At 35.0% G+C, this 288,358-nt stretch overlaps 1 protein-coding gene across 2 annotated transcripts; it reads left to right on the top strand.

Moving 5' to 3' along the window:
* Positions 1 to 74,689: 74,689 nt before the first annotated feature.
* Positions 74,690 to 278,410, top strand: LOC149799877 (uncharacterized). 2 transcript variants are annotated; one of them, XM_089959316.1, is made up of 61 exons: positions 74,690 to 74,910; positions 116,485 to 116,545; positions 118,915 to 118,935; positions 119,400 to 119,429; positions 131,412 to 131,432; positions 136,040 to 136,060; positions 137,160 to 137,180; positions 138,050 to 138,070; positions 139,696 to 139,716; positions 142,689 to 142,709; positions 146,780 to 146,800; positions 148,246 to 148,266; positions 154,220 to 154,240; positions 155,858 to 155,878; positions 166,741 to 166,761; positions 168,873 to 168,893; positions 170,873 to 170,893; positions 172,197 to 172,217; positions 174,802 to 174,822; positions 180,058 to 180,078; positions 183,545 to 183,565; positions 184,733 to 184,753; positions 185,441 to 185,461; positions 188,439 to 188,459; positions 191,301 to 191,321; positions 192,259 to 192,279; positions 194,729 to 194,749; positions 196,747 to 196,767; positions 198,257 to 198,277; positions 200,440 to 200,460; positions 201,927 to 201,947; positions 204,154 to 204,174; positions 207,899 to 207,919; positions 209,295 to 209,315; positions 210,796 to 210,816; positions 212,843 to 212,863; positions 214,478 to 214,498; positions 216,137 to 216,160; positions 217,821 to 217,841; positions 219,357 to 219,377; positions 220,139 to 220,159; positions 222,643 to 222,660; positions 225,226 to 225,246; positions 226,766 to 226,786; positions 228,734 to 228,754; positions 229,462 to 229,482; positions 229,896 to 229,916; positions 230,876 to 230,896; positions 235,567 to 235,581; positions 251,067 to 251,087; positions 251,294 to 251,314; positions 251,870 to 251,899; positions 253,200 to 253,220; positions 254,423 to 254,443; positions 254,807 to 254,833; positions 263,673 to 263,696; positions 264,331 to 264,664; positions 265,419 to 265,601; positions 272,175 to 272,455; positions 273,518 to 274,056; positions 274,685 to 278,410. In XM_089959316.1, the coding sequence occupies exons 2-61, from the start codon at positions 116,529 to 116,531 to the stop codon at positions 274,996 to 274,998; spliced, it is 2,823 nt and encodes a 940-aa protein (XP_089815442.1). In that variant the 5' UTR covers positions 74,690 to 74,910; positions 116,485 to 116,528; the 3' UTR covers positions 274,999 to 278,410. The 2 variants fall into 2 exon arrangements, with proteins under 2 accessions (XP_089815442.1, XP_089815443.1); XM_089959317.1 differs by lacking the exon at positions 222,643 to 222,660.
* Positions 278,411 to 288,358: the final 9,948 nt, after the last annotated feature.

Raw genomic sequence — 288,358 nt, 5'->3', positions numbered from 1 at the left:
ATGCATCACATGTTATGAAATTCAACAATTGTACAAAATTAATTCTTGGAAGTTATTGATATGCATCTATTATATTTATTATATGAAAGCGTTATTGCCTGATAATAATTCAGCACAACACATAGAAAGTAATACTACCAAAAATAGCAAAATGCATATGAATGACATCAATAATATAAACCCACATATCTCAAAAGCCTTGTCACTGAATTCAAGTACAAAACCAGACTGATTATGTTACTGACAACGTTTAACAAAATGTTACGTTTTAACAGGTATAATAAAAGTTAATATCTAGTAGCTATATTAAGAATTAGCAACTACTAGAATCCAATTGATTCACCTCTTCATGACCTTGGAATATTTAAATTCCAAAGATCATTGTACATATTTGTCATAGAAAACATCGCTATTTCGCAGACTGCTGTATCTCACATGCGATGTATGTGTGTAAATAAAGGCCTTGTATATCACCTTCAGCTAGTTGAGATAGGCAGAACATGAACTCGTCGCATATCAGGGTATATACAAACACATAAATAATTAAAAAAAAGGGTCATTTGAATGCACCAAGTCATGTTAGAAATATATGACCTTCAAACAAGGTAACTCCAAGATATAATGTTGTGTACAACTATGAAAAAAGCGCTGTGCTATGCAGTCGATAGGACAAGACAGGTAGTCCTGGCATAACAGAGAATACAAGACTGATATATGATAATATTCTATCAGATGTGTAATTAATATAGAAAATATGTGACTTTCAATAACGTTTTAAAATAACTTTAGCAATGCTCCAAATGAAGAACCAATCTTTATGCTTAATCAGGCGGGACGGCGAATACGGTGTACTCATAGCACATTGGTATAATTAGTATCCTTGTATGTAAGCTTTAACAAATCACCCTCACATAATCACCAGTCTTAAGCAGGTGGAACAAACAAGACGGAATATGCTAGATAACACAGCATACAGTACGCCTACACTGATTATAAAAGAGTTTCCGCTGAATGCAGCAATTACTATGGCTTTCAAATGTTTAATGCATATCATTAAAACTGGTGTCAATGTTTAAGTTCATGGAAAACAACAACCATATATCACCATGCTTCCATAAGGAGTGCCAAAATAGTATATCAATCATTCTTTACTCCGACCTAGTCCTGCTGTTTGTAGATTTGATTCCTTTGATAACGTCAGACATATGACAGAATACCTGGAAAAATTATATAGGTTGCATATGGGATACGTAATTCATTGTTGACTATATAAATGTATACTTCACAATCAATCAAACTAAAGACAGCACAATGCCTTCGGGGATTATGTGGAATAGAGTAAATAACGCATTTAATAGAAATGTTCTCTGCTAAATTATTCCACGGTTAATTTTGATACAAACATATCAAAACAATGAGATTAAAAGATTTGCAAAATATATTAGATCGGATATTGCTTATGTGAAGGGCATCCAAAAAAGCGCTATGATGTTAAAGATAGCCCCATACCCCACCCCTCTCTGAAACCTCCCACAAAACAAACAAAACAAAACAGCCACAAACATGAATAACAAACAGAAGATATTTACATATATTGTAAGATACGCTGTACTGGATAGATACCATACCGAATGTGCTGCTTTACTTAAACGGTGTGAAAAGTGTTTGTTTTGGCGAAATGTGTTGTATTCTTTAGTAGCTTGTTTAGTTTTTCGACCTTCCTAAAGTATTTTCCATACCCATAATACATTGTATACATCCATCTGATGCATTGCTGTGACCTACTTGGGTCTTGTGTTCATTTTATTATTTCAGCTGTTGTCTTAAAAATTGTCCTAATCCAGAGTCTTGGATAAGATAAAACATTGTTATATTCTCTTTTCTAATTCGCATTCCTTTATTTCAGGGGTTCTTCTGATGTTATCAGGTGAGGGATGAAAAAAGAAGCGACACAAGATACCATATATAATGAATACTCTAGTAAAACACAATGTTCTTATTTTATCCTAAATCCTAATTAAAGTTCCAAGTAATCTACACAAGGAACGAGGGTTAAATTATTTTAAAACGAAACGGAAACAAAACGAAAGGGCTCTCTTATCCTGAAATAATGCTATATTAGCATAAATATGTTAGTGCTGTTAAAATTGTTTATAAAAATGGAGTATATTTGTGTGTAACGGTTGATGATACTTAGACATGTTTCATAATTATGGCTCTAAAAGCAGTTAACAAGTAACTATGAGGAATATATATGATGCTCAGGATTAATATAATGAAGAACAGATTATATATTCAATTTATCTCCAGTGGATAAAGAAGCTGCTTATAGTTTAATTGTTTGTAATCATAAGTCACTTTCAACAGAAGTGATAAGTAAATCTTCTTTTTTTGAATGTGTTACTCTTAAAGTGGCAGTCCATTTGTTTAATTTGTATGTACACCGTGATTGTTGAAATTTGGTTTTCAAATGATATCAAAGTAAACGCAGTTAATAAAACTTCTTCACCATTCTTTCAGCGATACTTTGGATGATATAAGGTGAGGACTGAAGAACATATTGTACATATCATTAATTATAATGAAGTGAAAATCGTAAAATAATCACCAAATGTTAGGGAGATTTCGTTTAAAGACAATCTAACAGGATCATTCCAAATAAAATTAGCCAGGAAATGAACATTTAAGTCGATGTAAATTGGCACAAAAGCTCAATGGTTGATGTCTCCTTAATCAGTTTCATAATTACATGAAGATAAAGGTGACAATTAAAATCTTCGTTGACCACAGTTTGAACCAATATATATCTTTTCAAAAAGATATACAGAGATCTTTTTCTATTTATATATTCAAATTTACTGATCTTGGTGAAATGTAATCGCTCAAATAAGTGTATTTTCGATTCATTTCAGATTGTTAGTGCTGGATGAAAAAGGAAGGTAAAAAAAATAAATCCGCTATGTAGCAATGTTGCACATAATAGATGATGAAGATGAATGAAACGTAGATAGATGTGGGCATAATTAATTTTAATTTAGCGTTATAGGAATTGTTGTCCATTCGACCCATTTACGAATATCACTTTTATTGAGCAAAGTCAAAACATAAATATACTTTTGCCGTGCTTCCTAAAATCATATGTCTCATTCTCTCTCTCCCGCCGTGTGTATGTTTACCTCTACCTCATTGTCCCGCTCAGTCTCTGTCTGTCTATATATATATATATATATATATATATATATATATATATATATATATATATATATATATATATATATATATATATATATATATACATATATATATATATGCTACACACACATGCATATATATATATATATATGCATGTGTGTGTGTGTAAATATATAATACTAAGTATACCTGACGTTTGGATGATTCTGCAAAGGTTCTGAGGAATTCTCTCCTGAAAAGAACTTTGAAAGCAAATTTTATTTGATTTTCATATAAACACTGTTTAGACTGAGCTGAAGAACACTAATGTGAGTTTATTGTTTCGGAGAGCATGGAATAAAATAACAATCAAACAAGGTTTTAAACAAAAGCATTTGGTGATTTGCAGTGTTGCTCAGTTCACAAATCTAGAGTATATTCAAATACCAATCATGTTTTCTACCGTGTAATTCAACTACACACTTTCTCATCGATAGTTATCGAAATATTTATTCAGATCGAAACGTTAAAAAAGTATATGGATAGTCTTTGGAAATAGTCACACGGCTTTCGGCTTGGTTTTATTTCATGTCATTCAATTTAGTAGGAATCCTTTCCGGAATTATTTTACAGCTAAATGTTTATGGAAAGCCAGTGTGTGAATCGGACTGTAAGCCAGTTCACGCAAGTATTCCAAGAACTAAATTACTGGTGACTTGGGTTTTGTAGCAAGATAATGTATTCGGCATGATGTTTAGTCTTCGTCACAAATGTTAATAAAGTTGGTTATGTTTTCAATAATGATTTGAAACTACGTAGATATGGTCTAGTAAATCTTAACCAAACCAAATCGATGTGATATGCTTTATTACTAGATCATGTGTTGTCTTACAAAATCCAGTATTTCACGAAAAACATTATCCTTGCAAGATGTCATACATACATGGAGCAGCTAATTTAAACAATGTCAAATTGTCATTACATATGCAATTCAATATTCAAAATCAAATGAATATCACGCTATTAAATAAAACAAATTACATTGACGATAAATATTTTAGACGAAATTATAAGTGCCATGTATACAATCATACATAGCGGAAGCTTGTGTTGTCTGGAACATTTGCTCCTAAGAAGACCCCATACAAATTACGAACACTTGAATTCTAAACAAAAGCAATTGTTAATAGGTTTACAAGTGCCATTATTTAAATTTTATACCCGGAAACAGATTGATCAATATTATGCGAGAGGCAATACTTTCATACATCATGTACCTTGTAAAACATTATGGCAAGTCTGTAACTTGTGTTTATTTATTGCCACATCTTACAGCCAATCAAGCAAATTATAATTTGAGTAGAATAATTAATTTCAAATGTCCAATTGTTATATTAGAACTGTCAAAGCATTAATTTGCATTCAACAACTATCTTGAACACGCATGACGTGCTCAAGCGATTCCTGAATATAACCTGCGAACTTACAGGTATTAAATAAATAAAAATGAAAACATTTATTTCCCAAAAAATAAATTTGAAGGATTTAACAATAACTTACATTGGTAAATGAATTTCTTAACTCCTAAGCCATTATATTATTTCGAAGCCATCCGGATATGTTCAATGGTATTCCGACTGATATAGTCAGTATATTGCTTATGTACCAAGACAACAACAATAATCACTATCTTGTTTTAATTCAAATATGCGCTTGAATAAATGTTTCTCACTTGATCAATTAGAATATAAAAGTTTCACATTAAATCCCTTGGAGGTATAAATCGATTCAACTATTAATTTCACAGACTTTAAATATTTATTTTCAGCAAAGCTATTCCAAAGTATGATACTAATTTCAATAGATGATTCAAACTACTCAGAGAAACTTTTCCAAGTCAGATGTTATGTTAAAGAATGATAAAGGCTGCATAAAAATATCTTAATATAATTATTGAATACGCAGCAGAAAACGAATATTGAAATTTCTAAAATTAAGCATTATCTTATTTCATAATTGTCAAAACATCGGCTTAAGTCAGCACTGTGATATTTTCAGAAATAATCGACCTCCATTCATGTCACTTGAATCATTATTAGACCATGAAAGTTTTCTGCATTACACCTTGGAACTTTGTAAACGAAATTTTGCTATGCATTATACACATGCCTTTTGACATATTTCGATGTTAGAATATCGAAAAGAAACTAAATGTCATTACCTAAATGACGCTTACAAAGAAATTTATCTTGCAAATTAATATGCATTGTGCAGATGTACAGAGTGAGAGTGGGAGAATAAAATCTTGAATCCATAAAGATCTACATCATCAATATTAATAAAAATGTTTCCTCCTATAACTTTGTTGCAGAAGAGGATGCAATGAAATGCTGAGGTATATATTCCAATTTTGATCGTAATTATGATAATTTAATCCTTCTATTGTGTACGTGTCTTATTTACATTTAATCATTGTGACCAAACAAACTATTCCAAGGATAGCTATGTTCTGTCACATGAAAGGTTCACAAAAACACATCATGATGTCATCATATAATTAATATCCTAAATGTATGGGTATCATTTCTTCGAGATTGAATGATTCCCTTTTTTCATAATGTTTCTTGTACATTGAATAAAAGAAATAAACACCATTCCACTCAATTGAAATCTTCTAACTATTGTATTTTTTGCATTAAATAACATTTGAGGTAGTTAAAAAGAAATATTTATATCGCAATATTGTAAAAACGTTACTAAGCCTGGTAACGTAATACAAAGCCTACCTCGTATAAAAAAACAGTATATATATATATATATATATATATATATATATATATATATATATATATATATATATATATATATATATATATATATTGGGTTTTCCATTATACTCAAATACTTTTACCAACCTTTTGGAATGCATGCCATGAAATAAGACTTTTGGATAGTACATGTGACCTAATTTTTTCTTAATTGATACTCTGCTTGTCATGTGCTGAAGGGTATAAATTCTTCATAAATGTAACATAACTTACATGTAGAGACTGATATTTATCGTAATTAATATAAAGGTTTCTATGGCTACCTTGAATTCAGAAACAGTGTCAAAATGATTTTTTTCAGAAGTTTTGTTCTGATTACAGTGTTCATACACTATGCAGTGATCCAATTGTGAAGCTCATATCCGCAAAGAAGGTCATTCAGACAGCTTTTATTGATGGAGCTAGAGTGTTAAACCTTAACATGCTTGATAAAGATAAGAGCGATACGATTTGGGATAACTCAGATGTGTCTAAATTACGTGGAGTATGTCTTGAGTCTGCTGTTATGGAGGTTTTGAACTTCCCAGTCAGTTGTCCTGACCTTGCAACAATATATGTCAAGATAACTGGCGATGCTGAAAATTCACCCGCAGCTGAATACGAGGTTGTTCTGAAGTTAGATGAGAAATGGGAAAGGATCCCTGCAGAATTACAGGTAAACATTGCATGTTTCTTTGAAATAACCAAACATATGGTCATTTACTTATAATATGAATAAATCATTTTCCCTGAAGGGATTCGGTAGTTGATAAATGGTAATTTCTAAATCCACATATGTTGTACTAACACTTTAAGCAATGAAAAGGTTGAAAAAGAAATAAACGAAGAAACGTACCATGAACAAGTCGGAACAAGTGCACAAAAGTATTATAGTTATAATGTTTTTTTCCCTACTTGTTTTCTTGAAATCAACAAGTCATCATTCTAAAATAATCCATAACGTCTAATTAAATTCTCCGTACTTTGAAAAGTTGATTAACATACCTGTTGATACTTTAGTTAAGTGGTATGGTAAAGATTTGTATTGTGTGCGATGGGGTAGTGTAATATCCAGCGCTTTCCATGTAACCAGTGGAATGAGGCAGGGGGTACTCTGTCCCCTTTGGTATTCTATATATATATATATATATATATATATATATATATATATATATATATATATATATATATATATATATATATATATATATATATTAAGTTGTACGTGGGGTTACGTCTGCCACCAAATGTGTTGTTTCTTAACAATTTTAGGTTTGCTGATATGTCATTGATAAGTCCTTCTATACCAGGATTAAGGATATGTGAGCAATATTCATTTGAGAATGATTTAATCTATAATACAAAACATCCAGTATGTATGGTCTTTCAGCCAACATCTTTCAAATTATCATCTCCTCCCCCTGTACATATTAACGTAAATGCTCATACCATTGTCAACCGTTATACCTATTTGGGTCATATTTTGAAATCCAATCGGTCGGATAATAAAGATATGATGAGATATTACTGAGTTGTGTGTACTCGAACATGCCTCTACGTAAATCCAAGAATTGTTCATTAATATTAAAATTAGATTATTCAAATAGTATTGCAGCACAGTGTATTGTACTGCTCTGTGGACAAACTTTTGTGAATGTTTGAGAAGAAAACTAGTTATTGGTTATAATAATAGTCTTCGTTTTCTATTAAGTCTTCCTAGGTGGAACAGTGCCTCCATCATGTTTGCAAATTGTATTCAGTTTTGATGAAATAATGAGAAAGTATCTATTCACAATGATGACAAGAATATATAATAGTAAGAACTGTATATTTAAATATCTTTGTAACTATAACATTCATTTAAATTATCATACTATTAGCAGATGTAACAAATTACTATTTAATTGTGTCATTTACTTTCATTATTAACAATGCATGGCGCAGTTAATAGTTGTAGATGTATATGTATACCAGTAGGTATGATAGATGTGTTCTTTTATGTTTACAATGTTTTAATTTATATCTATATTTTATTTTAGAGGTATGGACTTTGTTGTCTGAAAAAAGAAGTCTTATCTTATCTCATCCATGAACATTTTATGCATTTTACGGATTGATTCATGCCAGCATTGCTAATTGACTATCGACAAAACATGATTTTGCATTATATTACTTTTTCAGGATGGATACATAGAATTTCCACTTCCTCCTCGCTTGAAATATCTTTTTATTATTTCAAGAGGGAAATGGAAACAAGATACATTGACTCCAGAGGGGCTCAACCTAAAATGTGACGGTGAAGAAAATATCACGATTAGCTGTCCACCTGGGTCTGTTAAAACGACATGTATCATTCGGACTCAGGTACTAAACTTTACTCATCACGTAGTATCCGTTATATTTTCATTGTATTCCGACGATACGTTCTTATACTGAACCGTTCGGTAATGAAAATTAATGGAGAGAATGCGATGTGACAATATAAGCAAAATGCATTCGTTACTTGCTTATGTTTTACAGTACATACTCCTAATAACTTTCTTACATATTTATAAAATGTAAATGTTAGCATTAATCGCTGCTTTCTTGTTTATTTAGTTTTGAACGGATACAATAATGTTCATGAATATGAAGGAAGCCACCGAAAGCAAAGCGTATAATATGTATCTAAACCAAACCCACATTTAATTAGTTTATAAATGAAAGTCAAATTTGAGCATGAAATGAAATTTGGTACCCTGCAATATCCATTCCTTTGTCCAGAATTTAATCAAACACAAATGACTGATAATCATACTATATTCTTTGGGTAGTTTGATTTAGGATAGCATTTCTGACCTGCAAAATACGAACATAAACATTTAATTAAATTAGTAATAATAATATTCAAATGGAGAACATTAGATGAGAAATAGGTCTGATTATGTTATTGTATAAAAAATACGTAAAAGGGATAGATTAGATGCATTTCTCCGACATGCGATTAAAATAATAAAAAGAAAAATAGAGAAAGTTTACAGAAAATGTATTATGCGACATATTCAGCCAGACCAGACTAAGTGTTACTATTTTATGAAAACACAATGTTCGACCTCAATGTCAGCATTCCAACTATAACAAAAATCATGCAGTGTAGGTATTATTTTTACACAATATTAATCTAATTCTTAAAATTCGGCAATTCTAGAATAATGTTTAGGACTGTTATTGAAAGTTGATATTATTTGATTACAGTCTGAGAAATAACCATTAACGCCACCCTGTTCAAGACTAGTGAGTGTGACACAGAGAATACTGCTTTTAAGGATCTAACATGAATTGCTTTTACTTATAAAGGATCATGGAAATACGTACTTAGGGGCAAGGAAAATACGTTGTTCTCGTGCTTTTTACTCGGTGTTGAAATATAATAGAACTAATTTAACTAGTCAGATGTCCAGTGAAAATGCAGAAATATAACTAATAAAACAAGAAAACAGATGTAAAAACAACATAAGAAAACTATGGTATGAATTACTTTTGAAAGAATCAAACAACAAAAGGAACAATATAAAGGAAACAATAAGTTTGATGTAACCACATGAAATACCCATTTTTTTTATTTATAGTCAACAACGAATGGTAGACCTGCAGAGATTAAAACTAGCGTAGGACTTAAATCACCGTGTTAAGCTTTGAAATATACATGAAACGTTAACGTTGTCATCGTTTATATCTAACTCTTGCGAATCATGTAAATGGGCACTGTGATATAAATCCATAAAACTACCTATTCAGTTTTTCTGATTAGACGATTGGTACACATTTCTTTAGGTGATGCATCCTAATCCAGTGGAAGAGACAAACTGCGAAGATCCACATCATGATACAAGTATTATCGATTACGTGTCGCCAAGCATTTCGATAAAGCTTGATGGCACAAAAATGTTTCAAAAGCCTGTAACCGTAACCTTTCCCGGTCCTTCAACGCCTTCAAACATGAATAACACGAAGCTTGTCGAACTTAAAGACAACGATGAGATGCACATATCCGAAGGAATCCGCAGTGTGACTCCAGAATGTTGTGAATTCGTGGTCAAATATCCAACTAGGTATTGCATTTATCTCCTTCAATCATTTGCTCAACATATTTTAATTTTGATACGGTTTGGGTGTATCTTATAGGTATTACAATTGTATGAATATTGCAGCAGATACATTACCAACATTAGGACTGAATATCCAACTCAGACACGTACAATTTGATAATAATTTCTGACAGGTACTACGATACAACATTCCTTAAAATCTTTAAGCACAGCTTCTGTTCCTGTTCCAAGACTGTTTACTGAAAGAAGAGGAGATACTACTTTTAATGAAAGGAAAACAAATCACTACTAAAATGGATAGCAATGTTCACTCTAATTTGCCTTCAATATCTATAAAATGATATAAAAATGGAAACATAATATGAAAAATTTGTGATAGACGGATCGATTCTTATAGTGAACGAAAGGGTATAATCAATTCATCCGGCAGGTTAGAGGTCTTAAGATTTATCACCTTCGGAGACTCAAACTCATGTGTGTAGTCACGAAATCCATCACCTTGTCTGCCTGCATCAATCTCCATGCTATCACGACTAAGCAGACATAAATAAAAACTGATTAGCCTTCGTTCTGTATGATATAGTGAAAGCGTTTTCCATTCTGTCTGGTATGTATGTAACTTTCTATGATATTTTGCATGTGCATTTATTATGCTGAAGATTTCCTGAACGACTGTTCATTAAGATGAGTGTTAATGCTTAGGTTGACTTGCGAATGTATCTGTTACGCAATAATACAGTTATCCACGACCAGATTCCATTCATTTCGGGAATGTACAATTTTTCAAGACTGTTTTCCATGCAAGCGAGATGATGGTTGCTGTAACCCGTAGACCCGGGATTGATCCTCTGAAGGGAATTAGGGGCCCCGAGTGGCCGAGTGGTCTAAAGCGCTCTCCGTTACGGATCATTGCCATCTCACCTCTGTCTGCGTGGCTTCGAGTCTTGGATTCAGCCAATGTAGGTATGTGAGAAAGCTTGCCAGTAGCTTCTCGTGGGTCGGTGGTTTTTTATGGGGTTTTCCCGGGTTCTTCCTCCACCATTAATACTGGCCGCCATGTATAGCCTATCGTGTGCTGAAAAATGGCGTTAAACCCTACAACAACAACAATAACAACAACAACTGAAGGGAATTATTTAAACAATTCCAAACCTTTATGATAAAACGCTCCCTCCCACTATCTCGGAGCTGTAGAATCGAAAGTACAAACAAAACTAACACTGAAAAATTATTTCATAGCTATGTATCAATGCCTCTTTTATCACCAGTAAATATTTCAAAATATCCCATTGAATCGCCAGCACGACCATATTCTTTATAAAAATGAGATTTTATGTTTCACGTTAATATTTTGATTTCCAGTTACTGTGTTTGGATCTACGCGTAATGCTAAATATAAGTGTGAACTGAATATTTATTTATGAAACAGCTTCAAGGATTAGTAATATAAAACAAATAACAAGAACGTCTAGACACAGATGAAGGAAGATTTCAATTTACGTAAAGTAGACAAAATCAATTTACTGGAAGCTTTCTTAAGGCATATTAATTTGTCTTTCTTGATATAGAATAAGACATGATGTATTCAACTGAATTGCTCACGTTTATAAATCCTCGCTTTATTACAGAATCGTTATTGTAAGATTTAAAGACCCAGTACAAAGTAGCAACAATCGATGGCGGAAGGACTTGAAAAGCCGCTTCCCTTCTTTACCTAGGAAGTGTAAAATCGTGGTATTTTCTGCTCAGTATGTTGAGAATACTATTTGGGTTGAGGTTGTACAGTCTGGACGTGTGGAACCTGTGAAAAAGTTGAGATCTGAACAGTCATTAGCACAAATAAAGAACGCTGAGTCTAAACCCATCTCAGTTCGTTATGGAGAAGTAATCACCGTCCATGCTCAAAAGGGAATAACGATTGCCAAATGCTACACGAGTGACTATATGCAAATCAAGTTCACAACAAATGAAGACGACAATAACCTTACTTTTGGATTTGAAATTATGGATAAAGCCTCATCTGCCGAGCTGGCATTTCGAATGAAACGGACACAAGTACATGTTTGTCGCTTCAACACAAAAGAATTCTTAAGAGAGCGAACTGTGACATCAAACTCGAAACTCACGTATGGACCTCAAGACCTGGCTATCTTTATGAAGTGTGAGTATAGTTCACATCCGAGTTTATAGGGCCCAAACAATATATTGGTCTCTTTGGAGGGGATTAATACCAGTAACGTTTGGATATTTTTGTCTTTACTTAATTACTCACATTTATAAAAAAAATATAATATTATATATATATATATATATATATATATATATATATATATATATATATATATATATATATATATATATATATATATATATATATATCAGAATGATATTCCACGTAATTGTCGGCACAATGCCAACATTTTCATAAAATGCTTTGCATCTGTTAAAACCATACAATCTTGAAACAACTCATATCAAATGCTATATGAGTATGATAGCTTTCCTTATTTTAAAAAAGTATGTCTTGTCTACTCTGGCACATATTTCGTCACTAATCCAACTGTATCGTTTATCGATTATTATAGCAGCCAGGTAACTTACCAATTTAAGTGCTACGTAGATAGAGAAACCTGATGAATTAAAAACAGTAAGCAATAATTGCATACATATTTATATATCTCCCGATCCCTATGTATAAATGTCGTCCATAAAGTAGACCCATGTTAAAATTCCTTTTGTATTTGTGAAACGTTTATACCAGCCAAATGTATCATAATTAAAATAACGACAGGTTCGTCCATGTGCTATGCTGCTCATGCACAAAATTGCGATCATTAATAACACTGGTCAACAGTGAAATCATTACTGACTTGAAAAGGCCCTAATCTGTAGTATTTTGGTGTGCCGAACACGAATATAACCGTGAAAAATTTGTATTGGCTCTCGTTTTGAAGATATTCATATACCTCATTTTCTATGTTTCACTGTGTAAATTTCTCCAGTAGGACTGCAGCAACATCCGGAATAATGATGTAACATTGCATAATACCATCATGCTCACATCATCCACAGTTGATTGCATCATTTTCTGATGCAATGCAATACTAATGCCATGCGGCTGCTGAAGTAAGTTGACGTCAGCAGTGTACTATACATGTGTAGGCCTATTATACTAATGCCAGGCGGCTGCTGAAGCTGACGTAAGCAGTGTACTATATAAAGCCCAATCAGATAGGTTCAGCATTTAAAATATTTTAGACGTTGTGCGAGACAGTTCAAGCTACTGTTACATAAAACTTATTATTTTATCCATTTACATACAATAAAGAACAGTAATGCCTCGAAAGTGTGTTAATACCGCGGACAATTTTTGCTATATTTGTGGGGAAGTGACATTTGCCAACCAGAAGAAAAGTATCAATTCTCAAGTGAAGAAGGCATATCATCTTTACTTCGGATGCAAGGTTGGTGACCAAGACAAGCCTTGGGCTCCGCATATATGCTGTGCTACATGTACAACACAGCTTTCACAGTGGTTGAATTGCAAAAGGTCATCAATGCCGTTTGCAGTCCCAATGGTGTGGAGAGAGCCAAGCAACCACCTAAATGACTGTTACTTCTGCTTGGTTCCTCCTCTTTCCGGCGGAATAACGAAGCGAAAGAAGTCGAGAATAGTCTACCCAAACATTCCGTCTGCATTGAGACCAGTTCCACATGGTGAGGGACTTCCTATTCCAGAACCTCCAGCAGAATATTCTCTTGATTCATCTGACGAAGACAAAGGTGAGTCGACCTGTTCTTCTCCTGGTCCATCAGCATGCAGTGATCCAGATTTTCACTGTGGTGCATCATCAACCCCACACAGAATAACACAGGAAGAACTAAATGACCTGATTCGTGATTTGGACTTATCAAAGAACAAGGCAGAATTGCTAGGATCAAGACTCCAACAATGGAATCTTCTAGAAGAAGATGTCACAATTACTGCATATCGAAAGCGCCACCAGCAATTGGAGCCTTTCTTCAGAAAGGAAAGTAATCTGATATTCTGTTCCGATATTGAGGGCCTCATGAATGCTTTAAAAATCACTCATGACCCACAAGAATGGAGACTATTTGTGGACTCTTCGAAACTGAGTCTCAAGGCTGTGCTTTTGCACAATGGAAACATTCTTCCATCTACTCCAGTAGCGTATGCTGTCCACATGAAAGAGACATACGATAACTTAAGGCAGCTACTGAATTCCATTGAGTATAACAAGTACAGCTGGCACCTCTGTGGTGATTTGAAGGTAGTTGCCCTTTTAATGGGACTGCAGCAAGGATATACAAAATACATGTGTTTCTTATGCGAGTGGGATAGCCGAGCAAGGGAAATGCACTACATGAGGAAGGAATTGACTCACAGGCAGAATGTAGCCATTGGAGAGAAGAATATCCAACACCCAGCTCTGGTTGAGGCTCAGAAAATCTTGCTACCACCCCTTCGCATCAAACTAGGTTTGATGAAGAACTTCGTGAAAGCCATTGACCGGACTTTGCCAGCATTCCGATACCTGCATGAAAAATTCCCTCGACTCAGCGAAGCAAAGATTAAAGAGGGAGTTTTTGTGGGTCCTCAGATTCGAGAGCTTTTCAAAGATGACCGGTTCAACAACTTGCTGGAAGGTGACGCGAAACAAGCATGGAATGCTTTTCGCCTAGTTTCTACAAACTTCCTCGGAAATGTTAGGGCAGAAAACTATAAGGAACTAGTAGAAGACATGTTGATGAAGTATAAGAAACTTGGCTGCAATATGTCTCTAAAGATTCACTTCCTTCATTCCCATTTGGATTTCTTTCCTAGCAACTGTGGTATTGTTAGTGATGAACACGGCGAACGTTTTCATCAAGATATCGCAACAATGGAACAAAGATACCAAGGAAAATGGTCCACTACAATGCTGGCTGACTACTGCTGGACACTCCTCAGAGATGCTCCCGAACAGCTGTACAAGAGACAGGCGAAGAAATCTAAGATGTCGTCAATGACTTGATTTTTTATAGGTAGGCTATTACAGTTGACCTTTTACTATTGGAATGCATTTCGTTATGTAAACATTAATTTCTTGCAGATTACAAAAAAACTAGAGCCAATTTTGCAATTTGACTGTCATATTCGTGTTCAGCACATAAAAATTGATAAGAATTGACTAATTTTATTTCAGTAACATGACTTTTGTAAAAATTTGTTGTCCAGTGTAATATTTGTATTCTTAGTTCGAATTGTTGCTATTGTATTAGCAAGCCATGTTGCATCAGTAACCGATAATGGATGTGTTTGATCCAGTGTAAATATTGTTCTCAATAGTTCAAGTACAGCAGCTTTAAGGATCTCGCTTGGTATTTGCATTCCATACTGACGTGCATATCCTTTGCCAGGTGTATTGTTTAAAAAGGAACCTCACTCAATTTTCGACTTAAGAAGCATGCAATGTATGGTTTTATTTGTAATATTGCTTCATTGCAGCAAAGATTAATTTTTAGATTGACGTACACACAGATTGGCAAAAAGCAGATATACGCTATATCTCTTACAAATTAATTAAAGAGAAAAGAGCAGACCCCCAAACATAATAATAACACTATGCTTGTGTCATCCAATACTATAGTAGTTCATATACATTTATTTAATCATTCAGTTAAATATATTAGAAACAATATGGGGATCTGTACATTTTAGTTATATGTACGTTGCAGCCTCTATCCACATGATTTTTGCCCATTTTAGAAAGCAAGTCACCACCTAGTTGCAACCCGTGTTCTGTTATCATTAATAAACCAAGAATCTGAAGTACCCCAAGCAAGTAGCGAGATACATGCAGTGACACAAAGCAGTGAATGATATTATCCCTCAAGATTACAACCCAAATCCACTTCCCATCTCTCGATATGCACAACATGAATCTGATAACCGTTGTTCAGCGGCTTCATTAATGATTTTACTAACCGTGGCTGGCTTTGTTGCTGTCAATGATATTGTAATTGGATTGAGTGTCTAGTTCTTGTAGTCGATCTTGAAACTTTAGAATAGCTATTCAATGACATCACCGGCTAACATTTGATATTATAGTTATAATTGTTAAATTCTCCTGTGAGACGCGTTTATGTGAGACACGTTTCTGTCAAACCAAGATGATATTTAGGCACGAGTGCGTATCATTCAGTGAAATAAATCGCATCGATGTGTGTATGCCGACCTCTTGAAAACCTTTGCGCTGGATTTGTTTGTGTTCAAGCTTCACATCGTCGTATACTTTAAGAATGTTTACGTTTGCATCCAAAGCATTCAATGTAGGTGCTTCATCGATGTCTTCAAAATACATATACGGTGGTGGTAGTGGTGTTGCCAATGACCGCTTGTTACAAATCTCTTAAAACACCAGGACACGGTCGCTCATCAGCATACGGCACAAATACGCACAACTGATCCATATATGGCCATCTTAAAGTCATATTCAACATCAATTGAGATTTAATTGATCCAGCAGGACCAATGAAGAGCGCTTGAACTGAGTATTGAAATATATCACCGTGCTTTCATGATGTCTGTGTTGCATGCATGGAAAAGTCAGGAACAGAGAAAAGCGGGTTTTATAACTCTTTGGTTGTCTTTAAAGAACCTGTGACTTACGTGTTTGTAATGACATTGAATAATACAATTTGTTTTGTAATAAAATAATGCATTCATATTGTTTCCAATACCGCAAGAAAACTCTTAATGAAATCCTACTCGAGTTAAACACTTAATGTAGACCCGTAATCAAGGAAACGTGCGTTCGATTTGGAGCAAACAAGTTTACGTTTATTACAATGTCAGTCATGATATCACGACCGAACACACAAGGCTACCGAGCAAACTATCCTGCAAATATCCAGGTAAAAAGTATATTCCTGAATAGAATATAAGTCTGGCCAATGGCTTAATATACGACTTGTATAACTGAATGTCAGAATTACGAATTTACTCAAATACATCAGTGAGTAAGAAAATATCAGTGACCATATAGATCGTGATCGTCGCCCGTGTGTGCAATCTAATGCTAACCAAACTTTGTTTGCATGCTAGCAGTTGCTTGCGCGAACACCTTCACGAAAGAAAAAATGAATGAAGCGCTTCAATCAGAGGCAACTGAGTTTCAGAAAACTTTCTCAGTCAGTCATGTACATGTATGGATACACACCTTTCCTCGTTAACAGACCAGTATTGTGGGGACAATAACGCCGAGTGATCGCGAAGTTTAGCGCCGCTACATTACTTACTATCTCATCCAATAATGGATTCAGAAACTGTAATGAATCTATAAATTGTAGTTGACCTATACTAAAAAGTCGTGTATCTTTCCATGTTGATTGGAATAGCACTTATTGGTAAGTTTCCGGCCGTGGCCACTTCTTTGATAAACAAATGACAATCACACCCACGCAAGCTATGAAGCACCACATCATTTTCTTTTATTTATTGGAGTAAATAGGTGATTGTTGATTACACGAGTTGTATGCGGGTCTTCTCTATGCTCCAGTAATGTGACGGTGATAACGTATTTTGGCAACTGTCCCAAAGGGACCATGACCGATCTAGCAATGAGTGTCTGAGGAAAATTCGCGAATTTCGTTATCATTTGTAACAATGAAATTAGTTATATTGAGCTGTTGTTCAATCCATTTCGTTGTAACATCTATAAATTTAAAAAACAGCTCAACCGATTACTTACTACGACACAATACTGGTGGTTCAGTTCGTATGTCACATGTAACTATTGTGTAATGGAATTTGCAGGTGACATGTTCAGCGACTTCTGTTGTATTTGTTGTATTTGTCCTTTACTGGTCATCTATTGAGTCATTGACATGTTTTAAGTATGATACACGCACCTTTCATCTTCTTTGTAGTGCAGTAAATTTATCAATGTCTCGAGGATCCCAACACAGCAAAGGACATGGTCAGTATGCAGTTGTTAAGTGTTCAATACATACATACAACGTCCGCATGGAAACTTTTATCCTTTCCAATGTTGTCTCGATTATCCAACCGGGCTAGATTCTTTATTCATACGCAATACAACTTTGAACATATGATATCAGTCAGCAATACCAAATCAATCTGGCAAAGACAATGATAGCTGATTTAAATGTTTCACATCTGGTCAATGTCGCCTTGGTAACCTGCAAGGGAATTTGTGCATTACTACAAATTGAGTTAATGCAGGTAGGGCCGGTATTTTTGGGGCTGGTCTTGATTATCACTAGCCGAAAGTAACATGAACAAAGTCACCAATCAAAGCAACGATGGTCAGAATGCTTTATATTTATATTGACATTGGCGAAGCATACTTTGCTGATCGAATTTAGCTGGATCTACGATACGGTTGATATGGGGAGATATGTATCTCGAGAAGTGGACATCTGTCAAGAGTTCAATCTGAGACTGCATTGGTGTATTTTTCGGATGTCTTGAGAATCATTTAAGTGACTTTTCAATTTCATCATTGATAGCTGTGGTGTCTTTCGGACTCAGGGTTGTTCAGGTACCTATGTGAATCTACTGTGTAATAATGTTTAATTCATCCTTATCGCCATGAATTTGTATGACCAAATGCGCATAAAGGACAATATTTGTTGTACTCCCTTAGGTATCAGATAGTTACATCACCGATGTCATTCCAGGGATCATATATGTTGACCGTTGTGGAGAGTTTTTCCCTGGTTTGTATGTGTGGGTAATGGCCACGTGCTTTTCTTATTCACCACTACTAATATATGAAGTTTTTAATTCAGCTACTTGTGATTGTGGGGCATAGTAGTTTCACTTGCAACATCAGACTTATTACGACGGCGTTGATTGTATTCACCCGCAAACGCAACTAATATCGCAAGAATATCAAATTGTTTGTGCTTGATATTCGAATAGTGCGCTCATGAGCATCTGTTTTCATTTGTATTGTTGCTGTTGCATTGGCAAGCGATGTTGCATCAGTAACCGATAATGAATGAGTTTGGTCCAGTGTAAATATTAATAATGTTCTCAATAGTTCAAGTACAGCAGCTTTACGGATCTCGCTTGGTATTCGCATTTCATACTGACGTGCAGTTTGCCTTTAATAAAGGAAGGAGTTATCTCAGTGAGAGGTCCATTACTAACTTGCTTTAACTGTTGTACACTACCAGTATCATAAACTGGAATCGGTTCAGTCCTAGCTATTTTATATTTTCTTTCTGCACCTGTTTTGTTTATTTCTATATCTTTTGTATTTATTTCTGTATCTGGTTAGAGTGGTTTTGCAACCATGGATGTTTGTGGAATCATGTCTGTGAAATTCTCTGTTTACACACCCGAAGATATGTACGAACAGATCCACATGCTGGCAAAATATATTACGCGATTTGATTCCGTTGCCTCATTTAAGAGAGGGTCTGCACCAGCACATAACACCTTTAGATATGACTGACATTATTCATAGTGACTAGGTCTACCACAGATTTCACAGTTTCCAAGACATATACTTTTGCATTGATTATATCCCAATGCCATTGAATGTTTTATGCAAAAGAGTGTAAGCACTACTAACGTTTATTAGATTATTCTGTATATAATTGAGCAGGGATTCAGTTGAGTAGGGATACTCGTCGTCGCCTTATATATCCTTCTTTGTATCAAGATGTACATTGTTATTAAGGTTAGGCGGATAGCTAATTTGATCAGATACATTACATGATTTTATGGTAATTAGAAACGTTAAAGCTGGAATTAACAAATAATAGGTTATTTGAATCAACATAAAATGTTTCTAATTCATCTGCAAACATGACTATGATAACTTCCAAATTACTATCGGCCTATGGTATATCAAATGACCCATCAAAACAGAGCATCAGACCAGGTAAAATGCGACTAGAATTGGTGGATCGTATCCGATAATTTCAACTGCTTTAGGGGATTTATATATTTCTTCATTTCGTATTGCTTCATTGTCTCTATTAATAGTTTCAACAATTAATCATCGTGTTTTTGTAGCTCCTCTTCTGTGTTGCTGTACCATATCTCATACAAAATTGAAGATTGGTAAGATCGGATGACATTCTTATATTATATCAAAAATCATTTGTTTAACTGATTTGCTCTATGAAGGTGTTCATCATAACAGCTTGAGTATTTATTTAGATCATCAGAAGATGCGTTTGTACTTCAGTGACTGCTCTTTTCATGTACGAAATTACGTACATTTTGGTAATTATTCTGCTCAATAGCTTGACCAAGTTTACACCATACATGTATAAACTTATCTCTAAGTTAATCAATGTACTGATATCTCTGAGAACGAATATCACATCTTTTGAGCTTCTTTGATAAGAATGTATGAACATTCAAACGAAACAACGATTTAGCTATTTCTGATACGTGCTTACATTCCAGTAATTTGATATATTAATCCAAGTTGCAGAGATGATAATACATTTAAGCAAATTATTTTGAGTGTCGGTATGTGAAGTAGTATATACCGTGATAAATAAATACCACTGCAAGTCTTCATTATCAAATCTGTATTTCTGCGACGAAGTAGTTGTTTCAGATAACAAATGTAATTTACTATTGTGGAACATTGTATCCCTTACTATATGCGTTACTATATATGCAGAATAAAGATGCAATAACGGAAATTTCAGTATTTTGATGTATTAGAGTCGCAAAGTGTTTTATCAGATTGATAATATATAAACAAAGACTAATTTCAGTGATATATCTAGTATACTATATGAGCAACCCTGTGATGGAGGAGAGATTTTCAGTATTGTTCATACCTGACCAGAGAATAAAATCAATTCAAAATGGAAGTGCAAGTGCCGGACAGGTGTTGGATATTCATTTAACTTGAGGGCGTTTGGAAAATTGAAGGAAAACTGATACCGACCGACGACAGCACACAGTCACAGATTTGAGTTTTGTAGATATTTTCGCAAGGTTATGTTTAGAGCAACACATATAGTCACCTTTTTCCTAAGAGTAACTCCAACAATGCAGTATAACATACTTGAGTTCCTACTGGTAAAATTGATTTGTCAGCAATGACTTTGTGGATATCTGTGCTAATCCATTTTTTACTAAATAATTATGTTTATTTTAGTTTATGCAGTCGGGAACCACGTCATCCCCGTCATTTCTCGAACATACAGCAGAAGAAGAAAAAAGAACACCAAATTGTAGCATAGGACAATTTTGATGGCAAATAATTACCCAGCATGGTCTTATCGTACCATAACATGTGTTCTTGGTGTTTGAAAATGTAAAATTATAGCTAAGATCTTAGTAATAAATTATTTTACAATCTAGGAGTGACGGAAGTTTCTTTGCGATTATACCGTCATCATGAATCGTCTGAAGAAATTCAGCTTGCTTATACAGAAGACTATCCTCATTTTGCATGTGTATATAACCAGTTGTGGCCGTACATCGAGCGTCATCAAAACTTTGAGACTGGTATACAAATGTCCCGATTTATTACTTTTATTACAACATGTGTAGAATTAGTTCTTCAGACAATCCGAAGTCGCCATGTATTTTCATGCACGTGGCGGTAGCCATAGTGGTGTTAATACAAATGTTATGCTCTAATACCTTTTGACAATGCCAAGTTTTTGCATCGTCCTAGTGGTTGAATGAAGGTCTTTGATGACCCTGTGGAACAGCTATAACCAAAACTGTTATTAAAATAATAATGTTCGATCAGATAGTGACGATCAGCCCTAGTGAAACTCGGCTGCGAGAAATACAAAGCGCAATTAAAACATGCGTGTGAGCACATTGAATCTCTCTCCATCAAACATAAAAGAACATGTCAGTGTGTGATTGACCCAAAACATATCTCACTGAGCTTAATGCGGCCAAAACTAATAATGCGCTGGTGACATTAAAATTATCAAAGTCAGAGATTGCACAAATGCAAGAGACCGGTGTAAACGTCCCATCTCCTGTGGTGTTTCAAGCATTATTAGCAGCAGAGGCTCCAACGGTTACAAAATTAGCGCTGTTGGAGTTGCGAAAAATCGCTTGGCAGTCGCATACTAATAAAAAAGAAAAGGTCTCTTAATTGCAAGGAAAGAGCCATCGAATACCCTCAGGCGGATATCTTCGACCACCCGGTGCAGCACTCAAAATGGCCACGCGTCTATTGACTAGTCTTGATTCGATGGCAAAAGCACATTTCCTTGGTGTTTTTATGAGAGATGAACATGTATCGATGGTGCCATGCACACGATACAATTGGATTTGGCAACATGATCTGGTATTCACTGGGTTGCATACGTGGTGACACCTCAACTTTAATGGACATAACTCATCACGACGACACGATGCCAATATGGTTCTGAGCAGGTTTGCCACCAAAGAGATTTTACCCGTGTTTTCAACGAGTATTGTTGTTAGTGTCGACCCAGACGAGCTTGCGATTTTTCATGTTCAAGCTGGTAAACTACAAACTTCTGACGTGAACATTCAAGATATTATTTTAAATTGAAATGTACTGTTTCTATAAAACCTTGCTGAAATCACTGAAAAGTGTGAAATTAGAGAGCTCAGTGGAGTTTCGGTTGTTAAGTCAAAGAATATTTTGATGATATAAATATTATATAAAAACAATACTTGGATGAAAAGTCGCAAAGGCGCCACCACCATCACGTGGAGTAGGTTCATTTACTGTACACCCATTTAGTTCATTTACAGTATACCCAAAGGGTTCATTTGTCAGTTTACCTATATATATGGTACCCTTGAAAGAAAGATATTAACTGAAGGCAATAAAATCACAGGTGGAAATGACTTTGGTAATATAAATGGCTTTGATAAAGATCGACCTAACATTCTAACCGTGCGCAAGTCTGGCTTGTATTGATTTATTACATCCGGTTACTATAGTACGTTTCTTGTAAGTACTTAGTATGGCCCATGAATAGTAATACCTAACAAAACTGACAGAGGTCATACAAATTCTTTCATATATACAACATCAACAACATTGACAGCCAAAGATGAAATTCAGTTCGATGCATTTCACATCTACCAAGACGGGTCCTGAACTGTCCTTGCTGCGTTTGTTTGAGGTTATATTTATTATATTAGCAATGGATTCTGACCGTGATGATAAGGTTGCGGAATGTACTGATGGGGTTCTAAAGCAATTGATCTGCTAAAACTGATGAAACATTTATCCCACTTATAGACGTATATATGCATCAAAGTCGCGTTAACAGACCATATTATTGACTGGAATATAATGAAGTTAAGTGCCTAATAGAAACTTATAGTTAGCACCACCCTTATGTACCACAAACAACTCGAAGTCAGCTTGAAGTAATGACATTCGCGCATGAAAAGGCTCAATCGTTGACTTCAGCACCAGAGAAAAACACTGAGGGGCTGTTTCGAGTTAGGATAGGATCTCACAGTCGTTCAGTTGTACTACGCGGTTGTATTATTCATAAAAGAACTACGATGAACCCTCAATCTTGAAACTTGGAAAAATATTGTCAAGCTGAGCAACAGCTGCTAGATGAGATCACCAAGAAAACCACGCTGATTGTGAAATACAAAAGAGCATATTTGGATGTAGCTGATATTTGTCTCCTCGATGCAGCAACAACTGCTGCTCTTATTGTGACAGGATTCACATGAGCAAAAGCCATCGTAGGTTCACCGATCTGAATTACTGTTGAGACTATATGGACAGTAATCGGTGTATCTGATGGTGCTAGAAAATTAAGATCGATTCGATTACATTTAAAAATAATTGTCTTTTCAGAGCTGATTGCATCTGCACAAAGCGGTCAACACAATCAGTAAATTGTATTCCTTGGCAATCTAAGATAAAATGCCTTTCGCTGCCGAATTCGAGAAAGTGTTGGCGGAAATTCGAGATCAAATAAGAAACCGTGCGGATATACATAAAATAAAGTCAAGTAACTATAATAATTCATCCCAAGACGTCACTGCTCTGCGTTGCTGCATGACTCTGGCTACATACTTGGGTCACACCAATTTAATGGAGTATTTATGTTAATATTCCACGGGTTGCACATAGTGTATGTCCACAAATTGCACATAGTGCATGGCTTTCTAAAGGTCAAACGTCCTGGGAAAAGAGGTAGTGTCTTCAATATAACTAAAAATGTGAGGGACCTAAGTTCATATTTCTCAAATTAAAAGTTTGAAATCACAGATAACGAAAAGCAAAAACAATTTGTAATTGTAAATGTTCGCCTTATTTTAATCGGGTAAGAGAAAACGTAACCGTACGGAAATACACGATTTAATGTAATTAATGTAAAAATAGGACTCGTATTAGTCAATGAATATGTCCTTCATGATGAGAAAACATTCTTTTTCAGCCAAGACCCTGTCCTCAAAAAGTCTTAGTGTTCTCGCCTACCATATTCCCGTTGATCAGGTGCTGTTCCTCGCATTAGCTCTTGGTTTGTCGGAAAACGATGTGGACCATCTTAAAGCTGCCGGGAATAAAGGCAGGGAACTAACTCTGAAAGTTTTGATTGCATGGCGAGCGAACCATATTAAAGATGATTTTGATGAAATGATCGGTGAACTTGCGGAGGCATTAGAGGGGAATCTCTTGAAAAATTTAGCGTCGGTACTTAAGGAAGCGGCAAAAATGAAAAGGTGTTTGAATCAAAAGGACTTTGAATAGGAAACGTTTTGTCAGAGCTAAAGACGCCGCCTTATAACTCTTCGAGACATCCTTGAAAAATATATTGTATCCATTTTCAGAGCCGAGAGTGGTAGCTAAAGTTATGACATGCGTGGTTTTAAATATATGTACAGCTGAAACAACTGGACTGCAGTCAACTGAAAATATTGGACAGCAGCCTAGTGTCTCTTTTTTAAGGGCTCAAACATACAGTGTCTTAAATCGTTAGAGATGGAATTTAAGCACAAACTAAAGTGGTTTGAAACCATGTAAAATAGGTTTTGTGTATTTTCGCACATGTCTTATTATAATTCTATAAATGAGCGACAGGTTTAATTTATATTGAAGGAAATAAGAAAGCTTTATGTAACAAACGAATGGCATTATATATATTGTATTTAGGGGAAATACACGTGGCTGAAAAATAGTAGCGTCACTGCTTGTCAGGACTTTGTTTTAGAAGATCCAGTTTCGTATGGCAAAATATGTAGTGGTACGTTATCTTTCGCATTTAGCGTTAAGTGTAGGATGCAATATTGACATGAGGAGAAGTTAATATTAATGTATTTACATAACAATACTAATGTCATGTCAGTAGAGACTCAGCACACTGGTGCAAAGTGGGTGCAACCTAATATTGTTTTACCAGACCTTTCTGTTCATACCAAATTATATAAGTGTTCCAACTGACAATACATAATATTTATTTCTACTGTAGCGTTAGTCTGTCTCTAATTTTACTTGCTTGGTTGTTTTTCCCGGACACAGAAATGAAAGTGTGTCTAATTGAGCTTCAATGGCTGACAAGTTTAATGTTGGCCTTAAGTTTGATATGGCTCTTATTGTTCGCTCTATCTAACGCTAGCTTTTTCGCCAACATATTGTATGCTGCACATCTTTCACGTCAGGATATATGGAACGTCTTGGATTAATATTTCCTGACCCTTTGGTTGATATTATAAGTAAGTCTTATTCATGCACTCTTGGCAGTAGTAGCCTCGAGCAAACGCTAATTGATCCGACATAGTGTGCCTTTTGCATCCGAGTGTCCCAGCTTCAGTACTATGTTTGAAGTTAAACTGTGAACGTATAAGACTGTCTCTTAAGACTTCGTCGTCAGTATGCAAACATAGGTTATTTCTTCCAGACCTCCTTTGAGGTATATTGGGGTCAACAATTTACTGTGTTCCAATAAATGTGATATGCCCTATCAAATAATGATTAATCCTGCATAATCTGTAGAATTTCAATTACGAGAATGTGTGCCGTATGATCCCCAACTGTCAATAGCAGAAGATAAACTCGCGAAGCTCACTTCTATGTCAATTTCCATTGTTGTATCTACATAGTACGAGATTATCCTAGTTAATAACGCCAATACATAACAAGTAGATCAGCTGAATGAAGATGTTTCAACAGGAAAGCAAAATTACTCCATTTCATATCAAAGGCAAAAGTATTTCTATGGAACAGATATTCAAAATAAGGCACTTAATTTCAGTTTTAAGGAGACCAATTATAATTTATTATTATTATTATTATTATTAATATTATTATTATAAATGTTCACTTTATTTTATTTATGAAGACAACTAAACCAATTAAGTTTGAAAAAAGAACATAGCAAAGTATCAAAAGTCATAACAAAGGAAGAAAATATTATATGAATCTAGCATCTCAATTCAAGTCAATTGCCATCTTTGGTTCTGGCAATCTTTTTCAAATACACTTTAGAATTATTACAAAATCTATATCGATATATGTGGATCAGATAAAGAATATAATCTATATACAAGTGCCGAATATTTCACTTGACTACAGGAGCCAATGAGAATAGAAAGCAATAATTGGATATGACTGTGATGTATTAAATACATGCATATTGATCAAAGAAGTAGGGGTATCATTTATTTAAAAGATCAAAATCTATTATCACCAAATGTGGATGGTTTTAAAATACGTTTACTATAACAAACATAATTAATGCTTTGAAGCAAATAACTTTATGTATTATGATGCAGCATACTTAACGAAACCAGCCAACAGAAAGCAAAACCTAACTGTGACATATCAGAAGAAGTTCCTAACGGTCAGCTATGGTTCGACAGAGATTACATAGCCACAAAATGTAAAGCCAACATAATAGACTGTTTAATATATAAGGCATCACAATAATCACTCAAATATTAAATATTCGATATAGGTATGTATACATCTCTGACAAAAAAGCGAGTAAATGCAAAATTAATTAACTCACCCCCTCCAAAAACAAAAAACAATAAAGAAAACAATCTAAACAAGTTATGTGCCAGTCCAAAATAATTGAATCTTCCAAATCAATTGCAGATTCTGGAACGTTCTGGTCTACCAACAGTCACCATGTTTACGTTGTCGTTGTCCAGTTGTCCAGAACTCCTTGCACTAAATTTGCAATAATACCAGAAACGTTTTAGTCTGATGAGCACTTTGCAATTCCAACCAATAATTCTAACAAATTCCTACTCTCAAATTATATCTAAATAAAAAATTAAACACATCTGCGGACTGATATTAATAGCAACGTAAGAGAATAGAATGCATGATATGAATGGATTCATTGCTCAGTTATACCGTTATACACATGCATACGGAACCGCTCCGGTAGCCCAGTGGTTAGAACGTCCGCCCCGGATGCGGAAGGTCGTGGGTTCGAACCCCGGCCGAGTCATACCAAAGACGTACAAAAATGGTACTACCAGCTCCCTCGTTTGGCACTCAGGATTAAGTGGTTAGTGTTAGGACCGGTCGGCCTGGATTCAGATAATGTGACTGGGTCTGCAGCATGATGCCCCTATACATCGCTATAAACTGCCACACTGCAGACATCGTAGCGATATGACTGAAACGTGTTAAAGCGACGTTACAAATCCAAGTCACATACACATACGGGCCTAAAACGCAATTTTCTCGTACTCATTACTCGACATTTTACAATACCCGACGTCGTAGAAGAACCCACTTGACTCACCCATCCAATGGGAAATAGATTAATTCTTATATGTACCACATAGTCGACGTATCCAATCGGAAATAACCCCAAACTAGTAACAGATTTATTATAAAGATTATTATTAAGCGTTAGAAACACCTATTTATAGATCACATGTAAGTTACGTGCAGAAAGAGAAAAGATACAATAATGTACTAAGCTGTACAGAAAATATAGATAAACGAAAAGAGTAGTTTTCAAAAATATTTAATTTCTCCGGTCCAGTTGAAATAAAACTTAATATATTGAAATATTTCACTTTATTTTTCACAGACTAATTACTGAAGAGACGGTCCACCCAGAAATGGGTAAACTAAAACATTACACATATTCGAGCGTAGCTAGTTTGTGCAGAGATTCCTTGAATTTTACGGACAGCAAATATGTTATGTAATTAACTTATTGGATAGAATACAGATTCACTCAGAAAAAGGTGATTTAAATGAACCGTCAAGTACAGTGGCTTTAGTTCACTAAACATATTAAGCAAATGTTTTACACAGATCTTAAATAATATGATAAATGACTGAGTGGGCAAAACTGAATTTGTGTGGGTCGTTCTTCAGTACAAAATATATTTACATGATATTCATTAATCTGTAAATATTTTAAACAATAATATGTTGGTAGATTTATATACGTTATTTATAGACTATGAAAAGCCTTCAATAAAGTAGAGAGGAATGTACTGTAGCATAATCTAACTAGTGAAATCATCCGTGCATTATTAATGATGCTGAAACATTTATTAAGTTCAATAAATGTATTTTGATGTGTTTGACTGCTCTGTGGGCGTACGCTAATTTTGTAGTTTATCGCCTGTACCATTTTTTTTTTCTTCTGAAGTATAAGGAATCCTTCTTAGCTGAAGAAAACAGAGATTAGTCGCTAGCAACCAGTGTATGCAAACGATGTAATTGTATTTTCGGAAACTGCCAACCTGTTACAAAATTTGCTAAATATTTTTTGAGGTAACTTTGACGTGACAATAAATTTAAAACAAGACTGGTTCCGTTTAGCAGAGATGACTATCTCATAAGTTCTGAAAAGTGCTATTACAGCCCTACATAATAAAAGGCGGAACCAATATTTATTGCTAGTATCTAGGATAAATATTGTATTCAAAGAACTTCAGACATATGTGCCAGCATTATCTTGCATACATCGAAGATTATGCATATTATGAAATCTTTTATATTACATTTGGCAAATTACCTGTAATTAGATTCCTTCGTCTGTTCGTGGTTTTTGGAGTTATTTGATGCCTCTAATAGTAAAAATGTTCATCGGTAATTTAGTTAATATATTCTTGGTATATATAGAACTACTTCAAAAGCATTTATATATAATGAACTAGGAATAATTGTCATGCGTAGTATTAATACAAACGCGATTTTTAAATGTTGGCTTATAATTATAAAGATGCCTGAAGACAGATATCTCAGAGAATACTTTAATTTACAATGAAGTTGGAGAATATTGTGACAGCTCGGCTAACAAATTTAAATATTTTTTAATAATGGATGGATTTAGTGGTATGTACTGGAGTCAGGGGTTGAATGATGAACATTCGTTTCTTAGAATATTTTGTGACAGATGTGCAGATATATTTTAGGCAAAATCGTCACAATGAAATTAAATAAATGAGATGAGAGTTCACTTTTCAAAGATATCTAGAATTATTTAGAGAAAGGGAAATGAAATTATTTCTATTACTGCTTCTGTATTATATGCAGAATTATGACGTAGATAAGTATGTACCTTTGTATCTTAAAATCGAAATTTAGGAAACATTAAGAATTTTATGCAACATGATTTTTGAAAAATTATGATGACTACGTTAGCAATGTTTACTATAAAAACTTTAAGATTAGAGAACCAATTTATCATAAGCTACTACGACATACATTCTAGGCCAATATCACAAAGCTTCTGTTTGCTCCTTGAAGGCTTTATGGTTCTCTTTAATGTATATTATGTGAGTAATTTGTATTATTATATGCTCATTGTTTTCTCTATTAACTTTACATTGTCAAAATCGTTCAGTATTTTACGATATTGCACTCGCGTGCAACTTCATATTGAACTCATGTTTACCCAATAGTGCATTAGAAATTACTTTTTAAACAAATCATGTACACTGTCGTAGCAGACGCTTTACGCTTTGATTCATTAAATTTGTTTCTGAATTAACTAAACGAAGTGTTTCATGGACTGCCACATACCAGCTGCTTTGCTTTTATGTTTCGGATTTATGCTAACTATAGACGCCTGAAAGGGTCCTTGCAAATACCATGCAAGTGACCATCCATAAACTGTCTTTTATTAGCTGGGAATAAGAATGGCAAAAAATATAATTACAGCTTTATGTACTGAATTTCCTCAAAATGTACTTTCTTACTTCTGCAGATCCGAATTACAAGTCGTAGGTTCTCAAGCTTGATTACACTTTTTGAAATTGAACTGTAATTTCGACTGTATTCCAAGGGCAATTACATCCTCCTTACTACACTCAAAATGAAATAAACATTAAATTCCGAGCGTCTCTTTGATAATTTCAATTGAAACACTTCATATTTTCGCACATTATGATTTAAAACATTCAATGACAGAAAAGAAACACACTTGAAAATGACAACACGCTTCTCTATCGCTGCTTCAAACCGATGTATTTCATGTAGAATTGGCACAGATAAATCCAGTCCATAATCACGAAATTTTGTAGAATCGTCAAACATACCAAAATCTGTTCATTCCAGTTCAAATGGAAAGGTTTTTGCAAAGAACATTCATTCACAATATGACTCCAAAATTTAAATCTTAAGTAGACAAAATGCCATTTTCTTTCAAACGTTATGTCGAGCGCGCGACTAAGTTCAAAGTTATCTGGGCAGAGTTATGTGCGCATTAATAATGTTATTAATGTGTAATGATGAATCTGCGGTTGTATATGTGCTTTGGAATATGGCACATATTCAGTTAAATTGTATCTTGCAGTGCATTTTTGTTTATATAATGAACCCTTAGGTACAATAAGAAAATGAGCATATAATAAAAAGGTTACTGCATTTGTATGGGAAAATATGAACACGTTTTGACGTATAGAAATACTTCACTCCCAAGTTCCTGCAGTATTTCCATCCAAAACACTAGTTCATATTTTCCCATACAAATGCAGTAATCTATAAACAAATATATCTGCATTTCACTCAGTTAATACAATAATTATTAATTGCTTATACAAAGATTCCAATCAATATGATATTCCTCTGTTACGCATATTCGGTTTATATATAATATAGCTTTTAGAGATCATTTCTTAGCTATTTAGAATATGTATCGTAAAGATGTGCATGAAACCGAGTATATACCCAATTAGTGGGTACAATACTTGCTTTCAGTTTGTTCATAAGGTAACCCCTGCTCTTATTTGTATTATTCCTCTACTTATTATTATTGCTTGTATTATTATTATTGCTTGTATTATTATTAGTATTAGTAATATTATTACTATTATTATTACTATTATTATTATTGTAGTTATTGTTATTATTATTTTATTAAGAGCATTGTTTGTAGTTGTAGTAGCATTATTATTAGTAGTAGTAGTAATAGTATTATTAATAGTATTAGTATTATTATTACTATTATTAGTATTATTATAAAAAGCATTGTTTGTAATAGTATTAGCATTAAAGTTATTATTATTATTTTTATTTTTACTATTATTTCTATTATTAGTATTATTATTAGCATAAGCATTGTTTGTAGTAATATCATTATAATACTTATTATTATTATTATTATTATTATTATTATTATTATTATTATTATTATTATTATTATTAAAAGCATAGTTTGTAGTAGTATTAGCATTAAAGTTATTATTATTATTTTTATTTTTACTATTATTTCTATCATTAGTATTATTATTAGTATGAGCATTGTTTGTAGTAGTATCATTATAATTATTATTATTATTATTATTAATATTATTATTATTATTATTACTATTATTATTAATATTATTATTATTGTTATTATTAAAAGCATTGTTTGTAGTAGTATTAGCATTAACGTTATTATTATTAATTTTAGTAGTAGTAATAGTAGTATTAAGAGTATTGTTTGTAGCAATAGTTGCATTAGAAATATTTGTATTATACATCTAAAATTGACAAGAGAGAGAGATAGAGAGAGAGAGAGAGGAAGAGAGACACTATCAAACTTTGGAAGCATAATTACAATTTTAGTTATTTAATTACGTCCTGTTCAACACTTCTAGTTCGATTGGCATCGTTACTGGATTTAAATCTTATAGTAATTATGATTAAAATATCCAAGTTCATTATGCCTATAAATTTAAACGAATTAGCTGCATGCAATCACGCATAAAATGGAGCAAACTGGTACTTTATATTCAAAGTGTTAGCTGTCAATGCAATCCTTTCAACAGTTCTTCTCCAAAAGGCACACGTGTCAAATATCTGTAATATAGAGAAAAGGGTTTAGATTGTGCATATCAGTTAGGATTAAATAATAGGTTATGAACGTTAGGACTAACAAGGTCATTAGTAGCCACCCTGGCACTTGTTAATCGTTGTTAGTTTTTGTAACTGCTAGACTGACCCGTAATGACTGCCAGTGTGATAACATCACAAGCCACATGGGGATGGGTTAAACGGTCTAATTTGATATCTTTGTACGTGATTTACCTGCATGTAAGGGACGTTGATAGATCCAATTGGACCGTTTGTTATTTTCATTGATAGAAGGTTTTCATGTTTTATTTTTCTGTACAATAATTTGTTTTCTTGTTTGTAGTGTGGGGAAAGGCGGGTATTCTTTTGACAATTCTGTTTTGCTGAAAATGAAAGATTATTTGAAGTAAATAAAGCCATTATATACGAATACCATCGAGTCTTTTATGTATGTATGTATGTATGTATGTATGTATGTATGTATGTATGTATCTATGTATGCATGCATGCATGCATGCATATATGTATGTATGTACGTACGTACGTACGTACGAATGTAAGTATGTATGTATGAATGTATGTATTTATGCATGTATGTATACATGATAAAGTTAAGGCAAACATATGGGCATGCTCATACTTTGACTTTTCTTTCCTCATGAGTACCTCGCAGGATGCGGGTTTCAAATTTCAGTTGGATACGCACAGTACTGGTCCTGAACGTAGCATTGTTCCAACTATTAGGAACGTCCAACTCACAATAAGACAGTGATTTCATGCTTGGAGCAGGTTCACCAATGCCCTATGAGAAAAATATCCCCTGGTTAGTACCTCTCTTCCCCACCACATAGAAACTGTCCTTAAACTTGAGGACAGACACGCCGATTGAAGGTACTATAATGAAAACGTTAGACAATTGGTTACAAAGGGGGTAGATAAATGGGGTACCACGCATTTAGAACTCTGCAAGAAGGCTGTGCGAGAGTCGGTTCATGACAACTGCGCATAAAACAATCCCTCCCAAATTACAAACACAAAGTATCCGAAGGGAGTTTGTTTTAGTAACCATAAAAGCGGTCACTGTCCATCGAGATTTTCATGCAATTTCAGCGCAAGTGCTTCAGTTATTTAGGGGGACACTCATTCATTCGCTGTTCCAAACAATGTATCAACCTTTTAAGGTACATCCACAATACATCCAGCAACAGCAGCGACCTAACAACCAGCTTTTTCGTTTGCTACGATACGAACAACCTCGAACCACTAACCCGAACAACAAGAAACCTGTCGGCAACCAGTGCTGATCCTTTGCCTACTCCGGTCAGAACGCTCTGAAAATCCTAATCACCTTTAGTATTATGATCGGACCACACATGCACATCACCTAACAGACGCCGCACATTGTTTCAGCCCTGCACTTATCCTCATTGTTTGTTTCATTTCTTTGCTTTCCATTCTTTGATGTTGTTTTAGTTGCTTTCGTAAAGTATCTTTCACCCGCAGCTGTTAAACACATACTACATTAACACAATTCGTTTGGTAGGTAGAGATTTAACGTATGGTACAATACACGCAGATAACTTTCATAGATGCCATTAAAAAGTGTGACAGCGACATTTAAGCTGAAAATTGGTTTTACGTGAGTGTAAGGCACGTATATAAATAAATATACTTTCATATTCAAATACTGAAGAACTGATCTAGTGAACAACAATCAGGACTAATTACATGTTACATTATGCTCATTTAAGTACGGAGAATTGCTCACAGGCCATCCGACATTGTGCCATGTATAACTTTAGATGACTTATGATCTTCATCTTCATCTTCATCTTCATCATATCTACTAATTTTACTTACACTCATCTTGTTTATTTGTTCAAACATTTTCTCAGTGAAGAGTTTGTTACAGGATGAAGACAGTCTCGATGAAATAACAATATTAACGTTTCAACTGGAATCATGATGATTTGGCTTGACGTTTCGGTTGTCTGTGTTCATATGTGAGTATGTGTTTGTTTCCTGTAACGATTGGATAGAACCAAAACTGAAACATGTTGCAGTTTCAACAACTCTTTTGACTTAAAAGCATTAACCATAGAGAGTAAAAAAGAAGAAAAAAATTAAAGTTCAACATATAATATATTTCTCTTGAAAACAAGTAAACATGTGAATAAAACTTACACTATTGTGAATTAAATCCAAAAAAGTCATTCAAGTTTATCACAAGTCCAAATGTATATGTTCCAGCTGAATGTCGTTGTATTCTAAATAAGTTCCAATACTGAACGTGTTTTGATGTGCCTGTAGTCACGAATATACTATTGTGCCAGTAGCCTGGATTGTGGTAATGACCTACGAATCATTTAATATATTACAATAATAAAATTCAAAAATGCTCTTCTCTGATTTCAGTAATATTCCAAATTAATGTTTCAGTCCAATGCTTGTATTAATGAACATTTTGTATTTCCAGTGAATAATAATTTGAATCAATAATTCCACTGAAGTGAAATACTAAACACAACAAATAACATTGATTTTGCTAAAGTTAATAATACAGAAGTTAGTCATTTCTAAAGTAAACAACATTATACAAAAAGCTGAGATACAAATAGAGGAACATGATGAGGATGTTCGAAGTTGTCAAAAAGGCATGGTCTCTTACTAAAATTATAATAAAGAACATGGGAAACATCAGGTAGAAAATGTAATTGCAATGTGAATAACAATGTTCAAGATTCAGAGTAAGACGAACGTGTTTACATTCAAATATAATCAACTGAATATTTAACCCACACTGTTAGAAATATATCAGCTATGTAATACTTTGTTTATGTTGTTAACAAATTAATGCCCCTGGTCAGGTACACAATGAACATAAATTTGGACAAGTTCAAGTGCAAAATACAAATATATGTACTTTTTAAACAACAGAATCATTAAAAACTAAAAGAATTAATACGCTTTAAATATACATGACACTATGTCCATGCAAAATTAAATGTATGATGTTTCACATACACATTTTTATATATCTTGAAATGATTTTCAGCAGTGTCGTTTCATGCTGTGTTACAAATATACATTGTACACCCTTCAGAACATGTATGGTTCCCGATTAGTGTACAATGCTACTGAAATAACTCAGATTCAGGTAGTTTTTTCATTATTTCTGCAATAATTATCTTGCCTATGATTTTGTCCCATACACAAAAGAAACCTGATTATTTAAATGAACTTTTCACATAATATTTCACTCCCTCATATTGGTATATTAATTTTTTTTAAATCCAAAAGCCTCTCATCGTACACTTTAATGGACGATTTTTGCAGTCTTCCCATCAATGGCAATACCAAAAGGAATTTGTTCCGTCATGCTGACAAAGAATACGATACATATTTATACATATACACTGTTGCTCCCCAGATATTTTAGCTCAAATTAGCGTGAACAAAAATATGTTATCCTTTATTACTCCTGTTACCATTTTCGTTACACGAACAAATACTCAAGTCTTTTAAGACGGAAATTGATCAATTTAATGTAAATATGCACCATCTTTTGATCTTATGTTTTGTTTTTTAATTTACCTGCCAAGGCTTGAAGTAATGTGATAAATGAGATCAAGGATGATATTTACATCAAGTCTGTAAGAAATAAATATTGTTAGTATAGACATGTAGGTGCCACACAGCGAAAGTGTTTCGGCTGTAATTGCAATTTTTTATCTCTTTAGATTGGCCATTTTCTTTGTATAATTGAAACACTAATGTTTATGATGCCTTATATGTAGCTTTGGCATCTCTACTCAGATGTTCTTCAGACTCTAGTAAGCCATAAAAGTATTAACTTGCAAAAGTCAGCTCCCTATACGCTGACCGAAGGAGCTTTTTGACCAGCTCTCCCTCCCCTCCTTATGCTCCCTCCAACCCCTGGTCGCCTCTAACCACATGGTTTAGTTTAAATATGTCACATAAAGACTATAAAACATGAGAATGGTGTCTCTTGCTTGGCAAAAACATGCAATTTTTCCTTAACCTTGGAGTAAACACGTAAGTGCGAAATATTGTTCTGGCCCTGGTTATGGCATAAACATGGCACACTTCAGATGTTCGCTTCCTGTCCTGGTTACAAGATGCAAAGACTGGCAGCCAGAAAAATAGTATGCAGCTTGCGCAGAGAGTAGTATCCAAACAATCTGGCTAACAGCATTGAGTCTACCGTTCCAATCCAACAGACCGTTCCAGATCCTATGCGCAGTACTAAGCAGCCGTGTCAGAAAAGTGTAGGATAGAAGGGAACGTTATTGATTGCTTAATGCGATGCCGCATATTGCACGGGACGTCATCAATGGGTAGTACATGGAACATATCTGAACTTTACCCTCCAGTGGACGGCATATCTTAAGAAAGCTAGCAGAACGTCGTCAATGAAGAATCTTAGGTCGAAAGAACCATTCAAGTGTCTGCCTATTTCCGAACAATCGCAAAAGCAGCAATTCGATTTAAGCAGTTAGTCGTCCAAACGAATTCCACAATCTATCTGCTCAATAGTTCATGCACGATGGAAACGGGTGGTATTTATGACGAGCGAGCTATTCAATATACATGTGTCTGAGTATCGAGTGTTTCGAGTGAGCTATTCTCTCAATTTTATATTCAGCAGAACAAAAAGTCACGTTATCCGACAAGGCACGTATAATCAGAACCTGGGAAAGCTACATTTTGCCAGCACTGGCTTTGCGGTGAACCCCAGCAACTCAGTCAAGTTGTATTACCGCAACCTGGAAATTCCAGTTTGCGTCGTGGCTTGGAAAAGAGCAAGAACCTTTACATATCAGCAAAAGTGAAGTGTCATACTCGGTCCACCGTTTTCTGTCTGATGACGGTAGAAACAACCCGCTGCCTTTGAATAAATTACCTAAACCGTTTTGATTTTTAATCACAGCAGAAATAATTATGGTAATCAGGTCTACTGACCATGCATCCTCGCCTTCAGTGGCGTTGACCAATTGGAATCTTTAATTAACAACTGACGCAGCAGTGTGTCACCTTGCCGGATTCAGGCAGGAACATTTCATCCTTTCAGTACCACCATCAACAGATGCCAATTTACTATATAATTTATGCGAACTATATAGCAATGAACGTATCAGTGAAAGATCCTAATGTCAATTTGGATAAAGGCAGCATGCAAAATATTAATAAATAGGTCCTACTACTTCATATTCGTCTTCTTCCACGGATTATAAAAGGAACCGAGCCGGTGTTATAAAGGTGACTTCTCACCTTCATCCAGAGATTTGAACACAAGAGGGGGAGATATGGTAGATACTTCTTAGTCCAGCTGCAATCTCCACTGACGGAGAACTAAGGAAGGTCTTATAGTAAGCAAAATACTGCCAAATTTGCGCTCTGAGGCTGGGAGGTTAGCGGGTGAGGAGCCACTATCACATTACATGTAAGTATAATGGAGTATCCCATAAAATATGGAACTTCAAACTTCGCATATACCCAGAAAAAATGAAGCTACAATCTGTACTGTATAACGTTTTCGGCTACGACGGGCATCTTCTCATTGACATTGGAACGGCTTCAAACAAAACGGTAATAACCGTACCAATAACATCGAAAAAGTCATAGCACTATATCTGGGGCGACTATAACGTATTGACAGTTACCAGTTGATGAGGAGTAGCCGCTATAATCTTGCCATTAACATGCGTCAGTAGACATTTTCAAACGCGAGCCGGTTCATAGAGCACAATATTGACCTTCTTACTACAAAAGCAGATGGAAACGGTGTGACGAGACCTATCTAACGCATCTAACGCCTGTGGAGACCTTCTGTAGCGAACTCACCAGAGAAGGACTCAAAGAGAAAGACTGTAAGCCCTTGAAGATGTTTGGAGGGTGTTAAAATGCCACACAAGGTGATACACTTTCGGGGTTCTCCGCCAGAGATACAAAATGCTTCATGTATCGCTGACCTCGCAATCGCAGCAAGACTGGCATGAATATAATTTTGTATATGTGTGTTATGTTACTTTTCATCCTTTCTCGGTGTGTCCTTGTGGAAATCGCAAGTAACTGCATTCTGCACCTGTACCCCAAGCTGATGCAGGCATGGCGGCTGACAGAGACAAGATTAGGTTGTAAGCTGCATTCATTACGCCACACGTCTGGAAAGATAGTATAATCGTCGAGCCCGACCTATTTATCCATCACAGAAAGCCGGGCATCCATATTATGGCCTTAAGAGTAGATCGAAAATACTTCAAATATTTTCCTGCCTCTGCCAGCATTTTACGATCTATGATTGGAAATTTATAATTCCTGAACATGTATAGATAACGGCATGATAAACAGTTCTGATGGAAAGCAATTATTTCTCATACTTTTTATTTATTCGAAATGTTTTTCTTTTACTGAAACGTACTGTGGACAATATCCGACCAAATGATCTATGATTTCCTCTTCTCACATTTATCTCTCATTGAGTATTTTTTTTTTTGTTGTTGTCGTAAATCTAGTTTTCAACAATTTTCATTCGTTTAGTTTTCTTGGATTCTCGTCCTTCTTTCTATTTTGGTGGCTATTAGTATAGTTAGACGACACAAATAGAGAAGAGAAATTTCAAAATGTAGAAACCATAGTTTTAACATTTAGTTCTTCAGTGATTTAGTTATACCGAACACACAGTATACGTCGTTAACATGTCTTCATATCTAATCGATTCACTCGATAACTTCGTCTCTTCTCAGCCAATTGATTCTACGTCACTTTGTCAACCTGTTATCAAATTCAGAGAATTAAAGTCTAAATTAATTATTCAAGCAGCCAATACATGTCTACCTCCCCCCCCAAAAAAAGAATATGCGAAGCAAATAAATCAATATAATAACTTTATTGACACGGAAAAGGAAACGCTTATCTTCATGATTGTGTAGGGCACATACATATAGTTGTGTTTAGGAATGTGAAATAAAATTTGTTGAAACCTTTCATGGATACAATATTATAATTGTCCTTTACCTTTCTCACTAAACATCTTCAGCTCATTCGTTCAGACCAGAGTATGTAACTTGTCCACGTCATCGCAAAGTACCATAGATTCAGCTTATATCGGATAGAACAAATAGTCTTTTTTGGGGGTCGTTATGACATGGGATTTGACTGGTTTTAGCTTCAGATCCAGAACCACGTTCGTCTTTTTTTCAATATTAGGGGCTCAGTCCAACCGTAAAGGCAATTCTTTGGAGGTAGGTTAGGTTGCTTGTAGTATATAGGTGGTAGTCTACACGTTCCGACAGTCAGACTAATTGGACATTCTGTCCGAAAAGGAGTTGTATTTGGCATGGGAAAATCGATATATGGCGTGGATTATGGGTTCTTGTTTGGGGGGGGGGGGATTTCTTTTGCTCTTTTGCTTCCTACATGCTAAAAGCCTGACATTTTTTCGGCAAGAAAATGGACGTCAGACGTGAACAAGATGAGACAAAATGAATAGTATCTAAAACCTCAATTAAGCGAAACTTCACCTATTCACCAAATTATCGGCCACTCCACCTCCACAAAGCCCTGTCTCATCGAAACTTGATTGGAAAAAATTATCGATCACATCTCGCATAACCTATTTTGATTTTGTTAAACACTAATACCCTACCCACAATAAAGGTCGTTCCTTTTGCGGTCAAATTCTTAATGAAAGGACTAGCTCATACACCGATACATATCTATAAATCAAATTTTTCATTTACAAAACGTCTTTAGGATTTTGATTACTTTTGTAAATATAGATGCATTAAAATCCTTACTAAACACAACATGAATTTTTCTTTAACTGGATTGATCGTATAAAGAAAATAATAAATAGAAAGTAAATTATGTGCTGGATATTTTGTTTTAAATAATGCACGATATGCGGGACCTCTGCATTGCCCAATTAGGTAACAATAATTAATTACGAAGATGCCATCGATTTGTAGGTGACTGTCATTTTGTCAAGCATATACGATGTATATCCGAGTGATTAACCCGAATAATTCGATTCTCCGGGAACATATCACCAGAGAATTAGAGCCACTGACTTTCAAAATGTGCGTTATATCGTTTAGGCAAAGCATGTATTCTAGCAAAGTTATAACCAAAACCTGCTTCGAATCGGTCGAATTTGTATACTGTCATTTTCGGCATTTTTTCAAATAAAATGAAATCAGCCCATTGACCCTTCAATGTATTTAACTAATCACCTGCCAATACACTAGTCCATACATGAATCCATCAGTTATTCAGTTCCTAACCAAGGCCGTCGCTTACTCTGTGCGGTCTTCCTGATACGAAATTTGGCAGCCTAAAAATTTTTTTTTAGATCGAACTGAAAAACCTCTAGCATACCTCCCGCTGAGCACAGAACCATAATGCATTTATAATTGATAATAATGCAGTTTTCAAGGCAATAGAAAAAAAAACTAAATGAGAATATAAATAACACACACTTTGACATTTTGTAAATTAAAAAAATTAAACCTAAATTAAAGACTCTCGGCATTGAAAGCACGAGACGATAACAATTCCTAATCTAGCCACTCAACCCATTAAATGGGAACAAAGGATAAAGGTATTATCGATGTGTTTTACGGACAATGTTTGACCTCTTTTATACCAGTGATATATAGTATAGAATTCGAATGTTTTACAATTCTACCTACATTAGAAAGGAAGATAGTTTAATCATATTACAAACATAAATCTGTTTAGGGAACACGGTTGCCCCTCTACATTGACTGGGATGGCCCAAACACATAACCTAATGTGGGTTTGACAAACGAACAGATGGACAAGGTATACACGTACCACTCTCGGGATGTTTATCAGGTAGAGGCATAAACAGATTAAACGAAATAAATGGATGTATCAAATCCAATAGCCAGGTAAACTCTCTCTCTCTCTCTCTCTCTCTCTCTCTCTCTCAAACACAACACACACACACACACTCTCCATTTTACGATAAGATTCAGTTGCTCGATAGTTGAATGATTTAAAGAGACAACAAGAACACAGAAGAAAAATCTTCGAGAAATTAACAAGACAAGAAAACATACACGCAACATGAAAGAAGTGTATATATGCGGAATAGGTCGGAAAAAAACATGTTACGCACAAAGGACACCTCTTAATCAAATATATTAAGTTTACTTCTACAAAAAAAAACATGACAGCCCAGTGCTACTACATATACTTCAACCTTTTGTCTTGGTCAGTAGGTGAGATCGGCCGAAAAAGACTCATCACTTATCGGATTCATGAAGACTTAAATAAGACTTAAATAAGTAACACCGATGATCGGACGAGTAAGAAACCAACTTTTCAAACCCGGTGGTGTAACTGATTTTCCAAATTTACCAAACCCCACATTAGAAACTGGTAATAACAGAGTGAGAAACAAAAGCGTAAAATGTTGAAGAAAACATAATATTAATGATTCCAAATTCTAATTACGGAACTTGCCTAACTCGTATTTCAAGGACCAATTAAAGCATGACGAGAAAGATATGCTTTTTGTGAAACATCAATGATTGAGCAAGCTACATTAATTGAAAAGTATTGAGATAGATAATATAACAAATATGACACACAAGCAGCAATCGCTAATCAAGGTATAAATTGTGATCCAAAACAAAATTCAAGAGAATGCAAATATTTGACTTGTTCATCTCAAACATTAAGAAGATATTCTGCAAAATGCAAGGATGCAGAACGAATGACTTAAATTATCATAGTATGGAGATAAATTATGATGGTTTCAGAAGGTGCAGCATGTTGAAGGAATAAATTACATATTTAATGTTGATAAATATATAGGTCCGTATTCGTGTCAATTGAAGATCGCATATGGATTACGCGACTTATCTACACATTAAATAGATAACTCATCCCTTCATCCTACTACACTGACTAGGTCAGTTTGCTATCAGAGCCGATGCTGCTGCTGGTTAACTATGTTATGATAATGAATGCCGTCTGCTACTATCTCAACAAACAAGAACAAATCCCTTTGAATATTCTCTTTTATATTTTTGTTCGCGGCTATGATTCATCTTTCTCCTGTTACTGTTTTTGGTTTCATTCCAACCCTCTGTAGCTCATGCTGCCTTACACAGTGCATTATTTCTGCACTAAGAACGATCATATCTCTGTTTCATGAGAGTCGAATGTATTTGACATATGAAATAGGTTCAATGATAACGGTTGTGATACTTTTCATATTGTCAAATCTGATGGAAAAATTTTGCTAGATACGCGAAGAATATATTAGCAAAAACGAAAACCAGTCAATTGCTGTATTGGATAATTAACCTCGAAAACGTTATTTATGTTGTTAAATTTAACATTATCAGTTTAGTGTGACATTTATAATGGAATTGTGAAGTGATGAAAAAGACAATAACATGGCGATTATTTACACGAGAGGTCTTCCTCTAGCTTATTGTGGAATGGAAGGGTAGTGAAATTAAGACTTCAAGTACTTCTGCATTTATGTGAATTAGAAATACGCGGTCCGACTTTGACGGAATTGTGCTACGTTCGACTTCAGCTACACATCTATATGAAACTTTTTGCTGCTTCTCTATTAATGCCTCTCGTGAGACAAAATTACGCTGACCCCCCCCCCCCACCACCACCACCACCACTCGCCATCTCCCCCCGTGTTTGTCCGCCTGGGTCCACTGTTTTTTGTTTTTAAAAAAGCAGTCCTGCAGTTTACCTTATAATGTAGAACTTCTGGTCAATGAATGGACAAATCTGAGTGGGGGACATGCCTCGGCACTCTTTTGATACACTAACAATATAAAGGAGGTGGAAATACTGAATAGCATTATCAACAGACGCAGAAAGTTCAAATCTCCTTTTTTGGATCAGTCGGATGTTTACTTACCTCCTCTTGGAAAGGACTTTTACGAACATTGGTTCCAGCTGAAAAGGTACTAGTAAAGCCAAATTATTTCCGAGCCCCCTCTTGCCCAGTGCAGACTATGGAGACGTTACATACGAGAGCGGGTCGTTGCATTTCTGTGCATGAAGGTGCTTGACAATCCTTTTATATTCATTTGAAGAACATGCTAATTTTCTTCCAGAGATGGTACTACTAAGTAATGATTGTTAAAGTTGTTGTTGTTGTTGTTGTTGTTGTAGGGGTTTAACGCCATTTTTCAGCACAAGATAGGCCATACATCTCGGCCAGTATAATTGTTCGAGGAAGAACCCTGGAAAACCCCGAGACAAACCACCCACCCACGAGAAGCTACTGGCAGGCTTTCTCACGTACCAACGTTAGCCGAGGCTGAGACACGAACACACGCAGACAGAGGTGAGATGACAGTGATCCGTAACAGTGAGCGCTTTAGACCACTCGGCCACTCGTGGACCCGTGATTGTTAAAGAGTAACAAGGCTCTGAATATTTTAGCTCTCTATTACGTGCTGTGTTTCTTTGATTACACGCATATAATATCATTTTTATAAACTAATAGCTCTTTGGTTCTACTTATTTCAGCTCTAAACCCGTGCTTAATCATTTATGCTTATTGAATTTTATTAGCTCTACCATCGCCAGTCATCGCTCGAAGTCTTTAACCGTTGTAAACTATAAGCTCTACTGATCGATGCTTGACATACTTGCCTCTGTTATAGATGTTACCGCGGCAACATCCTTTAAGATAACTTTACGCTTGATAATTTGTTTCCAGATCAGTCACGTCGCCTGTCTCATGGACTCATATGTCCAATTCCGTAAGCTTTTGACAGCAGCTTTCCGTGAGGCTTTAGCCTGAGTTTTAAAAGTGTTCTGCCGCACGTTGCGCAAAATATTTTATATCGCTGTCCCTACAAGGGGCCCATTTGTGTGGGGTCGGACGCCCCAGTGGGGTAGAAGTAGTACGCTACCTCAGCTACTTAATCGCATATTAACTTTGTTAATACCAGCGAGATGTCCAAGTTTCGTATCACAAGAAATTTTAATCAGAAATGTGCCATTGCGCCCTTCTGTCTTCAATGGGTCAGTCTTGTCTACTATCGTCCACTCCCGCTTCCATCCTCCGTAAAGCTTTAGACTCTGAACACGTTTCAAACGTGTCCTGCTGCAGGTTACGCAATAAATTTGGATCGCTGTCCCTACAAGAGGCCCATTTTTGGGGGTCGGACTCCGCAGTGGGGTAGAAGCAGTACGCTACTGCAGCCACTTAATCTCATAGTAAGCTTTGTTAATACCATCGAGATGTCTAGGCTTCATATCACGCGTGTCAGTCTTGTCTACTACCGTCCACTCCGGCTTTCATCCACCGTATCCCATTCATCCACTCCATCACTCGTGAATGATAAATTTGATGCCAAAGAGAAACGTATTGCCTGCCAAAACATCGCAGGAATAATGACATCGCATCCTTCGGTCATTTAGCAATGTAAGATCAGACTATGGCCTCGTACTCGGTATCCTATCATATTTTCATAATCCCCACGTCAAGACGGGTATTTATCTACAACGAGAAACGTGCAAAATATAGCCACATGTCCGTCGGGTTCAAATTGTTTCTTGATATCACAAACAAAATGTTACAAATCAAGGTCTGAATGTAGGAACAGGGTGCGTTGCTAGCTCTTCAACATAAAAGGGGATTTCTTCAGCGATTCTAATATGGTTAAGGCGTCCCAATGCATATCTTACGGTTCTCTCTACCTGTTCTGATGTGTAAAGGAGAGGACATTCTACAGTGATTGTGTGTTTGGGATTGAATTTCTTCTGAAGTTGCTGCAGTGCTGTACAACTTCTGCGATCAACGCTTCATATTCGCCACGCAGTACAAGTTTTTACAGTGTATGCACCAGTAAGAATGGGTATACCTTAGTTAATAAACGTTTTAAAATAAAAATGATTAAATGGCGAAATTAGATAGCCACATAAATTTGTTTTCTTTCCATAAGGCAAAGTGCGTAGCGTACCTTAAAACCAATGCTGCTCGCCCTGCAAGACTTTTCATCATCTCTATATGCTTGTGTTAACTAAATATGAAAATGAAATATTTAGGAAGTATAAAAACATTCTTTAAAAGTGTCTCTGTTTGTGTGGTGGGTGATATTGGGTGAGCGTTCCATTCATTACGTTTTTAGAGAGGCTACACAAAATATATGCATACTCTTTCACCATAAGTACTTTTCGTGTTGATGATGCAGGCAAAAATCTGAGACTTTTGAAGAATGAAAAAAAAAACATAATTGCGAAAACTGTGGAGATCTGAATGAATGGTGAATGGCGAGGTGACTGTGGTTGGGGCTTCGCTTATCTGTATTCAGATCACCTCCCTGATCTTAATGAATAAATTAATCTAGCTTGGCACACCGATTGACCGAACTGCTGCAACAATATTTGAAACATCCAACTAACTGGATTCCCATTTTCCTAAAAAAGATAAAATTGCAGGATGGGTATGAAATGAGAGAGAGAGAGAGAGAGAGAGAGAGAGAGATTTTGGTAGTTATGACTGAATAAATTACCATAGTTTAGCCACGCTTGATGATAGTGAAATCCCTATCATAGGACCAAGTATCAAAAGAGCGGGCGTGCGCTCAAGGAATTTATGAGATCGGGATGCGGTCGCTTTATGTTCAACGGACTTGCACAAATTATTAGCCATTTCAAAACAAGCATCACCAATATAAAAAACGTTAGTAATTTATTTTTATTGTATCTAATTTTGGAAGGCAAAAGACGTATATTTATATGGAATTATTTATTTTTTATTCTGCGTCAATGCGATTAAAGGCTGTATTTATGTATCAATGAAAGGGAGTTCAGAAAATATGCAATCATATTAGGATAGTGACATTTTCCAATTAAACTTCTATATAATGCGATATATTTAATATAAATGTATATTTTGTAATATTCTGAAGTATTCGCATTATTGCAAGAGTTATGAGACTTCGTGTATTAGTGAACCTGATAAGAACCATTTCATTAATTATCTCTCCTCGAGGAGGATTGTTACTGCAGTTCATATCGTTTGACCCTAATTGACTGATGGACAGCATGACCAGTACTGCTAAGGTTGGATGTTAACGTCTTAGAATTCATCTTTGCTTTGTTTTCCACTTCTCAATGTCGACACTTTATGCTTCCCCGTCTCAAAATTATGTTACAATCATTTATGTTCAGAGATATGATGTTACATTTTAAATTTAAGCGGCTGGGCGTTCTTTTGTATAAATAAGGCCGGGTTAAGACTGGGGAGGAGGGCGGGGCACTTACGATGTTGAGGTAGAGTAATGGATTATGAAACACTCTCTGAAAGCAGTCAATAAACTGACCTTATAGTTGTATATATATATATATTAGACGGTTTAGACCTATACATGATTTATTTAAACACGAGTACTTGTATCCAAAGCATTTTGTGTGAGTGTGGTGGTAGTGGTGGGGCATAATTAAAGGTCCCAGTGCACGTGTGAATCCTAGTTTGAACTGCGGGTAGAGGAAGATAATTCCAACGGATATTAATATTTCTCAGCACGTCATTTTAAAATGTGTGTGTGTGTGTGTGTGTGAGAGAGAGAGAGAGATTTGGTTGTTTAACGTAGTTTTAGCACTTTTTCATTCATAGCGCTACGATCTCTGCAGTTTATGGCGATGTCTAGCACTGGGACATCATGCCGCATGCATGTAGCATGATGTACCACCCAGTCATATTAACCCGACACCAGGCCGACCATTCTTAAGAATAACCTCTTAATGCTGAGCGCTTTGCGAGGCATCTGTAAATACCATTGTTATCTTTGGTAAGATTCAGCCGTGGTTCGAACCCGTACTTCCCGTATCCGAGGCGGACGCTCTAACTACTAGGCCACCGGAGTGGTCCAATTTAGAATGTAAATGTAATCCTAACTAACCATTATGAAATGTCATTTCAAAGAAAAGCTGGGTAAATAAAATCCATGTATGAAACAATAGTCTTGCAAATCTGAACCGATTTTGTTTTAAATTTCCTATAAATTATGATGGTTCAAGTAAAGTATGGTTACATAGCCTTTGTTTTTAATAGTGTCATTTGACTTGGCGAAAAGAAACACAAGGTTCGCTTGCCTGGCATAGTTACATCAGTTGTATGGACGAGAAAAATGTTATGTATATGTTTTTAATTATTTGTTAGGTAGTTATTTAATAATGTTTCTTATTGCATTATATGATATTGTAATGTAACACTGTATGCTGGACTTAACTTTGTCCAAAACTGAGTTAATTTCTGCTTGACTTTATTGACCTTTTTAATTTCATCTTCTGTAAACAACTAATACATAGATACATTATTATCTCTGTATATGTGATTAATATTAGGATCATTATTAATATTAGGATCATTATTAATAGAAGAAGTAAATAAGATTTTTGGGTCTAAGTTTTGGAATTTCTTGAGTGTAATCCAGGTCATGGTTTTGATTTTGTAAGCATCATGATCATTCTAGAAGGTTATTTTCCATTAGGTAATTTTTTTTTAGAAAATGCTAATTGTGACCTGAGGTCGAGTAGAGAACCATATAACCTTGTAAGTGTGAGGACATGGTAATTCGTGCTTTAACATCTAGCACTTTCAAGCTGTATTATGTTGTAAACAGTTCGAGCAGCATGGCGAGTGAACGGACCATTTTTGCGAGTGACTATTTGCGAACATTAAACTTCATACGAAAAAACTGAAAAATGCAAAGTGAATAACGACAAACCGAAGCATTTAACCTTCCAAGATTTTCTCTAATTGGGTTAGGTCATTTTGTTACTTTATCTTTGTCTCTCGTGTTTTCAAATTGTATGCGTGTTTGTTTACCCACCCGGACACTCACTGTTGGGCGTAACCCTCCATGCTGTTGTTTCTTATACAAACATTGTATCAAGACTTACACCATATCGCGACCGCGGATCATGAAAATTTATCGTAATAAGTCCATGTACGATAGCTTGCGCACGTAAAAAAAGTTTTTGAACTTAATCATATCCATATCCCCTGAACACTAAGTCTGATGATTATTTCGCAGATTATGTGTATCAACTATATTTAACACAACTAAAATATTGCAGTTATCTCTGATCAATTTAGATATTTGTTTATATCGCTGAGTACCACATATAACATCGGAGTTTTTGTGTCTGCCTCGAAAAAGTATCCTAGCTAGATTTGATTGTTTGCCCAGCATCACATCATCGTATACTACGGGATTATTAATAAATCCATCAAGTTCATCAACAGTTGAGGCTTCATCGGTGATAAAATCAATAATATCATTGCCATCCTCGTCAAACAATTTTGCTTTTTCATTAAAATATTTAAGCACATCGTAGCATCTCTCATCATCTACGCATGATGCCGCTACATATAACTTATCCCATTTGAGCCATCTCATTATCAGATTAAGCAATAATTGCGCCTTACTATACCCAGATGAACCTATGATAATTGGTCTGATAGCATTTGGTAGCGCTAGATGATGTTTGATTGGCTCTTGATTTCGTGTTGCTGAGAAAAATAATGACATCAATGTTGTAGAAATATCATAAATAATATTGATTTATATTGAATTCGATGCAGAGCACCCACCCACCCGCAAGTGGATTAACAGCGATAATAACAAAAAATAAATTGCGTGCACTTATAGGCAAGTGTGTGAAATGTGGTACAAAAAATAAAAAATAATCTCTCTTGACAAGTCAAAGAAAACAGTTGGTGATATCGCTGCTTCTTTAGGAAGATTACCAGGAGCTCCATGAGCTAAATACACAGGAGAAAAAAGATCTAACTGGATATAATTATTGTGGTCCTGGAACCCGATTTGATATCCGACTTGACCAGCGAGATCAACCAAGACTGCGATTGATCAAGCATGTCACGTTTATGATGTAGCGTTTAAAAATAAGGATTTACAACAAGCGCATATTGCAGATGTGAAGTTGATTCACTCGTTAAATTCCATAAAAAATAAATCTCTCTCTATTTGGGGAGTAGAGTAGCGATTAGTAAACTTGTTGATGCAGCAAATGTCACACGTTATTTTGCTGCAAATTAGCCAGCACAACATGCAATATCGCAAATTTAACTACCACCACCTAAACAAATTCAGAACGCACATTTTGATGTCAGTACTCCCAGTGAAGTTTATCAAGCAGATATTTTGTTTTTACCACATGATACTATTAAAATCGGTAGACGTCAATGACGCACATACAAATACGCGTTGACATTCGTTGACGTTGCAAGCAGATATCAAGAAGCAGAACCAAAATCAACTAAAACAGCAACTGTAGTTGCATCTGCGTTTTAACGAATTTATCAATGTGGCTGCGACGGTCACAGTTGCTAGAGGTTGATCGTGGCAATGAATTTCTTGGTGCAGTATCATCTCTGATCTAAAAACATAACGTAAAAAATCAGACGAGGACATAACGCAATTCATCGTGATCAGGCATGTATTGAACGATATAATCCAACACTTGCTGAGAGGTTATTTGGATATAGGTATGCACATGAAATATCCCTGAACAAAGTTTAAAAAAAAAACATGAGATGTTGTGAATGGTTTGCAAGACAACGAAGTGTAATAGCTGCGGTAAATAAAGAAATTACTCGTGCAATTTCTATGAAACTCATTAACGCGATCACAAAAACATATACCAATACAACATGACTCCCTCTCAAAACAAATAGTACAGCAAAGCAGCTGATCCTATTTGAAGTGTGACGACACATACTATTTCCAGCGTGGTAAGATCCACGGGTAGACATGCAATATACAGACTAGATTCAACTGCTCCTCGACGTGGATTTGAACGTGAACAATTGCAAGTAATTCATGTGGACATACAATTACCACCGAGTTCACGTTTGTGAGCTAGCGCCTCGACGTCGATTGCATTCAAGACAGGTCGGCATCAAATTTTCGTGTGTGTGACCAAGAATATGGCAAAGTCTACCTACGGCATACTGTCTTGGATTATTATTTGAATATTGCCACAACATTACTGTGTTACAGCTCGCACAGTGATCATACTAATCACTGGTTTAATGTCATGACAAAATTCAGCGTCGATATAAAAGTCGCGCTTATTTTCTTTCTTTTTCTTACTATATCATCGTTAATTTCCTGAGTTCGATTATTATTTTCTGTGACGTATACGACAACCCTCCGCAGCTGAGATATTCTTCTGACTCGAAACAACTCTGACATGAACTAAAACAATATTATTTAACACAAGAATTTGTTTACAACCGCAGCCTGAAATTTCAACGGAGATATTTTGCCGTCTAGTATCTACCGGGCGATAGATTTGAAAACTTTACTTTATGTAACAGAAATAATTGTTGTTGAAGTTTATCACGAACTATCTTTCTACTTGCAACTATCAAATCATCTGGTCTCTATAAATTTCTAAAAAATTTTCAAAGGAGTTTCTGAAATTATCTCACGCATTATTTCACACTGAACTATATTCGGTTGTAGTCTGATTACTTTCTTAAGCTCTCTTAATTCTGGATCAAGCGCTCTATGATCATCAGTTATTTCTTCATAATAATCTACGAACATTTGTAGCATTCATGCTGAGACAATCCAACAAATGGTTGACCATGATCACCACACATTATAACAGCAGTATGTTTTGTCTGTGTGGCTGGGTTAATACAATTAGGTCAAGTCCACGAACTAATTCGATCACACGTGTTGTTTTACCAGAACTACCTGCTGCGTTAGATAAACAGTCTTATGTCTGGTCGCAGGATCATATACCGATTGTGCACATGACAATTTTAATATTTGATTATTTTTGTAATATTTTTAATTTCAAGGTCGGCAGATTCATAATAACTCGGTATCTTTTTATTGTTTTATTTCCCATTCGCCCCATGATGCATCAGCGCCTATATCTAGTTGTTCTAGCAATCCTGTATTATTTATTGATATAAAAAGAATCTGTGACGACTCTAACAGCAGCATCAAGAAATATATTTATCATCTTTAATAAATTTATCAAAGCATCGAAGATCTTAAAAGAGTTAACAGCGGTGACACACCCTCAGTGAAACTCACAACTGTACCTATTTTAGTTCTGTTCGATAAGTGAACATTATTACTTCGACTTATAAATCTGTTTCTCTCCGTTGTATCAGTAAATATAAAATCAAGTTCGGTATCGTATATAATTAATCTTGTACAACGTCGTTTATGATCATATGATCCTCATTGGGTAATTTTGCCAATTATTTTTGGCAAGATCTGTTGCGATTTTATTCCCAAAATCAGTTATATCAGCATTTTTGTCATCAAAATATTTATTTTCTTGTGGTGATCAAACTTGTTTCAGCGGACTATATGATATAATTGCCTCACTTGTAATCAACGATATTAATACTTTTACATCAAGCGTATATCGTAATAAAACTATTGGAGCCCAACCGAGTTCGCTAAAATGTTTTCCTAACCGAACAGCGACAATCGGATGAAGGTTTTTCGGTGCAAATTTGAATGACTCGATACAAGCGAATTCAGTCAGGTCATAATCTGGTAAGGATCCGTTTAACTCAAATCTGGTCATCTAGTTGGATGTCCAAATATCTTAAAATATTCAGAACACTCTCCCATTCCAAGAAAACTTCCGGGATAACATGCAACCATATCAACCGAGATAACATCCTTATAATCTTTTTTACTATTCCACAATCCGCCGTGTCCGTATTCCACACAACTGCGTTGTATTTCTTCAAGACGTTCTAACCGTGTTGGTTTCCATGAATTTTCCTTCTGAGCAAAATGAGCAGCAACTGACGGAACGGTAAAACCGTTATTCAGTAATTGTTCAGCATGGGTATATTTCAACTCGAGATTTTTCATTCTTCGTGGACAGATTATGTACGATAAATATTTCCATTAGATCGTAAAGTTGATCATAGTCTTCATCATCGGAACTTTGAAACAGCCACACGGATAAAGAATCGCTATTACTAATATTTCTGATAAAATAAAGCATGTTACCGTTATAGAACTTAACAGTTCGATTTCGTGGAAATATTGTTATAGCCGAAGTCCACGCATACGCATTATAATCAATATTATTTATCGGAGCTCCTTTCGATTTATATTTCGATTCGTACAAAATCTCTTCGGTTCTTGTTTTTATCATTATTGAAAATTTTAGTTTCTTTCCCAGTTCAGCAACATCTTTGATAGACGCTCTGGTATCTTTAACTGTTTCTGCCTATTCATGTATATTTTACGTCCTAGATCTGTTAAACCGTTTCCATGTATCGCGTTTGTGAAATGTTCTGTAATTAGCTCGGCTGCACAATTCTGTAAAAACAAATACAGAGAGCTAAAACGATATTATGTTTTTTTTTTAATAAAGCCGACAAAGACTTAATTAGGAAAAAATGGCTGAAGACCATCTCGCCAGATTTTCAAAATAATTACTTAAACAAATAATATTATTATATAAATTAAATAAACGGTTCAAAATGAGTTTGTAGAAAATCGCATCATCAAAAATTGTGCAACATCTCGAGATGGTATGATCAGGAATTTTCGACTAAAAAAAACAGTCGTTTCTATTAATAATGCTGGTTATCTCAAATTTACTATTGGGCAAGAAACATTTTTACATTCATCAATTTGTCTATCAATCTTTTCATGGACTAATCGAAACCGTTTTGTGATCGATCATATTAATTCAGATCCGAAAGATGATTCCTTGGGTAATTTACGAGCTGCCACACAGAATCAAAATCGCAAATTTGAAATACTGGCTGTAATGATAAGACCAGTGGAGCAGTTGTATATACAAATGTAGAGACAGGCGATGAAATAATAATTCCATTGACATATAAAGATTGTAAATGTTTTGATATTTGCACGTGTTCAATGCAATTTGTCGCAGATGATATATCCCAATCATCATTTTCAAGGAAACACAAACAAAAAAATGACATTTCAGTATTATAAACAGAAAGAATTATGAAGGGAGATAACTCAGTCAAGCAAAGATTCTCTCCGGTAGGGTTATTTAGTACTTATCCCGCTTGTTAATGCGTAATCATCTCAGAGATTATTTGTTTTGTCTCATCATTCAATACTTGAACTGTTTGCAAGGGAAGTAATTGTCCGTGGAGTAACGTAATTTTGTAATAGTTCAAATTAGTAAAAGGATATTTTCACCTTTTAACTTCATCCGTGATGAATTCAGAACAACAGTTAAGTCACGCCTGCTTATGCAACACAATTAAGTATTTTTAGATCGCTAAGTATGATAGCTTTATACAGACCTAATGTATTTTATTTCGGCAGAAATATATGTGCGATTATTTTATATGGCGTGTTTGAAAATGAAAATAAATCCAAGCTGCAGTTTACAACAATTACGATTTACTCAATATAATCATCATTTGTAGGAATCTAACATAGGTAATTTCATAATAATTTCTGAAATATATATCAGCAAGGATGGTCTGTGGTGCAGTGCTAGCGTGTTGGTCTCTCATATTCGAGGTCTGGCGTTCTAATCCCATGACTGATAAATTTTTCGATGATGGGTGATAATCGTAATTTTTCAGTAATAGATGGGGTCTCCGCCTCATGCTCGAACTTCAACAAATAAGTACACCTTCCCACTATGTCCCCACGTGGGGGGTGATCTTTTGCACTCTCCCGGGGTTGGTTATGGGGAGGGTTTGCAGAAATATGTTTAACGTAGAGAAAGCCCCCGTATAAGTACTGTGCCGACCTTAGAGCGAAGATTTTGTATAATACTGTAAATAGCTTGATTAATGTAATATGCCGTCTTTAGAGCTAATATTTTACATACAGTAAATATTTCGTATCGCCCTCTGGACTTGCTAGAATGTAGTTTGGCAATCTAGGTGTGCACATGGAGTTAAGTTGTGTAAATATTTTTTTATTTTAAACAGGTATTTATTATATAATGAATTTCGAATATATTAACTATATTATTCATAAATTTAAAAACTGCATAATAATGGTATACAAATTTCTGATCCTGACAAAATTATTTGTGATTTTGAATCATTACAACAACGAAAATTTGAAGGTAGATATACATTAACAGCAGAATACCAATTCATTAAGGTGATTCAATAATCTATGTTACAATCAAAGATACAGAAGTTGAAAACGACAAGTACACGACTGCGATATGTTTTACTTTTTCTGTATAATCGTCAACGATATTTCTCAGTTTGTTTGCCACTAACATGCTTCATTTTATCTGTAATGTTGAATGTTGATTGGGGATCTCATTATATTTTAGGTAGGTGGTAGTTTAGCGGCAAATTAAAGACATCAATAGTACAACAAACCTAATATTTTTATTTGGCTTCCACAACAAATTTTATCTCGTCCTTTTGCTACAACGTCACTAAATTAGATCCAGAGGATCCAGTTAGTGGATAACGCTGTGAAATTGTGGTAGATATCGTAAATATCTTAGTACCGAGTACTGAGAACCTGTTTATTCCGGTAACCTAAGAGCGATGTTTGATGGATTTATTAAATGGTGTCCATAATACTCATCCAGACGCTGCTGTATATACTACACTGTCGGTGATCTTTTTAATGTCAGAGAGATTAATACCAACAACTGTTGACTTTCCAATTAAATCATCAACAATTCCGTTTATTTTCTGGCGAAAAATTATAAACGATTGTACATCATTAGAGTATTCAGATCATAATGTGGTCATTCCATCAATGATTGTCATTAACGAGTTCATCATCGGAATGTTGCTATTATCGACGTATTTCTTCGTTGCAGCATCATCGCTTGATTCTGGTTCTCTAAGACCACTAATTTTATTATTAGCTATACTGAGAGAACCAGTAATTGTATTATTTGCGATTAGTAAGCGATCATTGATCTCAGTTCCGATCATCTTGTTATTACTGTCTTCGTATCTTTTTGTTGCCACATCATCGTCTGATTTTGGTTCTCTTACATTAATAATTATAATTTTACTCATATTGTGATAGCCATACATAATATCTCAAATTCTTCTGATACGTCCAGTAATCTCTACCATGAGTGTTAAAATGGATTCCTCGAGTTTTTAATTTTACCATTTTTAGCAAACACCACTAAGTTATCTTCGATCGCATCTGGAACCCGCCGAATAATATCTGTCAACGGGTTATTGCTCGTCTATAATCGTCCTTGTTTTTCCTTAAAAAGAACTGCTTCATTTTCATTAACATTTGCGAGACTCAATAGCTCAGTGAGTTCATCTTTGACCTCGTCGAGGGTCGCATATTTAGATAAGTCGCCTTGGGGTTCGCCCTGATTCTTACTTCCGTAAATATCTACCATTATACTGTAAGATCGATTTTATTACTAATCGATTGCGATCCAATTACATCTTTTCCACTGGGGCATCATTAACTCTCATTAATCCACCAACACATTCAAGTAGCATTCTTTTGTCTGAGAGTATAATAGCGAGTGCGCTTTACCCACCTGGAATAACAAGCGATTGCCTGAATAAATCTAAATGTTCCAACGAAAAGTAATAGATTGGATACAGCGTTGTAAAATCACGCTGAGATATCTGCAAACCAGAATCAACATTTTCATCACGCTCCATAAATGTCGTCAAGCACGTGCCACAGGATTGCGATCAAAACTCAGTAATACTTCTTCGGATAGTTCCGGATGCTCGTTTATTTTTAAAAAACTTCACTAACTCCAAGCGCCCTATGCCATTGAATTTCGTGTTTGTGTGTTTTCGTGTGAATTTTCCTGACATGCTATGAATATATTCGTGGTGCAGAAACACCCTGCTGTGATGCCATATGCCATGTAAATAAACCAGCAACTTTATTTGAAATACTGTCTGTTGTCATTGTCAACCAACAAAGAGAGTAACCGTTGTTCTTCGTCGATCGATGGAGTCATTGCTGACATCCACAAGAAAAGTTTTATTTGTCTTACTATACATTCATCAACAGCGCCTAGTAGCCAGAATGCATTAATGTCGTTGTCTTTTCTAACAAGTACAATTGTATGCTTGGCTTCGAAAATAACCTTACTGACACGTCTACAAAGTCCAAATATATCTGATAGTGGAATCACACATGCAAGTTCTTCTTCATCATTTAACATTAATGTACGTGCGGAAAATCCTAAATTGAATTCTAGATTAGTATCATGAACCACCATTGACACATCTGCGTTAGCTTCTTCGGCGGCGTTTCTCGGTCGTCTTATATTATGCTGTCTGCTTTCTGGATGATCAGTTGTATCCTTTGCAAGCATCATTGACTTACCAGAAGATCTCGAGTAATCATAGCTGTATCTTGAAAGGCCAAGTAGCATGGTGGCAATATCGACTTTTTCCAAGCATTATTCAATAGCTGTTCCGTCATTCATGTATATGTCACTTTTAAATAACGCCATAATATCATTGTTAGCAAAATCAGGTCGATCACGAATTTCGATTCCGTACCATCTGCTTGTAGAAGTCTACCTTCTACTTCCATAAATGCTCCAGCGGGTAAGCAATATCTGCTAGTATCCTGAACTTGAAGCTCGATTCCTATAAGCTGATTTGGCTCTCGTGCGTCATAAGAATAATATTGATAATCGCGCACAGATTCATCTTTGAGAACTGGCGCATCCATGTAAAATGCTGGATCAGATAATCGTTTAAACTTTTATTATAAGTCTTATAGTCTAACACGAAGACTACTTTCTACTATAAGACTAGCAGTTATATTTTTTCTTTTTCAGGCAGGGGTAATCGAGCCAACTCTGTTAGTTTTTGATTTGCCGATTGATTGATTATTTTATCAAATTTTGCATACGTAATTTCAGCGCTGAGCAATTTTACTGGCTGAGGTTTTCGTCGTATTAATCGTGTTAGTCTATCACTGATTGCTGAGAATACTTTACTAGCAAAATCATCAACAGTACCAATACCTTTATCACGAATAACGTTGATAGATTTCATTCCCAGTTGCTTTGCAATCGGTATTGCTTTTGCAGATTTCCTTCTAAATAGACCATGAACAACATCACCGAGTCCATCACCGTAGATCGCTTTATAGGTTCGTAATTGTGAATGTATCACTCTAACCATTACAGGTCCACGTTGAGCATTATTTATAATCATCTATCCTTATTATCACTAATCTACTTTCATATCATCAATCACTGTGGTAATCATTAACGATTTCATCGATGAGAGACCGATAAACATTAATGTCCATGATAATAAACATCAATGTCCATGATACTGCCTGTAAATAATAGGTGACAAAAAAACAGCTGCTTCATTAATGTTTTCTGGGGAAGTATTGCCGGTTCGTCTTCCACCAATGAGGATTTCTAGTCTTTCAACATCTACAAGGGCGTTACTAGGACAAAGTCTATCGGCTAACGGAAAGGTTTTGTTTCTTGTTGTTACACTGCCAGTGGCAAGACCTTTTCCGGATTGTTTGCATGCTTGTTCTAATACTGGCTGTGGTTGATGTAGCCGTTTAAGATAGTTATCTACTCCATGGATAAAATCATTATATTTTGCATCACTATTTCGTGCATGATCAACGTCGTAGTGTAAGCGAAATATCCATTATCACGACTTACAGTATCATTAACGTACTCGGGTTTCAAAACTCTTTCTCTTTGATCAAAACTGCGCACGGCAAACGAAGATAATTCTTCCACGCTGTTAATTTATTTTATGAAGGCAATACTACTGTTTTCGGTAAATTTATCATTCACTTCAGTTCTATAGCTTGCCTGTTCTTGTTCTGTTTCTGATTCTCGTATAAGACCCTTTATATCAACTACTTCAGAACGAAGCTGGGCAATAGTATCAAGAATTTCTTATGTTTGTGTTTTGTAGATGAGCTGCGTCTATTTCACCTGGAAGTTCTCTTAGAATCTTTTGTTTGTTTTTATTCTTTCTGCTTTTGTTCTAGTTGCTTTAGCGGTTTGCTCTAACGTGGGTAGAAGACCTTTGGTAGCCTTTATATCTCTTTCTGTAGCCTTCGTAACCGGTTTAAATAATTGTTCTACACCTTCTGCAAGTTTCATCTGAGACTCCTGAAACGCTTGTAGTTGTTGCTTGACAGGATCACGAACAGGAAGATATTTTTAATTGATTCTAGTCGATGTTGACCTAGCTTAGCTGTGAGAGATTCCAATATTGATATAATAATGATTTAATTATACCACACTGGAGGAGAAGGGATGGTGATTACCAACAATGAGTGTCCAGGTGGGTAAACAAAAACCCATACCAAATTGAAAACACGAGTGATAAAAGATTAAGTAACAAAACGACCTACCCAAACTCTGTCGGTTAGAAACTTGGTTTGAAGTTATTGACCTTGTATTTATCATATTATTCGTATGAAGTTTTATTTTAGCAAATGGACACTCCTAAAAATGGTCTGTTCGCCCTCCCTGGTGATGTTCGGTTGAATTTTATTTCTTCCAATTATTGAATTCAAAAGAATTTTTTCTCTGGAAATGCAAAAGTGCTTTGAAAAAATTATTGGATATAGACTGGAATTTATTCTGAATTCAAACCTGGAATTATGTTACTGTGATTCAACAAAAGACTGGTGACGCATGAACACTCTATAAGCTATAACAGACACGTCATCGCTTACAGTTTAGGGATTTTTTTGTGACTTGTACTGAGTTTTATTCAGGACCTTAAATTATTTGAACTTGTGTCTGATCTAATTCTTGGATTATTTGGGGATTTAATTCGCAATACCGAAAGTTCTTTTTCCTCATTTTTACTTTGTATTCTAAAAAAATAAATTACTTGTTTAATTTTACAAAGCTTGTTGTAATTCACTCTTTTCTGTGACTCATTTCAAGAGCATAGACTCGTAACAAATATTGTATTCGGAGCTTACTGTGTTTTTTACATTTAAAGAACGGATATAAGACAATAATATAGTTTATGTTTCTACTAGTACATATACTATTATCTACGCAGGTGATTATCCTCTTAATGCAAAGACTTAAAGATATAAATAGAAGGAAAAAAAACTCCTTCATATTAACATAATTAAATTTTGTGACAGAATAATTGCGACACGTAGTTGCATATTGAAGACTGTGTTAACGATATGGTCGAATTTCGATTCTCTTTCATACGTTCTTAAGAATAATTACCAGATATACCAAAATAAGACCGCCTTGTTTTAAGTAAATATTTCTGTGGTACAATCAGCAGGATATGCTCACATATTACACGAAAAATACAAAGACGCACACACAGAGGGCTCTGTCTTATATATGTAGATAGGTCTCATTTCACTCACATGATAGCATTATAATCTAAATATTATTTTTAAACGAATCATTTTCAAACGCGAATGGGTATGATCAGCACCTTCAAGAATATTGGTACATCAGCACATTAAAGTCTACTGAAAGTCATTCGGAACATACTATACTTTCACCTATATGATAGGACAAATAGGGATTTTAGGGATTTAATTCACAATTGGTTGCATTTACTGGCGTCACGACTGTGTACTAAAAATACCCATAATGCAACACGCGCGCATCTTGCGTCGCCATTTTGAGTCCCCAACAAACTTTTGTCAACATTAGTCATCACGTAAATTAAAGATAAAAATCTGATTTAATTGTCGATAGAGATATTTACTTCATCGAAATAATACATAGATTATACTTGAAATTAAGTTCTCGTATTGCACAAAAGTAAAAATAAAGCTTGAAGTTCCCTGGCTTATATCAAAAGAGAGAATAGTGATGTTGAACAGTAATCACGTATACTACTGTCAAATAAAAATGCAGTTATTTCTGACAAACAGACAATATTGAAATTTTATAACAGTATTTCCTATGATGTCCCTAAGATTGTCTTCTTGAAAGAGTATTTTCGGATAAAGATCTTTTGGATTCAATATCAGTTACGGAATTTAAATTTCATACAATGTGTATTATGCCAGAACGTTTACGTAAAGATACTTTTCGCGAAAACAAGTGCTTGTGCAACACACATCAGACAATCCAATGTTAATTATTGCGATCAAATATTGCATGTGTAGTGGATATGTTGGACGTAGGATGATATTGAATAACAGCGATAACCGTTCAAAGAAGTTTCATCTTCAGTGAATTAAACTCAACTATGTGCCAAAAGGAACATGACTTTGTGTCGAAAATCAAAACCGAGTATTTTCTAAATGTTCTTAACAATAGGCTTTATAACTTGACTGATAACCCAATGATATCAGCCTATGAAAATTGAACTAGTTATCGCATGCTTCTATTTGTTTGTGAATTCATTTGTTTATGCATCTGTTTATTAATGGATCTATTTGTGTATCAAAGAATAATAAAGATGGTTGAAATTTCAATGTTTTATTTGAAGAAAAAAGAGGAAAAGTCACGCATTTGGGCTCATGAGGTTGACATGCACAAAAGAATATAATGTATTTATGATATCCTTACTTACAAAATGAGACGTGCCGTCATAAGTACAAGGGATGAACAATGTTATTGGACGCGGCTATGGAATCAAAATGGCGGATGTAGAAGTACACACGTTCTGTGACATCATGTAAAAACATCGGATACAGTACGTTTGTCTGCGATTTTTACTTTGTATTCATGGGCAAGAAAATAACTGTTGATTGTACTAAAATTGCTGCTTTTGACTCCTTCCTTTACGTAGATTAAGATAATATAATCGTAATAATAAATGAATAAATAAATTATAAAATAAATCACCAAGCTATTCAATTTAATACTTTATCGAAACAATTTAGCTATCCAAGGTTTGTAACCAGTATCTGTCCCTCTTCTCTCGCCGTATATTCATAGTGCAAATTTGACACATAATTAAGTCGTGTGAACAAATTTGGATCCGCATCCCTGTCTATGCACAGGAATACAACATATACCACCGACTGAGTAGCATCATTTGTTGCTGATGTGTGCTTCTTCGTGAGGAATATGAGCTCCTGTGTGCAGGCAAGGCGATGGGTGCCGTTTACCCGCGGACCTGAGTTCGAATCTCCGCAGAGTTCGAATTAAAAATTCTCTAACCTGTATTATAATGTTATTTGTATTATACTGGTTATTCGGCATCTTCAATAAGTGCTTGATTATGTTGATACCTGATGAAACGGGCCGTTAAGTGTGTAAAGTGGACATGAACATGAACTGCGATCTGTAAAAAATATAACTTGTGTGCGAAAATAAATCTTACGGTCGCTAAAAATCATTTACATTGATCCCATTATTAATTGACTATTAATTACAAACAATCGGACAAACGTATTTGTGCAGTGGATTTGTATGAAAAATAACTCCCTTTAGTTCCTTGAATAGGGAATCTGTATAGAAACGACCTTATAGTGTATTGTCCTGTGCAAATGGATTTCCCAGGTCTATTTGCTTTACATAAAGGATTAATGAAACATGATATTTCACTTGATATAAAGGCTTATTATTGCGTTGAAAACAACCATAAGGTTAGCATGGGCTCCCATCTCCACCCTCCACTCCCGCGTGTCTCTCTCTCTCTCTCTCTCTCTCTGTCTCTCTCGTATATTTAAGTATTGTTTAACGATGTCTTGGACTGTTACTTTTGTATATTGACATCTCGTAAGCAAGATCTTCATTTATCTGCGTAGGATGTTTTACTGCAAACAAAATACATGAATAATACATTACTGCATGATTCAGTGTGCTTGCTCTGATATTAGAACCGCGTCGCTACATAATTTTTGTGCGGATGCTGTACAATTATAACGAACGCTCATAATGATTAAGTGCTGTTTTGCTTATTTAGATTTTATATTACTCTTTCTTCAGAATGAAATGAATCTTTAGGGTTTTTTGGGAGGGGGTGTTGTTGTGGGTTTTTAAAAAGAAAAAATTAAGCTTACATAAAACCAACAAAGGCACAGGTAGATGATTGTTTGAAATATAAGTTAAACTAAAAATAAACCCATTTTTCTTTTATTGGTGTAGGGTGGAGGGGTGGTGGGTGAAGAATGTCTTTCTACGCCGTGTTTGGTTTGTTATTTCATAGCCAAACTCACCTGCCACCTCCTAGCCATTGAGTTCCTTACGGTAGAGTTTTCTAATTGCGCAATGTCATTCAGATCTGAAAGCTATTTCAGAGTAAACTCGAACTCAGCAATATAATACACTTAATGTATAGACATTCCAAAGATAAATCGAGCCATTCATTGTGAAATGTATTCAGTACAAGACAGGGTGCACATTTGACAAATTGGTACCCTTATCACTTGCTCATAACCTTATACTGAAAGTCTGTGATAAAGGAGTTCAAAGTTCTGAATAATAGGTGTTATCTGGATTATTGAATCGTGCTGGACAGCTTACATAGCCCCGCTCATTTGGTGTGCTTGATTTTGGTATGTAAACATTTTCTCTTCCATTTTACCTGAACACGTATATGTCGCAATTTAAGGAGATCGAATAGAGAGAAAGAGAGAGACAGACAGACAGACAGAGAGATAGATTTGCTGTAAGTGACAATATACCGTCTCTCGCTATAGATCTTCATTAGTTTAATACTGAGAGCAGAGAATAATTGTTTTGTAATGTACATGAGCTATTGGATAATTTTTTAAATTTAATGCTCTTAAAAAGACATATTTTGACAGCTGTATACCAGCCAGCTGCTTAAAAAAAAAAGAAAGAAAAGAATTACTTTCGACATTGTTGCATTTATAAGGATGAACGCATGATGGGTAGGTTAGGGCACTAGTTCATGCGAGTTAAGACATAGCACCTGTCCGATACTTGCAAACATCGGGTCACATAATCATATATTTTGACATGTCACTTGCGACCCAGGAATAATGGTTTTGGCCCCTTGGTTGATGTATAGATTTCTTAGTTGTTTTTTGTAACAGCACACTTAACACTTGTTTAGACAATATATCGCTTTGGAAACAGGACTTAAACGCTGATCTCACGTCGCATTGAGACTACTAATCTGGTCTGGTTGCAAATCCGCGATAATAAAATGACGTGACTGATGCTCCAAAACCTGATCTACGCGGCGCCCTGGCATATTCATGTTCAGACACACACACACACACACAGACACATGAGCGCGAGTTCCACTTCTTAGGTTTTCCATAATAGTTGTAAAGAAGAAGGAAAAAATATATTTTATTTTGCCAGATTCTTGGTAAAATATTATTTATTGTTAATGCGCTAAAAGGAGGCGTAATTGATTAATAGTTTGTATCAGCCATTTTAAGTATTTATAACAAACCTGTAGGTAGAGGAGTTTGAAGACGTGTTTCAAATGAATCATGACATTAATTATCAGCGATATCATCGTGGACTGTGTCCGTAACTTGGTTATCATGATAGAGCATGCACCACTAATTCAATTTCCATAGACCCTAACGTTGACATTTGCTCCAACTGCTATACTTGTCTAGTAAGATGATCAAATCACGGTTATATCATATGAATAATCAATTCAAGATGGAAATGTTATAACTTTTAAAATGGTATGCAATTTCACCTCGTTTTTGACAAAAGTTCACTTATTGGAGTCAACTGTGAAAGTCTATCCGGGTGAGATCTCTCCGTTTATAGGCAATAGTACATGTGCGGCCAGAGCGATAAAAACCAAAATGGTGTTAGGTTGAACCTACAAATTAGTACGCATGCACTTTTTGAAAAAGTATATTAATTATTTATTTTTAGCTAATCAGCGACAATCATTCTTTTAAACATAAAACATGCGCAATACACCCTACCACGTGTAGTAATATGTGAAAATGGTAATAGCATCTGCGCTGGCTTGGTGGTTGGTATATTGGGCTCCTAACCGAAAGGGTGCTGGGTTGAATCCTACCATTTGATTAGCCATGGTCAGCTACCGTGGTGTTTCTTTGCGCAGGACACTTGACTCCGATTAACTCGGTACTAAATAACGAAATTTACTTTAGCTTACATTAAAAGACTAAACGCATACAAAACAAACGAAATTTATTTCAGGTAAGACATAGATTAATGGATGAATGAACTACCGAATATGTAGTGAGTGGGTAGATAGATGTATACGTTGTACTGGTAGATCATATTTCAAGGTATATTATGACAGAAAGACCGTAGAAAAATAGTATGCCTACCAAAACGTACGTGAATGTATCTCACCATATCGATTTGGAAACTGAGACTTTTATGATGTTTCTCATAGTTTCCTCGGTGAATTTGAAAACTTGAAGGTCAACGTAATCAAATAATGTGTACAAGGAACACGTATATCTTTCATAAATATAAGAACAAAGCAATTTATTTCAGGTAAGACATAGATTAATGGATGAATGAACTACCGTATATGTGAGTGAGTGGGTAGATAGGTGGATAGGTTGTATTGGTAGTTCATATTTCAAGGTATAATAATGTTGTTGTTGTAGGGTTTAACGCCATTTTTCAGCACAAGATAGGCTATACATGGCGGCCAGTATAATTGGTGGAGGAAGAACCCTGGAAAACCCCGGGAAGAACCATCGACCCACGAAAAGCTACTGGCAAGCTTTCTCACGTACCCACGTTAGCCGAGCCTGAGACTCGAACTCACGCAGACAGAGGTGAGATGGCAGTGATCAGTAACGGTCAGAGCTTTAGAGCACTCGGCCACTTGGGGCCTGTCAAGGTAGAGTATGACACAAAGACCGTGGAAAAATAGTATGCCTACCAAAACGTACGTGAATGTATCTCACCATATCGATTTGGAAACTGAGACTTTTAAAATGTTTCTCATAGTTTTCTCTGTGAATTTGAAAATTTGAAGATCAGTGTAATCAAATAATGTATACAAGGAACACGTATATCTTTGATAATATAAGAAAAAAGCAAACACAAAACAAACATGGTCTAAAATACGAACACACGTTTAATCGAATAGGGTCACATTCTTAATAGGACATGTCAAAATTATGCAATGTTTGCATTCATATTAAGCCCTATACGATTGTATTTTCAATCCATGCTTTACTACAGAAAACGCGGAGTCAAAACTGTTCCGTACAAGCATACAGCTTAAAGGGGGCATACACTCTTAATCACCTTGATTTGAATAAATGAAAACTCAAACTTGAGCAATACTAAGCGTCTGCTCGCAATATTATCATCCTACATAGCCATGGTCTGCCCAGACTGTATCCATATAGTTATCTTAAATATCTAACCGGCGAAATATGGCAGAAAATAAGGCCACTTGCTTTTTGTGCCCAATAACCGTATTTTTTTATATTCATCTATTTAGAAAATATCAACATCTTCTAGATTATAATGCCATAATTAACGTAACGTCCAAAATGACGACAGGCTAATATACAGCTAAATTTATTGCACATCATTATTAATTCCTAATTCGAATGATATTACATACCCGTTTCATCTTACACGATTCATCTGTTGTTTGTTATGACTGTTCAATTTTTATTTCTCGGATAGGTATTTGAAACAACTATATGAATAATACAGTTTAGGCAGACCATGGCTATGTAGGACGATAGTATTGGGAACAGAGGCGCATCCCACCATCAAGCGCCCAAAAGATGGTGCTTCTCGGTTTCTTTTCACTTTGTGACTCAGGCCCTGGTTTCGCTCTCCACGAGCCTTAGCCTCAGTACAAAGACAGGTAATGAACCTTTCCTGAAACAATATGACTGATTCACGATTCTAAAAGTGAACCACTGTTGAGGGATATAAAATAAAGCAATATCTTAAAACATCGTACATTTGATCTTCAGTATCATACAAACACGTTTATCATCTCACTGATGGAGAGGATCAATGAGAAGATTTGATATAGTCTCGCGGGGTTTAATGTCAGGTTTTAGCACGTGCCAAGCTTGTTATTGGTAGCCTGTATACTTGGTGGAAGAAAAATGAGAAGACACCTTGAAGGAGCACCGAACCACAAAAAGATATTAGCAAGCATTCTCACACGCCCACTTTGGTCCAGACTCGAAGTCTAGCTGACAGAAGTGACGCATGTGAGTGATCTGCTAAAGTGAACGCATTTAACCACTAAGTCACGTGGGGCCCTAAACTAGTTAAAGAAATCCAGAACATGCTAAAGCGGCAGGCGAGACTTGGAACGTGTGCGTGTCATCTTGCCATAATGACGATGAACGTTTTGTTACTTTACGAAGACGTAGTCAATTTGTAGGTGACTGCCATTTTTTCAAGCATATCTCATTTATATCCGAGTGAGTAAACCGAATCATTTGATTCTCCTGGATCATACCGCCTGAGGAATAGAGCCACTGACTGTCAAAATGTACGCTATGTCGTTTAGGCAAAACATTTCTTTTAGCAAACTTATGATCAAAACTTCCTTCGAATTGGGCGAATTTGTATGCTGTGTTATTTTCGGCCTTTTTTGTTCCAAATAAAATGTAACCGACCCTTGACCATTCAATTCATTTAGCAATCACCCGCCAATACATTAGTTCATACATGAATCCATCAGTTATTCGATTCCTCGCCAAGGCCTTCTTTTACCCTGTGAGGTCTTCCTGATAAGAAATTTGGCAGCCTAAAAACGTTTTTAGATAGAAAAAATAATTATCTGGCACACATCCCGCTAAGCTGAATGCATTAAGCACATTAGAACGATATTTGAGACCAAGGCAAATCCTCTCCAAGCATTTATAATGGCTTACATTAAAGTTTTCAAGGCAATAGAGAAATAAAAATAAACTGAATGCGAATATAAAAAAAACACACTGACATTTTGTAAATTAAACAAATTAAACCTAAATTAGAGACTCTCAGCATTGAAAGCATGGGACGATAACAACTCCTAATCTAGCCACTCAACCTATTAAATGGGAACAAAGGATAAGGATATTATCGGTGTGTTTTACGGACAATGTTTGACCTCTTTTTTACCAATGATATATAGTATATAATTCGAATGTTCTAAAATTATAGTTACATTACAAAGGAGGATAGATTAAACATATTATAAACATAGATGTGTTTATGGAACACGGACGCCCCTCTACAGTGACTTAGATTGTCCAAACATATAACCTAATGATGGTGTGACACCCTCGGGATGATGATGAGGTATAGGCATAAACAGGTTAAACGAAAGAGACCGACGTATCAAATCCAATAGCCAGGTATATTCTCTCTCTCTCTCTCTCTCTCTCTCTCTCTCTCACACACACACACACACACACACACACATCTGTCAATTTTAAGACCAAATTCAGTTCCTCGATAGATGAATAAATAAAAGAGACAACAACAACACAGAAGAAAAATCTTTGTGGAAATAACAAGAAACGAAGACATACCCTCAATATGAAAGAAGTGTATATATTTGGAATAGGGTCAAATGAAATACTGTTTCGCACAAGGGTCACCTCTTAATCAATTACGTCATAAGTTTACTTTTGAAAGAAACATGTACTTGATATCCCGGTGCTAATATATATATATACTTCAAACCTTAGCCGTGGTCAGTAGATGAGATCGGCCGAAAAAGACTCGGTGGTCTAACTGGTCTAACTGATTTTCCAAATTTACCAAAACCAAAGCTAGAAACCGGTAATGACAGAGTGAAAATTTTTGTTGTTGTAGGGTTTAACGCCATTTTTCAGCACAAGATAGGCTATACATGGCGGTCAGTATAAATGGTGGAGGAAGAACCCGGGAAACTCCCAGAAAGAACCCCCAACCCACGAGAAGTTACTGGCAAGCTTTCTCACATAAGGACATTAGCCGAATCCGAGACTCGAACTCACGCAGACAGAGGTGAGATGGCAGTGATCCGTAACGGTGAGCGCTTTAGACCACTCGGCCACTCGGGGCCCCCGACAGAGTGAAAAAGATCGTAAAATGTTGAAGAATATATAATATTAATGATTCCAAATTCTAATGACGAACCTTGCCTAACTCGTATTTCAAGGACCAATTAAAGCATGACGAGAAAGCTATGCTTTTTGTGAAATATCAATAACTAAGCAAGCTACATTAATTGAAAAATATTGAGATAGATAATACAACAAATGTGACATACAAGCAGCAATCGCTAATCAAGGGATAAATTGTGATCCAAAACAAAATTCAAGAGAATGCAGATATTTGACTTGTTCATCTCAAACATGAACAAGATATTTTGCAATATGCAAGGATGCCAAATTTTTTTAAAATAAATTATTATAGTATGGAGATAAATTCTGATAGTTAAATGATTCAGACGGTGCAGCATGGGAAAGGAATATATTACATATTTAATTTTGATAAATATATTGATCTGTATTCGTGTCAATTGAAGATCTCATATGCATTACGCGACTTATCTAAATATTAAATAGGTAACTCATCCCTTCATCCTACTACACTGAATAGTTAAGTTAGCTACCAGACTCATCCTTCATCCTACTACACTGATTAGGTCAGTTTGTTACCAGACTCATCCTTCATTCTACTACACTGAATAGGTCAGTTTGCTATCAGACTCATCACTTCATTCTGCTTCACTGAATAGTTTAGTTTGCTACCAGACTCATCCTTCATCCTACTACACTGATTAGGTCAGTTTGCTATTAGACTCATCCCTTCATTCTACTACACTGAATACGTCAGTTTGCTGTCAGACTCATCCCTTCATCCTACTACACTGAATAGTTTAGTTTGCTACCAGACTCATCCCTTCAATCTGCTACACTCATTAGGTCAGTTTGCTATCAGACTCATCACTTCATCATACTACACTGAATAGGTCAGTTTGCTATCAGACTCATCACTTCATCCTACTACACTGATTAGGTCAGTTTGCTATTAGACTCATCCCTTCATTCTACTACACTGAATACGTCAGTTTGCTGTCAGACTCATCCCTTCATCCTACTACACTGAATAGTTTAGTTTGCTACCAGACTCATCCCTTCAATCTGCTACACTCATTAGGTCAGTTTGCTATCAGACTCATCACTTCATCATACTACACTGAATAGGTCAGTTTGCTATCAGAGCCGATGCTGCTGGTCACTGTGTTGTAATAATGGATGCCGTCTGCTATTATCTCTCTCACTCCATATATATATATATATATATATATATATATATATATATATATATATATATATATATACCTACATGTGGTTTCAGACCCTCTGTAACTCGTGCTGCTTACAAAGTGCATTATTTCGGCACTAAGAAGGAACATGTCTCTGTTTCATGATTCATGAAAGCCGAATATATTTGACTTATGACTTATAAAATAGGTTCAAGGGTAATGGCAGTGATACTTTTCATAACATCAAATCTGATGGGAAAAATATTGCTAGATTTGCGAAGAATATATTAGCAAAAACGAAAACCAGTCATTCAAAAGAGCGATCGACAACGTTGCTACCATTATTGACTGCAGCCCTGCACTTTCAATATTTAACGTTGCCAATGTATGCATTTTTTATAAGGGGATCGTTCAATTGGATAATTAGCAACGAAAACGTTATTTATGTTGTTAAATTTAACATTATCAGCTCAGTGTGTCATTTACAACGTTGTTGTGAAGGGATGAAAAAGGCAATAATATGGCTACTATTTGTATCAGAGGTCTACCCCTATCTTATTGTGAAATGTAAGGTGGTCGTGAAATTAAGATATCAAGTACATGTGCATTTATGTGAATTAGAAGTACCTGGTCCGAATTTGAGGAGGTTGTGCTACTTTCGACTTCAGCTACACATCTATATGAAACTATTTACTGCTTATCTATTTGATGCCTTTCGTGAGACAAAATGTACTCCGACTCCCCCGCCACTTGTCCCTGCCCCTCCCATGTTTGTCCGCCTGGGTCCACAGTTCTTTTTTTTTCCAAAAATGCAGTTCTGCAACTCGCCTTATAATTGAATGAACTTGAAGAACGACTCTACTTAAATAGACCATCTGGGCGCAAAAAAGTGGCACTTCTGGTCAATGAATGGACAGATCTGTGTGGGGAATATTCCTCTTTTCATACACTAACAATACCAAGGACATGAATTTATTGCATAGTATTATCAACAGACGCAGAAAGTTCTAATCTCCTTTTGGATCAGTCGGATGTTTACTATCCTCCTCTTTGAAAGGACGTTTAGTATATTGTTTCGAGCTGAAAAAGTCTAGTAAAGTCAAATTTTATCCGAGCCCCCCTCCTAGCCCAGTGCAGGCTTTTGGAGACGTTAGATGATTAGTTTGCTTGCTGGGAGAGCGGTTCGTTGCGTTTTTGTGTATGAAAGTGCTTGACAATCCTTTGATTTTCATTTGAAGAACATGCTAATTTTCCTTCACAGATGGTACTTCCAAATAATGATTATTAAAGAGTAACAAAGCTCTGAACATAATGGTCATCAGGATCATTGTTTTTGAAAGAACATGTCAGTTTCTGTCCGAAATCTGTATGCAAATCTAAACGTACGTTTTAGCCCTGTATTTCGTGCTGTGTTGCTTCGATTACACGCATATTCATTTTGCATAAACTAATAGCTCTTTGGCTCTCCTTAGTTCAACTGTAAACCCTTGCTTATCATTTATGCCTATAGTATGTTATTAGCTCTACCGTCGCCAGTCATCGTTCGAAGTTTTTAACCGTTGTCAACTAAAAGCTCTATTGATCGATGCTCGACATTCTTTCCGCTGTTATAGAATTTACTATGGCAACATCGTTTAAGATTACTTTACGCATGAGAATTTGTTTCCAGATCAGTCACGTCTCCTGTCTCATATGTCCAATCCAGTAAGCTTTTGACAGCAGCTTTCCATAAGGCTTCAGCCTCTGAGCCCGTTTCAAAAGTGTTCTGCCGCACGTTATGCATTTAATCTTAGATCGCTGTCCCTACAAGGGGCCCATTTTTGTGGGGTCAGACTCCCCAGTGGGTTAGAAACAGTACGCTACTGCAGCTACTTTATCTCATAGTAAGCCTTGTTAATACCATCGATATGTGCAAGCTTCGTATCACGAGTAATTTTAACCACAAATTTGCCATTGCGCCCATTTGTCTTCAATGGGTCAGTATTGTCTACTATTGTCCACTCCCACTTCCATCCTCGGTCAGGCTTCAGCCTCTGAGCCCATTTAAAAGGGATCTGCCGCACGTATTGCAATGAATTTAAGATCGCTGTCCCTACACGGGTCCCATTTTGGGGGGTCGGACTCCCCAGTGGGGTAGAAGCAGTACGCTACTGAAGCCACTTACTCTCATAGTAAGCCTTGTTAATACCAGCAATATGTCCCGGTTTCATATCACGAGTAATTTTAACCATAAATCTGCCATTGTGCTCATCTGTCTTCAATGGGTCATTCTTGTCTACTATCGTCCACTTCCGCTTCCATTCTCCTAATCCCCATCATCCACTCCATCACCCCTGAACGATAAATGTGATTCAGATGAGAAACGTATTGCCTGCCTCAACATCCGCAGGAAGAGTGACCTCACATGCTTCTGTCATTTAGCTATGTAAGATTACACTATCGCCTCGTACTCGGTATCCATCATATTTTCATAGTCTCCACGTCAGAATGGGTTCTTATCTACGATGAGAAATGTGCAAAATAAATGTGCATGTCCGTCGGGTTCATATTGTTCCTTGATAGCACAAACAAAACGTTACAAATCAAGGTCTGGAAGTAGGAACAGGGTGCGTCGCAGGCTCTTCAAAATGAAAGGGGATTTCTCCAGCGCTTCAAATATAGCCAAAGCGTCCCAACGCCTATCTTACGGTCCCCGCTACCTGTTCTGATGATTAAAGAAAAGGAAATTCTACACCGACAGTCTGTTTGAGATTGAATTTCTTCCGAAGTTGCTGCTGTACGACGTCTGTGATCAACGCATCCTATTGGCCGCGCAGTACACGTTGTTACTGGGTATGTACCATTATGAATTAGCGTACCCTAGCGAATAAACGCTTTAAAATAAAATTTTATAGAATGTGTATTATGTCAGACCTTTTACGTACACATACTTTTCGCGAAAACAAGTGCTTGTGCAAAACACATCTGACAAACCAATGTTAATTATTGCGATCAAATATTGCATGTGTAGTGGATATGTTGGACGTAGGATGATATTGAATAACAGCGATAACCGTTCAAAGAAGTTTCATCTTCAGTGAATTAAAATCAAATATGTGCCTATAGGAACATGACTTTGTGTTGAATATCAAAACCGAGTATTCTTGAAATGTTCTTAACAATGGGCTTTATAACTTGAATGATAACCAAATGATATCAACCCATGAAAATTGAACACATTATCGTATGTTTCTATTTGTTTTGTGCATTCATTTGTTTATGCGTCTGTTTATTGAAGGATCTATTTGTTTATGAAAGAATAATGAAGATGGTTGAAATCTCAATGTTTTACTTGAAAAAAAATGGGGAAAAGGCATGCATTTCGTCTCGTGCGGGTGACATACACAAAATAATATGATGTATTAGGATATCCTTACGCACAAAATGAGATGTGCCCTCATAAGTATGTGGGATGAACAATGTTGTTAAACGCGGCTAGGGAATCGAAATGGCGGATGTAGAAAAGTGCACACGTTTTGTGACATCACGTTAAAACAACGGATGCAGTTAGTGTGTCTTCGATTTTCACTTTGTATTCTAGAGAAAGTAAATAACTGTTGATTGTCATAAACTTGTTGTTTTTGATTCGTTTCGCTACATAGCTTAAGATTATAAAGTCGGAACAATAAATAAATAAATAAGTTATTCAATTCACTTATTTATCGAAAAAAATAGTTATAAAAGGTTTGTACCCATTATCTGTCCCTCTGCTCTCGCCGTAAATTCTTAGTGCAAACTTGACACATAATTAAGTCGTGTGAACAAATTTGTCTCCGCAGCACTGTCTATATACACAAGTACATATAACACCAGTTGAGTAGCATCATTTTATGGTGAGGTGTGCTTTGTCGTGAGGGAATATGGGCACGTGTGTGCAGGCAAGGCGATGGGTGTCGTTTACCCGCGGACCTTAGTTCGAATCTCCGTAGAGTACGAATTAAGAATTCTATAACCTGTATGACATTGTTAATTGCATTAATTCTGCCTACTATTTAGCATTATTCTAAAGAATCCAGGGAAAGCACTTTCCGTTCTGTCTGGAATATGTTTATAATTCTCTATAATTAATTCAATATATCTTGATTTCTTTAATAGGAATCCGGAATGACTGTGTAGATAGTTGAGAATTAATTACTTGGTCGACATGCGATTGTGTCTGCTACACATGAGTGCATATAACACCGATTTAGTTGGATCAGTTATATTATAACTTGTGTGCGAAAAAATCTTACGGTGGCTCAAAAACAGGAGAATTTACATTGCTTTCATTATTAATTGACTATTAATTACGAACAGTCGGACAAACGTCTTTGTGCAGTGGGTTTGTATGAAAAATAACTCCCTTTATTTCCATGAATAGGGATCCTGTATAGAATAGCCCTTTGAGTGAAATCCTGAAAATGGATTCCCCAGGTCTATTTGCGAAATACTACCTAAAGGATTAATGAAAGACGATATTTCACTTGACTTAAAGGCTTATTATTGCGTTTCATACAACCATAAAATAAACATGCGCTCTCTTCTTCACCAGCCACTCCCTCCTCTCTCTCTCTCTCTCTCTCTCTCGTATATTTAAGTATAGTTTAAAGATGAATTGGACTGTTACTTTTGAATATTGACATCTCTTAAGCCAGATCTTTATTTATTTGCACAGGATGTTTACTGCAAACAAAATACATGACTAATACATTACTGCATGATTCAATGTGCTTGTTCTGATTTTAGAACCGCGCGGCTACGTTAATGTTGTGCGGAAAATGTAAAGTTCTGCCGAACGCTCATAATGGTTAATTGCTGTCTTGCTGATTTAGAGGTTATATGACACTTTCTTCAAAATTAAATGAATCTTTAGTTTTGGGGGTGTCTTTTTTAATTTTAGATCACAGAAGACCAACAAAGACACAGGTGGAAAATATAAATTAAACAAAAAACATAAACCCATTTTTTCTTTTCTTGGTGAAGGGGTGGATGTGTGAAGAATGTCTTTCTACGCCACTATTATGTTTGTTATTTCATGACCAAACTCACCTGCCACCTCCTAGCCATTGATTTCCTTACGGTAGAGTTTTATAATTGTGCAATGTCATTCAGATATGAAAGCTATTTCAAAGCAAACTCTAACTCGGCAATCTAGGACACTTAAGGTATGGATATTTCAAACATAAATCGAGCCATTCATTGTGCAATGTATTCAGTACAAGAAAGGGTCAGGATTTGATAAATTGGTACCCTGATCAAGGCAGATCAAGCCAGAAAAGTACTTTATTATCTTTCAGTCTAAGACGTGCTCATAACCTTATACTGAAAGTCAGTTTCTGTGATAAAGGTGTTCAGACAAAGTTCTGAATGATATGTGTTATCTAGGGCTGGATTATTCAACCGTGCTAAACAGCTTTCAGAGCCCTGCTCATTTGGTGTGCTTCATTTAGGTAAGTAAACATTTTCTTTTTCTTTTTAATTGGAAAGGCATATGTCTCATTTTAAGGAGATCGAAGAGAGACAGACAGACAGTGTGTGTGTGTGATTTAGATTTTTAACATAGCTTTAACCATTTTTCAGTCATATCGCTACGATGTCTGCAGTGTGACAGTTTATGGTGATGTCTAGCACTGGGGCATTATGTCGCAGACATATAGCATGATGTCCCACCCAGTCACATTATCCTGACACCAGGCCGACTAGTCCTAACACAAACCTCTTAATGCTGAGCGCCTAGCAAGGCAGCTGTTAGTACAGTCGAACCCACTTATCTCGACCTCGGTTAACTCGCCAACCCTATTAAGTCGACGTTTTTGAAGTGGAACCGCCAAATTCTCTCTTTGTCTTAGCATTTTCTCATCGGTTATGTCGATTCTTTTATGTCGCCGAACCCTAATATCTCGAGCACAAAAGAAGGCCAAATTTGCCACTTAACGTCGGTTATCTCGATTCCCATGACCAATAGCTTTGTTTGTATCGACAACCCCATCTTAGCAGTGCATTGTTACATCATAATCTGCTTATGCTGACATCTGGGCCGAGTACTGTATGCTGTGACAGTCAATCATGCTACCGTACTATACCTACAACTGGCCGACTTCTGAAGACGCGAATAGAACAGATAAAAGTTACGGTTACAGAGACTTAAACTCCGCAAGAAGAAATAGCATACAACAAATAAACAAGTTTTGCATAATTAAAAATAATTATTTATTTCTCAAAATACAGGAGTGAAAGAATCCCTATATTGGGTGTTAACTTATGCTACAGTAATATATACGGTCCAATATTGCCAGGTGTTGACTCGTGTAAGTTTCTTTCGTGGGAATGGAGATCCTATTTTGCAAGAACACGGTCTTTTGATAGTAACCGCGTGTACGATACTTTTCAGAGCTGTGTCAGAGTGAAATGACTCGCGAATTTAATTTTGACACTGGTTAGTTTTTTGTAAAAACGAACTACACCCCGCACGTTTTTTGTGATTTTGTGAGCGATCTTTGTGTTTGCAATGTTGGAGAATATAATAAAGGTTTGTATCGAGAATCGACGGTGGTTTGTATTGTATACTGGTAAATCTCTGCTGTTAGTTGGCGCACATATGCCTTTTGTTGTTAGCAAACATGTATGTACATTTTTATAGCATGCCGATCGCTTCATCAAACAAATCGCGGCAACGCTGTTGTGTAAAAAACCTCCAAAAACACGTGCATGTACATTCTCATTTATTAACGCACATCATGTACATAAAGAAATTTCAAGCACATGTTAATATATTGCCGCCATATTAGTTTTCGTTTATCTCGACGCTTTTTGGCAAACCCCTAGGCCGGCGACATAACCGGGTTCAACTGTAACTATTTTGTCAGTCTTTGGTATGATTTGGTCGGGGTTCGAAGCCGCGACCTCCCGCATATGAGGCGGACCCTCTAACCACTAGGCCACCGGAGCGGTGTTGAGAGAGAGAGAGAGAGAGAGAGAGATTGGCTCTAAGTGACAATATATCGTCTCTTGCTACAGATCTTCATTAGTTTCATATTGAGAGCTGAGAAGACTTGTTTTATAATGCACATGAGTTATTGTATAATTTTCTTTATTTATTGCTATTAAAAATACATATTAATTTGAAGTACTTTGACAGCTGAATGCCAGAATGCTGCTCTTTTTTGAAAACGAAAAGAAGAAGAAAAATTACGGTCTCTTAAGACCTTTTATTTAGCAGGAATGAAAGATGATATCGACGATGATCGTGACGATTTTATTATTAATATCATCACTATTGTGTTTATTATATTCCTTAAATGTAAAAAATGAAAAACACTGTTCATCTTTGGTCTGTTTTAAATCGTGAAAATATTAAGATATTGCAATTATGAAAAGTACGTACCTAAAATCGATTGTGATTACAAGGGGAGAAATAAAATTAGGATAAACATCTTGTACCTCACGAAAATTCATATTTTGGTTTGGTTGAAAACCTTGTATTCCTTTTTTATTTGAGTTTCATCGTACGATACAATTCTTTACATAATTGTTTTCAATAGATGCACATTTCGAAATGACCAGTGCAGCTCAAACACAGGATAATAAGACGAAGCACCTACGTCAGCTAAGAAACACTGCTCATGCACTCTGTAGTTATACATGAACATACACTACTCATGCACTATCTAATTTTACATTAACATACACTGCTGATGCACTAATTGTACATTAACATACACTACTCATGCACTATCTAATTATACATTAACATACACTGCTGATGCACTATCGAATTGTACATCAACATACTTTGATGATACACTAATAGTGCATCATCATACACTGCTCATACACTATCTAATTGTACACCAACACACACTGATCGTGCACTATTTAACTGCACATCAACATACACGTTTCATGCACTATCTAATTGTTCATCAACTAATAAACTCTGTTCATGCACTGATTGAATATCAACATACACTCCTTACGCATTATATAGTTGTACGTAACTAAACATATACAGTTCTTGCACTATTTACCTGTACATCAACTAACTGTTCGGGCACTATCTGCTGTACAATGAACATGAAAATAACAGACCCTTCTCATGCTCTAGTATGGTTGTTGGACTAGATAAACTAAACGTTGTTACATTCATATCACATTGTTACAATCATGCACTAATCTTTACAATTATTCTTTTATTTTCCTTCCATTTTCGAAGTTGTTTTTGTAGCATATATTTTAACCTACTAACGAGACAATTGACAGATGAAAGTACACAAATCTGAATACGGATAAAACATATAAATTGAACTATGCTGGTATTCACTGTAACAGCGGTACCTATGGATTACATGCTACAGTAAGATACAAGCTTTGAAGATTTCACCATTTCAACTACTAACGAAAACAGTGCCTTCTTCGCTTCCTGTCCTCTGCTTATATGGACCCTCAACGTTTTCCCCTTTAAGGAACGTACGATATACCTCACTATACCATTAAAATACATCACTGAATTTGTGTTCTTTTCTTCTGTGTTATTATTTTGTTTGTTTGTTGTTTATAAGAATTTATATTTTATACCATTTTCGGTTTTGTTTGTTTATTAAATGATTCATTTCATATACCAATGTGTTTTTGGGTCATATTGTATTTATGAGATATGTCACTTTGAAGTTAATCACACTCAATCATTTCTTTGGTTCAAAATAAATGATTTGTCTTGCAAAAGGAGGCTCTGTGATAACAACATATTGTTACAGATCCCTATTTATCAACACCACCCCACACCTACCCCCGTGTAAGAAACACCTAGCTGTGCCACCGAATTATAGAGATCTAGAGATAAGAAATCTCCTCTCTGTTCGGTACTTAGGTGTCACTTTATAATTATACTTTCATGCATGTACGGTATATTTCTACACAAATAATGTATATATATATATATATATATATATATATATATATATATATATATATATATATATATATATATATATATATATATATATATATATATATAAGTTTCGAGAGTGTCTGCACGTTCTAGTGCCGTATATGAACGGCTACCAAAACATAATTGGTGATGTGGCGGTGGCCGTGGTAGTATGGGCACTGGAACGTGAAGGCAAGCGATAGTTGTCTTATCTCGCATAAAGAGGTCCTAGGTTCGATACCAAGCAGAAACCCAGTATCGAGCGAATTATTGAAATTGCTTGTTTAGCGCTAGGGCGTCAATATTTGTAGTAATCAAGGTATCTAAATTCGTCAACGAATATATAAGTATCAGAGGCTGCGTTAGGAGTACGCGACGCGGGGCCTAGTGCCCACCATGACCGCGCGGGGCCAGAATATCGGTATCTCGATTGGTATGCTACTGCAAACACTGATTATGTATAGACTAGATCAACTTTCGCGATTTACTTGCATCACGTGCGGCCTGTATAAGCGTTTCCAATTTACCGGAGAATATAGCTTACCAAATAATACCACATACTTTACGGGCTATTTTATTTGTGTTGGAGTTATGTCAATGTGTATCGGGTTCGAACTTGACAATATTAAAATGCAAAACTTTAAGAAATTCAACATACAATACAAAAACTGAACTGAGACAATACTACAAAATGAATGTTTACTGGACGCCTTATGGCCTCTGTATTTATTTGTTATGCTATGACACTTGTAATAATTTGTATTATTACTGAATCTTCTATATGCCTCGTAATAATATTATCAGAGTTCGTTTTTTATTTATTTTTTCTTCAAGGCTACGACAAATGTTAACCCTGTTAGTTTAAGGGGCATAAAATGGCGCAATACAGCCTACCACGTGTAGTAATAGGAGAAAATGGTGACAGCAGCTGCCGTGGCTTGGTGGTTGGTATGTTGGGCTCCTAACTGAAATGATGCGGGGTTGAATCTTCCCATTTGATCAGCCATGGTCAGCTACCGTGGGGTGTCCTTGCGTAGGACACTTGACTCCGATTACCTCGGTACTAAATAACCTACTTTCCACTGGTGTACAATAAAAGACTAAACGCATACAAAACAAACGAAATTTATTTCAGGTAAGACATAGATTAATGGATGGATGAACTACCGTATATGTGAGTGAGTGGGCAGATAGGTGGATAGGTTGTACTGGTAGTTCATATTTCAAGGTATATTATGACAGAAAGACCGTAGAAAAATAGTATGCCTACCAAAACGTACGTGAATGTATCTCACCATATCGATTTGGAAACTGAGACTTTTATGATGTTTCTCATAGTTTCCTCGGTGAATTTGAAAACTTGAAGGTCAACGTAATCAAATAATGTGTACAAGGAACACGTATATCTTTCATAAATATAAGAACAAAGCAAACACGAAACAAACATGGTCTAAGAAACGAACAAACGTCTAAATCGAATAGGGTCACATAATAATACCTATACGATTGTATTTTCAATCCATGCTTCGCTACAGAAACTGTGGAGAGTTAACACTGTTCCGTACAACCATACAGCTTAAAGAGGGCATACACTCTTAATCACTTTGATTTTTGTGCCCAATAACCGTATTTTTTATATTCATATATTTAGAAAATATAACCATCCTCTACATTATAATGCCATAACTAACGTGACGTCCAAAATGACGACAGGCTAATATACAACTAAATTTATTGCACATCATTATTCATTCCTAATTCCAGTGATATTACAAACCCGTTTAATCTTACACGACTCTGTTGTTTGTAATGAGTGTTCAATTTTTATTTCTCGGATAGGTGTTTAAAACAACTATATGCAAATACAGTCTGGACAGACCATGGCTATGTAGGACGATAGTATTGGGGACAGACGCTTATCCCACCATCAAGCGCCCAAAAGATGATGCTTCTTGGTTTCTTCTCACTGTGGCTCAGGCCCTGGTTTGGCACTCCCAGAGCCTCAGTCTCAATACAAACAATGACAGGTAATTAACCTTTCCTGAAACAATATGACTGATTCACGATTCTGAAAGTAAACCACTGTTGAGGGATATAAAATAAAGCAATATCTTAAACAGCGTACATTTGATACTCAATATCATGCAAACACGACTATCATCTCACTGATGGAGAGGATCAATGAGAAGATTTGATATAGTCTCGTGGGGTTTAATGTCAGGTTTTTAGCACGTGCCAAGCTTGTTAATGGTAGCCTGTATACTTGGTGGAAGAAAAAATGAGATGACACCGGGAAGGAGCACCGAACCACAAACAGATATTAGCAAGCATTCTCACACGCCCTTTTTGGTCCAGACTCGAAGTCTAGCTGACAGAAGTGACACGTGTGAGTGATCTGCTAAAGTGAACGCATTTAACCACTAAGTCACGTGGGGCCCTAAACTAGTTAAAGAAATCCAGAACATGCTAAAGCGGCAGGCGAGACTTGGAACGTGCGCGTGTCATCTTGCCATAATGACGATGAGCGTTTTGTTACTTTATCAATTTGTAGGTGAGTGCCGTTTTGTCAAGCATATTCTATTTATATCCGAGTGAGTAAACCCAATAATTCGATTCTCCTGGATCATACCGCCTGTGGATTAGGGCCACTGACGGTCAAAATGTGCGCTATGTCGATTAGGCAAAGGATGTCTTCTAGCAAACTTTTGATTAAAACTTGTTTCGAATCGGTCGAATTTGTATACTGTCTTATTTTCGACCTTTTTTTTTTCCAAATAGATAAATAAGCGACCCATTGTACTAGCCCCTCTTAAGACTATCAAGTCTAAGGGAGGGATTCCTTTCCTTTTTGTTCCTTGTAGTTAGTTTTATTATAGTGACTCTGCGAGACTCATTTGACCTTGTGTTGTGTATCGATGAGTGTTGTGTTGTATTTGCGACTACATAGATGTAAGGACAGCTCTTTCTAGATCAAATTAATTGAAGTCATTTATTCTTATCTAAGCTTGGTGTGATAATGCAATTTTAAAAAGATATTTCAAGCTAAATATAAAATATTTAGTATTAAAAATAATAAGGTGACTAAGTAATTTTGTTTTTGTTTAGTGCTTGCATGTGTTGCGTATTGTGTTATAGGTATTTCTTTAAGCCGTAGCATATTTTGGTCTGATTGTGTCTAGCTTTCTTGTTGCACCTTGGTGCAGAAAGAGGATTGAAATCTTCCATTACTCGGAAGTGATGGAAAACACTGTCATTAATTGGCTTTTGTATTGCAATTAGTTTTTTGATTTTTTTGCATCTTGGTGCAAAAGTCGAATAAAAAATCTCTATCACACTGACTCAAAAGGTTTAGTGTATAAAACAAAATTTAAGTTGTCAATAGCAATGCTCTCCCGTATAGCTTCTCTTTGGAGTGCACATCCTTAGATGGCTTAGCTATCAAGAGAACCCTGATTCTTTTCTGTTATATAGTAGGTATTTACAAATTGCCTCAGTTAGATAGTTTCAAAATTTGGAGTACCTTTGCAGTTCCGGAGGGATTGAAATTTTCTCTCACGCGGACATGATGGAAAACATGCATCAGTCAAAAGCGCGCCAAATTATAGTATTGTATACCTGTTGAGATCCAGTGTCTTAAATTAAAAAATCATCATTTAGCAATCTTGATTAGTAAGTCAGTAATCATTATCGAACTAGCATAAATTTTCCTTGGTTAATTTAGTTGTCGATCCATTTGTAATTTGGTTCCATATTGAAAAAGTTTCCTGTTGAGATCCAGTGTCTTAAATAAAATAAATTCAACATTTGGCAATCTTGATTAGTAAATCAGTAATCATTATCCAGCTGAAATCGTTTTTCCTTGGTTAATTTTATTGTTTGTCAGTTGTAACATATTGAATAAGTTTCCGTGTCTTGTATAAGATTTTGGCAAGTTTGGTTAGTAAATTTAGTAATCATTGTCCAACAGGTATCGTTTTTCTTAGGTTGATTTTGTTATCTATCCGTTTGTAATGCAGTTCAGAGTTCTTTTTCATTTCATCTGTAGTAAATATGGGTTAAAACTTTTAAATTTCCATATGAATCATCCTAAATTCTAATTTAAAGTCTATTTTTGTGTCTATGTTCATTCCATTACCAAGAAATTTTCCTGGATTAGAATATTCCATATCACAGTCCTTGTGATTTTGTGGTTTCAAGGGTTATACATTGTTAAAGGCACTGTGAACTTGTTATTTAAAAATTCATTATGAATCATCCGAAATTACAAATCAAAGTCCATTTTCGTTTCTATGTTCATTCCATCACCAAGAAGTTTTCTTTCCTAGTTAAGAAAAATCCATGTCATAGTTCTTGTGGTTTCGTGGTTTTATGGTTTATACCTGATTAAAGGTACTGGAAATCTGTTAGGCTATAGATTCCACCCAGCTGACCTTCCTGTCGGAAATGTCTTCTGTGGTAGATCCTAATCCCATGGTGATTCTACCCACACCGGGATTGGCGGGAAAATGAGAGAAGGAACAGCGAAAGTCAAACGGTAACGGTACTCTTAGACATTTTAACAGAGTTAAGGAGTCTAAAACAAATGCATCAGACTTCTTTATTACGAACCAAGAGAAAAAGACCTTCTTTCCGAGCCAAACAACACAGCCATGTTACTACGCCTGCTACCTCTAGTGATTTCTACCAAATCATCATTGACACGAGCCAGTCCAGATGTAGGCCTTAGCCGTGACAAAGGTTTAAGGTAGTTAAAGCAGATTATGTCCCGTTCCTGAGTTTGTCTTATAAACAAACAAATACCTAACGGTTTTGTTCAGGGTCACTCACTTCTCTCGAAAAGAGATAGTATTTCAATTGCCAAAATCAAAATCCCTATTTTACCCCAAAATGTACGTGTGCGAGTGAGTGAGTGCGTGAGTGTAGGTCCCTATAATTATAAAAATTAAAACCAACAGACACTTACGTTTTCTGTCTCGTCTATACTGGTACAAATTTTACAATCCAATTCACAATAGTACACAACACTTTAAAAAGTTCATAGACTTTTTCTGTGTTTTTGTTCACTCTCTCTTTTTTTTTAATTTCTTCACTTTCACATAGCTTTCCTCTTCTTCTTCCTCACTTTCTCCTCGTCTTCGTTTCTTCTGATTTTTCTTTTTCTGCACATGTCTTTTTGCACGTGTCTGGGTTCTTCCTTTGGGGAGGGTACCTCTTCTTCTTCCTGTTCGGCACCACCCTCTTCCTCTTGCTCCTGTTGTTTCTTAGGGCATTCTGAAAACCAATGTCCTTTTTATCGACAATGATAACAGGTATCTTGACTTTTGTCTCTTCTGAGATCTGTCTTGCTTTTTGACGGTCTGGACACTCTGATGACCAATGTCCTTTCTTCGTACAGATATGGCAAGTATCTTGACTTTTATCTCGAAAAGGGAAAGTAGTCCGTCGGCTTTTCTGAAGAAAATTTTCTTATAACACCTCGCAAAGCTCTGATCAGAAGTTCGATCTGTGTGGGCTCTTCCATCGTTCTGCTCAGTTTGAAAGTGAAATGAATATTGGAAGGGAAGAACCCTTTATATATACTCTGGTTTGACATGGATATAAAGTGACCCATGGCGTTTAAAATGTAGTCATTTGACTTTTCACAATCAAGATGAAACGATCACATCATTTTGTGAAGAAAGGAGAAGAAAGTAAGAGGTAGAAATGTGATTTATCGCCTCGCACAGCAGCTGAAGTCTTGACTCATGCCAGTGATTTTGAAGATGACATAAGTGAGCCCGAATCCAGACACAGAGAGTCTGCACCCAACCAAAGTTCACCACTATTAACTTCTCAAAAAGAATACCACATTCGAGAGACTGAAAAGCGCTCCTCTAGAAAATTTAGAACGACGGCTTACACGTACACGGTGAAGTTTAAAGATTTCAAGTCCGACGTACCGTTGGAGAAAGCAGAAGGATTCCTCACGGAAGTGTGGAATTCTTTGTTAACCACACTGAAACGGCAATGTCAAGCCAAAGAAGACTATCGCTTGAGACTTTCCATTCATCACGATAGTCTGAAGTCCCCCGTTTGAGTCGGGTAACAGCCAAACAGAACTGACACCTTCCAAAGTCATCGACAAGATTCATCACGTGCAACAATCCAACAAGTTTCACATCACCGATGGATAAGCCACGCTGTTCAAGACCCACGTGTCTCTTCCCCAAGGGACAGAACGCAAAAAGGTGTTTATGGTGGACAAACTTCACAGCACCAAAAAAAAAACAACCAGCAAGACCAGATGTGTTTAGCCCATGCCATCGTGCTGGGACGAACGTATGGTGACAAGAACGACACGGCAGAATGGAAAAGAGCTTAGCAAACAATTTCAAAATCGAACCGAGCCAAACAAAGAAGTGAAGCAGAGTTCCTGTTACAGCAAACGGGGCTATCCAAAGACACACCCTGTGGCATTCCTGAAATGCAAAAATTGCAAAACGTCTTGGCACCACGCTACACCTTGAAAGTGCATCCTCAAGAAGTGCGCGGAGCTCTGTTGTTTTGAGGCAAAGATTTCAAAGACGGAAAATATATTCACGTTTATTCACGATGAACATTTCGATACCATCACCATTATCGCTCCATTGGTGGGATACATTTATTATTGCGAGAAATGTGACTATGGCTATAACAATCGTGAGCAACACAAGCATCAAGTGCAAAGTCTTGCCTCCCACGGACTTGTACCATCTTGTGTTACCTCACCATTGCTAATGATGACGTTTCCCTTGTGCCCTACGTGTGCCGAAACCTGCAATCAAGACCAATCTTGTCAACACACCCTGGAAAAACGTGCCTTGGCGGGAACATGGGTCAGCGTAGAATTGTTCAAAGCTCTGGACCTGGGATACCAGCTGTTAGAAGTGTACGAAATATACCCTTTTCCCAAGAGAGAACAGTACCACAAGGGAGGCGAGACTCATAAAGGCATTTCCGCAGACTACGTGGATGCCTTTTTGAAACTGAAACAAGAAGCCAATGGCTATCATTCCTGGTGCCACATTCCTGAAGACCGAAAGAAATTCAAAGATAAATACTGGGAGCAAGAAGGCATCACTTTAGACCACATCGAGAAAAACGAAGGCTGGCGATCGTTTGCCAAAGTGATGTTAAATTGTTTGTGGGGAAAAATGGCACAACGACCGTGTTTCTCCAAGACAGAGTATTTGACAGAACTTTCCCGGTACTTCCAGATGATTGATGACAAAAGCAAATACATGAAACATGCGGGCGTCGTTCGTGAGGATTTGATCCTGGTCAATTACGAAGAAGAATTGGACTTTGTACAAGCGGAAGAATTTGGAAATATCATAATTGCAGCCTACTTGACAGCTCATGCGCGTACGAAGCTTTAGAACTTATAGGTGATCGTGTGCTGTACTTTGACACGGACAGTTGCTTCTACGTCGATCGCCCGAGTCAACGTCACCCTGACATCGAAGAAGAACGTTTAGGAGCCTGGACAGACGAACACCTCGACGACAAGATTTTAAGTTTCGCTAGTGGCGGTCCTAAAAATTACGACTACGAATACCGGGACCCACAAGGAGTAGTGCACACGGAGTGTAAACTGAAAGGATTGACTCTCAAATATCGCACCAGTCAAGTGTTGGCTATTGAAAGAAGCTTAGGAGTCTGGACAGGATGGAAACTTTAGAGTGACCACCGAAGAACCGCATAAGATTGTACATTTACCCACTCACCAAATCATCAGTCGGCTTCTGGAAAAGTGTATCAAATTGTGTACCAGAAGCGACTTCCCAACCACTTCACTTTACCGTACGGACATGTCGGTATAAAAAAGAAATGGTTCCAAGAGGATAGCCACCAACAAGAAGGATGACTTCGCTACAGCAAGATTCGAGTAAGAGACCTAATAAGAACTCCAAATTCAAGTCATAACAGTTTCCTGTCTTCTTGCCAGACTATTGTGATTGTGCCCGTCAATTGGAAACGTTTCAAAAATAACCTACGGATAGGGACAGAATACCTACTTTGAATGTTTTAGCTAGAACAGAATTTGTCTGTGTGGGACATGAGACTAGATTGGGTTTCGAAGTACAGTGTTTCAATTTTGGTCTGAAGTTGCGAATGGATCAATGTATCTATAAAGATTCAGCTATTCGGGAACATACTCGATGGTCTCCGCACTGTACTAACCTTTATATGGCCTTTCCACCTATCACACTGCGTTACCATAGAGAAGGACGTACTGTTGTCCAGGAAGAAACAAAGAAGACTTCCAAAACTAGAGCTAAAAAAGGAACGATGCACAGGCTCGAGACTTCGTTACGGGTAGTATAAAAAGTGACAACGTCCAAGATATATAGTTCATTGTAACTACCAAGTCCAAGTGAGAAAGATGAATTCTTTTAAACATACATCATTCAAGTTTGGGGATTCTGAAGAGGAGCGCGATGATGTGCCTTGCGATGAGAGCGATGCCGTACACTGTGACCTCACCGATGTAGTAAAGCATCATGGGAACTTTGTTATCACTACTACTACTACCACTACACCTACCATGGAAAGTGATGATGTACGTGTCAATCCTGACGGATACGAAATCGATGCCACTCGTGTCGTGGACTCTTTTCTGGTCTGCATTGTCAATGTCAATCTTCACGCGAGACCATGAGTCTATCACCTTACGGATGTCATCCAAAACTGAGCAAACTCCCATCGACTTCACCCTGCCCTCATCAAAACGAACCTGTGCATACCTGGAACATGCTCGATGGTCCCCGAATTGCCACTACCTACCTTTAGTGGGACGATATCAGTAATCCCTGAATAGATGCTTTACTAGAGAACATTCGTGGTTTACCTCTGGAGTTGAGAGAACGCATTTACCGAGAGTTGGTCAAAATACAAGTGAAATGCAAGCTCAAAATCATTTCTAGATTTTTAAATTATGCTATTTTCTAAAGTAAACAAAGACTGATTATGGGAGGACACTACTTCAATCACACATATAAACGAGGCTATCGGCCACGACCCAGTGATTCCTAATTCTTAGAGGACATGATCATGGATACTTTACAAGAGAACATTCGTGGTATGCCTGTGGAGTTGAGAGAACGCATTTACCGAGAGCTGGTCAAAATACAAGTGGAACGCAAAGAACAATTGCATCCGTTACGTCACCGGTGTTTAAACCACTGGTACCTGAATGCTATAAGAGGACTGATTTAGATGAAAGTGTTTCAATGGTCAGACATTGTTAAACTGGACTTGGGCGATAAGGATTTGATTTCTTTTCACTACAAGGTAGACATACTGCAACGAATTCCAGAAGATGAGTTAGAGGATTACCAGAATATTTTACACAACGTAAACTTAGTTCAAGAGGAAACTTCTGAACGGAGTGTGATGGGTAAGTTAGTGACGAAACCATTTAGATTCGCCTCTGGAGTATAATCTTCTCTGTGCAGATAGTACACTTATTGCCTCCGAATAAAGAGGTATACACACGGGTTACATTGCCACAATCGTTATCCCTCGTGATTCAAACATTTCCGTGGAAGAAAATCAATGACACTATTCAGAGAGTGGAAGATTACCTACACTTATTACGAGAACTGTGTCCATTGAATTGGGGTCGACGTGTTGTGTGTGTCTTAGTGAATTGTTTTCTGGGATTTCGTCTACTAGCCGATTCCTTGTGGACTCTTTACGAACATTACTTGTCACTAAATAAAACATGAAAGTGGCTTCTTTAAATGAGCACGAGAGAGTCATTTTGTTCAAAGCCTTGCGTTTTCATCTGGATACTTCTCGACCTCTACGGGAAAAACATATTCGTCAACTTTTCGTACCGAAGATGTGTTAGAAGATGTGTGTGTAGCTTGTGACTTACACTCTCATTGGGCAGATGTACGTGACTGGAAAAATTGGGTTTTGAGGCTTGGACAAAAAAGGTGGCCCATTATGCTCAAGATTTGTGATCCTCCATTCAAACGTCCAAGGAAAAAGTCGCTTATAAACCTGTGTTAGTGGCAGTGCTAGAAAAACCTGTTACCGACGACAACCACTCCCTTCAGGACAGGACTGTCATGGAAATTCCCAAACGACTATTCCGGGAGGACACCTGTGTGACACTACCCCTTGTAGAGGCTGTAAGAACATTACACACTGTCCATAGGACATCTTGGTTACCAAAAACATGTTGTACAGAGACTTGTTTATATTCCACTTTGATCGTTTTAAAGTGTATTTTATTGTTGTACTTAACCATTTGGCTTTTATGTATTTTTATCTTTCGTATTGTTCCATTTTAACTTGCAATAAACGTGTCCTAAAAAAAAGTATAACTATGGCTACCTCTGCTGTCTCCGCTCGCTCTTCCTCCACTTTCAAAGTCATCGACGAGCATGTAAATCGTGCCAGTTGGGAGGCCTTGTATCTTCGCCATCCCTTTAACATGTCAATTGCCGGACCGAGCGGTTCAGACAAAACCGAATTTCTCAAATGTTTGATCGAACATAAACATCATCTGATCGATCTTTCATCTCAACGAATCGTGTGGTGTTACAAAGAGTGGCAATCGGCGCACAACCTCTTGCGAGAAAGTTAAGGTGATTCCATCGTGTTTGTGGAAAGCATTCCTAGCGAAGACGACCGAATCGTGTCTAACCCCAGTCAAACCCATCTGGTCATTTTCGACTACATGTTAGGAAAAGACGAAGAAGAAATTAAATTGTGGTTTACGCACAAAGGACGCTATTGTAATGCCAGTGTCATTTACATTACTAAAAATTTGTTTCAACAAAGTAAAGCCCATCGCACCATCAGTCTGAATGAAAATTACTTGGTCTTGTTTAAAAGGCCTAGAAATAAGTCGCAAGTGCAAGTCTTAGCCAAACAGTTTGGAACGCTTTGGCTAACTCATGTGTACGACGATGACACTCCAACCACACACGCCTATCTACTCGTCGATTTGAAACCCACCACCCTCAATTATTTGCTATTTCGTACCCATTTGTTTTACCACTGGTGCCAAAGACGGATGGACTGTCCTGTACACGTCCTCGTCGTCGATTTATCCAAAAAATCTGTCAACATGACGTCCCTTCAGTATCATCTTCCTGTCAAATTGAATCGTGCCTTGTACGGCATCAGTCGCGACAAAATCCACAAATACGTTCTCGCGTCTTAGAAGCCAGTCTCAAAGAAGTGTTCCGATGGCTTACGATGACAGCACGTCAATTACTGCAAGGCATCATTCACATTCCTCATCAAACCAAAGGCTTTTTGACAAAAACAAAGTAGCCTTGAAACAAATGGCAGATCCCCGCATCGACACTCAAACCAAAAAGGAAATATTTTGAAACTTGGAGGGAGCGGTTCTCTAGGAGGTGTCATCATTCTTTCCCTCTTAAAATTGGATCCTAATGCCCCCAAAGTGCTCCCCAAGAAAATAGTCACTCCCAAAAAGGCCAATCGAAGCCCAAAGAAGAAACAGAGCAACGGTATCATGAATAGGCCATAGCCCCAGAAGAAAACCAATAGAAAGAGAACAAGAATATTCCTCAGAAAAAGAAAAGCCCTCAGAAAACAGGTTCTACCCGCAAGAGAGGTACTTTGACTAGGACGCAACTTTACATTCGGAAACCACGACCTGCAGCGACGGTGACTGCGTCTCCAGCAGCTTCAGGTTCGTCCGCTTCTCCGTTGCTGGTGATGCCAGCCCAACCCAATTTGAAACCCGTTCTTCGTCAGGTGATGAAACAATGTAAACCCACGTCTCCAACAACTTCTCCTCCAGCGTCGACACCCTTCTTCTCTTTAGCTGCAGTGGCAGCTGCTCACAAAGTACCTGCTCCCAAAATCAAAGTCCAAGAGAGATCGGGCATGTTACAGAGTGTACTGGATTTGTCCAAGGAAGAACTGTCCCATTTAGTCCTTTGCGAACCCTTCCACGTCGAATGATGCCTGTCATCAAGTTGATACGACGTAAAGACAATCAGTGGCGACGCGTTTCAGTATAAAAAAAGACCTGAGATAAAGCGTGGGCATCAGTGTTTTTGTGCTCCTGAACACCAAAAATTGTCATCACCCAGAAACCATTCCTCTTCTAAACGCAAAGGAAAGATAAGGAAAGGACTGCCTCCTCGTTTAGTCAAATATGGGGGACATGTTGTCAGTCATGTCCAAAGCTTTTCCACCCATTGCACAAAAAACTCATTAAAACCGCCTCCAGAGATGTCATCGATACCGTGTGCGAATGTTGTTTGAACGTCTTGAAAGGTACGATACCTTTGTCTAAACACCAGAAACAATGCTTTGCCAAACATCGTCACGTTCTTCGCCAAATGGTTCAAAACAAAATACCCATTCGTCAAAAGAAGATGTACGCACAACGCGGAGGAACTTTGCCTCTGTTGTTTAGACCCTTGCTGAAAGAGGCATTGGGAACCATGCTGGGAGGACTCGTGGGAGCACGATGAAAGGGACCTCTGAAGTCCAAACATCTCAGACGTGACCCTTGAAATCTGACGGAAGGACGAATACTAGCTTTAGTGCCTTACAAACGATGGATTGAATACCATCGTTGGCAAGAACAACGGACCCCGCATTTGCCTCCCTTTCCGAATTTGACCGAAATGTCCCAGTTACAACACGAATTGCAGTCGCTGATGGATCGCCACGATTTGTCCGAAACAGAAAAATCGCAAAAGCACGGTCAACTCTTGTAACGACAATAACTCTTTCGCCAGTAAGCTTTAGACGAAACAGCTCTGCCCACATTCAAAAACCTGATGAAAATTCCATCACTCACACCACCACCACCACCTCTACCCCCAGTGGTCAAGACAGGCACAACCCCACGAAAGTCTGAGGAAGAAGAGGTACGAGAAGTCTTTCAAACACCGTTAGCATATTCCATTCCTAGTAAGATTGCAGCATCCTTGTTGACCCCTTCCCCAACACCCCAACGGGAAGAGCTGAAAGATTGGGTTAAAAAGATGATGTCTACTCCTTCTTCGACAGCAGTGAGAAAGAAAGAAGGGAAACCAGAAGTGAAAAAAGAAAAGAAGACCAAAGCCATTCCATTACCACCACCACCTCCACCACTACCTTCGACTTCTACTCCCGTGGCACATCTGACACGTAAAGCCGTTTCCAAAACACCCTTTCGCTCCATCCAAAGTAGCATCAGCGAAGAGAGGGTGATATATTAAAAATTAGAGAAGGTGTTAGCCAGCATTTACAACGATCCATCCCATCCTGCAAGTTACGGAGTAGTTCAGAAATGCTATCTTGCTTCCAAAACTTGACTGAAAAGTCTCTTATTTACCTCAAGTGCAACGATGGTTACAAGAACAAGCCACATACACTTTACACAAACCCATTCGACGAAAATAATCCAAAGGTCGCACTCGAGTGGAGGGAATCTACCATCAACGACAAACCCACTTAGCCGATGTCTCTCATTTAGCCACCTACAGTCGTGGCTACAAATATTTGTTTTATGTCATCGACGTCTTTTCAAAATTGCATGGGTCGTGCCATTGACTTCCAAATCGAGCAGTGAGTTTTATGCGAGCCCTCCAACTGGTCTTGAAACAAAGCAGTCGTCACCCTCTTTGATGGCAAACCGACTAAGGCACCGAATGTCTGACCCAAGCTTTCCAAAAAGAATAAAAATACGTGACATTCATTTTGTCACCACTGAGAACCCCGTTACCCAAGCAAGCACTGTGGAACGTTTTCAACGCACCGTGAAAGAACGCATGTTGAAATATTTTACACATCACCAGACTCAAGTTCATCGACATCTTACCACACCTGGTTCAAGCGTACAACCAATCTTACCATCGAAGCACTAGACGTGGCCCACCCCAAGATGTGTCTTAAGACAACAAAGTGGCCGTTTCTGAACGCCTGTTTGGTACGTCCCCGACGGTGGCTGTCCGCAAGAAGAGTGGAGTGTTGGCAGTAGGAGATTAGGTGCGCATTGGCAAAACCAAACGAACTTTCGACAGAGGTTACTTACCCAACTGGACTACGGAATTGTTTCGTGTCACTGTACGAGTGCATGGTCGTCATCCTGCCGTCTATAAATTGGAAGACATGAACGGGGAAGTGTTAAAAGGAACGTTTAACTTGCCCGAGCTACAACGTGTCACCAAAACAGAAGACGACATGTACGACATCAAAAGCATTCTCGAACGCAGAACCCGTAAAGTGTCAAAACGACGTGTCAAAGAAGTCATTGACTATAAAAAGAAGTGACCATCATGTTTTTCCACACAGGCTCAGCTACCTCTACCACTGCAGTGACCACTCATTCACCCAGTTCTTCTCTGCAATGTTTACAAAAATAGCCCTTGTGGGTGTGGTGTGGAAAACGTGTGCCTAAAACGCAAGTCGTCGTTTTCTGCCAAATCTTTGTGGTATATTGTGTCATCGGTGCGGCCATTGCCAATCTGAGCTGAGTGCAACAAGGAGACAAACATTTGTGAACTATTGTATTGAGCATTTGCATCGGTTACCTTCTTCCCAATCCTTCCCTGAAATACTCGTCGAACTAGAACAACGGGAATCTTACGTTCAGCGTCAGTCACCACTCCAACAACAACAACATTTTGAGCGGAGATACTCCTCTAACATCGAGTGACCCCTCGGACAGCAGAATTCTGAAATTATGAACCACAATAACCAAGTTTACTTGACGCTACCCAGTGACAGTTCCATTGATGAGTTTCCCCGCAATACTTTATGCTGTTACACGGCCAAATTACCTCAAGCGATCCAATTAGATCACGAAGCCCATTGGGAAGTGGCTTTGATGGAAATGATTCATCCGATACAAATCCAAAACATCAATAAAAAGCAAAATACTTTTCGTGTGGAAATCCTGAAGGAACAATTGCAACAAGAGTTGATTGCCGAAGATAATTTATTTTACAAAAACCATCCCTATCCAAAGCTACCTTAAGCAACTATAAAATGGAAATTTCAGCAGGCTATTATTTTAGTGGTCGACATCAGGTGGACACGATTGTCAGTATTTTCAATGTTCATTTTGGCAACGAGTTGGACAAAGATTATTTTAAAAAAGTGTTACCATTGAGTACCATAAAGTAGCTCGTCGCCTGCTGATGAATTTCAGGAAGCCAAAACGTTGCCCATTACATTTTGTCCTGAATTGTTTGACATTTTTGGAGGAGACATTATATATTCTTCCAATTCCACAGACATTAACAACAACAATCGATTTTATAAGCATTTTAAATCTCATGTAGAACTAAACCGAGGACAGAATTTGATCCTAGTGTATTCCGACGTGGTGGAGTACAACGTGGTGGGACACACATCCGTACCGTTACTGCGTGTCATTCCTTTCAAAGTGCATTCTGTCACGACCAATGACCAGGAAGGTGGAAACACCTATCACGTTCACAGCGAATTTGTACATCCTCATTGTTTGCCTATCCGCATATCGTATTTAGACACTGTCAACATTGCTATAAATGGAGATCTGGGACAAATATTCCATTCTGCAAAGGGAAAGTCACGGTGAAATTCCATTTTCGAGAAACGATTCTCTAACGACTTTTAAGTCATGTATCCTGTGTACCATGGCGTCGCTCGACAGCGAGGACATGGTTTAGGAGATATGTTGAAATCGGCCTTTCGTTCGGTGGCTCTAGTGTTGAAAGCGACGGTGACATAAGGATTGCATGCCTTAAAAGATGCTGAATTGACGCAATTCAAAGAATTTCTCCAAAGTGTCATCATCGACAAACACAACCCCAAAGAAGCTTTCATGAGAGTAGAAACAATGTCTTGCTGAGAACGAGCAAAGAAATTTTGGACCGACGAGAAACGCCTATAAATGCCCTGAACGTTGCCGAGTCAGGCATTTATACTTCCCTAGTGCCATAGAACCCCAAAGAAGCTTTCATGAGGGCAGGCAAAAATGTCTTGCTTCAAACTGGCGAAGAAACGCCTATAAATGCCCAGGACACTACCGAAACAGCATTCATGCTCCCCTGACACCACAGCAAGGACAAGTTAAAAAGAGACGAAGAAACAAACACCCCTTCAGAGGCCTTCATACCCATAAAGCTAGAAAGAGTAAGAAAAGAAGAACCGTTCAAGACTTAGACGTTTTTGATTATTAATACCTAGAGACAAAACAATGATGCACCGAGAGTCTTGTGCCTGTTCCAAGCCGGAACTGGATTTGTTTACCATGCCACCCACTATGATGACGATGCAAGAATTCCAATGGGTCGAATTTCACCTTGTCTCCTCTTTGACGGATTCAGCTCCCATCAAGTTTTAAATCAAAGGAAAACCCGAAGATTACGTTGATCTGAACAGCAGTTACTTGTCCCTGAAAGTCAAAGTTCTATATATGGAGGTGATATAGACGGCGATGATAAAGTTCCTCCCGTCAACAATTTCATGCATTCCTTGTTCATTGGAGTGGAAATGTACTTGAATCACAAACTAATCAGCAGCAGCATGGATACTTACCCTTGCAGTGTCTACCTGGTAAATATCTTGACGTACGGAATAGACGCCAAGAACACGGATTTGAATGACTGCGTTCTATGGTAACCTGACTATGCAAACGAGTTTGACAAATTAGCGAAAGAGAATGATGGATTTGAAGAACGACGAAACAAAATCAAGGCGGGGAAGAGTTTTGAACTTATGGATCATTTGCATTTGGACATGCGGTTGCAAGGGAAGTATTTGCTGAACGGCATGGATGTCCGCCTGAGACTGAATCGTAGAAGTGTCACTTTCCATTTGATGGCTGATACTGCTGTCAATCCCAAAACCATCATCCAAGAAGCCAGACTCTACGTGCTCTACGTGGAAGTGTTACCTAAAGTAGGAAACGACATCAGTCACACTTTGAGCAGAACAACCACCAAGTATCCGATTCGACCCGTGGAAGTGAAAACGTTCACCATTTCCAAGGGCCAGCGATCCATGATCGAAGATCATCTGTTCTACGGACAGTTACCCAAATGTATAATCCTTGGAATCGTCGACAGTTTAGCTTTCAATGGAGCCTTCAATAAAAAATCCTTTCAACTTCAACACTTTGGTGTTTCCAAAAGCGAAGTCAGTCGCGATGGCAAAACCTTTTGTACAAGGCCCTTTGAACCTGACTTTAAAGAGAAGAATCGCTTGAGAGCGTACTTGTCCCAGTACCAAGCCACTGGACAGTTAGGAACCAACACCAGTCACGGCATTATGTACGATGATTATGCAGAAGGCTATGCTTTGTGGGCTTTTGATTTAACACCAGGTCAGGGCAACGACGAGGGACATTTCCACTGTATAACATCCGACCAGATTCGTGTGGAAATTCAGTTTAAAAACCGAGACCCTGGTAAAACGGTGAACGGCATATTGTATGTCGAATTCAACAATACCATATAAATAAACAGCTTGAGAGAAGTCATTATAGACTGTTAGAAGCTATGGAAGACTGTAATCCCTCTTTGAATAGTGGAGACTCTATGGAAATGGTATGGAAGGATACCGTGGAAGTAGAACCTCAAGACAAAGACGAGAAGGACATAGTGATGAAGTCCAGATGGCCAGAACAAGTACAACATTTAGTCTTCTGTTTTGCCAAATACCTGGCAGAACAAATTACGGAATTGATCATGCAAAATTGCTGTGGATGTCAAAACGATCATCCCAGGCAAATTTTACACGATAAATGTCTGATGCTGAGTCAAGAAGAAAAATTGGACAAGTATCTAGACGAAGCTTGGAGTCTCATGTCGGAAGAAGCCGTGTTGCATCAGTGGTATAAAGACTTGCGTGAACATTCCTTTCCGCCATTGATGACTTTGGAGATCCATCGCATCGAAGCTCTCTTAGCTCAGAGTGCAGAGTACATATTACATTGTGTGTGGACAATATTGTGTGTATTTTCTTCATTAGCGCAGTCTTGGATATTCTTTAGAACATTAATGACTTATTTTGATCGTTACTCATCAAGAAACGATGAGAAAGCAGATCGATGGTTTAGTGACCATTATGGTTATCTTTTGCCTTTCGCTAGGAAACATAGCGTACATCAATGGCCCAATGACTTCCAACAGTGGAAGTCTATCTTCAGTTCACAACGTTGTCAGCCATGTCCAAAATAGATTGTTATTTGTTAAAATAATTGTTAGCTTTTTGAATTGTTAAGTCAAACATTTGTTAATTGTTAAATGTTGGTTGTTAGGTTTTTGAATAAATATGTTGTGTTTTGAAGAATAAGATGCGTCTGTCATTTGTTTGCCATTTCTTTGATGAACTACGCTCCTTGACTTCTCTCTATCCCTCTAATCAAACTATCCTAGCGTTTCAACTCTAAACATGTAGGGATTTTTCGATCGCGTCCGCGCTTGATCATTATAAAGCGGGATAATCTCGAGTCTGACCATCCGTTGTTGACTCATCCTCATATGAAGATGTGCTCAAGACTAGCCAAGTTGAACGAAGCTTACATGAATTTATATCGTGTCAGGAAAAGACTGATACCGAACCCTGCAGAGATAGAGAATGTCAGAATGTTGAAAGTGACTGAAGCCCTGATAGAAGAGCTCTTCAGAGAGGAAATCACGAAGGAGAAAGAAGAATGGACAGATAAGTACACACTTCAGAAACAACAGATGGTTCAAAAAGGGTAGCAGCAACAACAGCAGCAGCAGCAGCAGGAACCAGACAGAGATTTTGTCGACTATCGTGTAGACACCAAATAGTTCTCCTTCTCTTTCCTGTGGGAAGCCTGCCACTAGACGGCGACGCAATCTAAGACAATAAAAGATTGCCATAGCTCAACGTCCACAAAAACGGACCTTTTCAGGACTACCCAATACTCTAGAAAAGAGATACAACTTCAATTGCCAATGGTATGTTAGTAAGTTAGAAAGATAGAAGTGTGTCTATAAACACGTCATTTCTTTATCTGTGTTAGGAGTGTCTATATAAACATTTCGTTTCCGTAGCTTGTCAGATTTTTAATTAATGTTTGCCAGTAAAAAAGCGAGTAAGTGTTTATTTTGAGTCCGCGCGATCCATGTTTATATGGACTATATAAGTTTTGGCGACATGGGATGTTTTCCTTTACGACTGTGTTTGAAACATAAAAAGCGAACGCTCGTCATTCTAGTTACCCTTGTTGATTAGTCAGCTACGAAGAATGAGCAACAGACTAACGAAATTAGTTGAGCTTCAATGGCATCTTGAGATTGCCAGGCGTCTCCTAGAGGACATAACTACGGAGGAGAATGAAGAAATGAAGTTTGAAGAGGAAAAATAGAAGAAAGAATGGAAGGAGAAGGATACAGATATAATCCTCCTGATGATACCAATTTGTCATGTCAGACCAATATCGAGAAAGAAACCACCGCCAATTGTCACGGTGCCTCGTACAGAGGACTGGGATTCGAAGTTGCAGCTCCAAGCACGCTGGTCTAAACATCCCCAAGTGCAACGTATGAGATGAACTAGGAAACAGTAGCTTTGAGAAAGAAGAAAAAACCTTTTCAAGACCAACCAAATCTCTAGAAAAGAGAATATTCAAGTTGCCATTTTAAAAATGTGGAGTAGTGTGATTATAAACACTCACTCCTTCACTGCTGTGATTATGTGAGTGTGTATGTGTGTGTTTGTGTTGGTATAAGCTCGCGTTCGTTTGTGTGAATAGTAGAAAATGGATTTATTTTGGTTTGTTTGCTCCTTCCCGTGTGTGAATAGTAATTTGTGGTTAGTTATTTCTTTTTCGCGTGTGTGGATAGCAAATGTGTGGTTAGTTTTTCTTCTTCGTTTGTGTGGATAGTATATTTGTGGTTCGTTTTTCTTCTTCGCGTGTACGGATAGTATATCCGTGTTTGGTTTTTGCTCCTTCCCGTGTGCGGATAGTATATTTGTGGTTAATTTTTCTTCTTTGCGTGCTTGTGACTGTATGTTGTATGTTGTATGTGTTATATAAATGTAAGTCCCACTCTTTATTCCCGATTGAGGTTAGCCCGGGGCACACCTTCACACACGCACTTTGCTGACCTCACATAGTTACCAATATTCAGTACTGTGACGTCACCTTACCTGTTCCTACATTATTGCAACATTGTTATCAATCTCCCGTATCGTGATGGCAGACGCCATATAGACCCAACTTTCCCTTGTCCACAAAAAGGCCCAACATACCTAATATATAGATTCCATGTTAAATTCCCACTGTCCGTAATAGTGCCCTGTTTGATTTTTAAATCATTGTCCGTAATCGTGCCGGGGTTGGGGCCTTAATGTATTTCCCATACTCCGTATAAATCTTGTCCGTAAACAGCCCCTCGACCTTTTTGCTGGATCTCCCATTGTCCGTAAACAGCCCCCCTTAACTATTGCATACATCCCGCTGAGCTGAATGAATTAAACACATTACAATGATATGTGAGACCAAGGCAAATCCTCTCCATGCATTTATAATTGATAATAATGAATTTTTCAAGGTAATAGAAAATTAAAATTAAACTGAATGAGAATATTAATAACACACATTTTGACATTTTGTAAATTAAAAAAATTTAAACCTCAATTAGAGACTCTCGGCATTGAAAGCACGAGACGAAAACAACCCATAATCTACCGCCTCAAATCTATTTAATGGGAACAAAGGATAAGGATATTATCGGTGTGTTTTACGGACAATATTTGACCTCTTTTATACCAATGATATATAGTATAGAATTCGACTATTCTAAAATTCTAGCTATATTAGAAAGAAAGATAGTTTAATCATATTAGAAACATAAATGTGTTTATGGAACACGGATGCCCCCCCCCCCTCCAGTGACTGGAATGGCCCAAACACATAACCTAATGAGGATCTGACGAACGAAAAAATGGATAAGGTATCACTATACTCCCTTACAACTCCCGGGATGATAATCAGGTAGAAGCATAGACAGATTAAACGAAAGGCACGGATGTATCATATCCAATAGCCAGGTAAACTTTCTCTCTCTCTCTCTCTCACACACACACACACACACACACACACTCTCTATTTTACGACAACGTTCAGTTGCTCGATAGATGAAGGAATAAAAGAGACAACAACAACACAGAAGAAACATCTTCGAGGAAATAACAAGACAAACAGCATACGCGCAACATCAAAGAAGTGTATACATTTGTAATAGGGTCGGAAAACATACTGTTTCGTACAAGGGACACCTCTTAAGCAAATATATCATATGTTTACTTTTGAAGAACAAATAATGGCCTTGACAGCCCAGTGCTACTACATATACTTCAACCTTTTGTCTTGGTCAGTAGGTGAGATCGGCCGAAAAAGACTCATCGCTTATTTGATTCGTCAAGACTTAAATAAGTAACACCGATGATCGGACTTGTAAGAAACCAACTTTTCAAACTCGGTGGTCTAACTGATTTTCCAACTTTACCAAATCCAAAATTAGAAACTGGTAATGACAGAATAAACAAAATTCCTAAAATGTTGAAGAACATATTATTAACAAAATTCGTAAAATGTTGAAGAAAATATTATTAATGATTCCAAATTTAATGACGGACCTTGCCTAACTCTTATTTCAAGGACCAATTAAAGCATGACGAGAAAGCTATGCTGATACATTAATTCAAAAATATTGAGATAGATAATATAACAAATGTGGCATACAAGCAGCAATCGCTAATCAAGGGATCGACTGTGATCCAAAACAAAATTCAAGAGAATGTAAATATTTGACTTGTTCATCTCAAACATTAACAAGATATTCTATAATGTGCAAGGATGCAGAAAGGATGAATTCAATTATCATTGTATGAAGATAAATTCTGATGGTTAAATGATTCAGACGGTGCAGCATATTGATGGAATAAATTACATATTTAATGTTCATAATATATAGATCTATATTCGTGTCGATTGAAGATCTCATATGCATTACGCGATTTATCTACACATTAAATAGGTAACTCGTCCCTTCATTTTCCTACACTTAATAGGTCAGTTTGCTATCAGACTCTTCCTTCATCCTAATACACTGAATATACAGTTTGCTATCAGACTCATCCCTTCATCCTACTACACAGATTATTTGCTATCAGAGCAGATGTTGCTGGTCACTATGCTATAATAATGAATGCTGTCTACTATTATCCCTCTCACTCCGTGTATATATATATATATATATATATATATATATATATATATATATATATGGCAGGTGTAACTCATCCCTTCATCCTACTACACTGAATAGGTCAGTTTGCTATCAGACTCATCCATTCATCCTACTACACTGAATAGGTCAGTTTGCTATCAGACTCATCACTTCATCCTACTACACTGAATAGGTCAGTTTGCTATCAGACTCATCACTTCATCATACTAAACTGAATAGGTCAGTTTGCTATCAGACTCATCCATTCATCCTACTACACTGAATAGGTCAGTTTGCTATCAGACTCATCACTTCATCCTACTACACTGAATAGGTCAGTTTGCTATCAGACTCATCACTTCATCCTACTACACTGAATAGGTCAGTTTGCTATCAGACTCATCCATTCATCCTACTACACTGAATAGGTCAGTTTGCTATCAGACTCATCACTTCATCCTACTACACTGAATAGGTCAGTTTGCTATCAGACTCATCACTTCATCATACTAAACTGAATAGGTCAGTTTGCTATCAGACTCATCCATTCATCCTACTACACTGAATAGGTCAGTTTGCTATCAGACTCATCACTTCATCCTACTACACTGAATAGGTCAGTTTGCTATCAGACTCATCACTTCATCCTACTACACTGAATAGGTCAGTTTGCTATCAGACTCATCACTTCATCCTACTACACTGAATAGGTCAGTTTGCTATCAGACTCATCACTTCATCATACTGCACTGAATAGGTCAGTTTGCTATTAGACTCATCCCTTCATCCTACTACACTGAATAGTTTAGTTTGCTATCAGACTCATCCCTTCATTTTGCTACACTTAATAGGTCAGTTTGCTATCAGACTCTTCCTTCATCCTAATACACGGAATATACAGTTTGCTATCAGACTCATCCCTTCATCCTACTACACAGATTATTTGCTATCAGAGCAGATATTGCTGGTCACTATGCTATAATAATGAATGCTGTCTACTATGATCCCTCTCACTCCGTATATATATATATATATATATATATATATATATATATATATATATATATATATGGGAGGTGTAACTCATCCCTTCATCCTACTACACTGAATAGGTCAGTTTGCTATCAGACTCATCCATTCATCCTACTACACTGAATAGGTTAGTTTGCTATCAGACTCATCACTTCATCCTACTACACTGAATAGGTCAGTTTGCTATCAGACTCATCCATTCATCCTACTTCACTGAATAGGTCATTTTGCTATCAGACTCATCCATTCATCATACTACACTGAATAGGTCAGTTTGCTATCAGACTCATCCATTCATCATACTAAACTGAATAGGTCAGTTTGCTGTCAGACTCATCCATTCATCCTACTGCACTGAATAGGTCAGTTTGCTATCAGACTCATCCATTCATCATACTACACTGAATAGGTCAGTTTGCTATCAGACTCATCACTTCATCATACTACACTGAATAGGTCAGTTTGTTATCAGACTCATCCATTCATCCTACTACACTTAATATATATATGCAAGAACAAATCCACATGAATATTTTATTTTTATTTTTTCTTAGCGCCTATGATTAATCTTTCTCCTGTTACTGCTTTTGGTTTCATTCAGACCCTCTCACTCGCGCTGCCTTACAAAATGCATTATTTCGGCACACAGAACAATCATGTCTCTATTTCATGAAAGTCGAATGTATTTGACTTATGAAATAGGTTCAAGGGTAAAGGCAGTGATACTTTTCATAACATCAAATCTGATGGAAACAATATTGCTAGATGTGCGAAGAATATATTAGCAAAAAAAGAAAACCAGTAATTGAAAAGGGCGTTCTACAACGTTGCAACCATCATTGAATGCAGCCCTGCACTTTCAATATTTAATATTACCAATGTATGCATTTTTCAAACGGGGATCGCTCTATTGGATAATTGACCTCAAAAACGTTACCTATGTTGTAAAATTCAACATTATCAGTTCAGTGTGTCACTTATAACGTTGTTGTGATGCAAAAGGCGATAACATGGTTACTATTTGCATGAGAAGTCTACCCCTAGCTTATTGAGGAATGGGAGCGTCGTGAAGTTTTAAGACTTAAGTACTTTTCTGCATTTAAGTGAATTAGAAATACGTGGTCCGAGTTTGACGGAGGTTGTGTTTTTTTTTTACTTCAGCTACACATATGAAACCTTTTGCCAATTATCTATTTGATGACTCTAGTGAGACAAAATGGACGCTGCCTCCACCCGCCACTCGCCTCCGCCCACCCTCACCCCATGTTTGTAAGCCTGGGCCCACTGTTCTTTGTTATCCTGCAACTCACCTTATAATGGAATAAAACTGAAGAACGACTGTACTTAAATAGGTCGTTTTGTCGCATGAAAGCGGAAATCTGGTCAATGAATGGACAGATCTGAGTGGGGGACATGCCTCGGCACTCTTTTCATACACTAACAATACCAAGGATGTGGAAATACTGTATAGTATTATCAACAGAAGCAGAAAATTATTACCTTCTTATTGGATCAGTCCAAGGACGTTAACGTATGTTGGCCCGAGATGAAAAAGTGCTAGTACAGTAAAATTTTATCCTAGCCCCCCTCTAGCGAAGTACAGACTATGGAGACCTTAGATAATTAGTTTGCTTGCTGGGAGAGTGGTTCGCTGCATTTCTGTATATGAAGGTGCTTGACAATCCTTTGATATTCATTTGAAGAACATGCTAAGTTTTTTCCAGAGATGGTACTTCTAAATAATGATTGTTATAGAGTAACAAGGCTCTGAACATAATGGTCATCAGTATTATTGTTTTTGAAAGAACATAAAAGTTTCAATCCGAAATCTGTATGCAAATCTAAAAGTACGTTTTAGCCCTGTATTTCGTGCTCTGTTGCTTTGATTATACGGATATTCATTTTTATAAACTAATAGCTCTTTGGTAGCCCTTAGTTCAACTGTAAACCGGTGCTTAATCAGTAATGCTTATAGTTTGCATTTTATTAGCTCTACCGTCGCCAGACATCGTTCGAAGTCTTTAACCGTTGTAAACCATAAGCTCTATTGATCGATTCTCGACATTCTTTCCGCTGTTATAGATATTACTGCGGAAACATCCTTTAAGATAACTTTACGTTTGAGAATTTGTTTCCAGATCAGTCACGTCGCCTGTCTCATGGACTCATATGTCCAATTCCGTAAACTTTTGACAGCAGCTTTTCGTAAGGCTTTTGAGCTCGTTTTAAAAGTGTTCTGCCGCACGTTACACAATGAATTTCAGATCGCTGCCACTGCAAGGGGCCCAGTTTTTGAGGTCGGACTCTCCAGTTGGGTAGAAGCAGTACGCTACTGCAGCAACTTAATCTCATAGTAAGCCTTATTATTATCAGCAATATGTCCAGGTTTCGTATAACGAGTTCTTTTAACCACAAATTTGCCATTGCGCTCTTCTGTCATTCTTGTCTACTATCTTCCACTCCCGCTTCCAGCCTCCTTATATCCATCATCCACCCCATCACCCCTGAACGATAAATGTGACGCAAAAGAGAAACGCATTGCCTGCCGGAACATCTACATGGAGAGTGACTTCGCTTGCTTCGGTCATTTAACCATGTAAGATTAGAATGTCGTCTCCTACTCGGTATCATACCATATGTTCATAGTCCCCACGTCAAAACGGGTTTTTGTCTACGACGAGAACAGTGCAAAATACAGACGCATGTCCGTCGGGTTCAAAATTGTTCCTTGATTTCGCAAATAAAACGATACAAATCAAGGTCTGGAAGAAGGGACAGGGTGCGTCGCTTGCTCTTCGAAATGAAAGGGGATTTCATCGGCGATTCTAATATGACCAAGGCGTCCTAATGCATATCTTACGGTTCCCGCTACCTATTACGATGTCTAAAAGAGAGGGAATTCTACACCAATCGTCTGTTTGGGATTGAATTTATTCCGATGTTGCTGCAGTGCTTTACGAGTTCTGTGATCAACGCTTCGTATTCACAACGCAGTACACTTTATTACTGTGTATGCACCATTATGAATGGAAATACCTTAGCGGATATACGCTTTTAAAAAATAATACTGATTAAATACCATTAGGAGCTAGCCGTAGAAGTTGATGTTCTTTTTCTTAATACATAAGGCGCTCTGGTTAAGTGCACTGTGCCACTAGCCCTGAAAATTGCGTGGCGTACCTTAAAGCCAATGCTGCTCGCCCTGAAAGACGTTTTACAATCTCTGCGAGGTCTATATGCTCGTGTTAACAAAATATAAAAATGCAAAATTTAACAAGTATAATAATATTCTTTAAAACAAGCGCTCTTGTAATTTAGAGCTAAGAAACGGACCGGTAAAGTGTCTCTCTTTGTGTGGTGGGGGATACTGGGTGGGCGCGCCATCCATAACGTCTTTAGGGAGGCTACACAAAATATGCGCATGCTCTTTCAATATCACTAGTTTTGTGACATTTCAAAAGCAAAAAGCATAGTTGCGTAAGATGTGGAAATCTGAATGTATGGTGAATGGCGATATGGCCGTGGTTGGGGCATCGCCTACATGTTGTAAAATCACCTCTCTTCTGTAACGAATAAATGAATCAAGCTCGGCACATCGATTGACCTAACTGCTGAAAGATATCTAAAACGTCCCACTAACTGGATTCTCATTTTCCTAAATATTACACACTTTCATAATGGGTAACGAATGAGAGAGAGAGAAAGAGAGACAGACAGACAGACAGAGACAGAGATTTTGGTAGTTATGACTGAACACATTAACAAAGTTTAAGCGTGCTTGAAGATTGTGAAAACCCTCTGATAGGACCAAGTATCACAAGAGTAGCCGTGGGCTCAAGAAATTTCTGAGATTGGAATGCGGTTGCTTTATGTTTAACAGACTTGCACAAATTATTAGCCATCAAAAACAAGAATCACCAATATAAAAAACGTAAATAATTAATTGTTTTCATATCTATTTTAGGAAGGCAAGAGACGTATATTTATATGGAATTATTTATTTTTATTCTTTTACCATGCGATTAATGACTGTATTTTTGCATCAATAAAAGGGCGTTTGGAAAACGTACAATCATTCTAGGATAGAGACGTTATCCCATTCAACATCTATATAATGCGATATATTTAATATAAATGTGTACTTTGTAATATTCTGAAATATTCGCATTATTGCATGGGTTATGAGGCTTCGTGTATTAGTGAACCTGATAAGACCCATTTCATTAATTATCTCTCCTCGAGGGGGATCGTTACGGCAGTTCATATCGCTTGACCCTAATTGACTGATGCACAGCATGAGCAATTCTGCTAAGGTTGGATATTAACGTCTTAGGATTCATCTTTGTTTTGTTTTCCACATCTTTGCTCATCTTAAAATTATGTTACAATCATTTATGTTCAGAAATATGATGTTACATTTAAAATTTAAGCGGCAAGGCGGTATTTGGTATAAAGAGGGCCTGGTTAAGGCTGGGGAGAGGGGCGGGGCACATTTTCAGATAGCCTTATGGATCAAAAAACCTTTCTCTAAAAGCGGTCTATAAACTGACCTTATAGTTGTTTAATTATTATATCTATATTAGACGATTTAGATCATGACAACAATGATTTACCACCTTGGTCCATAAAAGAAATTAATTTTTGTTCTTCAGCAAGCGATGGAGTCATTACTGGCATCCATAATGAAAGTTTTGTTAATCTTACCATATAACTGTGAGCAGCAGCAGGACGCCAGATTGCATCATTGTCATTGGCTTTTCCTACAAGCACAACTGTATGTTTAGCTCCTAAATCCAAAGATTTAACATTTATCGACGTGTAGCAAAGCCTAAGTTGAAATTTTCGTTCTTCGATGCAGCTTCAGTTCCAGCTGCATTCATTGTTACGTTTGCATGTTCAGATTGATTAGATGTATCTTTAGCAAACATCATTGATGGGCCAGCTGATCTTGCATAATCATCTGAATATCTTGCTAAACCTATTATCGTTGTAGCAACGTCGACGTCCTTCTGAATTGATTCAATATTTCTTCCATCACTAATAGATGTGGCATTGTCAAACAACGCCATAATACCATTGTTAACAAAACCAGGAAAATCACCGATTGCAACTGCAACTGCTGTACCATTTTCTTGCAAAATTCTACCATCTACTTCAATAAATGTTTCGGCGGGTAAGAAATATCTACTTGTATCTTGAACTTGTAATTCGATTCTTCCACGCTGATTTGGTTGTCTTGCGTCTTAAGAATAAAATTGATAATCACGTATACATTCATCCTTGAGAACTGGTGCGTCTATATCGAACGCTGGATCGGATACATTAAATATTGTATTATCTTTATCATCGTCTAAAACGAAGACCACTTCCTGCTATTAAACTTGGAGTTATATTTCGTTCTGCTTCACCAGCCAACTCTGATAGGTTTTGATTTGCAACTTGATTTAACATTTTACTGACATTTACAGGCATAACTTCAGTGCTACGTAATTTTACTGGTTCTGGTTTTCTGCTTACTGTGTGTGTGTGTGTGTGTGTGTGTGTGTGATTTGGATTTTTAACGTAGCTCTAACAATTTTTCAGTCATATCGCTACGATGTCTGCAGTGTGGCAGTTTTTAGTGATGTCTAGCACTGGGGCATCATGCCGCAGACATGTGGCATGATGTCCCACCCAGTCACATTATCCTGACACCGGGCCGACCAGTCCTAACACTAACCTCTTAATACTGAGCGCCAAGCGAGGCAGCTGTTAGTACCATTTTTGTAAGTCTTTGGTATGACTCGGCCAGGGATCGAACCCACGACCTCCCGCATCCGAGGCGGACGCTCTAACCACTAGGCCACCGGAGCGGTCTTTCTGTGTACTAATCGCGCTAATCTATCCTTGACTGTCGAGAACGCTTTACTGGCAAAATTATCAATAGCATTAATACCTTTATCACTAAGAGCCTCAATAGCCTTCATTCCTAGTTATTTTGCAATCATTATTGCTTTTGGGGCTATCCTTCTAAATAGATCTTGAACAACATCACCAAGTCCATCTCCGTAAATCGCATTGTAAATTGGTAATCGTGCGTTCAATACCCTGACCATTACAGGTCAACGTTGTGTACTGTGTATAATCATTTTCTGAATTACATGTTGATTGATTAGTTGTTTGTTTTAGTCACTGTGATAATCATCAGAAATTTCATCGATGAGAGAACGATACATGTTGCGATCCATAATACCGCCAATAAATAATCTTCGACAAATATCAGATATTTCATTAATAATTTCCGGTGAATTATTTCCTGCGCGTTTTCCTCCAATCAGAACTTCTAATCTATCTACATTGGTAAGACCACTTCCTACTGGCGTAGTTGAGTAAAAACCACTTCCTATATGACCATCATCATCATCATCCTTTGTTTGTGGAAAAGGTTTATATTTTTAGTCGAAATATAAAATCTCACTTGTTCTGCTGAATTTTAGTCTCTTTCTGTATCTCACTCCCACTTTTCCTGTAGTTTTCTTTTATTAACTTCTACATCACGCTTAAAATCAATAAAACTCTGACTATACTCATTTGGAATGTTGTTACAATATACGGAATGTTGTTACAATATACGGAATATAAATCTTTAATACAATCTCGTTTTCTTTTATTATATATACTCTTTAGAAAATTTAAAAAGGCGTATGAATTATTTTGAATCTGCAGGACCTGATTTTGTATTCAGTAATTGTTGCCGATTTAAATCAATGATTTTTTTAAATACCTACAGTAGTAAATCTATCTTTAATGATAGTTAGTTCTGGATCTTCTTCTTCTTGCTGGGAAGATTGTGGTTTTTGTTGTGACCGAGTAATTCGTGACCCGGGAGGTTGTAGTACTTTTTGTTCTCGCTCTGTTTGTTGCTGTGGTGGAGGTAGTTCATATGTAGGTTCTTGCTTGGGAGGCTGTGGATCTGATTGTCTTGGTAGCCTTGGTAGTTTTTGTTTCTCATCTTCTAACTGATGTGGAAAATTATTTATTCCCCTAGCATAATTAATGTAGTTTATATCGTTAATATCAATCTGATAAAGTCCTTGATGTACACAATACACCCAATTATACATGTGTTACGACTAACACTTTTAACATGTTTAGGCATTTAAAAATATTCTTCTTCAAGCATAACCTAACACAGCAAACGTAGATAATTTAACTATATATTTATGACTTTTATTTCATTAACCCCTTTATCAGTAAATTTTACTATAAATTGAACACCTTTTCTTCCCTTTGGTTTTTCCTTTCTTGGTTTTTCTATAGATTATTTTATATCTGCTAGTTCATCAAGTATTTCTTCACCTAAATCAGCAGGAGGAGGCTGAGCAGCAACTATTGCGGGTGGAAATTTTTGTAAAAGTCTTTTTGCTCCCTTAGTATATTTAGCAGTCTGTTCTAACATTGGACGAAGACTTTCAGTAACTGCTGCAGCTTTCTCAGTAACCTTTGTCATGGGTTTAAATAACTTTTCTGTACCTTCTGAAAATTCAACGTTTGCTTCTTGACGTTCTTGAAGTTTTTGTCTAAGAGAATCACGAACAGGCAAAAACCTTTTGATTGCTTCCAATCTTTATCTAGCTAATCTAACTGTATAAGAGTCCATACCTGGTGTCATTATTGATATTATAATGTTCTAATTATAGCAGCAGAGGGGGCGCGACCTCTGAAACGTCCGGTGGGTTAACAGAAAAACACAAATTTCGACAAAAACACTAAAGACAAAAATAAAGTAACAAAACAAATTAACCCCAAGAGAGACTCTTGGAGAGAGACTCTGAAAAAAAAACTCTCGCTAAAGTTGGAGGCTTTGGTTTAGCGTCAGTGACCTTATTTGTTTCATTTTTTTCGTCTCAGGTTTTAGTTATAAAATTAGGTTTCAGCAAAAGGTCTGTTCGCCTCCTCTGCTGCTGCACGAACTGTAAACCAGCATACATTGCTTCAGCAATATTTAATATTGTACATCAACATACACCGCTTATGCGCTATCAAATTGTACATCAATACACACTTATGTACAAATTATAAACCAATATAAACTGATCATGCGCTATCTAGTTGTACATCAACTAATAAACACTGCTCAAATGTACATTGTACATCAATATATACTACTTACGCACTATCTAGTTGTACATCAACCAACATATATTGCTCATGTACTACATAACTGTCAAATAAACATCGTATAACAGAGACTGCTCATGCTCTATTATGGTTGCTGGGCAAGTCAAACTAAACGTTGTTACATGCATATTACATTATTATAATCTTGTACTAATCTGTATTATTCTTCTTTCATTTTCTGTCCACTGTTAGAAGTTGTTTTTGTGCCATATGTTTTACCCTACTAACCAGACATTTCAAAGGCGAAAGTACAAAATATCTGAATAAGGATAACAAATATAAACTTAACCATCTGGTTAATCATATGTATTACATGCCACAGTAAGATACAAGCTATGGAGCTTTCATCACCTCTACTACTAATGCACACAATGCCCTCCTCAAGTCCTTTCCTCTTGTCTGTATGGACCCCACCCCACCCCCACCCCTTCCCAATTAAGAAACGTACTTTGTGCCTCACTATACCACCGAAATACCTCATAAAACATGTGCTCTTTTCAACTGTGGTGATATTTTCTTTGTTTGCTGTTTCTATGTTTTTATCTGTTACATGTTTCGGTTTTGTTTATTTGTTGAATGATTAATTCCAATATCAATGTGTTTTTGTATGATTAGGCATTTTAGAGAGATGTCACTCCGAAATTAATCACACGCAATCAGTTCTTTGGTTGCAAAATAAATATGTTAAATACGTTGTGTTGGAAAAGTGGTTCTGTGCTAACAACGTGCACCTATTGTTACATGTCCTTATTTATCATTCTCCTTAAGAAATACCTAGCTGTGTCACCAGATTATATGGATCGAAGGATAAGCGATACCTCTGATTCGTACTTGTGCGTCACTTTATAGTTATACTTTTCATGCATGTACAGTTTATTTATCAACCAAAATCCAGTAGGTTGGTACCTATATCTGAGTGATAGATGCCACTTTTCTGAAGAGTGAGTTCTTGCACACGACGAATCTTTACTTTCGACACGGTTTCATTTATAGCGATGAGCGCATGATTGCATGGTTTAGGACGGATGAGCATGTGAGTTAGGAAACGGTACTTGTGTGATACATGCTTTCGTTATGGCAATGGTTCGATTTCTATTTGGAACGACTTATACCTCCTTGTCAATATTTCATTAGTTGGGTGTCATTCTAGATAAATATTTATCACAGAATGGTTTATCCCGACATACAACTTGCGATCCAAGAATAATCGTTTAGCCCCTTGGTTGTTGTATGGGTTTATAATTTTCTTTTTCTTTTTCTTAACGGCACATCTAGTGTTTAGGCAATATCTTGCTGTAGAAATATTATATAATAACTGAGCCGGTGACGCATAGTGTCTACTAACCTGGTATATAAGCGAATCCGCAACAATAAGATGACGGGTCTAACGCTCCAAAACCGGATATACGACGCTGCCTGGCATATACGTGTTCTGTCTCTCTCTCTCTCTCTCTCTCTCTCTCATACACACACACACACACACACACACCTACATACAAAGAAACACACATACAAACAAACACACACGCGACTTCTAAGTTTTTCCAGAATACTTGTAAAGCAACAAGCATTTGTGTTTTGCCAGATTCGTGGTAAAACAACATTAATTCTTAATGTTAAAAGGAGGCCTAATTGATTAATAGTGCGTGTCAACCATTACAATTTTTGTATAACAAATTGTTTGTATGCATCTACTAAAGCTGCTGGTACAGGAATTTGAAGATGAGTTTTAAGCAAATCATGACATCAATCATCAGCGATATCAAAGTGAGTTATATCAATCTGTATCTTGTTTATCATAATAGAGTATAAACCACAAATTCAATTTCCATAGACTTTACCGTTGATTTTTGGTCAAAATGCTATACTTTTCTAGTCAGATAGTCAAATCACTCTTACATCTTATGAAGACCCCATTGAAGAGTGCATGCATGCATTCATTAATCAATTCCTTACTTTAGAGTTTTATCCCTTTCCGGTTCATTCTACAAAATCTTCCCTCCCCGCCCCCCCCCCCCCCTTCCCCCCGTCTCAGCATTGTAGCTGACCCCTATGCCATCTCTGGAAGGTTTGTTCGTAATACTTTTCGCATTGGGAAAAATCTTCAACAATAAAGAAATACAAAACCATCAGAGCGTTCCCAGGCCACCCCGATGAACAGAACAACTTTAAGTTATTATAATGTTATTCAACATCAAGACCAGCTTTATAGCAGCTGCGATTACTTATAATGAATTTTTAAGGCATTTGACAATAAGGAATACATTAAACCTCGATGAAAAGAACCCAAGAAACTCCTTTTTTTGTAAATAACGCTGTTTTTTAGATTAAACAGAACGTGAAGTGCCACCATGGCTGAGCTTTGATAATAGACAAGAGAACAAGGCAAGTCTTCTCCTAGCAAATGTAATTACTCATAATGAAATATTTAAGGCTCTTGCAAATAAGTAATATATTGAATCACGATGACAACAATTCAACGAACATCGTTTTATAAATATTATATGCTTTGGCATGTTTAAATTAAATAAAGCTTGAACTCACACTATGGCAGGAGATTGATAGTAGACCATATCTTGAAACACCCGATATTGAAAGAACGGGAGTAATACAACCCGTTAATTCATTGCTCAACTTATTGAAAGGGACAAAATGGAAACGATATTATCAACGCGTTTTATGGATAATATTTGACCTTTCACATATAAATGATATGTAGTATTGAATTATATGGTTAGCTTAAGTACGATATCTTGGCTAAAAGAGAATGAAACTCGAAAGAAGTCCATGGAACACGGCTGACACGCCACTGTACATAAAATGGTTCAAATATAAAAAGTAACCTTGAATCATGGTATGAGGAGCAGACGTACGGGCCCATGGATATTGTGTCACAATAGACCCCGACCTCTGCAGGACTGTTGTGCGACATAAAAGAACAAAAAAAATGATCTTGATTTGGACAATCCGATATCGAGTCGATATTACCCTGTCCCTCTTATATATATATATATATATATATATATATATATATATATATATATATATATATATATATATATATATATATATATATATATATCCCTCTGTGTCTCTGTCTCTGTCTCTCTCTCTCTCTCTCTCTCTATATATATATATATATATACACACACACACACACACACAGAGAGAGAGAGAAATTAAATTAAGAAATATTTTATAGATATCTAACAAAAAACTATATGCTGGAGATATTGTCGATTGAAGAATCAGTAAATGAAACACAGCAGTGAAATAAAAGATATGCATACAATCGGGACTATTAGGAAGCAGGACTGGCTTTAAAATGCTACCTGGTAGTCAAGCAGAAAAAGATCATTTTAAAACAAAGATGTCGTAGATCATTACAAAGAAATTTGCCTTAAAACTCTCCGTCCTAGGAATCTTCGCTGTCTTTGACGCGTGCGACTTTAAAGTATTTGGTAGTCTTATATTGGCCGCAATAGTCCCACCGCTTTTTAGATTTATCAACACTTAAATGAGCAACACCGAGTTTAAGATGATTAAGAAAGTACTTCAAAATAATATGAACAAATTGACTTCCAAAATATACTAAGTTATAAATGATAAACTGATAATGGCAAGGTAAACAAAATATGAAAACTATTTTATGAAAAACTATATATATTAAAAGGGAGATAACTCAAAGAAACGTATCTGACAGCCAGCTATTCAAAGTGTTTGTCGAAATGATCTTAGTACACATGCATCCTATGTTTCACAAATATCCCTCAAACGATTCAGCAGTTACAAATAGCACACATAATTGTCATAGTTAGCGCATTTATCTCTTGAAATAAACTGCGCTATACCACTGTCAGGTTGTTATCGTGGAAAACATTTTATTTTAAATATACCGATTACTCTCTTGTCATAATCATCAACTTAACAACCCTCATTAAAATACTGTTATTATAGTTTTAGCACACCCTCCCTTTAGTTTGTACTCCCTATCTATTTAAAAAATGAATAGAATAAAGTGGATATATAACGTTAAGTACCCGTTTGGAAATAAGTTGATCAATTGGAACTAAATTTCATTTCCGTTAACTAATGATATCGCAACTGCACGTGAATGATCCTTTAACACCGCCAGAGCTAGCTATATCAAAATGACGGTCATCATTTACAAATAGTGTTATTACATTTCACTTGACTATATATCAACATAAGAGAACATAAGCAGTCATATTTCTCCTCTCGTTTGCCCATTGATCATCTGTTTTCCCCATTTAGTTACTATTCGTATTGGAGAGAGTAACTTACGTCCACTTATTGTTTCTTTCACACCTTGGAAAATCAATATATCGTTTGATGGAAGTCACTAAACAGCCAGAGTCGCATATCTCCCTCTCGTTCTCAGCTAGTAAAGCCAGACTTCTTGCCGTTACAAAATAATATCGTTGATATTCACGTTGAACGTCTTATGTCTTCCTGGTTTACTTTGAATTATAACAAACCCGCATGTATCTCAGCCAGCAAAAGGCCAAGTTAGCTAACTCACTGAGATCAGCTTTGACTACAAACATGGTTAAGTCCTCGACGCCATGTCTGGTGACTGCGCAATTTCGTTCGAAAATGTCAAGAGGAATTTTGTTTATGATTTTGTTGTAGCTTCTAATTGACATGATCGCGGATTTGGGCTGCTTCCTGCGAGTGCATACTTACTGCTAAGATTCATGTCGCGCTTCGCGCGATTCCGCACGTGTAAATGTTGACCCCATTGGAAAAAATATATCGCTTGATAGACATTGGGGACACATTTACCTTGTTACGAAGGTAAAGGCCTTTACAGAAGCTGTTTTATCTACCTTGAGAGGGAAGCTCTTCAGATCAGTCAAAAACTTCCAAGGACTATGTAATCAACAATGGCGTTCGTGGAATACGGAATCTTTGAAATTGATAAAGGCAGTTCTTCAAAATATAGGATTATATTATTTAAGGTTAAATAATGTAAATGATACAAATTAGTACCATAATGAGGTATATTAAAAGCGATTGGAATTGAAAGAATATTGAAACATTTCCCGAATAAAGTGTGCTTTGTCTTGCTGTTTAGGATGTCAAACAATATATTATCTGCTGTAATGGGTCAACTGAATAAAATTATATATTAATAAAGAAAATGTTTCAAATTTTAAATTAATGTTTTGAAAGACGATTTATATTACTTCTTTGAGGGTGAATTCTTTACGGAGGCTAGGCTGAGTTTGGTTAAGAAATAGTATTAAAACGATCGAATATTCTGAAACATCGACATTCAATAAAATTAAGAACAAAATACAAATGAAATGGAAACATACTAGTTTTACGTATTAGGTGAAACATATGGAAAACATTTCATTTAAATCATTGTTCACTTTCCTTGAGATACTTATTGACTTGTAATAGCGATTAACTCTTTCAGTGTCTGTCTCTTACAGTTTTTCACTTCTTCCTCTTGTTTACACTGCACCATGATGGCCTTGTATATAATAGGAATTAGCTCGTACTTCACTCATATACAATTAATGTATAGCCTGATTGCTATTTTTTCACTAACTTTTATTCTGTTCAGTTTGGTAGTTCTATATTTAAACAAATTATTTAATCTGATTAATGCTGACAAGTGAACAGGAAAATATGACATGCATCTGCAAAATCGACAAAAATCCTATCTAATTTGAAGTGCTTTCTATGTTTGCGTTCATTTCGGCAACTTATGAGTATGCGCAGCTAAGTGTCAGAATATCTGAGCCTGGTATGCATGTTTTTGCCAATATAATAACTTCTTGATGTGCATCGCTTTGATCTTTGCGAGAAAACACATTTTCATAACATTAAAAGGGTCTACATTTCAAAGGAAAATTTCAGATGGATATGATGTTTTTACATTATTCAATAAATCATTTGTAAATATATGAAAATAAATCTATAAACAGAAATACCTATTCATTTCCTACGGAGAAATAGTATCCATGGATATACGGAAATAAATAGGAAATTCTGAGCTTGTCTAATGTGCGTATTTCTTGTTTTACAACTGTTTAAATTAACTATGTGACAGATTATGGGTATCAACAGTGTTATGGTACCAAGGTGAGCATGAGTACCTGAAGAATATTTTAATAGAACGTATGGACATTCAGTGTCCATACTGACATATGTGTGATTGTCATTATTGTTCTGCTATAGGATTTGAAATTTGTCATCGTTTTTCGCATAGTATGCACAATAGTATAAGATTGTTTTTTTCACACGGTGATAAATATATATTGTATAAGGTCTAATTTTGAGTAGCATTGAACAGTTTCATACCTAGAAAACACCTTATTTTAAAGGTCAAGGTCTTACATAAATGTTTATTTGGGCAAATTATATTGTTGAGGAAGACATTTGATCATTCAGCAAGTGTAGTCATCCATATTTACAGGGATTTAAGGAAGCCAGGATGTAATCTTTATCAAATACTACCTCAACCTATACAGAAGAAAATTGTAACTCTTTATTCGTTTTGAATACCTGTAAGGACGTTCATACTTCTAACCGGTACAAGTGACATTTATGTAATCTAGTCACTACTATGTATCTTTACTCTTGTTAAAATATTTCTAAATAACACGTGCCACTCGTGCGATTTATAAATTTTAGTGTGGTCGCTACATTTTCATAAATCTTTTCAGATGTTAACGAGACCGAGAGAGAATCCATATCAACTGTACTAAGCATGGATACCGAAATGGAGTAAGTACCGTTAGTTTTTGTTGTTGCTAAATATACCTGCTTTTGAACCGGTGTGTGCATTTTTCACTACTGAATGTACTTTACGAAGGCTCCAGTGAAATAAACATAACCCCGTTGGTATTTAAAGCTATTACAGACATATTTCTCCAAACTGGTAAGAAGAATCAATCGTACTGATAACTTAAGCAATACATATACTATATACATATGACGGAAACACTTTTGAACAGTGCAAACGAACCCAAGCGCTTTCGAAATCTGCAGATTCCTCTTCTAGGGCACTAAGCCACAAAAGATAATTATACAGAAAACATCGTCATAAAAAACAAAAACGCGGGCAACATACAAAGTCTACATTTTGTCTGCTGTGGATAAAAAACAATCAAATAATAAACAAATTAATATACGTGAAAAAAATCAGCTATAGTTGTCAGTAGGGAAAATATATGCAGCGAATTAGTTATGCATTGAGATAAACCTAGACCATTTAAATTATTTTGAGAGCTAAACTGGACACATACAATATTTAAAACAAGTCAGCGTAGGTTATTTTGTCATGCTGGATAACATCTGTATTTGTGTAAAATGAATTCGCTTTATATCGCATGTGACATAGTCTGAACAAACCGAATCGTTCCTGCTCGCTGTTTAATCCCTCGCAAAGCCAAAAATATTTTGTTTTCGCTTTTTAGGCGTTTATATTTCTTGCCGTTAAGTATTTCAAGATTAGTCACTGGTCAGCAAATGTGCAGATAAAGAATATGACAAACTTTACTTCGATATATATATATATATATATATATATATATATATATATATATATATATATATATATATATATATATATATATATATATATATATATATATATATATATACACCAGACAGAACGGAAAGTGCTATCCCTGGATTCCCGTTACGAGCTGAAATAAACCTAGACTACTTTAATTCTTTTGAGACCTAAACTGGACATATATATTATTATATATATATATATATATATATATATATATATATATATATATATATATATATATATATATATTATGGTTGGGAAATGGGAGCTAAGTTTCCTTCCAAATAATATCAAAGCAGCAGACACGGGCTTGCCTGGTTTTTAGAGTGTAGAATAATCCTACCTTAGGACTGATCGGACTGAGGATGCAATCAATATATCGTTGGACACATTAATGTGTTATGAAGTAGTTTTATCTCGCGACTACAAACATGTACTTAAAGTTCCTCTTCCCTTTCTATACTGAAAAGGAAGAATTTTTCCCGCTGTTACATAAGTCGAGCAAGTACGTTTACCATGTTTTAACTATCGGTGAATAATCAGGTGAATCAACATTACTATTGGCCCATTTATTCATACCTTGATATATATCTTTGTAGACATAATGTAATTTGAAGAATTATATTTTGTCCAAATCTGCAACAGTACAGATAGAACAGCTCACTTCGTGACGTATAAAATCATCTGGTAATTGCCAAAATCATACCATTATTCCTAAGAATACATAAAGCGGCTTATGAGATATATACTGCAAAACGTTGATTAAAAGAGCAAAATATCAGCAAAGTGTACATTTTCGACATGGCTTACAAAAACTGGTCATAATACCTGAATAAACACTTCCTTTATACGGGATATTGTTGATTCAGAAGTTGCATGACAACATTTTAACAGCTTCATTACCCTATGATCCAGATACAAAAGTGTGACCAATGGATTGAAGGATATGGTCACTACATTGTATTGGCACAAACAAGCAGGAAATGTTATAACATTCATAGTAATATCAACCTAAAGTCAGGCAGATGGATATATATTGTTATGTACTTTAAAACTGCACTCTTATTTCCATGATGATATGGTATTTATATTTGTAATTTGTGCTTGTCATAATTAAAAAAATCAAGTTCATGCTGTATCTGATTAGTGACATTTATTTTGTAAGCAACATCATACATATATATTTCTATATAGATTGTGGATTACATATTCAAATCATTAGCGCTTAATTTGGAAATTCGTAAATATGTTGACGACTATCAATTTTTTGGCAGTAAGTTGACCTATATCATGGCTCTAATATTGTCCTATCTTTTTAGACTAATGTTATTTACTTGAAAAAAGTACTAACTCTTCCCTTAATATCCGAAACAGAATCAGTCTTATTGTTGCATTTAGTTTTTAATTTGGATTTATTTATTTAATCAAATGGTTATTCACTGGTACAACACTATTCTAATTTGGATGTATTGTGCGTATCGTATTATACAAAACATAACTTATTTTGCATATTGTATTATGTTTAGAATGAGTAGTATGACTTTCTGTTTATTATTTAAATTTCCATTTTCAGGGATGCACTGAGTAAATTGATGTAAGTATTACACTTAAAATCGAAATCGAAATTATCAGCATTTTACATAATTCGGCTGGTTTAAACTTGTTCGATGCTTATTTTGTCTCAGTCATACCAAATCTTGAAACTGTATTTAATGCTTTACCTATAGCAGTTAAATATATCATTTTTGGGCTTATACATATAAATGGTTGTTTTATCTAAATCAAAGGAACGAAAGCTTGTGTGGTTTGTAATGTAGATACTATTTTTATGTTTTAATATATTAGCATCTATAGTAAATATAGTTTACTCATCTATTTAAGTCTCAGAATGTATTATATTGATCATAAGACTATATATGTGTATATATATATATATATATATATATATATATATATATATATATATATATATATATATATATATATGCTATTCAGAGTCCTCACTGTTATGTATCGTTAGAATATTGTTCTAAAAGATTGTTACATTTCCTCTCGCAGAGATTCCATTCAAGATCAAGGACAGATAAGGTAACTGTGTTAAATGTATATATTAGAGTAAGGGCTTATTCCTTCATGTGAAACATTTTTCACCTGAAAGGTATGAGGTACTTTACTATACATTCTACGTTATCATCATATATTTGTGAAACCGCTCAAGATCCAAAACGATTAATTCACACAGAAATATAACCCTCGACACGAAAACATTGCAGGAATGAGATATTTTTAAATCTTTACTATGAGACCACTACAGGTATGAATCATACTCCATAAGATTTATTTGCTCCTCCGGTGACATAAGTGGTTAGAGCGTCCGCCTCGGATGCGGGAGATTGTGGGTTCCCGGCCAAATCATACCAAAGAATCATAATAATGATACGAGCAGCTACATTGCTTGGCGCTCAGCATTAAAAGGCTAGTCTTAGGATTGGTTGGCCTGGTGTCAGGATAATGTGACTGGGTGGGATATGATGCTACATGTCTGCGACATGATGCCATAGTGCTAGGCATCACTATAAACTGGTACACTGCAGACATAGTAACAAATTGTTAAAACATTTTAAATTATAAATCACACAGGCATCATATTTTTAAAATGATTTGTTTAAAAATACATAATCATCACAGTTCAAGAGCCAGTTAAGTGAATATGACCTTTATAATTCTGATTTGTCTGTCTCCATCGGAAAAGTACCAAAAGCGATGTCACGTGGCTATTAAACAAAACTCTGATATTTCAATTTAAAAACGTCGATCATGCATACAAATGAGTATGATCACTAGCAATGGAATAATATGATGATAAACGCAGTCTTTGTTAATTAGATTGCCTATCTACAAATAATGAGCCTTTAAAAACGCACCTTAAAATTGGGCTCTTTTTATAGCTCAAAGACTTCAGATTATCTTAATTCTCAGGATTAGTCGGTGTCGATGCGCATCATAAGTAGTGTTTAATCTGCACGTTCCTTTTCCCAGTTAGCTGTATGTTTGTCTCACTGATACGTCTAATCCAGTCCTTAATAACTGTGAATAATTTAGCATGCTGCGGACATTTAGCAGTTACAAACATTTCCAAATTTTAACTGATTCAGGTTTTATGAGTTTCTTAAGCTTAATAATACGCTTGGATAAGGTTCATGCAACAACCATCTATTCTTAATTGAACTGTTTCGCCTAAAGATTCATTTTCTTTTCATAGATTCTATCTTTGGAAGCTGTAGCCCTCATTATATTCGTTTCTTATCGTAGTTGTTTTTGTATTAGTAAGTAAATATGTTTTCATCTTTTCACTTCTGTGTTAGATATCACTGGACAACAAATTTTTACAAAAGTCATGTTACTGAAATAAAATTAGTCAATTCTTATCAATTTTTATGTGCTGAACACGAATATGACAGTCAAATTGCAAAATTGGCTCTAGTTTTTTTGTAATCTGCAAGAAATTAATGTTTACATAACGAAATGCATTCCAATAGTAAAAGGTCAACTGTAATAGCCTACCTATAAAAAATCAAGTCATTGACTACATCTTAGATTTCTTCGCCTGTCTCTTGTACAGCTGTTCGGGAGCATCTCTGAGGAGTGTCCAGCAGTAGTCAGCCAGCATTGTAGTGGACCATTTTCCCTGGTATCTTTGTTCCATTGTTGCGATATCTTGATGAAAACGTTCGCCGTGTTCATCACTAACAATACCACAGTTGCTAGGAAAGAAATCCAAATGGGAATGAAGGAAGTGAATCTTTAGAGACATATTGCAGCCAAGTTTCTTATACTTCATCAACATGTCTTCTACTAGTTCCTTATAGTTTTCTGCCCTAACATTTCCGAGGAAGTTTGTAGAAACTAGGCGAAAAGCATTCCATGCTTGTTTCGCGTCACCTTCCAGCAAGTTGTTGAACCGGTCATCTTTGAAAAGCTCTCGAATCTGAGGACCCACAAAAACTCCCTCTTTAATCTTTGCTTCGCTGAGTCGAGGGAATTTTTCATGCAGGTATCGGAATGCTGGCAAAGTCCGGTCAATGGCTTTCACGAAGTTCTTCATCAAACCTAGTTTGATGTGAAGGGGTGGTAGCAAGATTTTCTGAGCCTCAACCAGAGCTGGGTGTTGGATATTCTTCTCTCCAATGGCTACATTCTGCCTGTGAGTCCATTCCTTCCTCATGTAGTGCATTTCCCTTGCTCGGCTATCCCACTTGCATAAGAAACACATGTATTTTGTATATCCTTGCTGCAGTCCCATTAAAAGGGCAACTACCTTCAAATCACCACAGAGGTGCCAGCTGTACTTGTTATACTCAATGGAATTCAGTAGCTGCCTTAAGTTATCGTATGTCTCTTTCATGTGGACAGCATACGCTACTGGAATAGATGGAAGAATGTTTCCATTGTGCAAAAGCACAGCCTTGAGACTCAGTTTCGAAGAGTCCACAAATAGTCTCCATTCTTGTGGGTCATGAGTGATTTTTAAAGCATTCATGAGGCCCTCAATATCGGAACAGAATATCAGATTACTTTCCTTTCTGAAGAAAGGCTCCAATTGCTGGTGGCGCTTTCGATATGCAGTAATTGTGACATCTTCTTCTAGAAGATTCCATTGTTGGAGTCTTGATCCTAGCAATTCTGCCTTGTTCTTTGATAAGTCCAAATCACGAATCAGGTCATTTAGTTCTTCCTGTGTTATTCTGTGTGGGGTTGATGATGCACCACAGTGAAAATCTGGATCACTGCATGCTGATGGACCAGGAGAAGAACAGGTCGACTCACCTTTGTCTTCGTCAGATGAATCAAGAGAATATTCTGCTGGAGGTTCTGGAATAGGAAGTCCCTCACCATGTGGAACTGGTCTCAATGCAGACGGAATGTTTGGGTAGACTATTCTCGACTTCTTTCGCTTCGTTATTCCGCCGGAAAGAGGAGGAACCAAGCAGAAGTAACAGTCATTTAGGTGGTTGCTTGGCTCTCTCCACACCATTGGGACTGCAAACGGCATTGATGACCTTTTGCAATTCAACCACTGTGAAAGCTGTGTTGTACATGTAGCACAGCATATATGCGGAGCCCAAGGCTTGTCTTGGTCACCAACCTTGCATCCGAAGTAAAGATGATATGCCTTCTTCACTTGAGAATTGATACTTTTCTTCTGGTTGGCAAATGTCACTTCCCCACAAATATAGCAAAAATTGTCCGCGGTATTAACACACTTTCGAGGCATTACTGTTCTTTATTGTACGTAAATGGATAAAATAATAAGTTTTATGTAACAGTAGCTTGAACTGTCTCGCACAACGTCTAAAATATTTTAAATGCTGAACCTATCTGATTGGGCTTTATATAGTACACTGCTTACGTCAGCTTCAGCAGCCGCCTGGCATTAGTATAATAGGCCTACACATGTCTAGTACACTGCTGACGTCAACTTACTTCAGCAGCCGCATGGCATTAGTATTGCATTGCATCAGAAAATGATGCAATCAACTGTGGATGATGTGAGCATGATGGTATTATGCAATGTTACATCATTATTCCGGATGTTGCTGCAGTCCTACTGGAGAAATTTACACAGTGAAACATAGAAAATGAGGTATATGAATATCTTCAAAACGAGAGCCAACACAAATTTTTCACGGTTATATTCGTGTTCGGCACACCAAAATACTACAGATTAGGGCCTTTTCAAGTCAGTAATGATTTCACTGTTGACCAGTGTATTTGTTTGTTGGTTGTATTAGTCCTAATCATTTTGACATTGAGCATGCTTGAAGCCTTAGGCAACTGTCAGTATCTACGGTAATACCATACAATATACATCTAATTAACTGTCTTAATTAAAGCCACTATTGTTATTAGTTTGAAATATTTACCGAACTGTCTTATGCAATTATAGCCATTTTTACTCTCATTTTAATAATGAAATTGTTGACACAAATCGAAAACAAAATTACTACATCATGAAGCCATATATAACAATCGTGTCAACAGAAAATAAGCTGGCCATGTTGTCACATATTCCTCAATTAGAGAACTAGATTGCTGCCTCATACTAGAAATACTTTCGTCAGATGGCTTATATTTGCTAACTTGCTACAAAATAGCTATATGATGCAAGACAACAGCCTTATAATAATGTAATGCTACATTACCATCTCGTTTAGTTGAGTATGTGAGTGTATTTATTATAAGTTATAAACGTTCGAGTTTTGACGGTGTACTCCTGTCAGAGATTTCTGTCAATACGTGGCCAAGTTATGTATGGAATATTTCACAAGCACAATCCAAATATATATATTCTCCTCATCGTCAAGAACAATTGCCATATTATGCTTTCTGATTCTACTGTATAAATCTGCGAATGAAATTGATAACACTGGTCAACAGTGAAATCATTACTGACTTGAAAAGGCCCTAATCTGTAGTATTTTGGTGTGCCGAACACGAATATAACCGTGAAAAATTTGTATTGGCTCTCGTTTTGAAGATATTCATATACCTCATTTTCTATGTTTCACTGTGTAAATTTCTCCAGTAGGACTGCAGCAACATCCGGAATAATGATGTAACATTGCATAATACCATCATGCTCACATCATCCACAGTTGATTGCATCATTTTCTGATGCAATGCAATACTAATGCCATGCGGCTGCTGAAGTAAGTTGACGTCAGCAGTGTACTAGACATGTGTAGGCCTATTATACTAATGCCAGGCGGCTGCTGAAGCTGACGTAAGCAGTGTACTATATAAAGCCCAATCAGATAGGTTCAGCATTTAAAATATTTTAGACGTTGTGCGAGACAGTTCAAGCTACTGTTACATAAAACTTATTATTTTATCCATTTACGTACAATAAAGAACAGTAATGCCTCGAAAGTGTGTTAATACCGCGGACAATTTTTGCTATATTTGTGGGGAAGTGACATTTGCCAACCAGAAGAAAAGTATCAATTCTCAAGTGAAGAAGGCATATCATCTTTACTTCGGATGCAAGGTTGGTGACCAAGACAAGCCTTGGGCTCCGCATATATGCTGTGCTACATGTACAACACAGCTTTCACAGTGGTTGAATTGCAAAAGGTCATCAATGCCGTTTGCAGTCCCAATGGTGTGGAGAGAGCCAAGCAACCACCTAAATGACTGTTACTTCTGCTTGGTTCCTCCTCTTTCCAGCGGAATAACGAAGCGAAAGAAGTCGAGAATAGTCTACCCAAACATTCCGTCTGCATTGAGACCAGTTCCACATGGTGAGGGACTTCCTATTCCAGAACCTCCAGCAGAATATTCTCTTGATTCATCTGACGAAGACAAAGGTGAGTCGACCTGTTCTTCTCCTGGTCCATCAGCATGCAGTGATCCAGATTTTCACTGTGGTGCATCATCAACCCCACACAGAATAACACAGGAAGAACTAAATGACCTGATTCGTGATTTGGACTTATCAAAGAACAAGGCAGAATTGCTAGGATCAAGACTCCAACAATGGAATCTTCTAGAAGAAGATGTCACAATTACTGCATATCGAAAGCGCCACCAGCAATTGGAGCCTTTCTTCAGAAAGGAAAGTAATCTGATATTCTGTTCCGATATTGAGGGCCTCATGAATGCTTTAAAAATCACTCATGACCCACAAGAATGGAGACTATTTGTGGACTCTTCGAAACTGAGTCTCAAGGCTGTGCTTTTGCACAATGGAAACATTCTTCCATCTATTCCAGTAGCGTATGCTGTCCACATGAAAGAGACATACGATAACTTAAGGCAGCTACTGAATTCCATTGAGTATAACAAGTACAGCTGGCACCTCTGTGGTGATTTGAAGGTAGTTGCCCTTTTAATGGGACTGCAGCAAGGATATACAAAATACATGTGTTTCTTATGCAAGTGGGATAGCCGAGCAAGGGAAATGCACTACATGAGGAAGGAATGGACTCACAGGCAGAATGTAGCCATTGGAGAGAAGAATATCCAACACCCAGCTCTGGTTGAGGCTCAGAAAATCTTGCTACCACCCCTTCACATCAAACTAGGTTTGATGAAGAACTTCGTGAAAGCCATTGACCGGACTTTGCCAGCATTCCGATACCTGCATGAAAAATTCCCTCGACTCAGCGAAGCAAAGATTAAAGAGGGAGTTTTTGTGGGTCCTCAGATTCGAGAGCTTTTCAAAGATGACCGGTTCAACAACTTGCTGGAAGGTGACGCGAAACAAGCATGGAATGCTTTTCGCCTAGTTTCTACAAACCTCCTCGGAAATGTTAGGGCAGAAAACTATAAGGAACTAGTAGAAGACATGTTGATGAAGTATAAGAAACTTGGCTGCAATATGTCTCTAAAGATTCACTTCCTTCATTCCCATTTGGATTTCTTTCCTAGCAACTGTGGTATTGTTAGTGATGAACACGGCGAACGTTTTCATCAAGATGTCGCAACAATGGAACAAAGATACCAGGGAAAATGGTCCACTACAATGCTGGCTGACTACTGCTGGACACTCCTCAGAGATGCTCCCGAACAGCTGTACAAGAGACAGGCGAAGAAATCTAAGATGTAGTCAATGACTTGATTTTTTATAGGTAGGCTATTACAGTTGACCTTTTACTATTGGAATGCATTTCGTTATGTAAACATTAATTTCTTGCAGATTACAAAAAACTAGAGCCAATTTTGCAATTTGACTGTCATATTCGTGTTCAGCACATAAAAATTGATAAGAATTGACTAATTTTATTTCAGTAACATGACTTTTGTAAAAATTTGTTGTCCAGTGTAATGTACCTGCATATAAAGGCAGAGCTATACCAGTGTTTGTAAAAACTATAAAATTAAAAATTGAATTTCGCTTTATTTATTTGTTCAAAATAAGGTCTGTTTAATGCTGATTAATGTGTGACACGATGTTTATTTACGCGCTCGACTGAGAATCCAAATAATAGGTCACTTGTAATTTTAGTTCATGCAAATTTAAACTTACAACTGTTCAAACCGTATTGTTTAGCCCTTATCCATATTGGAACACTATAGATGTTTTTTTCGTGACGTCCTCGAGCGAGCCCATTTCTTTATAGGCAGTGAATTCAACTTTATTAGTCTCATTTAGTTTTGGCGTTCTTTCCTATTGTAAAAGTAAAATATTTCGAAAGAGTAAAAGATGGGTATGAAATAAATAATACATCGAATTCATACTTTGATCTGAGTCCGCTTCGGTTGCGGGAGGTCGTGGGTTCGAACCCCGACCAAATCATATAAAAGACTTACAAAAATGGTACTAACAGCTCCCTCGCTTGGCGCTCAGTATTAAGAGGTTAGCGTTAGGACTGGTCGGCTTAGGGTCATGATAATGTGATTGGGTGGGACATGATGCTACATGTCTGCGGCATGATGCCCCAGTGCTAGTCATCACTATAAACTGCCACACTGCAGACATCGTAGCGATATGGTTGTAACATTGTTAAAACTACGACGAAAATTAAATCACACACACACACACACACACACACACACACACACACACACACACACTTTGTTCTGGGGCTAGGGAAAGAATTCGTTTAATGTCGCTTAACTCGGCCTGATGGTTTCGACGTATCAGTATGCCCTATGGAAGCCTTTCTTTCGGACAACACAAAAAACATGTATGTAGCTGCGTGTATTGGTCACATCTCTCCTTTGCTATCCCGATCTGTTTTTGTACTTATATCAACTACGTGAAGCGAAATATAATCCAGCTCCCATGAATAAACCCTATGTATACAGTTTTGATAGGACCGCTACGATGGCCTACTGGTTAGAGCGTCGGTCTCTGATGCTGGAAGTCGCGGGTTCGAACCCCGGCCAAGTCATACCAAAGACTTATTAAATGGTACTAGCAGCTGCCTCGCTTGGCGCTCAGCATTAAGAAGTTAGTTTTAGGACTGATCGGCCTGGTGTCAGGATAATGTGACTGGGTGGGACATGATGCTTCATGTCTGCGGCATGATGCCTCAACGCCTTACATACATCACTATAAACTGTCACGCTGCATATATATATATATATATATATAGTAGCGATATGACTGAAACATGTTTAAAGCTACGTTACAAATCCAACATTGATTATTAAAACAACATTGTAGTTGTACGTGATGTTTTACTTCATACACTATATATTTTTGTATGTCAATTTACTATGTTTTATTGATTACCTTCCGTTTCGTCATATATGATATAATAAAGTTTATAAGTACTAGGCTTCTTTTTGTTTGTTCTGCTATACTCACTTATGTTGTTATTATCGGTACATACAACGCCGTTTTTAGAAATATGAAAGCTGTTCTTTACAATGTTATTAGTCCCCTGCTAATTGTCATGCGGATTTAAGTCAAATTTTAGAGTTTGTTTCCACCTAAAGGCTTTAAATAAAAGTTATTCTGAATATCAGTAGCTTGTTACAGTTGTATCAGATTGGAAAATACTGTTCAAATGCATATAACGCAGTCTGCATAATATTTAGTCATTGATTGTAAGCAGTGCAATTACGATGGTAAACGTATACGTTATGTAACACACAGTCATCCATTAAATTGGAAAGAAGTACAAAGATTATTTTTAAAAAGCCATTTTGTTATTTATTCCTTGCTTTTCCTAGCTCTTTTAAGGTATGAATGATCTTTATTAAATAAGAAATATCATAGTTAATTATCTATATATCTTCAGTTGCACAGCAGAGTAAAATAGTATTAGACATATGATATACGCTTAATGCTTACAAATAAGCACTTTTTATTATACACCAGCACACACTCTTGCGTTCAAATGTACATGAAGAAAACGGGCATGGTATTATACTTAGTTACTATCACCTTACAAACGATTTTAATTGGGGAATGGTAATAGGGTGGTGATAGTTTTAAGATACATTTGTAGAACTGGTGAAAATTAGGACATTTTAATTCGTAGTACAGAAGAAATTTCTTGCTACTACGTTTTAAAATCTAGACAAGCCAGGACATTGAAATTATATAATTATTTTGATAGGCAGATCCTCTGATGATGTCCAGCCAATTAATTTCATGAATTGGACAGATTACAGAAAATGATAAAATGAGAAACACAAACGTTGTTTCCAGAGTGTGTAGCGGGAAACGAAGAGATTCAAATAAGCAAAAGACAATGATTGTTTCTGACGTCAAAACTTTAATACGCCATACTCAGGAAATGTACCACCAAGTACATCCATAGAGAGACAGAGAGACACCAAGTACATCCATAGAGAGACAGAGAGACACCAAGTACATCCATAGAGAGACAGAGAGACACCAAGTACATCCATAGAGAGACAGAGAGACACCAAGTACATCCATAGAGAGACAGAGAGACACCAAGTACATCCATAGAGAGACAGAGAGACACCAAGTACATCCATAGAGAGACAGAGAGACACCAAGTACATCCATAGAGAGACAGAGAGACATCAAGCACACCAATGGAGAGACAGGGAGACAAAGAGGAAAAAGAGAGAGATAAATTGCTTGTAGAGTTTGGAAATTTATATTTGAGAAATAAATACTCGTTCATTTTCGTTTGCAATCTTGGTATTGTACATGAATATGATGGACCTCCTAATCCTCAGTATGCAATGCAACCAAATTAGTGATCTTTCAGCGTAAAATATTAAATTACTGATTTAATAAAATAATGAGTAAAACATCGTGTTTCTTAGCTTGTAAGAATGTGTGTCAATGTATGTACCCTATAACCTGCCAATTGTAAGAGTATCTTGGTTTATGTGAGCGATTGTTTGTTACTTTCTTTCAGTAAATATACCATTTCATACTATACTCCCAGACCTAACTTACTACAAGTGGGTGCTGGATATCAACGAGTAGTCTTTGTTTTCAAGGACACGTGTTAGTCGTCATACCATAACATACCCCTTACTTCTGTGCATTGGTTTTGTTTCATGCAAGTATATAAGTTTCTGTCGCAATAGGGGTATGTTTGTTTGTCAAGTATATGCCTAATGAATTTCCATATATACCCAGCCGTATTCAATTTCCATGAAGTCTCATATTAGCCCATCTTCGTTCAACGTCCACAAGCTCCTTAATGTTCATGTTTAAATCCCATAATCCCAATATGGTACTATTGTCTAAGTTAAACTAAAAATCAAGAGTGTCTTATTTAACACTTATTATTTCTATAAGTCCTATTTTGCTCTTTAGAAATAATTTAGTATTTTGTCACTGAGATATCCCCTATGTTATTAGTGATTGTTTTGTAGACACTGTATATTACACAATTCAGACGAGAATATCTGTGTTTATGTAAATGAATAACATAATAGATTAAAAATCGTTCTAAATTGCAAGCACTTTCTTAATTAAGATATACCATACAGATTGTAGCCAACCTGCAGCCTACGGGCCCATAACTGTATTAATCACGCCTCATACTATTCTTTTCAATATGAACATATAAAGATGCCATTTAATTCACATACAGTTTATAAACTAATTGATTGAATGATTTGGCTTTGTGATAAAGCTGATGATCATCGTGTTCTTATATTGAAAAAAGGTAAATGGGTTAAACTTTGGCAGTGCATATACTATCGGAAACGAACGTAATGATATACTAACTCTGCAAGGGATAGATAGGTTTATGGCCACGATCAGATTTTATCTTATGTTCTCGACTGGTAACCGTGCATAAATCCTCTCGAATTTGATATATCTCCTAGTGATTGAAATTTAAACAATAAACAGTATCTTAAGAAATACTATACTATTTCTTATCTAGCAATGTTCCATATTATCTGATGTTTCGGCTCGGGATAGATGAAATAAATGCATACAATGTCTGATATTGTGGTCCTCCAAGTGAACGTTAGAGCAAAACACAAATGACAAACCTGACAAAGGAAAGTAAGATTGTTAATAAGATTGTAATTAAATAATTGGCGATTCATTAATTACATATGCATAGAATATGTTAAAGGAGATCTGATTGTTGTAGGCATATATAAATACACTAACATATGTCATATAATTGTTTTTTTCTAAATACCTCAGTAGTTTTTTCTAATAAATCCAGAAAACATTTTATTTTAAATATTAGATATGTGACCATTAATTTGTTACTAAATGATATTTCGGATAGTCGGAGAGGTAGTATTCGTATTTTATTATGTAGATATACTATTTTGCAAGATCAGTGATGTATGTTTAGGTAATATATTATGTCATGTTATGTCGACAAACGCGATATTTTCGCACAGTAATATAAAAAGTTTACTTCATTAATCAGCACACATTGTTTAAACATATTCTATTTACTGCGATATCCTTATTTTCTTATGACTTAAACCATTCTACGTGTATTTCAAAAACCTACATATCTGATAGTATATTGGTCATTCATGAACTTTATCTTCGTCTCAAACCTGTGAATTAATGCTGTACATCTGTGAGGGCTAAATTCAAGTAAAGGATATTCACTTCTTTATGTCCGTACAGAAAGTTGGATTCACAATTAAAACAAACCCTACAATTTCTTCATCTACTTTGATGTTTTGCCTTGAATTAAATTTTGTCTATTAGCCACATGCTTACCTGTTCCTCTGTTTGTATCCATTTTGATGGAATATTGTTTTTTATTTCTAGGGTGGAAACGGTGAAAATTAAAAAAGTGTAATAGTTCGTGACACGTGAAAGTGCATCGACTATAAAATTGTCTTTTTCCTTAACGTACCCGATGTCAATATTGTATTCCTGCTGCATGAAACTCTACATCAATAATCTCTGAGTTTTGTTTTCATCTACCCAATGAAAGCAAGTGGGTTGTTATCACTAAACACAATAATCGGAGCAGGAGCTGAACTTCAAAGTGTGGCAAAGATAGATTTAATTATGTATATTACTAGCCACCCAATCCGTATTTGAACCTATTATATAACATTGTTTATGTAACTAATTTGTATTTAGTCACGATGAAGTTGTATACATATTAAAGTATACGTTTCTTTTCTCTTTAGAAATGAGGTTGATAAGAGGAAGTAAGTATGTTATTCCCGATACCTTTTTCAGCAGGTACATTTATATATATATATATATATATATATATATATATATATATATATATATATATATATATATATATATATATATATATATATATATATATATATATATTAAAAGGATGAATTGTAATCTACGTATAACATCGGAGGACACTTCATGTATGACATTACAATAGTTAATAAACCTGTCCGTAAATAAAATTAAGAAATTACAGATAAGACAGACTTATTTAATTGGTTGGATTTGAATATTAGATTCGTCTTTGCTTATAAACAAGTTTTCAAATATTGATATACCTTTGGTGCTGTGCAGTCGTTTTAAACGTATGCTGCCATTTAATTTGCTATTGTCTAGTGTTTTCTACGAAGTTCTACACTTTAAATGTTTTTGAAGTTTTTCATTTTGCATCTCCTAACGATGAGGTTAGAATGTTGCGATAAAAATTGTCTCTGTAAAGGGATGATTTTCATTTTTATTTTAGACCAAGCCATTCATATTCATACAGTTACAATATGTTATCATCATTAACAAATATATTATAGGATTAAATGATCATGGTTGGCTATTTAGCGATGTGTAAATTTTACCTAATCACTCACAAAGTAAACTAAGTCCGAAGGACTTTATGTTAACTTTGTGGGTGATTAGGTAACATTTGCACATCGATAAATACCCAACCATGATCATTTAATCAGTATAATTCATATTTCTTCCTTTCGTTCCTCAAATCAACTTATTCCATCAACAATGCAATCCAATTTAAGTCGCGCGTACTTTCCTTTCATTAGCCGCTTCACATCGCCGCATAAGACATAACCTGTACATAATCACACGAACATACTGAATAATGTCACAGTTACGTTTATTCAGAAACTACATACGTTACATCTTGGGCAATGGCTAACGATGGTCTCAACACATTAGTTCATTTTACAACATTCTTATTCAATTTTAGGTAGTCCCATCTGCTACGTCAGATGACCATGACCTTACATAATAAGAGCTGATACGGAATGAACAAGTGTGCTAGATTAAAATTCCTATCAAACCTTAAATCATAATTGATTTTATCAATGAAGAACATGGAAATGTGAACAAGATAATGCTATCCGTTACTAACATAAAGATAACAATTAAATAAATTGTATACAGGAATAACATTTTAAATCATTCTCAACAGCGTTCATACTTGTGAAGACCCGTTCAGTGATAAAATTTCAAATGAAATGTAACTACTGTCAAAGTTACGTTTATTCGGCAACTTCATACTTTACATCTTAGGCAATGGCTACCCGTGGTGTCAGCACATTTCTTTTCATATAAAATAATAACATTTTTTAAAATTTTAGTATGTCCTATACAGGAATAACATTTTATATCTATTTCATCAGAGTTAATACTTAACAGGACCCTTTCAGTTATCCAATGTGAAATTAAATGTGCAGTTGTTAAATGAAGATTTGCTCGCAAAACCGACCATATGTTTTGTTTGGTTGCATAGTTGAGTGCTGGAGTGCTGGAAGAAATTAATGAGTACACATCCAAAATAATTTAAATTAGCAAAACAATCACCTTCATGGAATATTATATACATTTTTCAATGGTGTTAAGTCACTCTGGTGGAGATAGTAGTTTTACTATTTAAAACCTGTATTCAGTCTTTCAATAATGGTCTCATAAATATTTCTTTTTATTTTTGTGTAAGTGGTCATATTCACCATGCCACCAACATCCACACACGTTTAAAAAAATTACCATTGAAAACGCCAATGCCCCATTTTGTGTTTTGTTTAGTAGCCTCTGAGTATTAATTTATTTCAATAGCTTTTAAGTCCTCCTCAGATAATTTATTGAATCTTGGTTTATATCCCTAAACGGCCTCAAAATTGACTGGCCCAGTTCCCACGCTATTGTTGTTGTTGTTGCGTATGGCTAGGGTGACTGATGTCATGGGGTGCTATGTGAGGGAATTTATCAATCTATGTTGGTCTGTTTCATTTTCAGCGTTTGTAATATCGTTCGCATTATCGTCAAATATATATTCATCTGCTTCAATCGCTGTTACAATTTCTTTTCACTCGTTTTTATCTGACTCTTCAAAAAATCACCGTAATCGACCATTTTGCGCGACAATGTAGCAGACGAAAGCCAAATTCTAAACTATCAATTTCAATCAACGAATATTTGAAAAAGTATATAAAGGGTATAATTTTTATATTTATTTGCTGAATAAAAACTTTAAAAGATGAAACAATCGTTTCACAATGACGTGTCTCCAATGTTTATTTATATTGCAAACAGTGCAAAAACCGAAAGTAGTTCTAGAATTTATCGGTGTGTAAAAAATTCCAAATCAGTATCACGTGACCGTTTACAGCCAATCGTATTGCAAAAAAATCCGTTTCATTTATAAAAATTGGAATTATATATATATATATATATATATATATATATATATATATATATATATATATATACATACATATATATATATATATATATATATATATATATATATATATATATATATATATATATATATATATATATATATATATATATATATATATATATGACAATGTAGTTTAAATATAGATAAATGGTCTTGTATTTGTCTCTCTCTCTCGGGCATTTTTAAATTCCAAAACGTTGCTAGGTCTTAAAGTACAATACGTATGGTGTTCTGAAATCAGCCAAAGTAGCTATTACCTACAGAAGAAGTCACACGGGTCATGCACCAGTATATCCTATTATAAATGTAAAAACTAATTTTAGAGTTATAATTTAATTCTAATATAGTTATAAACTAGTTTATGCAATGGTGATTTTTTAGTAATCGGCACATTAATTTTCACAACCAAATTTCCAAACATAATTATCGATCGCTACGGATTTTTATAAAGACAGTACGGCATTAGAATGGGTCAATAAATATGATAATATATTGAATTATTACTAATGCAAGGAAAAAGGGTCAAGATACGATCACGTGAACAAGAAGTTCTTCATTTCCCGTGTGGATATTCAATTATGAATGGGATAGAGGAGTAATCAGCTACAAGTTTTATTGCTAACTTGTATATATATATATATATATATATATATATATATATATATATATATATATATATATATATATATATATATATATGACATTTCTTCAAAATGATAATTTAGCATGATGTAAAATTTAACTAAACTAAATTTGAATTGACATACATTTTTATACCTTGTTTTACGTGTATGAAAAAAATATATTTTTATGGGGTAAATATGTAATATGTACCAATTGAAATAAAAGACGTGACATCACATACAGAATATATATACGAAGTTATATATTTGCCTCCGTTTATTTGTCTTGTGTGCTGTTTTATCTTGCCGGTGTTGCCCATTTTTTTTTATAAACGACAACATTATCGAGTCTCTGATTATGTTTCTAGTCCCTCTTACATCATAGCGCGGCAAAAACCAGCTTAAACGGAAACGGGACTTCTTGCTTGCCTGTGCCTAAAAATGTCGAAGTACGTTATCATTGAATTTGCCGTTAAATCCTGCTCTAGGAAATGATGCGATAATCTTCAATGGAAGTTTGATAGACAAGTCGCGAAATAAAGTGAATAAACGCCATTGAAAGGTATGTGTAATCAAATTCTCCAAAATGACACTAACAACCGCAAAAACTGAACCCGAGCACGTACATGCCATATGTGAGTTGTATAGTAATGTATTCACACATGAATTACTTCTATTGACATAAACATGTGAAATTACTCCCATAAATTGTCTTAAAAAGTGTTCTAATATCCGGCATCGCTAATATCCAAACGACACGTCAATAGTCGAAATGGACAATAGTTAAACGAATATGGAAATGTGTATTTGATTGGATTTGAATATTTAATGACTTTGTTCTTTATAATTAAATTCGCAAATATTGATGGAGACTTGTAGGAAGCAAATGCCCAGCCAAAGCTAATATTAGACGGACAAGAATGAAGTAGTTTATCTAACTGTACAAATATTGTACGATTCACTTGCAGCAAATTGGTCTGTAAAATTTGGATTCAAAGGGTGACTGAACTGATCATTATAATCCATGAATTTATCTCATGAAGTTATTTCAGCATAATGTTAGTTTTCTTAGAATAAAAACAAAATATAAATAAGTCATCCGTAAACAGGCCTGCGAACATTGCACTGATGTTGTCATTGTTGTTGGTTTGTACACCACACCCATCTTAGGTAGTACGAGACAGATTAATCGTTTCCGCTTCAAATGATTTGTCTATTTCAAATTTCACATCAGACATTACTTTTAGAATTATTTCTGCAAAGAACTGATATGTGATAAGACGTTTTAACTGGCGTTACGGATGAGTTATATACAAACTTGTTACTCGCAAAAGGATGGTTGAGGGAGTAAAGTTAAACAAAACATTTCAGAAGATTTTCTTCTATACTGAAATAGGCATGAAATACGTATTTTACACAATTAGACATTAGTCAAACAAGTAATGGGAGTTCATTTTTACGCTTATGATTTTATTCACGTTTATGTCGATATTATTTTCACTTCTAGGATGATCACTCAAAAAATGGAGTAAGTATTATATATTGGGATACCTTTTAACATAGATAAATGTATGTGGTTGACGTTCAGGTGAATATAATACTTGGTTTTATAGTCACATCTTTGCTGCTTGCTTCATTTTAATTCACAATCCATATAAATTCAACTCTTATGATTAGCATATTGAAGTAAATGCAACCATTTAACAAATGATTCAAAACATTTTTAGGGACCATTGTGGATAGTGTCACTTTGTGCTATTGTATAGTACATTTTTCATAATTTGATGTATATTATATTTTAATAGATGTTGTGTATTTTCTTTGTCAAGCTAAAGAGAAAATTGTTGACATGCGACAGGTGTTAACTAAATACCTTTGTCATCTTTTCAAAGTACTGAAATGCTAACTCGTCACTCGAGACCGTTATCCTAGAGTAATTAGAAGCTAATAAAGCACTTAACCTAAATGTGCTTTGCTGGCCATATGTCGCTGTTGATGTTTATTCAATAGGACATATTACAAGATGCATTTATCCCATAATATTTAATATTTGTATAAGGACATATAACCCGCAAATTAAAACCTCATGTCTAGTCCGATCGTATGAATATGTTCGTTTGCACCGTTCGTTTCATCAGTTAAATGATCTGTATTATTTTATATGTTACATACCTTTCTATACGTATTTCTACAAATTCAATATATAATATACCAATTTAACGTCATCGGGCATGATTTACGACATTTCTAATGCTCGTAACTTCATTGCGATTTTGTGTGGCTATCATCTTGAAAGTTTAATTTAAGGTAGTTGTTTTTACTCTACAAAATGAACGTATAAAGCTCAATGAAAAACATTTCCTTACTTTGCTTTGATAATTAGTCACATATGTCGCTTTTTTAGCCATATTACAAATTTTCACGAGAAGTTCTACATGTTATTTCATACAACGGTGGCTTTAAAGAATAGGATTAAAATTAAGTTGTTTGACAAATTTACAACTCTAATTTTAGCCACCCACGGCAGATTTAAAACACTCACAAATCAGTCAGCTATTAACATCAATGTATTTGTTCACACTAATGTTACTATGTATATTTATGTGGAAAATTGGTTTTTTTTCTAGGATGGAGATGACTGAAAAGGAGTAGGTATAATAATTGGACATACATTATCGCACAGATACCTTTATATGGATGGCATACATTCAGAGGATATCTTTCCTTTTATTGTACACAAATTTTCAACGCTTCATAACCTTCAAAAATGTTTGCAAATATTTCCTGAAAATTACATTTGGAGAGTGATTGCTATATGTGCATTTACAACATGAACATATATAATGGTTCTGTTTCAACTTAAAATATTGTTTCCTTCATCTGAGGTATATTGGAAAAAAATCCTCTCTCCATGAGACATTTGCAGACATTTCATTTATGTTTTCTTTGTTCCTTTAGTTAATTTGGCGGCCATGTGAAGATATCGTTTATTTGTGTCACTCGCGATTAGTTTGTATATTTAAGTTTGCTGCTGGTAAACGCTTCCACTTATGCTGGCAAAAAGCGACACATGTCGAGAAGATGGTGTTAGTATTGTATCATGTTTCCTCAAGGATATGCGATTTGAGACCATTACACTACATGAATATACTAACAAAATATATGACGTCATTTGATTTTCATTTTTGAATTCTGCAAGATATGTTGCAAGTCCATAGCTATATATTTCTACAAAATGATTTAATTTGTTTATCGCAGTATATATAACATTCTGAGATTGCATATTAAAATCACGTTTCCACTTTCACCATATCTATCAATTCCGGTGTCAAATATTATGATCTTATCTTGGTACTAAATATCAAATATAATATATAGAGCGATATATTGACTTTTAATTTTATTAGACGTCATATTCGTGTCTGAAACCATCGTATGCTAGTCAACATGTACAGACATATCTTTCTAAACAGTGGTGTTGTTCTCACGTTTATGTGGATATTATTTTTTCTTTTAGGGATAAACTAGATAGAAAACGGTAAGTGAAATATTTAGCTATTTGTTTTGATGCAGTTAAGCTTTTGTGAATAAAGCTAAAGAGAGCATAGTCTCTGTGTCGCGTTTATTATTTTCTCAATTTTAAAATGGAATTATTATAAATATTATGTGGTGTTGAGTATCTGTAAGTGAAGCTAATATCTTGAAAACTTATGTTATATATTTTTACATGCTGTGTTGCAGATTTGCATTCCTTTATACTTTTTCCACACTGGCATGCATTGCAATTTGTGCACTGCAATAGTTGCACATTTTGAGCGTGCATAATGGCAGGATTTACAATCTTAATTTTAATAATCTGTGTCACATATCATTGTTGTATTGGAAATGGAATGGGAAACATAGCTCGCATAAAATATGTCGTATTTAAACTCCACAATGTGATGCGGACACATTAAATGAGTTCACACAATTTATCCCGATTATGTTGCAATTTTTTACATCAGCGTTAGATGTCAACTGTATTACATCTAAGAACATCCTTTTTGTTTAATGCCAAATGTATATATGTACATTTTTTGAATTCATAAAATTTTTAATGTGTTAGATTGAAAAAAGAAGGAGTTGAAAAAACAAATATGTTATCTGATTGCATTTGAATATTTATACCTCATTGTTTATAAACAAGTTTTTAAATAACAATGGAATATTGATATTGACATATTGATTAATATCATCACAAACTTTGACATTGCTAACGTCACGTTCTTTTTGGAAAACACAATTAAGACAAACACCAATGAAATCGTGTGTTCTTGGTTTACACCAATCTTTAATGCTTATGTGTGTGTAAAACATCTTTCCTTCAAAATTCAGACGGAAAGATACTTTCGGAGAGTGTTTATATTATGTTTATAAAATGCGCATCTTTCGTGGAGTTGTCTTAACCTAATTTGTTTTTCTTCTATTTGAAATTCTGAAAGTAAATACTTTGTCATGAAGATACGTTTGCTACTGTATCTATGATCTGCTGAAATCGGAATAATTGGTATTTGCTCAACATATATGTTATGTAACAAGATACGTGACTCATGTCAATTCATTAATCTGCAAATGTCCTGCTAATAACCCCCTTTATCATTTTTACCAGAAAATTATGTATGTATTCCAATTAGGAACAATAAATATGGATATGAATGCACATTTACTGTCGTCACCGAGGAGAAGAATTTCAGAGATGGTTACACAATATGAATATTTCTTTAAAAATAATTGAACTATATTTATATTAGATAGCGAAAAGCTGCGTTGAATTATAAAACAGAATATATCGCATGATCATCTAGATATATTTAACGAAAATTATTTTATATTTGTACTCTAGTAGATACCTTTATATGATTACAAGGTAACATACCATTTCCACCACACGCATCTTAATGCATTCCGGTGTGCAATATATTCTCCACATAAAGCGTCTAAATGCTTCTAGCCTTGTTTCAAGTCTCAGATGTAATAGATTTAGCAATATAGTTACTTATATTCACTAATGTCCACCAAATCAGCATCTGAAACAAGTATTGCCATGTCAGAGGAGTAGCAGGTACATCTTTATTTGGAATGATGGTTTTATTAAACTAATGTGGATGTTTTTTTCCATGCTAGGGAGGAGCTCACTAAAACTAGGTAAGTAAAACAAATTAATATGCACGTATTATCGCATTTACATTAATATGTATCACGTAAGATATAGCTTAGTCTTTATATCGTGTTTGCTGTTTCCTAACGCTTAAATTCGACAAGTATAAATTCACTATTATGGTAGATATTGTAAATAAATCTAACACCGTCATAAGCTGTTCATACATAATTTTGCGTGAAATTCTGGAATTTGTGTCTCTTTATGTCATTTACTCCGTGAATTGACTGCAATTTAGCATGTTTGCAGACTTTTTATTTGGAGTAAGAAGGAAATACAATTACTATCCTCCATTATCTTTGCCATTCACACTTGTTGCCCTGGCAGCATATCGAGGAACTTGGAACACAAGCATATTATTTTTTGTCACAACCAGACGAAGTGCTTGAATGGAAATTATATCACACCATGCATCCCGATCAGCTTGTAAAATTGTTTTCGACATAATTTATACAAAAGCTACTGATCAAAACAAAATGTAGATATAAAGATATCAATATGCTAATGTCAAACATTGACAGTATTATCGTATATACCATGTGAGAAAATAACTGACAATTTACCGCATCATTGCCTTCCGAATCGTTTATTAATGGGGTGAAATTGATATAGGTAATGTCTACCAAGCAGCAGTAAATGAACACCTTAGTCCAAATCTTTCCGGTATCAAAGCAATATAACCGAAGAACATTCCTTAAAGTCAGATGAAATCTTTTCAATGACTTCTGAAATAATTGCCTCTAGAATACTTGCTCACGCACACATTATGGTCAGCAATTATGGTTGCCTGTCATGATCTTAGGCAAGTGACAAACATACTACCATTATTCTACTAAACGGTTCGTCAACTCAAGGTATGTTGAAAAGGAACTTTTCGGTGTCTTTGATTTGGGTGAGGTACAAGTGGATTAACCACAACCTTATCTCAGAGTAGGTTATTGCCTAAAGTCAAATGGGCACTCTTAAAGTGCAAAGAAGTCATTAGTCTGACTTTGAAATGTCCCGAACCTAAGTCTGATTTCTAACAAACTCTCTCTTTATTCGGTTGATTATTTTTTAATTTATAACGTTAGGAATAACGCAACACATTTTCTTAAAATAAGTGCACGTAGGAAGAGATAAGGATTTACGATCAGTAATATCAGACGTTTATTTCATATAAGTTGTGCCAGACTGAAATGTATAAGTACCTGCTTGAGACAGGTGGTTTCGTATTAACCTACTACTGCATGCAAAACGTATGGACACATGAAATTGTACGAGTCTAGGAATCGTCGTCAGTTGTACAAGCAGTTTTTTTCTAAAGTGTCTGTCTGTAGCTCATCGGGGTACATATTGAAGTCACGCTGGACGCAGCTCTTGAACTCTTCGATTCTTATCAGTTGTCAACGTTTGTCATAATCTTTATATATCTTTTTAAATTTGTAAACCACCTATAAAATAGTTTTTTCATTCCACTTGCAAATACTTTGGCAATTCATGAACCTTGTAGTCCAATCAGCAGTTTCTATTTCCACCGAATAATTGAAACAAATTTGTATCCGCTCAAATAATATCTAAATACAACGTAAAGTAAATGGGTGAGTACTTGATAATTCAGTTAGAAATCAAGGAAGAGAAAATTGTCCTGCCTTGACTCTTTACATATGGATGAAAAAAAGTAGAAAACGCATTTTGTTACGACTTGTTACGTGACACACATTGCAAATCTCCAGATCGTGAAAGAAACCACATGACATAACTCATTCAATGGGAAATAACTTAACATTTTTAATTCTATTATTATTATTAATAACTGTATATACGTATAAAAGCATATATTTATAGATTCCACCCAACCTTACACCCTTATATCTTAAAATAGAACCCATAAACATATACTAAATCCAATTACTGATATCTACTATAATGTACAGCCATAAATACAAAACAACAATAATTATAGGCATACATAACAATTTTATATCATTTGCATGTGATCCTCTTTGTTTGTAAACCGGTTTTCAAGTATCTATGGAGAAATTAGAATTGAGACGTATTTGTTGCAGAAACTGCACCTAGTAATATTTATGTTCAATAATCCATTTGAGACAAACCATCATACGTCGAGGTCTTCTTGTCTCTTATTGTTCTCATGACAGTAGATCTTCATTGTCGGTATTAAAACCTTCTAATACTGACTGAAAGTTCCTTAAAATATGCGTATTTAAACTCAATAACATTTCTAAAGGAGTTGTTTTAATGTAAAACTATTTATGTATGAGAAATGCCGATTACAAAATCATGTATATTAAAGAGACGCTTGCAAACGTTCTTTGATTTCGTTGTAGTCGTTTTTTTCTTTCTTTCGAAGGCATGTTAGAAACAAACGAAATGGCAAGCGTGTCCCGCGAATTTGTGAATCAAGTTGTACACAATTTATTTTTTTCCCATTTTGTTATTGACAAACGGTTAATTTCCTTTGATAAGGGATATAGTTAATGAATTAAATAATACTGGGCAATCGAGGAAAGGGCTTCAGAGATCGCTACACTAAATTAATATTTTGACATATATATGAAGTAATTTGCATTGCGTTTCTGTGGACGTTGGTGATTAATATATATAGAATATTATATAAGAACATAACGATATAATTATCTACTATCATTTGTTCTTGTACACAGTAATACACATTATACTTGGTTACGTAGTAAAATCACGTTTCTACCTTGCATATGTTAAATTGTTTCTGTTCGCAATATTTCTCAACTCAAAGGCCTTTTTGTTGGGATGTTTGTTTTGCATCACAAATGAAACATACCTAATCATATATACATTTCTTTGTTTTATAATCCATCCAATCAGTATTTTAAATAATCATATGACACAGATGAACTATTCTATTTAACAAGCCTGTCATTATTTGCACCCATTTGTATTTATACTCATGTTGATTTAGTTGTCTTTTTCATTTCAGGGAGGTGTTTTGTAAACAGCGGTAAGTAAAATATTTAGAGAGAAGGTTTGTAGGCAGATACTCTCAAATACATGCTATTAGGGAGTTTGTCTATCAGGTTTACTATTTCCTACGTTTTAAGTGAAATTTCTATTAAATCACTATACCAGGACGACATATATGTAAATATGTTTAGATGCAGTTCTTCAGGTTTTAGTAACATCATACCTACTGCACAGTGAATTGTATTGTGAGTTTTGGGATAACGAGTTATAGGTATTGCACGATTGGGATACAACACAATTAGAAACACTAATTTTCTGTTGTCTATGCAGCAAAACACTCTTTGCGGTGGAATCATAACAATTAACTTTGCATCCAAATACATTATTTTTTTTACTAAAACACGATAATGCCTGCCACGGAAAATAAATGCATTACAGCATTTATCAACTATCACGTTTGAAAATTGTCGTCCACATCATTTCCATAGACGTAAAGTGCAAACGAAGTGCTGACAGTTGCATACATCAATCTCTCTGTCTGTCGATCCGTCTATCTGTCTATCTATTTATCTATCTATCTCTCATCTCTGTCTCTCTCTTTGTCTGTCTGTCTGTCTGTTTCTCTCTGTTTCTTTCTGTCTGTCTGCTTGTCTGTGCTTGTGTGTGTCTCTCTGTATATTGCTGATTTTCAAATTCCAGAACATATGAATGAGTTACAGTCTAGCATGGAATTTTTTCATAAATTTCATAACAGACATTGAATCCTACTGAGACATTTTTAACTACCGAATTGATATAGACAAGCACCGTGACTTTTGCCTAGGTGGAGATCATGCAGTTCATAATTTGTGTGACGTTTAAAAAGCCCGTTAATAAACAAAACAAAACCAAGAAGAATGAGCTGAAAGTAAATTGCATATGATAACGTTTGTATCTTTCATAGCTCGTTGTGGATTAAAACGTTTTCCAATTGCTATGCATATGGTTGGGGGTTGAGGTTTAAACTACTTGACTATTGTATGTTTTGAAGATGTTTGCTTAATTTTAGTTGAAGACCTAGCATTGCTAATGATATTATGTTTATGGAATTTTACATTTAAACATTACCTATGAACAATGTATTTGGTTGCTTCATAATTCATATGACAGTCTGTACGTAAATAGAGGTTATAAAAAAGCCATCATTCCTGTTTAAACATAAGTTTGGAGAATTACTTTCAGTTGTTGTCAGTTATTAGTTATTCATTTACATTATTTACTGAAACTTGAAGATCGTTCTTGAACGTTTGGACTAAAATACTGTTCTAGGAATATTGAGGACTCATTCAAAGACATTCTGGATAACATTACCGTAACACGTTCAAAACTATTGGTACATCAGCACATTCCATAATATTTCAATTAATACTGACCTTGATAAAATATTGTATTTGTAATAGAATATATAGCATTATTTGGGATTAACTTCACAATGCTGTTAGTGAATATCGATTTTCACTTTTTAATCTAGAAAAATAAATTGTTTGTCGAATTTTACAAAACATTGGTTTCGCTTCTTTCTGTTACTTTGTTTTAGACTAAAGAGTCGTAACGAAATAGCGATGGAATAATTATATTGGGAGCCTTTTTTCATGGGCACACTGCACCTAAAGTATCGTAAATATCCAGGCCATTGCATTTTTTTTAGTAATAACATTTAGACGAATAAGACAAGTACTCAAGCCTGTGATGCTTCATTCTCTGTAGAACGGTTTCCAATACTAAAATGACGGGTTAGTTAATGCTATATGTATATTTAAAACACGTATAAATATTGTGGAGTTGTTTTAACAAAAATGTTGGGGTTATTGTATTCTGGCAAATACTAAATATATTCGTTAAGCATCAAAATAAGATTGCAGACACCTAATTGTCATTGGTGTCGTTTGTACGTCATCATCTCTTTTGGGTAGGAACATACGTGGTGTTCCTGTATTTATCAACATTTAACTCTTTAAATTTGGCTTAATGCCATAATTTAGACATAATAACACAAATTAACATAGATTCTACCTTGGAAGCTTTCTGCTGACAAGCTCCTTGATTGTTTCTCGTAGAAGTGATATGTATGTTCAAATTAAGAGGAAAGATCTAATTGATTATTTTACCTGCATCTTTGAGTATTTGCTTCGGGGGTCATTGCAACCGATTAACAATTTTGCGAGATTTAGAGCTTCATTGGTTTTGCAGTGCTGAATGTTTGAGTTAGTTCTTATAATCTTATAAATTTAATATATTCGAGATACGTTTAAATGCCGATATACTTATTTTTATGATGTTACTGAGATCAAAGTGTATTTTTTGTGTTCGATATTTCCTCACCATTCATTATAATTGTACTTCTTCACTTTTCAATTGAATTGTACTTCCTTTTTTCAAGTGGACTGTACTTCCTCACTTTTCAATTGGAATCGGTATAAAAGTGATATAATGATAGGTATCAATAATATTTTATATTTACAACCAATTAAAGGCAGCAACTTTCACCCAGCCGCAACCTTTTCTATTATAACGTACATCCATCCGCAACTTTTTCTATTATTTCCATGCATATCATCTTTACTTCGTTGTATATCATCCATATAGATATTCACAGCAAAAGCACTGTGCTGCTTATTTGGAGCATTTAATGTCCTTTTCTGTTGTTGTTCTTGTTTTGTTTGTGAATTTGTTACCATGGAAACAAATATTAGTAGATCCCAATAGTAATAGGGTTACTTTTCAAGGTCCATAACATATGAACCAATTAAAGACAAATATTGACGGTTATCTGCTAACTGTCATAGAAGAAATTAGCTCATATTTTTATGCAAACCATTGACTTCCAGCTCATCCTGTATCAAAATGATATTTTTCAGCCAGGTATGACAAATAAAGTTCACATAGTCTCCGATATTTGTAAAGTTTATTAGAACCATGTGTAAATAAACGAAGGATAATCGCCTGAAAATAACATCGTTTTATTGATTGTATTTGAGTAGACGATGCCTCAATATTAATTCAAACACTGATGGAGTAATTCCAGCCGAAGCGTGTTTTCTAGGTAAAACGGTACAAATAAATATTGATGACACCCTCTCACATTGATTTCGCTTACAAATGTTAGACGAATAAGACAATGATAAAATCGAATGTGATACTGCCCTTAAGTCTTTCACACTTCATTGCCTGTGAAATCCATTTCACATACTGACGGAACAAGAAATTGGGAAATTGATTCTTATATGCTTAATGTAAACCAAGAATATTTCTCGTGAAGTTGTTTTATTAAAATGTTTTACTGATTTTGAGAAATACAAAAAAAGTACTTTTCTCATTTGCATATGATTGAATAAGTTCATTCCTTGACATATTTGCTGCTTTTTCTTTAGCAGCCATGTTAGGAAATACCATTCTAAAACTCGTGCCAATGTTAAATAATTTGGTTATCTAAATTTTATATAATGTGTTGCCTTGAGTACTGGTACTTTGAAAGACTTTTTCAACATTGCTAAGCATAACTTTATTTGTTCCAATAGGAAACAATGTAGTTCGTACTACGATACATAGTACTAGCATCACTGTGTAAATTGGCCTCTGAGATCGCTGGAATATATGAATACCAGGACTTCATTTGTATTACATTGCTGCAGGCTGCTGTGAATCATACAATTAGGATAATTTTGCAAGAAAATGGCAGTATATTTATTTAATATATTTTGATGTGTGTTTGATTGTAGATAAAATGCTATTATTGTAAAGTATTGTCGCGTTTTAATCTAAATAGATTACATCGTGTACTACGTCTGAAGTTATTTATATAATTTTTCTTGCCATCGTTCTATATATATATATATATATATATATATATATATATATATATATATATATATATATATATATATATATATATATATATATATATATATATATATATATATATATATATATAGTTTTATTAGCAACACAATCCGTATCTAAAACAATCACATGTTATGTAATGTTATGTAATCTTATGCTAAGTAATATATGTCTTTATTCACACACAAGTTCATATTGATATTTATTTGGAAATTGGTTTATTTTCAGTGAGGCGGTCGACGCAAAGCGGTAAGTAGCATCGTGAAAAGATGATGTCATATAAATTAAATCAATCAATAAAATGAGTCCCTACTAAGTTCCATAATCAACTGTCTGACATTTAGAAATATGAATCAACTACTCGCAATATATGTATATATATATATATATATATATATATATATATATATATATATATATATATATATATATATATATATATATATATATATATATACGTATGTGTGTGTGTGTGTGTGTATGTGTGTGTGTGTTCCAACTCCTAAACATGCAATTAGTTCAAGTCGTGCATACTTTGATATATTTTGATATAGTATGATTGACTCACATTTCAATGCACCAGTGGCGCCTCATTTATCATGTTTGGAAAAGATGGGGTAGTGTATGAAGAACCCAGAGTCGGCTGTATTTGCAATTGTGTAATTCATCATTGTACTTACGTATATGATCCTTCAATTATTTTATATGAAAAATGATAAATTCATGAATTTATTGCATTTGAATACTTATTTATAGGCACATTTTATCTATACATATCAAAACAACTCGGATAAATTTAGAACGTATTATAGACCATTCATGAGACAAATTAAGCGAGACAGTGATTAATAAAATGTTGCCTTTTATTGTACTATAGTAGTTGATGCTGCATAATCTGTAGAAATGTTTTCAAACGTTAACGAAAACATCATTGATTGTGATGGTCATGTACATATAGAATGACACGATTGTATTTTTGGATGTGATGCAGCGTATGCATTTGTTTGTTTCTTGTAAAAGATACTGAAGGCAAATATCGTTCTCATAAAATGTTTGCAACATTTCACTGATGTTGTCCGTTTTGTTATTTTTTCGCAACCTTTTATAGTAGCAATAGTGGTACTCATGCCAATCTCAGTTAATTTGTCTATTTAAACTTAGCAATGTATTGTCATGAGAATAGTTTGCTGTCAGGATCTCTTGCCATTTCCAAAGTAGAAGGAAATATTTATTCTAATTGCGAGTATGGATAATAACTATCAAGGTATCGTCCAAGAATAAAGGTGGAGCTCGTTACAATAGATGCATACTTTAGGAAATCTAGAATTTAATGTGTATTGCGTTGCTGCAGGCTACATGGCATCATATAATGTGTATATTTTGCTAGACAAAAAATTACGAATTATCTAATAACAATTGATGTTTTGTCCATTCCTAATCTCATACCAAGAATGCAACTAAAAATCAAGTTTTATCTCGGTCATAACCGGTGTGCTTCGTTTTGTCCGCTGAAAGATATATATGTTCTATCTGCTTTAGTTTCCAAACTTAGCATATTTAACAAATTATATGTTTCATTCGCCACCCAATCAGTATTTGAAATAACGATATCCTCTTCAGTATTTTAATAAGCACGTCTTTAGTCATACAAAAGTTTGTATTTCTATGTATGTGGATGTTGTTTTTGTTTTCAGTGAGGAGCTCTTGAGACAAAAGTGAGTGGAATCTTGCAAGACCTATTTTGACGCCAATACATTTATATCATGACGAGACGGACAGCAAGTTTTCGTGTTTGCTGTTTCCTCAGTTTTAATGCGAATTGGTATAAATTCATTGTAATGGTCGGTTTTAGTATGTAATGCTAAAACATTTGTCACTTTTATGTAAACTTGTTACATTTATTGATGTTGTCCAAAATGTGTTTTCTTCCTCAGCCAAGGCGTGCAGCAAGTGGCTTGGTATTCGTGTTAATCTCAGTTACTTTGTCCGTTTAATGTTTACATAATGTATTGGCACGATCATTTCTTACTGCCAAGATCTGTTGTTTGTTTAACAACGTACACAGCCAGGTATTTATTTTCATTAGGTGGAAGGATGAGGATTATGGCTACATTTCCACAGTGTCATCGAGATAAAGGTGTTCAGAGATAGTTCAACAAAATGATTATTTGACGAATGTTTGGACTTGATTTGCAATGCTTTGCTATAGGATACTTAAAATGATATAATCAGAATATATTTCAAGATATAGAAATAGATATATTCTTCAAATACATTATTCAATCGTAAAACCTTAGTAAAACTTCTACTACTTCGCAAACTTGGCCCTCCCAGACTAAAACCCTTTTCTTTAAAAGTTAAAAGTTATCTGTCAACCTAGGTGGCGGTGAGGCAGAATAATTTTCCTAGGAACATGGATTGGAGCCGAATTCCGTGAAATCGTATGTTACTATTTTCGCTGTCTAGTAGCACTTTAGAGATGCCTCGCAAATTCATACAAAGAGTTTGGAAGTTGTCTATCTTCTGAAAGTAGTAAGGATTTTCGACATCGCAGAGAAGCATGCTTTATAATTCAAACTTTTCTTTGGCGGGGTGTTCGCCGACGACAAAGTATCCTAACGTTCTATGTTTCGCTTTGCCGTCTTATCACAATTCGACGCAATTGGTACATATCTGCATGGGTTGCAATGGCGTACCCCCACATTGCTATTAGCGCAGGTCTGTGTTTGATGTTGAAAACTTGTTAAATATTGCTAAATAATTCCGATCGAGTCAGGATACATACACATCCTATATTATCTTCTATTAGCGTCTAATACATAGCAGCATACGCGGCGATTTGCTGATTTTGCCTGTATAGTACGTGATTTGGACTTTTTCTACGGTGACATTGTCTCATAAAGATATCGTTAGGCCTACTTTGTAGTTATTAATAATGACGCTTCAGTTAAGTTTTATTTGTAAATTTGTATGCGTAATATAGAAAACTTGCTTATACTACTGTATAGCTTCCGCTCTTCGTTCAAGTACAGTTACGATTTCTATATATAGTTTACACTAGTTCATTTATATTACTGAAAGTGACGCTTCAGTGATTTTATCTATATAGGCAATACATATTATCATCAAGGTAAGCTGTTGCTAGAATTGTTTATTTGCCTCCTGTTTGTACATGAAATTACTATAACTACCGCTGCAGTGATTTTACATGTACAGGCAGTCAATGAACCTTCCAACAGGCTATTTGTGACAAAAATAAAGATAATATGGTCAACAAATCATCATTTGATAAAAAATTATGCAGTCACAAAACGTCGCTTCGCAGATGATATTGACGGCCTTGCAGGAGATGAAAAAGAGCTGTCTGACTTGGTTGAGCGCCTCAACAGAACCTCCACAATATACAGTATGGAGTTTAGCGCCTAAAACACAAAATGATGACAAACAACGCCAATGGCATCAGTGCAGAAATAAAGGTCAATGGAGAGAAGCTGGAAACATGCTTCAAGTACTTGGGATCAATCATCGATTATCACATCATTTTTTCTGTAAGCTTGTGAAACATGGACGCTCACATGAGATCTACAAAGAATGACCCAAACCTTCAAAATAAGATGCTAATACAAGATATTGGGCATACATTGACCATGTAACCAGCAAAAAGGTCTAAAGCAGGATCAAACGAGCCATCGGACCCTATAAAGACATGTTGACCACTGTGAAAAAACGCAAAATGATGTGGTACGGTCATGTCTCAAGATCATATGGACTAGCAAAAACAATCTTGCAAGGCACCATGCTGGAGTGCAGAAGAAGAAGCAGCCAGGACAGAGGTGGGAAGACAATAATAAAGAATGGAACGACATGGTGTTTGTAGATTCTTAAACGGCATTTGAGAACAGGATGAGATTGGAAGAATTGGGTGCAAAGTCAATTTTGGTTCCCGAATCTTGGGTTACGGGATTGATGATGATGATGATGATGACAAAATGATATATCGTCCACTTTATGAATAGTAAGGCTATAATGTTCTACCTGTACAAGTAGCATGTGTCCCTTTATAATGTCTTTGTCATATTGGGAAATTTTCACAAGTTCGAAACGCAAGACACTCACCACACTAAGTCTTGCAGGTTTAGACCATGGGCTAGAACAGTCTAACAACCACTCAACATGTGTAGTTTTCTCTGTTTGGCATTACTGTAATACATGTCGCACTTGCATACCATGGACAGAGATGAATCATAGTTTCAGGGACGAAAACATTGTTCGCACACAATGGTTCGCGCTATATCATTGCTGGGCAACAAATCGGAGAGCACAACAAGCAGCAATGACAGTCCCGCATATCAAAATAATGAACCGATACGTGAATCAATATCCAATACCCGGTCACGACCTCAAGAACTAGACAACGTCATGTCAACCCAGATGACCATGTTCCATCACGACTGGACAAGGAAATATAACTCTGATCATAAAGGGCCACGACCACTATCGATTGAACACTATCAGACACCAGAAAACAAAATGATTTAGTTCCTCCACTCGCTAGTGATGCAATACCTAAACACCCATTTCATGAACGAATTATACATGTGTTAGCCTAATTCGCATAATGCTGCGAGGAATATCCTGCACAGGAGGCCAAGAATATACATTCACTCACAGTGATCAGTCTACCGCATAGTGCCGCCGGCACTTCCTGCTGTAGGTGTACTGTTTATATACACACTCTCATGGATCAAAGTTACCCACATAGGACCTCAAGCACATCCGGTATACGGTGACCATCTTTTGCTCTCAGTTTTCAAGAGATATCTCATCTTTCACACTGAAGCCTCTGCTTCTCAAGAGAATTTATCTAGCGACACATTATAAATGGCGAGATCTGACTCATCAGCAACAAAAGTAATTGGTCACCATCATCTATATTTGTGTCCAACTACTTCACACATAGCAGAAGAAACGTCGAATTTACTACCTTAATGTATAAACGACGCAACCGGCATTAATGTTCCTCGCCATTAAATAGATCTTACTTGAATGAGTGAAATCCTCATCGTATGTGTGGATTGAAGTTGCTTGACCAATCCCATCTGCATTCTGTCCTCGTGCCTTTAGATCACCTGTCGGTTTTACGGTTATGACAGCAGTTAAAAAATATCTACTGACGATAATACTATCAATTGTTTCCATAATCTGAATAGTTACTAATATTTTGGGACAAATAATATCTTCCGTTACAAGTTCAAGTATCTAGAGATGTATGCTATCGGAAATGCCTTCTCTGTTTCAAAGGAACATGACATGATTTTACCATCCTTTCATTCTCAATCGTCTTGTCAGCAAAAACATCTCGACCACATACCCTTTTAAGATGCGGTCGATTAGATCTGGAATAAATGTTCAAGTAAAACGATCGTGAGCGATATATGAATTCGTGCAATTTGCAAAGGTAAGTTCCATGCCTATTTTGAGTAGTCCATCTGTTAGAGAATTCCTTCGCCGGCAGAGTTGTGTTAAATGCTTCAGCGGGCGTTTTAGTCCTTGGTCGCTTCATTGGGCTCCCATAACAATAATTACGTGGTCCAAGTGGAGATCGATCCCTTGACCATTGAACAAATTCTCACAATCTGCATGCGACAATACGAGGTTGCATCAGGAAGGCACTTTGGATCACAACACATCTGCAAGCACAACATATGGCAATCACAATCACTACGGATGCAAACAATGATTTGTGGGGAAGCAAGTCTCCTACGTTTTCGGACTGACATGTTAGCGTGGCCGTTAACTTCACTGTGGTGGGTAATCTCAGAAGAGAGAAACAAATACTCAGACTTTCGTTTCTTTGTTCTGGATTTTTTAAATGATGTCCTCAACTACATTCCATGTTTAAATTCGACGATTCCTATACTGACTAATCGCATTGTTCTGCAAGAATGACCTGATAGAAACGAAATGGTCTCTTAATCCATCAGTTTTCACTCAACACACGGTCGATGATGCCAAAACCTCAACCTTTGTTTCACAAGTCCCGAACACAAAACTCCGGATTAATCGACGCTTCTATATTTCGGAATGGCAAAATAGATACACTTCTCATTTCCAGATTTGATCAGCAAATTATCGTGTCTCCTCATCTTGATTACTGAACTCAAATGAGAAATATTAGACCAATCTCATCAGTCGCAACAGAATTGCCAGACTTTTAGACATTTCCTCATCTGACTTAAGAAACCATGATGGCAGGTGTTTTACCCCAACCTATAGTTACTGAAACGGCATCTCGGGATCGTATGAAATACCCCCTTCAGAAAAATAGTTTTGATAATAAGTGGTGGAGAGTCCACAAATGATGTCGTTATCTGCATTACTGGCTTAAGAAGGAAATGCTTTCATTAGGACAGGCTTCCTTTGATGAGGAAGTATGTATTGGTAAAGATTTCAGTTTATTCTTGACACTTCATATCAAGGTCATTGATATAACCAAGTGCGAAGTCGGAAGTGGTATTTCAGTAATATCTAGCTGTTGACCGGGGGAGATCGCGACTCATTTTACCTTCAAAGAGGAAAATAATGATATATCAATATACAAATGTGCATCCTGAATAAAGGGGACAATCTGTCCCAAATATCAGACAGAACCCACTCAAATTAATTTGCTTCAAATATTGGCTCACTTTGTTACGAGAGTTAGCAGTCACTGCATATGAGTGAAACTGTTTTCTACCAATATACATGCCGTGAGATGGAAATCCGAGTACACTACTCCAGTTCTTATCAGAAATCTTTCATCCTAAAAAGTTTAATTCGATCAGGATGAACCGTTATCCGTGTCACGAATTGTTACCTTTTGAGATCTTTCGACAACTTCATACAGACTCGGTTCATAACTTGCGCTGGATTTGCGCTAAGGAAAGGTTTTCTCTTTCAAAACTGCTCTATAACAGATGGAGCTTTTTCTGGTCTGGTTATCTAGAAGCCGTCTCACATAACTTAGAGGACCGGATATGGTCTCTCCGCGGTAAGAGATGCATCTCAGTCCACCTCCTAACAATTACTCTAAGCTATTATGATTGGGTAACGTATTTCGATAATATTTACCCAATCATAATACAAACGCTCTACTAGCCTGCCCGCATTTGCATCCGCTCCAGTAGTAAATGACTGTTTCACATGATTTTGCGCTAATGCCTGTTTCAACAGGAAATCGTTCTACTCGACCGCTACCTATGTGGGCAGACACCTTTTAGCTAAGCGATTTGATCCCGGGAGAGCTCGATTTGTGAGGTAGTAGTAATTTTCTTAATTTATTATAATTGGGTAAGCATATCGAAGAAACATATTTTACTATTAAATGTTTCTCTGTGATCATTTTATAATTTATCAGATTGCACAGTGCAATCATTTAACTCGCCAATTTTAGCACATGTTGTCTCTTAGCACATGTTGTCTCCAAAATGTTCTCCATGTAAGGTTATATATGTCGGTTTCTTTGTTGTACTTGTCAAATGAAATCAATATAACAATATATTAGGATGAAAGTGTTTTGCCACTCAGCCTAAATTTGAAAAAATTATCTGCTAGTTTTCTATTTAAAAGGCCTGTCTTCATTCGAGCTCTCATTTGTTCATCCATTTTTTAAAATATTTTTCATTTCAGGGAGAAGAAAATGAAAAGAAAGTAAGCGGATTATTTCCAGATATGTTTTAGCGCGGTTCCACTAGCATGAACAACGTTACGAGGATCATAATCTCTGTATATTTGTCCTATGTCTTCACTTTCATTTAGAATTCATTATGATCATATGCACCTGGAAATAAATCCATGCGAACCTATGCATAGATAGTATTGTGTTTAATTCTGCAGATTATGGTACCATTATATGTTTTGCAAGCTGAATTAAACATTATTGATGGGCTAAAAAAATTGTTTTCGTGGTTTCGACCGACATTGAAGTCTAGTACAGGTCTTCCATTGTCTTTGTCATAAATGCTTTCTTAGATGCAAGCAAGTACATTTTGGCTTGCAATGATATTATTTTTTATAACAATCTAGAAAAAAAGCATTATGATGTAAATTAAACGAATTCAAAATTTGTATTCCAATCGTTTCGCAAAATTGCTTTTCCATTTTTGATTTCCTAAACAGAAATGAATTAATTAAAGTTAAGTATGGACGGTCTTTTGAAAAAAAAAATGTTACCAAAGAAAGCAAACCATAATTTAAATCATTACATATGGAAAAAGTTACATCTTGTCTACGAATATCATAGGAAATTGCTAAATATCTGAAACTGATAACACATCTAACGGACCTATCTGTACATACAATGTGATTGCACATTAATATTTTGACACTGATATGGTCATATCTAGGTAAGTTTCCAATACTTTTATTGAGAAACATAAACAAGACGAATAAGAGAAGGATGAAATATTATGTCTTATTGTACTCATATCTTTGATAATTCATTATCTGTATAAAAACAATTCAAATCCTAAAACAAAATAACACAGGGCTAGTGGTTCTGTGCGTATTAACAACATGAAATTTCTCGTGAAATTATATAAAGGAGAGTGCTTATATGCGTATTAAAAACATGAAAATATCTCGGGAATTATTTTAACAGGAGTAATGTTCTCATCATCCAGGGAAATACTTAAACAACTGCTTCTCTCACCAAAATACGTTTTCAACATTTTATTTATGCTATCCTTAGTGTTGCTGTCGCTTTAGCATGTATGCTAAGTAGCAAAATATGTATAACTCCTGTCAATCTCAAGTAATGCGTATATTTCATTTTGACATAATGTATTATCATGATAATTTGTAGCTGACGCGATATATTGTCCTTTTGGTAGAAAGTCAGATTTATTCTAATTGATTATGAAAACTAGATTAAAAGATAGGCCAGTAGAATATTTTCTAAAATCCAGAGCATCATTTTATTTATTGATACAAGATACAACTAATTAGACAGTCATAGCATATTGAAAGATTTTATAGCTGTATTTATTATTTGGTTCCATTACTGCATACATTGCCAGGTTTGCAAATAAAAATCAGCTTTTCAACTCACCCATTTTTAATGTACTCCTGTGTCCAACAGTTTGACCGCATTAAAGGTCTATATGTTGCTGCACATGTTTTGCCTCTTAAATGAAATTTATCTAACAATTGATTTACTTCGTTGTTTTTAGCCACCAATCGTGGATTTGAAATAATCAAATGATGTTCCACATATGAATTTCTTCAGTTAAACTCATGATATATATATATTTGGATATTTTTTTTCAGACAGCTGCTCTTGAGAGAAAAGTAAGTCACATATTTCAAATTATGCTTTATTTTGTTGACGTTATGGAGTAACAAACCTTCCCCTTGTGCTTCATATTCTTCAGTTTAAATAAGACGACTGAGAAGTTCAATGATCGTTATAGATAGCGGCAACGTATGTTTAACAGTTTCGAGCTGCACAAGGAAATTAAATATTACGCATACACATGGGTCCAAACATCCTCTTGTGTGAAAACTTTGATATGGACCCATATTTGAGATTATCTGTTTATACTAATAGAACGCCTATTCGGAGGAGTTTGCCTTAACTCCCTCTTTGCCCCTACCTAATTTCTGTTATGTCGCAAGTTTAGAAAATGTTAAAACAAAATAGTCTAGCCAATTTTGAGACAATGTTGGCTAAATGTGTGGTAAGTGGGGGATGGGGTGGAATCAGGTATAAGACAAGTTGGTTACATCTTAGGTTTATACTCGAGACATAACAGCTTAAATATTTTTATCTTGACCTGTCTTTGAGGTTTTATCTCTAAATATATTTTCGATCCCATAGAAAGGGTGCCTTATGGATAGCATGTATGAAATACAAGGACAAGGGGGCTTGATTTGTATTATTTGAACCACTTACTGAGATCACTGAGATAAACGTGATCAAATATCACGTATAATGTGTATCGATTATATCCAAGTTTTGCAGTATTTCAACCGATACTTAACAGACATTGATTTCAACGGAACTTTGGCAGTTAATAGTTCTAGTTAGACATATAATCGAACGGTTGTAAAAGTCTATGGAAAGTTCATCGATCTAACGTAGAGAAATATAGCCTTAAAACAGGATGGCTATTCTATTAGTTCATATATGGACCATACGAACGCCCCTAATAATGATTATGATGCGAACTGTTCATTGATATTGTGTGCCTAAAACTATATTTGATTTCATAAAGAACTATTGGTGAGCTTTGTTTAATACAATCAGATAAATAGGATGGTCCATAAGGATGTCGTTAAGTTCATGCTGGCAATGTGCAGACCGATTATATCCAGATTTCGTCCTGCGTGAACACCTACCTTAGAGAATTTCCATTGTACCCCTTCTAGAGAGTTCCTAGTCAGGAATATTTTCCAACATCAGCAAACGTCCCCTTTAAGATATTGTCATCCACACGCTAGCCAGCTGGGAAAGCTTATCTCCGCCAGGAAACTTTATCGGGGTGAGAAGCTACGGTTTAGTCCTTGCGACTTCACACTAGCATTTCCCCAGACTCTTTATTGCCCGCAATGCAATTTGCAACGGTGTATGCAGCTTACCCAACCTATAAAGCACTTATTTTGCATCTACATGTGTTATCAGCCATGGTAAGGTGGACACGACGGCACATTCAAATTAGGCACATGCAAGACTCATTGGTTGCTGCTTCTGTTCCCTAATGTGGTTGGCTGGTGTAACATTGCGCCGCGTTACAAAATAATCGCGCAAGTCCGCGAATCCCAAAGCGGTGACCCTATACTCCATACAACTGTCCAGACGCGTGCTAAAATACTAATTAATGGTCACGTGTCTGATGAGGTTCCGAAATAACTGAACAGTGGCTCTACTCTGCCTCTTGTCGTAGTTTAATTGGACATTTGATGCCTACAAAAAAACGACGCCCAGTGCACCCTGCCAGACTTAGCCCAGTATGTAACCAAAGATGTTGTCGCATATTAAACATTTTCTCCATGCTTCAGACCTGAATGACAGCGACGTGATTCTAAAGTGCTGTGGCGCACATATTGGTCCTGGTGGTGTATAAGGCTGACTGTACACTGATCAGCAGCAAGCAACCATTGTTAGGTTTCATTCATAGAAGGCCAGAAACATCCGCCTCAAAAATAATATGTTGATCGCCACTACAAATCCTCAAGAAAGTAAGTCGACGAACAAGGCGGGAGTAACAAACTATAAATAATATATTTACGAGCAAGTCACTTTTAATTTCCCTTGGCAGGTGATTTTATGTAAAGGTACTAAATGTTGACGTTAGAAAATGATCAAAGATGAGAGTAGTCTCGTATAATCGCAGTTTCCGTTTTCAGGATTATCATATTTTGATCCCTAAAGAAAATGCTATTCCTGCCTTCTAGTACGTAATTATGGTGCACATCATCATTAGTTTTGAACAGTAAGTAATAGGTTATATATTATGTCAATAAAAAGAAAATATTTTATACGATGACATGTCTTCCAAATCTTGATAACTTGAAAATCGATTTTATTAATAAGAAAATAATCAATGCATTAGAGATGCAGAGAACAATGACTCAGGCTTCTTGTTTTTATGTCGGCCTCATCAAAGTCGATAACATTGCAAAGTTTCGCACCAGCTGATTAATACATTCCTCACCTAATATAATCAGAGGGAATGCGAAGGAATGTAAAACGTATCTGTAGTGTGTCCAAATATTTCGCGTTGTCAAAGAGTGTTTTGAAACACAAAACTGCATGGAATATTATATCTGTGTACGAATAGATGAAACACTACATAGTGGTATGGTAGTAATTTAATCAGTGATAGAAACGTTTGCAAGTGATGTAATTGCTTTAATTATCTTTGATTTTGTTTTAGCATGCCCTAAAATTATGGGTTGTACAGAAATATGAATAAGTTTTTTCAACTTTGGCACAAGTTTGTAATTTGTTGCGTGCAATTACGATGGACCGCTCCGGTGGCCTAGTCGTTAGGGCATCCGCCTCGAGGTCGTGGGTTCCATCCCAGGCCGAATCATAAGAAAGACTTGCCAAAATGGTACTAACAGCTGTTTCGCTTGGCGTTCATCATTAAGAAGTTAGTGTAAAGACTGGTCAGCCTGGTGTAAGGATAATGTGACTGGGTGGGGCATCATGCTACATGCCTGCGGCATGATGCCCCACTGTGAGACATCACTATAAACTGTCACACAGCAGAAATCGTAGTAATATGACTTAAAAATTGTTAAAGCTACGTTAAAAATCCAAATCACTCGCACACACACGCAATTATGATGAAATACCTTTAGCATTCTTAAGTCTGTGTGTCTTATAGTCGACCAAAATTCGCAGCCATGAAAGGGCTGATGGTATCACAATTGTTTTACACAAATTAGTAAATAATCTGATTGAGAATAAAATAACTTTCTTCCTTTTGTACACGCCATGTCTTTTTTGTCAACATTCCATATTGTATTGAAGCTAATAGGGATTCCAACATGTTCGGTTCCATTTTAAATGGGTATAATATGCTTATTTTCATTTAAAGATATTTCATAGTGTACTATGATGTCTAAAATCTAATACACAGGTTTAATAACATGAAGTGTATTTCCATTTAAGAGAATATCTGTTACATATATCAGGCATCTTTTGCAAATGGATTTTTGAGTTTGCATGCATAGTTATGTCATCGGCTGTTGCTGGAATTCCAGGTGGGGTGGAACCAACAAGTAGTTCTAATTTTAACTCTTGCAATATTTGTAGAAGGTTATGAATCTAAAGAAGGTTTAAAAATATTGATTGAACACATCCATGTAGAATTAGAAAATGTTCGGAATTTGAATCGTTCATTTAATTTTGTGTAGGAACTAAACATTTTCCATGGCAATATTTAAAAGGATACTCGCTCATTAATTAAATTATTTTGCTATGAATGTGTTTTATTTGTCGGTGCAATTGCGGAAAAGCATAACAACTAACAACTAATAGCTGATAAGCTCTTATTTTCTCGGTTCCATATTTAGAACAAGGTTGAGATAGAAATGTGAACTAATGAGGATTACAAAAATGTTTCGCCTCAAAAGTAAGGTTGCCGCGCACAACATCATGATTTAAGGCATGCACCTATCGTTATTTGAAAAACTTCGCAGTCAACAACACATTCTAGCATTCTCTTGTTCACAATTAAAAATAGATAAGCATTGATCTTCGTGGCCCAGACTTGTTACTCAATCATTTATTTAGGCTTTTTCAATGTTATCAGGTCGCTGTTGTTAGCAAATTGTATGAACGCGTTGCATGTATGTCATGCACAAGATGATCGCGATTCTCTATATCTGGCATCAAAATCTCACATGACTATTACTTCATCATAACATGAATAATACTCGTAGAGGGGTTCAATTGAATCAAAACAATTCTTGGTCCAATCAAGTCTTTCTTCACAGGGTAGATACACACCAAATATAAACACTGTGAGATATTTCACATGTCTCATTGAATACCAACGATTCAGTCATTACTGAGAGTTAGGTCTTTTACTGAGCAAGCCAAGTTGTTTTAATGATTTATATTCCACCTCTTCGACCTCTTGGTATTAAGCTGTCTTAGATTGTATTCATTTTTGTATAATACGTATAATCTCCATGTAACATATCGCTACATTTACTTGTTTGCTTTGTCGAATTATGTCGGGATATCATTGATCACGTAAATTACTGACATATAGGACATAATTCACCTGACGTTCCAAATAATAATATGGAGAACATTGATATGCATCTGTAAGCATGTGGATGTGTACATCAATAATTGTGTAATATTCATTATGGGAATTCTAACTAAAATACTTCTATATCATAAATAAGATATTTACTTGCTCAATAATCAAAGACGATTAGAGCCTTGTGCCTTGTTCGTAACTCATACGCGTCATAGTTGCCATGCCTATTATCGTAGTCGCAAATCATCATTTCCGCAGGTTTGGCACTGACAGAAATAAGTCATATTCATCAACAGGTTCCATATATCGGCCCCTTCTTCAAAGCGTTTATCTCACTCTAGAATCATTTTCCCTGAATTCATTTTCGCCAACTTCTTGGTGTCCTTTCTATTTTATGTTGGACATATTGTAACTCCATCATGACATGCAAATTCTACGCGCTCTGTTATGTGTGCATTTTCTGGGAAACGATTTACCCAAATTTCATGCAAAGACTCCACTAGTATCTCTATGCCTTACGTTGTCTCCATCGAGTGGGTTTGTTTTCTTATTGGCAATCATTTGTTCTAGTAATAGTTTGATCATCATGCTGCTAATAATAAAGAAACCAGTTGAAGAGCGTCCATGAAGAGCGTCCATGCAAGTCCGTTTGAAGAAAAAGATTGATGATATCAAAGGAGATACCTATAGAGTTCTAACAATGAGTCAGCCCCCAAAAGGTGATTTTTGCGTGTAATCTAAGCCAGACCTCGCAGCGTTCGCATCTCAGGAAGCGCCCGACATAACAAATCAGTCCTTCATAAACAATACCACCGCGGTCAGTGGAACTATGAAAACAAATGAGTCGGGCATATCAATGGCTTCAGATCCTTAGAGATTTGGTCTGCGGCATCAATGACGATACTTTTAACATCACTGGCGAGGGCTTCAAGTAGTAAAACTTCACCGGGGTTACAGCTCAAGTCGTAGGCGGAGCTTTCCACCCACGTAAATGCGGTCCTGAGAGCCAAGAATGAGAGCGGCGTCCTAAAGGAGTAGCGTCCAAAATGAAAATTTTACAATCAGCCACGAGTCGATGTTCGCCGCAATGATCGTCATCTGGTGCAAGGTTCTCAACTTCTAAGTGCGGTAACCGGCGCCTAAAGATCTTAAACCTGTTTCTGTTCCAGCCGTAAAGTTGACGCACCGGCGCAGCCTACATAAATGTCGCCTACATAGTTGAGGGGAATAAACAGGTAGTGCAGGAGTACCTTCAGCAGCATGGGGTCAACGCGAACACAATCCGCCTGTGGTGGAAAGTGACCGCGGTCGATTGAGCAATTGAGTTAACACTAAACCTATAAGCGGTCAGCTGGAGATAATTGTTCTTTCGCTGCAGCAAAACGTGACTTAAATTTGAGGGGGTGGCAAGGACGAGTTATTATCACTACAGCCACAACACGGATTCGCTGCAATTCCCCTGCAATTATGGTATAACAATCTTAGGCATTTGTCGTAAAATCGGGCATAAACACCCATAACCTCTAAGGCTACGGAAATACAGCTCCACCGCTTTAACTAAACACAAGCCCGTCTGTCACCGTTTCAACTCGTGCCAAAGCAGTGGCAGTAAAAGGTCAAGGAAACCAATAAAGAGATAAACCAGCGGTCTGCACTTCTATAATTTGCAGAAACTACCAGAATCTATCGCTAGACAATTAAACAGCTACAACTCTGGACTATCTACTTGACAGCTTGATTCAAAATAATCTATATGGAGTGCAAAAACAATACGGTTTGATTCTGCCACTATTCATAAGAACTTCCTATTTTTCCTATTGCTCTTTAGGAACTTCATCAACCATTTTGTGCGGCCGGTCGTATCTCTATGTAAATATACCAGAACGAATGACCTTTGGTTAAAACGTGTTAGGAGTGGACTGTATTTATATTGCCTTAAGAGGTAATCTCTTTGTCGGCTATGCTATAACTACCGTAAACTGAGCTCTGCGTTTAAAAATTTGACTATAATCGGTCGAAAGTCAATAACGGTTTAATACTGCTGGTACAATAGAGACCCTTTCTCTGACTTTTCTAGACGAACGTCGTCAAGACTTCTTTCGAGAGTCAAATGTATTCATGTATACAAAATATTAAAGAACAATTCTTGTCAAAATTACTTTGAGGGTAGACTTTAAGCTCCATATGTAGTCTGAAGAGGGAACCTCATTGTGGGCTTCATTATCCCCAACAGACACCCATTTACAAAATCGGCTCACCAGAGTTTAGTTCAACATAACCTTACGTTGGAATATGTCTTTAGCTATAAATTGTCCAAAAAAACCCACTAAAATCAAGATTCTCTATATAAGGGATTAGTTGTTATAAATTATTGATAGGATCGATGGACATTGTGCCTGCAAATCAAAACCGGTACCATAAGGTACCAGTTATATTGAGGAACGAATGTCCTTAAAATTTCTATCGTGGGTTAAACATATCACTAGAGAGGAAATCTCCAAGAGGGATACATACTGAAATTTGTTCAGGAGTGGATATTAGGATCCATATGTATAAGTAAGCTCGAATATCTTACGGCCTGATTCATAACCCTATGTAACCCCAGCCCAATTTCTCGCAGATCGGCTAGACAACTTGTTTCTTAACTTTTGCTACTATTGTAATAGATCCCTAATTAGGAACCATCAAATAGGGATGGAATAAATATTGTGTATGTAGGCGTTAGCGAGAATAGCTAAATTCTATCCAAGGACTATGCCGATTTAAAACTGCCTGTCTCCGTAAAAACAGTCCAACGTCTCCGATTCGTCTTGAAGACCTGCATCAATAGTTCTTTCGAGAGTCAAGTATACTGCTGCATACAAAGTGACAAAATAGTTCTACGCTGCAGTATACAGATTGTAATAAGGGCACTCTTCATTGGTAAATGTGTGTATTTCAGAAATAGAGTGAAATACTGGTTTGTATGGAAGGAGATAAATAATCCGGTACCAAACAAGATACCAGTAATAAATAACTGTGCGATAATTATATTGATATGTTAGATAATAAGTGTCAAAGCTAATGCCACGCTAATATCACGAATCGTTTTTCTTCCTTTTTATTTGCATTACTCATTGGTAAGCCTCTTTCAACCGAATGTTAGTGTTTATCACCATGCACCACATGACATGATCAAAAAATCCAACATAAAGAAAGTATTCCATCTCAACATGTATATCTAACACATATCCAGATAATTCCATACGTTAAGGAATTACGGAAGTTCTATTTTACTGATTTAATCCTTGTTACCTTAATCTCGGAAATAACTGTATATTATATCATATGTTCCAAGAATTCGGCTAATTACTCGGCTGGACAAATATTATTCCAACACCACTCACACTTCATAACAATAAAAGAAATATTTAAAATCAGCAAATGGGAATATAAGTACAGATAAAACATACTCCATGTTGTTGTTGTTTTTTATACTCCTCCTCTTTGAATATATATGTAATATTTATTCACCATATTACCTGTGTCATATTCCACTTCCTCCCTCATATATTTAACCGCCGATTTCTCACAGGGGGCAAACAATTTATCTCAAAACGTTTACTACTGCAAAAGCAGATCTCTACCTAGAGTCGAACGGGATAAAATAAAATTTATCTAAGATGGTTATTAGGCATTACGTACCGCTCTACGTCAGTACTTCTTTTGTGGGCCAAACATTAACATAGGCTTTTAATATCAAAGAACTATTCCAGTAAAAGTATTGTTGGGGTGGACTGGAGCATGTATATGGATTTAAGACGTAATGCCCAGGAGGGTTTTGTGCTTTCTTGACTCGCACTTATTTATTGGAATCTGCCCAACGAATTTGCTCTAAACGTTTCACACGTTTGGATCCGGGCCCTAACTAGAAATACTCAGAGAAGGGTTGAAATCAAATTGCTTTTATAGTAGGGGTTCAATGGATGAAAATTGCTGATGCAATCGGTCTACTATCCACCTGCTGTACATAGCAGCTACCCATAATGACACTTTTTTCTCTTCTGAATTCTCTCGTCTAAATTCATGAAGACTTCTTTTGTGGGTCGAAAATATCACATGAAATTAGAACCTGAAGGAGGGTTCACTTCAAATTCCTTTCAAAACGTGTTGTTCTCTATATGCATTTAAGAGGTAATCACCATTTTCGAAATCGGTTCAAAGGATTTTCTGTAAACTTTCCGAACTGTTGAAGGTGATGCCCAACAAGAAACTGTCATATAGGGGTTCGGGTGGAAATACTTTAGGAAGAGTTGATAATTTTCATGTCTGTATTTATTTTCTATAGATGGTACCATAAGTAATTCTAGTATTTATCGAACTGTGACAGAATAATTTCTACGACTGTCAAAGAAGAGCGTTCAAAGTTAATATAACATTGTTTCAAGTCGGAAATAAATGGTAACCTAATCCTTTAGAATTGTGAATATGGAATAAGTAGCCTTTTCGATGTGAATACGAAATAAGGAGAAAAGTTGATGTAAACATTATACAATCGTGAATGAGTAACGGGTTACGTATTCTTTATTGAATGTAGAATAAGAAAAAAATTCTACTTCATATCAATCAGCAAATTCAAACACCAGTCGACTGATATATTTGCCATTAAGCGTGTTGAACTCGAAACATATCGAGAGAGTTGGGTCCCTACCAAATATTTTTGTGGAGACCTAGGGAAATTATGCGAATTTACTACATGTTGTCCAATCGGATTGCAAAATTGTTTTCCACACAATATACGTTGAAATTAGATATAAACTGTCCTTCCTTATAAATGAGGAAAATTGTTATTTTTAATGGAGGACATGGTATTTGTAACCCGATGATGATTATACTTGCGTTAACATCCCCATTTAGATTCTTTATGGTCTTAGCTCTATGGTTTCAGTGTTCTAAGGTGGCGTATCCAGTACAATTTCTTTTCTTTTCCTGTGTCTGAACTTGGAATAGGGTTGATTCACTTGGGATAGGGTTAATTGCATGCAGACTTACAACACATCAAATGTTGCTCAAGGAAGAGAAGTGTTGTGATTCTATATAAATTAATCAGATTTATTAAAGTGTTATATATATATATATATATATATATATATATATATATATATATATATATATATATATATATATATATATATATATATATATATATATATATATATATATATATATATATATATATATATATATATATATATATATATGAGGGAGGTATGTGTGTGTGTGTTTTCTAACTACAGGTACATTATTGTACCTTATTTTCGTATTTTTAATGGTCGTAAATTGTATAGATTATGTTTAATTACGTTGTGTCTGCGTGACTAGGGTCTGTTGTAGCAATATCAAGAGCATAACATTACAAAGGATCTATGAGTAGGTGCTTACGTACGACTTGCCAGTTACTAATAATAGAATTAGTAAACGTGTTAAAGAAATTCGGCCTTTTATTCTTTGGACAGGTCTATTAGGACGGTTCAAGGAGAATTAATCATTTTTTATTGCATTGGCAAGGTCAGATGAAGGTCAGGTGTTTCGTAATATTATAATGAGTAGTATGATATGTCACGTAGGTAATGGTGTCAAATTAAGTCGTAATACAAGCTATATGTAATGAAAGAAATGAGCAATCAAATTTAATTCCTATTTTTGAGTCATTTTTATTTCTTATGTTTCTGTCATAGCATCAAATCTAAAGACATATTTTGTGCTATACGTAGATATTATTTGAGTAGAAAAAACATTTGTCTAGACCATGCAATGAAAATAGAAGGCGATCAGTTTTTTGACATTTTTATTTTATCTTAGACCTATTGAGAATTATCGACAGTAGTTCTGGACAATGTCATTTTGGCAACGTCGCCATTATTACAGGACCAGTATATTTGCGGTTTTGAAATTTATATGGAGCTTTTCAATATATTCAACTTTAATAGAATTCAATCAGGACTAATTTGGATTAACTTCATAATACTGTAACTTCTTCTCAAATTTTCATTGATAAGATTAATAATTTAATTATTTATTAAGTTTTATAAAACTTGTTGGTCTAGTTTCTTAGTTTACTTAGATTATGATCATAGAGTTCTAAATGACACTTAATCCTTTTGTTTATCTTTTGGGTTTCTCCGATAAGTCCTGCTGAACGTTACATTATCTGTTTGGCACATACTGTTTGGACCACGTCAACCTACAAAGCTAGTTATTATCATATGTTGACATGTATTGCACTTTTATCACCAAGGAGGGCATATTTCCCGATATTATTTCGCTTTTAATAGGCGTTACCTTTGGTGTGAATACATTAAATGTATACAAACGGTTCATTTATTTTTATAAGGTCTTTATCCATATTTATGTTTTTATTCGTATATTTGTTGATCGTTCTCGTTTCAGGGAGAAGTTAGCGAAAATTGAGTACGTATACTATTCTGATATATACATATATAGAATAATTCTGCTCTTTCCTCCCCTTTAAGATGGAATTGTAATGAAGTCACAAAAATGATAAGTATTTTCAGCAAATCTAAAACCATGAAAATACTATAAAACCATAGTAGAAATTAACTTATATTTTCAATGCATCATTGTCTTCAGAATCATCAAACAGTTAAAAATAAAAATATCATATCGGGATAACAATGCACATTATAGCTGATATTGATAACGTAGGATGGACTATCTGATAACAAATATTTGTTACGGGTCTATGGTATAAACATAAGCAATAGTAAAGAAAATAAACAAGCTTTTAAAAATTCAACAAATAATTTGTATTCATAGAACACAAGGTTAAAATAAAATGAAACGAACTATTGCGAATTAAATCCAAAAGTAATCTTAGAATGACAGACAGAAGTAGTAATAATTTAATGTTCGAAAGTCTAAGTTAAGTCCAAGACGGAACGTGATTATGTGCCTGTTGCGGCATGTACTGTGTTGTTGTACCAAAAGTATTGTTGAAACAGAGTAATATATTCTGAAAATATATTTTTTTGTTTGTATTTCATTAAATTCAGGTTTCTATTTCCAAGAATGTTAATGTAGCTCTATTGTATTTCTAGAGAGCAATCAATTAAATTGAATAATTTGAAGAAAGAAATTACAGCTTTAATCAACTACTGGTCATAACTACAATACAAATTGATTTTGCTAGATCTTAAACATTAGTGAATAATCTTTCCAGTAGCAAGGTTATGTTGTCTTCTACTTGACCTCTGGTTATCATTAATAACGCTTACAAGATAATATGTTAGCTATAATTAGAAATCTGTTTCCAAAATTTTATATAGAAACTGGGCTAGGTTAGGTACTGTAGTTAAATTGTAGAGGAATTCTAGTAACCTAGACCCAGACCTAAATAAACATATTTACTTCTATTAATAATGATCATGGTACTTAACACACACAGATGGAGAATGTTTTAGCTATATATTAATTGTTCATATAATTTAAAAAATGTAATAATTCATGTCAAGTAGAAAATAAATTTGATTTTGGAGAGGTTTAAGTCCAGCATACACTGTTGCATTTCAACATGAAATAATGAAATAAAATAATGGAAAAAACACTAAGAAACAAAGCAAATAAAACATACATAACGCATTAAAAAATTACCTGATGGTAAAAGTATTGTTATGTATTCGAATATATGTTGCTTCTTTGTTTATAAAAATGTTTTCAAATATGGGGATCTTAATACTATGTTATGAGCCGTTACATTCACAACGTCGGAAATGAGAACAGACAAGTCAGAAAAGGATCAAATCTTACTACATTCAAGTTCTTGATGCATAATTATCTGTGAAACTGTTTTCAAATCCTAACGGAACATTACTTTGGAAGATTGATTGTGCCGTTTAGACATTATTATATCTCGTGGACTTGTTGTTTCAGTGATTCAGACAAATTCTGAACATAGAGGATACGTTTTCAACCAAATGTTTTGATAAGGTGCTTGCTGTTATTTGTTTTATCCGCAGTAAAGAAAAGTAGCAAGAGTCGTGGTAATTTTGTAAGTTTCAAACTATATGTCGATTTAAATTTGACATGTTATCATGTGCATTTTTGAAGTTAAGATAAATTTCCGTTTCTCTTAGAAAATCATACATTTATTCTAACTAATGCAAGCCGACAATGGATATATTGTTCTGGTGTCATTGTGAAAAAGTCTTGTAGATCATCAAGCTAGATAGATATCTAACGAAATGTTGGATATCGTGTGCATTCTCCGTATATATATTGGAAATACACATCGCTATTGTAATGCAATACCACTTGATTGCATTGTTTAATAGTTGGTACTATGTTAGGACTGCAACGATTAATCACGTTTTTACCTCATCTATCGCCATTCACTCCAGTGTGCATTGTCATTATAGACTTACCTCATTTATTCATTAGCCACTGAGTAGGTATTCGGAACAATTATCTACTAATCAACCAGATAATATGCATGCATTCATGCACGTTCAACTTTGAAATCATACTGAGTAAGATAGTGTATTGTTCTTTTTATAACCTTTCAGGGAAGCTATCCAAATAGCACTGTAAGTTGACTATTTCAATGTATATTTTTAATTAGTTTTTTGCATGGATGACGTTACAGAGACCTTACTCTCCATTTATCTTTTTTCAAATTTTCTAAATGTTGAATTGGAAATGTGATAAATGCACAACATTGAAACATATTTCCTTTTATATATATATATATATATATATATATATATATATATATATATATATATATATATATATATATATATATATATATATATATATATATATATATATATATATATATATATAACATATATTAAAGTAGATTCTAATCACATTTTGATCCTTTATGGTGTATCTGTTACAAATGTTAGACTATTGATTTCAGTGTATTTTGTTCTGGAGTCAAGCAAAGAATTTAAATAATACAAACCGTCCTTTGTATCTGGCATAAACATTTGCTTTGTTGCAATTAAGTCGAGTAACGAGTGTGTGATTTTGATTTTTAACGTAGCTTTAACAATTTTTCAGTCATATCGATACGTTGTATGCAGTGTGGCAGTTTATAGTGAAGTCTACAACTGGGGCATCAGGTCGCAGACATGCAGCATGATGTCCCACCCAGTCACATTATCCTGACACCAGGTCGACCAATCTTAGCAATAACCTCTTAATGCTGAGCGCCAAGCGAGGGATCTGTTAGAACCATTTTTATAAGTCTTTGATATGACTCGGCTGGGTATCGAACCCACGATCTCCCGCATTCGAGGCGGACGCTCTAACCACTAGGCCACCGGAGGGATAAGTCACTTTAAACAAACATGTCGAACAACTAATTCAGGAGCGTGAATTTTATATATGCATCTGAAAACAGATATTAGTTAATGGAGCTTCTTAATACGGAATTGATTTTTATGATCAAAACACTCAGAATAACATTTCCTCATAAAAAATATTTTCGCAAACATTGTATTCATGATGTCATTGTTGATTTTGTTTCTGGAACCATCTTAGAAAGCTACGTAGTGTTTGTGTGACTCTCGGCCAATATGTCAATTTAAATGTGATTTACTATATTACCTCGGAAAGGCGTTCATCCTAATCTCTAGGATCTTCTCAGTTTGACATAATCCATTTCCTATGGATTTCTTTCCTCCAATCTCTTTCAATCAACTTCTGACAATATGTTATATATTGATTATAATTCAGTGGAAGTATATTGGTAATGTTGTTGTTGCAGGGTTTAACGCAATTTTTCAGCACAGTATGCCCAATGACAGAATCATGCAAGCTTTCTCACCTACCCACATTGGCTGAACTCGAGACTCGAACCCACGCAGACAGAGTTGAGATGGCATTGATCCTTAACGGTGAGCGCTTTAGACCACTACGCCACTCGGGTATTGTTAACGAATAAACATTACTGGCATCATATATATTCTGGTCGAATAAACGGATCGAGCGTCCGCCTCGGATATTTCAGGTTCGTGGGCTGAAAACCCTGGCCAAGCCATGATAATAAAAATAATACTATAATAAAAATAATACTATCATCTATCCTGCTTGGCGATCACCATTAAGAAGTTAGTGTCATGACTTGTCTGTCTTGTGTCAGGATAATGTGATTGGTGGAACACGATGGCATATGGCTGCGGCATAATGCCCCATTGGCAGACATCTTTATAAACTGCAACACTGCATACATTGTAGTGATATGACTCCACTTGTTAAGGCTACATTAAAAATCCAAAAGCAAACGTACATAGTTTATACAGTAGTAGGGAATTTGAATGCCAGGTTTCCATTGTAAACTCAAGTGTTTATCTTATACATCTTAAGTCGTTTCGGTGCATAATATTGCTCCATGTACAAGGTATATGTGTTGTAATCTTCTGATTGACTTGTGTGCTTTATTAGGCTACCAAGTAATAACTGAAACTATTATATTATAGTTAACTATACAATAGCATATTTATTGTCACAATGAGATGTGTCTCCATATATGTGTGGATATTGCTTTTCGTTTCAGGGAAGAGCTAATGAAAACTAAGTAAGTGAAATAGACATGATTAATCACGTCTCTGGTTTATATTGTCCTCATGTGAAAGTGTGTGTGTGTGTGTGTGTGTGTGTGTGTGTGTGTTACTTGCAACTTAGTAGCCTTCAGTTCCATTATACATCTTGCAACGTGAATTCGTCGAAAGTTTCGCTTAAATTTTAATTTAATTCAAGATGTCTCTATTCTATGATTTTAAACGATATTCTTCCATTACGTTTGTCATATACGCTTGTTCCGTTGGATATATAATATAGGTGTTAGAATGATTTAGATTGCTAATGTCTAATAGAACTATGTGGAAACAAGAACTAGAAGAAATCTTTGAATGATGAATTGTGTTGTTGATTGTATTGGAATAGTTGGTCTCAAAGTTTATAAAACAAGGCTTCATGGATGAATGGAGTAATGCGAATGGATAACTTGTTTCTACGTAAAACTGCACCCAAACGTCTCATAAGAATACGTTAGAAAATCTATGTTAACTGCTCCATTCGGAACGAAATTCCTGGATGACCAAGACAAGGATGAAATTGTGTTTACCTTTATACGACTTTATGGTCATTATCTAACATAATGAAGCAAAATCAGCAAGTTTTATGAAACGGACCGAGTAATTGAATTCTCAATTTTATAAAGTTACAGTTTGAGAGGCACTAACAATATTATGAATTTAATCCAAATTAAGCGAAAACGCTGTACTAAAGTCTACAAGACTCGAGTGTTCCGAATTCATCTGAGATCATCGAATGTAGTGCTCTGCAGTTATGATGTATCAAAGTTGCATTGTCATGAACTCTTTTGAATCAATTCACAATTCAATAATAATGATTTAATTCAATGAGCACTTTGTAATTTCAGTGAATAATTCAAACAAATTCAAACAAATGTTTGCTCTTAGATTATATCTAACTACAACATTAAGCACAACTACAACTAAAACTGAACACAATAAAATAAATAAGAAGTTCCCTCCTTACATGCACATATGCAAAATTCAATTTTCGCCTGCTCAGTGTATGTCATTTCTCAAGACCCTACATCGTAAGTTAAATTACTCATACCGCATTCTCTTGAGGACCTGTTGCTGCCAAATGCCCTTATATTTTTCTGATAGAAAGTTATTCATTATTTATGTAAAGAGCACGATATGGAAACGATTTTTGAAAAAATCATTAATTGGATGGATAATGTAAAACTCAGGACATCATTTGCATTGCATTGCGGAATTAAAACAAGAATCAATCGCGCCAACCCTTGTACTCCTATTTATTTGGATATTTGTTGTTTTTTCCAGCATGAATACAGAGAAAACGAAGTAAGTGGAATATTTATAGCGTTCGTTTCCTCAATTTTAAGTTGTATTTGGTATACGTTCACTATAACTCCGTTTGCTTGCAAATTAAGATATCACCTATATATAACGTGTGTGTGTGTGTGTGTGTGTGTGTGTGTGTGTGTGTGTGTGTGTGTTTTGCAATTCTCATTCGAATTTCAAGATTTCGTGGTAGTCACAATCTTTGAATTCTAGCATTACAAGTCCATTTGGTACAAATGAGCTCATAGGCTGACGTAAACATTTACTTTCAAATAATCATATATTTAACTGCTGAATGTAATTTAGGAATAACGTATGAAGTGCGGGTAATCTCCGATAATTTGTTTGACAACAAGGGAGGTTGAAAGTAAATGTGTATTCGATTGTGTTCCAATGTTTGATGACTCATTGTTTATATACAAGTTTACAAAATACCGATGCAGTGATTTGATTGATAGCACACAATGTTCTTATCGGGAAACAAGCATGAGACGAGTTAAGGCGAATTCTTCTTATTGTAAGCAACTCTTTGTATCTTCGGCAGCATTAGCAATGTGTTCAAATACTGACGGACAATTACATTGGGGAGTGATTGATACAAGTGGATCAAAAAGCAGGAACATGTATCATATGTTTCCTAAAGCATAAAAAAATTGTGCTGATTCAAACAAATGCTGAGCATTAATACTCTTCTTATCAAATTAATTTCATAAACATTCCAACTTACGTGCAGGAAATGTGGTTTTCGTGTTAATCTCAGTAACTATGACTATTTAAATTTGGTATGATGCATTATCTTGAGCAGAAAGTTATAATTGAGTAGACATATATTGGTGAGATCAATTTATCTGGCACAATCGAGACAAATGCATGACGTGATCCCTATTTTAGACGAAATGTTTCTTAGCAAGTCTTGGACCACTGTTGAAATGTAATGCTGCAGACAAAGTGAGCGATATGATCAAGATATATTGCGATGCTTTTATACCATGGTAAAAAAAATTACAGGAGTTCACAATCAACTCAACTTTCTTAGATTGTGGATCCTAGTTTATTCCACTGCAATATATTTTCTCCACCTGGGATATGTATATATGCCGTTCTTTCCTCGTTCGTCTAACATGACATATATCCAGCAACCTGTTTATTTTAATGTTTCACTAGCCATGCATTTATGCATACGTTTGTCCAGCTATACCTCTGGCATGTTGAATCGCAATGCTTCGGCTAAATAATGTTACGCTTTTATGCTTATGGCAATTCGTGATTTCAAATGTAGTCATTCACTATCTCATTATTATGCCAAAAAAGTATCTATAAGCCAGACACCAAAAGGAAAGACCTTGTTTAACACTCGAAAAGATGGCGCTATTATAATTAAATGAATTCACATTATATATCACGATCGTGTTGCAAAATATGACTAATCTGTTGAAGAAAAACACTTTCTGATCTTTACGAAATGTATATATATATATATATATATATATATATATATATATATATATATATATATATATATATATATATATATATATATATATATAAGATGGTTACATTTATAATATGTGACCGAGTTACACTCATTAATGGATGTTATTTATTTTCATAAACACCACAAACTTCATTGTTAACTAATCGTTCATCATTTATTAAAAGGTGATTTTTTTTCGTTCAGTGATATCGAATGAGGTGTACGTGATTTGTATATTATTTGCGTCTACTAAATCTATCCGTATGCACAAATGTAAGGCGGCAGTTCAACGTAAGGTTATGTGTGTAAGAATCTGATGAATTTGGTGCTTCACTCCTTATATAAAAGTAGGTATAAGACTTATTTCTAGATGATTTTTGCCCTTGTAATGTTATCACAACTTCTGACATAGTTACCATTCAATAATCTTTTCAGGAAACAAATGTGATTAGACATCAGGCATGGATGAGAACACGTATTTTAGAACAGTTCTTTAGAACAGTAAAACTTTTCACGCTTCGTTATCTGAAAAAGTGTTTTCAGATTCTGGCGGAGAGTGGATTAGGGAGTGTGACCGATACGTTCCTCAAACCATGAACTTCTTTGGAATTGTCGCTTTAACATGCACTTTTTTTCTTCTTCTGAGCAATGCTGAGCGTAAATAAGTTTCCGATACCTACCTTTGCAAACATATCCTTGATGCTATCATTTTTTCTTATTTGGTGTTCCGGACAAATCTCAGAAGGAAGATACGTGCTATTCTCGTTAAACTCAACAAGGTTTTAATCAAAATTGTATATACCATATTACCTTGAATGTGAATCTGTCAAGCCCTTTCTTCCTCAAGAAAGTTATTAACTATTATCTGCAACAAATTACGTAATCAATATATATTGCACAGAGATACACACACAGACATTTAGTGTGTTCGAGCATAGTAGATACCATGACATGATGGGTAAACTAAAATCGTTTCTTAACTCGTCCAGCTAGATTGGTATCCCAATCCGTATTTGAAACAATCATACACTGGTCAACAAGGTAAAGGTTCTGTATTTGTTCACGCTTCTGCTAGTATCGATATATACATGTATATTTGTTTTCTTTCAGGAAGGAGAAGGAAACCTTGCAGTAAGTAGAATGGTTCGAGATAGATACACGTTCATGGATGACGTTAGGAAGATGAAAATCTCCGCACGGCTTTTGCTATTTTTGTTCAACTCCTAATTGGAATTTGTTATAATTTTGTGATAAATGTCAGAGTATAAATTAACTGACGGAATATTTACCACCGAGTTGTCTTATAAGCAAACGGAATGTCATGCAAGAGAAAAGTATGGAGTACACAGAAACACTAGAATTTTTGACGTATGAAATACACTTTCGTGACGAATAAGTAGAAGACGCTGTTGAACAGGTGCATTCAATTGTACCCGAATATATTTAATAAACTTGTTCTCGAATACCTATAGCGTAACTCCACGGGAAGACAAATTGCTAGGGGAAGCATATTCGGATAACAATTGTTATATGTGTATCTAAAAGCTGGAACATATATCATGGGTAGGATATGTTTAAACATAAATACATTTTTGTCTCGTCAAACAAATACTGAACGTAGTTTTCTCATCAACATACTGTTGCAACCATTACATAGTTGGGGTCATTGTTGCTGTTTCCTTTATTATTAAGTATCTTGGGTATCAAGGCAGTTAGCTTTGACGAATATAGTATCAACTTGGAGTAATTCAATTTTACACAACGTATTATTTTTTGTTATTTGTTTCTTAGAAGAGTAAAAGGATGTTGCTAACGAAACGATTCTACAGGGTCATACGGAAAAATGGCTACGGTGCACACACACACATATAAATAAATAAATTTTATATATATATATATATATATATATATATATATATATATATATATATATATATATATATATATATATATATATATATATATATATATATATATATATATATATATATATATATATATATATATATATATATATATATATATATATATATATATATATATATATATATATATATATATATATATATATATATTGTAATTCCTCTTAACCCAAAATCAGTTCATCTTCTACCTTGTAAGTGTGTTTTGGTCTTTTTTGCAACTAACATAGTAGATAGTTTACACTTAGCTTTAATTGAAAATTCAATATTCAGATCATTATTATTTGAGGTAAATGTGTTCGATTGAATCTAAATCTAGAACATGAGCTTTTCACTTAAACATTCCTAAACTTGTTGATACCTTTGATTGGTTATGTAAAGGAAACTCACCTGCACGCTGCGTCTATTTTTGTATCTTATCTTTTTTATATCCATGTTGCTTTCAAGATGAATTATTCATTCCTAGATTAAGTCTTATTCTGCTGTTTAGTTTTTATTTTGGGTGGATTTTTTTACCTAAATTATTCACCGGAAACAAATTTCTCATTAATACTTCTTGAACCAAAAAAATCATTTTGGAATTATTGTGAATTCATTCTACAACCTTTTGTATTATATTGCATTGATACATCAAGATTGTAAACACATCACTATAGTTCAGGCCGCTGGCACATTAATACGTTCATCTCTACATGCACAATTCACATACCGTTGTTTTGAAATTAAAGTTTAGATTGTTTACGATTTTTTTTAGTCCCATATATTTTGATTTCACATGTTTTCTTAATATAGAGTGAAAACAACACTCTCTCACCAAGTCATCTAAAGAGAAAAACTTCATTCAAGATCCTAACCAGGATGGATTAGATTCCTTGAACTAGTAATAATCGCTCCAGCATGCCGGATAATGTTATCCATTTGAAGCGAACATTTCATTAACGAAGTAATACATGAAAGTAATTTGGTTGAATATTTGCTGGATTAGATATGTTGCGATTAATGTGATTTGGGTTTTTGACTAACAAGTCTCTGTCTGATTCTGAAATGATAGTAATATAAACTGGACAATAAAGCAACAGATAGAAACGGGGTCAAACGCTTCTACTTTAGCGAGAAGAAAGAGAAAAAAGAAACAAATGCAAAAGCAACATCATAAAGAAGAAACAGAAATACTGTTGAGGATTGAGAAAAAAGAGAGACCAACACAGATGCAGTTGTAGAAGGACAACATGGAGAACGAGGAAGATAACATGAAAAGATACACAATTGCAAATGCAAGTAGAAAAGAAGAGGTGCAAATGCAGTTTCCACTAAATGAAATTCAAGTGGCAATGTCGAATGCACCTATCTTTTATATAAAAGTTCATGTTTTGGTATTGCAAGAAATAATTGGTTATCAAACCATTTTAAAGGAAAAAAGTGATCAATAGTTTCCTCATTTAAAAACAATACTGAAAATGTGTAAAAGCCAAAAGAGCATTGGACTTTATAATTACAAATATGGACTATTGGTAAAGCGGTTGAAGCCTAAACTTCACAGTTAGTATAACATATTGCTGACTATAATGTGGTTAGTTGCTCTATTTTGAAGGTTTGTGTGTAACAGGAACTGTGCGAACCAAACTGGACAGAATCATCTCAGATTTGCAAGGGAAAAGAACACCTATTCGATAGGAATGCTCTGCCAAGAATATTACGATGTAATTAGAAGCTCTTATTAGCTGAAAGTTATAGAATTGCATCCATTTTAACGTCATGGTCTACCTTGATGAACACAAGTTCGAAACTTTGGGAAATAGGGATCGTCCTCTCAGTAGTATTGTTTGGTACAATACCATCGCAGTCTCATTCTATCGCTTCCAAATCCCAATCTCAATCTGGCACAACCTTTAGAGAACAGGTTTCTTACAACACTGATCAGAAAGCCTTACCTCTTCTCTCTTCCTGTGTATTTATTGCAAGACAAAACGGAAACGGTAGTTCTGGCTGCTACCGATTGACAAATTAGCAACATAATCAGGCCAGAGCTATTCCAAGTGGTATTGGTTATAAAGGGTCACGGTCATGGTCTTGTATTGAAAGCACTACAATTGTTGCATCAAAAATATCATTCTGATGTTATTATGGATAGTTAAGAACCATGCATGTCGAAACTTTCTACCTCACATATTCCAGGTTCTACCAGTCATATCAATATTAAAAGTTTAATGGACACAGAAAGTTCTCTGAGACTTTTATTATCAGATATCTTGCCTTTATCTGAGAAGTCCTCTTCTTTTGAAAGAGATTTTAATCAACGAGCTACGTGCGGATTTGCTAATGTTCCTCTCTTTGGTATAAATATGTTTAAGTCTAAGTCTCAGAACTCTTGACAGACGTTCTTGTCAATCGATGAAATTAATGTTTGCTAGACAATAACCTATCCGGAGACATGATCTGGCTACTCCAGTTGTAAATAACAAGCCTTGTTGTGATCAGGAGATCGATGCATTGAACATAAAATCCATGGTTGTATAACTAGCTTGTATGGTTGGGTCCTTATGAGAAGACGTAGGCAAGCCGAGGTACCCGCTGGTAACGGGTAATGAGTAGTATGTGAGCTATCGCATTGTTTTTCCTAAGTCATTCAGAAAATGCTGTGTCTAGCCCATGAAGCTTATTTGGCCGTTCATTTAGGCATCATTAATGCTTATCCCAAGATCTTGAATGATTAGTATTTGCCCAGTATTAAAAGTGTTATTTCTAAGTATTAAAGACCTTGTGACACATGCCAATTAGTAGGAACACTTTATCAGATGGTACCTTAGGCTCGTCGGCAATTTCCTGCATTTGACTAACTATTTAGCAGAATAATAGTAATAGTACACTGTGTCCGTCTCTAACCAAAGACCAAATCATCGAACCAATATTAGTTGACCATAGTGTATGCGTTCACGAGATTTTCAGAGGAAATTCTTTTGAGGAATATGTAAATAAAATAACAAAAGTTTTAACAAAATATTGTTTTTACACGGTTTTACCTTCTCATGTCTGTCCATTCTGATCCTGGGTAATTTTGTTTTTTGTTGTTGAATATTTCAGCAAGTTACGCATTCACCGATTTACATCTTCTATTATTCTGAACGTTATGGGGCTTTATACAGATTTCATCAAACTCTGAAGACTAGGATTCGGTGTAATTACTTTGATACCGGAAAATTTGGGACGAAGGTGTTCATTTGCTTTTGTTTGCTGCTAGAAAATCGGTTAAAGAATCATTAATTTTTTAACTAGATTTTGAACACACTGTCCATCAACCATTGAAACGATTAAAAGAGAAAGTCCTTTCAACCGAAGGCTCAAAACATAATCCGTTTGAATATGTATTAAATTTTCAAATATGAATCGTCAAAAGTCTGTGAAATAGCTAGAACTAATCTTCACTCTACTCCGTCAACAATGATATTAAGGTATAAGGTCGTTATAATTAAGAGTATTGTCAGTCTTTTGAATTACAGTTATATTAGTAATACTCCTGGAAAACTAAAACAAAAATCCTTTGCCATATAAACATATTAAAGGAATATGTTTGAAAGTGTTTGGTCGATCTAGTTACAACTGGCCCACACAGTGGTGATTTATATAATGGAATGAGATCCGACTTTAGTGACTTTGGTTTAACCTATCTTTATGATTCAGAAACAGCGAATAGTCTAGCCCAGAAAGTTTCACATCTACAACTACAATAGAAAAATTACAATAGCACTTAATATTTGGATATGAGCACTTGTTTCCAGATGCTCCAAAGTAAACAAATACATTTTACCATGACGATGAAATTATAGAGTTCCCACCTGCCAAACGACATCATTAAGGATGCATCTCAAACATAGATTTTTTCGGAAAAAGATTTTCAACATCTACTTGAAACTATTTCAGTAGAACAAAGTAAAGTTTACTGGAGTTAACACTGTATGCTTGTTCCAAACCATGATAGTTTTGATGTCACTGTAGTCGTGAATGTGCTAATGTGCCAGCATTTAATGGATCACAGTAATCTAATACAAAATATCCTTGAATGAATTTACAATAATTAAAAACTAATAATTTATTCAAAAAAGAATTACTGAGGACTTTGTAGTTCCAGTTAATAATTTAAATAAATCTTGCCAATTGAAAACTGAACACTACAATAAGACAGTTGAGTCCAGTTGAAATAATTAGGTAAGAATGAGTATTTTGTTCAAGCAATCAATAGTGATATAAAAATCTAATACACAAAAGGAAAACCAGGATATAGATCAATTTCTGAAGGATCCTAGCTTGGTTACAAGATTAAGAATTTCCAAGTAAAAACTAATGTCCTAGACTATATTTCAAATAAATATGATGACCTCTAATATTAAAATTTTATTCACGGTCATGTTTTTATCAATATGTATATGGCTATTGTTTTACTTTCCAGGAAGGATATGGAGATCTTGCAGTAAGTCGAATGTTTTGATATATATGTAGATGTAAATGCATTTATATAGATGACTGTGGGGAAAGCATAGATTGAACTTATGTTTCATCAATTTTTAGATGGAACTCGTTTCAGTTTCATTGTCTTTTTTGTGTAAATAATATTAGCACCTTGATAATGCATCCAATGATATTTTTGCGTGCAGTTATGTTACTTTTAATATCGAATAACTCTTGTATTGCAAATTTTTTGGAGTTCTTGGTTGAACGACATTTATAGATTTCGTGCTTGCAACAAACCAAGAATTTAAGTCGTAATGTAGGTTGGATCATTGTCGTAATCGCGTATTGCGTTAGTAACATATGCCATAAATGACCTACAGCTCTGGTGGTCTAGTTGTTAGAGCGTCCGCCGCGGATGCGGGAGGTCATGGGCTTGATCCCCGGTCGTTTCATACCAGAGACTTGTAGGTCTAGTCGGCTTGGTGTCAGGATAATGCTTCTGGGTGGGACATCATGCTACATGTCTGCGGCATGATGCCAATAGATAAACATCACTATAAGCTGCCACACTTCAACATCGTAGAGATATGACTGAAAATTTGTTAACGCTACATTAAAAATCCAAATCATACACACATACATGATCTGTTTAAACTTAAAGAATCGATGCCATGGAAATTAAATTAAAACATCTATCAAACTCGCCTTCCACAGAAGTTTCTTCGATGTTGCAATTTGGCTGAACTATTTTTGAATTGTTGTCCAAGTATATCTTACACCTTCCAAATTTCTGAACGCTTTAATGAACTAGTTTGATAGGTGTCATGTTACCAAATGTGATCAGTTATTAAAACATGATTGACATACGGTCTTATTTTACAATGTCATATATTACAATGTAAGAATTTTATGTAGGACTATTACAAGAAGCTAACATAGTCTTTGTTACTAACAGTTAAAAGCCTATTTGTAATTAAATAAGAAGAGTCATTTGAGGATGATATTTTGTATATAATGTGTGCCTCATTATTTAATGAAGACGTTTTCAAAACCTGATGGAGCTATTCGACTTAGAAACTTACGTCTATTTTAAACACGCTCTAGACATTTAACGGCATCACTAATACTTGTATGATGATCCTTTCAAAATACAAATAATGAGATGATTAAGAAAATGATGAAAGTTTGAGTTTTAGTGAACAGAAGACATTGTCCTTTGTTATCTGTAATGATGAATTCTAATACTGAAAACGTGTGAGGTATTTTTATATGTGCAACAGTTTTTAACCCTTAAATACTTTATGTTTCTTCACTTTTTGATATAACAAACCGTGTCACTAGTGACACATTATTGATTATATGCATATTATCATTTATGCAATAAACTGGACAAAAAGCATGACAGAGTTAGACCTTTGTATATATACTATACGTATTTATTCAAGATGAAAGATGCAAATAAATTATACAGCAATAAACCGAATAATCAGCAATCTCCTTGATTCACTTCATGGTGGTGGAGATGCGAACTTTGACATTGGGTCTGACATTCGGGTACGTTTCGTGTACGGTTGATTTTGTTTTCTTTGCTTGCAGTCACCGATATGAGGACGAAGATATTGCCAACTCTATGGATATGTGTGACTTGACTCCTACTCAGTTTATTATTGATTACGACTGTAAAAAGGGGGTGGGTCGCTACTGAGGAGATCCTCGTTATTCATATAATAACCAATCTTAGGCAGAAAACTACATTATCACTTAGAATTCTAGTGGACTGCAATAGATAAGGGAAGGCAACTTGTCCTCTGACTGCTTCCAACTAATACGTGTTGGCTCCCTTAGACAGCCTCCTAACTGACGACTACTGGAAGTTGTGTGTCATATCGGGGAGTATGTTTGCCCGACGAACGCTTATAAGTTCATCAGATGGAGAGTTTCATTCTATGAAAGTGTGATATCTGAAGATAAATATATACATTCAATAATTATACATAACTTTATAGAATTGAATAGGTGTGATATAAGGAACAAATTATTTTCATCCAATGCTTTCACAATCTTTGCTCGTAAAAGCGTAGTGTGTGAAGAGGAAATGGGCTCATTCAATAATCACGCACAATTAATATTAGCAAACATGTGGTATGTGAACAGAAACTGGACTCATTCAGCGACCACACGATTAATAAGAAAGGGGCGATATGTGGTGACAAAAAATCACCATTGATCACCCAAACAACGTTTTCTAATTGTAATGTATCCAAACGTCAAGACGAACTCTTTTACATTTGTGCAAACAAATCGAAGAACGTGAACTAAGTGGCATATATATAAATAGATCAAGCTACTGTAATATTAGAAGTGAAGAAAGTATTATTCTGGAATATTACGAGAAAGCGAAGTTCTATTTTCAATACTGAAATTGCTATATTAGCTCTATGTAGCTTAAAAGGAATGAAATTGTTCATGTGATAACAATACTTGAAAATATATTTTACGTAAATACAAAAAATTTACATCTAAATTTAAAGTAAAAACCCATGTCTTGGTAAGTTCATTCTTAAACCTGGCTGTTACGTGCTGCTGCAAATATTCAACGAATTTGGGCTTCACGCGTTCTGCTAACTCCTTGTAGTGCACCTTGTGCACTAAACTGGACCTATCTTGCAGATGTTGAGTATGTTGCTTATACGCAGCCATGTTAGCAACCTGCGAAAGCTACATTTGATGGATCAAATCAAGTCCAGCCCAATATTTTCTATAACGATTGATGACATCTATTAAATATCATCTCATCCCCAATCTTATAACATTTCTCCTTACCAAGTTAAATTTGCAGATGCGTCGTTCAAACCGTATCGCTGTAAATCTTAATATGCTGAAGAATCGCCTTATTGCAAAATGTATAGATTTATTCTTAAACAACGTAAATATATTTATGAGAAATTGATTTGCATATGGGCTTTCGAAAAGTGCGTAAGAATATTGTTTTTTTACGTAAATAAGTTTTTGAAGCGAAGAACATTAACTATATTGTTCTGATACAGACTGTAGTGTTTTATCTGAACATGATATATAGTAATATCGTGCATATACATTAGTCTAATCTCAATTCATGTTCTTTATAAAATAGTTGATATTATTCCACAATAACAAAACGTCCATGTTTCTTACCGCATCCGTCTTAATATATTTTATCGATGTGGTCTGTTTTGATCTTTGAAGGTCTACAAATTATTATCTTTCTTTCTTTTCAAAGATTAGAGATATCTGAAGATAGACTTGCTTCAATGTTTCGTTAGCCACAGAGTCCGAGTCCGTATTTGAAATTAGCATGTGCTAGTCAACTCTGATATATCTACCTATCTATCTATCTATCTATCAAACTAACTAACTAACTAACTAACTATATATATATCTGTATGTGTGTCTTTATTGATGCTCTTATTTGTATCCATGTGTTTATTATTGTTTTTGTTTTTCAGGAAGGGGATGGAAAAATTCCAGTAGGTAGAATGTTTCTCGATCGAATTCGTATCATATTCACTTATATAAATGAGGTTATGGAGACAGTAACGTGTGTGGAAGGTTTACTGAGAGACGGTCGTTGGATGTGATGTATGACATTATCTTTCTTTGCAACTGGACCTTTCTTTTATCTTAGTACTGTAGTAGGATGAGTTTGCGGCATGTATACAAATAGCGATATTCTTATTAGCAACTTCATGGATCTGCTTTAGAATAGCTATTCTGGTGGAAATCCAAATTATCTCAGCCGTAGGCCATTCTCTTTTAGCAGCAGGAAGATGGGCCCTGAAACCTACTATGACATGGTAAACACCATTGAAATGGTACTCTGCACTTGATTGTTATGGCACGTTTGTCACGCATTAAGCGTAATCACTTGTGTACTGCAGTAAGAGATAAACGAGTTTATTTGATATGTGTGATTGTCATTCACTAGTTGTGTTATATTTATCATACGGAGATGTCGCTTAGTAGCAGAGATGCATGATAAGGAACTGATAAGTTAAGATGGTATTTAATGCAGAGGAGATATGATGCAAGTTCGTGGTGCACCAATAATGACTGTAGAATATTATAATCAGATCTATGACGAATTCAGTAGCAGTGTATAGCAATGAGCCCATATATTGACGCATGATACACTAATACATGTTCGTTAAAATATGAAGGAGATATTTGAAGTTGAAATTGAGTATTTATTTTTATTTCAGTAATTGATGCATCAATCTTTAATAAAGACGTTTTCGAACACTGATGAAGTAATTACATTGGGGACCATGGTTCTAGGTTAAACATCACCTACAAATATCACCCCAATGCGTGATATTGGTAGAATACAATGGTCTTTCCGAAGATAAAAATGAAACGAAGAAAACAAATACGCAATTTTGTGTCTTTTGATACTCAGCGCTTTAATATTTGATTAGCTGTAACAACGTATTCAAATAATAACGAAAACCTACATTAACAGAATGACTAGTTTATATTTATCTTAAAACAGGAACATAACGTATTGACTTGTAACATAAATAACATTTGTTTCCTGAGGGAAATACTAAACATAAACACTTTTCTCAAACATGTGATGTTATATTTGTATTCACTCTTTTCTAATCTATATGTATCTGGTTGTTTCATTCTTCCAGGAAGGAGATGGAGAAATTGCAGTAAGAACAACGTGTCTAGATTTATGTCTGTGTAGATGCACTTATAGTGATTCGTTAACTAGACCATAGTCCATATTTGCACTTTGTTTCTCTATCAATATTTAGAAATTGTACTACTTCAATCATTTTATTTTTGCAAATAAAATTAACACATTTACAACGTATCTCTCGATAGTGTTACATTCTATTCTGTAACTTCTAGTTTGCCATGTCACTTGCAGATCGGTTGCATTTTGGGGTAAAGATGTATGTAGATTCCTTGCTTGCCACATAATTTTTTATATTCGATTAATACATTTACGAAGCAACGGCCTTAAACTTTAAGCTGTCGATGACGATTAGATTAAATTATGTAAGCAGGATATATTACCAGATGGTACAAATCTATCGGTATAATATAAGTTGATGTTCCATTGAATGGTAGATATCATCGTATGACTTTATAGTACATTTAATATTTACCTCTTCTATCTTAGTACATTTAATCCGTGCGCATTGTTGTCTTAATTGAAAGACGTAAATGTTCTTATTGATTTACTACACAGATGAAATATATATAACGAGAGATTCGCTTGTATGTTTTAGTCTAACCAATCCCTATCTGAATGTGAATGTTAGCATTATAATGTTTGCTTTATCCAAGATCATGTTGGAATCCATATGTAATTGGGTATTATATTCTTCCAGGAAGGAGACTGAAAAATTAAAGTAAGTAGACAATGTTTCCAGATAACTTCTTTGTTGATGCACTTACATCACTAACGTTTGATAGACCATATTCTCCATTTCGTGTATGATCTTATACATATATATATATATATATATATATATATATATATATATATATATATATATATATATATATATATATATATATATATATATATATAGTCTGCATCTCGCACGGAAGAGGTTATCTTGAGTTAGAGATTTATGGTTTCCGTGTTCGTTATTTATCGGAAAGTGGAATGCTAATCTTTCATTGCTGTTACGTCACTGTTTTTGGAGATGGTAGCGTATGGAAGCGTTTGTGTGTGTGTGTGATTTGGATTTTTAACGTAGCTTTAACAATGTTTCAGTCATATCGCTACGATGTCTGCAGTGTGGAAGTTTTTAGTGATGTCTAGCACTGGGGCATCATGCCGCAGACATGTGGCATGATGTCCCACCCAGTCACATTATCCTGACACCGGGCCGACCAGTCCTAACACTAACCTCTTAATGCTGAGCGCCAAGCGAGGCAGCTGTGAGTACCATTTTTGTAAGTCTTTGGTATGACTCGACCGGGCATCCGAGGCGGACCCTCTAACCACTAGGCCACCGGAGCGGTTCGTATGGAAGCAGTTAGCCTCGAAACAATAATGACCTGAAGAAGTGATTGCATGGAAAAAGTGAATTAAATCGCTTCATATGTTACGATTATCATGTTAAATTGTTTTGCACAAAATTAACTTCGATTTTAGAACTGAATCGTACTCTTTTGATTAGCACACATTTCGTATGATTATATAGTCATTTCATTTATGGAACATAAAAGAGGAGCAAATAAGTATTTTAAAATTCAACTAATAATTTATATTAATTTAATATAAATTTAACTAAGTCCAAGAAAGTCATATAGGTTCTATCACAAGTCCTAATGCATAGAATATTACGAGTGAATTCTAGTGGCATTCCAAGCATGAAGGTGCTGATTTAGAAAAAGCCTAGAATAAAGTCATGCACTAACAGTCTTGATTTATTGCGATAATGTAATCTAAAATTCCATTGATTGGATCCGCAATAATCCTAAAATAGAAATTCAGCCTAAACAATTATATGTATCAGATTGTAATTCCATTGCATAATTGATTTTAAGAAAACTCTCATATATTGTTTGAAACACAACTTAAATTGATTGTAGTAAATCTGATGTTAAGACATGCAATGAGTAATTCTGAATTAAACGACAATTATATAAAAAGGTAAGACGCAATATCAAAGCAAGATGATGTTATTTTTCCATAACATTCGTACACAAATTACTCCAAAGCATTCTTTGTTCCAAAACAAAGGCTAGACCTTCAGCTCAACATATATAAAACATGTTTACCTGCATGTAGTAATCATCTTAAAAAGATAACATAAAATAATAGACAATTCAGTTATTATATACGTTGTTCATAAATAAATAATTTTAGACAGGTAGGTTCAACTACAACCCACAGTTATTGACAAAGGTTCGTTACACCATACAAATTAAATATACCTAGGATATAACCATGATAAAAGGACAACACATTACAAAGAAATTGAAAATACGTAATACATTATAATTCTTTTTCAAGGACGTATCACTGATTTGCACATTTTTGGAACAAAGGAACGAACTTAAACTATAAACGGACGGTATTTTAACAAATAGTAGGAAAAAATGAACTCATCTAAGCAAATGATTCACTTAGGATTCGTCTTATACAAAAAATGCTGAAATTTATTGTAGAAATAGCATATTAATTTAATATAGTTGTTGATAATTGTAACGTCTAAAAGATATGTTCGCAAGCAAGCAACACTTGAAGGCATAATTTGAATATTATAGTATCTGCATATTAGATGTCTCATTATTAAATAAACACATTTTCGTATCCTGATGGAGTAAGTATGATTGAGACACTTACATTTAGCTGAAACATTAAGTAGAAATATCGCAATAGTCGTTGATACTGGTTAGGCACAATCGTACTTTCAGAACATAAGAACTGGGAAAAATAAGATAATAATACAGGCTTGTGTCTTTTTATTCTCATCGCTTTGTTGCTTTGTTAACTGTAAGAATGTCTTCAAATACTGTCAATAAATTACATTAAGATAGTAAATATTATACGGTTATCTAAATGCACAGACATATATCACTGATTTGTCTTAAAATAAGTAATTACTTTGGAATGAGAAATATATAATATATATATATATATATATATATATATATATATATATATATATATATATATATATATATATATATCTTTCATCATAATACATTTTCAGACATGTCATTGATATTGTCACTCTTTCAAAAACGATCTTTGGGGTCAAGACACTTAGTAATGGTGTAAATATATATAAAGAAATAATAATAACGTTTTACCTTGGTTATGTGTACTACTGCAAAGATGGAGTATATTATTATGGTAGAAAGTCATATATTTATTATAATAGAGCATCAATATATTTGCAATTAATAGGTTTTACTATGGTCACTGAGAAAACAGGCTAATGATGTTTTCACATCTGGTAATTTTTTTAAGACGCCCAAGACGTCACTTTTATTATATTCGTGCAGAGACTGAAGCGAATTATCTGTGTATATTGCAAACTCATAAATATATATTGACCAGATCTCCGTTTGAGAAGGATAAATACAATCCAAGAAGTGCAAAATAAATCCATGATTTTAATGTATACATCTTATTATATATAATCGGTGTGTTTTGTTTTCTTACTTGTGAAGCCAACATGCTTTTATCTTCAATTAATCTACTAGATAAATATCTATAATGATAAAGCAACGATTATGTATTTTATTAGGAATCCAGTCCGTATTTGAATAATATGCTAGTCATCAATGTAATATCAGAATAATCATGTAGGTATTCACGTTCTTGTTGGTATACATCTGTATATGAATATTGTTTATTTCCAGGAAAGAAATGGAGAAATTGCAGTAAGAAGAATCTTTTAACATTGATGTTGATGTATATATATTTATGTGCATGATGTCAAATAGACCATAGTCTCCGTTTTCTGTCTGATCGTCCTGCGCAAATGATATTCAGTATTTCAGTCATATTATTTTCACAAATGCAGTTAACACATTGACAGCGAATCACTGAATATTGTTGCTTGCACTTCTTAATAAATTTAGTGATAACTATCACTTGTAGGTAGAATGTATCTTGAGGTAATGATTTTTGTAGATTTCGTTTTTGCGACAAGTCATTAAATCAAACGCCAATATAGCATTGTCTTTGACATAGTTATTGCTTTGGTAACATATCGTAGCAGTTGCATCTGAAGGAAACTATGTATGTTAAAGCCCGCTGTAGTGATGCCATGAAATTAAGTTCAATAACGCCATGTACCCGACGTTCTTTAGAAATGGCTATCCACAAAATGTACGTCGATCTTTGCAGAGACCTGCATTGTGTTGATTAATAGACATTTGAGTTGCTGTCCAAGTATATATCGCTGTTTTTCAAATTTCAGAAAAATGAAAGAGCTAAACGTAAAATTGAAGGGTGTGTGTTACATGCCAGGGTATAAATGAGATGATTATTTTGACAAATCAGTCACTTTCTAGCTATTATTTAACAATTGCATGTATGAGAATCGTAAGAAATAAACATCATATGTAATAGTGACAAAGTCTGAGCCACCTATTTGTAAACAAATTGACAAGATGTAGTCGAACTAGCAATTGTGCATTGATTTGTATTTTAATAAATCCAACATCATCTGGTCATGTAAACACGGTTGGAGTAATTTGAGTTGGAAGACTTATTTCTAGGTGACATATTGCCTAGCACTATCACCCCATTGCATGATAAAGGTAAAATATATTGGTCCTTTTGAGACAAATAATCAGACGAATACGACAAGGATGAAACATTGTCTTACTGTACACAGTGCTTTGATATAGAATTAAATGTGACACCGTTTTCACATACTGACGCAAACTTGCATTAGGATAGTGAATAGTTATGATTATCTAAAAAGATGGAAAAAAAACTTTACTGTTTTGACTTTAAATAATGCATGCATATTGAGAGAAATTAATGTTGTCGTCATCAAAATACTTTGGCAATTATTTCATCAATGTGTCATTGTTGTGTATTACGGATTCATGTTCAGGAGCAAATTAGCGTAAGGATATTGGTAATGAACGAATTTTACTTAGGATATATTAGAACACGTTCAATCATAGTTTTATGTAAATAAAGATAACAGCATGACAACGTTTCCATATATTTTTTCTTCAAATTTTTTAAACATAGCTGAGGTAAATTGGATGACATTTTGACTCATGCTTGAGTAGAAATGCGCCTGTAGATAGACGCATAATTAATTTTTGAATCAGCATCAGTTAAAAAGGTAGAATTCTGTGTAGTAAACCCATATGAGAGTCACATAGTCTTTGATATTGGTATCGTATAACGACCTATTTGGAAGGAAATATGAAAAGAAGAATGAGGTGGAGTAAAATGATTTATATAAGGTATTGCTAATTGAGATAGAAAAAAACTTGTCTGTAAATAAAAATGGAAAATTTTATTTTAATGTGGAATTGCAACTTTGTTTGCATTGGAATATTTTTCATCTTTCTATGTTCAGAAACAAATTCTCTGATATTGATGTAGCACATGTATTGGGACACCTGTGCGACTAGAAATATTGGCACAGTCCTAACCGTTGCTAACGCTCATTGGGTTTTTTTATGTAGCAAGTGAAGACGACAGGAATAAAATTAGGCGTTTTGGGGTATTAAACACTTTGTTACCTCATTATTTGTAAACAGTGACGGCAAATTACGTTGAAAAAGTGATTATTTTAATGTAATTGAAAGCAAGCATCTCTCTGGCATAGTTTGTTTAACATACAAATCCTTTTTGCTTTTTCTGAGAAATAATGAAGACATGAACTTCTAATAATTACGCATGCAAATATTTTATGGATATTGTCACTATTGTTTTTATTTGTTCCAGAGCCATGTTAAGCGACACTGACGTGTAACAATGGTTTAAATTACTAACATTAGAACAGTGATTGTTTTATGTGTATTCAAATTTGATACAGAAATTGGATTTCTTTCTTCAGAAAACTACTTTTCTCATAAAATGTGTTCGAAACATTTCATTGATAATGTCATTGTCGCTGTTTATTCTGAAAACATCATAGATTGCAATATATGTAGTGTTCTTATAATCAGAACAACGTTAAGTACTTTTTAAAAAATTTACATAACGTATTATCTCATGTAGTATGTGCTGATCTGCTCGCATATCTTACTTTTACATACATTTGCGTATTTATCCAAAATGATATTGGAAATCAATTATATGTTCTGGCGTCATTAATACGGAGATTGCAACACTGGATGTATAATTTACAATGATCAGGTCATTATATGTATTGTACAGGTGCAGATTACAATGAATTTTAGAATAATTATATATTGCAAGATGATGAAGACAAATTTATATCATATAATATAGTTTGATATTATATACCCTAGTAGATGTCATGTCATGCAAAGGTATAACAAGGAAATTCAGGCTTTTACCTAATTAAACTTAAACATTTCTGAAGCAATAGTTCCCTCGCTAAAAATAACTCATTTCCTCATCTTCGCTTTAACTTTAAAGGCAAATATTTCTGACAATAGATTTGTTGCTATGTTTTATTACAATTCATGCCGTATTTGTATCGACGTCGAATATTTTAAGATTACGTAGCTTTTGGGGATACTCATCTATATGCAGATATTGTTTTTTTTTTTTTTTTTCAGGAATGAGCACATTCTGAAAAAGTAAGTGGAATCTTCCGGATGTGATTTATCGCATACACGTTTACATAGAGTACGTTAGGGGAGCTGAGTCTCGTTTTCCTGCTTATAATATCCTCCGTTTGAAACCGACTTGGTATAACTTCACTAAACCAACATGTATTCGTAAATAAAGTTAACACCGTGCGAATTAAACAGCTATATTTTTACTTGCAATTCAGCAGATTGTTGTCGCATTAAATCCCCTGCAAAGTGAATAAAATGGTACCTATTAGAGCAGCGATAGTTCCTGTTTCCGTGCAAGCGATACGAGAAGAGTTAAAATGCTGATCTTCCATCTTATTGGTCATAATCGCTTGGTTTCGTAGAAACATTTTGGCGAACGTGCCTCTCAATAACATTCTATTCATTCAAATCCGAAAAATGATTTAAATTAAATATCACATCATGTATCGCGATCGTTTGAGAAACTGTTTTCCATTATATTTACATAGGACTTAGGTACCAATTCTTTAATAAAACAAATCAGGAAAAATGCGTTTCGATGATCGTTAGACTTAATGATTATTTATATGGACTGTAAGACCTCATTTGTATTGCGTAGCTGCAAACTGCAGCAACTCATATAATCACCACTGATTGCAAGATATATATGTATGTATGTATGTATGTATGTATGTATGTAATTTAAAGTTTTGTTCTATAGTAAACCTCAAAGAAGGACTACAAGTAAGATCAAGTTTTTACCTGTTAATGCATTCACGTGAGCAAATCCATTTCCAAAATAAAGATAGGTATATCATCTTCTTTGCCCTTCAAAAGTAAAATACCAGATGTAAATTTACTTCTGTGTCTTATCTGTACTGGAACATTCGTATGTTTTCCTGTTATGTAACAATTAATGTCTTTTATCAATCTAATGTTTATATTCGACCTAATGCTGATAAATATTTAATTTTAGGACTGGGTCAATAAAAAGAAAGTAAGTGAAATACTTTCACGTACGATATATTGCAGATGCAGTTGTACAGATTACTCTTTGGGGGGGGGAGGGATTGGCTCCGTTATCTGTTCTCAGTTTCTCAAATTTAGTATGAATTGGTAGATATTTCGTTTAGCTTAGCAATAGTCACTAATACATATAACTAACAACTTTGGAAGTTTTCCGTTCAATTCTGGACTTTTTTAACGTTTACATTGCAGACCATATGACTGAGTTAAACATTAAAATCGTTATATATTAAAGATTTGAAATTTAACTCGTGCTAATATGTTCGGTGCACGTGATCACTTCTATTTTGAACGTTTAGTAGACCTAGAAAGATAGAAAATAACATGGGAAGAGGTGGTTGAAGATAAATTTTGTGTTTGAGTCAATTTCATACTTTCATGCTTGAATGATTGAGATTTTGATGTATTAAGTCCTGTGGGAGACATATTTGTTGTATGAAGTTGTGTCTATAATATCAACACGATTCCTGAAATAGCTAAGGCTCAACAGCTCAAAAACGTAGGACTAGTTCGACAAAAGTTCAATTGTATGCGCTATCGATATTTATAGGTTACTGCATTTGTATGGGAAAATATGAACTAGTTTTTTGGATTGAAAACTGCACGACCTTGGGAGTGAAGTATATCCATCCGACAAAACGAGTTCATATCTCCCCATACGAATGCGGTAAACGTTATATTATATGCTCATTTTCTTATTCTACCTAAGTCTTAATTATATCAACAAAATACACTACAAGAAACAAAGTAAATGAATGTATGCCGTATTCCAAACTAAATACACAAGCGCAGATTTATCATTACACAACAACATCATTATTAATGCGCACATAACTCCGCCCAGCTAAGTTTGAACTTAGTCGCGCGCTTGACATAACTTTCGAAAGAAAATGACGTGTCTAGTTAAAATTGAAATTTCCAGTCATATTGGGAATGAATGCGCATTGCTACAACTTTTCCATTTGATCTTGAATGAACAGATTTTGGTATTTGGTATTTGCTTTCGATTCGACGAAAGTTTGTGATTTTGGACTGGATTCATCCGTGTAAATTGTACATGAAATACATCGGATTCAAGCGGCGCGGGAGAAACGTGTTTACATCTGCAAGTGTGTATGTTCTGTCATTGACTATTTGAAATCATTATGTGGGGAAAATATGAAGTGTTTCAATTGCAATTATCAAAAAGACGCTATTGAATTTAATGTTTATTTCATTTCGAGTACAGTAAGGAAAATGTAATTGCACTTGGAATATAGTCGAAATTACAGTACAATTTCAAAATGTGTAATCAAGATTGAGAACTCATGACATGGCTCATGTAATTCGGATTTGCAGAACTAAAAAAGTACATTTTGAGGAAATTCTGGATGTAAAACTGTAAGTATATTTTTGCCATTCCTATTACCAGCTAAAGGAGACAGTTTATACCTTTATAGCTTGCATGTTATTTGTAGGTACCAAGCAATTATATGAAATCTGGTGTCTATCGTAAAATCTGAAACAATGTGTCGAAAAGTTCACCTCGAATGTAGAAAAACAGTTGGTATTTTGCAGTCCACGAAACATCTGCTTTAGTTCATTCAGAAACAAATTTAATCAGCCAAAACGTATTGCGTCTACTATGCGAATGTATATGATTTGTTGACAAAGTAGTTCCTAATACACTATTGGGCACACGTGTCCTGCGCGTGGGTACAATATGAAAATGTGCAATGTCGTAAAATATTGAATAATTCTGATAATGTAAGGTTAACAGAGAAAAAAAAATGAGCATATAATAAAGTGCTTTATTATCGATAAAATATATCCAAATATTAAAGGAAAGTTCCATAGGGAGTGTCATTGGTGCATGTGTATTTAAAATACATGAAGATCTCTGGTAGACATATTTCCCATTGGAATGAGTTTAGCTTTTGGAGAAATGACTTTAAATACTTCTCTATGAAACACGTTGAAAAGATTTCATTAATCGTGACATTGTATTTTTTTTTAAATTGTATTTTTTTTTTTTTTGGTGTTGTTTTTTTTTATTTCTGGACTGGTTAAGGAGAAGAACACGTGGTTCTCATTACATTCTTACTAATGTATAATGCCTATTTCATATAATGTTTTATATAATACAATATCGTCTGACCGTTTTGCTCAATAGTAAAACCAATGCCAGGAATGCAAAGGAAATCACGTTTATACTTCGTCAATCTTAATACAATCTGATGTGCAATATTTTCTCCACTTAAAAGGCCTGCGTGTTATTATGCTTGTCCTGCCTTTGATTTAAATTGATTTACTTCTGTGTTTTATTAGACGATCAATCCTTATTTGGTAAAAGCCTGCTGGTCACCCGTGTTATAAACATATATGTATTGACATTCTCCCTTAAATTGATATATATTTCAATTTTTTCTTTCTTTTTTCAGGGAGGAGTTATCTAAAAATCGGTAAGGATAATATTTCAAGATAAGTTTTAACGGATATACAAGTGAGAGTCAGAATAATATCTGAATCGGTTGTGCTTCTTTGTCTATTTTAAATGGAATTATTATAGTATAAGTGCACTCAAAAGTATTTTGAACGAAACAAGCACCTCATGAACGAAAATAGGGAGGTAATATAGTTCGAAGATTTTATTCACATTATATTGCTTTCTTGTGAATGTATTATAATTATTTGACTAGCACCGCTTTTAGGATATATCATTGCGATAAGTCACGATATCAGGTATTATTCTTGCGATATCTTTGCTGTAAACTCTTGATTTCTTCGAAATATAGCAAAGAAACTGACTCAGTATGAAATTATATTAATATCATAAAATATTAAATGTGGATGCCATAAAATTAAAGTAATTCACGACATGTAACTAGATTCTCCATGAAAAATAGTGTTCTATACACTTTGCCTCGATCTTAGATTAAAACTAGCGCTTTTTATAAAAGCGCGTTCTGTGTATTGTAATGTGTGTGTGTGTGTGTGTAATGTGTGTGTGCGTGTGTATGTGTATGTGTGTGTGTGTGTAAACTCATTTTCAAGTCCCTATGCACGGTATTCTGAAGCATATCAAGGCCAAAATTAATTCATACATATAAGCATATTTCATTCTCGAATCATCATATTTCAAAGAGGGGAACGTTTCGTCTGTGAATATCATATACATTTCATGAACGTTCTGCCATTATTAAGGTACAATAGACCTAATTGTCAGCCTAAATGGCTGGAGACAATTGAAGAAACAATCACACTTACGCTTACCTTATGAATAATTGGTGCCTCATTGTTTATAAACAAGTTTCAGAGTAATATATTCCTGATGAAACATCGCCTAAACCTATGATGATACCAATCCCAAACATTTCCAATGTTTAATAGATCTTTTAGGATACAAAATAGGCACGAGTCAGACAAGGACATGGTCGTGTTTGTAATACACACCCATTTATTTTTGCATGTTTGATATGACGTTCTATATAGAAGCTGAATCTGTATTTCTGTATCATGTACTCATACTCCAAATATCTAGGTGCATTTTTAACGTTCTCGCGTAAAAGCAGTTAAACAAACGGTTATACATCCCATTTTCTGAATTATATTCATACAGTTACGCAAAGCATATTTAGAAACAGAAACGTTTTGTTATACATAACAAACTGTATTCATGTATTTTACTGAGACGGAGGAAAGAACACGTTTGCCATGACGTATTAATATGTCTCGGAAATATGGCTTCAGTGTATCCCTACATCAAATCAAAATCGTGGTATTTACACCGATTCAAAGCATACAATTTAAACAAATTCGTTTATATTCCTTCCTTATCTGCAATATCCTGTTTGCATACTGAAAGAAAAGTGCAGCGAGGCAATTATTCTTATAGTTGTATTGAAAGGATGCACATGTGTGGAAGAGTTCTTTCCACGTTGTGTTTGATGCATCGTGTTGCAAATAGGTTTTTAAACATTAATTTATGTCATTGGTGTTAGGGTTCTTCCTGAGCTATCTCACGAGAAAAAAATGTCTTACTCAAATCAGTTTGAAATATTTATCAAGTTAAATTCGTTCACACATACATATTTGAAAATCGCACACAGAATGGGTACTATTTTCGAAAATTAGGAACCCATTTGTATTATAATGTTGCAAGCTTAAACTAATCGTGTAATTTATTCCTATTGCACGTCCATAGGGATATGCGTATTTAATATCATTCGATGTGTATGCACATTGCTAAATACCTTGCCAGGAGTACGATGTAAGATCATGTTTTAGCCATTCCATCGTATTACCTTACTATGGGCACAATATTTTTCTAGTAAAAACATTCATATGTTTTATATTAGCTCTTTGTTTCAAATGAACTGTATCTGGCTGTGTGTTATTAGCCATCAAACCTGTATTTGAATAAATCATATACAACTAATGTACTTGCTTTTTCTTTTAGGAAGGGGATTGAGCAGTTGCAGTAAGTAGACTATTGCCATGTAGGTTTCAGCATTGATATAAGTAGTGATCGACGTTAGAGAGAGATTTGGTCCCATTTCTTGTTTGCTCTTTTTGCTCACTGTCAAATTACAATTTGTGTACGTTCTATTTTATCATAAGTATGTGTACATAAGGTTAACGCCATGACTGCGTAACCATAGCTGTTACCTTGGTAACATGCGTGAATCCATATTTTATTTCTATATACCATCATGGTGGAAATTTTTCATTCTTGACCTATAAGTTTTGTAAATTTTGTGTTTCAGATAAGGTACAAATTCAAATGCTGATATTTTATGTTTTCATTGTGTTGGAAACTTATCTAATAATGCCATGGAAACTACATGTAATTTCAAATATAGCAGTTATCCTATTCTCTTGTAAAACTCATTTTGATACATCAAAAACTTTTAAGTTAGCTAAAATAATATGCATTTTCTTTGTTGTTAAATTCTCTCTCTCTCTCTCTCTCTCTCTCTCTCTCTCTATATATATATATATATATATATATATATATATATATATATATATATATATATATATATATATATATATATATATATATATATAATTTTAAAATTTTCCAAGGTCAGAATGAGTTAAATCTACAGCTAAATTCTTCTTTAATATTTAACGTATCCTTCACCATACACTCATCGTGCACTAAAAGGTGGCATTTCGTGTAGAAATTGAATATAATATGCACACAAATTAGTGTCATAACGACTTGCATGAAAATGAATAGACGATGTAATTAAAGGCAAACTTCATTGTAGGTGAAAATATGGTTCTCGTTGCTTATAAATAATGTTTACAATTCCTGGCACTGGAAGCGTACACGGATCATTTGAAACAAACAAATGCTACGAATCAGACAATCATGAAATCTTGTGTTGAATTATTTCCTCCTTCACTAACTTTAGCAACATTTGTAAATACAAAGAGAAATAAGTTAGAAAAGGGATAGTTATTTGCTTATCGAAAACAGAAAAACATCTCATGAGTTGTTGAAACATGATTAACGTTTCGTTTCTTCATTGAAATAGTGAACATAAATAGGTGTTCTATCCAAATACGATATAAAACATTTCATTGATGGTGTAACTGCTACTGTTATTTTCTTTTCTTGAACTATCTATTATGGCAAACTCCATTTTAGATGAGAAAAAACCTGACAACTTAAGTGTGATATAATATATGATTTTTCAGTCAAATTATATCTTAATACCGAGCGGAATGGTATGTTGCTAAGGTGACAGTTACAGTATAATAATATTTTCACAACGTTTTGAACATAAATGTAACAACATTGACGGTGAATACTTTGAATTAAATAAAGAAAATAGTTTATGGTGACTTGTTTCATAGAAGATACATTGACAGGATTCAATTCACCTATTTAGTGGGCATGCTTTTACTCACGTTCTTGGCTATGCTCATCATTATGTGGAGCTTTTTCGCCTTTGCAGGCAGGAGCAGATAAATAAAAAGTAAGTAGAATGTTTCCAGACACAATCTATAGTATATACATGTATATGGATGACGGTCAGGAGAGTCAAGTCTACGCTTCCTGATTGATAGTTATTGGACGTCTACTAATTCAATATACTGATACTCACTTTCGAATAACGTTAACATCTAGACAGCTTATTTATAGGTTCTTTCAAAAGCTTTGTTTGTGTAGAAAAATATCGGCGAACTTGGTTCTCAGATAAACTACGTTTATTAAAAATCGAAAAATTGATGCTATGGAAACTCACTTACACCAGGTATGTATTAAAATGTTTTCACACTGTACAACACTGAAGCCTGATGTAAGCTCATCAGTTTCAGAAGCACTCCGACTCTTTTGTATAAAATATATGTGACTGGTGTTAATATTTTTGAACATATAATTAAGTTAATGTGAACCAGAAACGGTATTATCATTATATTAACGCAGTATTCACTTTCGAATCTTTATGGTTATGAAGGTCAAATTTCATCAAGGCAAATCAATGTACATAATTATCAACGTACAATTGACGTATAAGTAAACTAAATCGATAAGAGGCAGTTTAAGATAAATGTGTGTTTTATTGTATTTCGGTAGTTGGTGATGTAATATATATGAACATCACGTAGTGCTATATTGATTCAGCCAATACATCGGAAGAATTATTCCAATGTCAAAGTGGGCCGATAGCATGATTATAGTCTGGGACATTGCTAACTGTTACGACTGTATGGACTTAAACAATGTAAACACAAAGAGCAAAGACCAACAATTTTTGTTAAATTCAACAAATAATTGTATTTCCCTAGACAAAATGTGGAAATTTAAAAGGAACTTGCAATATTGTCAGGTAATCGGGAAAAGTCCCAAACGTTCTATCAGAAGTCCAAATGGATAGAGTTCCAAATAAATTTCATTAGTGTTCCTAATAAGTTCCAATATTGAATGTGCTGATGTGCATGTACTTTCAAGTCTTCTAATTGCCAGTAGCCTTAAATGGGGCTATGTGATAACAGTCGTTTGGTGTATCACAATACTCTAATTCTTAACGTTCTTGACTGTAATCAATATAATTTCCAATTAATGATTTAGTTCAAGAAGAATGAATGAACAGTTCATAATTCCAGTGAATAACTTAAATAAATATATCCACCCTAATTAAAAAGTGGACACAGTAACCATCGTTGATATTAAAGGATACGACACAATAACAGGGCCAGGATGTAGATCAGTCTCCTTAAAATATTCAAACTTGTCATCAATTTTAGCAATTTCCAAGTGCAAACTAATTTTGAAGATTTAGATTCAAATAGACATATTTACCTCCAATACTGATCTGAATATTGAAGCTGTAGTCACAGAGAAATATTAGTAATGTATTATATTGTTTCGAAAATAAATTACACTAGCCAGAGAGACCATTAACTTTTGTACCAACGTAAGTTACAAAATACAAATATACATAACGTAGAATCATGGAGCAAAACCAACTAAGAATACAAATTAAATACACCTAACATAACGTTCCAGAACAAATGTCAGACGAGTTATTTGGGAATGAAGATAATTGGTACTCGCGTCAATGACAGATAATCTTTTATTACAATATTAACATAATGTATTGCCTTCAGAGTGTGTTGCTGTCAAATTCTTTTTCTCATAAAAATTGTATAATTATATTAATTGAGAGGAAGTGTTTAGGCAATGAACGATTGGTACAGTCAGCATCAAGGACAGTGTATTGGTTATCGTTACATTTAAGGAATAATAGTGAAAAATCCAGGACTTTGATTTGTATTGCATGGCTACAGAATGCAGCGAATACTATAGGCATTACATATGTTATGACCACAGATATATTTTTTGTATCATTTAATTTCTCGTGCAATAACAGAAACCATTCCAGGATAGCAAAGCATAATCACGTATTTACCTCTTTGATCTTAATATATTCTGGTGTGCACTATTTTCCATACTGAAAACGTATCTATTCCTTTTGTCATCGTCTTAGATGAAACATATCTAGTGATATATTCACATGCATGTTTTATTAGCCATTGGATACATATATGTAATAGTCATATAATAGTAATAGCTATTTATTTATTCTCTCTGAAGTTTGTATTCATATTTGTTTTAACGGTGTGTTCTTTGTAGCAAGGAGATTGAGGAATTGCAGTAAGTATACTAATTCAAGAGATGTTTAAACGTAACTACACTTATATGGATGGCCTTATGAAGAGAACAGTCTGTTTGCTCTTTTATTTATGTTGTCCCTCAAATGGCATATATCAAAAACATTATATTTTGTTTTCATGTTCTGTCAGTCAGCCACTCCATATCTGAAAGAGCAAGTTCCCAGCCATATATGTAATAGACGTGTCTTTACCCACACGCACATTTGCATTCGTATCTCCATCGTTCGCGCCCTTTCTGACACTTTAAATTGGATTTTTTATAAGCTCTTCAACATTGGTATATGCAAATAGAGTTAACACCTTGACAACTTCAGCACACATATTTTAATGCAATTTTTCAGATTTTGGTCGATTTAAATCTATTTCACAAATATTCCATTGCATTGCCATAAACTCGTGATGTCTTGAAACATTTAAAACCCGAAAATATGGCCCCTTGCGAATTAAATTAATGCACATTGTGCCCCTATCATATTGAAAGTTGTTCTGTATATAAGTATCCTTGAAGACAGATTCAACTATTCTTCTTCTAAGAGACACATTATGTTGATCAACGAATTAACATTTAGCTGTTAATCACATTTTTAAACTCAATTACGTCAAGTTTTTTGATAATAAATGTCATTGAAGATATTAATTCATATATTAACTCCTCATTCACTTTCACATCATCATGTCGAAACGGAGATAATGACATGATGTGCATATACTGCCTGTTGTTTTCAAGATTTAATACATTGGGTGAGAGCTACATTTCCATCTATCATCAATAACGTCTTCGGTGAAGCTGTTTTATGACACACCATTTTAATTTTCTTTGGAGAAATACGGAACATAACTAGATTGTATCTACTATAAACGTTCGCAAATATATAATTGATGATGTGATATTTAATATTCATTCATATACATCATTTAATTTCTTAATTTAAATTTTGCTTACTATATTCCTTGCAAAATTATTGCTGCCAAGCTTTTTTACCTTCCTTTTCATCGAAACGTGTATGTTTCCTTGAAATCAGAGGAAGGATTTAGGCAATGACTAATTTTTGTTGCTTTAATCGCGGAACCAAATTCTGAGTTGATTACACTGGATGAATCGTTTTGCGTATATTTAACATCTTTTGAATTGCGTTTCTGCTTTCTGTACCCAGGTATATAATACAGATGCAGAGGTGTGCATATGTATTTCTCTAAGGATATATTATTTATTGAATATTAATATATACCATTCCAGGCTAGCAAAATACAATAACGTTCCTACGTCGTCGATCGTCATACAGTATGGTATGCAATAGTTTCCCCCAGATAAGTCCTGTATTTATTCTTGGTCTCAAATGAAATATATCAAGTGATACATTTGCCTGTATGTTTTCTTTAGCTATGAAGTCCATATTTAAAACAAGAAGATAAACGGCAACTATGTGATATTGTTTTCCATTTCAGAAAGGATATAGAGAAATTGCAGTAAGTGGAATAATTCGAGATCAATTTCAACAAAGAAGCTTATATATTGACGGTATTGTAGAGAAAATAGTCATATTGACGTGAATACTGGTTATTGTTAAAGCCAAGTTCTCTAAAACATGATGATATTGATATTTTGATATGTGGTCTAACGACCCTTACACCAATCTGTACGACCGTATAGTCAGGATAGCATGAATATCATGTTTGCTATTTCATCACATTTACATTCCAAATGGAAAAAAAAACAACCCTTGAATTTGTAAATAAAGTTTACACCTGAGCAACATAGAGAGAAACAGATGATGATTCATTTCTGAAGAGTTTAATCCCACTATATCTCTTGTACGCTCAACTTAATTTAATTTTCAGCATAATGAGTTTTGTAGATTTCGTGATTGCACCAAGTCAACAAATTAGATATTAGTCTTCCATTATCTTTGCCATAAACTTGTATTATCGGAGGAATATTTTGATGAACTTTTCTCATTAAAACATTGTTTCCTTTTAAAACCTGAAACGAAGGCACGTGGCAATTAAGCGCATTCACTCTACTTATCACGATCGTACTGTACAATTATTTTCTATATTCTTTTCCTCTTAGTAACGAAACGTTCATTTCTTAAAAAGACACGTTCAAGTTGTTGACAAGTGAACCTATAACAAATTTTCTCATTAGTAAATAGCTGAATGAGTTAGTCTCAGTCTTGGAATGTATCATGAAACATATAAGGGACGAGTTTAATTCAACACTAACGCATCATCCATTTCTGCATTATCATTTGTTAAAACGACAAGGATGATATTTTGTATCTGATAATACTGATCTAATTAATGTATCATTATCTGTAAAACCGGTTGCACGTTACTAACGTAAATGATACAAATACTCTTATAACCAAGATCATCTTAGTGTCGTTGTTTTAAGATATATCGTGTGATTGGGTTCATTTATTCCCGTCAGCTTTCCAACTGTGACACGGTGTTAAGAGCCAATATTCCTAAAGGTTTTTGATTACGTGTACTGCCCATCGAATCGCAACGTTTCTGCGCCGGCTGCGCGCGGATGAAGTCTCTTTCTAAGGACTTTGGCTTCAGTCCAGCCTATTTCCGTCTGGGATCCAGACGTGTTATCCTTATCTGTAGGAATTTTTCACACCTTCACTCCATCATACCTTACTCTACAGAAAATCGTCATATGCTATCTTGTATTATCTATATGACTGTTTCCAATTTTGTTCATGTTTGAAGCGGTTGCATCCGCAGCAATTTCTTTATAATGTTGCATGCAGGTTACAGTCACACAATTTTCTTCAGTATGCTGTTTGTTTCATGCTTCCTCTTTTAGCACACTGGCTCGACAGACTTTGTCCAAATTGTTATATCATGATATAAATGCTAAGTCATTTTTTGTTAACTATATATAATGCGTGTGCATTGCCGACCAAGCCTGAAAACATTTTTTATAATGCCACTTATCTCATTGTTTCATTTCTTAGCATGTTTACTCTATCGACTTTGTCCATCTATTTTTTTCATGCTGTACATTCTTGGTAAATGTTTGGCTCACAACATATTCATGTACAATAGATTTTGGATATTTTTAATAACTGATGCTGTGATTGTCATTTCGTCTTTCCGTGTCACCGTCTAATGACTTTAAATTTAACACAGTGTATTATCTTGGTAAATTGTCATTGCCAGTCTTTTGTGGTTTTCCAAAGAAATTTATTTCTTCAATTTCATTCAGAGTAAATATTTTGTGAAAAACTAAATAGAGCTGCTGTCATCACGGAAACAAATCTTCGGAAAACATTATTTTAGATGAATATTTTTAAGATAGCGTAGACTTCGTGTCGTTGAAGCTTGGTCCAGAAAGTAAAAGCACGTTTCTAAATCCTCGATTTGGATACATTTCGGTGTGCAATAAACTCTCCACTTAAAAAGTATGTTTTGTACTTCGTCTCAAATACAATAAATCTAGCGTTATATTTACTTGTATTGTTTCTTTAGATACGAAATCCATATTTGGAACACGGAAATACAAAACTGTTATGCAATAATTATCTCTTTGCATGCATATATATATATATATATATATATATATATATATATATATATATATATATATATATATATATATATATATATATATATATATATATATATATATATATATACTTACATACATTGCTCTTATTTTCAGAAAAGAGATCGAGAAATTGCAGTAAGTGGAATATTTCGAGATATATGTCAATAAGCACTTATATGGAAAACGTTAAGAAACACATAATGAAACTTGTACATATGTATTGTGGTGTCCATGATCGCCTAATAAGTGAATAAAGACACACCCTTTAAAATCCCATATATGTTTATTTGTTTTCCTTTTCCCAGTAAAAAATACATTAGATTTCAAGTATAATATAGATGATTGTGTGAAACGGTCATTAAAAAGACACCAGGTAGACTCCAGGTTAGAAAAGGGGATTTACTCGAAAAAGTACAGACGCAATATTTGAATGCTCGAGTGTACATGTCTTATTGTTGGTAGATTGCTACGATATCGTGCGCACTGCTTTTTCGCGGTATTTGACGTTTTCGGTATTTTTCTGCATGGCGCCACCTATCGTCAACTTATCTTATAGGAAAAACACGAATATACGTTACTAGTTCAGCATAACCAGCTGATTTTGGGAAATGTCTGGACTGCTGATGAGTACACTATTTTAAAAATACACTCTCGAAAACCACTGTTTCCAAATAATGGCCGCACCCGATTGTAACCCTGAATCATTGTAACAAATCGGTTACCAAGTTTGTCGTCCGATAATGTCTAAAGATGCTAGGCAAGATACATATCACATTATTACCGTATTTATTAAGAACTGAGATCGAATCTATGATAGCAAATAAGAGTCAAAACGGGAAGTATGGGCGGTTGTTGTTTTCTGAAAGCTTTCGCAATTAACCGGTGTTGACTTTAGATCATTGTTGTACTCAAATATTATTAAGTTTCATTGAAACATCGGTAAATTTGAACAGTCTGATATTCACATGTACTTTTAGGCTCATATTGATGGTTCATTCTCAGCGACAATTCCGGCGCTACTCCCAACGTGACAGGTGATTACAGATGCATTTCTTTAATACCTCTGATACATTTCTGTCGGGCGGCACAGGTGGCACAATGAGTGGGCATGGACGAATCATCCATTTCTCATGTTGACTTACACCTTGTGCAACAAAGGCATCAAGTTCGTAACATTAGGACATGTACATATTTGACGCAATAATAATTATGGTTAATTATATATCCTTCACGTTTATTGCGGTCCAAGCATAAAAATATTTCTTCAAAATGTCGTATGTGTCATTGTTATCATTAGGACAAGTACAGAATTGACGTAGTAATAATATTCGTAACTCCCCTTGCATAACCGGGTATCTACATTGCCTCTATTTATTGATCGTGTCCGCCAATCGCAAATTGTAAGACCCACCATCCCATGGCACTGCAGTATATATGTTGCACAAAGTGCATGACCCTCATTATGTCACCAGTGCCCTCCAACAACAGAAACTTATCTGAGAGAATTAAAGCAATTGTTCTGTAACATTCTGTGATGGGGAGGGGAGGGAATCAGGATTGTCGGTGACATTTGGCCCACCAACATTATCATGAAAATATATGTCGAGCATTGACTGTGTACAAGCCTCCAGGCATGGGCGCCCACATAATTCTTTGCAGATGGGGCAGTCAGTCACGGTCGGGAGAATTAATTGCATAGTTCCATGCGTAAGCAGTCTGAAACTAAACCTAATATTTACTAAGCGTTCTGAACAGAATCTTGTGACATATTTTCATATATATATATATATATATATATATATATATATATATATATATATATATATTCAGTATGATTTTTGAGGGTGGTTACATGACCCTTTGACCTACGCTGCGGGCGCCCCTCCTCCAGGTGTTCCATCAGAAAGTAATAATCGGTGTACAACAAACTTTTAAAATCAACCCTTGTCAATTTCGAAAACAAACAGGAAACAGGCACATTAATATCCTTCAGATTTTTACCCTGATTTACTTCCATAAATTCGAGCTCGCGGCTCTTGGCAAATACGATAATCATGTGCTGTGACAAATGCATACCTTCTTTACACATTATCAGACAACAAACTGGTTAACCGATTTATTACAGCGATATTGACTTTAAGATGATATTAATTATATTTGAGAACATTTGGTTCGGTTATGTTTGGAAACGGAGATAAACATGTGTACAAAAGGTTCTCTAAAACGTTATATGATCAACATTTTGATGCGAGGTTTAGAGGCAATTAACCAATATAGATGACGTTCAAGTTTGGATAGTCTACTTTTCATCTTTGCTATTACATCCCTTTTGCATTATAATTGGTAGAATCCAGCTATAAAGATTGGTATTTGTTAATAAACCCCTTTTTCAGTGTAAAGATGAATCCTGGATAAATCATTTGTGCAGAGATTAATTCCACCATATGTCTTGCACTGTCCTCGTATCAAAATGGAAATAATGAGTTTTCCATTGAGAACACTAATGTTACATTGCTTTTGTGATGAACACTTGTTGTCTAAGAAAACTTGAACGCAATTGACTAATAAAAATTATTATTTTTTATTAAAAATGAGGACACCTCGTAAATTAAACGACTTTACACCAAGTAGCCTGATCGCACTGTGCAAATTGTTGATTTCCATGCATTTTACCTCTTAGCTAATAATGGATTGCTCTACTTTATAATTAACATTCAATGTCAAAATGACCTATAACTTCTTCTCACATTACGAAACTGATTAATGAGTTAGGCCTCACTTTTGATATGTATTTTGATATATATCAGAGACGAAAATAATTTATGCACTAACGCATCGTTCGATTTTACATCATTACTAGTTAAAAAGAATGCATTTTATCAATTGATTACATTTGATATGCGCATAACAAACCAGAATTAATATATTGGTGGATTATTTGCATTGGAAGATTTAGATCCTGGTGTATTTGCGCCTAGATATATCAATACAATTACTGAGATTGCCAATAATCGATAAAACAAAAGAACACGAGTCAGAGTCAGAAAAGGATGGCATCGTATGTCCTATTATGCTGATTTAATTAATGCTTTAGTATCTTGAAAACGGCTTTCAAATACTGACGTAAAATTAAAATGGGAGAGAGCGACAGATGTATTTATAAACAAAAACATCTTGGTGAGATATTTTGTTTTGTGTTTTACTTTGGCAAAGTACCAATCAAGCATATTTTTCTTATACTTTCGAACATAGTGTATTGATGCCGTGACTGTTGTCTTTTCTTTCGGAGTCATCATCTAATTTCTCAGTTTAAAGTTCAGACAGCTTCTTAACTTGCGAAAGTGTCGCTGAAAATCCGTTTGAGTTTCCCATACAAACTTACTTGTTTAATTTAATTCAATGTAGAAATGTTCCTAAATTACATATTGGTGTCGTCATCGAGGAAACTATACCTCGGAGATCGTTATATCTGTGGTTCGCAACCTTGTTTAAGCCGCGAACTTAAAAATAGTTTGACTGAGCCTCACGACCCAATTTCAAAATTTCGTTACGTTTTACCACTATTTCGGTCGCGATATGTGGGTTGGGAACCACTGTATTGGATGACAATTTTGTGATGTCTTGGACTTCATTTACCTTTCTACTGCCCAAGGTTGCATAAAAGTATTATATATATATAAGATCATTTGATGATATGAATGACAGTTGATTTTGATCTTCACCACAAATGAAATATATTTAGCGATTCTTTTAACTATATGTGTTCCCTAGCTATGTTTGAAACAAGGAGATAAAATTCATCTGCGTAAATAGTATTTCTTTGGATTCATATTTATGAGGATATTTGTTTTCATTTCAGGAAGGAGGTGAATAAATTACAGTAAGCAGACTGTTTTAAGATAGGGTCGAACTGGATGGATACACTTAGGCTTGCTATTTTAGTGTTTGTTCTTATGCTGAGTTTTATAAACAGTTCTACATTGTTTTGTCCAATTATATTTCTTGCACGGTGAATAAATATTATTATCTGGGCTACGGATACTTCCATACTGCGTGCATATGACAAGTCACTATTGCAAATATCAATTTGTTTTTATGCTTGCCAAGATTCCTTTTTCTCTTGGAAACGTACTAACACGTGGCATTTATGTCAATGTAAGCTAATTTGGTCATAAAATCTTCACATAATTCATTACCTTGAACGCTTGTGTCTGCCCAACGCTTGTTTCTTCTTCTTGCAGAATGTTATATATTTATTCAAACTGAAGGAAGGAATTGGTAATGAATAATATTTGCCGGCGTCATTCATACAAATTACTAAGAAGAACATAAACATTTGTAAAACGGTGACAATTGCCAAGAAGCTTCCATGAAAGAGCCCATGTCGTAAAGTATGGCGTATTGGCTTAGAGGCCCTGAAGCTATTGGTTTTCTACCAAAATCATCTTCATCATTTGTATTTTGTTCTCAAATTTGGGGCTTGAGCTGACTTGCAATATGGACGTTTCTGAGAGAAAAGGGATAGCTCTTGGCCTTAATATGCCTTTGTATGCTGTTTTAAAAGACTCTGTAGAGCACTTTTCACAGTCATAACCACTCAGTTTGTCAATCCATGTTAAGATTTCTTCTAAGTAAAGATGTGATAATTTCAAAACTGATGTGTTCACGTTCGTTGTCATTAAGCCATCGTAATATATTGCGGATATCCGATTCAGTCGTTTGTTAGTTGGAACATTGTTTGGGTAACTCAATAATCGCATCCACAACGTCATCTTTAATATAGCTACTTTCATATCTTATCTATTAGAATAGACAAATCATTGATACATTAGCGTATATTGTTTGGTTACAATAAAAGTAGTCCCTATCATACGATACTTTCTAGGCACTCGTGACGTACAGTATGAAGCAGTACATTATGGATAAATACTGTATGATCCTGACAATCTTACGTGATTGCAGACAAAAGAAGTACAGAGAGATATGATTATTTAATATCATTTGATTTTTATGTAACAGTATATACCATGCCATGATTGTAACTTCACCTTTGTAACTCAAAAACTCAAGTGTGCAATCTTCTTCGCAAAATAAAAATACTATCTGTATCCTATCTTTGATTTTTCTTCCAGACGAGATATATCTAAGAGCAGATTTAGATGAAACAGTCGTATTTTACTCAAGTACGTAACATACATATCTATATTTGCGTTTGTATTTATACATATAAATGGATGTTGTTTTTCTCTTCACAGAGCGAAGCAAGTGGAAGCGATGTAAGCAGATATGTGTCCATATACAAAGTATTTGATTAATATTTGCGGTTCTAACCTACGTCAAAGCGTGGCATCCGTTTCGTATTTGCCATTAGCTCAGTTTACATTAGAATTGAAGTAGACTTTTTAGCGTACGCTAAAATAATAAGATAGTTAACATATATGCTCTTGCATTAATTATATCCTTTGCACGCCGGGTTGATCATAATGGTCAGATTGACGTTTTGTCTTGATTTACTCGTTAGAAAATGCCACAAATTAAAGTGCTAATACATTGTCTGTCTAGAAAAGGCTCGTTCTGTTGGAAACATATACACAAACTAGGGTCCCAAAAAGAGTATTATTGTTAAATCCCAAAAATGGTATGCCATATTGATTAAATGAATTCGTACCATGTAGCTCGATCTATATGTAAAATTGTTTTCATGACACTCTCCGTCGGAGTTAGAGATCAACCGTTTACAAATTCAAACATTCCACTTGTTTCCAAATGAATATATAAGGCAAAATTTCATCAAGGTGCATCATATCAAGATCATATACTCTCTGCTATTGTTACCCTCCGACTTAGCTACCAATAAGCAAAGTAGAAAAGAGGGAGTTGAAAGTAAACGTGCATACTTTCCTGCGTTTGAGTTGTTGCTGCCTTAGACTTTAATATACTGATCAGAAATATCAATTTTGAGGTTTATTGCTAGTTCAAAATACGTTTGATATTGCATATGCTAAATAGTTATTTCGGGAAACGAAAGTGAAACACGGGAAAAGATTATGAAATATTGTGTCTTCCGTACTCAGTGCTTTGCTGTTTCATAACCAGCAAGCACGTTTACGAAACAGACAAACACTTAGACTTGGGAAGTCATTGCCATATGTGTAATGAAAACATGCACATCTCTGGAATGGTTATTTTAACATATTTTGGTTCCATCTAAGAAATACTGAACATAGTTATCTTACAATTACTTTTGCGAAACATTTGATCGGTTGTGTCATTGTCAATGCATTTTGTTTCTATACCTTCTTAAAAGCAAGCGAATTAATATTCTTGTTAATCTCAACTAATATTTCAATAATTATTAGCATGTTTAATATCATCTGAGTTTTCGTTTGCACCATAGTAGATCCCAAGAAGGAATTTCAGCGTCCTTTCGCGGCTAGCAAGTCAGAAGTTAGACATGTTTGTCTTGGGGAAACCCATGAACTGGTCTCAAAATTCAAGAAATTTCATGCAATTCGTCAGCAAGATTGATTCTACACCTTCCAAGGTCAAAAGGGCTAAATAGCATGTTTACTTTAATCTAAAGTACAACCTTCTATTGTGAAGCTATGTAATGTGTTGAAATTCACCCATGCAATCTACAATCATAAACGTTAACATACATAATATAGAAATACATAGCATTTACATAGAGAGTATGTCCCATCCTTACCCTCAGGTTACTATTCATATTAATGTCAGTGTTTTTTTTATCTTCAGGGTGGAGTTCTCTAAAATGAGGTACGGAAAATACTTCGATAGTTTTCGTAATGAAGATGTTCTTAGATGGATCAATGGGCATATTCTCTGCTTTGTGTTTTATATTTCTTCAGTTCTGAATTGGAATTAGTATCCATTCACTATAATCATATATAAATAAAGGCTGCGATTTGTCACGTCACATAAATAAATGTATACACAGAATTTTGCAGCATTTAGTCTAATGATACACATTGTAAATGACGGGCTTACTAATTTTTTAGATTATGTGCCCGTCACGATTTTATGCACTGATTGTCAATTTGTTTGTCGTATATGCTTGTTGTGTTGAATATATATCAAGGAACCTGGAGCCTGTGGAAACTATTCTGTGTTATAACACAAACCACTGCTGCCAAAGAAGTTGAATAAAGTATCTTCGGAAGATGTATCTGAATCGCATTATAAAATTCACTTCAACATTTGATATTCCCGCTTACCACATTGAAAAAGAGAAACATGTTTGCAACTAACCAACATGAACGCTCTATCCCTGAATCCTACAGGAGAATGCTTGCTAAAACGAACATAATTTATCAAATTCGAATAAATAACGTAATAACATAAGTAAGAGAATTGTTTTTTAATTCGATCTATATGGAGATTGGAACATAGAACACCGATAACCTTGCCTCGACGTACCAACAACAGGCCATTTTGACAATGCACAAATCACATTAAAATCAAGCTTCTCATTCATTGTTCTAGGCATTAGTGCTTAGCGGATATATACACGTGTTGGCTAAATAATTAATATCACTCCATAGTTATTCCCTTAACTGCAATCATTAACTAATCTATACGTAAACCTACAGGTGAAATTTTATAATCTGTATAATAGTATATACTATATATATATATATATATATATATATATATATATATATAGTTTAATTTTCGACATAAATGAGTCAGTTAATTTGAACATGGACGGTATATTAATAACAGCCATAGTATAAATCTTACGTCATCATATATGAAAAAGGTGGAATTTCAACTAGAAATGTCATCTGCAGTGCATATAAACTTGGTAATTGTTAAATGTCAAATAGGCCTATTTGTAAACAAAGCAGATGATAGTAGTTGGAAGGTTGTGTATTTGGTGAATGCTGAATATTCAATGCCTGACTGCTTCTAACTCCTAAACACATTTTTAAATACTGATGGTGCTGTTTCACTGGAAGGCTAAGTTGTAGGTCAAACTGAACCTTGGAATGTCACCACAATCCCTGCCAGTTCCTTTCCAGAAAACTGGATCGCCCCCGACAAGGTTATAATTTTATGTCGTATTTTAACCTTCAATGATTTACACCTTCTGAACAGTTTTTAAATACTGATGGAAAATGTCATCACATTAGATGTAATTTAAAACAAAATATATCTCGAAGAGGTGTTGTAACGTAATCTTTTTATTTCTAATGAGGACTAGTGAATATCAATACTTGTCTCAAACAAATATGTTTTAGACATTTTAGTGATGTTGTCATTGTAGCTGCGTTTTTTTTCTCCATCCTTTAAACATAGCAAGAGATATGGTTGTCTAATTGAATGTGACAGAATGTATTACTTTGCAATCTTTTGCTGAGAAATATTTTAGATTTTTCTTGCGAATGGTTATAGTTTTGCTGTAACGGAGAAGAAAGAAATTGTTAAGGAATAAATTTTAATGTACTGATGATATTTTGCTACACTATGTACATGTTTTAACCAAATCATCTAATGTTCTTTACAACATTAAATATCAAACCAGAATTGAAAGGAAATATCACGTTTTTAATTCTAACACAAACAAATTTTGATGTGCATTATATTTTTTCATTTAAAGAATTATATGTACTTAGCTTTGGTTTACATCTCAAATGAATTATACTTAACAATACATATTGTTTACCGACCAATTCATACTTGAAACAATTATGTGATACGTGCTTGTAAACTATGGAAAATATATATCGTTTCACATATTAAGCTTGTATTCATGCTAAGGTGGCATTTGTTTTATTTTTAGGGAAAATCGTGCGAAAACTCAGTAAGTGGAATATGTGTACAGAAATTTCAACGCAGATACACTTATACGCATGACGTTAAGGAACGTGTTGTGTCTTTTCATTTTCTTCAAGTTTAAATTGAAATTAGTAAAGATTTGCTCCAACGATAGGCATTTCAAAAGAAAGTAGTATCATAAACATTCATAAATAGATAGAATTACTTGCACTTCTGCAGATACTATTCATATTATACATGGTTAACTTATCGTAATTTTTAAGCTAAAACTTTGTTCTACATCTGCTTGTGAGAAGAGGCGATAAAAATTGCAAATGTTCCATTGACGATAACGTAAATTGTTATAGTCTTGGAAATACAGAGTAAGTTGCTTGTTAACGAAATTATGTTTCTTAACCAATAAAATGTGATGTTATAGAAATTAAGTGAATGAACAAGATGAAAATGTATTTTCCACATACTTGACGTCGAAGTTAGATATCAGTTGTTACGCATTTGCCATCAGAATTTGTCGCAGCCTGGCTCTTTGATTTTTTTCCTGACAAAATTAATATAGATATTCTACTTGAGAGGTACGCTGTTGGTAATGAGTAACTTTTACTGATGCTTCCAACAAAGTAGATAGGATATCGTTACACTAAATCCACAGTTCATGTCTTTTGGGATTTAGTTTATTTTGGAGTGGTATAGGCTTTTTATTACCTTACACACACACACACACACACACACACACACACACAAATATATATATATATATATATATATATATATATATATATATATATATATATATATATATATATATATATATATATATATATATATATATATATATATATATATATTTCTCTAATGTTAACTGATATTTTATACAATATTAGTTAACATACCAGTCTGCAAAGTAATTTTCCAATGTTACTTTTTCCTCTTAGTACACTCCTACTTAAGATATTTTCTCTATTTAGGAAAGCTGTCCTTCCTTCATATGTATTTATCTCAAAATATATAATTATCATTTTAAAATCATTAGCCATTAATCAGTTTCCCTAAAATTTATCCAAGTACAGTACATATGTTTCAGTGATGTGAATCAGTTAAGGCTAAATTCCAGTACAGTTGCGTTCGGATTCGTTATGAATAACATTGAATCATAACTTAAATTTCCTTATCAGTATAGTTCGTCTAAATTCCAATCCCATACTAGGAATATTTAGACTAGGCTGAAAATTTTTAAACTGACTCGTCGATCCTTAAACGGGAAATAGTGCATATCTTGGAACCAATCTTTCGTAACTAGTAACGTATCGAATTTCTTGGATGTCGAGTTTGTGATACAATGCAATTCACGTTTATCGATTTTTTGTCAGTATTTTATATACTTTCCCTATTTTTCTAGCATCTTCTGCCAAATATTTCATTTCCAGATTTCGATACCTTTTTACTGTCCGATGAGTTTAGAAGTCTGGAAATGAAATGGGTTTTAGAAATGAAACATATTACATAAAATCGTCCTTTATGCTTTATAAGCAACGCAATCAATTGTGTAAAATAATATACACTGGTCAAATATGTATCTTTCAGGTCTATTTGATGCTCATGCTTGTATCTAAATTTGTGTATATATTATTTTCGTTTGTAGAACGGAAATCGAAGAACTAAAGTAAGTGTTATAGTTCGGAATACTATTAAACGTTAATGTGGACTTTGTATATTGTTTTGTAATAGCAAGTATGTTCTTTCCTTTGTTTCAAATCAGAAATTCATATCAATTCAAACATGTATTGCTAGACATCTTTAAGGGCAGCAAGCTGCGTGTCAACTGAATTGGAGGTATCTTTATTGGAACGTGTGAGGATTTTGATAATAGTATGTACCATGTACTGTGCATGTATTGTAATTCTGAAGGTATTTCGTTCTTCACAAACCACTGATTCGAATGCCAATCTGTTATTGCGTTTGATATAAACGATTGTCAAATAAGGGCTTAGGGACCATCTTAGGGTTAAAAGAAAGTCTATTGCTACACAAAAATGTGATGCGAGTAAAATAAAATGACACAATGTGAGTAAGCGGTAACGTAGATTATCTTACCGCGATAATGTGCTGCTGACAGTCAGTGTTATTTCTTTGTAGTAAAAGGCATAACTTTATTGTAATTGAAAACATTATAAGCTTGGAGAGAAATTCGTACTGGAGTCATTGATGCAAACGACTTAGAGATTGCTACACTGAATAAATTGTTTTTGAAATATGATGAGATAGGTATTGCACTATTGTAGCTTGCAGTTTATAATATAGACGTCTATATTGTATTGTCTTTTTGTTTTCTTGCGCTAGAACGACAATGAATGGCATGTGACAGGCTTTGAAATAAATTTGTTCAATTCCACAACATTTTCGTTCAAATAATTAAATATTAAGATGTGATATTTGCATGTTTTCCTAGATTTGTTGATGCTACAAAATCAATTCACCGAAAGAGTATCCGACTGGATAGATGACTCAGCTGGTATTTTCTTAAATAGTCAGGACATGCTGCAAGACCTCATATATATATATATATATATATATATATATATATATATATATATATATATATATATATATATATATATATATATATATATATATATATATATATATAATTATTTTATGGATCTTTTTAGTTTATAGAATGTTAACTGGCATGCGTGGTGCGCAAAGAAAGTTCAATTTTGACCTTGCTCCCATTGCTTTTATTAGAGGACATTTTCTCCACTTAAATGATTGTATTTTTACATCTGTGTTTAATCTCTAAACATGTATATCTAAAATATAAACATCTAATGCGCTTATCATTTTCAAAATCATCAGTCATAAATCAGTATTCATCTACTACATACAAGTATATTTGTATTAATGCAGTGCAGCTGTCGAGATGTAATTATAATCCAACAGTTTTGCTCTTCCCAATGTTAAAGGTAGACTACTCAGTTATAACCAAATTTCCCTGTATCGCTTATGTCTATTTGTTCCCCAAATAGTATGCGGCCAATATTTTCTCTATCATTATCTTGCAAAGCTCAGAGTTCAAAATTGTACAGTTTTCGACCTTTCTGCTCGCAGCAATCATTCAAAGTTTGAGAAGGAAATTGATTGAGAAATTAAAACTATCTTTCAAAATATTGTCTTCTATCCTTAAAAGCCCATCCAGTCCATATTGTAAACAATTACATGCTAGTCAACTCGGCACTTGACATATATATATGTACGCTCATGTTTGTGTTCTCATTTGGATTTATATTATTTTCCTTTCTAGCAACGGGGAGACAGAACAAATGGAGTAAGTGTGCTGTTATTAGATTTTTTATAGCGCAGATAAATGTATTTGGTTCATGATACTGGGAACTATTCCTGGGCTTGTAGCAATGGGTTTGCTATTTGCAAAGCGTTTCAGATAGTGAACATCAAACACGGTCGCTATCTTGATAAATATCGGAGTAAGACTGATCTAATATTTTATGCAATCAGTTTCGTCTTTTCATCGTCGATCCAAACGGTTATATATCGTCCACATATATAGCACAAAAAGAACATAATCTGGTACCGAGCTATTCAATTGAGAGACTTATTTCAACGTATGACTTCATCAACAAATATTATACGAAGGACATGCAATGACCAATATTGATATTGTTCAATACTCCTTTCAGTTATCAAAAGTGTAGCAAGACAGACGGAGATGAGAGCTTTAAGCTACTTGGATTCGAATAGTTGACGATTCTTTTTCTGAGACAAAACGTTATCAGATATTAGAATATCAAATTTGGAAAGCGATACTGCAAATGTTGCTTTAATATGAACGACTCTATCATATGGAGTTGTTTCTGTTTACATTTGTTTTATTCTTTTGTGAACAAGATAACGTAAATAGTTTAGCTATCAATATGTTTTCAAATAATTAATTGATACATTCTTTGTTAGTCTGTTTTTACTCTGAAAGTAGTTTGCACTGTGTTATGGAAGAAAAGAGGCATAGAGATTATTACACTTGATGAACAGTTTTACTATCTGTATCGCATTGCTGTCTTTTGCAGTGACTACGTTAAACCATTGCACTTACTTTCATTGCTTTGTTGTGATGGAGCGGATAAACATGACATTTAAAATATTTTGAAAGAAAATTTTCAGTTTCCACAACGTCTTCTTTAAAATGCTGAAGTTTAAAAGTGTTATCTGTGTCGTTTTCCGTAGATTTCTTAGCTGTCGCATATTCACTTAAGCAAAGGTGTTTTTGGTTGGAGTGATGACGCAGTCGGTATTTTATTATATAGTCGAGCCATATGCCAAGAAGATAGAAATATATTTATCTAAACTAATTTGACATTTTATCAAATAGATAAAGTGGAAAATGAAATCCAGCTTATAATTTTTTCTTCTTGATAGATTACTGATGAGGATAATTTCCCTTATAACACTATCCTTCGATATATGTTTAACCTTTCTACATCAATTATAACACTATCCTTCGATATATATTTAACCTTTCTACATCAATTTCTCCAAATGATATCTAATGCATTATTTTTAAAATCGTCAGTCATGAATCATTATCCTTCATCCTTTCACTACTATCCTGGCCTAATTGTTATGTAGTTGTCATGATTAAATTCTAATAAATAGGTTTAGCTCTTCGCCATTATTAGGTATATCTCATATTGACGTTTGCTCTATCACTTTTGTCGACGTGTCTCTTATATGTCTTACTTATTTCCTTAACATTTGCCTTAAATAAAACACACACTGAAACACCTTTGATCCCTCTATGGACGTTAACATCTTGTGATAAATTGTATGAGAAATGAAGCATATTTTTCAAAGATGTTTTCTATTGGTATGTGTACATTTAACCTTTATTGTTAACAACATGTTTGTCAACTCGGTATTCGGGTATTGCTTTGAAGGTACTGTGTATATTTATTCAGATATTATTTGGTTTTTAGGAAGGAGATCGCAGAAATGGAGTAAGTGTGATATCTTGCAATACTTTGTAACGCAGATAGTGCACATGGATGATCTACAAGTGAACATAGTTTATGGTGCTAACGAGTTTGATATTTGCTGAACTTTATGTCAGATAATTATATAAATTCGAATCTCATTGATTGAGCTAGTTAAATTGTGTCCTGATACATGGCACAGAGAGAATATACTCTCTAATGTTATTGCCATTCCATAGGCCTGTTAGAAAACAAGATAATTTAATAACAAAGAGGAGGAAATTTGTTTGTCTTAATTTATTTGGCTTTTTCTGTTTGGAAATAATGGTCATACAGTTCCATCGGAATACATTTCTTTTATAACTTGATATATCTTACGAAGTCCCTGACATTGCTAACACTCAATCTTCCTTTTGGCAAAATAAATGGGACAAATGCACAAGGTTCAAATGTTTAATAAAATTGTATGTCTATATATGCTGATTCATTATATGTCTACAGGATAACAGATATTAAATCATTAACTACTCTGGGAGACGAAATATATAATGTGTGTAAAATCAACGAATATATATCCTTGGGATGTTGCAAGAAAAATTTTGTTTCTTATGAGAAATAAATTTTCAAACTAGTTTACTTATTGATATGTTTTCAAAGATTTCATTGATTTTGTTATTGTCATTGGTTTTCATTTTGAAGCCATTTTAGATTTCAATGGAAGTGATTCTAGTTTCAGTCTCAACTAATTTACATATTTAAATTTCATGTTACCTTATTAGAAAGAAAGGATATGTGGTAATAATTAATTGATGCTGTCGTCATTACGGAAAACTGATTCAAAGATTGTTATGCTAAAACAATAGTTGAACATAAGTGTGACTTCATTTATGTTGTATTGCTACAGGTAGAGTAAAAGATTTAGACGCTATACCTGTTTACATTCTTCTGCTATGGCCGATCGGTAGCGCAATACAGTCGATACGTTTTTTCAACAATGTCTTCGTCAAAATATTTAAATCGTGAAGTGTCACGTTTGTCGTTGTTTTTTTCTTCACTTAAAAATCGTTACTTTACCTTTCGACAGGTTATTTTCAAAATTTAGTACTATATCTAATGCATCATTTTTAAGACTAACACGGACAAATCACTATCCTCATAGACATACCTTTGCCTTAATGCAGGGTAGTTGCCAAGATTAAATTCTGATGGCCTTGCCCTTCTCTATAATAAAATTGGAAAGCAAAGAGCTTTGTCGCCGTATTCTTTATATAATATTTCACTATTTTGCTAACATATTCTTGTTTTCAAAAGTTGTTAACATGTTCATACTAGTTCTTGCAACGAGGGCACTAAACATAAGCTCGAATTAAGAAAATTACTCAAACAATGCCAAAAATCTATCAAAATATTTAATCAACGTTTAAGTAGCCATCTAATCCGTACTACACACATTTGAATGTTATTCAGCTTTGCACGTGATATGCATTTGTAAGGTTCATGCTTGCAAAAATATTTATGCTGATATTGTTATCATTTTAGGAAGGAAATACAAAAAATGGAGTAAGTTTGATTTTTGGGAGTACTTTGTAACACATATATTTTATATAAAGATGATCGCCATAAGAATATGATTTTGGTTCCTACACTAAAATGTTTGCTATTGGTCCAGTTTTAGTTCAGACATTCATATAAATGAAAATCTCGTTCAAGGTACATTGAAACAAATCAAACAATTTTACATCCGATTCGTAGATATTACTTCGGGCATTAGTGCACGATGTGTTATCATTCTATTCATTTTACAGTGAATTTATCATAATTAGATACATATAAAATCTTGGAGATTTTGTGTTAGTAACAACAGGCAATATAAATTGCCAATCTGTTATTGTCTTTGATCTGAACTATTTATATTGAAGATATATAGGCGATTTATGATATCATTGAAATCATGTTATTCTGCAGAAATGTATCAAATAACGTTTGCAAAATGATTTTTCTATAATTAAAACAGCATCAACCGTCCTGCATGAATTAATTCACTATTTGTTGGAAGTGACTGATGCACATAGCTAATTTTAAACATGGTAAACATTTCAAGAGTGCAACTTAAACATGTACAATATAATGGTGCGAATTATATACATTCCAATGTTACATCGTATCATCGTTGATCTAAAAAGTGAAACTTCGTCTGGATGCATAACATAATTACTTGAGTCGTTGTTTGTAAACAGGATGTGAAACTTATACAATTGGAAAGTATTCCTGCTCGTATGCATATTACATGGGTATTTTATTTTATTTTATTTTATTTTTAGAGAGGAGAGAGATAAAAATCAGTAAGTGGACTATTTCAAGATACATTGATATAGACCAGATAATGGAGATCATATGCCCCTTTTTCTGTTCGCCATTTCTTAAATTTTAAATTCGGATGCAATCACTATAATCATTGATATCTGCAAGTACAGCTAGCACTCTCACAACTTAAATATAGAGAATTGCTGCTGGCGATTATGTCTATTTTTGTTTTATTATATCTGATCGTAATTTTGGGAGTTGGTATTTTGCTATATTTTGAACTTACGAAACGCCATGAATTGAAGTATTCACATGACATTTTGTTTTCCATAAAGGCTTGTTGGAAACAGATCCAGAAACTCAATCTCCGATTAAATTAATTTTGCTAAATCCGGAAATGGGGTTCGAAGGAAATGATCTTAGGGAATTTTTGTCAACATTTGTACACCTTGGTTACATTAATAGCCTTCTACACGAATTACAGGAGTCAAAATTAGGGCTACATGTTGGATCCACTCCAGCTGCAAATTTTGCAATAGCCGATGATATATTTCCGCTTGCAAACACACCAGTCCAATTGCGAAAGGTCCTTGATATACGTAAATGATACCCTCTGAAATGGATTTTCGCCTTCAACATTACTAAAATATGTATATTTGTTTTAGCCGCAACAGTTAAACACCATATGACAACTTAAAATGGAAAATAGCCAACCAAACTATGCCAATCGTATGTGAATCCGAGCCTGTTGGTAGTCATGTTAGCTCCAAAATGAAACTTTAAAAAGTATACATGGCTTGTGCTAATATCATTCTATTTTCTTGTACGAATTTGCACAATTAAAGTTAAAATAAATATTTTACCTACGTCAGTTTGTATAAAAACAATTGTGATACCATTAGCTTTTTAGGCTGTGAAGTTTGGTCGAAATATAGAGACAAAAACAAATAAGAAAGCTCCATCCATTTCAGCATAGTTTCACCAAAATTCTACAAAAATTTCCTCAGACTACAATGTACAATAATTAAGTATTAAACTTCACTGGTGTACGCCCTACTTAAAATAAATGAACGATAATGGGAATTCTCAAACAGAACTTGAGCTAAGAGACTCATTTATGTTAATCATATATAACTAAAGCAATTTTATATTATTTTTTCCTATGTACGCATATTCATATTTTCTCATCATTATCTCTGGAAATAGGAAATAAAGATAGGTACTGATATGGATTTACTTGAATATTTTATGACTAATTATTAATGAACAATTTACGAATATTGTCAGTTGAATCCCACTTCGATACTTCTTTCTACGTGTCATATCGCCAACATATATCATCCCAAACCATAGCTTTATTAACTGCGGAAATAAAAGTTCAGTAAGAAAAAGCCGAAATCGTGTCTTGCATTGAACTTTCAACATTTGCAAAAATAAGTTTCAAATTCAAACGAAACGTACAGAATGAGAGGGAGTATTATATGTCTATTTATGAACATAAAATGATCTCATGAAATTCTTATACACTTATTGTTTTGCGTGTATCATAAATTACAACAAAACAAATATTTTATTAATGAATCGTTTCAACGATGATGGCATTGTTAGTTTGGTTTCTTCCGCAGCCATCTGAGGAAACAATATACACTCAATCTCACCTAATCTATATATTTATCTTTAATAATGGTGTTGTTGGTTTGGGGTTTAACGCCACATCTCAGTGCAAAATAGGTTGTACATGGCGCCAACATAACGTTTTGAGGAGGAACCCAGGAAAACTCCGGAAGGGGAACCTCTGATAAGAACCTAAGAACCACCGACCTACGAGAAGCTACCGGCTGCATCCTCGTTTGACCACATTGGCCAATCCCTATACTCGAGTGATCGGCAAAGACAGCAAAGAAGAACACTTTAGACCATTCAGCAATTCGTGGCTCAAAATTTGATATAATGTATTGCCTTGTGAATTGTTTCCTGACAAACTATTTTATATTGTTTGCCAGATATATATATATATATATATATATATATATATATATATATATATATATATATATATATATATATATATATATATATATATATATATATATATATATATATATATATATATGGTCATGGACAAAATTGTTCCAGTTGACATCGAGGAAATAGTTTATGTACATTTTACGAAACATAGTGTTTAATTAATAATGGATTGCTTCAAGTTGCAGTGAATTATGTTATCAGGCGATTTTGCAGAAGCATCTTAATGTATTGATTTAATATTTTGATTGTCTTCGCTAGTATATATACATGAGTAAAATTATAAGTATTCTTACCTCTTCTAATTTATTTTATATAATAGTTTCCCAGTTAAAAGGTGTATAAGTCATTAAGTTTATTTAGATTGTCAAAATATAATTACTCCTATATATATATATATATATATATATATATATATATATATATATATATATATATATATATATATATATATATATATATATATATATATGGCTTCCTATTGATTTCTGTTTAGGGATTTCAAGACCAATCAGTAAGTAGGTGATAGTCTAAATGTTGTGCTTATTGTCTCAGTGCATAATTTGAATTATTATAAATTGACTATGGATAATAGATATGTGCCAGCAAAGCAAATGTCTTCACTACTTATGAAACAATTAATTACCTGGTGAATTCTCAATATCTTAGTTTTATTGTATTCCTTTTAAGGTGAATTTATAAATTCATTTTTAGCATTTCAATTTTCTGTTCTATTTCAAAGTTCAGAATTTTCTTCTCACATCGGCACCTTGAGTTGGATGACATTTGAAATAGTAATAATAATGAGGACTTTGTATAGCGTCTAATCTTTAGAAGCTCTAAGCGCTTTACAACATTAGACAACACCTATAAGATAAAAAAAATCTAATAATATTATTACAAAAATAAACACCATGAAATTAGAAAAACATTGCAAAATAAAAAACGTGCTGAGAATATTTCAGGTAGGAAACATTATTAGGTCTTTAAGTTTGTTCATGCAGTCGAAATAAGTGAGTTTTGAGAGTCCTCTTGAATGGGATCACTGTGTTTTTGTGTCTAAGTTCAGTGGGCAATTCATTCCATGTTGCTGGGCCCTGGCATGCAAAAGAATGCTGTCCATATGACTTTGTTTTCATAGTGGGAATAATGAGTATACGATTGTCAGAAGAGGAGCATAAGTATCTTGCTGGTGTGTACACATGGGTGAGATCGGGTAGGTATGTGGGACTAGAGTCCGACAGTGAAACATGGCAGAGAAAACAAATTTTGTGTTTGATTCTGGATCGAATGGATAGCTAGTGTAGGGTACAGAGCAGCGGGGAGGTGTGCTCTTATCGTGGTACTCTAAGTATCATCCGAGCAGCTGTGTTTTAAACTTTTTGAAGTTTCTGGAGTACATATTGTGATGAACCAGACACAACTGAGTTACAATAGTCCAGTCTTGAAAGTACTAATGAACACACAAGTGTTTTAGTAGCATCAACTGAAAGATATTTGCGAATTGAGCTGATGCGTCTCAGCTCAAGATATGCAGCCTTGCATATGTTCATGACATGTTGGTGCAATGTGAGAGTACTGTCCAGAGAAACACATAGGTTTCGTACTGATTGTGTGAATTTAATATTGGCGTTGCTGATATTTATTGTTTATGGTAAAGGATGTGAATGAGAAAGTCTTTGTCTTGTGATCAGAATGGCCTCAGTTTTATCATCATTCATCTGCAGCTTGTTCCATGTCTTCCTATGATTTCACATCAGAAATGTACCTCTCTACACCTTGGATGGTAGCATCAACTTCAGTTGGGTGGCTAGATTTGTATATTTGGGTGTCATCAGCGTACAATTGGTGAGACACTGGATGATCATCTATGACACTTGAGAGCGACTGAGTGTACAGCAGAATGAAGAGAACAGGTCCAAGAACAAACCCCTGTGGAACACCACAACATAGATCAACTGGGCTGGAGTGTATTCCATTTGCAGATACAATTTGTGTCCTGTTGACAAAGTAGGACTTGAACCACAGTAAGGCTGTATCATGAATGCCAAATACATGCTGGAGACGGTGAAGTAATATATCATGGTCTATTGTGTCAACTGCTGCATACAAATCAAGGAGGGTGAGGACTGTAATCTTTCCGCTATCCAACGCAGAGAGAATGTCATGAACTACTTTTAGAAGAGTAGTTTCAGTACTGTGGCAAGGGCGATATGCAGATTGTACATTGCTAAAGGGACTGTTTGAATTTAGATGAGATACAAGCTGGGATAGAACAACCTTTTCTAAGATGTTTTATATGAATGGGAGATTAGAAACTGGGCGGTAGTTCTTTAAATCGTTATGGTCTAGTGTTGGTTTCTATAGCAGAGGCTTTACAATGGCAGTTTTGAAAAATGATGGGAATTCCCCGGATGAGAGAGAGGTATTAATAACATCAGTTAGTGAAGGCAATACTGGATCTAAACACTCAAATAGCAGTGATGTTGGAATTGGATCAAGTTTACATGACTTTGGTGCATTCTTCATCAGGATTGTACGTACGAAATCCATAGAGACAGGTTCAAATGCTGCTAATGGTTGCCGCTCAAAATCTGTATCCCAACTGTATGGTGACGACAAGTCAATTGAAATTGTGGTGTCAAGCTTTTCTCTAATGGTTTGTACTTTGTCACGGAAGAAATTTGCAAACATGTCCGGATGGACGACTGGAGAGAAGGTAGTTGGAAGTGATGTTGATTTGTTCCTTGAAATTAGCTTGTTAGTAATCTCGAAAAGCTCTTTGCAGCTGGAACTTTCCATGATCTTAGTATTGTAATGGGCTGATTTCGCTGCATGGACTATATTTGTGACATTCTTCTTAGCGACTTCATAGATTTGCTTATGAATAGTGAGTCTGGTGGAAAGCCAGAGCCTCTCAGCTTTACGGCGGTCTCTTTTATTCAAATAAAAAATGTAACCTTTTCATTCTATGTGAAATAGCCAAACTATCAATTTACAAAACAAATGTATACGAGAATAAATTCGTCTACGCCTAAGATTTGATTTTTATTAACGTACATATTGCTTTTATTTTTAGAGAGGAAATCACACGATTGGGGTAAGTTAAATATACATATTGCGCATATGCGTGTATGTCGCTGACGTTAGGATGCATATAGTCTCTGACATTGAAGTAACAAATTTGCTTTAATGAAAACACAAAAGCTTTAAAATTCACACACATTACTGTACAGACTATTGTGCAAATTTTGGATTGATTATATTTCTTTTACTGTGAATTTACATTACGCCTTTGCGCGGCAATCTTCATAGTTTTTAGCTTACGACATGCGTAGTGGAAAATGAGAAGTCTTCTACTGTGTTATATATATATATATATATATATATATATATATATATATATATATATATATATATATATATATATATATATATATATATTGTGTACATCCTGGTACATGATTTTATCAAATTTTTATAATTAATATTATTGGTTGTAAATTATGCAGGCTATCTATTGTAAGTTTTAGCTATCTGACCTGAATCTGTTAAGAGTATATATTGCTGCGGATCCATAAATAGATGCTTACGTATGTGTTGAGAAATATTAATAATAATCTTACTAATAAGACTTCAATGGCACTTATTTTATAATTTCTTGGTGGCTTCAGTAACTTGTTATTGGTAGGGCTAGGTCACCTGATTAGGTACGTTGGACGCAAAATTAGCAATACGTTATGCAATGTGGGTTCTGTTGTGAAATATAGACGATTAGACGATGTATATAAAAATATAACTGAGCAATTGGTTTCATTCCAATTTGCGAGTTAGTCACATTTATGGTGTTGCTCTTGTAAGTCTGCAGATGTGTTTCATATTCACGTAGATATTGTTCGAGAGGAACAACATTTGGTTGGACTGTTCAGTGGAAAGTGAAAGAACGCATTTTTTGGACTATAATATTATTCTTGAACTATTAGAAAATTTTCGAAGGAATTCTTGACAACGGCATCTTGAGAACGTAATGGTTCTTGGATGATATCTACATTTCGGTTTTAAAAATTATTAGGAACTTGTATTCATTTAGAACTTTCATAGACCTTTATACTGATTAGTTTGGCTTCACTACATAATGCAATAAGTTCCTCTCACACTTTAATTTATAACTTTGGTAACTAAATTATTTGTTAAGTTTTACAAAACTTGTTCTATTTACTCTTTTCTGTTACTTAGCTTGTGAGAATATAATCGTAACAACTGTCTTTGTCATACATGTTTGTTTTGCTGCAGACATAGTAGATACTTTAGCGCCTAAACGATTAGGTTTTTTAAAAGGCGACAGGTTGACACCATGTAAATTAAATGACTTCATGTCATGTATCCGGAGCGTTCTAGAAAAGTTATGTTTCATCTCCCAACGAATCGTTTATTGGGTTGAAATAGGAAACGTTTTCTCAGAAAAGCAATATATTCATCAAAAGATTGGACTAAATATTATGCAATCCAAGCTATCCATATTTTCAGTTATTAGATACCGGACAACAATGTACCTGGCATCTATTTATATATGATCATATCTGTATACGTATTAATATAGATGCACTTTTCTTTTCTAGGAAGGAGGTCGAAAATATGGAGTAAGTTTAAAATTTCGGTATAAAATGTATGACCCATACATTTGAACTTCTTTGGTTCAATAGTGAACATTCTAGACGTTTTTGAGGTAAAGCGTTTGCTATTTACTTAATTATACAGCCCTTTATTATGTCAACGTTAAGATTGTTGGAAACAATATAGTTGAACCTACTTGAAAACTAACTTTAAACACTAAAACCAAATGCCAATGAAATGAACATAATTTACCGTAAGTGCCTCCAGAGTTGTTCGAAACATATTTGCAGTCAATTATCATCATATAGATAGATAGATAGATAGATAGATAGATAGATAGACAGACAGACAGACAGACAGACAGACAGACAGATAGATAGATAGATAGATAGATAGATAGATAGATAGACAGACAGACAGACAGACAGACAGACAGACAGACAGACAGATAGATAGATAGATAGATAGATAGATAGATAGATAGATAGATAGATAGAATGTTGCTATCCGATGAAATGTCTTCTTACTAAGTGTAACTGCACATATGTATAAAACATGAACGTATCGTATGGGTAAAGAGTTGTTCTTTACTGGCGTTACCAAATAAAAGGCCACAAAGATCGTAAGATTATATGATTATGTTTCTCAAGGCTAGCACTAATTTGATGATGCATTGCCATTATTTACAAAGAATGCTGGCAACAATAACAAAATTGTATCAATCTGGTTTCGCACTATCTTGGATTAGCAATGTAGTTATGCTGATAATATTGCTAAATGATAAGGAGTTTACTATGTCCTCAAATTTTAATTAAATTCGATAGGAGTAAATGATATATACGTACGGTTAAAATCTAATTAGTATATATTGTGACAGGGAATTTTGCATATTGTGCTACCATTGGACCTCTCGTTATCTCAATCAATCAGAACTGATGGGCTAACATTTGTATTGATTAACTGCTTGCGAGAAAACACGAATTCAGACATCAATCACATATTGTCTTTACTATGATGGCTAGTTTGCTGTAGATTTAATCGACGATCTTCGCTACCAACGAAATTAGTTTTGTTAAATGCAAAACGGTGATGTCATTCAAATAAGATGAAGTCCTAGCATGTTTATAATAGTCTTGTAAAGAACTTTCCATTAATATATGCCAAAGTATGTGATCAAGTGTCATGAAAATAAGTATACAGTTTCAGTTTGAGGTCAATGCTATGTACCTAACTCATTTTCAACTTTTAAACCTGGTTTGAACTCAAACTGGGACAATTCCTTTGTAACTGCAAGATCAGTAAGTACTTATCGAATAACTATTCACCTAACTCAACGTTCTGAAAGTTGAATAACTAACATACATGTACCGAATTTAAATGAATCATACATTAATTATCATCAGTCATTTTATCGTCGTAATGACGTTACGTATTTTTAAACTTAAATTAGATAATAAACTTTGCTTCGTTAATTTTAAACGTTATGTACACTCTATAAAATTCTAAATAATTTGTTACTGGCTTTAGCTTAAAGAAATTAGTTTCATGAGCTTTGTACAAATTAGACTTATAAATTGTTTAAATTTAAATAATAACGTAAAATGTTTTGTTTGTATTGGCGAACAGTGAGTATACAATGAAAATCAAAATGTTTCTAACTGCTTTTGTTTTTCCACAATAAAGCGCTATTCTTCTATTTATTTCATAAGATATATACTTTTATCTATGTACTATTACGATTATACCAATTGTATTGCTATCCAAAAACTCCTCCAAGGTTTTACCCTTTCATCTTGCATGGCTTACGAGACATAGATAGTAAAACTAATGATGTTGGACATATGAAATGTATCAACGAGTCGCAAATATACTGGACCGTATATCCATTCCGTACTTCAAACATGTATATACAAGTTAATTATGTAATGGTCGTGTAAGTAACGGTCTTTATGTAGTTATCATTTTCATTTTAGATCTGAACTGGTCGAAATGCAGTAAGTGTAACATTTCGAGAACACGTATATTTGAAGAAGATGAAAACATATACAGTTGGTGTTGTTTAAGCTATGAAGTTATCATGTCGGTTTCAGATCAGACAGTGATGTACATTTATGTGTAATTATATTTAAGTGAAGCAGCGTGGGTAATGAATAGTATGTATGTTAAACCAAGTTGTGTATATTTTAACCGTATCATGTTTCATATAGTACGAAGAAGCAATAGTAGAAGATTTTTCCCTACTGCATGTATTACTCAGTGTGCCCTTGCTATATTTATCATACATTGTCTATCATTATTCATCGTAACTTCGACGTAGTGTTGAGTAGCTGTCAGCATTAAAGTCGTAATGCATTATTTAAGTTATATTTAAACATTTAAATGCACAACGAAAGACATTTATTTTTCCTGCTGTCATGCGCATAATATACATATCTATTTCATTAGTTATTCAGTTTTGTCAATACCTTAGACTGATATATTATCATTATATTTTCGTCGATCTCCAGTCAAGATCCTTTGGAGAGCTTTTTAATTTAAATATTGTACTCCTTTATGCTACATCAGTGATGGTAGATATAAGAATATGTATTTGGAAGATATAATTGACTGCAGGGTAGATTTATTGCATACATTGTTTACTATATAACTCTTACTGTAAAGAAACATAATCTTCTCAACTATATATTGATTTTTTCTTCAGCTCACAGGTAGCCATGTCGCAGTAAGTGTCTGGTTTCTTTCTGATTGATTTTTGTACTTGATATTTCAACCCACATTTATAACGACATTATGGAAAACACTTGTCTTGTTTAAAGTGATGAATTTCAAATATGGCACGTATGACTGACATTTTAAGTGTAACCAAACGGCTTTCCAGTTGACATGTAGGTATACAGGCTGTTGTTCCCAGACCATACTTCTTATGCAGTAACCTCGCCATAAATTATTTTAAGGTCAAAAAGCACATTTTCATATCGCAAAAATTATGTTAAAAGGTTAAGATACTAAATGTTGTGTGAGAAATTATATATATATATATATATATATATATATATATATATATATATATATATATATATATATATATATATATATATATATATATATATATATATATATTGTTTTACATTTTAGGAATGAGAGCGATCAAAAGCAGTGAGTATAATATTGTGTGCCTTCAACGCAAACCCATGCTGCTATGGGAGTAAAACCAATTCATGGTATCTGTAACGAGAATAATGTGCAATTGTTTTTTTTCTGCAAGTTAGGTCCAAACACACATTTGATATAATCAGGAAAAGATGCCAGAGATGAATAATGAACATACAGATTTACGATGATAGTATTGTGAAAGATAATTCTTACTCAATTTACTACGAAGTCAAACAAAGCGTATTGTATATGGGAATGCACTTACTATATGAGGCTAGTTGTATATATAGCATTAAAGTCAGTCATTAGCCAAAGTTCGTACAAAGTAAGAATGATAATGACAGAATATTCCCCTGTCTCATTCTGAAATAGTTGAACTTCACCAAGGGGAAACGGAACAAAGTACATCCTTGGACACTACAAACATCCAAGTGCCCTTTGATTCAAATTTCAAAGAGGCAATTTACCCTCTCATCGGATCATTGATAACGTAGCAAAAGCTGCAGTGTGTAAGCCATTTTGGTTCGTCAATTATTTCCCTAGGGCAGCTGTTGGCCAAAGTTATGTCATGTAATTATAAGTCTGCTGTGTGCAGTATATAACATATAATAATTTATATATTTAATGTTGAACAGTTTGATATATATGAATAAAGAGCATCGTCATAATGCAGAAAATTTTGGGGGACATACAACAATGATATGAGATACAAAATGTCTGTACCACTGCGAGGAAAATACAAATATGTAACTTATCATTAATACTTATTCGTAATATCAAAATTAGGCTTTGTAGAAATGACATATATCAAGAATAATCCAAATATGGTAACAATGGTAGTTCTTTTAAAATTCCACGAGCAAAATGTTTTGTATAGACTCGCTTTCATAACGGTAAAACTTTATGAATGATGTATTATATTCTCTTCCAATACAAATATGTATGTATCATTTTCTTTGCAGATGTGAATTGGAGAAGTCTGTGTGAGTAAATTGCTATATTTTTCTGAACTATTGGCGTGTCATTGGATAGTAATGTAGATGAAACACATGTAGTATGTTTTAAAGAAAACAGGACGTTTTATGGACGCTACGATTCAACTGAAATGGCAGATACAGACTGAAGCTTAGGGAGGAAGAGCAGAATTATATTTGGAGTAAGGAGATAGGGCGGTGATTTGCTACCACGTGGTGATGGAATGGGTTGGGTAGAATATGAAGAAACGTTACTTTACTCAGTTCCTGTGGACAATGCAATTACTTGTCATTACAGTCGTTGTGGTTGTAATATATTGTGTTACTGCCTGTTATTTAAACTTTTGTTTAATTTTTTAAACTAACGTAAAGTGTTCCCTAATGTTTTTATAACAGTTTCTCTAAGACTGGTTTTCATCTTATTATTTCAAACGGTATCATGTTATAGATACGTTTCAGTTAGGATGCGTTTTACTTAATGGCGTTCCTGATGAGGTCTTTAATATAGTTGCACAAATTAATATAGTTGCACAAATATTTGAGTCACATTTCTTGTATTCGATGTCTGATTATCAGCGTTTACTTACTTCATCTAGATAACACTTAACTTCCCCTTCATCCATAGCATTATTGTACTCTTTCTCGATTACATTTGGTCTCTGCTCGTATGACTTAGTCATAAACTTTTCACATGTGTTTTTGTTCTCTTTTGTTGCATTGGTTGAGTGAAGGAGAGCACTAGATGGTTAAAAGGACGGTTTGGGTTACGTTCTTAAATACATAACGCCCAGTTCCTCTCATGGATTGTCCAACCTGAGTTTAATTAGTTACCCATTTTGTTATCAAATATGGTTCTCGGAGCGAGTATTGTTCTCATATCTCTATTTATCAATATGGGGTACAACTATAATACAATTATGCACAATCATTGAAGAATATTTAAATTGTCAACATTCTAATCTACGAAGGCCTGGCGGCCTTTTCGTTTAAGAATATGCTCGTTGCCCCTGTGTCTGGTGTATTAAATGGTCGTTCTCCTCGTCGTCCAATAAGTGTTACACGGAGACCTGCGTCATCGCTAATAAGTTTTCGAGATCTTTCGTCTCAGCTGAGTCAATATTGGTGTAAAATATTCATTTTTGAACTTATCCTGGGTAGGAAAAAAAGTTATGCATTTCACTTCGCCGAGGCTATCAGAGCCTGGTGATGATTCCAAGTTGGCATCGAGTTAGTATTGGATACGACAGGATCGTCCCATTGATGTTTTGTTGTTGTTGTTTGGGTTTTTTTGGTGCTTAACATCATTATATTTTAGTCTATACATAGGGCATTGTAACAACACTATGACGCAGATATTCGTCGACAAGTGGAATAAAATCATCACCAATGTCAGTTGATATAACACGCCATTATAAAATTAGTCAATCTCATCACTACGGTCAGAATCCATCACTTATAATAGATCTAAACTTTAGACACAAACGAAACACCAGAGACATCTAATAAACCGTGTGAATAAGCGTGCAATGATTCAAATCAAATATCATCTTTATCCGTCAATAATATTGCTGTTGTAAATGCGAGGGATTTTGGAAGTACTATTGCAGGTTCGTTAGGAATTATTATTCAAGGACCAGTCTGCCTATTTATCAACGACTCCATCCACTATAATAATCGGACACGATACAATTAGACGATCCAGACTCAAGCACAGTTAAAATATAGGAATCAGATTTATCAAGACGATTCGCGGTATCAAAACAATTCGAAAATTTTTTATTCTATCATTCGTTGTTTCCTTTTCTAGCTCGTCAACAGTTTTAAGTATGATGTAAATAAGCCAACTACTGAAGGTGGCTCGGGCAACTCTGCGATCTTTGCATCCATGTGTTGTTTTACTGCAACCTCTCCAACAGCCATATACAGTTTGATAAACGCAACCGACACGCCATATTGTCCCTGATTCCACCATTGCAATGATTTTAGCCTGGTTATTTGCGAAGTGATATTTAATTTGACAATATTATTTTAAATATCAACATTATAGGTTTATATTATACCAGGTTGATCTTGAAAACTTACCAGCTCACATGGGTTAAGATCTTTATAAACTCAGACGAATCCCATTTGGTGGCAAACTTGTTAAAATTTAAATCAACGCCGTGTCGTCGGACCGAGTAACGTCCATAAATGTTAATATACATTTTGAATAATATTTACCATACTTTGCTGTCAAACAATACGTTCTTGCAGGGATGGTGTGAGTAAGCTTGCTTCCCGCCAGCGGTTGAAACGTTTAAACAACAAGGCGACTGCACAGTGAACCAGTAAAAAAATGTGCAATTAAAGAGTCGAAGAAAAAAACAGTTGTTTACCGTGTCCAGTTAAAAAATTAACAACTTCAACTGGTGGAACAAGTTCATACCAGTCAAAATACACATGATGTCGAGATATGCCAGGCATTCTTCTAATATCTAGGCAAACTATACCGGCTTCACGTGTACTAAGCATCATCACTGCAAGTGTGGCCTTCTGCGTCTTGTACTGTGTATCTTGGTGAAAAATATACAAGCGACTCTCCATGCTAATAATATGTTTAAGGAATGCATAAAGGTCTCTAAAAATGACGTCGTTCGTCCCGAGGAATGACATGTATAGACTTTAGCAGGTAAACTTAAATCGTTGTTTCGTCTGAATGTAACATACTAATTTATCAAGGAGGCACAAAATATGTTATATGTGTTTGCATGCACATAATAAGGACATAATGATAAATCGATTAGCATGTGCTCGATGAAGACATTAGCCAGACGATGATAGGATAGCACCAGTTCCGCCTAAATACAATTCACTATTTCTGACACGATTCAATTCTTTAACGAAACTGATTGTGAGGCGATAATAAAAATACTGTATATGTCGCTCTTTGCGGACCCAGCACCTTTTCATCAAAGACATACTATACATACATGGATAAAAAATAAACCAAAATGGGAGTTTCCTGGACGGAAACACGCTGCTGGTAACCTGTGGATCACTTTTGAGGGAAAGCTTAATTCACTTATACATAAAGGACCCGAATCAGGTGAAACGTTATTGCCATGATTTATGGACGTGAGAGTTCCTCAACCACTGATGCAATTATAACCACCACAACAACCTAGAGACCTGGACCACAAATTTGAATGCGCGGCAGTGAAACAACTGCAACAAATGCAACAGCATCAATATAAAATAATGTGATATCTGGAAGAACAAAAAGGCGCAGTACACGTACCCCAAGGACCATCAACACCCACCCCGGAAAAACCTTGTGACCCTAAGGTTACCACAGACCGATTGGAAACACCTTGCTGGATCAATTCGTGCGAGCAATAATGCAACAGACGTCATCAGTGAGGTCTTTTTGAGCTATCAGTGATTGCCTAACACTAACATCTTGGGAAAACAATATCACTCATTGATGCATGAAGTCTTTGAAGGTATCAGTAATGCATACTACGAGCTTCATTAATAAAACGCTGATAATGAGTTTTGTAAATACAACCGAAAGTGTTACCTTGAGGATCTCATCAAAGAAACTGGAATTCTGCGTGACATTTGCTACACGTGTCACTGCTGGTGAATCACGCACGCTATAGATCGACTCGTGTGGCTGCGAGTTTATTACAGTTTATTATTGCGGTTTACAATGGCTCAGATACCAACAAAAACCACATACGATGTTACGAAGCTGGTACAATCAGTACATGTTACATATAGACTTTATAGATAGAATACTTTCTTATAAATGTTCTCATTATAAACGGTATCTGCAAAATGAGACGAGTAAATGGCAACACAAAGAATTCAAGAAGCAACGGAGATCAGAAATGATTTCATCTTGGTGAAGGAACACTACAAAGACATAATATAAAATATAGACTAATATTGAATGCCTTAAATTATTTGAGACAAGTATGGAAACATTTTCAGATTGTGGAGGAATTTCAAGTGGTGGATTGTTGGAACATCGATTGGCATACTTATCAAATTAAAAATAATGATTGACATGATATTATCATTAATAGTGTAAACGTCATTGCATGAAAAGTTGATTCGCAGCAATGTTTAGACCATAATGCTAACCTAAACTAGCATAGTCCATTAACATATTGAACTGAATCGATTGACTGATGAGGAAGTTGACCACTGAATACACATTATGCAATACTTTTGTCACTTGCATTTGTTATTACGAAGATCCTATAAAAGGTAACAGATCGCTCAGACGTATATGAATAATATTTAATTTGATTATTATTTCATATTCCATTTTAAGACACCCTGTGTATTTTAATATATATATATATATATATATATATATATATATATATATATATATATATATATATATATATATATATATATATATATATATATATATATATATATATATATATATATATATATATATACCAAGTTGAAAAAATCGCATATTTTAATAAACGACTAGTATATTGAAATAAATATCTTCTTTCTTAAGCAACTTTTCCTTGTGCATATCTTTGGCAAATGAACTATAGCTTTCTCTAGCAAATCGACTGTAGAAGAACGTGCCTGACGTTGCATAATACATCTGCTTTGCATATGTTTGCGCAAGTCAAAATTGTGATGACTTATTTCAAATGTAATTTCAGACTTGATTTCAAAGCGTAAGTATATCAGTTGACCAAATATATTTATGCTGATACTGTCTCCGACACTTTAATAACGCATACCTATATATCTATTGATAGTAACTATACTGAAATAACTTTACAAAGGAAACGATTGAACGCACGTTGGCAGGTTGAATTTTGACTTTAGCATAGGTACCGTTAATATTTTGAGGAAATTGGTCCAGAAAAAATATTCAGTGCTTATTCATTGTTTAACGAGTTAATTTGTCATAAAACATAATATGCATGAAAATCTGAAACTACACACATATTTACAACTCGTGTTAAAATATATTATATTTTGAATTAGTATTTAATAACGATACATGCAGCTGTTAATTTATTTCATTTAGAAGCTTATATTTTGTTGAAGCACAACGTTCTAAAATGAACATAAATCAATTGTTGCTGAAAATAAGATAAGTACATAAACAAAACAAAAACATCTTCAATTGATCATTTATTTTCAAGCCTTTGTGAACTGTAAAATCATTGCACTGATATTTTTCTTTCGAAATGAAACTTCACTCAAGTTTTACAAACTATCGTTTAGTTTGAAAGAGCCCATTCTTGCAAATGTATGATAGGAAAACATAATTGCTAATACTGTAGCAACCTGCATACAATCGTTGATATACAATTTATATGGAGAACACTATATGGAAAACACTCGCACACACAGAGGAAATAGTTGATAAAATTAAAAAAATAATAGGATTAGAAATTATTACAGTACTAATTTGCCATGAAATATTTGCATCACGTTATTGTGGACGACCTATTTCTAGAGTATTCATTATTGTATATATTAGCAGCAGGGAAGTTCTACAGACCAGACCGTTCCAACAAAGAAAAACCTTCTATGAGAACATTTTCTGCAGAAACCTCAGAAAACAGAAATAAACCTTTCCAGAAAAACTAATTTGCGTAAATTCGACCCCTAATGCAATTTTTGTGTGCGAATTATGTCATTCTGGACAATAGAAAAAATATGATTTTTCGGGGGGGGGGTGGAAAAATGATCGGGTGTCGATGAAGTTTGCAAGGGAAAGGCTGCAAATTTATGAGTAAATCTGATCAAGACCGACTCGATACCTACTACGAGGATCATGAAGATTAATCGTGACAAAACCGTGTGGTGTTGTCTGAGCGTGACTGAAGAAATTTTTGAATTTATTTATATCCATATCGCCGTTGCACCAAGTCTGATGAATGTTTCTTAGCGTGTGAGTATCAACGCCATTGAACATTGATAAGATATTACAATTGTCTCTAATAACCTTTGGAATTTGCGTATATCGCTGTGTCACGTAAATCACATCGGTATTCTTGTGTCGGCCACGCGAAAATATCCTAGCTGGGTTAGTTTGCTTATCCAGCATTACATCATCGAAAACAACAAGATTATTAACATCGCCATCTAAATTTTCTACCGATGGAGCTTCATTGATATCCGTTATAAATTCTATTGTTCCTTCTTCAGTATTATCGCTAAATTCCTTCAGTACTTGATAACATCTTTGATCATCAACAGATGGCGCAACCAAATACAATTTATCCCATTTTAGCCATCGCATTATCAAATTCAATAACAATTGTGTCTTTCCAGATCCCGACGGTCCAATGATTATCATTCTTATCGAATTTGGTAATGCCGCGGTGTGTTTTACTTGCTCGCGTTTTTTCGTGGCTGAAAAATCAATTACATTCATGTTATTAGAATATTATGGATTCATATTGTGTTAAGTGTCGCACTCGAACTGCCACGCTAAATCCAATCGAAGTCGTTACACGCAACAACAGGAATGCAATTAAGGGAGAATGCGCGGTTTGTGGAACAAGTAAATTTAGATTTGTAAAAAAAAAAGTAGAACCGGAGGAGACATCGCTGCCTCCTTAACAAATCTGCCTGGAGCTCCCTGGGCGAAATATCCCGGAGAGAAGCATCTACCAGGATATAATTACTGCGGACCTGGTACAAGGCTAGATATAAGACTTAACGATAATAATCAACCAAATCCTGGCGAGGATCCAGTAAACGCTATCGATAACGCATGCTACTATCACGATCTTGCATATCGCAGCGGAGATTTACAACAAAGACATCTCGCTGATATTAAATTAATTCACGCAATAGATGCTATTCCTGATAAAAATTTCAAAGAGAAATTGGCAACTTGGTTAATAAAAGGAGCAATGAAAGGTAAATTAGTACTAGGTGCTGGTAATTTATAATGGAGCAAATATATTATTCTCCGCGAGGATTTTGGCGAGGAAAATCAGCAATAGCCAAACTTGCCAAGGCAGCAAAAGTAAAGCAATTTGTCGCTGAATCGTGGTTATCGAGACAAGCAGTTTGGCAAATTTATCTTCCTCCGCCTAAGAAAATATCATATGCGAGTTTCTCTGTCAGCGTCCCTAATGAAGTCCATCAGGCTGATTTAATGTTTCTTCCTTACGATACCGTCGACGGAGTCACATATAAATACGTGTTGACGGTTGTTGATATCGCTAGCAGATACAAGGAAGCGGAACCGTTATCGAATAAAACAGCAACAGAGATTGCTAAGGCGTTTAGCGAAATTTATTCACGATCTCCATTAACATGGCCGAAGCTTCTCCAGGTTGATCCAGGTCGAGAATTTCTTGGCGCGGTTACTTCACTGATGAAAAAGAATAATGTTAAAATCCGTCGCGGTATTGTAGGTGTTCATCACAATCAAGCTATCGTTGAAAGATTCAATAAAACTCTTGCAGAACGATTATTCGGATATCAGTACGCGAGAGAATTTATCCAAGATAAACGATCTCACGATTGGGTAACAAGATTACCTCACGTGATTAACGCACTAAATAACGAAGTAACACGAACAATATCAATGAAGCCCGCAACTGCAATTACAAAACTAAATATACCACTAAAGCGAAGTTCCACAATTCCGCCTGTGCTAGGTAGTGTTATTGTAAGATATTTATATAAGGAGGGGGAAGCCGAGGGTGGCAGAAAAAGAGCAACTGATCCAACTTGGAGTGTTACGACACATAAAATATCAGCTGTAACAAGATCATCAGGAAGACCAGCAATTTATTTTCTAGATTCGCCAGCACCACAACGAGGATTTACCAAAGAGGAATTACAAATAATACCGAAGGATACTCAATTACCACCGTCGTCGTTAATGTGAAATTTAATTCTACCTAACTGAGATAATTTTCTTACTCGAGAAACTGCTAGATAAACTAAATTCGACCAGGAAATTCTATCATCGACTATCCAGACCTGGCCATCTACTGTTAATCCCTGCGATGAATGTATCGTTGCTGCGTATCCGAGTTTCCATGGAGATCTTTCCGCGTTTATCGCATCATTGACAAGATTAATATCAACGAAAATAATATCATTCAAAACCATTATTTTTTCTTCTCCGCATGGCAAAATAACATTAATATTTTGTTTCCTGGTATCAGCGGGCCTGTAGCACAACGGTACCTGCAATGTTGGAAATTTCTCACAATGAAGTTTGAATAACATTTCCTGAATAGCATCGCGAACAATTTTTCTGCTAGCAACAATCAGATGATCTGGACGCCACAAATTTAGAAAATTATCCATCGAAGTCTCGTCGATTATTTTTCTCATTACATCGCATTGAAATTTATTAGGTTGTAATCGAATCATTTTTTTAAACTTGGTCAGTAAAATATCATTAGATCTATAATCAGCATCAATCTCTTCATAATAATCCACAAAGTTCCTAAGCCACTCGTGAGGAGATTCACCATCAATAGGATCTGGTTGGCCGTGATCTCCGCACATTATTACTGCGGTGTTTTTTTCTTCCAGCCAACCCAGGAACGATTTTAACGTGACAAGACTTACCGTACAAATTTCATCAAATATTATAATTTTATTGATATATTTGTTTCCCATGCGAGCCGAATCCCACAATCCACCGCTGTACTTGAAATAACTATGATACGTACAAGAATTAACGCCGCGTTGTCTTATTTCTCTCGCTAATCTGTGAGTTGGAGTCAACACGATCATATCAGAGTTTGAAAATAAGTTTATTGCTCGTGTTGTTTTACCACTACCGCCAGGACCGTTCATGTAGACAAATTTACTTCGTGAAATCGGATCAAATGCAGATGCGGCCGTTGATACTTCATCGCATTTATCCTTATGAAACTTATCGCAATCTTCCACATCAGCGTCTTCGCAATAATCTAGAATATCCTCGTTTTTTATTCTCCAAGTTCCCCAAGAACCATCAGTGATTAAATTTTCCAGCCTGTGTTGAAATTTCTTATCGATATAAAATGAATCCGTTGCAACTCTTACCGCGATATCAGAAAATTTATTTATCATCGACAGCAAATTAATACTCACATAAGCTAGCATCGATGATCTTAAATGAGTATATTGCGCTGATTCTCCATCGAGATAACTAATCACGGTACCCAACTTTTCTCCATCAATGATAATATTCTCTCTGTTACAAAATATTCCACGCGATACGGTATCGGCGATAATAAAATCCATCTCGGCATCATTGATAAATAACCTAGCGTGTCGGTGTTTATGATCAACTGATCCTCCTTGAGTAAATTTACCAATTATTTTTCTTCCGATATCTTTCGCATTTTCACAATCCGTGGGTAACCACACTTCAGTTTGTTTCCTATACGATATAATCGCTTCACTTACCGTCAACGATATTAACATCGACGAATCCAGCATATACCTCAACAGCACTATAGGGACCCATCTGCGTTGAGATAAATGCCGACCAAACCAAATATAGCAGATTTTATGTAAGTTTTCAGCAAACTCGAATGAAGTAACATGAGCAAATCCTGTCATGACAAAATCAGGTAACGGTCCGTTAATCGATACCCTTGTCATATCGCTGGTTGGATGACCAAATTTAGCAAAATAATCAGCACAATCGCCATATCCGAGGAAACTTCCAGGATAGCATGCGCTCATGTCAACGGAGATCATATCTTCGAAATAATATTTGGTATTCCACAATCCTCCATGGCCGTATTCGATACAGCTAAGTTGAATATCAGTGAGAAATTCGTTCCTTGTAGGTTTCCACGAGTTTCTCTCTCTAGCAGCATGAGCAGTAACAGATGGAACAGTAAAGCAGTTCGTTAATAACTGATCAGGATTTGACGAATATTTCACCGCGATATTTTTCATCGATTTATGTAATATTTCATCACGGTAAATATCTCCGCGCGGCAAGATAAATTGATCATATTTTTCTTCGCTCGAAAATAACCAAACCGATATTGGATCGGACGCGGCTAATATTTTGATATACCTAAACATTGCATCGGAATTGTCTTTCCCGGAATCTACGGGATAAAATTTAACAGAACGATCCCTCGGGAACATCATTACCGACTGTGACCACGCGTGCGAATTATGATCAACAATTTCGATTGGTGTTCCTCGAGAACTATACGGTGATGAATATAATATTTCGCCCGATAGTGTTTTAACCGTAATAGGAAATTTAAGTTTTTTGCTCAACACAGCAACATCGTCAATCGATGCACCATTAACAACCGTCTTCGCCCATGAGTTAATTTTATCCAACCTCAATTGAGTCAAGCCAGATCCGCGTCGGGTATTTTTCATGTGCTCGATAACTCGCTCGGCAACACAATTTATCATCGGCGATTCTTTCATCGCAGGTAGATTTTTTACATCAGGATTATTATTCAGCCGATAAATTCCATAAACAACAGCACTAGATGGATACGCCCTAGCATAATAAGGACCGTCGATTCCCAATAACAATCCTGGTTTCGAATTCTTATCAAGAACAACATTTTTCTTACCACCGCGTATTGGGTCTCGTTTATCGCGAATGATCCAAGTATCATCAGGCATTTGTGCGATAAATTTTATTCCAAAGATAAATCGTTCTTCTTCATGTGAGTTTTTTATATGATCGATTATCTTCTTTGCTCGCTCTAGGTTCATCGTAGCATTAACGAAGTTAGTTTTCCAAGTTGACCAGGTATGAATCGCTCCATCATCGAAAAATTCCTTCTTCGCACGATCAACTTCAGGAATGATAAATTCTGCCTCATCAAGATCAAATAAATCCATTATTATATTTTAGACAAATGTTTAAATATAATGAATAAATGTTCATGGATAACAGTCGGATCAACAAAATCATGCGACAAATCCTGCAGAGGTGAATATTGTGGCGCTCATATATATGCAATTCGACGAGGCAGCAAAGGACCACAGCGATGTTTAGTTTGTCAAGTTGGCACCCGAGGAAAAACGCGTTTATGTTTCTCCTGTGGAGGAAAAAAATATCGTGAGTTACGGAGATATTATGAAAGAAGATCTTCCTCAGTGATAAAATGTGAAGAAGATTATATTAATAGATTCAAGGCAAATTTCGATTTAGACATATAAATATTATATAATGGATTCAAAATCAACGATTCCTACACACGAATATAGATCACATCCAACAATCATTGGATACGAGGCATCTGCCGATGGTAATGTCAGACACATCAAAACAAAAAATTGTATTGGTAGTGTTGTTAATTCGGGTTATCTCAGCTTCACCGCCTCCCACAAAACCAAAACAAGATATTATAATCACAGATTCATTTACGAGTGTTTTCGAGGACCAATAGAAATTGGACTTGTTATTGATCATATCGATGGAAATAAACTCAATAACAAACTAAATAACCTTCGAGCGGTAACCCAGAGTCAAAATTGCGCCTTTGGTAATACAGGTGGTTCGCGATTCGCTAAATCTGTCAAATCGATAAATCAGGAAACAGGCGAAGAACTTGCATTCGAATCAATGAATGCTGCTGCAAAACATTATGAAATTAATTCCATCACAGTATGGCGAGTAGCAGAAGGAAAAATTCATGCTACATTTTCATATAATTCCGACGCATGGATCAGATTCACCTACATCCAAATAATACCAGACTCAGATAACGAAGATTTTGAAGAATAATTGAATATTACAAAATTAATATAATGAACGAACAAATCATAAGCAATATCATCGAAGCTATCGATGACTTGAGAAAAAAAATAAATCTTCCATCGGATCTAGATACAAGTAAAATCAGATCAGAATTCGAGACGATTGTTCAAGGAAAACTCGAATACAAATACACATTGCCGTCCGAATACAAATTAATAAAGAAAATCCAAATTGCGATGTATCAATCACTAGCTACAGTCAACGATGATCGTATTGAGGATTTCGTTAAATTATCGATGTTGGTGGAGAATGCTAGATTGATTTTATCTGACGCATACGAATCAAGAAAAATTACAAGTTCGCGTGTCAGGCAGTTGAAAAAACTTGTCGATGAAAACAAAATTAGGGAATCTTCCGATTCCTAATTCCACAAAACAAAAAAAAAATTAATTTTGAAAATTTCCCTGGATTTTATTTATTTTTTTCGCCTATTTTTTCCCGTGGACAGATTTAAAAATCTCTGATTTAAAAGTCAGAGATTCTCACGATTTCACCAAAAGATTGATACTCACAGTTTCCCCGCGTATATCAAGTAAATTTCCTTTCTGATCCGTTAATTTGAAATTTATTCTTGTCAATAACCGATTATGACATCGCAGGTAAAACGGATTCATTGGCTCCTTGATTATCAAGTAACCAGGAGATGCGCTAGGTGAAAACGAATATAAAATAAAACCCTGATGGGCTTGATTTGATTCTGACGCATCAACATTGTAACTACCCTCGACAACATCCGCGTGAAGATAAATCGCGATAACTTCCGTTATATTAACGATACCCGGCGATATGTGCCGTCCACCTTTGTCAGGATCGTTATTGTGTTTAAGAATCAATTCTGAATGTACTTTTTTGGTCCATGCGGAATGTAATTTCGGAAATAAATCATCGATGGTATCAGTGACGGATTTTCTCATCGCATCAAAATCAGAATTGGGAAATTTAAATTTTGGCAGTGTTTCCTCGGTTAATTCAAATACTCTCATGAATTTTTGTTTCTCACCCGAGTTCTTGATCAACTCGAATTTGCTAATAGGAAGAACATAGTCGGCAATTGATATATCGTCGACTATCGCCCGAATAAACATATCATGATAATATTCAATATCATTCGCAAGTTGATTTAAAATTTTCACGTGCTTTATAATTTCGCTACATGAACCAGATTTATTTAGGATGCATTCATGAAATGATCCGCGTAATAAATTTAATTGTAATTCGTGCTCTTGAATAAACTCGTCTAGTGTTCTTCTTACCAAGATACCGTCTATGGGGGCTATTATCCTGTTAATGTGGGTAGCGTCGAAGATTTTCACATCTGGGGGGATTTTAGGAAGAGGCAGCCATGAGAGAATTCTTTCGTTAATAAAAGTGAAAGCGAATATTACTAGGTTAATTTTGTGGTTATTCATGAGATTGATGGCGCTGTGGATCAAAGGTTTGTGTTTGATATCTCCATACCATCCTTCGTCGGTTGTAAAATCTTCCTTTTTTGGTTCCGGTAGTTCTGGAAGGGTTTCATCATACCAACCTGGAATAATAACATCCGATTTCTTTGGTTTTATCAGAGGTGCGACCTCGGGCCAACCTAATATATTCCTAATCGATGATTGGTAAATATCAACAATATACGGTGATTTCACTTCTATCATTGACGATAGTGTTGGATCATGTGAAGATATCTTTATGCCCGGTTTAGCATCGCCGGTTAAATTTGATATTCTAGTGGTAAACTCATTATTCAGCTGATCAATTTCGTAACTACCGGTTGGTATACCAACGACGATCCAATCGGGTGTTCCATCGGGTTTATTCTTATTTGCAAAAACAAGTGAATTATTTGGCATCAAATTACCAAATGATTTCGATCTAACATTAGGCCAGCTATTGTAGACGCGCAATTGTGTTAATGCAATTTCGTTAACGCTAATTGGTGTTGAGAAATTAATGCTAAACTCTGGTTTCGTTGAACTTAGCGATATTAACGTTGTTGTTGGCGGTGTCGTGTTTGTCACGATCTGGGCTAACTCGGACATTATTAATATTCATTTGTTCAATCTCCGAGTAAATACTAATCATTGAAGAAAATTCTAGATCGGATATAATACCATCGTTGAGACTTTCAGAAAGTAACAATGATAACTTCGAGTACGCGTCACTTACCTTAGCAAGTTTATTTTTGTACGAAGATAACTTTTCATTTGCGCACGAGGATATCTTTTTCGCGATGATATTAAGAACACCCGCGATTGCTGTTGTTGACGAGATTATTATTGTTGCTACGATTGGCGCTATCATTGTTACCGCGGATAGAATTATTCCTGCACCAGCGACCACGGCCGATACCGCGTACACTGCAACATCAATGATAACTAATTTGCGCTGGTATTTATTTATTTTTGTTTGATAATCGTCAAGTTGTTTTCGTAACGAATCCTGCCATGATCTCGCCTGATTGTAACGGTAATCCGATGCGGTCATTTATTAATCTACGATAACAATTATCCAGTCGATTTAATTTGTTATAAATAAATCAGTTTATAAATTATCAACCAACATCTGCCACTCCTGATAAATATTCGAAAATTACAAAATAATAAATCTCCATTTTGGTTCTATCTGGTGGTTCTAACACAAATATATTCTCATAACCTTTGTGCATAATACAAATAAAATTTTCTCCATAAATGCCACGAATATTTTTTACCTTAAAATTTGCCAAAGATTGAACAAATATTCGATAATATCCGCTAATTGGTGGGTTAAATTTAAAATTGTTATTCACGGGTGTCCACAGTGTCTCTTCTCGCACCTCTACCACAAGTGGCACACTACAGGTAAGATTTTTTGTTTCTACTTCCTTTGGTATCGAAATTCGCGATAATCTTTCAAGGTTCATTGACGATATTTTTGTGGTTATTTCGATAATTTCCTTACCTAATTGCTTTACGTCAGTGGCGTGACCAGTTTTATCGGCGGATTGATCAATTTTTGCTATTGTAGCGAGAAGTTTCGTGTTTAAATCTTGAATTTTTTCGTCGTACGTTGATGTATCTAACTTTTGACGCGCTAATTCACGTACCACGTTAATTTCATCGTTGATGGATTTTATTTGTCCTTGCATCGCGTTAATCCCTCTGGTAAATTCAGGAACAACAACATTACCGAGTTTAATAATTTCCTCGTTGATTTTTTTGTTGAGATCGTCGATCGATGGTTTCTGACCCATCGAGATATTTACTTCGTTAATTTTGGCAAGAATATTAGTAATTTCCTCGTTGATTTTTTTTATTTTTTTGTTGAGATCGTCGATTGATGTTTTATCGATTTTCTGACTCATCGAGATATTTACTTCGTTAATTTTAGCAAGAATATTAGTAATTTCCTCGTTGATTTTTTTTATTTTCTCGCTGAGATCGTCATGTGATGCTTGATCTGATTTTTTATTTGCTAGTTCGTTTGCGGCGGAGGAAGAATCGCTGGATGTTTTTATATCCTCGTCAAATTTTTTGCTAAATTTAGCTAAAGCATCCTCAAGTTTTTTAAGGTCATTATTTAGCCTGTTAAGTCTTTTTGTCATTCTATCCTGAAGATCGTCGTGTAATGCTTTATCGGCCTTCAGGGGTAACTTCGCTATAATATCGGCGATATCAGCAATAGATTTTAATACCATCTCCGATTGGCGAGTAAATTGACTAATGTGATCGCGGTATTCGTCTCGCTTAATTATATCAGTTATTTTAACGTTGCTAGTTTGTAATCGCCCTTCTGCATTTTGAAATACAGCAACTTCGCCAGGATCCACCTCTGACAGTGATAAAAGATTGTTAATATCGCTCTTGGTTGCAAACTTTGATGTATCGATGTCGACTGCTCCCTTTTTTTCTTTTCTGAAGAGAGATCTACCGTAAATGTCAACCATGATATTTATCTACGGTATATTCAAATAAAATTTTGCGATAAGAGTTGGATGATTTTGAAATTGCATCAAGGACGTTAATTGACTCTGGACCGCATATTGGTGGATCTGCTAATGTTTGTGTTGGAAGTGTTGAATACCAAACCGGAAGTTTTAGTTTTGACACGTATTTGATAAATTCATTTGGTGGTGCTAATCCGTATGAGTCGAAGTAAATGATTTCGCGAGGATTAATCGCGTAGGCAACCCAGTGAGTTCCAGGACCAGAATTTTTATCTAGATTTATTATTCCTGTCTCGGTGGGATTTGGTTTATCTGGTAGTTGATCTCGCATAAATACGCCTCTGAAAAATTTTATTTTCTTTTTTTTTGCTTCACTAATTAAATCTAAATTTGAGGCTGGTAGGCTCGACTTAGACCGGATCCGTATGGGGGGCGTCTTAGGTAAAGGCCGGATCCTTGTTGCGGCTGCAACAATTTTGCGAGAAGAGGGAGAAGAGGGAATATCCCTCCCTTTTTTTTGCGATATCTTCCTCCAACGATCTTTTTTCCTAATACGGTACCCATCCCACCAAGTGCACCTAATCCTACTGCCTTTGCAATCATGGGGGCCGCTGCAGCTATTAATCCTGGAATAGCGGCGAATAAAGGAAAAATACCACCCACTTTGATCATATCTCTGATTGCTCCTATTGAGAGATTCAGGCGAATACCAGTATTTGCTGATCTGGCTCTGGTGAAATGTCCGTGTTGATTTTTAGTTAACGATAGTTTGTTAGGTCCACCGTGAAGTTGATTACTTTTTAAGGTTAAACTTAAACCTCGTCGCGCTGTTGTTGCTGATTGAAGCTTTTTCACCTGACCGGGGGTCAGAGTTACGCTGACGTGATCGTATGGCATATTAATAATCACTTTATCTAAATTTGGAATTTGTTACATGTTCTCTACGGGTGCGTCGATAATTCTCATTCTACCGCTGATGCCTTCCAGGAACATTGTTCTATCACTGAGAATTACTGCGATGGCTCTTGCATTTCCTCCTGTGTTAATTCTGGCTTTGAAATGAATATCAACAACCGACTGCTTTACCAAATCGAGATGTTCCAAGGAAAAATAATAGATGGGATAGAAAGTATTAAAATCTAGTTGTGATATTTGCAATCCGGTATCAATATTTTGATCGCGTCCCATAAAACTTAATAATCGATGATACGCGCGCGCCGTGGAATAATTTTCAAAATTGATAGCTATTTCTTCGGATGGCTCCTGTTGGCCATTTATTCTTAATGATACGTTTGTTGCCCCGAATTGATCAAATATCATGTGACTATGTTCTTGATCGTATTTATTCATGTTTTGGAGAGCAACAAAGATATGTCTTGGCGCGGAGGATCCCTGCTGTGAAGCAATTCGCCAGGTAAATATTCCGTTAATATCAATATCGAGGGAGTCGGTCATCGTTGTCAACCAGGACATGATGGATTTTCCACCTTGATTCATAAATGACAATAATTTTTCTTCTATGATCATCGACGGTGTTATTGCTGGCATCCATAAAGTAATTCTTTCAAGGACAACTTTGCCGATATCAAGGGGATCTACACTTGCATCTCGCCAGATGGCTCTATCATCATTGGAATCTCGAACAAAAACTATCGTATGCTTCGCTCCGTAAATAACTTTTCTAAAATGTCTGCAAAATCCAAAAATATGAGATAACGGAATTGCACAGGAAAATCTTCGTTCGGCGTCTTTTAACATTTTATTTCGTGTGGCAAATCCAAGGTTGTAATTGGGATTAATGTCAATTATCATATCTTCAACATCAGCATTGGGAACAGCGGGATTTTGGCGATCAGTTGGTTGTCTCTTGATAAATTGTTTATTACCAGGATGATCATAGTTATCCTTCGCAAACATCATGCTAGGACCGGCCGATCTGGTAAAATCATCAGAGTATCTTGCTAATCCTATAATCGTCGTTGCTATATCAACGTTATTTGTGATTGATTCGATCTCCTTTCCGTCGATCATGTAAGTGAAACTCTTGAATAGTGCCATAATTCCATTATTAACAAACCCAACTTCAAAATCTGCTCCAAAATTGGTATCGTTTGTCCTAACAAGCCTTCCAACAAATTCGATATACGCCTCAGATGGAAGAAAATATCTTGTTGTATCGTGGACTTGTATTTCCTTTCGATTTCTTGAATCTGGCTCAACTGCATCGTACGAGAAATACTGGAAATCTCGCACTGATGTATCCCTACCTACTGGTTCATCCATATCAAATACTTCATTTGATACTTGTGCGAACATTATTATTAATAATATCGTCTAAAACGAAGACCATCGCCTGAAATGAAACTTGTATTTGCTAGATTTGTATTAGCAACTTCATTTGCAATATTTGTCTTAGCAACCTCCTGCGCTAGATTTGTTATAGCAGCTTCTTGTGCTAGATCATTTATTTTTTTATTTGCCGCATCATTTATGGCCTTACTGACTTCAGGTGGCATTTCGCTGGTAATGGGTAATTTGACAGGTTGCTTTTTACGTACTAAACTTAATATTTTATTTTTGATAGCGTTGAAGCCTTTACTAGCCAAATTACCGATACCAGAAACAGCAGTCTCACCTATCTTTCCTATCGCTTTCAATCCTAGTTGTTTTACCATTGGTCCAATTTTAGGTATTACTCGCGTAACGAGACTTCCAACAATATCGCCGAATCCGTTGCCGTGGATATATTTGTACACGGGTAATCGAGAGTTAACTACGCGGACTTGTCTTGGTCTGCGCTGATGTTTGTGAACAATCATGTTATTTCAATTGTGTTATTTTAATCGATAAGCTCATCGACGAGTTCCTTGTAAATGTGAGAATCAATGATACCACCACGAAATAATCGCTGACAAATATCTGAGGCTTCGTTGATTATTTCACGAGAGTTATTTCCAGCTCGTTTTCCTCCGATTAATACTTCGAGGCGAGATACGTCGTTGACAACACTGTTAGGACAGATGGTATATCCACTTCCTGTTTTGGGTTCATCTTCAGGTTCATCTTCAGGTTCATCTTCAAGTTCTTCGGGTGATTTTGATATTTCTTCCTGATCTAATTGTCTTATTTCTTTTGTAAAAATTTTGTAATCAGGATCTTCGATATCAACAGGTTTTTCCACAGAAGCAAAATACACAATAGGTATCCATTGTCCTTTTGTCATATTTAAATCATGATATTTTGTTTTCAAATATTTTTCTGGTTCTGCAAAACCAAACCTTGCGATTCGAATTAATTCATCTTGGTCTCTAATTTTTTCAAGAGTATCACTGGTAAAATATCTTGATGGCATGATTCTTTTTTGTCTAATTTCTGGAAATTCAGGTTCAACTTTCTCTGGTTCGGGTTCAACTTTGTGAAATGAAGGCAAAGATGGCGATAATGATTTAGATTTGTATGTCTTTTCATAAGTACCTACCAAAAGAATAAATTTAATATATTCTGGATCATTAAATTTAACTACTTTAACATTATTGTATGCATAATATACCCACCTTTTCCAATTTATGTATGTTATTCTCTCGGATTGACCCGGTTTCATCAGTTTTTTTCGTCTGTTTTTCTCAAAATTTTCCACAGTAAATTTTACAACCTCATCCAGATTCATTGATTTTATTCTTGCGATAGTTTCATCGGTAAATTTATCGGAACCCGAAATTTTTATTTTTTCCCTTTGAGGTTGTGCTTGTGCTTGTACTTGCGCTTGTGCTTGTGCTTGCGCTTGTGCTTGTGCTTGTGCTTGCGCTTGTGCTTGCGCTTGCGCTTGTGCTTGTTCGTGTCGAATTTGCTCAAGTTGACCCGGAACCACTTGGGTATGTTGCTCAATATCTCTCGTCATGGGAATAAGCCCAAGATCTTTAAGTTCCTTATCCTTTTGTTGTTTGCCATATGCGACTTGTTCGATAATTCCAGTGACTGGACTCAACCATTTTGACGATACCTCACCAATATGATATTGTGAATCATCATACTCACGAACTTTTTTCTTAAATAATTTTTTTGTCGGAATGAGTTTCCTTACTGCCGCTAATTCTTCTCGTGTTAATCTTGCAGAATGAGGTTCTCCAACTGTGCTAGTTTTTCGACTCATCTTATTTTCAATGATATTGTTTTATTGTGAAGTAAAATTAGTATCCGCAGCCTTTCCCTTGCAAACTTCATCGACACCCGATCATTTTTCCACCCCCCCCCCGAAAAATCATATTTTTTCTATTGTCCAGAATGACATAATTCGCACACAAAAATTGCATTAGGGGTCGAATTTACGCAAATTAGTTTTTCTGGAAAGGTTTATTTCTGTTTTCTGAGGTTTCTGCAGAAAATGTTCTCATAGAAGGTTTTTCTTTGTTGGAACGGTCTGGTCTGTAGAACTTCCCTGCTGCTATATATTGCATGACATTACATTACTTTTATTCCAGAATAAATCGTTTTCACCTTACGCTTTTCAGGTTGAAAATTTGGCAATTTGAGTGAGTAATTTGTTAATAATTTTATTATCCTACGTTTGTGTGACTCTTATTTAATTTTAACATTTATTCTGCTCAATGAAATCATTATATGGCCGGTGAAATTTAAAAATGATTGGTATTGTGATTTGACATAATTAGCCATTGTTGTGATTAATATTAGTAAAACACATGAGAATGTAGATGAAGTCTTGATTTCTTCATTCCAGTTTTATTGATGACCAGATCAAGTGAGTTATTTGTACCTTATATCGAGTAATTTTTTTATAAAAAATATTAAAGCGCAAATATGACTTATTACATTTGTTAACACAATGGATTATGCTATTATTATTAGTAGTAGTAGTAGTAGTAGATGTAGTAGTAGTAGTAGTAGCAACAAAAGTAGTAGTATTGTTATCTTTTGTAAAATGTTTCCTTAAAATATCGTCAGCTAAGTTCACGGACAATGGTACTTAATTTCTTTGTTGTTAGCTTTGATATTTCTTTAAAAGATGTTTCGAAGAGTTTTGTTCAAAACACAGAGTTCTAACATGATGTGTGAATGACTTACATCAATCCATAACTGTACAAACAGTTAAATGCATTGTAGCAGCTTCCGTTTCTATATGTGTGAATTCTGGGTAATAATAGGATACCTATGTTTATATAATATATAAATAAGTTCTGACAGCTAACGTAAGCCATGCTGTAACTCACATAAAGAGAAATTTATATATAAGATTTTGTCAGCAAAATTTACTTATGTGTTCTTGAATGATAAAGACACCGTATTATTCATACAGATCAAGACTTGAATCAGGTTTGACAGCAACGTAAGTCATTTACTTTTACAATTTATATGAAATTGTGAAACAAATAAATGCTTTATTTGGACAGAAATCGTACGTTTCTGTCGACAAATTGACTTATAAGGCTTGATTTATTAATACCTTTCTATATAAAATACTTCATTTATCAATATATACAAATGCATGAACGAAAGAATAGCACAATACTTTATGCATATAGTGCGAACGTAAATGACAGTCTATTAGTCTTTTTCTTGAAGTTTCTCAGTTTCCTCACCAATCATTTTTCTAACTAAACGTTTGTTCCAAGCGTTCAAACCAAAAGTCGTTTATTTGTTTTTTTTTCTGTCATAACTGTTAAAGCTTTAGCGAATCACCAGCAAGAAGGAACATTTGAGAATATATTATTCAGTTATGGAACAATGCAGCGAATTATATGAAAAGCAAGCTTGCACAAAACTAACGTTTGGAAATTATTGCTTGGCATCCATTCAAGTTATTTTATGGAGTGTTGCTTTTGCCTGGCAACAATTAAGCAAAGCAAATAAAAAATATTAATACTAATAATAACATCAAGAATACGGAAAATATTGTTTAAAAAAAGTTTCAAACAGCATATGACAGAGTAACTTAAATATGGACCCAGGTGCATTCTGGAATGTATGAACCACAAAAAAAACTATATCCGTTTACACATCTTTTCACTCACGCAAAAAATACTGCACAATGACTACCGGGATAATGCGGATTAATATAAACGTTGACTGCCTGGTTTAATGCCATTAATATAAACGTTGAAATGAGCAGGTTCCAAGCCTAACACATGAATAAACCGTGATTAGGCAATGAAACATTCATGTGATCAGTCTTGATTATCAGGCAAAGTTTATAATTCTTGAGCTTATGTCAAGAGCATCATAAACGCTATTGTGATGATGTTAAAGACAGTCCACCCACAAAAGATAAATAGACATCAAACAAATCAACAACAGAGCACAGTTAAAAATAATGTACCATAACTTGCACTGTAAAGAAACCAGACGAAATATACTATTATTCTTGAACGGTTTCGAAACACATGCTTCCTCCCGAACTGGCGTGGATTCTTCTTTGCCCTTACTATGACATTTTACCCATAATACATTGCATCCTGCAACCGTCTGCAATCGCTGGTCTATTTTGTTAGTGCATATTTCAATATTTTGACTATAGCTTTAACCAGTTGTATTACCCATGGCCAAGGAGTCTAAAATGTTTGTATTTTCTTATATATAGAAGGTAAAACTAGCAATACAATTGTCTCATTCACCTTCGTTTCTTTCAGAGGTTCTCCTGATGTTGTCAGGTGAGGAATGAAGAACAAAGTAAACAAAATAAATTCGAATGAAAATATAATCTAATTAAAATACAGTTTAAAAAAAGGGAATGTTCCTACGTTCCATGTGACTCGTGCGATCAAAACCTTAATAAATGTTTGAAGTAATGTACACAAGCGAAAACTGAGTTAGTTTCGAATTTAATGAAAACTATGGAACGGTCCAAATATATTTTCTTTTTCCAAATTATAAGAAACATTTGAAGCAATTGAGAACTACGATAAATTTGTTTAAAAAAAAAAACTATATTGAAGTATGGAAAAGAAGCTGCTAATAATTAATTATTTTGAGTCATCCTTTATCGATAGTATTATTGATAACATTACTATTTACTAAAGCTCAGTGGGATAAAACAAGGCAATTATATTACATATGGCCATTGTAGATTTAACCTTCACACCCCTAAACGTCGAAACAAGCCGTATGAAGACATTGTAATATCCTCCCTCTGTCAGGTCATATATCCATCCATCTGTACGTTATATTGCTATCATCTCGATAACAGTCACGGTCTGATATAAAATCACAACGTATTTGTTCTATTGATTTGCGTGAAGTTTACACAAGGTAGGTTTGGAACATACATAAGTAGGGAATGTTTTCAAAGGTATTTCTTAAATTGGGTTTAATATTGCAGAAATTAATACATATTTATAGAACGGAGAATATTTGATAAATGTTTTGTAGTATGGTTCATTTAATAACAATATACTTGAAACAAAGAAACCTTCCCTAAATTAACTTATCAAGAAGGAAGCAATTATTGTCTTTAATTTATTTCATCTTATATCCACATTCTAGAATAAGCATGTGACATACCCAAGCCATCTTCTTATTCTGGACAAACCGAACTCTCGTGAAACTTAGTATAGCTACATCTCTTACAATATAGATTCAGATATTCTATCTCTAATTTGCTTAAGTCAGTTTTGTCTGTTAAAGATGTATCTGATAGCATTTATTCAGCTTGTAGTTTCTCTGCTATTTTAAATTATTCTACAGAGTTATCTTTATAAATTCAACATAATTGTTAAGTGAAGTTTTATATTTAATTGTAATACTCCTAAGGTGGCATTCTCATTGTTGTCTTGTTCTATGTTCATAGCTAATGTAGAATATTGATTTTAAAGTAGACGTAGAAAATGGTAATTCTTCTTTGGCTTTCTTTCAGCGATGTTTTGGATGATATAAGGTGAGAACTGATTAATAGAGTGTATATTTTACTATATATAATGTCAAGTAAATCGTACCTTAATTAATAAGCGATGCGCTCTTATCCCTAAATCTAGCCTGTAATTGAAGATGAAAACCCGTTCAAATAAGCAAAGAAGCTCTTTGGTTTAATTATGCTTGAAACAATTCCTCAGTATATGGAGGTTAAATTATAGTGAACCAATATTTGTAAAATATTTTTTCATGATACAAAGAAACAGCCAGAACCAACATATTTTTACCTACAAAGTATCCAAAGTGCATTCGTTTATTTCCCTATTTGGATCAATGCCCAAAGATAAATTGTAATCGATCACATACGTTTGAACTCCATTTATTTCAGATTGTTGATGTTTGAACAAAAAGGAAGGTAAGAAAGAACACTCCGATGTAGTAGCTCCCTAAAATCTGTTTTGCATTTTTTGCACATTCTATTGTCCGTCTGTCTATTGAGCATTTCCAATTTTATCTCTGCAGTCAGCAATATCTGGCATTGGTAATGTTTCGAATTTGGTAACACATTTCATTTTGCTTAATCAATGCAAGTGCGAAACGAATTATCTAGCTTTACCAATATAATGCATTATCCGATTTAACTTGCTTAGATCAATGAAATCATTCCCAGCAAATCTACCAAACCTAAACTGTATTTTCCGATTTGCTCAAGAGAGCCAAGACTCTATCACCAGGCTGAAAACTCCTTTTCTTTGCGCGCATGTCGTACATTAAGATAATTTTACTTTAATAGAGTGAAGATTAGTTCTCCCTACCTCACACGTATTTGACAATTTATGTTTGAAATCAGAAACATAGTGAAAAGATTAATATGTTTAAAGAAGTTTCTCTTTAAATAACGTCCATCTCCATGGACAGTATGTCCGAAACCTATTTGATAACAAGTGGAAACCTAATGATTCTTGAACTGATTCCCTAAGATCAAGCCACATTAAATCGTCTAATATCGCACTGACCACCCGTCACCAGCAGTGATCTCATAAGGATCACATTTTTTACAAATAGCAAAAATGTGTTCGCTAATAACCATCTGAAACAAGTATGAGATCTCTGTATCGTATAATATTCGATGAGTGATTGTCTTTTGTAAACCAGATTAATAAGTGATTAGTGCCAGGATCATGCGTGACCTCGACAAAAGAGTGACCAATAACTAATATCTAAAAGAATAATGTTCTGATCAACATCAGTATCAAGAGCTCTTTTCGTCATTACTCTAGTTACTGCATACACAAGGAATACATCAGGGAATTCCATTTTACTAGGATTTACTTTCTGAGACAGACATGACTTATCAGTTACCAATGGATTAACCACAAACGTATCACCATATAGGTCATTTCCGAGCAATAATACAATAACCTCGATTGCCAATGAATGCACAGCTCCAATTACTACAAGCATGAGGCAAACTTTGACGACAAATTTACGCAATGGAGGGAACATTAACCAAGCTGAACTTTAGTCCTTGAATAAGAACATTTTCACTAGATTTGGACTCCTCAGATAAAAATAGAGTACCTGATAATTAAATATTATGAGATGACCCATTTGATCTTACGATTTGAATAGCGCGCTGCTTGGAAGAATCACCCAAGAAGTGATGTAGAACTGTTTGAAATAATACACGGCTTTGATATTGACCACTCTGAATTAAGAATAACTCGAATGGTTATGTCTTTATTCTGTTGGTTAGTTTTAATCGGTAGCAATCCACAATAACGTGCCCTTGCCTCTCGTAAGTAAGTGCATATAGGAAAAGATAATGATTTCTAATCATCCTCAACAGACGTTTGATATCTAAACGCTGTGCCAGCTTGAATTTTGGAAGTACTATTATGATCGTTTCCTAAAAATATAATGTTGTCGTGAAGACTTATTGACTCTTTGTGAGTTAAGGACTATTGTTCAGTTTTACAGTCATCATTTTCTAACATTTCGACCTTTTCCAAATCTAGACGTCACTATTGACTCAGTTCTTGAACTCTTCAACTACATGAGCGTTCTGAGGTTATCGTAATCTTTATCAAACTTCTTGGCTGAGCACCGTCTATCAAACATTTGTTCTTTATTACTTTCAAATGCAAGAAGCACAAAGTTATTTAGTGATTCGTGTTTGTTGTAATTATTCAGCCGAGGTTAATTGTGTGTACTTTTCCTGTCATATTCATCCGAAGTGAAAACATTTGCCATTCTGATGAGATTATACAATGTGTTCAGGTCTGTGAACCCACTAGACCTGAAATGGAAAGTAACGTTTGCGCGAATATTTATGACATGAAAATAACGTGATATAAAATATTCATATATAATGTACGGATGAATCGTGAACCTGATATTTACCCAGATTATGATTACGATGGAAAATGCACTTGAAGGTGGATTTAAAAAAGTGTAACTAAGAACCCCCGATACCCCCTTTGTGTGCTAACTTAATTGAAAACCGAAATAAATTTTAGGTTGGAATGACGTTCAGAACATCTAATATATCGTTTGAAAGCATCCAATTTCCATCGCCCTAAGTGACGAATCTGACTATCAGACAAGCCCTGCGCCGCAGCATTTGTTGCTGCTCCGATTCTAAAGCTAGGACTCTTGAAGCATTTTGGATCAAATTTGCAAACAAAGAGAATTTGAGCTGTGCATTAAATTCTGCCCGAGTTACAAGTTGTGTTTGAAAGATACATAAATATTGAGCCTGGAGCCTACATCGCCATTGGATGTATCCCTGGAGATTTGAGACAGGACACGCTACAGCATTATTGTTCTTATTAATTTTTAAAATGAACTTCCGGCCCTGGCTGTGATTGAAGGTGTTGAATGTTAGAGTGATGGAATGGTGGTCAAGTGCCAACTGATCAATGTGCAGCAGATTAGGGTTATGGAGATATGGAGGTTAAGAGACTGCAGTGTGATCTCCCCAATTTACAGGAAGACATGGAATGCCAAGAAAAAATAGCTCGAAATAGGAGTTGTTTGTACCAAAAAGTTATAGTACAAGTTGTAGAGTGGATAAATTTTTCTAAAATGCACTTGTCAATGGCAATCTCGCATCACCATAAACTTTATTCCTGTGGCATGCTTGCAGCAGTTTCTGTATTAGGAAAGAGTGTGTGGGGTCTGCATAATTATTGATTTTGTGTACAAAACCCAATGGCAGATACATATGAGGATATCGTTGCAGAGGCCTAGTAATTGATAACCAGATGAGAAATGAAAAGTACCAAATTAACCTGAGAGACTGGGACTGAGGTTTCCAAGGTATATTCTGCCGTGAAAGCTCGATATATGTTCCAGCTGCGTCGGTATGCTGCTTTCGACAATTGTGTCAAGGTACTATCCAGTACAGTATCAAGTGTGTTTGTTAGTGAATCAAGTTGAGAAGTGCCGGTATTGACACTGATTCTGGGTCCGCGTGTGGAGCCAAGGTCTGAAATATGTGCACCTGTAATCGATAAAAAGTATCAGCAAGAATATTTTTCTTTCCCGGGATGTGACAGGTTTGAAATAGTACGTTGTATCTCAGGCATGCAAGGACACAATAACCAGGTCACTAACAAGGAACATAATGCCAGGGTTCTTTGAGGTTTGCTTATTTACAATATCATCCAATGTCTTGTTGTCATTGTGAAAGTAAATGCAACTGTTTACAAGTTGAGGGGCCCAACTTTTGATGGCTATAACAATTGGTCTGTGATATCTAGCTCTCGACATTCTTTATTCCATTTGCCATAGAACCATTTGCTGCCCAGTACACCACCATAGCCAACTGTGCTGTATGCATTAGTGTGCATATGAATGTCATGAGGGTCCAGCGAGCGATCAGGGAAGAATAAAGATTTACCATTGAATTCTCTCAGGAATGTGTACCACAGATGCAGATCAGCCTGAACCTCCCTCGTGATGTGTATGAAGTGATGTGGTTTTGACACACCCACTGTCAGATCAATCAACTTTCTAAAGAAAGCTCTGCCTGGCAGGACAACCGCACACGCGAAATTGAATGTACCAATTATAGATTGGAGATTATGGAGCGTCATTTTTGGTTTTTGTAGGTAGAGTGTTATCAGACTGTAGCAGATCTGAAGTTTATCTATGGGAAGTATTACCTCCATCCTCACTGTATCCAGATCATAGCCCAAAAAGGTCAATGTTGTACTGGGAAGAAATGTTTTTCCACAGACATGGGAATACCAATATTTGCACAAAGAATTAAGAATTGGTCTAATGTTTCCTTACAGGTGTTATAGTTTGATTCCAACAGCATAAAGTCATTCAAAACATATACCATGAGTCCCATGCCCAATGTGTGTCCTGCAATCCATTGTAATTCAGTCCTTAAATATTCAACGATTTGACAACTGGAGCTACAGCCCATAGCAGGGCACTTGTCACAATAATACAGGTCATTCCAACAGAAGCCAAACATTTGATACTGAGTCGGGCAGAGTGGAATAACTCTGAATGCACTAGCTATTTCATTTTTTGCCATAAAACAACTCTACCAAGTTTTGTAATGATTGCAATAGCGTGTTCCACAGTTTGATAACAACACTTTTCTACGGAGATATGCCATCATTTATAGAAGACCCCTGAGGATGTGATAAACGGTGAATCATGCGAAAAGTACCAGGTGTTTTCATTGGAACCATGCAAATGGGTGATATTTGAAATAGTGAGAAATAATGGCTCTTGAAAGTCCCCGCAATCACTCCAGCATTAAACTCTTTGTCTATTTTGTCTTGCACAATCTGTGGATTTTGTATGGCTGATTTTAGCTTAGGAGTTTGAATAGGTGACAGAGAACCCTAGTGCCCCACATCAAATCCAAATGTAAATCCATGTATCAAAACTTGTATCTTGGCAGTGTTATACCCGTTCAACCAATGTTGTAACCTGTCAGCTTTAACAGGAGTAGGAAGCTTACTGTTTTCGCAGGACCCCTTTCCCTTGCTGGCTGTGTTTAGAGAGTTTGCTGTAGGTCCTTGGGACTGAGTAGGTTTGTAGCAACCGCGAAAGGGATAGCCTGTTTTGGGGCATATTTTGGCAAATATTTTAATGTGTGTTGAACGGGCAGTTTGCATTTGGTGAAGGGATGAGCTTCCAAGCATTTGAAGCAAGTATGCTGGCATTTACATGCTAGCCCTGCAGAACACTGCAGCCCCCTGTGGTGGTTAAAGCAGGCCCCTTTCGGGGGATTCAATTTTGAGACTGAGGATGGTAATGTGGCAGTGCTGGTGGCAGTCCTGTCACCAACGCTGTCAAGAACAGATAGCATGTAAAGTTCAAGGTGGGTGGAACCTCACTTTGCCTCTCCCCTCTCTCTCTCACATGCGACGACACTGCTCATCGTAGTATCTCCAATGAGCCCTGCGCTCAGACAACTTCATAACGATGTCCATGTGGTGAGAAATCACGGTGCTCAATATGGGGCATATCATGCATATTATTGTAGCAAATCTGTTCCATGCTGTCAACCATTGATTGATGGAGAGCGAGGACTTCTTTGCCATGTAATCTATATGTATTGTCCGTCGATGTAGAAAAGATAGTATGAAAATCTATGTCTGTCCCAGCCGAAATCTGCTGCTTACTTTTTTCAGTTATAGAGGCATTTATATCGATTGACGTGCTTACAAAGTTGGATTGACTGTGTGTTTCTAAAGTATTAAAAGGTGTTAAGAAATCACTCATACCTGTATGAGAGAGTCCTGTTAAGGCTGAGGTAGCCTGTGCAATGCATCCTTCGACTGACTGTTGAACATTGCTTTTTGTCTGGGCAGATGGCTCTTGCTCCGTTTCCCGCGACAACATGGCAGGTTGTTGCAGACGAGTGGTCCCATGCCCCATCTCCAAGATGTGGTCCAACTTTCTGTCCACTTGAGCGGTGATGACTGGTGTAATCTGATGTACCACCTGCTGTGTTATTCGGTCAACTGTAGCTTGGTCAGCTGTATCTGCTGCATGTGTTGCTCCAGCTCAATGCTGATGTTTTTGGAGATGAACTGACCTAGTCCGTGAACCGGTGGACTGAATCCTCTTTACGGCCCGTTTAACCCCTGCTGATGCTTTGCGCTTGGGTGGCATGTTCTGGTAAAGTTAGAAAAATTAATGTATTGAACAGAATAGCAAATAGTACGAATTAGGTAATATGTGTCCTATGTACAAGGCATGCTATTATTTAATGGAAAATGCACACAAAAAATGTCATTGGCAAACCGATGCATGTACGGTTAACTGATATAACTTGTTTATATATATATATATATATATATATATATATATATATATATATATATATATATATATATATATATATATATATATATATATATATATATATATAAAAGCTATAATGGGTGTGACCAATTTGTTATTAGCAAAATGGCATATGTATAGAAGGCGGCGGTATGCAACCGGACCTGTTATCAGGCCAACAGACTGATACAAAAGTGCAAGAGATAAAGAGGACACATACATAACCTGGCCTGTTATCTACCAAAGTAAGCAGATAACAAAAGACATTGGAATAGGTTCCGGTAAGCCACTCATAAAAGACCCCTTGTGAAATAATTAATTAAGAACGAAGATACCTTGGTATATGATCATTAAAGTTGTTGGTGGAACACAAAAATATTACGGGGACCCCCTGTTATGTAGGCCAGAGTGGCTTGCCAGGAAGAAGTCCCAAAAGGATCAGGCACCGGACCTGACACATTGTCTCCACAATGGCAGACACTTAGGTTGTTTACGAAAAACAAAGGAACAGGTACAGGACCTGGCCTGATATCTCCATTTGTGGGCAGATACAAATGAAATTGAAAACCGGAATTAGTACAAGAGCTAGCCTAGCCTAGTTATCGTTGAATGATTATGCGTTAGGCGTTATTTCAAAACATTTCCACTGTCCTTTAGAGGATAAATGAATGCCATCTGAGCGAAATTTCTTCCTGATTTGAGGCCTATCGAATGCAAATTATCTATTATGGTACCAAAATGTTAAATAAGGATAAGCATACACTTCAGATTGCTTAATATCATTGACCTCCTTTCCTAAGTGACAGAAAATATCCTTATAGTTTTCATCGCTTGCTTCATTGTTATGGTTTAGCGACCCCAACTTGGTGTAACGTTGCCAGGAATCTAGGCATAAGCTGACACAGAACGATATGTTCAACCTCATATTTTTATATAAAAGCGTAGCCAATGCGACCATCTTATGTACAATTACCTCTGGTGATGTATCGGCGTTTACATCGTTGTCCCAAATCAGGAGAATTACAATATCGGGGTTTATTAAGCGCTCTTCGTTCATGTCATTGCGCAAAAACTAGTCTATTATGTGCACTCCGATACCCTTCATGTTTATATTACAAACTTCCCTTACGTTGAAAGACGGAACTAGTCTAAGATCCGTCCCGAACCTCAAATACCGATCTAACCATTTACAAAGGGAATGACCCATAATAAGTATTTTTGTCATTGTCTTTCCAAATTTAGACAATCGCTATGTACAAAAGAAAAATCTACTCACCTTCTCCTTTCCAGAGTGCGAGAAAGAAAATGATCCTTACAATTATGAGGAATAATAATGCAAAGAAACAGGAACAATTAAAAGTTTTGCAAGGAAGAAAGAAGAAAAATGTAAAAAAAATATTCTTTTTCAAGTGACGCTAAGGATGCTGACCCATATATTCGTACACCTTAAAACTATATTCCATTGGCTGAACGAGTCACGTGACACCATTCCTGGGATTGGATTGCCCCAGATGGTCGATATTGCTTTGTTTCCAGTGCCCATCAAGACCCATTCTCTTCTCATCACAAATACCCTTGCGCTAGGGCAAATAGTTTTGTTGGAATTTTACCATCTTCTCTCTCTCTCTCTCTCTCTCTCTCTCTCTCTCTCTCTCTCTCTCTCTCTCATTTTCCTCTTTATGTAATTACAGCTGCTTTTGCATTTGTCTCTCTCTCTGTCCTCTTCGTGCAATGTTATTTGTCTATCTTTTTTCTCTCTTTGAAGCTGAAGCTTTGCGAACTTATTTCCTTTTTCTTTGTGAATTTCAAATATGTTACTTTCATTGCAAAGAAAAGTACAGAATTACGGATCAAACCCAAAGAACTTTTATCAAACAAAACAATATTTGTCGCCAGATATTGGAGCAACCTTTTTATTTCTTGCATCGCTAGAAAAGTCATCACTTCAGAAGAAGAAAAAAAGACATTGTCAGGCAAGCTGAATCAATTGGTCCAACCCTTCCTGGGTACGATTTAAAATAAAGGTTTCCACTTTTGATTTCGTTCTGAAAGCTTGTTAGCTTAAATATAGATCTTTCATATACGTGACATTAAAATACCTGAACTTAAAAAATTCCGCATCAGTGAGTTTAAATCTTGCAAATAACATTTGCTGCAATAATACAGAACAAAAATATGTATCTCTTAATTTAAATAACATAAAAGAGCAAGAAAACTCTGAGTTTTGTAAAATTCAAAATTTACTTTTTCCCTTGAATAGCAAGTGAAAATTTAACAAGTACTTACAGAAGAGTAAATTTAATCCCAACATTCTCTTGGTTCTGTCATAAGCCCGAATGAATATAGTATATTTTGAGTGAATTCCAGCTATGTTCCGAATTAATTCAAATTTTAAATGTGTTAATGTTCTAGCAGATTTGTTGTTGGGTCATTATCAAATCAAATCCGTAAACAACTTCTGAAACAGTTTTAATTTCTAAAACAACTAGACCTTGGACTGAAAATATGTTAACATCATATTTATAACTTACGGATACGGCAAAAGTGTCCGTATTGAGGTAGGCCAACGAATCAGTTACAATCTCAACTAAGACAAAGCCCAGTTCGTATTTTTTATGTATTGCTACTCAACACTGCCATTTCAACATGTTATCGTATGAGTAAAGACTTAATTTTGAAATTCCAAATGTTAATTAGATATATCAAATAAGGTACGTAAAAGTTCGATCAAATATATGTGTTTAACATTCCTGAAAATGCAAATCTTACTCCTTCAGTTCCTGGATAAAACATAAGAATTGTAAATAAGTATAGTGCTTTAAATATTGGCCGACTTATAGCAATTTAATTCTACATTGATATTTAAATTATGCATCCATCTTAGAGTGAAATTACTATAATTTGTTCAAATATTTTCTTCCTTACCTTTGTTGTAGGAGAAGCGGCAATGAAATGTTGAGGTACATATCCAATTGTGATTGTAATTTGTATCGTTTATTCAGTCTGTTGTGTTGATCTCTTAATTCATTACGACGATCTTCGACCATTCCGCCACATCGAAGATTCCCCAAATGCCATCATCTGATGCCATTACATGCTTATTGTGTTTCATTTCTTCGAGACTGACTAATTGCTTGTGTTCATAACCTTTCTTTTGTCTTGCAACAAATCTTGCAGACACTTGAAATTTTTAAATACCGTATATGTGTTAAGACTAAATGATATATTGAGCTTATGTCAGGAAATAGTTATATCTCTATTACATTCGCATTGCCATATCAATACTATGTCTAGGTAACAAATGCAAGTATACATAGTGTATATATTATAAATACAATGTCTTCTAATGTAAGTTTCAAGTATAATCACATTTTGCCACCATTTAAGGTGCGTGAAGTATAACGTAATTATTTTCCAGGGCATATGTGACCTAATTTGATAATCTTTATATCGAATATTTGTGTTTCTAAAAACTCTATACCTATTGCATGGCAAAACAAAACGCATATTGAAATTAATATATGTTTGTATGGTTACCTTTAATTCAGTAGCATTTTCCAAATTGCTCATTCGTGAATTTTGTTCTGATTACAGTGTTCATACACTATGCATGGATCCAATTGTGAAGATCATTTCCACTAAGAAAAATATTCAGAAAAGTTTCATAGAGAGAGCAAAAATATTAAATATTGACAAGGTTGACAAAGAGAAGAGCGAGAAGATTAGGAATGACTCCAGAGTGTTAAGACTACCCGGAGTATCGGTTGAGACTGCTGTTTTGGAGGTTTTGAACTTCCCGGACAGTTTTCCTGACCTTGCAAAAATATTTGTCAAGGTAACTGACGAAGTGAAGAATTTATTCTCAGTTGATTATCAGGTTGTTTTAAAGTCTGAGGAGAAATGGGAAAGGATTCCTACCGAATTACAGGTAACCTTATTGCATGATCCTTGCAACTGACCACGCATATGGCCATTAATATCTTAAATGCTGAAAAAGATTTTTCTCTTGGTGATTTGGTTTGTGATATTTAGTAATTTCTAACTCCACATAAATTATTCGAAATTTAAATCCACACAAACAATATCATTTGTTTAAAATTAATACTCTTGTTTATTCTCATTCTACAATTAAATACAGTTCTCATGCCATAGCATTCATGAAAGCATTCTCTACATAAATACTGGACAGTGATTTCTTAGTGCTTTGTGTTCCTTTTCTATTTTTCTTTTATTTGTTTTCTTGTTGTTTTTTTTTTTTGTTTTTTTTTTGGTTTTTTTTTGGTTTTTTTTTTTTTGCCTGGTGAAAAAACCAAGCCCGTAAGTAGGGACAAACAGGAAATTAATATATTAATATTCGGTCATTGCTATTTTAACATGGTTTTCATAAACATAATAATAATAACAGTAATAATAATAATAATAACAGCAATTGTAGTAGCAGTAGCAATAGTAGTAGTATTGTCAGAAGCAAAGTACGATTAACAAGAACGAAAAGCTGCACAAAATTTAAGTACTACTTATTTTCTTGCTATCAACAAACCATCTCTCTAGGTTCATGCACATCGTCTTACCATCTTGTCTGTATTTCCTATTTAAGGACCTTTTATGAATTTTAAAGAGTGATACATGTCAGACATGCTAATGGATTCTCTGCAACAAAACATTTTCTATTGTAATTTCAGGAAGGATACATACCATGTCAACCTCGTCCTCGCATGAAACATCTTTTTGTTGTTTCAAGAGGGAAGTGGAGACAAGATACCTTGACTCCAGAGGGGCTCGACTGGGAAGCTGTCGACGACAAAAATGTCACAGTTAAATATCCACCTTGGTCTGTGAGCACTAAGTGTGAAATTCGGACTCAGGTACTAAACGTTAGGCAGCAACCAAAAAAAAATTTCTTATGCTGAAACATTCATGAAGGAAAATGAAGAATTGATGGAATTTGATGTAGAAATATGAGCAAAGTACATTCGTCATTTCCCTATGTTTTAAGTACTGACGATATTGTTACGTACTTATAAAATGTAAAGGTTATCATAAATCGGTACACTCTTGCTTCTTCTATTTTAAACAGATCAAATAATAATGTTTTTGAATATCTGTAAGACATTACAAGCAAGAATTGCAAACGCTTTCGTAACCCAAATCGCCAGCCAAACAGTTTATAAATGAAGGACAAATCAAATTTCATTGATATGGGTACCCTGCAATATGTATAACGCTTTAGTCAAATACAAATAGCTACTAATTATGGGATATTCCTTATGCAATATTATTTAGGTTAAAATTTCCGACGTCTAAAATAAGAATATCAGTATATAAGAAACGTTTTATTATTATCTGTTCATTAGTTTTCTTTGTTAACTTTACATTGCCAGAATCGTGCAGTATGATTCCATTCTTCACGGCTTCATAGTGCAAGACAGTTGGGTCTAAAATAGTGTCATGTATTAGGAACTACTTTGCAAGCATACAATGTATCCTCATGTAGCAGACGTTTAGCTTTAGGTTTACTAGATTTGTTTCTGGATGAACTAAACAAGTTGTTTCATTCATTTGAAACTCGATGTGTTAATGTTAATGATGTGGAAAAGTTCAGTGAATCACAAATGAAACTTTGAACAAGTAAACGAATGGACGTGATATTCGCATATGAACGTGAGAGATTCAGTAATTCAATATGCCATTTTGATCATTTAAACAATTATTTCGGAGACGCATTCATAACTTTTCGCAACTAAAATTGTTCGAACTATGATCAGTTCACTCTAAACAGCATACAAAATATATTGACTCCAAGTGTTATCGCATATCTATCAGAGACGTGCCATTTTACAAATCAGTCAAAACACTAAATTCGAAAATCAGTGCAACTCAAGGTTTTGAAAGGAAACTAAGGGTATCAGGACAAATAAATCAAGACTACTACGAAGTTTTATTTCCGCTGGCTAAATGGACCATCACACATACAAGCTGCTTTAAATTTCCCCGTTTAACTATTTTGATAAAATACTAGGCAAACGATAGAAGCTAGACAGGTCATAGCTGGGGTCCTTCCAACAGAATAGCATGCAAGTGAAAAGGCTCAAACTTACGGATTCTTTATCTGATAATAAGGATGCCAATACTTCTACTTACATTTATGGATTTAATTTTCTCAGAATGTCATTCTTTATAATTTCCATTAAACAAATTATATTTTCCCAGCATTATGATTCCAAATAATCAATGGCAGAACATATACACAGGTGTAGTTCAACTGCTCAAATCACATGTACAGCGTACAGAATGGACCCAATAAGTCAAGTACATCACAAGCGGAAAGGCAGAATTGAGTTGGATCAAGAGAAAACAAAATCCATCCATTCCAGACAAACTGGAAAAGTTGTTTGAATGCGTATTTCTCACATTTCTTTACATTTCAATATTATGTTGACCAAAAAGAGATTTTTGGAAAAATAATGTAGAGCGCACAGAACACTTCAAAAGGTCGCTGGGTGGTGCTATGTGCGCATTAATATTTTACTCTGTAGATGAATCTACCGTTGTGTATTTAGTTTGGAATACAATATAAATTCAATTATTTTATTTCTTTGTAGTGTATTTTTTATAATTAATCCATAGGTAGAAAAAACAAAAGGAAAATGTAATAAAAAGATCACTGCATTTGTTTAGGAAAATATAAACTCCTTTTTCCGGACTAATACTGCACTCCATTTCTCTCATTCTGAGATATTTTGATTAAAATAAGTTTGATTATATAATTGGCAAAACAATTATTGCTAAGTTATGAATAAGATGGATTTCGTATGATATATGCAGTTACAAAAGTTAACGTTGCAACAATTAAATTAGACGCAGATCAGAAAGATACTGATCTATCTTATTCGTCTATACCTGACACAGTATTGCCAAACCGCATAAGCACAAAATTTGAGCTCAAGTTCAAAACCTCAAACACGAAACCATGGTTATAGTCGTGCGTGGTTAATCATTTTGTGGAGCTATTTATAATACTCAGTGCTAATCTAATATTAAGTATTTGGTAATTTCACATTTATATGTTGCGAAAGTAACGAAAGTTGCATTTATTGGATTTCAAGTCTGTGTTCAAACATTTCATTGTAAACGTTTCATGGCTAGTATGTGTGACACAGATCCTTCTACTTTAAGTAAATGTAACATGCAGTGCTGTAACGTATGAAAGATCCTTGAGGAATTTCTCTCAGAAATATCTCCTTAAAAACAAGGACAATCTTTCATTAGAACAAGCTTAAGTCGTAAGACATCCAAAGAAAAATACATAACGATAACAACCCAAGCAGCACAGGAGGCAGGGTTGGGGAGGAGGCAGGAACGGTCAATTTATTCATCAGACTATGTTACTCAATCATAATACCTTAGGAGAACTACTACTATCTCGCATATACACCCCCGTGACTAGCAAAAACTAGCTGAAAGGTTAAATGTTTTCTGCCCACCTAAGTGGAAATTAGATATAGTGATCTCCCTTTGATACTGCGATTTCCGTCAAATCCCGTGAATTCGTCAGCTCTTACTTTCGCTTGTACGAAGAAGAAAGTCCTCGTCAAGAGATACTTAGCAAAATACTTTTCCCAAGTATCTGGACGTTGTACACTTACAAGTTGGATAAGTCTTCATTTCAAAAGGAAGTAGACTCCATCTAATTTTCCATCTTTTCTTTCTTTTCATGACGACATAGTTATTCCTTTACAATTATCACTATGCAGTCATTTAATAGTGTTTACCTTCCTGCACGAGTAGCCTATGTGACCTAGTAATGCTTATATATATTGTTTTAATTTATATGTGCATGAATGTCTGTAGTTGGGTATAGAAAGCTCTTGACACGCGTATTTTTTCGCTAAGATTGCGTACATACCGGTAAGTTTTCTATATCAACGCAATTTTAGTATCAGTGTGTAAAAGGTTACCATTTAGGGTCTTTCGACAGCTTCATGAAGATGCGGTTTCACGACTCCCGCTGAATTTGCTAGAGGGAAATTTTTCCATTTCCGACCTATGGAGTATATTTCCAGTCGGGTTATCTTGATACTGTCTAAAATACCACAGGGGACGTGAGATGATCTTCCACTGGGAACGGGAATGTATCTCCCTCGGTCTTTTTTATACTTTCTGAGGTATTAAGATTCTGTAACGTATTTTGAAGAAAAAACTATTTTTTCTAGGAAAATATGTTTTTCGATAATAATAACCCAATCATAATACATATCCACCATCCAAGACACCCAGAAGTTGCATCAATATAGAGAGCATACCTTTCGTTTTAGCAGGAACAGGCGGACTCATGGGATTTTAGCTAAATGTTTGTTTAACCTGGGAGTCTTGACTTTGGGAGGTAGCAGTTTTGCTGAGGTGCTAAGATTGGATAAGTGTTTGGTATTTTTACAAAGCCAAAATGACAAAATCACCATATACATGTAAAGTTTGTAATGACGGATGTCTTCGGGCATTAATTTTGCGAATTTAATTGCTTGTAAATTAATAATAAGGGACACATCACTACCTATGCAATATTGGATGCAACGATTAGATTTAGAATGACTCAAAACATTAAAATGGTATATATCCGCAAGAAATGTGGTCAAACAATAATTGCAAGAGATTTTCAGCAAAATCCAGAAGACCTTGAAGTGATTTTCGAACAATAATTGGATCAACTTATGAAACCTAATAAAGAAATTACTGCAACAACAGAGGCGACGCAAAGAACTCCTCAAACGATACCAACAGATGTGGCAAATGTCAAAAGCATTTTAATGCAGTACTGACACAAATAACTGAAGCACCTGAGTCGATTGCCCAGGCTGGTCTTGCAACTATGGATATTACTTATATCGTTCAGGAACAAAACAAGCCAAAATGAAATGGCCATGTACTATTATCTAGCATTCGTCAATAACTTAATTGGCATTATTTACTACATCTGCTGATCACTAAACTGATTCCTCTCGATGAATTTATGAATCTGGTTATCTAGCTAATAGACAGTTAGATTGGTGGCACAATGTAATGAACAATGTACAACCTCACCAGTTAGAGTGATGAATTCACGATTGCCTATTTACCGCTCTTATTAAGGGGATGGATTTGTCCACGTTCTTTCGTGTAAATTTTGAATATGTACCTAAATGGCAATTCTGATCGCAATACAATTAGATATGAAAGCGATCAACGTCGGAAAATAACAGGAACTTGGAGCAGTCATCAACGCTGTCGGAACGCCGTTGTCATCAATACGAGATAGATTTGCACGATTAGTATTTACAAAGCATGTGCCAGTAGCATGAGCAAGCACAAGTATGGTAACGATTCCGGTAACGGTCAGTAAAACCATAAATGGATCTGCAAATCAGCGTTTGCGAGAACTGGTGGTAACGAACCAAGTCAAACAGAACCATTATTTACTTATAACGGATGAAGAGACAAATTGCGGACGAAAAAATAAATATTGCTTCAAATCTTTCAGGAGCAGTTACTTGCTTCGCAGCTTGCTATCCGATCGTCGTTCTAACTAATAAAGAATAAAATAAAGTGTTCAAATATATATCAGACTAAGCATTTGATATGGATACGCCGGTGCTCAAAGATAAATAGTGCGCGATTCTGACGAACGTGGAAGTATACAAGTTCAAGACAAGCGGATTATTCTTGTCCGCCGAGGGATTTATGAAATTTAAAGTAAGCTTGTAAAATTTGATGGAACAGCTTATGAATCTGCTGATCTAGATGGTTTTGACAACAACTAAATGGTGTTGTTAAGCAGCGTCCAATAGATCGTAAACGCAAAAATGCATATTTCTGTGTTGCAACAACAATTGTTATATTAGCAAGATAAATCAATGATTATTCGAGCAGTGTAGGCCCATCAATGATGTTCAAAGAGGACATTATACACTACATGATACCAGATGCGTGACTATAAACTCGGACGGCGATGCAGAAGCGTCGATCACATAAACTTGCAGTCTAGAACTTACAACGATAAAAGTAATGATTTAGGCCGATGATGACTTTTCATGTGTAATTCCCTTGTCAGATATCTCTGGCTTCTGTAGAAACGTTCGAGTAGTGATATTTGTTGCAAAACATACAGGCGCGCTAACCAGAAAAGGCCTCAACAACGATGCAGTCTGATGCGACGCCGCAGTTTTACTGACAAAATTAATATTAATGACACGGTCTATCACAGCAATTTGATTCATTTATATCACCTGGTGGTCAATACCCATTATCTCACTATGGCAACCGACGTGGTTCAAAGTGCAGTATATGGTTAATCCATTTTAGCGCATGAATCAGCCATGTCTTGCTGTTCATGCAAATCCGCAGTCGAGTTTTAGGATCAAGTATAATGTCTAATCGTGTATCTGGTCCAAGTATTTCACTTTGTTGTACTGCCCATGGAGTTCCTGGCACGTAAACAAGCGCCGCTACAGTATCGCCACCGTGACACACCGTCTTCATACAGATAATGTGGTACTTTGTTGTTCCATAATGCATACATGTACCTGTGATTGTGCGTTTGTGATTATGCGTAATCGCCATAGTGGCATTGCAAATTTCGGTGATAGTTTTATGTCGAACATACAATGAACTAATATTGCTATTATATAATATCAATCTACAACAAGGAAGGGATTAACTTTGCAAGGACACGAGAACGATCCACATTTAAATATCATCCAATGCTACCACATTCTATGCTAGCAAATATTACTGGGCCGTCGAGATTTGGTAAATCGCGCGACGTTCACAGCGATCACAAACTTTGCATGTGTTTTGTTTGTCATTTTTGCTTTGTTGCTGTGGCGTTAAAACAATAAACATACCTAAATTGTGAAATAATTTACAAAAGGATATAGCCAAGTTCGAAAAACTGCTCATCAATGGTATTCTCTGATATTATGTAGATATATTTATATTCGAACACACGTCATCTTAACCTGTTGCATATCTTGTTTTCCTGACCCACGTTAATTATGCGGCGTTAATGCAGCATCAGACTAGTCCCTATCGTGCGAAAGGAGATTATAGCTGGCTTAGAATGTAATTCAGACCTAAACACAACTATCGCAAGGAATTATGTGTAATTAATATTGTTCGATATATTCGTCAACTTGACTTTTAATTTGTATATCCAACTCAAACTAATCTATACTGTCTCTTCAAGTTATACATAAATATGTTTAGTCCACAACGTGTAGGAACGACATAATACAAAATATTATGAATTACTTCTGCAAGAAAAACAACAAAAAATGAAAAGAAGATAAGAAACACTAGCTTTCATTGGACCACATGAAATATCGATTGTCTCTGTATATTAAGAACGGTAATGCAAGATTGCAAAAATCTGCGTTTTGTTTCTAATTTGAAAATTGCTTCTTTAGGTAATGCATCCTAATCCAGTGGAACAGGCAAAAGGCGAAGAGCCTCAGGACGACATAGATGTAGAAAGCGTGTCGCCAAGCCTTTGGATAAGGGCTGATAACATAACAAACTTTCAGAAGCCAGCAACCGTTACCCTTCCCTGTCCTTCATCGCCATCAACCACGAAGAAGACAGAGCTTTGTCTTGTAGAGTTCACAGACGATGATGACATGCACATCTCCGAAAGAATCGTTCATGTGACGCCACTATATTGTGAATTTGAGATTGACCGTCCGACTAGGTATTGCATTGATATGCTTGAGACATTTGGGCAACATATTTAATTTTAACAGTGTTAAATGTTCACGTTACTTAAATCATATTGCGAGTTTCTATGAATTAATATACAGTGTATAAAGGTTAGGGTTGTATGTCCATCAACTGCACCACTTGCAATGATTGAGTAATTATATATTATACGTGTGACGACGCAACATTCCTTAAGATCGTTAAACGCAACTTCTGATCCACATCCACGTATGTTTACAGAAAGAGGACCTAGTATTTATTAAAATCAAAAAATGTCATTCATAATATGGATTAAAATATTCACTTTCTTTTCCTGGAATCAATGTCAGACTGAAGTAAGATTAAGATCTCCTTTGTCTGTTATATGTTTGTATTTGTTAATCTTTACTTGTACGTGCCTTTATTTTCTTGAAGTTTCCAGAGTGGTTTTGTATTGGAATGAGTGTTAATGATTGGGAATCCCATTAGGTAAATTTGTCAGCGAAGCACTAATACGTTTATCTAAGAGTATATTCCATCCTTTTCTGGAATGTATACTTACCAATATGGTATGGGGGTTGATGTTTGCACGCAAGAGGTTGAGTGAAGTTCATCGTAGACCCTGTTTCGCTCCTCAGAATGGAATTGCATTAATTAAAAATCTCAGTGCTTCATGATAATATTATTATTACATTTGTGTTTACTCAAGATGAAGAAACCAAAGATATGTCATTTTGTATTCATTGTTTCCTCATTAACTGTAGTACAGACGACTGTGAAATCACAATACTTGCTACAATAATGAATTCCCAGCAATGCATCAATACATAATTTCCACTTCCTGATATCAACTGCAACTCTATACTGTTTCACAATAATCGCTAGGTCTACCATATTCACGTTTTAAAATTAACGTTTTCCACATGTAGGTCGGGATTCAGTCTGTGTAGAGGGGAAAAAACACATTGTATGGAAGCTTTTATCAAGGCCTTTAATGTTCTAATCTTGCTACAGACTAAGACATGATGTATTTGACTGAATTGCTCAAATTAATAAAATCATCCTTTATTTACAGAACCGCAATGGTTAGATTTAAACGCCAGATAACGAAGAAAAGCAAACGTTGGAAGGAGGAAGTAAAAAAGCGCTACCCAAATTTACCCAAAGAGTGCATAATCGTGGTATTTTCTGCAATGTATGTTGAGAATACTATTTGGGTTGATATTGTACAGTGTAACCGTGTGCAACATCTAATAACATCGAGATCTGAACAGTCATTGGTTCCAATAAAAAACGCTAGGTCTAAACATCTGCCTGTTCGTTATGGAGAAGTAATCGGAGTCCGTGCTCAAACGGGTATAAAGATTCCCGAACGCTACACAGCTGACTATATGCAAATAAAGTTCACAGTAAAAGACGACGACAATAACCTTACTTTTGGAGTGGACATTATGGAAACAGGATCATCTGCCGAGCTAGCTTTTTGGTTGCAAGAGAAACAAGTTTATGTTTGTCGATTTAACACAGAAGAATTGTTAAAAGAGCGAAGAGGACCATTAAACCCTGAACTCACATATGAAGCTGACACTCAAGATCATGCTTTCTTTTTAAAATGTTAGTAATTTTTTTCTTACACACACACACATACATGCATATATATATATATATATATATATATATATATATATATATATATATATATATATATATATATATATATATATATAGATAGATAGATAGATATAGATAGATAGATAGATATATAGATATATACACATAGATAGATAGATAGATAGATAGATCTATGGATACGAAACTACTTTCAATAAATTACATTTGTTGAAAAATGACACTCTTCTAGCAATTCATACAAGTTCTCTAATATGACAGTTTTCCTTCTTTTTAAACATCCTATCTAATCATATATTCTCAGCAAAGTAATTACGACTGTTCTTTTCCTTTCGTGTCGTTTTATGATCATGATAGTAGAAAGGTATTCGAAGTGTTACGTGGAAGACTTTATTATCGCATAGTTTTCTCTTTTTAAATTCTATTACATATAACAGAGTGAACTCATAGAGAAATAAATACAATGAACAACATTTTGAATTTTAAATGTTGTCTATCCCTTTAATACTCTAAGGGAAAATATATATACGTGACTCGATAAAATTAATATTATGTTAGGACTGCTATTGTTAAATATTGCTGACCTTGTAATACAAAAGCATTCTCTTTCCAGACAAGACTCTATGCCACCAAAGTCTCAGTGTTCTCGCCCATCAAATTCCAGTTGATAAAGTGCTGTTCTTGGCGATAGGCCTTGGCATGTCGGTAAATGATGTAGACCATCTGAAAGCTAATGGGAGCACAGGCAGGGATCTAACTCTAAGAGTTTTGATTGCATGGCGTGCGAAATGTGTCCATGATTTTAGCGAAATGATCAACCAACTTGAAGAGGTACTGGAAGGAAATGACTTGAATGATATAGCGTCAACACTTAGGGAAGCATCAAAGGTGAAAAGGAGTTTGAAGATGAAGGACTTTGCCGAGTAAAAGGTTTATACAGCTAACGACGTTGCCATGTAACTCTTCGAGGCATCCTTAAAATATACCTTATATGTATTTTCGGGGAAATGACAGATGACGAAAGTTAAAGCACGTCTGGCTTTGAGTTAGATTAAATGGAATGCAGACTAGTGCCTTTTTATGTGGTATATTCACCGGGTGTCTTAGCTCTTTAAAAAAAGTTTCAGTCTGGTAATACAGCTGGTAGTAATAATAATAATAATAATAATAATAATAGCTTGGTGTGACTAGTCTCATGAAACTATAGCTCGGTGGGTGAAGTTTAACACATTTTGACTAACATTTTCTTGCTATGAACTTTCACTGGTAGTATTCAATAGTTATCATTACAGCCGCATTTATTATTTTTTCGCTTTTTATTTGATGAACATGGTTCTTTTACTCGCATCTGAATAGAATGTTTGTCCACTATAGTTAAAATGGCGGGTGGATTAGTGCTGGGCTTTTTTTTCGCGTGGATTGTATTGTTTCTTCTCTCTAACTTGAGCTCTTTATCACACATATTGGATGGTGCAAATCCTGCGCATCGGAATGTAAATAATTTTTTCATACGTCTATGTATTATATATATATATATATATATATATATATATATATATATATATATATATATATATATATATATATATATATATATATATATATATATATATATATATATATATATATATATATATATATATATATATTCCTAGCAATAAGTAAACTGAAACATTCAAAGATTGAAGAGAATCTGCTTTGACCAGAGATTTCTGTGTTTGTTTGGACAACAAATTTTACCGTATTTTAATTGATATCTAATATACTATTAAGGAGAACAACTATCATTTATGGCTGTCAGAATAAAAAAAAGGAATTTTTCGCTTGTTCTTTTTAATGGAATTTGACTATAGTAACAATACTACATTGTTAATTCCCAAACGCATGTTGTAACATTGCTCTATACCCAGGCGCTGATTTTGTGATCTCCAAAACGTGATGCAATACTAATACTTCAACTGATGTAGTAACAATACTAATTAGCTCTAATACTATCCCCCAAACCCATGTAGTAACATTACCCTGTGTCCAGGCACTGATTTGTGACCTCCAAAACTTGATGAAGTAAGAATACTACATAGCCATCACAGCCATCCCCCAAAACCCATGTAGTAACATTGCCTATTACCCAGCACTGATTTCGTGATCTCCAAAACCTAATGTAGTAAAAATACTACATAGCTATCCACCAAACCATGTAGTAATATTACCCTATTTCCAGGCACTGATATTTTGAGCTCTAAAACCTGATGTAGTAACAATACTACAACTGATGTAGCAACAAAACTACATAGCTCTCCTTCTATACCCCAAACCCATGTAGTAACATTACTCTGTTTTCATGGTAACAGTCTAACATTCATTTTGTCATTTAAAAATATGATATAGTAAGATTTTTACAGCTACGCCTCACACTGCCTCCAGAATATAAACGAAAAATCATTTTTGTCTTTCTTATAGGACATTACCTTTGTATTTAATATTAGATATTATTACTACTTGCAAATCCATTGTTCATGGTAGTATTTCTATTCCGTTGGCCAAAGTGGATAGACGATCTGCCTCAGGTGCGGGAGGTCACAGGTTCGAACTCTGGCTGAGTCATACCAGAGATTTATAAACATGGTACTAGCAGTTACATTGCTAGGCACTCAGCATTAAGAGGTTAGTGTTAAGACTGGTCAGCCCGGTGTCAGGATAATGTGACTGGGTGGGACATCATGTTTCATGTCTGCGGCATGATGCCCAGTGCTAGACATTACTATAAACTGCCACATCGACATCATAGCAATATGACTGAAACATTCTGTTCTAAAAATGATAATACAGGTCAAAAAGGCATACTGTGAATACTTCTGTAACTTTCAAGCTGCAAAACAACCAAACTTCCTTACCATCACATAGAGCATACAAAGTTAGATTTACACTGAAATATTCAGTGTAACTTTCATTGACATTTAAAAACATTTCAGCTTTCAAAGAACAGTACCAGTAGTTAAAATGGTTATAGTAATTGCAAAACATAGTGTCTGAATTGTATACTGAATATAGCATGTGCAATGATACAGATAACAACAGATCACAAGATGAAGTTCACTTTTATTGATAAGATTAATCAAGACAGACAAATAATAACAACATAGACCTTGATTCAACTTTGAGCAAGAATTGATTTAAACTTTCGAAAAATAATACTGAGAATATACATTTTATAAAACAAAAATCAATTACAACAGCTTTTTCAACTCAGAATTAGACTTTATGTGATGTTCATGTAGCTAGGTCGATCAGTGCAAAGCATGTTTGTGGGACACTGCTCAATTTAATATATAAATATGTTGCAAATAATGTTTCATTTGATTATTGGGAAAACATTTCATGTGATGATGCAAACAAGTGTTTGATGTTTTGTGTGCACTATGAGCCCAGTAAATTGTCAATATATTCAGAAGTCATGATAAAGGTCAGGTGTGAAGTATGCGCAATCTTGCACTGGTTTTCTAAAGTGGAAAATGCAACCATACACATGTGAATGTGAGAATATTACTATATTTCCTAGCTGGGGTCCGCTCAGGTGATTATGATGCATGCAATTCAAACTCAGATTACTTTCTTTATGCTGGGATCAGCCTGGCATAGATAAGCTGAGATCAGCCCAGATTACCCTCTAATGCTGAGATCAGCCTAATATATATATAAGATGAGATCAACCCAAAATACACTCTAATGCTCTTATCAGCCTAGCATACATTGGAAATCATCATAATCCTGTACAGAGTTTCATTCTGATTCTAGCTCATGGGTAACCCCTATATAGAGATTTAAGTAGTGAAGTTACTATATATATATATATATATATATATATATATATATATATATATATATATATATATATATATATATATATATATATATATATACGTGTGTGTGTATGCCTAGTGACTTGGTGGTACATCTGATATTTGTTATCATGAATAGAGTTGAACTGAGAAATAAGTTAGTATTCTCATGTAGTCTTTCATTTTCTCAAATGGCATGTATGAAAGATGTACTTATACATGTCTATATTTGTTTTTAATAAACTGGGTTTATAAGGCTGATAAAATGAACTAGCTATAATGTTTTTATATTGCTACACAGCAGATACAACTTTGTCTGACTCAGTTGAACAAGATTACTACAAAGCCTAGATGTCAATGTAAGACTGTAAATCAAACACTTTGTAGTAATATTATATTTTAATAGAGGGTATAGATAGTTCAATTAACAAATTTATAAACAGCTGTTTAAGCCTATATGATCACCATGTATAACAATAAAATCTACAATTATAACTTGACATTCTGTAGTGAATTAGCATAAATCCTTTTATCCACATACATCAGGGGTGCAACAACCCATGGTCCGCGGGCTGGATCCGGCCGCGAACGTGTTCTGTCCGGCCCTCAGGACAAATTAAAACAACACAGAAATCTGGCCTATGAACATTAATTATATTAAAGAAAGTCTTTGCCGCCCTTGAATGGTCTTATAAACTTCAATCTGGCCCTTTGCCGAAAAAGGTTGTGCACACCTGACGATTGTATGCATGAGTGTCAAATGGACAACAGGTAAACAATTCCTTACTGACTTTTACCTTTATCATGTGTTCATAGAAGTTGTCCATTGACTTTGTAATCAAATTAATAGAACATAAAAAATCATATCAGAACATTTTTGATACATTGAATAAAGCATGTAGTTTGCATGAGAATTTTTTAAACATGTCACATACTTAATCGTATTTAAGATAATCCCTGAATATATGTACATAGCATTGAATAATAGCTGGTACGAACAGTTACTCATGTTAAATGCGACTAGTTTTTTACTTTATTTTAAAATCACATCTGGATACAAGAAAGACGTCATTTGTACATCAAGTTTGTCATCCTCAACACCATGATAAGCCATCTCTAAGCAGTGTGGCGCTCTAAACTGACTAATGTACATTGCTGTTGACAGTAATAGTTACCATTGTGAGATCCAATGTTTGCAAAGAAGAGACACGCACTAATATTAGTAACTAATCCGAGAAACAGATTATTTTGTGCGTTTTTTGGTTATACACCATCAGTATGTACTAAAACCTGATGTGATTTGGTTATCCAACATTAGCATGTAATGTCTACTAAAAGTTGATGAACAGCGTTATACAACATCAGCATATAATTTCTACTAAAACTTGATGAACAGCGGTATCCAACATCAGCCTGTAAGGTCTATTAAAACATTATGAACAGCATTATTCAACATCAGCATGTAATGTTTACTTGATGAACAGCGTTATCCAACTTCAGCATGTAATTTCTACTAAAACTTGATGAACAGCGTTATCCAACATCAGCATATAATGTCTATTAAAACATTATGAACAGCGTTTTCCAACATCAGCATGTAATGTCTACTAAAACTTGTAATTTTCTTCTTTTCACGATATTCTGTGGCTAAAACGTCGTAAGTTGTTTTCTAAAATTTAATGATGCTTTTATTTGTGTGCATTTTTTTTAGTAATCCTCTATCTTTTTACGTATCTCTTTTAATTCATTATTTTTACTTGGGTCATTTTCTCTACATATTGTTAAATAGTTCACGCTGATCCTTGTAATATTCTTTTTCACTGACTGTTTACCATATTTGTATGGCACTGGAGACGGTTATAAATCTTTGTTTTATCAGTTTTAGTGCCAAAAAAATTTAATTCACTTTCTCATCTATATGCAGTTACAGACTTTAGAAATGTCTAGTCTTTGAGTACAGTTTACATTGACTCCTAATCTTTGTCAACTTGTCCCCTCGACATTTTAATATCCTATAAATTAATATCCTTCACTGCCTTAAGCAAAAACGAGCTCTAGAACACTTGTTATCTTAGCTGTATTAAGCATGTATATGTAATCGTTTAGATTGGTGAAACGACTAAGTTTATAGTATAACAATGGCATTATTTATTTACATGGTACAAATCAATATTCATAAACTAAGTAACAGAAAGAAAAAAAAACAAGTTTAGTATAATTAAACAAATAATTTCCTTGCCTAGAATACAAAGTGGAAATTTAAATGGAACTTACTGCATTGTGAATTAAAGCGCAAATGTCTATCACAATTAAAAAATTATCGAGTGTCCCAAATGAATTTCAGTATTGACTGTGATGATGTGTCAGTAGCCTTCTGTGTGCTAATGTATCAACAGTTTTGATGTAATCACAATAATTCCAAAATTATGATTTAGACCAAAAGTCAAGCTTCACTTTTTAATTCCAATTAAGAATTTAAATAAATAAGTCCACTCAAATTATGTTTTAAGTTAAAAAGAGAAACAAACATGTTCAACAATTTGGATAGAACGATATTTAAGGGTCATCATCATATAACGTGGAAGCGGCGATGATCATGTCGAGTTGAATGAGTACAAGATTTTCAATGATTTACTTAAAAACTGGACATTTAATTTTGTTGTATCTTGAAATATGAACCAGATGGTAAAGAACTAATTGAGTGATTCCTACACTTTTACACTTGACCGTCACGTCCAGGCATTGATGACCAAAAGGTTTGACAACCATTTATAATAACTACATTTATTGCATTTTATTTTACCTCCTCGTTTTACTTTTTTATTATTAAATCGATATTTTACAAATAAGTGTTCGGACGGACCACGTTTTCCTTTACATGCACCGAGGATGGAACAATCTCAGCCAAGTTCTAGATAGGACAACGGTACTTGCAGACAAAAATTGCAACTACAGCTACGTTGCCTGGTATGTGCATACGGAAATCGGCAATATTGATGGATTTCACGTATCGCCTACCGCAGCCACAGAACTGCGATGAGACAAAGCTGTACTGGCATGCATTTGCGATTTTGATTGTTGGGGATTCCTAATATTTCGGGTAGATATGCATACAGACGACGAGGGTATCGATTTGGCCCCACTACGATGATATACAAAAAAAAATGGGGATTCAAAAACCATTTTGACTTTGTGCAATCAACTAATGCAAGTCCGCGATACAAGTGATGTTCCATCGGAAATGTTACTTGACCCCAAATACAAACTAAAAGGGCAAGCGCAAGCGGAAAAGATACGATTCATTGGACAATAGAAGAAATATCTACAGATAGAAAAATGAATAAAATGTCTCTGCACGGCAGAATCCTAAGATAGCCAGCCACAGAGGAGAAGTCTTGTGGCATATTTGTGAAAAGAAAAGACCAGCAAAATATACAATAAATGCAACAGCGGCGAAACAGTTGTTTCTTCGCAGGTCTCTTTTACCATGTTCGAGCCTTTTCTATTTCTTCAAGCTATATGTGGAGAGAGAATTTGTTTCTAAACTATCAAGCCGCCTTCCTTCCAAAATGATTGGACAAAAATTAATGTACAAACCAATATTAAATGCCAAAAAGAATAAACGTGGTTTTTCTCATTTCTTTTAAATATCCTTGTTTATTGTTCACTTCACTCATAAGAGTACGGTTATTATTGAGATTCACTAAAGTATGTAAGGTCTGTATTTAAGCTTCAGTTTTCTTTAAATTCTTTTTCTAGGATTTCAAAAAAAAATTGATCATTACAGGATAATTTAACATGGACTGGGTTGAATTCATAACTCACTATATTGTTTGTCTTCTTTCCGAAAGCATTATGTTTTATAACATTTACTTCAGAGCACATATTAATTTTCGTATCATGTCATCGATACTGTAAAACATACATTTTACAGGTGTGACTTTTTCACCATGTTCTAAATCTTTGCTGTAGATCAAATTTTCATTAAAAGCCTTTGGAATAAATCCTTTAAATGTTGCAATAAACATGCACAAAGCCAAAAGGAACAATTACGCCAGTTGGTATTAATTAAATACCTAATTCAGCTAATGTTATACCCAAACCACCTGCCATGCAATAAAAATATTTGTATGTTAGTTTATACTTTTTCGCCACACCTCAGTCGTATCTCATCTCTCTGGCAACGTTCATTTTTCACTGCCATAAAACATTGAAATTTTATATTTTCGAAGCATATCGTTAAAGAAAAATTAAGACTATTGTCAGGCAGAGTAGGATATAACCACGGAATATGTGGTGTCTTTTAATTTATTCATCTTTATGACAGAGAACTTAGACTTTATAGTTGCAATCAGTTTTATCGAATATATAAATGTTGTTCCACCGTGCCCTGCAGGTTGACGTGTTCTTCGCATCCAATGCATAGAATGACCTTCGGTCTGCATTGGTATATGCTCTACCGTTTAATGATGCAATGTTGTAGCATTCTTATTCTTCCTCACATATACTCCGCAATTGTTCCTTGTGGGTTCTTTTAAACAAAATAAATAACCATACCGTCGTACAGGGCTATTAGTTATTGGATGTGATGTTACCAATGGAGCGCGAATTCTGTCTGGTCAAAGTTCATTTGTATCAGAAAGTCAAAGAAACTGGCATAATTACCTTTACAAGTTCTTACTTATCCCTGCTCAACGACGAACCGATTCTGTATCTTTTTCTAAAGCATTTATTAGATCACAAAAGTAGACGAGTTGATTGTTGAGTTGTAATTATATTGATGATGTGTTTGTTTCAGTCGATATTCGTCTGCATTTAAAAGCTGTTTTTTATTAGCAAGTAAACATTAAAGTATTAGCAATGCCTGGCTGATTTTGTACATTTGGCACATATTACGTGAGCATCATATTTCCTTTGTCACTAGAATTCCCACATTATTTTTTATCTAAACGGCACTGTGCTTTTAGATTATCGATGTGTTAACTGACAAGGGAAAAATGTAACGTTGACCTATCGTCCTCTTCAACAACTTTCTTCTAAAGCAGGTTGCATGAAATTCAGAGTGCATGTTAAAATGTTGCATGGTAAATAGGGTTCATACTGTTTTGGTTCGCTCAATAAGTACGAAAAAGATATATTCTTTATAACATGCAAAATTATAACATTTCTGATACTGGGTCTTACTGACAAACTCCCGTCGTCTCGTTACGCCATCCTTTCCACAGGCTTTATTATTTCATCAGATTTAATACCAGAAACATTTGTGACCAAGTAAAAATGATGCCAAATACAACTACACCACCACCGACCAAAACAGTAACGAACTTTTGTCATCTTACTGATGCAATTTGATTCCATCTTCTTCCCAAGATAGTCAGTAGTCTGCGTGCTTTGTTGAACTTTTCACACTCTTTTGTTTTAGTGTCTTCTTCGTTTTCCTTTAAACATAAAGCTTTGGCTTTTGAAATTATTGTGAAAAGTCACCAAATTGTCTATCAATGTTAACTCTACTGGGTATATTGATTGTTTGAAAAGTTACCTTTTCACGTTCTTTGCTGACCATAGATTATTTTATCCGCTTTCCAATGTTCGTTTGCCATTGAATTACAATTATATTTGGAAGGTTAGAAAATTTAATCGGGACAAAGGTTACACGTAATATGATCACAGTTTTTGTCGTTTAGTAATGAAATGTTATTTAAAATATAATTGTATAGATAAATGATATACATTTCAAGATACGTTGGTAAATCATAATGCATGAATTCGTTAAGTTTTTGGTCTAATGAATTTTATCAAACATGACTAAACTTTAAAAATCTTGAAGGAGTTAATCACGATTTAGGCATACATAAAGCTTCCTGGGATCCTTCCCCACTCTAAATAACAGGTACAATGTTTTCAGTATTTAAACACTAGATACATGAAACCCAGCGAAAATATGAAATAGCAAATCGTATGAAAGCATTCGATTCACTAGGGATGGCTAACTTCATCACTAATCTGATTCTGAAAAAGTTCCTTTAGTTTCCTTTTCTAGTGTTCTTTTTAAATAGCAACGTTTTTATTTTTTTTGATCGTGGTACACTTACAGTGTACAATAAACATCTAATCTTGTAATGAGAGCTATTACAAAAACAATTATTAAGTGTACAAATGCATCAACGACAATGAAGCCAGCACACATTTATTTAACAATTATTCTTTTCACTATTTCCCATTTTCTCATTTTTTGGGGGTTATGCTTTATAGTGGCTTCATATATGATCACTTTGCCGTAGGCACGGCGCTGTCTTTCGCATTAACACAATGATATGTTATAATATCGTCAAAATTGCAATCATCGCAGATATATGTAATTCCAACTGAGGGACAAACATCTTTGTGAATTGTCGAATCACTTTTGAAGTCATGAAGTCATCTTTAAGTCCACTCTGTAAAATGCCTGAATTGTTATAAATCTGGTAATCAATGCTCTGACAATGAGAATCAGAGTGACGTGGAATTTTAAGCAGCTCTTGCATTGGAGAAAAGTTGTTTTGTCGTATTGATTTACTTCTCATCTGTTTCTTCTAACTTTCACCGATAACTCTTCACCGGATTTATATTGGAATGGACCTTTTTCATCAAGTACGTTCAGTTTCTTATTTGTTCTCTTTCAAATCTGTAGAAACAAAGAGATAGTTTTTATCTTCGCTGAATCCTAATTCAAATCTTATATGTGCCATTTCTATTTCTCATTTATTTAACGAAATTAAAATTACGACGAAGGTGATGATTAAAATGAATCATTTGAAAACTCTTGCATATGCTAAACGTCATCTTAATGATTTTGAAGAGCAATTCCGGGACGTTTTGGTGTAGCACACAATTTGAAAACTCTAATGTTTCACGCGCTAACGTCTCCACTTGCACAAGAATGACAAAAAGGGCGGGCTGGAGATGAACAAATATCAATACCGCCTGTAGAAAGTAAAATTTAATAAGCAAGCAAAATATTTTACTATATATAAAACCAGTTGATAAAATCTCTTGAATTAAATATAGGGGTTAATCAAAAGCCATAGAAGTTCAATGATATAAACTGTACAATCTGATGTTGGGATTTATTCTTTAATAATACAAGATGGTTTAAGAGCTTAAACAAGACAAAGGCAAACAAGGAGGTTCAAACAAAAAGGCTGTATTGCAAGAAACAGTTGAAGTTGAAAGCATACAGACTCTTGTATGTGCAAAATCTTAGAAAGATTAACACAAAAGTAGGATAAGCGTTATGGATATGCTCAAGATTGAACAGATGACTCGAAGATTTGTTATAATTGTAGTTATATCCACTGCAATAGGTATGACTACAACTCCCATGCCTACATCAAATTTAATAAAATGTGTTCTTTTTCCAACCGCTGTTACACATCCTACTACCCCTCCATCCACTCACCTAATCGAATCCTTCCAATAAAAAAGAAAACAAATTGATCGAAAATCGTCTATTGATTTGAGCAAGGGAAAAGTAACAGTCGCAATATATGGAATTATTGCTAATCTGATAGGTTTGTTAGTGAAGTGTTTTTGCAAAATTACGTTTCTAGATAATCAGGTTATTTTACTTATTTTGGCATGTTGGGGTGAATTGTTGGTCAAAGGTGTAGACAAAACATCCAGGAGGGTAAGAAATGCTTCACCTGTTTCAAAAACGTAATCTCTATTGGTTTCTGCAACCATTATTATGCATGCCAATAATTATTTGTTTTGTTCATGGTCTATATTGCTTTGCTCAGCAGATGCTTCGGCATAGTTACCGTAATTGTTCCTCTCTACCTAATTTTTACACAATTTGTCTTCATGTTTGTACTCTGTAATTATTTATCATCTTTTTACAAACTGGTTATCAGCCTTACCTGTTCTTGTCCACATTGATGTTAGTTGAACTACTTAATCCACGACGTCTCCGACAATAAACACGAATTTCATATCCATTCAGCTAGATAATGAAATAATGTTATCAATACTGACAGCAAAATCTAATTTCTCTTTTGAATCTGGTATGTATTGTTACACTTGTACCATATTGTTTTCATCTGTGTCATAACATTTATGTCCTAATCGTAATAGTTCCATTACCTGTTTACCAGTGATACTGTTGAAACAGACTGTGTAATAGATCCCATCATTTTTAGCTCTAATCCTAATATGCTGAGCAAATTTGGCTTCATGCTTGATTCAATTTGGTTAAATATATTGAAATCAAAAAAGACAATTATAAACAATTTAATTTAATTTAACCAATCATAAAATTCCACACCATGATTGCAGATACCCCACATAAAAAGAGAAATGATTAAAATATGGGCCATAAAGGCAAAAACATTAACATAATCCCAAGCCATTTTAAAAGGAAGAAATAAGCAACATACAGCAGGGCTCAGTATAATATACAGTACAAAGTTCTGACTAGTAATTATTCAAAACAAAGACAATTACAACCCACTCTCTATAGAAACTAAAGAGTGCTAATAGAAAGTGAACACAGCTAATGCAAACTGAATGTCAAATAACTGGTAAAAATCTGGGAAAAAAATTGAAAAATAACTTGGGTTTACTAAAAAGCTGAATAAATTCTGTGTCAGTGTTAGAGCTAATAAGATTTCAAAGTCATATTCGGATAGAGTGATCTACTCTGTAACATCACTGATTAGCAGATTTCATGTCAACTAGAAGAGGACTATGCATTTAAAACTGAATAAGATACTTCACTAGATGTTGGTCGTGTATGTTAGCTTTTCTATTGTCTGCCAGATGTTTTAATATTCAAGTAAAATGGATTCTTAAAGACCAGATAAAATAAGAAAACACAAATCAATGAGACAGTCTTGATAAATATGAAGTATGTATAAAAGTGCTATACTTCTCACATGCATTGCGTTGTCAAGTCTAATTTTAGCAAACTGCAATAAATTCTTGAAGCAAAAATAATTTTGATAAAACTGTTCAAAATCATGTCAGATGTAATTCCTTTATTGTTTGGGATCAGATAAATCTAATGATGAACTAAACATGAAGGGATTAACATGAAGGTCATAGTCTCCGTCTCCTTCTGGTTACGTTATGCTTCTTCAACTCGAATAGAAGCATAAGGATGATACAGTTAACAATTCCAAAGTTGTATCGCCTATAAAAGTTTTCTCAATGCATATATAATTTCAAGTGGCATGTGAATAACTGCATCTGATTATGTTGCAAGAATAATTAGAGATGCAGTTCCTCCTTTGGTTTATAGTTGATTTGGTGCAATATTAATAGGATTTATTGCAAACGTATTCAGAAAGACATAACTAGCAGCAGTTGGGTACCATGCTGCAATAACTTTTATCCATCATCAATATTTTTTTTAACAAGAAAAATATAAGTCATTTCGCTAATTAAATATATACTGTGACCAGGCTCGTGGTGAATTCATCATCAGTGGTATCACCCATCTACCCTGTGTTCAAATAAGTCATGACAAGATTGTGATTTGTTGAGAGAAGATATATAGGTTGAGCAACAATCTGGTAGACCATCCTAGGTAAGTGCTTTACAATCACCTATGATAAATCATGCTGCCAGTGGCTGTATTTTCTATCACTGGTTTATGATGGCACTCTAAAGTTAGTGTACTTCTGAAAGAGGGACTGATATAGAGCGAAATTGTCTGCACTGGCAACATGCAAAGTGGAGGGAATGTTGACATAACATTATACTACTTTCATTTACTGTGACTGAAATTTCTTTACATGTAATGATTATGGAAACCATGCATATAAAATACATACAGCTATCAAATAACTGCTTCCAAGTGCTCAAAAAATAGTCAAGGATAGTCAAAAGTACACTAACTTTAACAGTTATTAAAATAGGGAAAATAAAATTTGCCAGATCAGAAAGTACAAAGTATGAAATCATTAAATAAATAAAAAGCAAACTAATGTACGAGTTAAATTTTTCTGATTTACCATTGAAGCCCCCAGAAAAAATGAAAATGACTAAATGATGTCACTTTTTAAGGCCACATGCACTTACCCATTGGGACCTCAAAACATTTTTTGGGTCTCATCCCACATGGATTATGGCAGGTATGCAAGATGCTCCAAGCCAACCTATTGTTAATCACAAAGTTATTTGAACTATTGCATTAATACAAGATTCAGCCCACTTTAATTGTCTTGTACACTTTCTTTGAAAATGCCTATATTTGTCACAATTGCTGAATCTATTGGCCATCAAGGACCAGTGTGCTGTCTTCCTTTAGCACTTTCATAGTGCAATGGTCTAATGATGATTGTGTCTGAACTTTCAAAGTTTAAATGTATTTGTCAACTGATAACAGAAATGACGTTTTCAAGTTGTACATCAGACTGGAGTGCAACAGCTCATGAATCATGCATACTGATAAGTGTTTGCGATATATA

Source organism: Sinohyriopsis cumingii, chromosome 5 (assembly GCF_028554795.1).
Source record: "Sinohyriopsis cumingii isolate HCF-2022 chromosome 5, ASM2855479v2, whole genome shotgun sequence".
Lineage (NCBI taxonomy): Eukaryota > Metazoa > Mollusca > Bivalvia > Unionida > Unionidae > Sinohyriopsis > Sinohyriopsis cumingii.
The sequence above is the reverse complement of the archived record's forward strand: the minus strand, read 5'-3'. Positions and strand labels throughout refer to the sequence as shown.

Bases quoted from the DNA above. Each gene is read 5' to 3' on its own strand.
- LOC149799877 (XM_089959316.1), top strand. The intron at 166,762-168,872 runs GTACGTATACTA...ATAACCTTTCAG, and splicing joins GAGAAGTTAGCGAAAATTGA to GGAAGCTATCCAAATAGCAC. The intron at 198,278-200,439 runs GTAAGTAGAATG...TGTTCTTTGTAG, and splicing joins CAGGAGCAGATAAATAAAAA to CAAGGAGATTGAGGAATTGC.